Source organism: Dendrobates tinctorius, unplaced genomic scaffold (assembly GCF_039654945.1).
Source record: "Dendrobates tinctorius isolate UK_male_01 unplaced genomic scaffold, ASM3965494v1 ptg000046l, whole genome shotgun sequence".
NCBI classification, from domain to species: domain Eukaryota; kingdom Metazoa; phylum Chordata; class Amphibia; order Anura; family Dendrobatidae; genus Dendrobates; species Dendrobates tinctorius.
In genome coordinates, this window is record NW_027361714.1 from 41,929,922 (window position 1) to 42,218,279 (window position 288,358).

A 288,358-nucleotide genomic window follows, 5' to 3' on the forward strand; every position below is an offset into this window, starting at 1 on the left:
TTCTACATATTCAACTTCATCTTCTTCCTATTCTTCTTCATCATATTCTTGTTTGTGTCAGGCATTCCTGTAGTTGTTATCTAGAAAAGTTAGAAGTTTACACCTTCCGTTCTGCCTGTCACAAAAGATTTACAACAGGATTTGTCCGCGTTCAGTTTGGCCTGCAGCAGCAGGCCTTTTCCAGGGGCACCACGAGGAGGAACGGACTCACCCCCATACACTGCTTAGTCTTCTTCTGCTTATAAATAAGATAATATCATTTGCTCAGAGTATTAGTCTTATGCTTAATGTTCTTCTGCTTTGTTTTTTTTATGCTTCTTTGTCTTCTCTCTCTTGTTGTTCTGCATCTTGGTGGTTGTCTTCCTGTTCTTTGTCCTCTTGAACCAGCTGACGGTACTGGCACCCGGAGGGGCAGCAGAAGGAACAAGAGCCAATGGCACTACCGAGGACCAGCTGACGGTGCTGGAACCCGGTTACTAAGCAGGAGGTACCTGTGCTACAAAGCACTACCAAGGACCAGCAGACGTTGCCGGAACTCGGATACCGAGATGGAGGCACCTAGGCCAAAGGCTCTGACGAGAACCAGCTGACGGTGCTGGAACCCGGAGGGGTAGCATAAGCTGCAAGAGCAAATGGAAATAGCGAGGACCAGCTGACAGTGCTGGCACCCGGAGGGGCAGCAGAAGGAATAAGAGCCAATGGCACAACCGAGGACCAGCTGACGGTGCTGGAACCCGGTTACTAAGCAGGAGGTACCTGTGCTACAAAGCACTACCAAGGACCAGCAGACGTTGCCGGAACTCGGATACCGAGATGGAGGCACCTAGGCCAAAGGCTCTGACGAGAACCAGCTGACGGTGCTGGAACCCGGAGGGGTAGCATAAGCTGCAAGAGCAAATGGAAATAGCGAGGACCAGCTGACAGTGCTGGCACCCGGAGGGGCAGCAGAAGGAATAAGAGCCAATGGCACAACCGAGGACCAGCTGACGGTGCTGGAACCCGGTTACTAAGCAGGAGGTACCTGTGCTACAAAGCACTACCAAGGACCAGCAGACGTTGCCGGAACTCAGATACCGAGATGGAGGCACCTAGGCCAAAGGCTCTGACGAGAACCAGCTGACGGTGCTGGAACCCGGAGGGGTATCAGAAGTTACCCCTGAAAAGCAAAGTTGGCATGCCGCAAGCTGGCCGCAGTTACCAAATCACACAGTCCTACAGGGGGTGCTTGTCCTACTGGCACTATGGAACAAGCCTTTCTTACCAGAACCCGCAGTCCACATAGGAAGCACCTAAACTGCTGGCACCCTAGCCTCGGCTAACCCAACCGCAACACGACATGGCAACTTGGGGTGGCAAACTGACATTGACACTTCCCGGAAACAGCAGGCAGGGCTGGAACCAAGCTGGGCAGGAGGGAGTACCCATGCCAAAGTCAGTTATGAGCAGCAACTGGCGATGTTGGAGCCCAGGACAAGCACTTAGCAGGCTGAGGCCTGATGTGCTGTCAATTGGGAGGCAGCAGGACAGATTGCCATCAAAACAGCAGGGGAACAGCTGACGTTACTGAACCCCACAAACACAGGAGCTAGTGTTTTACTCTGTGAAGACGGCACTTCCGAGCAACAACTGGCTGTGTTGAAGCCCAGGGACAAGCACGGAGCAGGCTGAGGCTGCATTGAAGAAATTTTAAGATTGGTTGTAGACTACTAATTTGAACCAAGCTCCACTTAGGCCTGTGGCTTCACTGATTTTCGTATTTCCCCTGTCCTCCAACCCCGCCAGTTACAGCTCCGAAGTGGCGTCTGCACAATCCACACTTGTTCCTGTGTTACAGGTGTTCAGTCCGGTCAGTTAATCCCCTGATGTGTGTCCGGCAATGTCGCCTGCTCTGTCCACATTCCCATTATGGGAATGTGGACAGAGCAGGCGACATTGCCGGACACACATCAGGGGATTAACTGACCGGACTGAACACCTGTAACACAGGAACAAGTGTGGATTGTGCAGACGCCACTTCGGAGCTGTAACTGGCAGGGTTGGAGGACAGGGGAAATACGAGAGACAGTGGAGCCACAGGCCTAATTGGAGCACGGTTAAAAATCAGTAGTGGTACGACTGTGTAGGCAGCAGGAGACTTTGCCATCTACACAGCAGGGGATCAGCTGACGTTACTGAACCCCACTGAGACACGGGAGCAAGTGTCTCTTTCCGTGTGGACGGCACTTCCGAACTACAACTGGCTGTGTTGAAGCCCAGGAAATAGGAGGGTGTAGGCAGAGGCCTACTGTATTTTGAATGAGGTGACAGCAGGAGAGACTGCCATCCACACAGCAGGGGATCAGCTGACATTACTGAACCCCACTGAGACACGGGAGCAAGTATCTCTTTCCGTGTGGACGGCACTTCCGAACTACAACTGGCTGTGTTGAAGCCCAGGAAATAGGAGGGTGTAGGCAGAGGCCTACTGTATTTTGAATGAGGTGACAGCAGGAGAGACTGCCATCCACACAGCAGGGGATCAGCTGACGTTACTGAACCCCACTGAGACACGGGAGCAAGTATCTCTTTCTGTGTGGACGGCACTTCCGAACTACAACTGACTGTGTTGAAGCCCAGGAAATAGGAGGGTGTAGGCAGAGGCCTACTGTAATTTGAATGAGGTGACAGCAGGAGAGACTGCCATCCACACGGCAGGGGATCAGCTGACATTACTGAACCCCACTGAGACACGGGAGCAAGTATCTCTTTCCGTGTGGACGGCACTTCCGAACTACAACTGGCTGTGTTGAAGCCCAGGAAATAGGAGGGTGTAGGCAGAGGCCTACTGTATTTTGAATTAGGTGACAGCAGGAGAGACTGCCATCCACAAAGCAGGGGATCAGCTGACGTTACTGAACCCCACTGAGACACGGGAGCAAGTATCTCTTTCCGTGTGGACGGCACTTCCGAGCTACAACTGGCTGAGTTGAAGCCCAGGAAATAGGAGGGTGTAGGCAGAGGCCTACTGTCTTTGGAATGCGGAGACAGCAGGAGAGACTGCCATCTCCACAGCAGGGGATCAGCTGGCAATGATGAACCCCACTAACACTTGAACGAATGTGTTTGGCTCTGTGGAGACGACACTTCTGAACACCAACTGACGCTGTTGGAGCCCAGGATTAGGCGTGGAGCAGGCTGGGGCCTACTGGATTTTGGCAGGTGAAGGCAGCAGGAGACTTGCCATCTCCACAGCAGGGGAACAGCTGGCAGTGCTGAACCCCACTAACACTCTAACGAATGTGTTTGGCTCTGTGGAGACGACACTTCTGAACACCAACTGACGCTGTTGGAGCCCAGGATTAGGCGAGGAGCAGGCTGTGGCCTACTGGATTTTGGCAGGTGAAGGCAGCAGGAGACTTGCCATCTCCACAGCAGGGGAACAGCTGGCAGTGCTGAACCCCACTAACACTCTAACGAATGTGTTTGGCTCTGTGGAGACGACACTTCTGAACACCAACTGACGCTGTTGGAGCCCAGGATTAGGCGAGGAGCAGGCTGGGGCCTACTGGATTTTGGCAGGTGAAGGCAGCAGGAGACTTGCCATCTCCACAGCAGGGGAACAGCTGGCAGTGCTGAACCCCACTAACACTCTAACGAATGTGTTTGGCTCTGTGGAGACGACACTTCTGAACACCAACTGACGCTGTTGGAGCCCAGGACTAGGCAAGGAGCAGGCTGGGGCCTACTGGATTTTGGCAGGTGAAGGCAGCAGGAGACTTGCCATCTCCACAGCAGGGGAACAGCTGGCAGTGCTGAACCCCACTAACACTCTAACGAATGTGTTTGGCTCTGTGGAGACGACACTTCTGAACACCAACTGACGCTGTTGGAGCCCAGGATTAGGCGAGGAGCAGGCTGGGGCCTACTGGATTTTGGCAGGTGAAGGCAGCAGGAGGCTTGCCATCTCCACAGCAGGTGAACAGCTGGCAGTGCTGAACCCCACTAACACTCTAACGAATGTGTTTGGCTCTGTGGAGACGACACTTCTGAACACCAACTGACGCTGTTGGAGCCCAGGATTAGGCGAGGAGCAGGCTGGGGCCTACTGGATTTTGGCAGGTGAAGGCAGCAGGAGACTTGCCATCTCCACAGCAGGGGAACAGCTGGCAGTGCTGAACCCCACTAACACTCTAACGAATGTGTTTGGCTCTGTGGAGACGACACTTCTGAACACCAACTGACGCTGTTGGAGCCCAGGATTAGGCGAGGAGCAGGCTGGGGCCTACTGGATTTTGGCAGGTGAAGGCAGCAGGAGACTTGCCATCTCCACAGCAGGGGAACAGCTGGCAGTGCTGAAACCCACTAACACTTGAACGAATGTGTTTGGCTCTGTGGAGACGACACTTCTGAACACCAACTGACGCTGTTGGAGCCCAGGATTAGGCGAGGAGCAGGCTGGGGCCTACTGGATTTTGGCAGGTGAAGGCAGCAGGAGACTTGCCATCTCCACAGCAGGGGAACAGCTGGCAGTGCTGAACCCCACTAACACTCTAACGAATGTGTTTGGCTCTGTGGAGACGACACTTCTGAACACCAACTGACGCTGTTGGAGCCCAGGATTAGGCGAGGAGCAGGCTGGGGCCTACTGGATTTTGGCAGGTGAAGGCAGCAGGAGACTTGCCATCTCCACAGCAGGGGAACAGCTGGCAGTGCTGAAACCCACTAACACTTGAACGAATGTGTTTGGCTCTGTGGAGACGACACTTCTGAACACCAACTGACGCTGTTGGAGCCCAGGATTAGGCGAGGAGCAGGCTGGGGCCTACTGGATTTTGGCAGGTGAAGGCAGCAGGAGACTTGCCATCTCCACAGCAGGGGAACAGCTGGCAGTGCTGAACCCCACTAACACTCTAACGAATGTGTTTGGCTCTGTGGAGACGACACTTCTGAACACCAACTGACGCTGTTGGAGCCCAGGATTACGCATGCCGCATGCAGAGGCCAATGGGCAGCGGTTTTTATGGAGGTTGTGGACTACTACTGATTCTAACCATGCTCCACTTAGGCCTCTGGCTCCACTGTCTCTACTATTTACCCTGGCCTCCAACCCCGCCAGCTACATCTCTGAAGTGGCGTCAGCACAATCTACACTTGTTCCTGTGTTACTGGTGCTCAGTCCCGTCAGTTGATCCCCTGATGTTTGTCCGGCAAGTTCGCCAGCTCTGTCCTCATTCCCACTACTGGTTATGGGAATGTGGACAGAGCAGGAGACCTTGCCGGACACACATCAGGGGATAAACTGATGGGACTGAGCCACAGGAACACAGGAACAAGTGTAGATTGTGCTGACGCCACTTCAGAGATGTAGATGGCGGGGTTGGAGGTCAGGGGAAATAGTAGAGACAGTGGAGTCAGAGACCTAAGTTGGGCACGGTTAAAAATCAGTAGTGGTTTGAATGTTGATGGAGCTGGTGACTTTGCCGTCCACACAGCAGGGGATCAGCTGGCATTACTGAACCCCACTAACACAGGAGCTAGTGTGTTTCTCTGTGCAGACGACACATCTGAGCGACAACTGGCTGTGTTGAAGCAAAGGGATTATAGTTCAGGTGGTAGAAAAATGAACACACCAGCAGACCTGGATACAGTTGCCAACCACTAATTTAGTCTGTAAGAGGAATGGCAAAGTCTTTGGAGATCCAGGCCTTGTTCATTTTCAGAAAAGTCAGCCGGTCAACATTATCGGAAGATAGTCGCGTGCGACGGTCTGTTAGTACACCACCTGCGGCACTAAAGACATGTTCCGATAATACACTGGCAGCAGGGCAAGCCAGCACCTCCAATGCATACTGGCTAAGCTCTGGCCATGTATCCAGCTTAGAGACCCAAAACTTGAAGGGGGAAGAGCCATCTGGGAGTACAGCGACAGGGCAAGACATGTAGTCTGACACCATCTGACGGAAGCGTTGCCTCCTGCTGACTCGAGGCGTCGCTGATGGTGTAGACAATTGTGGTGGACACACAAAACTTTGCCACATTTGGGCCATAGTGGTCTTGCCTTGTGCTGCGGCGCTGCCTCTGCTCCCTCTTTGTGCAGAGTTTCCTCCACTGCCTCGACGCACAGAGCTGCTTTGTAAAGCACTAGCAACAATGCTGTCGGGTGGAATGGAAAACATTATGGACTGCACCAGTGACTCTTCGTACTCCCGCATTTTACGCTCCCGGTTCAACGTTGGTATGAGCCTTTGTACGCTGTCCCGGTAGCGAGGATCTAGGAGGGTGTACACCCAATAATCAGCCGAGACGAGAATGTGGGCGATGCGGCGGTCGTTTCTCAGGCACTGCAGCATGAAATCAACCATGTGCTGCAGACTCCCAACTGCCAAAGAACCGCTGTCCCCTGTTTGAGGCGTGACCTCGGCCTGCTCTGCATCACCCCACCCTCGCTGTACATACTGAGTAGAGGTTTGTGTACCTCCCTCCTCTGGAGAGATGTCTTCCTCCTCCATCGACTCCTCCTCATCCTCCTCACAAAGTGTCCCCTGCCTAGGCCTTTGTGAGGAAACACGTAGCGCAGACTGTCCAGAAGCAGATGGCATTTGGGACTCCTCATCCTCCACCTCTTCTGAAACCTCATCCCTTAGTGCTTGCAGTGTTTGTTGAAGCAGGCAGATAAGGGGGACAGTCATGCTGACTAGTGCATCATCTGCACTCGCCATCCGCGTGGATTCATCGAAGGCACGCAAAACGAGGCAGATGTCCTTCATAGAGGCCCACTCAATGGTGCTGAAGTGTGAACGGCGCACAGTGCGACTTGTTTGCGCCTGATGCAGCTGGTACTCCATGACTGCTGCCTGCTGCTCACACAACCGCTCCAACATATGTAACGCTGAATTCCACCGGGTGGGTAGGTCACATATGATGCGATGTTCCGGAAGGCCAAATCGTCGCTGCAGAGCAGCGAGGCGCGATCTTGCCGTGCTGGAACGTCGCAAGTGAGCGCACTCTATGCGGACCTTGTGCAACAGTGCAGCAAGATCCGGATAGTCCCTCAGAAAGCTCTGCACGACCAAGTTAAGAACATGTGCCAGACATGGGATGTGTGTGAGGTTGCCTAGGCCAAGAGCTGCCACCAGATTTCGGCCATTGTCACACACTACCAAGCCCGGCTGGAGATTCGCTGGCCCAAACCACACATCGCTCTCCAGCTTGATAGCATTCCAGAGCTCCTGCGCTGTGTGGCTTCGATTCCCCAAAGAAATTAATTTGAGTACAGCCTGTTGACGTTTGGCCACGGCTGTGCTCATATCGGTCGTAACAGGCTCCTGCTCTGCTGTTTCTGAGGAACTTGAGTAGGAGGAGGAGTCTATGTGTACAGACTGGAGTCCTGCAATCCGTGGCGTTGGAAGAACACGTACAGCGCCACTCTCCAGATCCGTACCCGGCTCCACAACATTGACCCAGTGGGCAGTGAGGGAAAGGTATCGTCCCTGTCCATGGTTACTGGTCCACGCATCGGTGGTCAGGTGGACCTTGCTACTAACGGCGTTTAGTAGCGCATGCTTTATTTTGCCCTCAACATGTTTCTGCAGGGCAGGGACGGCTCGCCTGCTGAAATAAAAGCGGCTGGGCACGTTGTATTGGGGGACTGCCAATGCCATTAAGTCCCGGAAGGTGTCAGTGTCCACCAGCCTGAATGACAGCATTTCAACTGCCAGAAGTTTGGCAATGCCAGCATTCAGAGACTGTGCTCGGGGATGGTTTGCCGAGTAAGGGCGCCTTTTATCCCATGCCTGTGCTATCGATGGCTGTGATGGATGGGAACGTGCTGCTATGGGTGTAATCTGACAGGGTCTCAGGACAACAGTGGCAGAGGTTCTTCCTTGGCGATCCTGTGAGGAAGCCGAACCAGCAGTGTGTGAGCTGGAGGAAGAGGGCCCAACACGAACTGAAGAGGTGGTAGGTGGTGCTGTACGTTGGCCTACGTCTTCAGGGTGTCTCTGCAACTCCAACTCGTGCTTGGTGCGCACATGTTTCCACATATTTGTGGTATTGAGGTTGCTGACATTTCTCCCTCTTTTGACTCTCTGATGACACAGCTTGCATTTGACAAAGCAAATGTCATCTGCAACTGTGTCAAAAAAGGACCACGCACTGCAACTCTTGTGAGCGCCCGGTTTGCCTTTGGAAGGAGGAATGCTCCTAACGGGTGCCGAAGTGGAGGGTACAGGCAACCAAGTCTTCCCCCTCCCTCTGCCTCCTGTTTTGGCCGGTAGGGGAATCTCTTCCTCCGAGCTGCTCCCACCACCTTCCTGTTGCTCACGCCATGATGGGTCAAGGACCTCATCATCTTCCCTCCCCTCTTCAAACAGCTGCTTCTCCGGGGTTGTCTCGCCAGCACCGTACGCACCAGAAAGTGGCAACTGAGTCTCGTCATCATCTGATGCGTACTGAGGTGTGCTGACCATAGGCACTGGCCCACTCGCCTCTTCAGATTCAGAGGGACAAAGAAGTTGCGCATCACTGCATACTCCCTCTTCTTCACATTCAGGAATGCTGCTTGGCTGGCCCCCTCTTTCCAAGCCAACAGATTCCGAGAACAGAAGTAGAGACTGTGATGGCTCCTGTCCATGTCTCTCTGACTGCCTGGGCACTTTGGCAGGTGGTGAAGAGACAGATGGTTGCTCTTCGGTGCTCTGACCCTGAGAGGATGCGGAAGTAATTGAAGTCGATGCGTTAGCTGCCATCCATCCGACAACGGCTTCAATTTGTTCCTCCCGCAGCAGTGGGGTACGTTGAGGTCCTACAAAGCTGCGCATAAAGGACTGTTGCCTGCTAAAACTGGGGGATGCTGATCCACTGGTGCCCGCAGCAGGCCCAGAATCCCCACGTCCTCTACCTGTAGAATCCCCACGTCCTCTCCCTGCAGAATCCCCACGTCCTCTCCCTGCTGAAACTCCACGCCCACGCCCACGCCCACGCGCCTTACTCCCTGCCTTCTTCATCTTGCAAGACTGCTTAAGATAGGCAAAAAAGTACAAAGGGGGGCCTTAGTGTGCTTATTCCTGAACAGCTGGTTACAGGTACAAGAAACACTAATTTTATGAAGTGTGTGTGTGTGGACTAGACTTTAATAGGAGCTGATGTGGCCTACACAAGTTCCAAATGTAGTGTTTGGTGAACTTTTTTTGTGGTTTCTTTGTTGGAAACAAACTCAAAGTATGTGAACAAAGAATTGAAACTGATAGTATCACCAACTTTTTGGAGCTATTACAATGCAGGCAGGTAACCTACAATGCAAAAGATGAGGCTCCAAAAAAATTGGGTAATACTAATCTGGCTGCGCCGGCAGGGCACAAGCCAGAAAAAAAGGCTCCTCTATCTACTCCTATATAGTGTTTGCAACCAACCAATGTTGATGGATACGGATGGATGCACACTAATAGGAGAAGAAAAAATGAGCTGCACTCAAAGACAAATATGTGTGAGGCAGTGACGCACGTTGAGCGTCCTACAACCAGACGTAGCTGCAGGACACTCTACTCAGCGTGAGCTGCACTCACACACAGTCAGAGGCCTCTCAGACAGCCGTCAACAGTGCAGCTAAGTGGGCACTGGCACTGACAGGCTGCAGAAAGGCTCCGCTGTGTACTCCTATATAGTGTTTGCAACCACCGTAGATGGAGACGGATGGATGCACACTAATAGAAGAAAAAATGAGCTGCACTCAAATAAAAATATGTGTGAGGCACTGACGCACGCTGAGCGTCCTACAGCCAGACGTAGCTGCAGGACACACTACTCAGCGTGAGCTGCACTCACACACAGTCAGAGACCTCTCAGACAGCCGTGAACAGTGCAGCAAAGTGGACACTAGCACTGAAAGGCTGCAGAAAGGCTCCGCTGTCTACTACTAGTGTTTGCAACCAACGTATATGGATACGGATGGAAGCACACTAGATTGAAATTATGTAAAAAATGCAGCTCAAAAAATAAAAGATGTATGAGGCAGCAGTGATCACACTGGGTGGCCTACAGCCTGACGTGGCTGCAGGACCCACTCCACAGCGTGAGCTGCACTCACACAGCCCTTGCAGACAGCTGTGAACACTGCTGCTAGGGCAAAGAAGGCTACAGTGGTGGTTTATGTAGCCTGGGTAAAGCAGTAGATGTTTGGTGGAATCGCTATTTCTAACTGTCCCTCACAGTCTTCTACAGCAGCCTGTCCCTAACTGAATTCACAGCAGAGTGACCAGAAATGGCGGCTGCGGTGGCTTTTATAGTGCATCATGACATCATTTCGGCAGCCAATCACAGCCATGCCAATAGTTAACATGCCTACATGCCTAACAGGATGTGCCCACACTTCGGAGGATTCCCATTGGCTTAATCAAAGCAAGCAGGGTCATAGCATGATGGGAACTTCCGATTCCGATTCCGATTCCGGAATCCGATATGACAAAAGTATCGGAACTAAGTATCGGAATTCCGATACCGCTAATATCGGCCGATACCCGATACTTGCGGTATCGGAATGCTCAACACTACTTATGGCTGGATTGACCTCCCGCGATTGCAATCGCATGTGCCAATCGCTGCCATGGCACCCTGAAAACATCTGTTGACCCCAGGGAATCAAAGGCAGGTCTCATATGCTGCTGTACACGAGTACTACAGTGTGTGAGACCTGTAATAAAAGTAAAAACTATACATGTCCCCTAGTGGGACTTAGGGAAAAAGTGAAAGTAAAACAAAATGTGTAAACAAATAAAAAAAGACACAAATTTTGGGTAGTACCTGTGAGTTCAAAATGTTCACTATAACCCTGGATAAAATCCTCTATGGGTGTAATTTCCAAAATGGGGTGATTTGTAGGTATTTCTGCTGTTTGGGTGCCTTAGGGGCCAAGGAAGTGCATCATATTGCCCGCAATCTATTTCAGCCAATTGTGTGCTCCAAATTTGAAATGGTGCTCCTTCCCCTCTGAGCCCTGCCATTTGTTCAAACAGAGGTTTCTGGCCACATGTCGGGTATCAGCCCGCTCAAAAGAATCTAGGTAACAAATTTTGGGTCCGATTTCTTATGCCATTCCTTGCAAAAGTGAACAAATTGTGTGTAAAGCAACATTTTAGTGTAAAAATTAAAAAAAATTTTCATTTGACTTTGCATTAATTCCCGTGTAGCACATGACACACCCGGAGCTAAACTAAAAGTTTAAATAGGGAATCGAGGACTTGAGCAACTCCCAAAGCCTGGAGTATTGGGAGAGACCCATCCCACTACTAGTCCTTTAGGGCTCTCCAAAAATAAAAGCCCATGCCAGGTTTTTCTAAATGTGACCGACCTGGTCAAATAGCTTGACCAAGTCCACACTTACTTTTATTTTGCATTGTAACTACAGCTGCGGCTCTGATTACAAATGTACTCCAGCAGGTACAATATGCCATTATGCGCATCCTAGGGGATACATAACGACCCTCGCATATGATTCTATGATTCCCATCACTGTCTCACAAATCCCCCCCTCTGTTCAAATTTGTGGGGTTGAACACCTGTTACCATACCTGTGACAGAGCATCCGTATTACCTTGAGACCTCCATTTTCAATGTTCCACTGAAAAACTAAAATTTGGCATGGACAGAAACCATCTGGTGATCCAAGCATTCCTCTCCTTAGCATTTTTCATCCAGACAAGGGGTGAGTGGTCTGTCACCAGCCGGAACTATCGTCCCACTGAATAATCACGTAGACTTTCCAAGCCCACTTAACGGCCAACCACTCCTTCTCCACTACGCTATAATTTTTCTCTGCCGGGATAAGTTTCCTGCTCCAGTACTGCCCCAGTAGTTGACTGGATATTCTTCCCCATTCACCTCTTGTGACAGAACTGCTCCTAGCCCTACCCAGAGGCGTCCGTTTGTACGATAAATTCGTTCATAAAGTTGGGATTGATAAAGTCCGCACAGCGCCGACTTCATGGACTGGAAGGCGTCCTCCGTCTTAGGATTACACTGAATCCTGACTAACTCCTATCCCTTTATTAGATCGATAAGTGGTGCCAATTTCCCAGCAAAATCAGGTACAAACTGTCTATAATATCCAGTGATACTGATGAATGCTCTCACCTGCTTCGTATTGAGAGCCCAGGGCAAATTTTGAATGGCTTAAATTTCATTTACTTGTGGTTTAATAATTCCCCAACCAACCATGTACCCAAATGCCTGGCTTCCTCAAGACCTATCCACATTTTTGGGGTTTGTCATCAAACACGCAGCTCTGAGTGAAAACACTAACAGTTGTACCTGTGACAAGTAGCTGTGCCAGTCACTATAGATGTTGATATCATCTAAGTATGCAGATGCAAACTTCTGATGGGGATCTAACTAGTGATGGCGAATTTTGATTCAGGAAAATTGGTGCAATTAATTTCTAATATCTGTATTCGTACCAAATAACGAATCCAATGCAAGTCAATGGAAAGCAGAACATTTTTTTGTTGGACTCAACAAACAGGACTGGGGGCCTGAGAAAAAAGCTCAAATTGCTGGGAAAGAGCTTCAACTAAATGGAAACAGCATGTAGAAGATGCCTGCATGCCTTTCTAACTCACATATAGTATCTGGGAATAATGTTGTCAGACTATTGCACCAGTTTAATGGATTTATAAAAAGACATACCAAACCAAACCTAATTTTTTTTAAAGGTAAAATTGCTAATTACATGTACCGAATATAACACAAAAAAAAAAATTATACCTCCCCTTTAGCATATGTTCACACAAAGCGTTTTTGCATTAGTTTTTCCTTTAACATTTGTGAGGTCTCTCACTCCTACATTTGGGAAGTCCCTCCTTCATTCCAAATTGATAGCTAGATAGTGGAATACATATTCCCCATCACTTTAAAATGTCAGCTAAAATATGCCCATTTCAATTTTGGGCATTGCCCGCCACCACCACCATGTCCACCGCCATGTCATTATGCGGCCCTTGCTTCACATTTTCAAAGGGCCAGCAGGTGCCGTGAAATCTGAACTTGTGAAGGGTCCTCAGGTGGGAGAGCTCTCACTCCTATATTTGGGAGCTCTCTCCCTCATTCCAAATTGTTAGCTAGATAGTGGAATACATATTCCCCATCACTTTACAATGTCAGTTAAAACATGGCCATTTGAATTTTGGGCTTCGCACACCACCATGTCCACTGCCATGTCATTATGTCATTATGCGGCCCTCGCTTCACATTTTCATAGAGCCAGTCAGGGCCATGAAACTTGAGTTTTATGAACTCCTCAGTTAATTTTGGCTGCTGGTTCCCAATGAAGCCACTGTCATAGCAGGTGAAGCCGTTATAAGGTGAATATAATACAGGAATTGGGTGAGCTGTATGCTCGATGTTAGTAAATTGGACTCTACCAGACACCAAAAGCATTAGAGTTAAATTCTGAATACAATGTATGCAAGTGAGGGCATACATGTTTTATGGTCAGTCTGCCAGGCCTGAAACCTATGTCAGGAACATGTAGAAGCCTCATTTTACTTGGAAGCAGCCTCCTCAAGGGAAAGAGATAGACATGCCATTGACCAATCTGTACAAGCCTAAGCACTTCTTCTAGAAACTACCCAACCAGGCAGAATTTATATTTTGCATGGTTTTCAGCAACAATGAAGTAATTACAGGATATGTCACAGAGAGTGACGAGGTTTATGGAGTGTATTACTCAGGTGACAGGCAGTGCTACAGAGCTCAAGTAAAGGCCTTAGCGTGGCAATGACCATGTTCCAATATGTGTAAGTCTGCGGCCTGAATAGGTCTGTGGAGCGTTTTAACCAAGTCTCTTAGACGTGCTTAAAATGTACAGAAACTGGGCAATACCCCACCAATTTTTTTTTTACACAAATTTAGAAAATTTAAGGGAAGCGACAGTTTAATAAAGAGACACAAGTCTCATTTATGAGCCTTGAAAATCCAGCAATGGTCTTTGTCCAGCACCGGACAATGTAAAGTGCTAACAAATATGTATGTCCTATCTAACTAGCAATTTGGGAAGTGACAGGTATGCTGACAAGGGACAACTGAAAGCTGCGCCAGGACAACAAACTGGACGTGGTTGCTGACTGTTGTGCCTGTATGGGCAAGAGGCATCAGCGCCTCCTTCCTGGTCAGCAGATTGGGAAGGATGTAACACAGGGAAAGGGCCAGAGGTTTCACCATCAGACCCAGATTTTGTACACAGGCATTCTGTCCACCTAGTGAAGTGCTGCACATGTGAGCAGTAATTGGCATATGCTAACAGGGGTATTAGGCTGAATTTCTCTTTATAAAGGGATGTGTGGTTAACATTTTCGAACTAACAGCATATGTATAGAGCATGTTTCATTACTCAGATTACTCTTCTATGCAAGGCTGAAACCAGAAGAGTGTGGAGCATATTAATACATTGATGTCCCACAATGTCCAAATGCAGACCCAAAAATCAACATCAGGCTCCCTTCAATGCACTTCAAAGTCTGAGCGACTTCGAAATACCACATTAATTAATGTGGTATTTCCTAATGAAGAAGTCGCTCAGACTTTGAAACGCGTTGAATAAACCACCTTTCTTTATGTGAAATACTTTTGGACCTTCAATTATTCGGCAGCGCGGACCATATCCACATTATCCCTTTCATCTATCTACAGCATGGTCACTTGCTGACCCGAGGATATTTTTACACGCTTTGTCTTTTGCTTCATCTGGTGAGTAGAATCTGACTATATTAATTCTATTTGCATCGGATAAGACCCTATTTTGCGCTGATCTCTCCAGCAGTATTTCGTTGGTTTATATCACCCTGCTGAAATATGGAAACATTAGTTAAGGAAAATTACACAGGTCTGAGACAAAAAAGCTTTTTGATTATTTTCATATAATGTTCATGCATTTTGGAGTTTTGATAGTAAAAAATATACAAAAAAATCCTAAACTTCAGGACTTGCCACAAACCTATAGGTTTTTCTGTAAACTCTTTTGTGAATCATCAGCAGGCTGCTAATTTTCTTTCCCCATTAACATCAATTAGAACTGCGTGATTGGCTGTTGGCAGTCAGGTGGTTAGTTACATAATGAAAGGTCCATATGCTTCCAAGAAACTTGCATTGGAATTTCATTCATCAACCATGTTTCCCCAAATTTGCAGAAGTGTATTAATTCACCTGACTGTTTCTGTTTCATTTGTGGTGAATATACAGTGTTGAATCAACAGCTGAATATTACAGACTGTGTTAAAAAAGTATACTTCGCATACTTTAGATTAAAACTTGTAGATCAAAATAAAGTTTGGGCGCCTCATAAAGTGTGCAAACTGTGTTCATGACCTCCAAAATTGGTTCAAGGGTAAGAAAAAAGCTTTCCGTTACGGGATTCCTATGGTATGGTGAGAGAAAAAGAACCATAGTGATGACTTTTACTTTTGTTCATGCAATGTGAAAGGCTATAATTCCAAATGGAAGCTTTCCATTTCATACCCCAGTCTTGCCTCAGCAATTCCCACCCATCCCCCTTGGCACAGATATACCAGTACCCAAAGCCCCTGCTACCTTTGAAGAGATACCTAGCTCTGATGAAGGTGGAATCATACCTGAACCAGATGACGAATCAAGTTCTGACTTTGAAGATGATACAAGACCAAAATTTTTTTCCCAAGAGGAGATGAAGGATTTTGTAAGAGACTTGAATCTTCCCAAAGAAGCCCCTAAGTTACTCATATCGAATTTAATGTTACCAGGAGTGTCTTTTTCATGGTTCAGACATTGTATAAAGGAGTTTCTTCCTTACTTTGCCCAGGAAGACAAGTTGGTTTATTGCATCGATATCGAAGGTTTGATGGGTCAATTCAAATTCCAATGTAATTCAGCTCAATGGCGTCTTTTTATAGATTCTTAGAAAAGAAGTCTCAAAGCTGTTTTACTACACAACAGCGGTTTTTACACTTCCATCCCTGTAGGTCATTCCATGTACTTGAAGAAAACCTACAATAACTTGGAATTGGTTCTGCGTAAACTTAAATATGAAGACCATGGTTGGCAAGTGTGTGGGGATTTGAAGGTTTTGTGTGTGCTGCTCAGGCAACATACAAAATACCCTTGTTTTCTGGTGTCTGTGGGACAGTTGAGACCAACAAAATCACTGGACCAAGAAGAGTTGGCAACTGAGTGTGCTCCCAGTCGGTGAAAAAAATATCCTCCGAGAAACTTTGGTACCTTCTTATAAAGTTCTTCTACCACCTCTCCATACAAAATTGGGCTTGATGAAGCAATTCGTAAAATTACTTCCAAGAGATGGGGAATGCTTCAAATACTTGGACACTAAGTTTCCGAGCCTCTCAGAGGCAAAATTGAACGAAAGTGTGTTCGTCGGACCAGACATTAGAAGGCTTATAGCTGATAAAGAGTTTGCCAATACCATGACAGATCCTCAAAAAGAAGGCTGGATTACATTTAAAGAGGTCATTGAGAATTTTTTAGGCAATAAAATATACCTTTCTGAATCCTGCTCATATAGGTACTATTCACATGGTCAGGTTTTAAATACATCAGTTAGGGACTGCTCTGATATGGGTATACCTTGATGTTTGGTAGAGTGACTTAGTATACATTTTTTGCAAAAAACGTATCAACTAGGGTTGAGCAAAACGGGTTGGTCAAATTCATAAGTCGCCGACTTTCGCTGAAGTCGGGTTTCATGAAACGAAACCCGACCATAGCGTGAGGTCGGTCACGAGGTCGGCAACCAGAGCGCCAAAGTCGCATTTCAAATGATGCTTCCAGCGCCCTTTTTCAGCCAATGATGGAGGACGCACACTGTGGGCAACGCGATGACATGGGCATCGGTCACCACCATCTTTGAGAAGGGCATGCAAGTGATTGGCTTGCTTTGTGTGGCGTCACAGGGGCTATAAAAGGGCGTGCACGCCGACCGCCATCTTACTTCTGCCGATATTAGCATTAGGGGAGGTTGCAGCTGCTGATTCTGAATAAGGGAGAGCGTTAGGCAGGGAAGAAGACCAAAAAAACTGCTTCTGCTGTTAGCGATTTCCACTGTACAACACAACAGTTTGTGTGCAGTGACAGGGGAGTCCTTCGGTGTTTTGAGGAATGCACACGGCTGCTAAGCGCAGACGACGCCATCATAAGCATGAGCATCCCACTTATGCATCTGCTCATACAAACTTTGACGCACATTAAGGAGCAGAAGTCTGCAGCCGAGGAGGAAGAGGAGGAGGGAAGCCTTAATGACAGTCAGCCATTGTCTGCTAAGGGAACTCTCCTGGACGAGGTGGAGGAAGAAGAGGAAGAGGAGGAGGAGGATGATGGGGATGATTATTTAGGGGAGGAGGATGCTTCTCAGGGGGCAAGAGAAAATGTTGGCGTGGCAAGGTCAGGTACCGGGTTTGTGTGTGACTGGAGGGATGTTGATTTGCCAGAAAGTGCTCCTCCACCCAGCACTCGCAGGGCATCATTGACACCTGGAACTTTGGCCCACATGTGTGATTATGCCTTGCAGATCCTAAAAAGCGACCCCCGCATTGCCAAAATGATGAACGATGACGACTACTGGTTGGCCAGCATCCTGGATCCACGCTATAAAGGCAAATTCCAAAACATCATGCCACAGGAGAACCTAGAGCTAATATTGGCTAACAAACAAGCAACTCTGGTAAACCATTTGTTTGAGGCACTCCCAGCACACAGCGGCGGTGATGGTTCTCCCACGAGCCATAGGGGGCAACATGGAAGAGGTGTTCATGGTGCACACAGCTGAAGTGGCGTTGGACACATGGGTTTCATGACCATGCTATGGACTGATCTTTCAAGTACCGCTCACACGACTGGTAATACTGCATCGATTGAAAGTGACAGGAGACAGCAGTTGTCAACTATGGTTACAAACTACTTCTCCCATATCGATGTTCTCCCTCACAGGTCACTCCCCTTTGACTATTGGGCCTATATACTGGACTCTTGGCCTGAATTGGCACAATATGCCTTATAGGAGCTCACTTGCCCTGGTGCTAGTGTGCTATCCGAAAGAGTCTTCAGTGCTGCTGGATCAATCCTGACAGAAAAAAGGACCCGTCTGTCGACCCAAAATGTTGATGATCTAACCTTCAACAAAACAAAGTGAACCATGCAAGGATTTCAAAGGATTTTGTCCCACCTTCCCCTGCTGACACGTAGGTTGCCAGAAAAATGGATTGCTTTTGTCCTCCTCTTCCTCGGACTTTTCCAATTCCTCCATTTTCAGCTGCTGAATGTCCATCATCAACATATGACATTTTTTCAACCTCCCAAACTGGGCTGCCTCCCCCCCCAGGGCCGGGGTCACCACCTGGCGCACGCACCCGTGCGAGTGCCGTTGCCCTGGACAGGTGGGTGGGCACACTCTTGGGCGACGGCACTGGCTCAGGGTTTCTCATAGTACAATCTAGTGTCTCTGACGGTGGGGGTGCACACCCGCCGTCAGACACACCGGCATACTTTGAGGGGCCCTGTGCCAGTAACGCCGCCCACAAGTGGGCCCCCCCTGCTTGCTCAGGGCCCCAGCACTTGCAATACTTACCTCTCCCTGCTCCACCGCTGTGTAGTCTGGGCTGTTAAATCCTTCACTGGGACTGCCAATACAAATTTGGTGAACTGATAGATGATGGTTAAGACGTAGCTATGCCCTGTCCGGCTGGGCTCTATCTTCAGATGATCAATGGCTTCCATTTGTTATGGACGTCGACTCACAATGAGATGCAGTGGTGGTTTATCATCAGCTTTCACAGTTTTCCTACTCACAGACGTGTGACATTCCTGCCCACATTTTTAAATGTGTCCTCTCATGCCAATCCAATAGAATCGCCTACGGCCTGTGGCTTCTGTCTTTTGCACTCCAAAGTTACTTGACAGATCATGATAGGCAGTGAGGACAATGTCTACATCTCTCCCTGTGATCACAATTTTATGGAGATGAGTAACGGTGATGGGATCCATGGTACTGCGATACAGCAAACCTTTCTTCACAAGAACTGTTTTTGCTGTCTCCACAGACAGAGTAATTGAGGGTCAGCATCGCCTCTGAGAATTCTCCCTGGAGTTTTTCCCGTGATTAGTAATTCCCAAATTTCTGCAATCACTGGACTTTCCGTCTGTACTTGTATCCATCTCGTTTCCTCTTGCGGAGAGTCTAGACTGTCTTACTGAGACTGAAATATATATGAAGATTGAAAAATACCCCAACAGTGTATACTGGTGTACGCTTCAAATACATTACCCTTTTTCTACTTTTTAGATTCTTGTCTAATCCATACTGAGGCTGTGAGTGTCTTTGTCGGACTACGGAAATATACACAGAGATTTTTAATGTTTAATCTATGCTATATATACCTGGTGTCCAGTGATACTGAACCCTTTCTCAACTTTCTACAATCTTGTCGAATCCATACTGGGCCTGAGATCGTGTGAGTCTGCCTCTTGATATATAGACATCGATTTGTAATGTGTAAACTATGCTACCTATATACCTGTTATCCGGTGATACTGTACCCTTTCTCAACTTTCTACAATCTTGTCAAATCCATTCTGGGCCTGAGACCGTCTGAGTCTGCCTCCTGATTAGAGATGAGCGTTGTTCGAGTCGACCTGTTCGCCAAGTTCAAATTCGAGCTGTTTTGGGCGGTGTTTGAGCCGTTCGTCGAACTCGAACACTTTGCTTAAAATTCGGCTGTTAGAGGTTCCGTTCGAGAACGGTTCGTTCACCAAAAGCGTAACTTTATTTTCACATTAATAATGGTTTCAAATGTTAATAGACAGTTTCATGGCATAGTAGCGGTGTCTGGTAGCCAGCAGTGTAGTGCACCTGTCAAGGAGCAACACCGTGTGTGTTTCTAATAATTTTTTACCGCATCTTGTCCAGAAAATCCTTTTGGGCCTTGTAGCACTGTCTGCTACTCAGCAGAGGAGCCTACCCGTGAACCTAACTATGCCGCCTGTTTATGAAAGAACCAGTTTTTGACTGCATTTAGCCCAGTTAATACTTTGGGCCTAGTAACTGTGTCTGCTACTCAGCAGAGGAGCCCACCCGTGAACCAAGCTGTGCCGCCTGTTTATGTAAGAACCATTTTTTTAACTCCATTTAGCCCAGTCAATACTTTGGGCCTAGTACCTGTGTCTACTGCTCAGCAGAGGAGCCCACCTGTGAACCTAGCTATGCCGCCTGTTTATGTAAGCACTGTCTGCTACTCAGCAGAGTTGCCCACCCATGAACCAAGTTATGCCGCCTGTTTATGTAAGAACTGCGTGCTACTCAGCAGAGGAGCCCAGCTGTTAAGCAAGCTACAGCACCTGTAGTTTGGACAAATAATTTTTTTATATTCTTTCTGGAATGATGGTTAGGCCTAATTCCGGAATTCCGGTTGACCTGCACTTAGTGGGAAATCCTCGTTCGTGGGGAAGAATTGGAATCCCAGATCACCATCACTAACGGGGTTCAGCGGGTTATCCGCACCTGTAAGCGACACACTCTGGTCCTTTCAGTGTAGCGCGCATGCAGCCCCGGACATTTAAGGGCATGACAGACCTGTTATTGCTCGATCTCACGTGCCAGAGCCTCGCGTGTCCCTCTTGTAAGCTGGACGCAGACCGCGGGGTCATGCCGGAGTCTCGCTTGTTAACGGAATTAAGCTGACAAATCGCTAGCACAACTAAAAACGGCCATGCACCACCACCCACAGAATCGACAAAGCTTGCAATCTGTCCATCTTTTCCGTAGACGGCATGGTTGAGGTTGCCCGTGTGGAGTCCAGATAAGCCGCAGGCTCCACTCCTGGTGGTGCCCTTCTGGACATTCCTTTAAGGTTCAGCTTTGCAACCATACTGCTACCGGAAACCAAACACTTTGCCTTCATGGACGCTGTTCGGAGGGTCATTGGAATAACGCCGCCCGATCGGCAGTTGGCATAAATTATGGTGGGAAGTCCAATGGGATATGAACATCTTCGATTTTAGAATTTTAGATTTTTTTTATTTTAGATTTTTAGTCCAGCCTTTCTTGACTTTATAAGGGCATGACATACCTATATCTGTGTCTCCTCCTCCTCCTTTTACTCCTCCACCTCTTTTCTATATGTAGTTGCCCTTTTCCATATGTTATTTTTGTCTTCTGAGCATTGTGTCTGCTTTGGGACACCTTTTAAGGTGTTTTGTAATTGTTTTCTATGTGTTTGTATGTGTTTGTGTTTGCCTGCCATTGTTTTCAATGGGGCTCGACGGTGTTCGTCGAACGTTCGACGATCATTCGACGAACTTGCCTCCTGTTCGACGAACCGAACTCTAGCGGGGTGGCTCAACACTACTCCTGATATATAGACGTACATTTTTAATGTTTAAACTATGCTATATATACCTGGTATCTGGTGATACTGTACCCTTTCTGTCAGGAAGTCATCCTCCACTCACCACTCTAAGTGTATCATTGACACCTGGAACATTGGCCCACATGTGTGATTACTTCTTGCAGATCTTCTTTTTATATTGTGGTTTGATTCATCCTGAGCATGTGAGAGTCTGTGGATTACTCCTGCAATTTATATGTAGATTTAAAAATTACCCCAACACTGTATACAGCTCTACGCTTGTGATACATTACCCATTTACTGCTTTTTATATTCTGGTCTAATCCAAACTGACCAAGTGAGAGTCTGTTTCTGACTGTGGAAATAAATACTGAGATTGACAATGACCGCTACACTGTATACAGCTGTACGCTTCAGATCCATTACCGTTTTCCGGCTTTTTATATTGTGTTGTAATCCATACTGAGCCTAAGAGTCTGTGTCTGCCTCCTGAAATATATATGGAGATTTAGAATGTTTAAACTATACTATATATACCTGATATCTGATGATATTGTACCCTTTTTCTACTTTTTATATTCTTGTCTAATCCATACTGAGCCTGTGAGCGTCTCTGTGTGACTCATGAAATATATAGGGAGATTGACAATTATCCATTGACTGTATAGAGCTGTACACTTCTGATACAGTACCATATATCTGATGTTAGTTTGGGTACATTTTCTCCAAAATTTGGAAGTATGGTGGAAGAGGCCGCGGACGTGGGCGTGGGGGGCCTGCTGGTACTGATGGTGGTGCATCTGCTGGTAGTGGCAAAAGCACAATAGCAGCTAAGGCAGGAGGTGTTGAGCCTGCGTCATGCCCAGAGTGGGTTAACCGCTTTTAAAGCCGGAGCATCAGTAACTGGTTTTGGCTTACACTGCCGAAACAGACTCCAGCAAATATGCCCTCCTCTTCAGAAGTTTCAAAAAATGCAAGCACTGAGTCGTCAAGTGCTGGCTCCTGGTCAGGAAGAACCCCTTTCCTTGTGTCCTTCACCCCCACCAAAAGTGAATGATGCAGCAGGCCACAATTCACATTAGTCCATGTAGCTCTTTCCCACATACCATGCCTGGGTTATCAAGTCAAATCGTGAATTCCCCAGTCCAAGATGATCTGACATCGAGTGTGGGTGGCCAGCCAGGGCAGTGGGGTTAATCGGTACCGGGCCGGTGTCTCAGAGGGATGTGTCACGGTGGTGGTGACCTGGTCCGTGGGCATGGGCGTCCATGCAAAGGGGTGAATAACATTTAGAGGTGAATGATATGTGGTAGCTTGAGCTGGTGGGGGGCATACTCATGGGCGATGGCACTAGCACAGGGACCCTCGTAGTACACAAAAGTGTCTCTGCCAGCCCACCCGCCGTCAGACACACCGCCATACTATGAGGGGCCCTGTGCCAGAGCCGTCGCCAATGAGTGGGCTCCCCCTGCTTGCTCAGGATCACAGCACTTGCAAAGTTGAAATACTTATCTCTTCCTGCTGCACCGCCGTGACGTCTTCCGCGTTTCCTGACAGTGACATTCTGGTCAGAGAGCGCAATAACATCACGTCTGTACACCCTCTGCCTAAACAGTCCAAGTCCAGAGAGATGGAAGATGGGGACAATGAGGAGTCCTGACTAGTACAGGGATTCCCTAGCGAGGAGACTTATTTAATTTTTTAAAGGTTGGGAGCAATTTTTGGGGAGCACTATACTCTGGAGAATGATACACCATGCACTGGAGCATTCCAAAGGTGGACATCAGACACTGGAGCAGCATTTACAGGGCCCATTATACACTGGAGCATTAGAAATGGGGCACATTATATATGGAGCATTATTTGGGCCCATAAGACAGTGGAGCTTCATCCATGGGGACCAACATGTACTGTAGCATTATGTGGAGCTCATCATATACTGTATGGAACATTATATGGGACCAATAATTCTGTATGGAGAAATATATGGGCCTCATTACTCTGTATGGTGCACTATGCGGTGGCCAAAATACTGTATGGAGTAATATACTGTCCATTTTTGGAGCTATTGGAAAATTTAAAATGGATGTCATGTGATGTAAGAAGTGAAGTATTTTTCATTGTACTATACCGCTACTTCTCTGCCGTATCAGAGGATCATGATTTGTGGCATGTATTATAGGAGCCCATTGACACTCTTTGGCCCTGGGCCCACGAAAATCTGGAGCCAGCCCTACCCCCCTGTGGCGCCCCCAGGGGTATGGTCGCCACAGTGGCTTTGCCTTCCTCCAGGGGAGGGTAATGCCAGGCTTGGAGGCAATGATGGGTCTCTCTCGCAGTCAATCCATACATGCAACACAGTTCCACTCCAGGCCAGCAGGGGGAGCTCTGAACCGGAATTAAGGGGAGGAGTGCTCTCTGAGGGCCAGGAGGAAGGAGTGGTTAGTTAGTCTGCGGAGGGTGAAGTGTGCAGACGTGGAGAGAGAAGCTGGAGGTTGTGCTAGGAAAGTTGAGCTCCCTCACAGTGAGCGCATGAACTGGAGCCTGGTCTCCACAGTTGTATGGATACTAACGGTCCTACAACAGATACCAGAGGAGTAGGAGGCTGTACATGCCCTACTCCCATCTAAGACTTGAGGGCACAACAGCAGCTTGGATAGAGAGTCGGGGCTCAGGAGAAAGGAGCCCCCGAGATAGGCTACAGCTGTCTGCCGTGCAAGTAAGGTTCTTGAGAACATCTGACAGGAGGAACTTCAGTGTAATTCAGTACTAACAGTACTTCATTCAACCAAGCGCTAGGAAGGAGACTGCACAGCCCATCTGCTGAGAGAGAATCCCTGAATTGCTTCCAGGCTAGCCTGCTCCGTTACCATCTGTAATCAGGACCCTGGACTGCAGTTATCAAGTAAAGGTACAGAAATTGCACCCCGCTGTGTCTTGTCTGCTTCCTACTCTTACGGCACTGCTACATCCCCGTGCCAACCACCTCTACACTGCCCTGGGACTATAGTTTCACCTGTGGGGAGCTTTTACATCCTTGCTGCACCCTACCATCAGTCCCAGAGGATCTGCATGCAGCGTCGGCTTGACACCTCCCTTGCCGAGCACCACAGGTGGCATCACAAACTATTCCATTCCATTAACTACATTCCCCCATTACTTGGGCGCCCAGGGCCATGGACCGGGTCACCGCTGCTGTGACACATTCCCCTGACACCGGCCCGGTACCGATTACCCCACAGCCCTGGGAGGGCAACTCACCCCCCCCCACAACTTTAGCCAAATAACCACCAGTTTTCAATGCCTAACTATTATTATAAAGTAAATTAAGGTTGACAAGCTTAAGTAATAAGAATTTATGTTTTTGGCATTAAAATGGGCACTGTAGGTGTGTTTCCGGTCCTCCACTCACTGCTGAATTTTCTTCCCCATTGACTTGCATTGGGTTTCGTGTTTCTGTCGGCCTTCGACTTTTCACGATAAATGGCCGATTTCGTTCGACCCGACTTTTGAGAAAGTCGGGTTTCATGAAACCCGACTCGACCCAAAAAAAGGCAAAGCCGCTCATCTCTAGTATCAACCAAATACCCTGTTTTGCTATCATCTTTTTACTAGCACTTGCTGTTTACTGTTACTTTTTTACAGCAGAGTATTTTTATACGTTTGTTATACTGTGTTTTTCTGTGTTTCAGTCAAAAAGATCCTGACTACAAAAAGATCGTCAGACGAATACTGAAAGCATTTCAAGATTTAGGTTGAGGTTGTCTGATGAGTTTGAAAGTGCATTTCCGCCATTCCCACCATGACTACTTTTCTGAAAATTTGGGATCTGTGAGTGAAGAGCAAGGTGAACGATTCCACCAGGATATTAAAGAGATGGAAAGGAGATACCAGGGAAAAAGGCTCATTACAATGATGGCCGACTACTGTTGGATACTTCAGAGAGATATTCCAGATGCTACTCACAAGCGTAAATGTACCATGAGGAGCCTCACAGGGAAAAAAAAATAGATTTTAGTGAGTGTTAGTGGGCTCATTTCAGTTCAAACATGATTTTTTTCATGAAAATTTGCAATAAAAAATTAATTTTATACGTCTACTTTCATTTATTTCACGGTATTGTCTTATTCAACATAGTTACCTAAATTGTCAGGAAACGTGATATCTTATGACAAAATGGTGGTTATTTTCCGATTCTGCACACCAAAGAAACATAAAGATTGCGTTGATTAACCAAAATAGCTCTTGAAATTTTATTTTTTTGCAGATCTGTGTTATTGTCACTGGTAAATTGTGAAGTTTGCATATCTCTGCAAGCTTTGCACAAGTCGCACAACTGCTAGATAAAGATACGCTATTTATTTAACTAATAGAAAATTAGTATTTTTTCAGATCACCTTTCTGACACACGGCAACAGCAGACTAAGGAAAATTATTGCCACTGGTAAATTGTGATATTTCCGTATCTCTGCAGAGTTTGCGATGTTGTACAACCGCAATATAAAGATACGCTATTTATTTAACCAATAAAATTTTTTTAACATTTTTATATCGCCTTTATGAGACATGCCAGCAGCAGACTCAGGGAAATTACTGGTAAATAGTGACGTTTCCATAGCGCAGCAGGTTTTGTGCCAGTTGCAGAACTGCTAGATAAACATTAGCTATTTCAGCAATACGCTAGGAATATTATTCAGCAATTACTGTATTTTTCGGACTATAAGGCATGCTTTTTCCCCAAAAAAAAATTTGGGAGAAAAATGGAGAGTGCGTCTTATAGTCCGAATGCAGGCTTACCAGGGTGTTGCAGCAGTGGTGTAGCAGCGTCCCTTCCTCAGAGAACCAGTGTTGGCAGAAGTGTGGTGATGCTGAAGCTCGGTGGCGGCAGTGAGTAGTGTGGAGTGCATCATTGGTTTCCCTGTGTCTATCTTCCTGAATCTGTGGGCCGCTTGAGGCGGCACGTGCATGGATTGAGATCTCGGCTGACTTCTCGCACTCCATTTTCCTGAGGCTGTGGGCTTCTGGAAAATGGCTGTTGGAGGCCCCACATGTGCAGATTGAGATCTTGGTGGCCCTCTGCTTCAGGAAATTGGCTGCCGAGAAACCAATGATGCATTCGTCATCACCATATTTCTGCCGCTGGCATCCTAAGGAAGGCACCCTACTCCATGCATCGCACTCTGCTCTAGCTCATCGCTGACACCGGACCCGCAGATTTGCACAGCTGGGATACCCCGGGACTGCAGCATTGCCTCACTTTTACCACTGCCGGCTTCCTGAGGAAGGGACCATGCCCCCTGTGACCCCGCTCTACTACCGCCGACCCTCAGGTAAGATGCCTTAAATTTGCACAATAAGACGAACCCCATCTTATAAAAATCTTTTTTTGCTATTTTCCACCCCCAAAATTTGGGGTGCGCCTTATGGTCTGGGACGTCTTATAGTGTGAAAAATACGGTACCTTTTAAAAAGTATGTTACTATATGTTGACACTGGCGAATATTATTTAGCTGGTACGCAGGAATATTACGTAGCTTCAAAAAAATTGGTTTAGTAGTATATGCTGGTACTAACTAATATTATTTGGCTATAATAAGAGCTGCTTTGTATATTATGGTAGTGGATGAAACCTAGCCTATATCTCCCTAATCCCACAGTCTGTTCCTAAACTATATAACAGAATGCAAACTAGCAAAGATCTCCAGCATGTACTTGCAATGATGATAACACCCAGGTGCTTGCCTTTCATTATCCCATGTATTAAATCTTTCCCTACTCTATCTCCACCTAACAAAGAACTAATCTCCACCCTCAGTAGCTCTTAAAATAGCTTTTTGACATCACAAACTCTCCCTATATGTTTCTTTCACCCTCCTTACGCTCCTTTCTCTCTCCCTACGCTCACAATATGCACTCACTCTGCTGTTTCTGGCTGCAACGTGTGCAAGATAGAGCTGGCAGGCATTAAATATCACCTATGATACTGTAAGGCCAGCCAATCATAATAATGCCATTCCAAAGATAACACCAGCATTACTGTGATTGCCAAGCAAGCCCAGCATGTTTATGAGCTGCAAATAAAGTGCCAAACATGCTGGGTGGGTCACTCGAATATACCAAGGTGAATAGCAAATTACTCGCTGAGTAATGAATAGCTCGAATAGCGTACTGTTTGTGCGAGTGCTAAATGAATTTGTTCATCACTAGAGTTGAGCGAAACGGGTCGAACAATTTCAAAAGTCGCCGACTTTTGGCAAAGTCGGGTTTCATGAAACGAAACCCGACCCTAGGATGAGGTCGGCCACGAGGTCGGCGACTTACGCGCCAAAGTCGCGTTTCAAAAGTTTGTTTAGCGCTCTTTTTCAGCCAATCAGGATCCACGGACACTGTGGGCAACGTGATGACATAGGCAGGGGTCGCCACCATCTTTCAGAAGGGCATGCAAGTGATTGGCTTGCTTTGGTGGGCGTCACAGGGGTTATAAAAGGGCGTGCACGCTGACCGCCATCTTACTTCTGCCGATCTTAGCATAGGGAGAGGTTGCTGATTCTGTAGGGAGAGCGTTAGGCAGGGAAGAAGACAAAAAAACTGCTTCTGCTGCTAGCGATTTTGCCTGTACAACACACCAGTCACTGTGTGTGCAGTGCAAGGGGAGGCTATATTGTGGTGGATCAGCGGTGTTGGTTGTTAGGCTGCCTTCTAAGGCTTCCTGACAGCTGCATTGCTGTTTCCCCACTGCTCTGCAAACTGCATTTTTAAAAGCAATCCCAATTTTTTTTTTGTCCTGCTAAGGTACTGAGCGTGCATTTATTCACACCATACAGCGGTGTACGCTCCTCACACAGTACCGTGTAACGGCTGTTATCACAGCCACAGTGAAGCTATCTGTGTGTCACTGTGGAAGGATAAGTGGAGGACTTGTTCCGTTCTTACAGACCTACACTCTAGGGAGATTCCTATTCTGCCCAATTCTACAATTCACTTTTTTCACACCTGTGCCATCGAGCCTGTGACATAGCGCTCTGATATTCAGTGGGCCTCACACAATCCAAAAGTGTCCAGTGTCCACAAGTGTCTGCAGAAATTCAAAATCTCCCTTATCCTGTAGTCACTTTTTTCACACCTGCCGCATCGAGCCTGTGACATAGCGCTCTGATATTCATTGGGCCTCACACAATCCAAAAGTGTCCAGTGTCTGCAGAAATTCAAAATCTCCCTTATCCTGTAGTCACTTTTTTCACACCTGCTGCATCGAGCCTGTGACATGGCGCTCTGATATTCATTGGGCCTCACACAATCCAAAAGTGTCCAGTGTCCACAAGTGTCTGCAGAAATTCAAAATCTCCCTTATCCTGTAGTCACTTTTTCACACCTGTGCCATCGAGCCTGTGACATAGCGCTGTGATATTCAGTGGGCCTCACACAATCCAAGTGTCCATTGTCCACAAGTGTCTGCAGAAATTCAAAATCTCCCTTATCCTGTAGTCACTTTTTTCACACCTGTGCCATCGAGCCTGTGACATAGCGTTGTGATATTCAGTGGGCCTTACACAATCCAAGTGTCCAGTGTCCACAAGTGTCTGCAGAAATTCAAAATCTCCCAGAAATTCAAAATCTCCCTTATCCTGTAGTCACTTTTTTCACACCTGCTGCATCGAGCCTGTGACATAGCGCTTTGATATTCATTGGGACTCACACAATCCAAAAGTGTCCAGTGTCTGCAGAAATTCAAAATCTCCCTTATCCTGTAGTCACTTTTTTCACACCTGCTGCATCGAGCCTGTGACATAGCGCTCTGATATTCATTGGGCCTCACACAATCCAAAAGTGTCCAGTGTCCACAAGTGTCTGCAGAAATTCAAAATCTCCCTTATCCTGTAGTCACTTTTTTCACACCTGTGCCATCGAGCCTGTGACATAGCACTGTGATATTCAGTGGGCCTCACACAATCCAAGTGTCCAGTGTCCACAAGTGTCTGCAGAAATTTAAAATCTCCCTTATCCTGTAGTCACTTTTTTCACACCTGTGCCATCGAGCCTGTGACATAACGCTGTGATATTCAGTGGGCCTCACACAATCCAAGTGTCCAGTGTCCACAAATGTCTGCAGAAATTCAAAATCTCCCAGAAATTCAAAATCTCCCTTATCCTGTAGTCACATTTTTCACACCTGTGCCATCGAGCCTGTGACATAGCACTGTGATATTCAGTGGGCCTCACACAATCCAAGTGTCCAGTGTCCACAAGTGTCTGCAGAAATTCAAAATCTCCCTTATCCTGTAGTCACTTTTTTCACACCTGTGCCATCGAGCCTGTGACATAGCGCTATGATATTCAGTGGGCCTCACACAATCCAAGTGTCCAGTGTCCACAAGTGTCTGCAGAAATTCAAAATCTCCCTTATCCTGTAGTCACTTTTTTCACACCTGTGCCATCGAGCCTGTGACATAGCGCTGTGATATTCAGTGGGCCTCACACAATCCAAGTGTCCAGTGTCCACAAGTGTCTGCAGAAATTCAAAATCTCCCAGAAATTCAAAATCTCCCTTATCCTGTAGTCACTTTTTTCACACCTGTGCCATCGAGCCAGTGACATAGCGCTGTGATATTCAGTGGGCCTCACACAATCCAAGTGTCCAGTGTCCACAAGTGTCTGCAGAAATTCAAAATCTCCCTTATCCTGTAGTCACTTTTTTCACACCTATGCCATCGAGCCTGTGACAGCGCTGTGATATTCAGTGGGCCTTACACAATCCAAGTGTCCAGTGTCCACAAGTGTCTGCAGAAATTCAAAATCTCCCTTATCCTGTAGTCACTTTTTTCACACCTGTGCCATCGAGCCTGTGACATAGCACTGTGTTATTCAGTGGGCCTCACACAATCCAAGTGTCCAGTGTCCACAAGTGTCTGCAGAAATTCAAAATCTCCCTTATCCTGTAGTCACTTTTTTCACACCTGCTGCATCGAGCCAGTGACATAGCGCTGTGATATTCAGTGGGCCTCACACAATCCAAGTGTCCAGTGTCCACAAGTGTCTGCAGAAAATCTAAATCTCCCTTATCCTGTAGTCACTTTTTTCACACCTGTGCAATCGAGCCTGTGACATAGCGCTGTGATATTCAGTGGGCCTCACACAATCCAAGTGTCCAGTGTCCACAAGTGTCTGCAGAAATTCAAAATCTCCCAGAAATTCAAAATCTCCCTTATCCTGTAGTCACTTTTTTCACACCTGTGCCATCGAGCCTGTGACATAGCGCTGTGATATTCAGTGGGCCTCACACAATCCAAGTGTCCAGTGTCCACAAGTGTCTGCAGAAAATCTAAATCTCCCCTGTCCTATAGACACCTTGTAACTTGTTTTACATTACTATATAGTTTGTAGGATTTTGTCTACATTTCTACCAAAAATGAGGAAGGCTGGTGGAAGAGGCCGTGGAATTGGGCGGGGGTTGGCAGCTGGTAATGATGGTGTTGGTGGTGGATCTGATGGTAGTGGCAAGAGCAAAATAGGACCGAATGCAGGAGGTGTTGAGCCTGCGTCATCGTCTGGCTCCATAAGGCTTCGAAGGCTTAGTTTTCTAGGAGTTGGCAAACCGCTTTTAACGCCAGAGCATCAGGAAAAAGTTTTGTCTTACATTGCTGACTCAGCCTCCAGCTCTATCGCCTCCTCTTCTGAAGTTGTAAAAAGTAAAAGCACTGAGTCGTCATTGGAGGCTCATGTTCATGAACCACACCTTTCCTTGTGTCCTTCACTACAACCAAGATTGAAGGATGACGCAGGCCATACTACTGATTACTCCATGGAGCTGTTTTCACATACCATGCCTGGATTATCAAGTGAAATGGTGAATTACCCAGGCCAAGATGAATCTGACATGGAGTGCACTGATGCACAGCCGCTGATAGATGATTCTGCTGGTACATTCACTCAGAGCACTACATTGTCCTCGCAGTGTACAGAGCCAGATTCTGACCCTGATGAGACTCAGGTGCCCCTTCCCGCACACTATACCACCATACACGGTGACACAGAGGAAGGTGCACATGACATTGAAGAGGAGGTGATGGATGACCCAGTTGTTGACCCAGATTGGCATCCATTGGGGGAAGAGGATGCTGCTTCCAATAGCTCAGATGAGGAGCATCCACAGCAGACATCAACATCGCAACAGGTGTTATCTGGCAGGCCCGGAGCACTCCAAAGACAGGTTCCAAAAATCAAAAGAGTTGCTGGACAGCTTGTCCAGAGGGTCAAAACATCACAGCGTGCTAGGCCGCAAAATGTCTGCCAAAGTAGGAAGAGTGCAGTGTGGCACTTTTTTGAACAAAATCCTCATGATCAGGCCAAGGTTATCTGTAAGAAGTGCGCAAAGACCTTTAGCCGAGGGAAAAATCTGAAAAATTTGAATACCAGTTGCATGCTTAGACATTTAACCAGCATGCACTTGCAAGCGTGGACACAACACCAAACCTCAAGTGCCACATGTGCAACTGATCACAAAGAAGGTAGTCAGCAACGCTACATTGTTTCCCCCACTGTAAGCCCACCGATTAGCACAGCAGCAAATGTTGAGGTGTCGTTGCAAGGCCACAGCAGTCAGGGAATCCCACTGTTATATCAACGAAATACTGAATCTAGGCCATCAGAAAGAACACCAACTCCATCACCATCATCAACCCTCTCTCAGTCCGCCCTGTCCACCGCTACTTCCACCATATGCAGCTCTCAAGTCCAGCTCACCCTCCCAGACACTATGAGTAGGTCAAGAAAGTACTCAGTCTCTCATCCGTGTACACTGGGTTTGAACGCCCACATTGCCAAACTAATCTTGTTTGAGATGATGGCCTATCGGTTGGTGGAAAGTGCAGCTTTCCGCGAACTCATGGCCTATGCACTACCACGCTATGACCTACCCAGTCGCCACTTCTTCTCTCGCAAAGCCATCCCAGCCCTCCACCATCATGTGAAACACCGCATTGTCCATGCACTCAAGCAGTCAGTGAGTGGAAAGGTGCACCTCTCAACTGATGCATGGTCCAGTCGGCATGGCCAGGGACGTTACGTGTCCATCACTGCGCACTGGGTTAATGTGGTGGATGCAGGGTCCACAGGGGACAGCGGTGGTGGGACAGTGCTGCCTAGCCCACGGTATAGGAAACAGTTGTCTGTAGGCGTTCCACCCTCCTCCTCCTCCTCCTCCTCCAGAAGCGAAAGCTCGTCCACAGAGCGCAGTCGTACGAGCACTCCATCTGCAGCTGCCACTGTTGCACACGAGGTGTCCTCCTATCGAGCAGCTAGTGGAAAGCGTCAGCAGGCTGTGTTGCAGATGATGTGTTTGGGCGACAGACACACCGCTGAGGTGCTGGCCGAGTACTTGAAGCGACAAACTGAGTCATGGCTGGGCAGTGTACATCTTGAGGCAGGCAAGGTAGTTAGTGATAACGGCCGTAATTTTGTGGCAGCCATAGCCCTTTCAAAACTCAGCCACATACCTTGCTTGGCTCACACCTTGAACCTGGTGGTGCAGTGCTTCCTCAAAAATTATCCGGAGTTAACAGCCCTGCTCCATAAGGTGCGAAGACTGTGCGCGCACATCCGCCGGTCGCCTGTACACTCCGTTCGTATGCAGAAGCTGCAGCGATTGCTCCACCTTCCCAACCACCGCCTCATTATCGACATTGCAACAAGTGGAACTCCACCCTGCACATGGTGGAGCGGCTGTGCGAGCAGAGGCAGGCCATAATGCATTTGTGGGAGGATACACGGCCAGGCACTTTGAGAGCAGACATGGAGTTGACAGGTGTGCAGTGGTCGAAGCTGAAAGACCTCTGTAAAGTCCTTCAGTGTTTTGAGGAATGCACACGGCTGGTAAGCGCAGACGACGCCATCCTAAGCATGAGCATCCCACTTATGCGTCTGCTCATGCAAACTTTGACGCACCTTAAGGAGCAGGCGTCTGCAGCCAATGTTGACAAGGAGGAAGAGGTGGAGGGAATCCTTGATGACATTCAGCCATTGTCTGCTCAGGGACCTCTCCTGGACGAGTTGGAGGAAGAAGAGGAGGAGGAGGATGATGATGGGGATGATTACTTAGGGGAGGAGGATGCATCTCGTGGGGCAAGTGAAAATGTTGGCGTGGCAAGGTCTGGTACAGGGTTTGTGCGTGACTGGAGGGATGTGGATTTGCCAGAAAGTGCTCCTCCAACCAGCACTCGCAGTGCATCATTGACACCGGGAACATTGGCCCACATGTCAGATTATGCCTTGCGGATCCTAAAAAGGGACCCCCGCATTGCCAAAATGATGAACGATGATGACTACTGGTTGGCCAGCATCCTGGATCCACGCTATAAAGGCAAATTACAAAACATCACGCCACAGGAGAACCTTGACCTAATATTGGCTAATAAACAAGCAACTCTGGTAAATCGGTTGCTTGAGGCATTCCCAGCACACAGCAGCGGTGATGGTTCTCACACGAGCCGTACGAGCCGGAGGCAGCTTGGCAGAGGTGTTCATGGTGCACACAGCAGAAGTGGCGTTGAAGACAGGGGTTTCTTGACAATGTTGTGGACTGATTTTTCAAGTACCGCTCACACAACTGGTAATACAGCATCGATGGAAAGTGACAGGAGACAGCAGTTGTCAAGTATGGTTACAAACTACTTTTCCTCCCATATCGATGTTCTCCCACACAGGTCATTCCCCTTTGACTATTGGGCTGCTAAACTGGACACCTGGCCTGAATTGGCACAATATGCCTTACAGGAGCTCGCTTGCCCAGCTGCAAGTGTGCTATCGGAAAGAGTCTTCAGTGCAGCTGGATCAATCCTGACAGAAAAAAGGACCCGTCTGTCAACCCAAAATGTGGATGATCTAACCTTCATTAAAATGAACCATGCATGGGTTTCCAAGGATTTTGTCCCACCTTCCCCTGATGACACATAGGGTGACAGAAAAATGGCTTGCTTTGGTCCACCTCTTCCTGGGACTTGACCTATTTTGCCTTTTGCATCAGCTGAATGTCCAACATCAACATATGCCACTTTCTAAAACTCCCTAACTGTGCTGCCTCCCCCCCCCATGGCCGGGGTCACCACCTAGCGCACGACACCGTGCGAGAGTCGTTGCCCTGGGCAGGTGGGTAGGCCAACTCTTGGGCGCGGGCACTGGCACAGGGTCCCTCATAGTGCAATCAAGTGTCTCTGACGGTGGTGGTGCACACCCGCCGTCAGACACACCGCCGTACTATGAGGGGCCCAGTGCCAGTACCGACGCCCACGAGTGGGCCCCCCTTGCTTGGGCAGGGCCCCAGCATTTGCAATCTTTACCTCTCCCTGCTCCTCCGCTGTGTAGTCTGGGCCGTCAAATCCATACTGTGCCTGACACCGTCTGAGCCTGCCTCCTGATGTATAGACATATCTTTTGAATGTGTACGCTATCCATACATGTTATCCGGGGATACGGTACCTTTTCTCACCTTTGTGCAATCACGTGTAACCCATACTGGGCATGAGAACGGCTGGCGAGCTGTTAAGCAAGCTACAGCACCTGTGGTTTGCACACGTAAGTTTTTCATTTTTTTCAGGAATGACGGTTAGGCCTAATTCCGGAACTGCGGTTGACCTGCACTTACTGGGAAATCATCGTTCGCGAGTAATAATTGTAATCAGTGATCCCCATCACTAACGTTGTTCAGCGCGTTATCTGCACCTGTAAGCGACAAACGCTGGCCTTTTCAGTGTAGCGCACATGCAGCCACGGACATGTAAGGGCATGACACACCAGTTATTGGCCAATCTCATGTGCCAGAGCCTCACGTGTCCCTCTAGTAAGCCGGACTCGGACCGCGGGGCATGACGGAGTCTCGTTCGTTAACGGAATTAAGCTGGCAATGTGTGCATCTGTTCTGTAGCTGGCATGGTTGAGGTTGCCCGTGTTGAGTCAAATTACTCCGTAGGCTCCACTCCTGGTGGTGCCCTTCTGGACATTCCTTTAAGGTTCAGCTTTGCAACCATACTGCCCAAGTAAGACAAACACTTTGCCTTCATGAACGCTGTTTGGAGGGTCATGACTCGTGGGAATAACGCCGCCCAATCAGTTAACCTGCTAGAGAGATCCTTCGTTGCTCCCAAGCATGACATCACACTCCCTAGGAGGAAGGTAATGCCACTGTGGCGACCGTACTCCTGGGGGCGACACAAGTGCACTGATGCCCAGCCACTTCTCGATGAATCTGCTGGTACATTGACCCAGACCACTACATTCCCCTAGCATGCTACCCGGCCTGAATCTGACCCTGATGAAACTCAGGTTACCCTTCCCATATACAGTTCCATCTTACACGGTGACAAAGAGGAAGCTGCAGATGAAAGTGCAGGTTCGGCCCACCCGCCATCAGACACACCACCGTACTATCAGGGGCCCTGTGCCAGTGCCGTCGCCAACGAGTGGGCCCCCCTGCTTGCTCAGGATCACAGCACTTGCAAGGTTGAAATACTGTGCAGTGAGATGGAAGATGGGGACGACGAGGAGACCAGACTAGTACAGGGATTCCCTAGCGAGGAGACTTATTTGATTGTTTTCAATGTTGGGCCAGCAATTTTTGGGGAGCACTATACTCTGGAGAATGATAGATGGGGCCCACCATACACTGGAACATTCCAAAGGTGGACATCAGACACTGGAGCAGCATTTACAGGGCCCATTATACACTAGAGCATTAGAAATGGGGCCCATTATGTTTGGAGCATTATTTGGGCCCATAAGACAGTGGAGCTTCATCCATGGGGACCAACATATACTGTAGCATTATGTGGAGCTCATCATATACTGTTTCAAACATTATATGGGACCAATGATTCTGTATGGAGAAATAGATGGGCCTCGTCATGAGATGTAAAAAGTGAAGTATTTTTCATTGTACCTTACCGCTATTTCTCTGCCGTATCGGAGCATGATGAGTTGTGGTATTATGTGTTAAAGGGGCGCTCTTTCGCCCAGGGCACATGAAAACCTGGAGCCAGCCCTACCCCCCCCCCACAACTTTAGCCAAATAACCCCCATTTTTCAGTGCGTAACTTGTATTATGAAGTTAATTAAGGTTGACCAGCTTAAGTAAGAAGAATTGATGCTTTTGGCATTCAAATGAGCACTGTAGGTGTGTTTCCTGTCCTCCTCTCACTGCCGACTTTTATTCCCCATTGACTTACATTGGGTTTCGTGTTTCGGGACGACCCCGACTTTTCCCTATAATCGGCCGATCTTGCTCGACCCGACTTTTGGAAAAGTCGGGTTTCACGAAACGAAACTCGACCATAAAAAACCAAAAGTCGCTCAACTCTACCAAGCACTAAATTTTGTATTTATTTTTAGAAAATGAGAAATGGTCAAAATTACAAAAAATGCAGTGCTTGCAGACCTCAAATAATGCTAAGAAAACAAGTTCATAATAATGTAGAAAAAACAATACTAATGTTTTAACTCCGGAAGAGTTCAGAAATCAATATTTTGTGGAATAACCATGATTTTTAATCACAGCTTTCATGCATCTTGGCATGCTTTCCACCAGTCTTTCACACTGCTTTTGGGTGACCTTATGCTACTCCTGGTACAAAAATTTAAGCAGTTCTTTTTTGTTTGATAGCTTGTGACTATCCATCTTCCTCTTGATTACATTCCAGAGGTTTTCAATGGGGTTTGGGTCTGGAGATTGGGCTGGCCATGACAGGGATTTCATGAGGTGGTCCTTCATCCACACATTGATTGACCTAGCTGTGTGGCATGGCTCATTGTCCTGCTGGAAAAAACAGTCCTCAGATTTGGGGAATATTGCCTGAGCAGAAGGAATCAGCTGTTTTTCCAGGATAACCTTGTATGCGGCTTGATTCATACGTCCTTCGCAAAGCTTAACCGGTTTAATTCCAGCCTTGCTGAAGCATCCCCAGATCATCAGCGATCCTCCACCAAATTTCACAGTGGGTGCAAGACACTGTGGCTTGTACCCCTCTCCAGGTCTCTGTCTAACCATTAGACAGCCAGGTGTTGGGCAAAGCTGAAAATTAGACTCATCTGAGAAGATTACCTTACTCCAGTCCTCTATGGTCCAATCCTTATGGTCTTTGGCAAACTTCAGCTAGGCTTTCTTTTGCCTCTCATTGATGAAAGGCTTTTTTCTAGCTTTACATGACTTGAGCCCTGCCTCTAGGAGTCTGTTACGAACTGTTCTTGCCATGCACTTGACCCCAGCTGCCATTTGCCATTCCTTTTATAGATCACTTGATGCCATCTTGCAGTTGCTGAGTGACATTCGAATAAGATGATGGTCATCCTGGTCAGCAGAGAGTCGTTTTCGCCCCCTCTGTCGGTCTGTAGCTTTGTTGTCCCCAATATCTGCTGCTTGACCTTGTTGTAATGGACTGCCATCTTAGAAACATGATGCTCACTGTATCCCCCTGCTATTAAAGCCAGAATTGAGCTCTTCTTTTCCTCACTAATAACTTTTCTTTTCAACTCCTTTGGCATGGTTAAAAGTTATTTTTTCATTCCTATTACTTTTGGGATATTGCTAGCACTTGATTTGCCATCCAGCTTGTCCTATTGCAAGAGCATGGTGAACACCACAGCAGGGTTTTTTATACTTTCCTTCACTAAATAAGATTTGGTTTAGGTGATCACCTAATCAGAAGCATATTAAGTAGAATGAGGTGTCCTCTGGTTGGAATTCAACTGACACTGGAATATACAGTAATTGCTGCCAAACATGTAGAGAAGATGATTTTTATAAAACTGTGCAGTGATCTCTTAATTTTTGCCAGAGCTGTATGTATATATAGTGTACCCTGGTAAAGGTCACTGTCAGCCCCACAATAACAAAAAAAGAACCACTACTAGCTGCCACCAGCAATAGTTTATCCAGGCCAATTGAACACCTGTTACAGGTGGTGTATGGCTTCAGAGCTGTGGATTCCAGATCAAGAGGAACAGAGCTATTACATTTTATACAGTATATTTAATCCAGAAAAGTAGGCAGTGTTTATAAAAATATACAAAGATGATACAAAATGGGAACAAAACAATAGGATAAATACAATTACCGTATATACTCGAGTATAAGTTGAGATTTTCAGCCCATTTTTTTAGACTGAAAGTGCCCCCTCTCGGCTTATACACGAGTCATTGTCCCAGAAGGTTGGTGGGGAAGGGGAAGCAGCAGGAGCCGGCAGCTGTCACATCATACTCACCCACTCCTTGTGCTATCGCTGCAAGTCCTCCCTGCAGCTCTCTGTTGTCCGGCAAGGCAGCTTCTTCCTGTCTTCAGCGGTCACTTGGTACCGCTCATTAAAGTAATGGATATACATGCATCTCCACGTCCATAGGCGTGGAGCGCAAATTCAATACTTTAATGAGCGGTACCACGTGACCGCTGAACACAGGAAGAAGCTGGTGGCGCCGAAGACCATCGGAAAAGCAGGGAAGTGCAGAGACCACGCCAGGAGGGGGTGAGTATGACGGGAAGGATGGAGGGAGCCGTGCCAAGCCATGCATACAACAGGGGGAGGACAGAGGAGCCATGCATACATGGGGGAGGACAGGGAGGAGGGAGGAGCCATGCATACAGAAGGGGAGGACAGAGGAGCGATGCATACAGCAGGGGGAGGACAGAGGAGCCATGCATACATGGGGGAGGATGGGGAGGATGGAGGAGCCATGCATACAGCACGGGAAGGACGGAGAAGCCATACATACAGCAGCGGGAGGAAGAAGGAGCCATGCATACAGCAGGGGGAGGAAGGAGGAGCCATGTATACACTAGGAGAAGTATGGGAGAGCCATGCATACAGCATGGGAAGGGCAGAGGAGCCATGCATACAGCAAGGGGAGGACGGAGGAGTCATGCATACAGCAGGGGGAGGACGGAGGAGTCATGCATACAGCAGAGGGAAGATGGAGGAGCCATGCATACAGCAGAGGGAGGACGGTGGAGCCATGCATACAGCAGAGGGAGCCACACATACCAGGACAGGGATAAGGGGACAATGCATACCCGGCATATACTCGAGTCAGTAAGCTTACCAAGTTTTCTGTCGCAAAGTTAAGTGCCTTGGCTTAGACTCTGGTCTGCTTATACTCGAGTATATACGGTACATTAAAAAAAAAGAATAACGTAAGAGAATTACTAATTTTGATGTTGCAAGAATGACTCTTATCTTTCTGGAAGGGAGCACTCCGATTGGGAAATGGGAACACTCTCACAGCAAACTTATGTCCTTCAGTATGATCAAAGATAGACACCCAAACTCTCCTTTTTATTAGCTCAATGCTGCGCACACATACATCTCCATGATGAGCTCACATGGAGACTGGTTGTGCAGTGTGCTAGGTCCTTCAGAATTTTACGAGATCTCCAATTTACAGAATATCCTGGAGGTCCCAGGTGGTAAAAATTGTCATCATGTTTCTTATCACGATTTTATCTTTTCATAGGGGTGAAACATGACAAGTATAGCACCATCCATTGAACCAATATTCAGTTGGAGGAGTTCCAATGGCTGTGGTGTGAATGAATGCCTGATGTTTGTCACTTCTCTACAACGCCGAAAATATATCTCTCATAAATATCAGATAGATGCAAAACCCCAATACTCATATCTGGACACCGGAGACAAAAGTCTCAAAACAATTTTTTGATCAAAGGAAACTCTTTCCTGGGGAAGTGTATTTCCTCGCTTCTGCTGAAACAAATCTCAGACTTTTTGTCCTCTTCCCTGCAAATCACCCTGTCCCCTACTTCAGTAGAGATTATAGTGTTAGCTTTTGCTCTCATTTCACTTGTTTTAATTAGTTTATTGCTTCACAGCCCCAATTAATCCCATATTTTCAATATTAGGGTGATAGGTCCCTTCTCCAGAGATGTCAAATGGATTTTTAATTTTCTCAATGACAAATATGAATAATAATAGTCTTTAAAAAAAAGAGAAAGCAGGATTTAGAATAGACATGTCCATTCTTGCAGGATTAGCATGCACATGACTCCAGGCTTTAGCAGCACAAATAAGAAGTGTATGTATGCTGGCACTGGAACAGTGCTAAGTTACACAACCATCCGTCTGGTAGTATTCATTAACATACACAGAACAGTGCGTGAGACAGCCAAAGAAAAGCTATGTCTTAGAATATTTGAACTGTGTGAAGTAAACATAACGACAATGCGCTATTTTAACAGTTACTTATTGATCATAGTCCGGTATAATGACGCACAGAAAATAGGGTTAGAGTGCTTTACACATTTGTGTTTTTAGAAGGGATGATCCTTGGTCCTCAGAACATTTAGAAATAAGTTAATAATTCTTCAACTGGTAAAACAGTTATTGGAATTGAAAATGCCAAAATCAAAAAGTATTTAGAATTGAGAGTCCTCAGTAGTTGATACCTTTTAATGGCTTACTGAAAAGATGGTAACACATTGCAAGCTTTCGAGACTACTCAGGTCTCTTCATCAGGCATTGACTAATACAACATCTGAACAATCACATATTTATGCACAACACAGCACAGAAGTAACGCAATAGATAAGACAAGTTAGCCATTAAAAGGTATCAACCACTGAGGTCTGTCAATTCTAAATATTTTTCTATTTACTGGCTAACTCGGTACAAAGATATATACAGTGCCTTGTGAGAGCATTTGGCCACCTTTTCCCACATATCATGAGCTTGCACAGTGCTCCTTGGGATGTTTAAAGTTTTGGAAATCCATTTGTATCCAAATGCGGCTTTAAACTTCTCCACAACAGTATCACGGACCTGCCTGTTGTGTTCCTTGGTCTTCATGATGCTCTCTGTGCTTCAGACGGAACCCTAAGACTATCACAGAGCAGGTGCATTTATACGGAGACTTGATTACACACAGGTGGATTATATTTATCATCATTAGTTATTTAGGACAACATTGGATCATTCAGAGATCCACAATGAACTGCTGGAGAGAGTTTGCTGCACTGAAAGTAAAGGGGCTGAATAATATTGCACGCCCCACTTTTCAGTTTTTTGAATTTCCACAAAAATTTAAAATAACCAATACATTTCGTTCAACTTCACAATTGTGTCCCACTTGTTGTTGATTCTTCACCAAAAATTTACATTTGGTATGTTTGAAGCATGATATGTGCGAAAAGGTTGAAAAGCTCCAGGGGGCCGAATACTTTCGCAAGGCACTGTGTCTTCCCTGTATCAAAATCAAAATGCTAATTTGCTTAATATCAGAAAAGTCCACAGATCACCCATTTTTAAAGCTGCTCATGTGGGCCTAGAAAGTTAGCAGCTTTTGAAAACCTGTCTTGTTTAGCTAAATCCACATCTAGCAGGAAGCTTTTCCCCTTCCTGCAAGTCAGCACATGGTTGCTCCAGGGGATGATGCTCTGAAATAATATAGCTTGTTGATTGTTTCTGGACGTGAAATCAAGTGCATTTATTAGGTACTAACTAAAGCCATCTACTCATTTTTTGGTGACATGTGAAAGGGTCTAGGTCCTAAGAACCCATCAATCTCTCAAAATACTTGTCACATACTGTATGCGCTGTGCATGAAGCATAAGCACTCTGCTCTTGCTTAAGCTCACAAAACAGTGCAGATTGTCTATGAGTCCATACACTGATCTACAGTTGTGCTCAAAAGTTTACATACCCCGGCAGAATTTTTGCTTTCTTGGCCTTTTTTAGAGAACATGAATGATAACCAGTGTTGAGCGATACCTTCCGATATCTGGAAATATCGGATCGGATTGGATCAGACCGATACCCCAAAAATATCGGATATCGCCGATTCCAATACCGGAAACCAATGCAAGTCAATGGGACACAAATATCGGAATAAAAATAAACCCTTACTTTCCTTGTAGGTTAATTCTACATGAAGGAAAACAACAAAGAATAATGTAGAATGTATTGAGGGGAGGTGGAGGAGACATTAAAGGCATAGAGGCTTAGCCCAATCAAATGGAATAGCAGGAATTAATTTTTTTTTAAGATGTTCGGAGTTACAAAGATATTGACTATGTTAAGCTTTTTTATATTTTGTCAGATATTTATGTTTCACTACTTCCATGCTCTTCACCTTCTTTTTTACTTCTCCCACTCTTTCTCTTTCATGATCCTCAGCAGCAGCATCTTTTTCATCAACTTCTTCACCTTATTCATCTTCTTCTTCACCTTCTTCCTATTATTCTTTTTTTTTTACATTCTTCATATTCTTCTTATTCAACTATTATTCTTCATCATATTCTACTTCTTCATCTTCTTCCTATTCTTCTTCTTCATCATATTCTTATTTGTGACAGGCATTCCTGTAGTTGTTATCTATAAAAGATTGAAGATTACACCTTCCGTTCTGCCTGTCACAAAAGATTTACAACAGGATTTGTCCGTGTTCAGTTTTGCCTGCAGCAGCAGGTATTTTCCAGGGGCACCACGAGGAGGAACGGACTCACCCCCATACACGGCTTAGTCTTCTTCTGCTTATAATTTAGATAATATCTTTTGCTCTGATTTTTAGTCTTATGCTTAATGTTCTTCTGTTTTTTGTTCTGCAGCTTCTTGTTCTTCTGCTTCTTGGTCTTCTGCCTCTTGTTCTTCTGTATCTTGGTGGTTGTCTTCTTGTTCTTTGTCCTCTTGGTCATCTTCTTCAGGGTCATCTTCTTGGTCTTCTTCGGGGTGGTCTTCAGGGTCGTCGTCTTCGGGGTCGTCGTCTTCTTCGGGGTGGTCTTCAGGGTCGTCGTCTTTAGGGTCATCGTCAGGGAGATCCAGAGTGATTACCAAAAACCATTTAAAAAAGCTTGAACTTGGAAATGTAGCAGAAGGTACAAAAAGGCTGAGGAACTGCTGAGAACCAGCTGACGGTACTGGAACCTGGATGGGTAGCCGAAGGTACAAGAGCCAATGGAACTACAGAGGACCAGCTGACGGTGCTGGAACCCGATTACTAAGCAGAAGGTACCTGTGCTAGAAAGCACTACCAAGGACCAGCAGACGTTGGTGGAACTCGGATACAGAGAAGGAGGCACCTAAGCCAAAGGCTCTGCCTGGAATCAGCTGACGTTACTGGAACCCAGGGGGACATATTCAAGATTGACTTCCAAAGAACCAGCTAATGGTACTGGAACTCAGATAGGTAGCAGAAGGTACACATGAAAAAAAAAGTTGCAAGGCCGCTAGCTGGCCGGAGTTACCGAAACCCATAGTCCTACAGGGGGAGCTTGTCCTATTGGCACTACGGAACCAGCCTTCATTGCCAGATCCCGCAGCCCACATAGGAAGCACCTAAATTGAAGGCACCATAGAGTCGGCTAACCCGACCGCAACACGACAGGACAACGTATTGGAGGCAAAGTGACGTTGACACTACCCGGAAATAGCTGGCGTGCTGGAACCAGGCTGGGCAGGAGGGAGTACCCGTGCCAAAGACACTTCTGAGCAGCAACTGGTGATGTTGGAGCCCAGGGATTACAGGAGAAACAGAGTGTAGCCAGAGGCCTAATTGGAGCAAGTTTAATATCTGTAGTAGTGTGAGTGTGGTCAGAGCAGGAGAAATTGCCGGACACACAGCAGGGGATCATCTGGCGTTACTGAAACCCAATAACACAGGAGCAAGTGTTGACTGTGCAGACGGCACTTCTGAGCAGAAACTGGCGGTGTTGGAGCCCAGGGATTACAGTTCAGGTGGTAGAAACATGAACACAACAGGAGACCTGGATACTGTTGCCAACCAATTATTTAATCTGGTAGAGGACTGGCAAATTGCTGCGAGATCCATGCCTTGTTCATTTTCAAAAAAGTAAGCCGGTCAACGTTATCAGAGGATAGTCGCGTGCGACGGTCTGTTAGTACACCACCTGCGGCACTAAAGACGCATTCCGATAATACACTAGCAGCAGGGCAAGCCAGCACCTCCAATGCATACTGGCTAAGCTCTGGCCATGTATCCAGCTTAGAGACCAAAAATTTGAAGGGGGAAGAGCCGTGTGGGAGAACACTGAGAGGGCAAGACATGTAGTCTGTCACCATCTGACGGAAACCTTGCCTCCTGCTGACTGGAGCCGTCTGTGATGGTGTAGACAATTGTGGCGAGGACACAAAACTTTGCCACATTTGGGCCATACTGGTCTTGCCTTGTGCTGTGGCGCTGCTTCTGCTCCCTATTTGTGCAGAGCTTCCTCCACTGCCTCGACTCACTGAGCTGCTTTGTAAAGCACTAGCAGCACTGCTCTCGGGTGGAATGGAGAACATGATGGAATGCACCAGTGTGTCTTGGTACTCCCGCATTTTACGCTCCCGGTTCAACGGTGTTTTGAGGCTTTGTAAGTTGTCCAGGTAGCGAGGATCTAGGAGGGTGTACACCCAATAATCAGCCATGTTGAGAATGTGGGCGATGCGGCGGTCGTTTCTCAGGCACTGCAGCATGAAATCAACCATGTGCTGCAGACTGCCAACTGGCCAAGAAACACTGTCCCCTGCTTGTGGCGTCATCTCTGCCTGCTCTGCATCACCCCACCTTCGCTCTACATACTGACTACTAGAGCGTTGTGCACCTCCCTCCTCTGGACAGATGTCTTCCTCCTCCATTGACTCCTCCTCATCCTCCTCACAAAGTGTCCCCTGCCTAGGCCTTTGTGAGGAACCACGTTGCGCAGGCTGTCCAGAAGCAGATGGCATTTGTGACTCCTCATCCTCCACCTCTTCCAAAACCTCCTCCCTTAGTGCTTGCAGTGTTTTTTCAAGCAGGTAGATAAGGGGGATAGTCATGCTGACTAGTGCATCATCTGCACTCGCCATCCGCGTGGAATCATCGAAGGCACGCAAAACATGGCAGAAGTCCTTCATAGAGGCCCACTCAGTGGTGGTGAAGTGTGAATGTGCGCAGTGCAACTTGTTTGCGCCTGATGCAGCTGGTACTCCATTACTGCTGCCTGCTGCTCACACAACCTCTCCAACATATGTAACGTTGAATTCCACCTGGTGGGTCGGTCACATATGATGCGATGTTCCGGAAGGCGGAATCGGCGCTGCAGAGCTGCAATGAGCGATCTTGCCATGCTGGAACGCCGCAAGTGAGCGCACTCTATACGGACCTTGTGCAGCAATGCATCAAGATCTGGATAGTCCCTCAAAAAACTCTGCACAACCAAATTGAGCACATGTGCCAGACATGGGATGTGAGTGAGGTTGCCTAGGCCCAGAGCTGCCACAAGATTTCGGACATTGTCACACGCTACCATGCCTGGCTGGAGATTCGCTGGCACAAACCACACGTCGCTCTCCTGCTTGATGGCATTCCAGAGCTCCTGCGATGTGTGGCTTCGATTCCCCAAAGAAATTAATTTCAATACGGCCTGTTGACGTTTGGCCACGGCTGTGATCATATCGGTCATAACAGGTAAGCGTTCACGGGTCCATGTGGAGGTAGACTGTGACGGCTCCTGCAGCACTGATTAAGAGGAACTGGAGTATGAGGGGGAGTCAATGTGTACAGACTGGATTCCTGCAATCCTTGGAGTTGGCAGAACATGTACAGCACCACTCTCAAGATCTGTACCCGGCTCCACAACATTTACCCAATGGGCAGTGAGGGAAAGATATCATCCCTGTCCATGGTTACTGGTCCACGCATCGGTGGTCAGGTGGACCTTGCTACTGACGGCGTTTAGTAGAGCATGTTTAATTTTTCCCTCCACATGCTTTTGCAGGGTAGGGACGGCTTGCCTGCTGAAATAAAAGCGGCTGGGCACGTTGTATTGTGGGACTGCCAATGCCATGAAGTTGCGGAAGGTGTCAGTCTCCACCAGCCTGAATGAGAGCATTTCAAGGGACAGTAGTTTTGCAATGCCAGCATTCAGAGCCTGTGCTCGGGGGTAGTTTGCCAAGTATGGGCGCCTTTTCTCCCTTGCCTGTGCTACCAATGGCTGTAGACTGGCCTGGGAGTGTGAGGATGACAGGGAACGTGGTGCTGTGGGTGGAATGACACTGTGTCTCTGTACAACAGTGCCAGAGGTTCTTCCATGGCAATCCTGTGAGGAAGCTGAACCAGCTGTGTGTGAGCTGGAGGAAGAGGCTACAACACGAGCTGAAGAAGTGGTAGGTGGCGCTGTAGGTTGGTCTAGGTCTTTAGTGTGTCTTTGTAACTCCACCACGTGCTTGGTCCACACATGTTTCCACATATTCCTGGTATTGAGGTTACTGACACTTTTCCCTCTTTCCACTTTCTGATTACACAGCTTGCATTTGACAAAGCAAATGTCATCTGCAACTGTGTCAAAAAAGGAGCAGGCACTGCAAGTCTTGGGAGTGCCTGTTTTGGGTTTTAGAAGAGGCATGCTCCTAATGGGTGCCGAAGTGGAGGCTACAGGCAACCGAGTCTGCCTCCTCCCTCTCCCTCCTTTTTTGGCCGTTCGGGCAATCTCTTCCTCAGAGCTGCTCCCACCACCTTCCTGTACCTCACGCCATGATGGATCAAGGACCTCACCATCTACACTACCCTCTTCAAATGACTATTTCTCCTGGGTAGTCTCGACAGCACAGTACGCACCAGAAAGTGGCACCTGAGTCTCATCATCAGATGCGTACTGAGGTGTGCTGACCATAGGCACTGGCCCACCCGCCTCTTCAGATTCAGAGAGACAAAGCTGTTGCGCATCACTGCATACTACCTCTTCTTCAAATTCTCGAATGCTGCTTGGCTGGCCCCGTCTTTCCAAGCCAACAGATTCAGAGAACAGAAGTAGAGATGGCTCCTGTCCAGGGCTCTCTGACTGCCTGGGCAATTTGGCAGGTGGTGAAGAGACAGATGGGTGCTCTTCAGTGCTCTAGACCTGAGAGGATCTGGAACTAATTGAATTTGATGCGCTAGCTGCCATCCATCCGACAACGGCTTCAATTTGTTCATCCCACAGCAGTGGGGTACGGCGAGCTCCTACAAAGCGGCGCATAAAGGACTGTTCCCTGGTAAGACTGGAGGATGCTGAGTCACTGGTGCCCGCAGCAGGCACAGAATCCCCACGTCCTCTCCCTGCAGAAACTCCACGCCCACGTGCCTTACTCCCTGCCTTCTTCATCTTGGTAGACTGATAAAGATAGGCAGAAAAGTACTAAGGGCTTAGTGTGCTTATTCCTGAACAGCTGCTAACAGGTATAAGAAACGCTAATTTTATAAAGTGTGGACTAGACTTTAATATGAGCTAATGTGGCCTACACAACTGTAAAGTAGAGTGTTTGGTGAACTTTATTAACTTTTTTTCTCAAAAAGACACTGGATGTGCCCAAAGATGTAAAACTGATAGTATCACAAACTTTTTGTAGCTATTACAATGCAGGAAGGTGACCTTCAATGCAATAGATGAGGCTCCAAAAAATAGGCTAATACTAATCTGGCTGGGGCTGCAGGGCACAAGCCAGCAGAAAGGCTCCTCTATCCTACTCCTATATAGTGTTTGCAAATATTCTAGCTGGATACGGATGGAACCACACTAATAGGAGAAATCTGGAAAAATGAGCAGCACTAATGCAAAAAGGGACAATGTATGAGGCAGTGACGCACGCTGAGCGGACTACAGCCGGAGGTGGCTGCAGAACACACTACAGCATGAGCTGCACTCACACACAGAGACCTCGCAGACATCCGTGAGCAGCGCTGCAAGGCTGCAGAAAAGCTCCTCTATCTACTCCTATATAGTGTTTTCAAGCAATCTAGCTGGATACGGATGGAACCACACTAATAGGAGAAATCAGGAAAAATTATTTCTCCACTCATGGTTAGCACTATAAAGCAAATCGCTAGCTCAAACTGTCCCTCAGAGTCAGAACAGCAGTGTCCTGTCCCTAAGTAAATTCACAGCAGAGTGAACCCAAAATGGCGGCGGCGGCTTTTATAGTGCATCATGACATAATTTCAGCAGCCAATCACAGCCATGCCATTAGTTAACATGCCTAACATGCATAACAGGATGTGCCCACACTTCATAGGATTCCTCATTGGCTGAATAAATTGAATGAATTGCATTATGGGAACTTTCGATTCCGGTATTCGATATTCTAAAAGTATCGGAACTCAGTATTGGAACTCCGATACCGCGAATATCGGCCGATACCCGATATTGCAGTATCGGAATGCTCAACACTAATGATAACACCAAAACTTTTTCTCCACTCATGGTTAGTGGTTGGGTGAAGCCATTTATTGTCAAACTACTGTGTTTTCTCTTTTTAAATCATAATGACAACCCAAAAAGTTTGAATGACCCTGATAAAAAGTTTACCTGCCCTGGTGATTTTGGCATGATAACATGCACAGAAGTTGATACAAATGGGTTTGAATGGCTACTAAAGGTAACATCCTCACTTGTGACCTGTGACAAATGCCAGGAAAATTGTTCGGGATGCAAAGAAAAAACCCATCAATCGACCGGGGAGACAGTGACAGAAGTGAAAAGGCCAAGGATTGAGGATCTCCTTGGAGGGGAGAAATAACAATCCCAACCCTTTACGTCTCACTCCCAGATGAACAAGGATGAAGCTTAAAATACAGTACTGTGCAGGAATACCATAACTACATTTTGTTCACAATATTTGAATGAGGTAGTACAGTTGATGCCATTAACCCTCCATCAGGCGCAGCTGATGTGACAGACACAGTTGAATTAGTCAATTAGGTTTATTTCTCCTATCCAATTATCAGATATCTCCCCTAACCAGTTATTTCCTGTCTTTTCATGCTCTTTGAAACCTGATCTCACAGTGTTACAGCAGACCTTCTGGAGAGATTTGACCTTTGTGGCTCCTCAGGTTCACTAAACTTGTCTCACATTTGAACATTAGTATTTTCTCTTTTTATTCATCACAATTGTTTATTTAGCTTGTTTTTTGAATGAATAATGCAAAGTTTGTGGAAATAAGTCGACTACCTTTATTTTTTTACCCTAATTTTAATGTTTAGTAATAGTTGTGCCATGAACATTTGAGGCTATTTGGCGGTAGTTGAGAAATGTGGTATTTTGTAAAATGTTTATGGTTATTACATTTTTTTGGCATCTGAATTTGTGTACTCTCTTTTAATACATCGCTAGGAAGGTCACTAATTACTTTTATGGTGTGTGTACACGCTAAGGATTGTCCTGCAGATTTTTCTGCCCGGATTTGTCAAAAACCGCAGGTAAATCTGCAGGTCAAAAGACCTGCGGTTTAGCCTACGGTTTGACACCTGTCATGGAGCTGGTGCCAAACCGCAGCGGAATCCGCACAAAGAATTTGACATGCTGCAGTTTTGAAACCGCAGAAAATTCGCGCGGAAAAATCTGCACCGTCTGCACTGTGGTTTTTATTTTCCATTGATTTAATGGTACTGTACACCGCAGCAGAAACTGCTGCGGATCCGCAGGACCAAAACCGCTGCGGATCCGCAGCAGAATTCGCAGCGTGTGCACACACCCTTAGAGTCCTGAAATTGACATAATTAGATATTACAGGTAGTCCTATAACCTGTGCCTGTCAGGCACACTGAACTTGGGAGTGCCAGAGGTGTGTCTAACAGAGGGCTAAGGGTGTATTGATGACGATGCTTGTAATTTTTGGCAGGCTTTGCAGCTAGTGAATAGCCTTTAGGAGTACCACTACATGACAATTTGAACATAATGTGTATGAGACTCTCCATTATGTCCAATACAGGGTGTATCGGAGTCCCTCTTCCTTCTAATTTTTGGTAGTGCTTGCTTCCTTCATAAGTTAAACTGAAATGTCCAGTATTAATTTCCTTAAATTATTATTTTTAAAAAAATCATTTTTACATGTTGCCTTATATGCAAGTCATTATACACGAAAAAATGTTTCTTGACATTTTTCCTTGTAAACTCCAATTTTTGTTCAATTTTGAATGTTTTACTGTCGGTTCTTAATGTGGAATAAGGCCACATGCACACATTCAGTATTTGGTGAGTTTTTTCCCCAGTACTTTCAAGCCAAAACCAGGAGTGGGTGAAAAATGCAGAACTGGTGCAAATGTTTCTATTATGCTTTCCCTCTGACCGTTCCACTTCTGGTTTTGGCTTACAAATACTGGGGTAAAAAACTCACCAAAAAGTGGCCTAAAAGTGAGACCCAATTGTTCTCAGCAGTGATCTGGGACACAGAGATGCATTCAAGGGGTCTTACCAATGCTGATCTCCTTCCATTCAGCACTTTTTCCATTCATTTCACAGCAAAAAGGGCGCATGCGCCGGCAAAAACATACCAGCGTACGGCAAGCGTACCCATTGCTAAATATAGGGTACGCTGATCGCATGCAGCGTCATGCGCCCATAGGAGGAGTTGACCAGGTGAGGCACGGCTGGGGGTGGAGCTTAGCAGCTGCCCTGCGCTGCGCCTCCTAACGCAAGTCTGAAAGTAGCCTTACATTATTGATTCCAGCCATCCTTCTACCCAGTTACCACTCCATCCATCCCTCATTCATTTCATCCCACCCTCATCCATCTATCCCTCATCCACACATCTCTCATCCATCTATCCATCCAGCTATTCATCCATCCCTCATCCACCTATCATTCCATCCATCCTTTATCCATCCAGTCATCCCTCCATCCAATACAGCCTCAGTAACCTTGATGAAGTCACCGTTATCACTGATGCTGCGCTTGCAGCAGCTCATTCCTCAGTGGTTCTCAACTTGGATGGTCCCACCTTGGCCCCATCCACATCGCTAATCAGGTAATTCATTTTTTGTCCATTAGAACTCTGCCTGCATCCTAATCAATTATGACAGCATAGGGCACATTGAAATATATTTCTTCTTATTTGCAGCAGCTGAGCTCACTACATTTGGCTATACTATTTCTGCATTTTAGTGACTATTACAATATCAATTCTATTTGTGGCAGCTTTGAGTTAACTAAAAACCATATTATCCCTGCATCATTGTGACTATTGCAATATTTATTTCACTATAGCAGTATATTGTGACTAAATCTTCTTCTCATTCATTCACTTATGTGCTTTCATTATTTTTCTAATTTTTTTCGTTATACATTTGTTCATTTTCTCTATACATTTGCACTTTGCACAAAGCACTTTTTTGTGTGTTTTGTTTGGTTATTTTATTCAGTTTCTTCTATTTTTACCCTATAAATGACATCATGGACGGAAATATCACTAGTAGAGTTGAGCGACTTTTGTTTTTTTAGGGTCGCGTTTCGTTTCGTGAAACCCGACTTTTCCAAAAGTCGGGTCGAGCAAGATCGTCCGATTATAGGGAAAAGTCGGGGTCGTCCCGAAACACAAAACCCAATGTAAGTCAATGGGGAATAAAAGTCGGCAGTGAGAGGAGGACAGGAAACACACCTACAGTGCCCATTTGAATGCCAAAAGCATCAATTCTTCTTACTTAAGCTTGTCAACCTTAATTAACTTCATAATACAAGTTACGCACTGAAAAATGGGGGTTATTTGGCTAAAGTTGTGGGGGGGAGGGCTGGCTGCAGGTTTTCATGTGCCCTGGGCGAAAGAGCGCCCCTTTAACACATACCACAACTCATCATGCTCCAATACGGCAGAGAAATAGCGGTATAGTACAATGAAAAATACCTCACTTTTTACATCTCATGACGAGGCCCATCTATTTCTCCATACAGAATCATTGGTCCCATATAATGTTTGAAACAGTATATGATGAGCTCCACATAATGCTACAGTATATGTTGGTCCCCATGGATGAAGCTCCATTGTCTTATGGGCCCAAATAATGCTCCAAACATAATGGGCCCCATTTCTAATGCTCTAGTGTATAATGGGCCCTGTAAATGCTGCTCCAGTGTCTGATGTCCACCTTTGGAATGTTCCAGTGTATGGTGGGCCCCATCTATCATTCTCCAGAGTATAGTGCTCCCCAAAAATTGCTGTCCCAACAATGAAAACAATCAAATAAGTCTCCTCGCTAGGGAATCCCTGTACTAGTCTAGACTCCTCGTCGTCCCCATCTTCCATCTCACTGCACAGTATTTCAACTTTGCAAGTGCTGTGATCCTGGGCAAGCAGGGGGGGCCCACTCGTTGGCGACGGCACTGGCACAGGGCCCCTGATAGTACGGTGGTGTGTCTGATGGCGGGTGGGCCGAACCTGCACTTTCATCTGCAGCTTCCTCTTTGTCACCGTGTAAGATGGAACTGTATATGGGAAGGGTAACCTGAGTTTCATCAGGGTCAGATTCAGGCCGGGTAGCGTGCGAGGGGAATATAGTGGTCTGGGTCAATGTACCAGCAGATTCATCGAGCAGTGGCTGGGCATCAGTGCACTTGTGTTGCCCCCAGGAGTACGGTCGCCACAGTGGCATTACCTTCTTCCTAGGGAGTGTGATGTCATGCTTGGGAGCAACGAAGGATCTCTCTAGCAGGTTAACTGATTGGGCGGCGTTATTCCCACGAGTCATGACCCTCCAAACAGCATTCATGAAGGCAAAGTGTTTGTTTTACGTGGGCAGTATGGTTGCAAAGCTGAACCTTAAAGGAATGTCCAGAAGGGCACCACCAGGAGTGGAGCCTACGGTTAAATTCGACTCCACCTGGGAAACCTCAACCATGCCAGCTACAGAACAGATGCACACATTGCAAGCTTAATTCCGTTAACGAACGAGACTCCGTCATGCCCCGCGGTCCGAGTCCGGCTTACTAGAGGGACACGTGAGGCTCTGGCACATGAGATTGGCCAATAACTGGTGTGTCATGCCCTTACATGTCCGTGGCTGCATGTGCGCTACACTGAAAAGGCCAGCGTTTGTCGCTTACAGGTGCAGATAACCCGCTGAACAACGTTAGTGATGGGGATCACTGATTACAATTATTACCCGCGAACAATGATTTCCCAGTAAGTGCAGGTCAACCGCAGTTCCGGAATTAGGCCTAACCGTCATTCCTGAAAAAATGAAAAACTTACGTGTGCAAACCACAGGTGCTGTAGCTTGCTTAACAGCTCGCCAGCCGTTCTCACGCCCAGTATCGATTACACGTGATTGCACAAAGGTGAGAAAGGGTACCGTATCCCCGGATAACATGTATGGATAGCGTACACATTCAAAATATATGTCTCAGGAGGCAGGCTCAGACGGTGTTAGGCCCAGTATGGATTGCACGTGATTGCACAAAGGTTAGAAAGGGTACCGAATCCCCAGATAACATGTATGGATAGCGTACACATTCAAAATATATGTCTCAGGAGGCAGGCTCAGACGGTGTTAGGCCCAGTATGGATTGCACGTGATTGCACAAAGGTTAGAAAGGGTACCGTATCCCCGGATAACATGTATGGATAGCATACACATTCAAAATATATATCTATACATCAGGAGGCAGGCTCAGACGGTGTTAGGCCCAGTATGGATTGCACGTGATTGCACAAAGGTTAGAAAGGGTACCGTATCCCCGGATAACATGTATGGATAGCGTACACATTCAAAATATATGTCTCAGGAGGCAGGCTCAGACGGTGTTAGGCCCAGTATGGATTGCACGTGATTGCACAAAGGTTAGAAAGGGAACCGTATCCCCAGATAACATGTATGGATAGCGTACACATTCAAAATATATGTCTCAGGTGGCAGGCTCAGACGGTGTTAGGCCCAGTATGGATTGCACGTGATTGCACAAAGGTTAGAAAGGGTACCGTATCCCCAGATAACATGTATGGATAGCGTACACATTCAAAATATATGTCTATACATCAGGAGGCAGGCTCAGACGGTGTTAGGCCCAGTATGGATTGCACGTGATTGCACAAAGGTTAGAAAGGGTACCGTTTCCCCGGATAACATGTATGGATAGCGTACACATTCAAAATATATGTCTCAGGAGGCAGGCTCAGACGGTGTTAGGCCCAGTATGGATTGCACGTGATTGCACAAAGGTTAGAAAGGGTACCGTATCCCCAGATAACATGTATGGATAGCGTACACATTCAAAATATATGTCTATACATCAGGAGGCAGGCTCAGACGGTGTCAGGCACAGTATGGATTTGACGGCCCAGATTACACAGCAGAGAAGCAGGGAGAGGTAAAGATTGCAAATGCTGGGGCCCTGCCCAAGCAAGGGGGGCCCACTCGTGGGCATCGGTACTGGCACTGGGCCCCTCATAGTACAGCGGTGTGTCTGACGGCGGGTGTGCACCACCACCGTCAGAGACACTTGATTGCACTATGAGGGACCCTGTGCCAGTGCCCGCGCCCAAGAGTCGGCCTACCCACCTGTCCAAGGCAACGGCACTCGCACGGTGTCATGCGCTAGGTGGTGACCCCGGCCATGGGGGGGGAGGCAGCACAGTTAGGGAGTTTTAGAAAGTGGCATATGTTGATGTTGGACATTCAGCTGATGCAAAAGGCGAAATAGGTGAAGTCCCAGGAAGAGGTGGACCAAAGCAAGTCATTTTTCTGTCACCCTATGTGTCATCAGGGGAAGGTGGGACAAAATCCTTGGAAACCCATGCATGGTTCATTTTAATGAAGGTTAGATCATCCACATTTTGGGTTGACAGACGGGTCCTTTTTTCTGTCAGGATTGATCCAGCTGCACTGAAGACTCTTTCCGATAGCACACTTGCAGCTGGGCAAGCGAGCTCCTGTAAGGCATATTGGGCCAATTCAGGCCAGGTGTCCAGTTTAGCGGCCCAATAGTCAAAGGGGAATGACCTGTGTGGGAGAACATCGATATGGGAGGAAAAGTAGTTTGTAACCATAGTTGACAACTGCTGTCTCCTGTCACTTTCCATCGATGCAGTATTACCAGTTGTGTGAGCGGTATTTGAAAAATCAGTCCACAACATTGTCATGAAACCCCTGTCTCCAACGCCACTTCTGCTGTGTGCACCACGAACACCTCTGCCAAGCTGCCCCCGGCCCGTACGGCTCGTGTGAGAACCATCACCGCTGCTGTGTGCTGGGAATGCCTCAAGCAACCGATTTACCAGAGTTGCTTGTTTATTAGCCAATATTAGGTCAAGGTTCTCCTGTGGCATGATGTTTTGTAATTTGCCTTTATAGCGTGGATCCAGGATGCTGGCCAACCAGTAGTCGTCATCGTTCATCATTTTGGCAATGCGGGGGTCCCTTTTTAGGATCTGTAAGGCATAATCTGACATGTGGGCCAATGTTCCCGGTGTCAATGATGCACTGCGAGGGCTGGTTGGAGGAGCACTTTCTGGCAAATCCACATCCCTCCAGTCACGCACAAACCCTGTACCAGACCTTGCCACGCCAACATTTTCACTTGCCCCACGAGATGCATCCTCCTCCCCTAAGTAATCATCCCCATCATCATCCTCCTCCTCCTCTTCTTCCTCCACCTCGTCCAGGAGAGGTCCCTGAGCAGACAATGGCTGAATGTCATCATGGATTCCCTCCTCCTCTTCCTCCTCATCAACATTGGCTGCAGACGCCTGCTCCTTAAGGTGCGTCAAAGTTTGCATGAGCAGACGCATAAGTGGGATGCTCATGCTTAGGATGGCGTCGTCTGCGCTTACCAGCCGTGTGCATGCCTCAAAACACTGAAGGACTTTAGAGGTCTTTCAGCTTCGACCACTGCACACCTGTCAACTCCATGTCTGCTCTCAAAGTGCCTGGCCGTGTATCCTCCCACAAATGCATTATGGCCTGCCTCTGCTCGCACAGCCGCTCCACCATGTGCAGGGTGGAGTTCCACCTTGTTGCAATGTCGATAATGAGGCGGTGGTTGGGAAGGTGGAGCAATCGCTGCAGCTTCTGCATACGAACGGAGTGTACAGGCGACCGGCGGATGTGCGCGCACAGTCTTCGCACCTTATGGAGCAGGGCTGTTAACTCCGGATAATTTTTGAGGAAGCACTGCACCACCAGGTTCAAGGTGTGAGCCAAGCAAGGTATGTGGCTGAGTTTTGAAAGGGCTATGGCTGCCACAAAATTACGGCCGTTATCACTAACTACCTTGCCTGCCTCAAGATGTACACTGCCCAGCCATGACTCAGTTTGTCACTTCAAGTACTCGGCCAGCACCTCGGCGGTGTGTCTGTTGCCCAAACACATCATCTGCAACACAGCCTGCTGACGCTTTCCACTAGCTGCTCGATAGGGGGACACATCGTGTGCAACAGTGGCAGCTGCAGATGGAGTGCTCGTACGACTGCGCTCTGTGGACGAGCTTTCGCTTCTGGAGGAGGAGGAGGAGGAGGAGGGTCGAACGCCTACAGCCAACTGTTTCCTATACTGTGGGCTAGGCAGCACTGTCCCACCACCGCTGTCCCCTGTGGACCCTGCATCCACCACATTAACCCAGTGCGCAGTGATGGACACGTAACGGCCCTGGCCATGCCGACTGGACCATGCATCAGTTGTGAGGTGCACCTTTCCGCTCACTGACTGCTTGAGTGCATGGACAATGCAGTCTTTCACATGATGGAGGAGGGCTGGGATGGCTTTGCGAGAGAAGAAGTGGCGACTGGGTAGGTCATAGCGTGGTACTGCATAGGCCATGAGTTCGCGGAAAGCTGTGCTTTCCACCAACCGAAAGGGCATCATCTCAAACGAGATTAGTTTGGCAATGTGGGCGTTCAAACCCAGTGTACGCGGATGAGAGACTGAGTACTTTCTTGACCTACTCATAGTGTCTGGGAGGGTGATCCTGGACTTGATAGCCGCATATGGTGGAAGTAGCGGTGGACAGGGCGGACTGAGAGAGGGTTGATGATGGTGATGGAGTTGGTGTTCTTTCTGATGGCCTAGAATCAGTCTTTCGTTGATATAACAGTGGGATTCCTTGACTGCTGTGGCCTTGCAACGACACCTCAACATTTGCTGCTGTGCTAACCGGTGGGCTTACAGTTGGGGAAACAATGTAGCGTTGCTGACTACCTTCGTTGTGATCAGTTGCACATGTGGCACTTGAGGTTTGGTGTTGTGTCCACGCTTGCAAGTGCATGCTGGTTAAATGTCTAAGCATGCAACTGGTATTCAAATTTTTCAGATTTTTCCCTCGGCTAAAGGTCTTTGCGCACTTCTTACAGATAACCTTGGCCTGATCATGAGGATTTTGTTCAAAAAAGTGCCACACTGCACTCTTCCTACTTTGGCAGACATTTTGCGGCCTAGCACGCTGTTATCTTTTGCCCCTTTGGACAAGCTGTCCAGCAACTCTTTTGATGTTTGGAACCTGTCTTTGGAGTGCTACGGGCCTGCCAGATAACAGCTGTTGCGATGTCGATGTCTGCTGTGGATGCTCCTCATCTGAGCTATTGGAAGCAGCACCCTCTTCCCCCAATGGATGCCAATCTGGGTCAACAACTGGGTCATCCATCACCTCCTCTTCTATGTCATGTGCACCTTCCTCTGTGTCACCGTGTATGGTGGTATAGTGTGCGGGAAGGGGCACCTGAGTCTCATCAGGGTCAGAATCTGGCTCTGTACACTGCGAGGACAATGTAGTGCTCTGAGTGAATGTACCAGCAGAATCATCTATCAGCGGCTGTGCATCAGTGCACTCCATGTCAGATTCATCTTGGCCTGGGTAATTCACCATTTGACTTGATAATCCAGGCATGGTATGTGAAAACAGCTCCATGGAGTAATCAGTAGTATGGCCTGCGTCATCCTTCAATCTTGGTTGGGGTGAAGGACACAAGGAAAGGTGTGGTTCATGAACATGAGCCTCCAATGACGACTCAGTGCTTTTACTTTTTACAACTGAAGAAGAGGAGGCGATAGAGCTGGAGGCTGAGTCAGCAATGTAAGACAAAACTTTTTCCTGATGCTCTGGCTTTAAAAGCGGTTTGCCAACTCCTAGAAAACTAAGCGTTCGAGGCCTTATGTAGCCAGACGATGACGCAGGCTCAACACCTCCTGCATTCGGTCCTATTTTGCTCTTGCCACTACCATCAGATCCACCACCAACACCATCATTACCAGCTGCCAACCCCCGCCCAATTCCACGGCCTCTTCCACCAGCCTTCCTCATTTTTGGTAGAAATGTAGACAAAATCCAACAAACTATATAGTAATGTAAAACAAGGTACAAGGTGTCTATAGGACAAGGGAGATTTTGAATTTCTGCAGACACTTGTGGACACTGGACACTTTTGGATTGTGTGAGGCCCACTGATATCTGAGCGCTATGTGACAGGCTCGATGGCACAGCTGTGACCAAAGTGACTAGAGGATAAGGGAGATTTTGAATCTCTGCACACACTTTTGGACACTGGACACTTTTGGATTGTGTGAGGCCCAATGAATATCTGAGCGCTATGTGACAGGCTCGATGGCACAGCTGTGACCAAAGTGACTAGAGGATAAGGGAGATTTTGAATCTCTGCACACACTTTTGGACACTGGACACTTTTGGATTGTGTGAGGCCCACTGATATCTGAGCGCTATGTGACAGGCTCGATGGCACAGCTGTGACCAAAGTGACTAGAGGATAAGGGAGATTTTGAATCTCTGCACACACTTTTGGACACTGGACACTTTTGGATTGTGTGAGGCCCACTGATATCTGAGCGCTATGTCACAGGCTCGATGGCACAGCTGTGACCAAAGTGACTAGAGGATAAGGGAGATTTTGAATCTCTGCACACACTTTTGGACACTGGACACTTTTGGATTGTGTGAGGCCTACTGAGATCTGAGCGCTATGTCACAGGCTCGATGGCACAGCTGTGACCAAAATGACTAGAGGATAAGGGAGATTTTGAATCTCTGCACACACTTTTGGACACTGGACATTTTTGGATTGTGTGAGGCCCAATGAATATCTGAGCGCTATGTGACAGGCTCGATGGCACAGCTGTGACCAAAGTGACTAGAGGATAAGGGAGATTTTGAATCTCTGCACACACTTTTGGACACTGGACACTTTTGGATTGTGTGAGGCCCAATGAATATCTGAGCGCTATGTGACAGGCTCGATGGCACAGCTGTGACCAAAGTGACTAGAGGATAAGGGAGATTTTGAATCTCTGCACACACTTTTGGACACTGGACACTTTTGGATTGTGTGAGGCCCAATGAATATCTGAGCGCTATGTGACAGGCTCGATGGCACAGCTGTGACCAAAGTGACTAGAGGATAAGGGAGATTTTGAATCTCTGCACACACTTTTGGACACTGGACACTTTTGGATTGTGTGAGGCCCACTGATATCTGAGCGCTATGTGACAGGCTCGATGGCACAGCTGTGACCAAAGTGACTAGAGGATAAGGGAGATTTTGAATCTCTGCACACACTTTTGGACACTGGACACTTTTGGATTGTGTGAGGCCCACTGATATCTGAGCGCTATGTGACAGGCTCGATGGCACAGCTGTGACCAAAGTGACTAGAGGATAAGGGAGATTTTGAATCTCTGCACACACTTTTGGACACTGGACACTTTTGGATTGTGTGAGGCCCACTGATATCTGAGCGCTATGTCACAGGCTCGATGGCACAGCTGTGACCAAAGTGACTAGAGGATAAGGGAGATTTTGAATCTCTGCACACACTTTTGGACACTGGACACTTTTGGATTGTGTGAGGCCTACTGATATCTGAGCGCTATGTCACAGGCTCGATGGCACAGCTGTGACCAAAGTGACTAGAGGATAAGGGAGATTTTGAATCTCTGCACTCACTTTTGGACACTGGACACTTTTGGATTGTGTGAGGCCCAATGAATATCTGAGCGCTATGTGACAGGCTCGATGGCACAGCTGTGACCAAAGTGACTAGAGGATAAGGGAGATTTTGAATCTCTGCACACACTTTTGGACACTGGACACTTTTGGATTGTGTGAGGCCCAATGAATATCTGAGCGCTATGTGACAGGCTCGATGGCACAGCTGTGACCAAAGTGACTAGAGGATAAGGGAGATTTTGAATCTCTGCACACACTTTTGGACACTGGACACTTTTGGATTGTGTGAGGCCCACTGATATCTGAGCGCTATGTGACAGGCTCGATGGCACAGCTGTGACCAAAGTGACTAGAGGATAAGGAAGATTTTGAATCTCTGCACACACTTTTGGACACTGGACACTTTTGGATTGTGTGAGGCCCACTGATATCTGAGCGCTATGTCACAGGCTCGATGGCACAGCTGTGACCAAAGTGACTAGAGGATAAGGGAGATTTTGAATCTCTGCACACACTTTTGGACACTGGACACTTTTGGATTGTGTGAGGCCTACTGATATCTGAGCGCTATGTCACAGGCTCGATGGCACAGCTGTGACCAAAGTGACTAGAGGATAAGGGAGATTTTGAATCTCTGCACACACTTTTGGATTGTGTGAGGCCCAATGAATATCTGAGCGCTATGTGACAGGCTCGATGGCACAGCTGTGACCAAAGTGACTAGAGGATAAGGGAGATTTTGAATCTCTGCACACACTTTTGGACACTGGACACTTTTGGATTGTGTGAGGCCCAATGAATATCTGAGCGCTATGTGACAGGCTCGATGGCACAGCTGTGACCAAAGTGACTAGAGGATAAGGGAGATTTTGAATCTCTGCACACACTTTTGGACACTGGACACTTTTGGATTGTGTGAGGCCCAATGAATATCTGAGCGCTATGTGACAGGCTCGATGGCACAGCTGTGACCAAAGTGACTAGAGGATAAGGGAGATTTTGAATCTCTGCACACACTTTTGGACACTGGACACTTTTGGATTGTGTGAGGCCCACTGATATCTGAGCGCTATGTGACAGGCTCGATGGCACAGCTGTGACCAAAGTGACTAGAGGATAAGGGAGATTTTGAATCTCTGCACACACTTTTGGACACTGGACACTTTGGGATTGTGTGAGGCCCACTGATATCTGAGCGCTATGTGACAGACTCGATGGCACAGCTGTGACCAAAGTGACTAGAGGATAAGGGAGATTTTGAATCTCTGCACACACTTTTGGACACTGGACACTTTTGGATTGTGTGAGGCCCACTGATATCTGAGCGCTATGTCACAGACTCGATGGCACAGCTGTGACCAAAGTGACTAGAGGATAAGGGAGATTTTGAATCTCTGCACACACTTTTGGACACTGGACACTTTTGGATTGTGTGAGGCCTACTGATATCTGAGCGCTATGTCACAGGCTCGATGGCACAGCTGTGACCAAAGTGACTAGAGGATAAGGGAGATTTTGAATCTCTGCACTCACTTTTGGACACTGGACACTTTTGGATTGTGTGAGGCCCAATGAATATCTGAGCGCTATGTGACAGGCTCGATGGCACAGCTGTGACCAAAGTGACTAGAGGATAAGGGAGATTTTGAATCTCTGCACACACTTTTGGACACTGGACACTTTTGGATTGTGTGAGGCCCAATGAATATCTGAGCGCTATGTGACAGGCTCGATGGCACAGCTGTGACCAAAGTGACTAGAGGATAAGGGAGATTTTGAATCTCTGCACACACTTTTGGACACTGGACACTTTTGGATTGTGTGAGGCCCAATGAATATCTGAGCGCTATGTGACAGGCTCGATGGCACAGCTGTGACCAAAGTGACTAGAGGATAAGGGAGATTTTGAATCTCTGCACACACTTTTGGACACTGGACACTTTTGGATTGTGTGAGGCCCAATGAATATCTGAGCGCTATGTGACAGGCTCGATGGCACAGCTGTGACCAAAGTGACTAGAGGATAAGGGAGATTTTGAATCTCTGCACACACTTTTGGACACTGGACACTTTTGGATTGTGTGAGGCCCACTGATATCTGAGCGCTATGTGACAGGCTCGATGGCACAGCTGTGACCAAAGTGACTAGAGGATAAGGGAGATTTTGAATCTCTGCACACACTTTTGGACACTGGACACTTTTGGATTGTGTGAGGCCCAATGAATATCTGAGCGCTATGTGACAGGCTCGATGGCACAGCTGTGACCAAAGTGACTAGAGGATAAGGGAGATTTTGAATCTCTGCACACACTTTTGGACACTGGACACTTTTGGATTGTGTGAGGCCCACTGATATCTGAGCGCTATGTGACAGGCTCGATGGCACAGCTGTGACCAAAGTGACTAGAGGATAAGGGAGATTTTGAATCTCTGCACACACTTTTGGACACTGGACACTTTTGGATTGTGTGAGGCCCAATGAATATCTGAGCGCTATGTGACAGGCTCGATGGCACAGCTGTGACCAAAGTGACTAGAGGATAAGGGAGATTTTGAATCTCTGCACACACTTTTGGACACTGGACACTTTTGGATTGTGTGAGGCCCACTGAATATCTGAGCGCTATGTGACAGGCTCGATGGCACAGCTGTGACCAAAGTGACTAGAGGATAAGGGAGATTTTGAATCTCTGCACACACTTTTGGACACTGGACACTTTTGGATTGTGTGAGGCCCACTGATATCTGAGCGCTATGTCACAGACTCGATGGCACAGCTGTGACCAAAGTGACTAGAGGATAAGGGAGATTTTGAATCTCTGCACACACTTTTGGACACTGGACACTTTTGGATTGTGTGAGGCCCACTGATATCTGTGCGCTATGTCACAGGCTCGATGGCACAGCTGTGACCAAAGTGACTAGAGGATAAGGGAGATTTTGAATCTCTGCACACACTTTTGGACACTGGACACTTTTGGATTGTGTGAGGCCCAATGAATATCTGAGCGCTATGTGACAGGCTCGATGGCACAGCTGTGACCAAAGTGACTAGAGGATAAGGGAGATTTTGAATCTCTGCACACACTTTTGGACACTGGACACTTTTGGATTGTGTGAGGCCCAATGAATATCTGAGCGCTATGTGACAGGCTCGATGGCACAGCTGTGACCAAAGTGACTAGAGGATAAGGGAGATTTTGAATCTCTGCACACACTTTTGGACACTGGACACTTTTGGATTGTGTGAGGCCCAATGAATATCTGAGCGCTATGTGACAGGCTCGATGGCACAGCTGTGGCCAAAGTGACTAGAGGATAAGGGAGATTTTGAATCTCTGCACACACTTTTGGACACTGGACACCTTTGGATTGTGTGAGGCCCAATGAATATCTGAGCGCTATGTGACAGGCTCGATGGCACAGCTGTGACCAAAGTGACTAGAGGATAAGGGAGATTTTGAATCTCTGCACACACTTTTGGACACTGGACACTTTTGGATTGTGTGAGGCCCAATGAATATCTGAGCGCTATGTGACAGGCTCGATGGCACAGCTGTGACCAAAGTGACTAGAGGATAAGGGAGATTTTGAATCTCTGCACACACTTTTGGACACTGGACACTTTTGGATTGTGTGAGGCCCAATGAATATCTGAGCGCTATGTGATAGGCTCGATGGCACAGCTGTGACCAAAGTGACTAGAGGATAAGGGAGATTTTGAATCTCTGCACACACTTTTGGACACTGGACACTTTTGGATTGTGTGAGGCCCACTGATATCTGAGCGCTATGTCACAGGCTCGATGGCACAGCTGTGACAAAAGTGACTAGAGGATAAGGGAGATTGGATTGCTTTTAAAAAAAAAGTTTGCGGAGCAGTGGGTAAACAGCAATGCAGGAATGTCAGGAAGCCTTAGAAGGCAGCCCAACAACCAACACCACTGATACACCACTATATAGCCTCCCCTTGCACTGCACACACAGTGACTGGTGTGTTGTGCAGGCCAAATCGCTAGCAGCAGAAGCAGTTTTTTTGTCTTCTTCCCTGCCTAACGCTCTTCCTACAGAATCAGCAACCTCTCCCTATACTGAGATCGGCAGAAGTAAGATGGCGGTCGGCGTGCACGCCCTTTTATACCCCCTGTGACGCCCACCAAAGCAAGCCAATCACTTGCATGCCCTTCTGAAAGATGGTGGTGACCCCTGCCTATGTCATCACGTTGCCCACAGTGTCCGTGGATCCTGATTGGCTGAAAAAGAGCGCAAAACAAACTTTTGAAACGCGACTTTGGCGCGTAAGTCGCCGACCTCGTGGCCGACCTCATCCTAGGGTCGGGTTTCGTTTCATGAAACCCGACTTTGCCAAAAGTCGGCGACTTTTGAAATTGTTCGACCCGTTTCGCTCAACTCTAATCACTAGATTTTTTCTCACTTTGAAGTCTTTTTATCCACTACTGCTATTATTTTATAATATAATTATCTTGGCCCGTGCAAAATTTTCGCACATTGGTCGTCGGGGGCGCAGGCAATTTCAGGAAAAGCAAGCTGGTCAAATGTAAATGTATTTCATGAGATGATGAACACAGACAGGTATTTATATATGTAGGTTGGTAATACAATAAATTGTTTTGATAAGTAGAGGTAAAAAAATGTTTTCCGGTTGATGTGTCACCTGCAGGTCATTGTGTCTTTCTGCAGGTTTATGAAAATGAATGTTTAAACTGTATTTAGTGATAAAATCGTGAATGTGTGGTTTGTTTGGCTGTTTTCTTTTGGGTTCAAGATTATGAACATTGTTGGTCAAACAAGTGACGAGGGTCAGTACGGTCTCCATGGGGCCAGACCACACAATAAGCAGGTCGTCTACGTAGCGGCTGTACTAAACCATGTCACCAAAAAAAGGACAGTCATTATTATAAACAAATTTCACCTCCCGCCACGACATATACTACAGAATTGCAGAAGACAGAGAAAATTTGGACCCCAACTTAAAAAAATGATGTTGTAAGTTAACAAATAATCTAATACCAATAGAATGAATTGTTTTGACTCCATGAAAAATTAGTTGTATTGATTAAGATGAAACTGTGCGGGGTCATTAGCTAAGTGATGAGGGATAGGAGAATATAAAATAATCACATCACAAGTGAAAAAAGAATATTCTTTTTCTCAATTAAATGTATCAAAAATATTAAGGATCATAGTACTGTCTTATATATAGCCAGGAAGCTTAGCTACTAATGGCTGCAGATGTTCATCTAGCCACGCACTTAAACCCTTATTAATGAACCTATTTCTGAAATAGTGGGGCGTAAAGGGGGAGGATTAAACCCTTTATGGGTTTTAGGTAAATCATGAAAAATGGGAATAGTTGTATGGTGCGGTAATAAACTTTTCTTGATTTTATTGCTGAACCCTCATCAAGACATCTAGACAGTATATTTTTAAATATTACAGTAGCATCAGACGTTAAGGTTTTAAGTAAAGCCATTATTTAGAATAGCCAATACTTGTGTGCGATACAGGGCAGCATCCAACACAACAACACCCACTTTATCAGATTGCCTGATGACAAGATTGTGGTTTAATTGCAATTCTCTTATAGCTTCAAAACAAATGGATCTCAAGTTATTTTGGTGAAAGGTAATGTTTAGTCTGTCCATGCAATTCTTAGAGATCTTGTTCCTTTAGACTGAGGGCTGAAATCCTGGATTCCAAAGGATAGTAAGAAGGATCTTTAGGTTTGAAAGAAATGTTCTTATCAGACAATCCAGAAACTCTTTCCTTCTCTGTTAGAAAATGTTGCAAGGATAATAGCGCATTTTGCTCCCTAAAATCCATCTGTGAAAATTCATGAAAGTTTTCTTTATCAATAACGAGGATAGAACCATCAGCAGTTAATTCTGAAAAGAAAATGTCTTTTCACAATTAGTAACAGAGCAAATGTATTAACTTCAGGGATTGTGTTAAACAGGTCAAAGTTTTGGCTGGGTACAAAGTTTAACCCTTTGGCCAAAATTTCGATCTGTGCAGCAGATATTAATGTGGGGGACAAAATCAATACATTGTCAAGATATGAATTCATGGATAATTCAATATTTTCTTTTCCCTCGTGGGATATGTTCTCCTTATTACCCTAAATGAATGTGTTGAAACACAAGCTGACAAAGGGTATTTTTATGTCTATTTATTCTCAGTTCTCAATAACATGTTACAGGTGTGGTTCATCATTATATTTTTATATGATACATTAGCTTCAAGGAAAAAAAAAACAGGTTTTACAATCTTGCTCGCTTCTGTTATGCAGTACACATATCTTGCTTATATACATTTTCTTTTATTCCATTTTTATATGTCCTTTGTATGTATTTCAGAATTTTTCACATTGTTTAACTATTTGTTTTCTAACGTCATCATTGACCTCATTAAAAGGGTCATGATCAATATCATATCACCATATACCAGATGAAGGCGCGAGAAAAGCCCCGAAACGCGTAGTTGGATTTTTATCTCTACCTTTTGGTCAGTTTCCTCCTGGCAGCACTTACAAAATCAGCAACTCTTTTAATCCTCACATTGCCGTTCTGGGGATACAGCGAGGGCTTTGCGGATGCAGATACATCTATTGTTTGGCCTGCTGCACAACACTACCAGGAGAATTTACATCTCTCATGTTTTATACCTTATGTCTGTTTGATCGCACTAGGAGCGCTTTTTTTTCTCTTATCTCTTGTAATAGGTAAAGATGACTCTAAAGGTCCTGTTACATTTAGCGATGCACTAGCGATACGACCCGGTCAGGATCGCTGGTGCATCGCTAAATGGTCGCTAGTGAGCTGCCAAACAGGCAGATCTCACCAGTGATGCAGCAGCGGTCGGCGGTCGTCATTTACCTGTCACACGCAGCGAGGGTGACGCCTTCCGCCCGCGTCCACACATCGCTTGTCGGCGCCAGCAGGAAGCAGGAAGCCGACGACGAGAAACGGCCCAGGACGATGTCGCGCGATCAGCTATATCCAGGCTGGAGCTGGGTCAGAGGTAAGTGTCACATGTAGCGATATCGCTGTTGCGTCACAAAATCGGTGACGCTTTAGTGATATCGCTAGCGAACTCGCTATGTGTAAAGGGGGCTTAAGGTGCAACCAATAACAAAGGAGAAGAGAAAGCAGTGTAATGTACCTGCCAGGGTATTGGTGTGTAAGTCCCAGTTCCAGATACCCTGGTTGGCAGCATAAACTTGTCAAGCATGGTACCTTCAGGACACTTGCACTCACACTACCTATTACCAGTAGACTATTCCATAAGATTCGTACAGAAGTTCACTGCTCCAGTTATCAGATATCATGGGTAAGAATCTTTTCACCCACGTCTCATTTAAAGAGTGTAGAGAAAATCCAGGTTCTTAAAATTGCAAACATTTATTGGAAAATGAATTAAAAATCAGTGCATGGTATTTACATATGCTGCAACGCATTTCAAGCACACACCTCATTCTTTTTCAGAGCTACACATAAACTGGTTGCAGAACTTTATTAAATGACAAAGCACCAATGCGTTCACCACACAGAATCACATGATCAAAAATAAAACACAAAACATTTGAACACTGAAAACATCAACCGAGATATGCAAGCAAAAAATGTATCAACATAGCAACTCAGGTGATGGTAACCACTTTAGTAATGAAACATCAGTTTTTGGCGCCTACTCAAGCCACTTGGATTACATGTATCCAGGCTATACGTCCATTTCCTGATGTCTCCACCCCTCAGAGTGGGGAGTATCCTCTCTATCCCGAACACCTGAAATGACTGGGTCTCACAGTGATGCTGTAGATCAAAATGCCTGGATGAGTGAGAAATCACACAGTTAGTTTCAGATGTATTCTAAATATCAGATAAATGGTCAGAAGTGCGTTTTTTCATTTTCGCGATGTACAGCCCTTCTGACGTATATTTTCTCACATGAGAAACACTTGATGACATACGACACACATTTTCACTATTAAAATTAATGTAGTGCTTGATGTCATAGCACATTGACCCATCCGTATTGAAATATTTTTTTGTTACATGTGCATAACGACACATCAACCATCACCACACTTCTGATTTTCTTTGCAATTAAGCCAAGTGTGACGATGCGCTGAGGAAGTAAGGATTTTAGAGAGAATAACATCTTCATGTAACAATGGCGGATATTTCAATACACTGTTGTTAATTTAATTGAAATCAGGACTGAACGAAAGAGAAAGAAACAATGTATTATTCTATATTCCATGCTTTAATGCACACATAATCAAGTCTGCAAAATTTTTTTCATGAACAATGTTTTTAGTTCTATTGAGGGAACAATTAGGATAGCCACTCGTTATTAGTTTTTGTTACAATCCATCAACTCATTCTCAACTTTGTTAACATCACTACATTTGCGTTTTATACAAGCAAACTCACCGGCACCGCTTTGAGAGTGTGGTTTTTTGGTGACCTCTAGCTGCATGTAAAATTGTGTTGCCTGACAAAGACTTAAAAAAGGTTGAGGTCACAATTTTACAGTTTACACCTTCCAGTCTGAGAACTAGAAAAGAAATACAAGACTTGTGAAAATTCTACATAAAGGACAAGACATATGGATTGTTGTTAATGTATGCAACAAAATCAAGTATGGCAGATACAGCGCCCCTCCAAATGAACAGCAGGTCATCAATCTATCTGCCATACCAAAAAAGATATGAGGAAAAGGAATTTGAAAAAACATATAACAAGTTGAGTTCCTAGAAAGACATGACTAAATTGGCAACAGACAGCGAATATTTAGCACCCATAGAGATGACTTTACTGTTCATAAACAAAAAATTGTGAGTCATTAAGAAATGTGTAACATGCAAGATGTATGTACATAAATCAGGTGAGTAATTACTGGAGTTAGACAGGTGAAACTTTAAGGCTTCAAAGGCAATTTCATCAGGTATGCAAGTGTACAAGGAGGTAACATTGCCACTAAGCCATGTAAATTCTGAGTACCAGGATGAACATGATAATTGCTCCAACACATGTCGAGAATCCTTAAGAATCACTGGTGTTCTTTGTACAAGCAGTTGCAGAAGAGAATCAAACCACGCTCCTAAATGTTCAGTAACCAAATCATTTCCCACGACTATGAGTCTCATTGGGGGAGGGTTGATAGCCTTGTGTACTTTTGGAAGTCCAAACAATATGAGTAGGAAGGGATAATCTACTATAAGATAGTCTCTTTGTTTCTCAATTATAACCCCTAGCATGAAACCCTCAATGACGATAAAATGGGTTTCTTTGATGTAAAACGGGGATGGATTAGATGGTATTCTTCTATAAGGCCGGCGTCACATTACCGTAGAGTATGGGGTGAGTGCTATGCGATGTTTCGAACCAGTGTTAATCTACGGGGCGGCTCACATCACCATATTATTTCTCAGGCATATTTTACGTGAGTGTAAAATCGCAGCATGCTGCAATTGTACGCGTATATCATCCGAGACTTGCCAATACAAGCCTATGGGTGCGAAAAAACTCGGATGCCACACGGGGACAATCCATCTAGCTTGCAACAAATACGCACACATTTTCCTCATTTCAGCCCATTGAGCAATTTAATTCAATGAGGAAAATGAGTGATAAATGTAAAGCTATATGTATGACATCCGTATTCATGAGTGGGAGAAAATCGCATCATCGCATTGCAAACGCATTACACAAGGATTACCATATGGAGAACACGCATGCGACTCTCGGCAGTGAGACTCCGAACAATTTTTCATACGTTTAGTCTGACTCTGGCCTGTCGTATTATCTGACAACTTATTTGTCATCTGTGAATTATATACATCTAGGTCCATTACAACCAACTAGTCTCCTTTGTCAGACATTTTTATTATAGTATCGTCCATGACTTTTTATTACTTTAAGCCAGTAGATTCACAAGGAGAAAAATGTGCTTTTTTGATGGAAGCTGAAAGGTGGACTAAATAGGCTGGGAAAGGGCCAATATCCATGGAATTTCCCAGCCTATTAACCCCTTAACGACCAGGGGTATTTTTGGTTTTACATTTTCATTTTTCCCTCCCCTTTTTCCAGAGCCATAACTTTTTTATTTTTCCGTTTATATGGCCATGTGAGGGCTTATTTTTTGCGGGACGAGTTGTGCTTTTAAATGACATCATTGGTTTTACCATATCGTGTACTCGAAAACGGGAAAAAAATTCCAAGTGCGGTGAAATTGCAAAAAAAGTGCAATCCCACACTTGTTTTTTGCTTGGCTTTTTTGTTAGGTTCACTAGATGCTAAATCTGACCTGCCATTATGATTCTCCAGGTCATTATGAGTTCATAGACACCAAACATGTCTATGTCCTCTTTTATCTAAGTGGTGAAAAAAAATTCCAAAGTTTGCTAAAAAAAAAAAAAAAAAAAAAAAAAAAATTGCGCAATTTTCCGAGACCCGTAGCGTCTCCATTTTTCATGATCTGGGGTCGGGTGAGGGCTTATTTTTTTTGGACTGACGTTTTTAATGATACCACTTTTGTGCAGATACGTTCTTTTGATCGCCCGTTATTGCATTTTAATGCAATGTCTTGGTGACCAAAAAAACGTAATTCTGGCGTTTTGAATTTTTTTCTCGCTACGCCGTTTAGCGATTGGGTTAATGCTTTTTTTATTGATAGATCAGGCGATTCTGAACGCGGCGATACCTAATATGTGTATGTGGGATTTTTTTTTTACTGTTTTATTTTGATTGGGGCGAAAGGGGGGTGATTTGAACTTTTAGGTTTTTTTAATTTTTTTTATTTTTAAACATTTTTTTTTACTTTTGGCATGCTTCAATAGCCTCCATAGAAGGCTAGAAGCTTGCGCAACCCGATCGGCTCTGCTACATATGGGCGATGAGCAGATCGCTCATATGTAGCAGATTTTCTGCTGTGCTTTCAGCGCCGACCACCGGGTGGCGCTGAAAGCCATATGCCTGGAACAACCATAGAGGTCTCATAGAGACCTCTGGTTGTCCAGGCAACATGACGTCGACCCCCGATTACGTGACGGGGTCGGCGATGAGGTCATTTCCGGCCCGGCGGCCGGAAATGCTATTTAAATGCCCGCTGTCAGCTTTGACAGCGGCATTTAACTAGTTAATAGGCGCGGGCGGACGACGATTCCGCTCGCGCCTATTGCGGGCACATGTCACCTGTTCATAACAGCTGACATGTCCCGACTTTGATGCGGGCTCAGCGCCGGAGCCCTCATCAAAGCAGGGGAAATGTCTGATGACGGACTGTGTCCGTCATTGGACATTAAGGGGTTAATATCAGCCTTTAGCTGTCTGCTTTGCTTTTGCTGATTATGAAAAATAGAGGAGACTCCATATCATTTTTGTTTCGGTCCCCCATTTTTTTATAACCAGCAAAGGCAAAGCAGACAGCTGCAGGTTGATATTAATAGACTGGGAAGTCCGCTTTCCATAGATGGTTAGTTAGCCCCTTTCCAATGATGAGCATAATAATACACCCATGTCGGAATCCCTCCCTTTGATGTGGACTCCGGCGCTGAGCCCACATCTTTCCCAGCACATGTCAGCTGTTTTGAACAGCTAACATGTACCTCTAACAGCCGTGGGTGGAATCACGATCCACCCGCGGTTGTTAACTTGTTAAAAGCTGCTGTCAATCTCTGATAGCGGCATTTAAATCATTCTTACTGGAAGAGTGTCGGAAATCCGCCCATCAGTGAGCCCCGTCACGTGATCGCCGGTCATCGATGGGTTGGCATGACAACCAAAGGTCTCCAGCAGGCCTCTATGATTGTGAAAGCCAGATTGCAATGAGCGCTGCTTGGTGGTCGGCGCTCATAGCAAATGACCATTTCTGTTAAACAAAGGGGATATGATCATCACCTGTGTGTAGCACAGGCTATCAGACAACTGCAACTTCTAGTCTCCCATGGAGACTATTAAAGCATGCAAAAAGTGAAAAAAAAGTTTTTAAAAATATTAAAAAATAAAAAATAGGTAAAAATTCAAATCACCCTTTTGACCTATTCAAAATAAAACAATAAAAGAAATTAAATATACACATATTTGGCATCACTCCATTCAGAATTGTCCAATCAATATAAAGAAAGAATTAACCCGATTGTTAAATTGCGTAACGAGAAAAATAGTCAAAACGCCAGAATTAAGTTTCTTTGGTCTCCACTACACATTGCAATAAAATGCAATAACAGGCAATCAAAAGATCATATCAACACCTAAGTGGTATCAATAAAAATGTCAGCTCAGCACGCAAAAAATAAGCCCTCACCCAGCCCCAAATCACGAAAAATGTAGACGCTACAGGTCTCGGAAAATGGCGTCTTTTTTTTTTACCAAAGTTTGGATTTTTTTTCACCACTTAAATAAAAAACAACCTAGACATGTTTGGTGTCTACGAACTTGTAATGACCTGGAGAATCTTGGCGGCAGGTCAGTTTTAGCATTTAGTGAACATGTTTAAAAAAAAAAACAACTGTGGTATTGCACTTTTTTTTGCAATTTCACCACACTTTGAATTTTTTTCCCGTTTTCTCATACACGATATGTTAAAACCAATAGTGTAATTGAAAAGTACAACTTGCCCTGCAAAAAGAGCCCTCACATGGCTATATTGACGGAAAAATAAAAAAGTTATGGCTCTGGGAAGAAGGGAAGCAGAAAAAGAAATTGCAAAAATGAAAATACCTCCTGTCATGAAGGGGTTAAAATAGGGAGGTCCCCATGTAAGTTTCTATTTATTTATTTACTTATTTAATAGATTAAATCAGGCTGAAAACACCCTTTAGTGTCATATAAAATGCACTAAATGATGCTAGTTTATTATATGTAGGGGACTTATGACATTAAATATTTACAGGACATCTATCTATCTATCCATCCATCACTTTCCTATCCACATTTGTTTGCAGGTCAATTATCCTGCTCTTACCCCCATTTTTCTTCCTTTTGCAGCCACTCACCCCTCACTACCTCCATTTTACAAGCCAAAGTTCGGGTCACCTTTGAGTTCATTGGGGTTCGGGTTTGGGGTCAAATTTGGGTAACTGAACTCGGGGGTGGACACTGACAGCTTGGGGGCCCTGTGCAAGAAATGTTTCTGGGCCCTCTCCTTTTATGGCGACAAAGCTACGTATATATAAATATATAGTATATATATATATATATATATATATATATATATATATATACTATATAATTGTCTAATTCTGTCTGTCTGTAATGGAAATCCTGCCTTGCTGATTGTGTTGCTTAGTTGTCGTGGCAACACGGCCGCATTGCTTATTGTACAGGCACATTACAGCCATTAAAGGCATCACTGTTGCGTCGCTCATTACACAGGCACAGTCCTGTACATATTCTGGAGTACAATACATTAGGTAACAGCAGAACAGTGACTGCAGCTCTGGGTGTAACTTGCGTACAATACATTAGGTAACAGCAGAAAAGTGACTGCAGCTCTGGGTGTAACTGGAGTACAATACATTAGGTAAGATCTGAACAGTGACTGCAGCTCTGGCTGTAACAGGAGTATAATACATTAGGTAAGAACAGAATGGTGACTGCAGCTCTGGGTGTAACAGGAGTACATTAGGTAAGAGCAGAACAGTGACTGCAGCTCTGGGTGTAACTTGAGTACAATACATTAGGTAAAAGCAGAACAGTGACTGCAGCTTTGGGAGTAACTGAAGTACAATACATTAGATAACAGCAGAACAGTGACAGCAGTTCTGGGTGTAACTGGAGTACAGTACATTAGGTAACAGCAGAACAGTGACTGCAGATCTGGGTGTAACTGGAGTACAATAAATTAGGTAACAGCAGAACAGTGACTGCAGATCTGGGTGTAACTGGAGTACACTACATTAGGTAACAGCAGAACATTGACTGCAGCTCTGGGTATAACAGGAGTACATTAGGTAAGAGCTGAACAGTGACTGCATCTCTGGGTGTAACTTGAGTACAATACATTTGGTAATATCTGAACAGTGACTGCAGTGCTAGCTGTAACAGGAGTATAATACATTAGGTAAGAGCAGAATGGTGACTGCAGCTCTGGGTGTAACTGGACTACAATACATTAGGTAAAAGCAGAACAGTCACTGCAGCTCTGGGAGTAACTGGAGTACAATACATTAGATAACAGCAGAACAGTGACAGCAGCTCTGGGTGTCACTGGAGTACAATACATTAGGTAACAGCAGAACAGTGACAGCAGCTCCAGGTGTAACATGAGTATAGTACACTAGAAGGTGGCCCGATTCTATCACATCGGGTAGTTTAGAGTCTCTGTTAAAATAAAAAATAGTTATATACTCACCTTCCGATGGCCCTCGGACTCTGTCCCGCCTCTCACCACGCTCCCGGCATCCTCCAGTCCCAGTAATGATCAGCGAGAAGGGCCGGAGATTACGTCACTCTTGCGAGATCGCGACGTCATCAGCAGTGTTTCGCACAAAGTATTACTGGGACCGGAAGATGCCGTGAGCGTGGTGAGAGGAAGGACAGAGTCCGGGGGCCGTCAGAAGGTGAGTATATCACTATTTTTTTTTTTAACAGAGACTCTAGAATACCTGATGTGATAGAATCGGGCCACCATCTAGTATATATATATATATATATATATATATATATACAGTATATTGCATATTCTCCTTTATTATGTATAATGCAGTCCCTTATACAGTGCCCTCTCTTGCTATGTACAGCACCGTACCTTACATATTGGATTATATAGAGCACTGTTTATTACATACCATCCTCTCTTGTTAGATATATAATGCAATGATGGCTGATGGCGCATGGGAAAGCTTTTTTCTAATGGAGGAGATGATGGACTGGTAGTCTGATCACGGCTCCTCCGTCAGCAGTCGTTTTATATCTAACAAGAGAGAGGGCTATGTAATAGAAGAGGGAGCTGTGAATAACAAAAATAACAAGAATACACTATGTAAGAGAGAGCACTGTACATAACAGCAGAGGAAGCTATATAATATGGGATGGCACCATATATAACTAGAGAGGATGGTGTGACTACACTATATACTAAGGGACTGTGTTAGACATAATAAGTGAGTACACTACATACTAAGGGACTGTGCTTTACATAAAAAGTGACTACACTATATACTGAGGGATGGCGCTATACATAATAAGTGAGTACACTATATACTAAGGGCTTGAGCTATATATAATAAGTGAGCACACTACTAAGGGGCTTTGCAATGTATAATAAGTGAGTACACTATATACTAAGAGACTGTGTTAAACACAATAAGCGATAATAATGTCTTACTCCACCTCCCCTGTTCCTAAATCCATTATAAATCCCCCTTCCTTCCTTCCCAGTTCCCCACACCCCTCATTGTCCTCCTCCCCCCACATCCCATTATTCTCCTCTCCCCCACCCCATCATTATCTTCTCCCCCAACACCCCATCATTTCCCTTTCCACCACCTCTATCATTGCTTTCTCCCCACCATCCCATCATTGCAAATTCCACCACCTCCATCATTGCCTTCTCCCCCACAACCCCCGTCATTGCCTATTCCACCACCTCCATCATTTCCTCCATCCCTATCACCCCATCATTGCCCTTTCCACCATGAATGTCCTTTCCACTACCACAATCATTGCCTTTTCCCCAACCACCCCATCATTGCCCATTCTACCACATCCATCATTGCTTTCTCCCCCACACCACCATCATCATTGTCCTTTACACCACTTCCATCATTGCTTTCTCCCCCACCACCCCTATTATTGCCCTTACCACCACCTCCATCATTGCTTTCACCCCCACCACCCCCATCATTGTCCTTTCCACTGCCACCATCAATGCCTTCTCCCCCACCACCCCATCATTGCCCATTCCACTACCTCCATCATTTACTCCCTCCCCACCATTCCAATCATTGCTCTTTCCACCACCACCATCATTGCTTTTTCCCCCACCACCCCATCATCATCTTTGCCCATTCCACCACCTCCATCAACTCCTCCCCACCACCCCATTATTGCCCTTTTGACCACCAACATCACTGTCCTTTTCACCACCACCATCATTGTTCATTCCACCTTCTACATCAATTCCTCCTCCCCCATCCGCCCATTATTGCCCTTTCCCACACCCCATCATTGCTTTCTCCCCCACCACTCCCCATCATTGCCCTCTCCGTCACCCCCATCATTGCCTTCTCCCCATCACCCCCATCATTGCCTTCTCCCCCATCATTGCCCTCTCCTCCACCTACACACACTCACAGACACACACAGCACCATTCACCTCTCTGCACATTCCCCCACACATTTACACATGCACGCACACCACCACTCATCTCTACACACACACATACACATGTACGTACACACACAACAGACAGCACCTCTCACCTCTCCGCACACTCTCCCACAGCCACAGCATCACCGTCGCCGGCAGCTTCCTCTCACTGGCACAGCGGCCGCAGCACTGAATGATGATGTAATCGAGCCGTGCCGCTGACTGATGTGTGAGACAGGAAGTGCAGGCAGGAAGCAGGACGGATCGCTGCAGCTCCACTGCCATTTTGTCCTGTTGGCAGTGGAGCTGCAGGGTTCTCTCTCTGGCCACCACACATGAGGGCAATCTGGCCAGGGGCCCCCCGGAGCCTCGGGGATGGATAAACAGGCCAGATTGCCCTCATTATTAGCCACTCTGCAGGGGCCCCTCAGATCCTCAGGGCCCCGATGCAGCCACACCAGCTGCACATGCGGTATGTCCTCCCCTGCCTGAAATCAACTTTGGACAAAAGTCCGGACGAACCCAATGAACCAGAACTTACACGGATCAGCTCATCCCTAATTGTGACCTGTTTAGGCAGGCTGACAATGGAGAATGAGTGTTTCTCAGAATGCTCATTCCTGATTATTAACCTGTGTGAATGGGCCCTTAGCTTTTAGCCATCAGGGGGAAAAGTTGTTGGGTTCCCTGACACTGACATATTGCCACACTGGGCATATTCATATGACTGTGAATGTGCTGTATATTCCATAGCTTGGAAACTTGGCAGTAGCCACATTTGATGGTATAAGTGGGGTGGGGATCAGAGAAACCTTGCTCTTGTTATAGAGGTGTAATGGGGGCCAGGGTGGTAGTCGTACCGAAGGTCTGCTGTCGCTTCTTCATCACACCCCGGCGCTCCGCTACAGAAATAAAGTGTCCATCTTGTGGTGTACTGTGTGTGTCATGCAGTTCACCAACCTGTGGGTCAGAATCCTTCACAGCATACAGAGCTCCAATCCCTCACAGGCACACACAAATGGTATCAAAGTCCAAGTTCATTTTTGCCAAAACTTTACTTATTTCGTGCATCTTCAAAGCAAATTTAATCCAACAGTCTTCAAACATCACCAGAACTTCTCCTGAGCTCTCCCTCATCTTTTCTGTCATCACAATCTCTGGCAATGTGGTATCCAGTCCTGCAGTTCCCTGGGTAATCAAGATAGCTGATTCTATGTGCTCCCCGTCCACTTTCCCCATCTTGGGCGAAACATCAGGATGCCTCTGCAAATCCTGTTCTAACCGTAAGTCTCAGACATCACGGAAGTTACCCCACAGACTAGCCACTGATCCTTTCAGGCTGCCTAAATCCAGTTGTGCCTCACAATCTTTCATTATTTAGAACTTTCCTTTCCAGTTCTTCTGGTCTCTTTCTCTCTCTCTCTCTACAACAGTGACTACTTCATAGAGAACATCCCCTAACCTCTAGCTAGCTCCTCCCATACTATTGTAAGGGGAGGCCAGGACTGTAGTTGTGAGCCATGATACCGCAGCTTCTGTGTCCTGACCTTTCCCTACAGAAAACTGTATTCTTCTTCTCAGCATACCTGCATCTCCAAATTCAGGTCCCCCGGGTACTTCCCAGGTGACGACGGTCCCTCTTTCAGGCGACCCCCAGTAATGGAGACACAGTCCAGGTTAGCTTCAACATCCTATTTACATAATACTTCACATGTTTAATCCGTAGTTGGCACATCATGGAATTCACTTGTTTCCTTATCTTTCCCTGTGTTGCTGTTGCTTCTGTGCAGTACACACCCGGACCGTCCTGGACTGCTCCCCAGTTCCTTCCTGGCCTAACCTTGCCATGATTACAATTCCTTCTGCCTGTTTCACCCCAGACTCGAAATCATCAGCCACCAGGTTTGGTTGCCTCTGGTAAAGCATCTGGCCCATCTATACCGATCTCGTCAAAGCTCCAACTTCCTTCATCTCCTCAGTCCAACTGACTCCTGCCCTTAAAGGCATCCACCCAGGTGATGAGTGGCCGTGGATAATGTGGGCTGCAGCGATTTAACGTTACGTGATTGTCAAGCTGTCCGGGCTTATAGCCCATATGGACACTTCGGGTACCCTGGCCCCATCTGACCTAACTTCCTAGAAACTTCTGTCTTACCACCCGGCAGCCCCTCCTAAACTTAACCCTCTATAACCATCTTATAAACTATACCTACAGTGCACACTAGTATGCCCCCATCTAGTGGCCCACAAAGGAACTACACCTACCCTTGCATATAAGAACTATAATACTAAGGTGCCCTCCTCTAATGTCCCAAAAGGATGCATTTTACTTTCCCTAAACTGTACATGGACATTAGTACACATCAAATATATTATATTCAGTATTATACTAAAGGAACACAACACAATATAATACAGTACTCTAAAGAATGGTAACACATGTATGTATGAATGTGGCAGTACCATAAATGTGAATGATAATACATCTGACCATGTAGCAGTACTGCAAATATTTATCATATACATTACCAGCATTAGCATATGTAAACATCAACAGATGGAAGACAATTACAGGAAGCGGAGCAAGGAGGTAATTCTATCTCACCCCCTTACACTATCTTCCTACTGACCTAACACTATCTTATCTAAATCTAATCTCCATTTCTGCCTCTATAGTGCCCACCTTAGCAGTAACCTGAAACTACATTGTCATAACACTTACCAATGCTACATGCTAAACTTATCTGAGCCATTAACTGTCCCTATTCTCATCCCTAGCACAGTATAATATGAACGACACCAGCACATGACACATTATGTTATACAGTTAGGTCCATATATATTTGGACAGAGACAACATTTTTCTAATTTTGGTTCTAGGCATTACCACAAAGAATTTTTAACAAAACAATTCAGATGCAGATGAAGTTCAGACTTTCAGCTTTCATTTGAGGGTATCCACATTAAAATTTGATGAAGGGTTTAGGAGTTTCAGCTCCTTAACATGTGCCACCCTGTAAAGGGACCAAAAGTAATTGGACAATTGACTCCAAGGCTATTTCATGGACAGGTGTGGGCAATCCCTTCTTTATGTCATTCTCAATTAAGCAGATAAAAGGCCTGGAGTTAATTTCAGGTGTGGTGCTTGCATTTGGAAGGTTTTGCTGTGAAGGAAACATGTGGTCAAAGGAGCTCTCCATGCAGGTGAAACAAGCCAACCTTAAGCTGCAAAAACAGAAAAAACCCATCCAAGAAATTGCTACAACATTAGAAGTGGCAAAATGTACAGTTTGGTACATCCTGAGAAAGAAAGCACTGGTGAATTCATCAATGCACAAACACCTGGGCGCCCACGGAAGACAACAGTGGTGGATGATCGCAGAATAATCTCCATGGTGAAGAGAAACCCCTTCACAACAGCCAACCAAGTGAACAACACTCTCCAGGAGGTAGGCGAATCAATATCCAAATCTACCATAAAGAGAAGACTGCATGAAAGTAAATACAGAGGGTTCACTGCACGGTGCAAGCCACTCATAAACATCAAGAATAAAAAGGCTAGACTGGACTTTGCTAAAAAAAATCTAAAAAAGCCAGCACAGTTCTAGAAGAACATTCATTGGACAGATGAAACCAAGATTAACCTCTACAAGAATGATGGAAAGAGAAAAGTATGGCGAAGGTGTGGTACGGATGATCCAAAGCATAGCACATCACCTGTAAAACACGGCGGAGGCAGTGTGATGGCTTGGGCATGCATGGCTGCCAGTGGCACTGGGTCACTAGTGTTTATTGAAGATGTGACACAGGACAGAAGCAGCCGAATGAATTCTGAGGTATTCAGAGCCATACTGTGTGCTCAGATCCAGCCAAATGCAGCCAAATTGATTGGTTATCGTTTCATACTACAGATGGACAATGACCCAAAACAAAAAGCCAAAGCAACCCAGGAGTTTATTAAAGCAAAGAAGTGGAATATTCTTGAATGGCCAAGTCAGTGACCTGATCTCAACCCAATTGAGCATGCATTTCACTTGTTAAAGACTAAACTTCAGACAGAATGGCCCACAAACAAACAGCAACTGAAAACCACCGCAGTGAAGGCCTGGCAGAACATCAAAATGGAGGAAACACAGCGTCTGGTGATGTCCATGAGTTCAAGACTTCAGGCAGTCATTGCCATCAAAGGGTTTTCAACCAAGTACTAGAAATGAACATTTTATTTACAATTATTTAATCTGTCCAATTAATTTTGGTCCCTTTAAAAACAGGGCGGCACATGCTAAGGAGCTGAAACTCCTAAACCCTTCATCAAATTTTTTATGTGGATACCCTGAAATGAAAGCTGAAAGTCTGAACTTAAACTGCATCTGAATTGTTTTGTTTCAAATTCATTGTGGTAATGTCCAGAACCAAAATTGAGTTCTAATGAGGATGAGTGACCTCATGGATGTTGATCTCCATGAGGTCACTCATCCTCATTTTCACAGTCTTTTACTAGGCATTGCTCCTACTAGCCAGTTTCCTACTCCACACTGATGAGGGGCAATACCCCGAAACAGCTGTCTGTGGATGGATACCATGTTTTGGCATAGGTGGTTTCCTTCATTGGAGACTGCCCTTCCCGTGGTTGTTCCTTCCCAGGGAAAGACCTGGCTAGTCATTGCTTGCATTGAGAAACACGTGATGGTGTCTCCGCAGCGAGGGTTCTGGGACCTGAGATACATAGATTGGCCCTCCACAGCGACCCAATGGGGCCATGTTTGCTCTCCTCACAACAGGCAAAACAAACCGCATTCACTGGTACCTCTCATGTCCTGATCCGATCATGCTGTTGAAAGTTACCCCCTTTCTTAGATATTGGGAATAAATTCTGCAGAGAGCTAAAGGGTGGAGATTATTAGCCCACCCTCTGACACAGGGGGAGGAACCTAGCGTGTTTAAGAACTAGCAGTCCATGGCAGAGACAGACACTCACACAGAAGAACCAGACGATGGTGATCTAAGAAGGAACTGGGGACAGACCTGCCAAGGGGAGCAGCGGCCCGTGCTTTGGAGGTCTGTCCGGCAACTAAGATTCTTGTACCTGTGGACTGCAGAGCTCCCGGCACCCACATGCACCCTACAATCTGGTAAATTGACATCCAGCTTAATATCTCTAAGTCTTGTACCCTTATTGTTATATTTTACTCTGACTGCAAATCCACTGTAATTCCAATGTATAGCTTTCTGTATATTTCTGTAATTATCCAGTGCGTCCTTAAGGCAATTAAACTATAAAATTAATCTTGGGCTGATGCTTTTACTCTGATCACGAATCTTAGAATACCCAGCGGGTAACAGGACATCCTCCCCGGCGGCCATTTGCTCTAGGTGCAGTTCCCTTACTGACCTGAGAGACCAAGGGGGCGCCGGAGAGCTGTGCCTGAGTAGTTACGTCACATTGGTGACGTGGGAGGAACGGGTCCTGTGTTGTGTCCTCCACATTGGTGGCAGCAGTGGGATCAGAGTAATAGTGTGCGTGGGACCCCTACTCCCAGACACTAAAGACTACCAGCGGTAACTTTCACTGCTGGGGTCCTAAGGCCAGCCCAGCACTAGACGGTCAGAGTGCAAATATAATAAGTTGTGTGCGAGGTCAGGGTTGCAGCTGTGTCAGTAACCAGAGGTTCCCAAGATGGCAGAAGGCACCAGGAGTAAGGCAAAGGGGGAGGCCAATGCTATGGTCTATGAGGAGGTGGTGGAGGACAATACCAATGAAGGTGAGGGGGAGTTCAGCCAGGGCTCCCCAAGGAGCCAGACCCCCGTGCTCAGTCCCGCAGTGAACTGTCCACCACCTGCCCGCCCCAGCCTGTCCAGATTGGAGGCCCCTTTCCAAGCGGCTATGGCACAGTTCGAGGCTGGTAATGATGCCGCCCATGACAGACTCCTGGTGGCGGCAGAGAAAGCAGCGGCGCATGAGCAAGCGGCGGCAGAGCGTGAGCATGCCGAACGGGTGCTGCAGGCTGCAGAACGCCGTGAAGCTGCGGAGCGCCGGCACAGGCTGGAGATGGCTCAGCCCGGGCTCCCGCTGGACGCACCAGCCCCACCGAGGACCAAGGCTTCCAAGGTCCGGGCGGAGGACTTCCCCCTGCTTGAAAAGGATGGAGACCTGGATTCCTTTCTGCCGGCCTTTGAGAGAACCAGCCTCCAACACCATTTGGCCCTGGATCAGTGGACAAGGTACCTGACCCCCCATTTGAGGGGTAAGTCCCTGGAAGTTTTGGGGGACTTACCTGCCGGGGAGGAGCAGGACTACAACAGCATCAAGCGGGCCCTGATCCAGCACTACAACCTCCCCCCTGAGTCGTACCACAGGAAGTTCCGAAGCCTGCAGCGGGGCTCAAAGGACACCTGGACCGACCACATGCAGGCACTGCTGAGAGCTGCGGAGCACTGGACCTCGGGTCTAGAGCTCACCACCCACTAGGAGGTCCAGGAACTGTTCGTCAAGGAGCAGTTCTTGTGGAACTGCCCAGAGGACCTCCAGCAGTTCCTCTGTGACCGGAAACCAAAGGGGGCTTCTGCTACAGTCGGCCTGGCAGACGAGTATGCCAACAACAGGGCCTCTGAGCCAAAGAAGCCTGCCACCAGCACCTGGAGAGGGGATAAGCCCAATCCTGCCCCTGTCCCCCCAGCCCCCAGAGTTCAAGGGGTGTACCCCCCTGCTGCCCTCTCCAGGCCAGGAGCAGAACCCAGACGTTGTCATCATTGCAACCAGCTGGGACACTTTAAGGCTGTGTGTTCCCAGCACCATAAGGCCCCATCCCTGTCCCAGAAACCGTCCACTGTTTTGTGTGTGGGAGGGGGTGGTGGGAGGTCCCTGGACAATTACCAACCCGTCACCATCGACCGCTCAGTAGTCATGGGACTGCGGGACACAGACGCTGAACGAACCCTGGTACGTCCTGAGGTGGTGTCCCCTCAAGACTTGGTGCCTGGAAAGACCCTTTCCATCTCCGGAATTGGAGGTGTTGAACCGGTGCTGCCCGTCGCCAAGGTGTTTTTGGACTGGGGCGCCGGAAGGGGAATGTGGGAGGTGGGAGTAACACCAAATATTCCTGCAAATGTGTTGCTTGGGACTGATTTGGGGCAACTAGTGTCTCAGTATGTGGCCACTGAACCCCCAAGTCTGGCTCCCCAAGAACGTCATGACCCTACTGTGACTGCTAACTTTAATGTGTTGAATGTGCCTCCAACAGTGGAAGTGGGAGTAACGACAAATTTTCCTGCCAATGTGTTGCTTGGGACCGATTTGGGGTGGCTAGTGTCTCAGTATGTGGCCACTGAACCCCCAAGTCTGGCTCCCCAAGAATGTCATGAATCTACTGTGAATGCTAATGTTAATGTGTTGAATGTGCCTCCAACAGTGGAGGAGGGAGTGAAACCTGATGGTAAGCCATTCACTGACACTGCACACACAGGGCTCACAGTGAGGACAGGTGAGAAGACTGCAGGGGAGAGCTTAGAGGTGGAGGGAGGGGCTGCTATGGGCAGTGTAGGGCCCTTAAGTGAATCCAACCTGCTGAGTCTAGGGTCTCTGCAGAAAGAGGAACAGGCCATGGGGGGAGGGGGCATCACGGGAGAGGAGCCACCAGGTAAGACCCCAGGGCAGGAGTTCCCCGCATCCGGGATGTCAGGAGGCCAGGGAAGTCTGCCTGACCCGGCGACTTGGTCGGGGGCCGAGGGGAAGCAGGCGCTACCTGTGGTCTCAGCGGGCGTGGCCGCTGTTACCAGGAGTAGGAGCGCCGGAGCCCAAGGAGCCTCGCGGAGGTCCGACGGTTTTCCCCTCTCTGACCAAGTGACTGCCGAGTCAGACAGCGGCCAGGAGACTGATCCCAGGGAGCTGACAGAGGATGTGGCCGTTTCATCAATTCTTGCCACATCGAGTCAGGGATTTCATCAGACCTCAATGGTGAAGGGGAAAATGAACTCACAACACAAGGCCTTTTAGTATGATAATGAGATAAGGCCCAAAACAGAACTTCAAAGCTTAGGAAAGGAGCCACGCCAGCAGGGGGCAGGAAGATGCCTGAGGGCTTCAATTAGAAGGTACCTGCCAGCCAGACACAGGAATACACATCCAGTGTGTCTCCCAGTCACTCCGGCTCCATCCTAGGATCATTGATTATGAGTACATCTTTCGAGTTATGAACTCATGAAAAATATCCGAGTGACCCTGAGGAAATCGTGCATCTGGCATTGTGACTCCTGAGTCGGTGAGGGTTCTGGGACATGAGCTACATAGATTGGCCCTCCACAGCGACCCAATGGGGCCATGTTTGCTCTCCACACGATAGGCAAAACAAACCGCATTCACTGGTACCTCTCATGTCCTGATCCGATCATGCTGTTGAAAGTTACCCCCTTTCTTAGATATTGGGAATAAGTTCTGCAGAGAACTAAAGGGTGGAGATTATTAGCCCACCTTCTGACACAGGGGGAGGAACCTAGCGTGTTTAAGATCTAGCAGCCCATGGCAGAGACAGACACTCACACAGAAGAAAGATTCTTGTACCTGTGGACTGCAGAGCTCCTGGCACCCACATGCATCCTACAATCTGGTAAATTGACCTCCAGCTTAATATCTCTAAGTCTTGTACCCATATTGTTATATTTTACTCTGACTGCAAATCCACTGTAATTCCATTGCATAGCTTTCTGTAATTTCTGTAATTATCTAGTGTGCCCATAAGGCAATTAAACTATAAAATTAATCTTGGGCTTATGCTTTTACTCTGATCACGAATCTTAGAATACCCAGCGGGTAACAGGACATCCTCCCCGGTGGCCATTTGCTCTAAGTGCAGTTCCCTTACTGACCTGAGAGACCAAGGGGGCGCCGGAGAGCTGTGCCTGTGTAGTTACGTCACATTGGTGACGTGGGAGGAACGGGTCCTGTGTTGTGTCCTCCACACCCCCCAACTGCAGTACCCTCTGACCAGGCTGTGAAGAGCGTCCTGCCCTGGGCAAACCTGCCTGGGCTCTGCTGCAGGAACAGGAAATTCCTTCCCTGTCAGCTTGTTGGACCGGCCCCCTTATTAACTCCTTCTGTCCCTGATCTAACTATGTACAGCACATTATACATTACACATAAAACATTACACATAAAACTTAAGGGAACCATTATGATGCTACATGGGCTCAGTGTGTAGTAGAGAGGAGGCAATTGAGGGTCCCCGCCACCTCCTTACATGCAGATTCTTTGCCTTGGTTAGCTGTGGCTTTCTAATAAACTGTGTGAGTTCTTTGTAACACTATAATTTATGTAAATGAAACCTAACAGACGTGAACAGCTCCAGGACTTTGGACAGAGTTTTGCCTGAATATGCAATTTAGTGATTGCTATCCTTAAAGGGAACCTGTCATTTCTCCAAATGCTATAAAACTGAGGTTAGTCTGCAAGTTAATAGCATTCTAAATCTTTATGGCCACCACATTGCGCCTAATAAGAGAAAATCAACTTTATACCTCCGGCTTTCAGTCATAGAGGCATGCTGTTTCTGTCAATGCTGAATATACAGTGAATCGTCACTGGCAGCATGCCCTCGCCCATTGAGTGACTGCTGGCTCAGCACTTGCCATGCTTATACTCACTGTATACTGAGTGGTGACTGAAAATGTGCCTGCTCACCTGCCGGCAGCTCCTGGGAGGAATAAGGTTCATTTCCTCCAAGTAGCCTTGCTTTCAGTGCAGCGCATGCACAGCTTAAGAATGCTATTAACCTACAAATTAACTCGATATCTACAGTTTAATAGCATTTTGGAGTTTAATAGCATTTGGAGACATTACAGGTTCCCTTAAACTAGACTTTCATTTATCTGGGGTAAAGGATTAGTTAGCTGCCCTGATTCTGTATCGAAATACCCTGGCCAAGGCAAACTGACTTGTTGTCACACTTACTGAGGCTCAGCACATACAAATTGCCCGTGTCTCTCTACATTATACAATTTTTCAACTATTTTAAGAGGTGCAAATAGATTACGTTAATATTTGCATCTACAGTTGCTGAAAAAGCTGGGCAGTAAAGAGCTGAGCATTTTTACAGTAATATATGACTTACCAGGCAACCTGCAGCTCCTTGAGGACATGGGACTGCAATATGAACACAGCTACATAGGTTGAAAAAAACCTAGGTCCATCAACTTCAACCTTTCTCCACCAATTGTGCATTTCATTACTAATTTAACTATAACCCACAATGTTATTTGTATCAAGGAAATTGTCCAGCCCTTTTTTAATAGCTGTTATAGTGCCTGCCATTACTACCTCTTGTGGTTGTCATTCCACAGTCTGACTGCTCTAAACTGTAAAGAACTCTTTCCTATTTAGCTGCCAGAATCGCCTTTCTTCCACCTATAATGAGTGGCCCCTAGTGCTCAGTATGGTCTTTGGAAGGAATAATATACAAAGAATGGTTGCATTCTATCATGCTAAGGCATGTCAATGTGGAATATATGTAATTAAAATTGCAATACAGCTTTAGAATTATAGAAAAAAATATATAAGACTCTTAGCATAAAATTTGGCCAAATATTATCTGCCCACCAGCCAACATCAAGGCGGCCTCAAATCTGATGGGTACCTACACTGTGTGAATACCCCTCTAAGGCTGATGTCTGAATTACTGGGTGAATTTGCACACCTCTGTCAGCAATGCCTGCACTTGTGGGGAGGTTGACCTGACGTAGGGATCTGCCTGTAGTGAGAGGCAGAGGGAATAGCTCAGTGTAGGAATAGAAGCACTGAGATGAAGAAAAATAGGGTGCTGTACTGAGTGTGACCATTAGAGGGCAGTGGGGAGCACAGAAGAGAGTAGTTATGTAAGTGCCACAGGTCAATGTCACTCTCATTGGTCAAAAGTGACTGTCAGGTGACAGTGGGCGGGGCTACCTAGGCTGGTAGTATAAAGGCTGAGGGAAGGTTCCAGAAGGGTCAGTCAGCCAGGGGAGCTCACTGGATAGGAGGTTCTGCTGCGCAGGGAAAGGCAGTGGAGAACATCAGAGAGAGCCTGACAGTAAAGACAGTCACGGGGGGTGACCCAAAAGTACATTAGCATCAGACGGAGACAGTCTGAGCGAATTAAGGGACAGTGTACTCTGAACGGTGAAGCGCTGTGGTGGAAGTGCCTAGGGCAGCCACAGTGAGGAGAACCGCAGAGGACACCATGACTGTGACACAGAGCAGGTAAAGGTACCCGGGTCTGTGTGAAAAGAAATTGTCAAAAGTCCTGCCATGAACTGTGGAAGTCGTCAGGAGAGTGGTGAATAAACACAGACCTGTTGAATGTAAGCTCCTGTTTCAATCTCCAGTCTGTTTGCATCAAGAAGTGGGTGACCACCCCAATTCTGTGGGATCAGCACACCTCTCCCACCTATCAGCAGCAGCACCACCGCATCATCGCCTCATCTCCCTCAGCCCTGCCCTACCCCTACATTTGGCGTAGTCGGCAGGATCAATTGCCGCCAATACAACATCTTCAGCGGCAGGCCTGCCACCAAGTAGCAAAGGCCCCAAGTTGTGTGGGGTGAAGAATTGTTTTGGTTGATGTTCCCTGTGGATTACAAATAAAAAAAACTGGACTGTGGATTGCTGGCTGCCGATAAAATGACTGTGATGGTTTGGCGCCCAAAGGAAGAGGTACAGATATTGCTGATTGTACTGAGTGATCTGGGGCTTTGTCAAATCCACCCCTGGAGGGAGTGGTGTTCATCTGAAGAGAACTGCTCCCTCATGTTGGACCCTGGAAGATAGGTGGAGAGGCCCACCGCCGCACCCCCTAAGAACGGGAGTGGCCCGGGTGGAGAGACCCGCTGTGGCTGTTTGGCGCCATTCAGCTACTGGACCTCGGACCGCATGAGGCGTTGTAGCTGTCGGGGTGTCGGACGCCAAGAATGGCTGTGGTGTCAAGAATCGGAAACCCGTCAGGAGACCTGCTCAGGGAGCCTCCCGGCGGAGCTGTGGGGCCTGGAGGCCGGCCCTGTCGGATGGCGGGGTGAAAATCAATGGCCAACGAAGGAGCGGTGGGAGAGTCTGCTGGAAGCTGTGGCGGCTGGGCAGGTGAGCGTAGCCCCGGCCCTGCCGGTGACACCCCAGGCAAACCCCGTCCCCACGCACCATGCAGTAGACAGGTCACGGGGCCTTGACACGGATCCTCGGCCTTCCCGCCCACCTCTTTACGCTGTGGTGCCTCCTGCTCTGAGCGACGGCGTAGCCCCCGTCAAACTGACTTCCAACGCATCGGTCTCACTCCCGGGCACTACTGAAATCGAGCCATCAGCTGCAGTGTCTGACTTACCGGAAAGTGCGGCCGCTGCTTCATCTGTGGCCCTACCTGAGGTTGCTTTGTCGGAGCCCATGGAAGCCTTGGTACCAGCTGCAGCCTCCCCTGCGGCCACGCCTATGTCGCTGTCAAAGCCAGCTGAGGCCTACTCACCATCGGAGCCTGCGGCCGCTTCTGTTCCGTCCTCAACCTCGACCGCGACCCGCCCACCGGACTCTGCGGCCTATACCGGACCCTCCGCCTGGGTGGCGGAAGTTATCGAAGGGAAGAAGGCCAGGAAGCGGGAGATCTGGGGGCTACTCCATGAAAAAGGAGACGCTGGCATGGCGGTTCCATGTTCTATCAGGAGGCTAGTGTACGCAAACTGAGAGAGAGGGTATGGCTTTATCCGGGATCGCGCCACTGGAGAAAAAGTGTACTTAAATGTGGCATCCATCTGGCACGGCCGGGCTTCACAAGAAGGAGACTGGGTCTCTTACTATAAGGAGTACTGCCCCCAAGGCTACTACGCTGTGGCAGTAATTGCTTGCCCTGAAGATTACGTGCCCCCGTAAAAATGGACTCCCAGAGTCACCCCAAGAGTCCCAGGACTTTAAGTCCCTTGCTGAGTTGGCAAAACATTGGCCTCAAGAGATGGCCCGGACTACCGGGAATTTTATGCACCGTTGAGCAATTCATCGGACAGTTTCACGTCCGAGTTAATAGAAACTTTTTTTGTTGTTGTTCTTCATCTCCTGACATAGTAATGGCGCATATGGGGGATGCTCAGGTCAAAGGAAGGGGGAGTATGTCAGTATGACAGTTCTTGGTGTTTGAAAAAAAAAGGTAAAAGAAAAATATATATGTAGCTGTTTTGATAAAGACGTATTGCAACAAATATGAAAAAGTGTGGAGTGAAGTTGAAATGTTAAAGTGTTATTTAAAAAAAAAAGTGTATTCAGCAGGTCCCGGGTACATGGAGTATGCCGACTCTGACTCAGTTAAGTTGACAGGATGACGGGACAAGAAGACAGATGGACCGGGAACCTGAGCAAAGGGGTCTTTGTGACCGAGAGTCTGTGTGACAAAGGGGTCTGTGTGATCAAGGGTCTGTGTGACTGAGAGTCTGTGTGACAAAGGGGTCTGTGTGACCAAGGGTCTGTGTGACTGAGAGTCTGTGTGACAAACGGGTCTGTGTGACCTAGAGTCTGTGTGACAAAGGGGTCTGTGTGACCCAGACGTCGACCTTGACTTATTGTTAAAGTGCCAGGTTCTTGACACCACATACACCCCAGGAGAACAGATAGAGATTGTCGAGGACAACAATGGTTAAAGGAAGGAAGAATGTGGGGAGGTTGACCTGATGTAGGGATCTGCCCGTAGTGAGAGGCAGTGGGAATAGCTCAGTGTAGGAATAGAAGCACTGAGATGAAGAAGAATACGGTGCCGTATTGAGTGTGACCATTAGAGGGCAGTGGGGAGCACAGAAGAGAGTAGTTATGTAACTGCTACAGGTCAAGGTCACTCTCATTGGTCAAAGGTGACTGTCAGGTGACAGTGGGCGGGGCTACATAGGCTGGTAGTATAAAGGCTGAGGGAAGGGTCAGTCAGCCAGGGGACCTCACTGGATAGGAGGTTCTGCTGCACAGGGAAAGGCAGTGGAGGACCTCAGAGAAAGCCTGACAATAAAGACGGTCACGGGTGGTGACCAAAAAGTACAGTAGCATCAGACGGAGACAGTCTGAGTGAATTAAGGGACAGTGTACTCTGAATGGTGAAGCGCTGTGGTGGAAGTGCCTAGGGCAGCCACAGTGAGGAGAACCGCAGAGGACTCCACGACGGTGACACAGAGCAGGTAAAGGTACCCGGGTCTGTGTAAAAATAAATTGTCAAAAGTTCTGCTATGAACTGTGGAAGTCTTCAGGAGGTGGTGAATAAACACAGATCTGTTGAATGTAAGCTCCTGCTTCAGTCTCCAGTCTGTTTGCATCAAGAAGTGGGTCACCCCCCCAATTCTGTGGGATCAGCACACCTCTCCCACCTATCAGCAGCAGCACCACCGCATCATCGCCTCATCTCCCTCAGCCCTGCCCTAACCCTACACATTTATGGGTAAGTAGGGACCTGCTATAATTAAAATCACCACCTGGTGGAGGGCGGAGTGCTCGGTCAGTAAGCTAACATACAAAAGACAAAAAAAACTGACTGGCACATCCAAACTAATGTGAATAGGTGCATACCAAGAGGAGCTACCCCCATATACAATATACAAAGAATGGTTGCACTCTATCATGCTAAGGTCAATGTGGAATACAGTGGGGCAAAAAAGTATTTAGTCAGTCAGCAATAGTGCAAGTTCCACCACTTAAAAAGATGAGAGGCGTCTGTAATTTACATCATAGGTAGACCTCAACTATGGGAGACAAACTGAGAAAAAAAAATCCAGAAAATCACATTGTCTGTTTTTTTTTCATTTTATTTGCATATTATGGTGGAAAATAAGTATTTGGTCAGAAACAAGCAATCAAGATTTCTGGCCAACGTCAAGGCGGCCTCAAATTTGATGGGTACCTACACTGTGTGAATACCTCTCTAAGGCCTCTTTCACACTTCAGTTTTTTGTGTCAGTTAAAATCCGCCAAAAAGGCGGACAAACGGATCCGTTCTTAACTGATGTGAACGGATGCCACAGGATCCGTTTTTTGACGGATCCGCAAAATGAGGAAATTTAAAGGAACCGCTGGCCGGGAAGGGGAGAGACTGATTTTGACTGACTGTAAAAAACGGAAGTGTGAAAGAGGCCTTATGTCTGAATTCCTGGGTGAATGTGGACACCTCTGTCAACAATGCCTGACCCAGGAATTCAGACATCAGCCTTAGAGAGGTATTCACACAGTGTAGGTACCCATCAGATTTGAGGCCGCCTTGACGTTGGCTTGTGGGCAGATAATATTTGGCCAAATTTTATGCTAAGAGTCTCATATATTTTTTTCTATAATTCTAAAGCTGTATTGCAATTCTAATACATATATTCCACTTTGACATGCCTTAGCATGATAGAATGCAACCATTCTTTGTATATTGTATATGGGGGTAGCTGCTCTTGGTATGCACCTATTAACATTAGTTTGGATGTGCCAGTCAGTTTTTTTGTCTCTTGTATGTTAGCTTACCGACCGAGCACTCCGCCCTCCACCAGGTGGTGATTTTAATTTGATTTTAAAATTCTAAAGCTTTATTGCAATTCTAATTACATATATTCCACATTGACATGCCTTAGCATGATAGAGTGCAACCATTCTTTGTATATTGTACATGGGGGTAGCTCCTCTTGGTATGCACCTATTCACATTAGTTTGGATGTGCCAGTCAGTTTTTTTGTCTTTCGAAAGGAATAAGTCATGCGCCAGTCCTTTGCACTGACCACACATATAAATATAAATGAGATCCCTCTGAGGCGTCTTTTTTCTAAGATAAACAAGCCCCACTATTCCAACCTCTCCTCATATGAGAGGCCTTCCATCCAGGGGCGGATTACCACAGTCGCTGCTGCGACGGGGCCCAGAGTGTTTAGGGGCCCGATCGGGGAGCTGCAGCCGCTGTGCAGCTTCTTGCTTTGACTGGCTGCCAGGCTGCAATTGGCCTGATTTGATGGCTGCTCACAGGACCTGTGATGAGTTCACAGGAGGGGAGGAGTCAGGGGTTACATGATCAGTAGCCTCATGTATTCAGGACTCTGCCGACCTGGTTGCCATGGTGCACTGCTGGATGAAGGTAAGTTTATGTGTGAGGTCAGGAGGGGTATACAGGGTGGATATTTCAGAGCCGTGTGTGTATGATGTGCATGGAGCGGAGCCGTGTGTGTATGATGTGCACGGAGCGGAGCCGTGTGTGTACAATGTGCACGGAGCGGAGCCGTGTGTGTAAGAGGTGTATGGAGCGGAGTCGTGTGTGTACGGAGCGGAGCTGTGTGTGTACGAGGTGTACAGAGAGGAGTTGCGTGTGTATAAGGTGAGCGAAGCTGTATGTGTACGAAGTGTAGTGAGCGGAGCCGTGTGTGTACGGAGCGGAGCCGTGTGTGTACGAGGTGTATGGAGCAGAGCCGCGTGTGTACGAGGTGAGCAGAGCTGTGTGTGTGCAAGGTGTACGGAGCAGAGCCGTGTGTACGAGGTGAGCGGAGCCGTGTGTGTACGAGGTGAGCGGAGCCGTGTGTGTACGAGGTGAGCGGAGCAGAGCCACGTGTGTACAAGGTGAGCGGAGCCGTGTGTGTACGACGTGAGTGGATCCGTGTGTGTACGACGTGTATGGAGCAGAGCTGTGTGTGTATGAGGTGTACAGAGCGGAGCCGTGTGTGTATGAAGTGTATGGAGCGGAGCCGCATGTGTACGAGGTGAGCGGAGCCGTGTGTGTACGAGGTGAGTGGAGCCGTGTGTGTACGAGGTGTGCGGAGTGGAGCCGTGTGTGTACGAGGTGTGCGGATTGGAGCCGTGTGTGTACGAGGTGAGCGGAGCCGTGTGTGTACGAGGTAGTCGGAGCAGAGCTGTGTGTGTACGGAGCGGAGCTGCATGTGTACAAGGTGTATGGAGCAGAGCCGTGTGTGTACAAGGTGTACGGAGTGGAGCCGTGTGTGTACGAAGTGTATGGAGCAGAGCTGCATGTGTACGAGGTGAGCGGAGCCGTGCATGTACGAGATGTATGGAGCGGAGGTGTGCGTGTATTTTGGCATAGAGGGGCCCCATTTGAAAGTTCGCACCGGGGCCCATAACTTTGTAGTTACACCAATGCTTCCATCCCTTGCAAAAATCTAGTGTCCGTCTTTGAAATGATTCTAACTTCTGAAAATTCTTTTTAAAATGTGGAGCCCAAAACTGGATCCTATATTCTAGATGTGACCTCACCAGTGATTTATAAAGGGGTACTGATACGTTAGGATCACAGGATTTTATCTCTCTTTTTATACATTCTAAAATCTTGCTTGCTTTTGCGGGTGCAGCATGACATTAAAAGTGCTCAGCTTATTTCTAGGTGCATTACTCTACATTTATCTACATTAAACCTCATTTGCCAAGTGTTTTCCCATTTAGACGTCTTAATCAGATAATTTTGTAATATAGTAATATCAAGGTCAGATTTTAAAGTGCACCTGTTTTGGCCGCTATAAGATGCGGCCACCTCCTTTCAGATCTTATAGTGGCCACCACCTTTCAGGGCTTATCTACAGCATTCTATAATGCTGTAGATAAGCCCATGGTCTGACCTGAAAGATAAGAAAAATAAGTTTTATTACACTCACTCGTGGGGTGGGGGGCGGTCCGGTCCGATGGGTGTCACAAGTCTGGGTCTGGCGCCTCCCATCTTCTTGCGATACCACCCTCCTGCTTCTTCATCGCTCCCCGGCATCGCACTTCTGCACAGGCGTACTTCTCTGCCCTGTTGAGGGCAGAGCAAAGTACTGCAGTGCGCAGGCGTTGCACCTCTCTGACCTATCCCAGCGCCTGCGCACTGCAGTACTTTGCTCTGCCTTTAACAGGGCAGAGAAGTACGCCTGCGCAGAAGTGTGATGCTGGGAGCGATGAAGCAAGCAGGAAGACGGCGTCGCAAGAAGATGGGAGGCGTCAGACCCGGACGTGCGACACTCATCGGACCGGACCTCATCGGACCGATCCCCCAGGTGAGTATAACAAAACTTATTTCTCTTCTCTTGCAGGTTGTACTAGGGGCTTATACAGCATTATAGAATGCTGTAGATAAGCCCTGAAAGGCAGCGGCTGCATCTTATAACGGGAAAAACAAGTGACTGGTGCATTTTAAAATCCTACATATTTTGGTGTTGTCATCAAGACTGACACTTTACTCTCAATCCCATTCACAAGGTCATTAATAAAGAGTTTAATGAGAATTGATCCTAGCACAGATCCCTGCTACTATATCCCATTTAGAGAACGTACCATTTATGACGACTCTTTGGTTCCTGTTATTTAGCCAATTCCTTACCCATATACATATAATTTCCCTAGTCCTTGCTTCTGTAGCTTCAGTATAAGGCTGTTATGTGGAACAAAATTAAGTATCATTTGAAATGCAAAAGTAAAACAACTGTGAAAAATATAGGACAAAAAATATGGTTCTACACCAAAAGATAGAGCACATATACAGAAAAAAGTGTGAATAACCAAAGTACAAAAGATATATTAAAAAGTGAGGTAAGAAGGTGGATCCAGGCAACTACCATTTGGTAAGCCTGACATCAGTAGTGTGCAAAGCTTTTGAGGGCATTATAAGAGATGACCTGCAGAAATCTATTGCAGAGAATAGTATAATAACTGACAACTAGAGTTGAGCGATACCAGCCGATACTTGAAAATATCGGATCGGAATGGATCGGCCGATCTTAAAAAAAAGTATCGGTATCGCCGATTCCGATACCGGGAACCAATGCAAGTCAATGGGGCCAAAATATCGGAATTAAAAAAAACCCTTTCTTTCCTTGTAGGTTAATTCTACATGAAGAAAAACAACTAAGAATAATGTAGAATGTATTGTGGGAGGTGGAGGAGACATTAAAGCCATAGAGGTTTAGCCCAATCAAATGGAATAGCAGGAATTAAACTTTTTTTTTTAAAGATGTTAGGAGTTACAAAGATATTGACTATGTTAGCCTCATTTATATTTTGCCAGACATGTATGTCTTCTTCTTCTACTTCCTTTTTTTACATTCTTCTTCTTCTTCTTCTACTTCCTTTTTTTACATTCTTCTTCTTCTTCTTCTACTTCCTTTTTTTACATTCTTCTTCTTATTCCTTTTTTTACATTCTTCTTCTTCTTCTTCTACTTCCTTTTTTTACATTCTTCTTCTTCTTCTTCTTCTTCTTCTTCTTCTTCTTCTTCTTCTTCTTCTTCTTCTTCTTCTTCTTCTTCTTCTTCTTCTTCTTCTTCTTCTTCTTCTTCTTCTTCTTCCTTTTCTTACATTCTTCATATTCTTCTTATTCAACAATTATTATTCTACATATTCAGCTTCTTCATCTTCTTCCTATTCTTCTTCATCATATTCTTGTTTGTGTCAGGCATTCCTGTAGTTGTTATCTAGAAAAGTTAGAAGTTTACACCTTCCGTTCTGCCTGTCACAAAAGATTTACAACAGGATTTGTCCGCGTTCAGTTTGGCCTGCAGAAGCAGGCCTTTTCCAGGGGCACCACGAGGAGGAACGGACTCACCCCCATACACTGCTTAGTCTTCTTCTGCTTATAAATAAGATAATATCATTTGCTCAGAGTATTAGTCTTATGCTTAATGTTCTTCTGCTTTGTTTTTTTTATGCTTCTTTGTCTTCTCTCTCTTGTTGTTCTGCATCTTGGTGGTTGTCTTCCTGTTCTTTGTCCTCTTGAACCAGCTGACGGTACTGGCACCCGGAGGGGCAGCAGAAGGAACAAGAGCCAATGGCACTACCGAGGACCAGCTGACGGTGCTGGAACCCGGTTACTAAGCAGGAGGTACCTGTGCTACAAAGCACTACCAAGGACCAGCAGACGTTGCCGGAACTCGGATACCGAGATGGAGGCACCTAGGCCAAACGCTCTGACGAGAACCAGCTGACGGTGCTGGAACCCGGAGGGGTAGCATAAGCTGCAAGAGCAAATGGAAATAGCGAGGACCAGCTGACAGTGCTGGCACCCGGAGGGGCAGCAGAAGGAATAAGAGCCAATGGCACAACCGAGGACCAGCTGACGGTGCTGGAACCCGGTTACTAAGCAGGAGGTACCTGTGCTACAAAGCACTACCAAGGACCAGCAGACGTTGCCGGAACTCGGATACCGAGATGGAGGCACCTAGGCCAAAGGCTCTGACGAGAACCAGCTGACGGTGCTGGAACCCGGAGGGGTAGCATAAGCTGCAAGAGCAAATGGAAATAGCGAGGACCAGCTGACAGTGCTGGCACCCGGAGGGGCAGCAGAAGGAATAAGAGCCAATGGCACAACCGAGGACCAGCTGACGGTGCTGGAACCCGGTTACTAAGCAGGAGGTACCTGTGCTACAAAGCACTACCAAGGACCAGCAGACGTTGCTGGAACTCGGATACCGAGATGGAGGCACCTAGGCCAAAGGCTCTGATGAGAACCAGCTGACGGTGCTGGAACCCGGAGGGGTATCAGAAGTTACCCCTGAAAAGCAAAGTTGGCATGCCGCAAGCTGGCCGCAGTTACCGAATCACACAGTCCTACAGGGGGTGCTTGTCCTACTGGCACTATGGAACAAACCTTTCTTACCAGAACCCGCAGTCCACATAGGAAGCACCTAAACTGCTGGCACCCTAGCCTCGGCTAACCCAACCGCAACACGACATGGCAACTTGGGGTGGCAAACTGACATTGACACTTCCCGGAAACAGCAGGCAGGGCTGGAACCAAGCTGGGCAGGAGGGAGTACCCGTGCCAAAGTCAGTTATGAGCAGCAACTGGCGATGTTGGAGCCCAGGACAAGCACTTAGCAGGCTGAGGCCTGATGTGCTGTCAATTGGGAGGCAGCAGGACAGATTGCCATCAAAACAGCAGGGGAACAGCTGACGTTACTGAACCCCACAAACACAGGAGCTAGTGTTTTACTCTGTGAAGACGGCACTTCCGAGCAACAACTGGCTGTGTTGAAGCCCAGGGACAAGCACGGAGCAGGCTTAGGCTGCATTGAAGAAATTTTAAGATCGGTTGTAGACTACTAATTTGAACCAAGCTCCACTTAGGCCTGTGGATTCACTGATTTTCGTATTTCCCCTGTCCTCCAACCCCGCCAGTTACAGCTCCGAAGTGGCGTCTGCACAATCCACACTTGTTCCTGTGTTACAGGTGTTCAGTCCGGTCAGTTAATCCCCTGATGTGTGTCCGGCAATGTCGCCTGCTCTGTCCACATTCCGATAATGGGAATGTGGACAGAGCAGGCGACATTGCCGGACACACATCAGGGGATTAACTGATCGGACTGAACACCTGTAACACAGGAACAAGTGTGGATTGTGCAGACGCCACTTCGGAGCTGTAACTGGCAGGGTTGGAGGACAGGGGAAATACGAGAGACAGTGGAGCCACAGGCCTAATTGGAGCACGGTTAAAAATCAGTAGTGGTACGACTGTGTAGGCAGCAGGAGACTTTGCCATCCACACAGCAGGGGATCAGCTGACATTACTGAACCCCACTGAGACACGGGAGCAAGTATCTCTTTCCGTGTGGACGGCACTTCCGAACTACAACTGGCTGTGTTGAAGCCCAGGAAATAGGAGGGTGTAGGCAGAGGCCTACTGAATTTTGAATGAGGTGACAGCAGGAGAGACTGCCATCCACACAGCAGGGGATCAGCTGACGTTACTGAACCCCACTGAGACACGGGAGCAAGTGTCTCTTTCCGTGTGGACGGCACTTCCGAACTACAACTGGCTGTGTTGAAGCCCAGGAAATAGGAGGGTGTAGGCAGAGGCCTACTGTATTTTGAATGAGTTTACAGCAGGAGAGACTGCCATCCACACAGCAGGGGATCAGCTGACGTTACTGAACCCCACTGAGACACGGGAGCAAGTATCTCTTTCCGTGTGGACGGCACTTCCGAACTACAACTGGCTGTGTTGAAGCCCAGGAAATAGGAGGGTGTAGGCAGAGGCCTACTGAATTTTGAATGAGGTGACAGCAGGAGAGACTGCCATCCACACAGCAGGGGATCAGCTGACGTTACTGAACCCCACTGAGACACGGGAGCAAGTATCTCTTTCCGTGTGGACGGCACTTCCGAACTACAACTGGCTGTGTTGAAGCCCAGGAAATAGGAGGGTGTAGGCAGAGGCCTACTGAATTTTGAATGAGGTGACAGCAGGAGAGACTGCCATCCACACAGCAGGGGATCAGCTGACGTTACTGAACCCCACTGAGACACGGGAGCAAGTATCTCTTTCCGTGTGGACGGCACTTCCGAACTACAACTGGCTGTGTTGAAGCCCAGGAAATAGGAGGGTGTAGGCAGAGGCCTACTGAATTTTGAATGAGGTGACAGCAGGAGAGACTGCCATCCACACAGCAGGGGATCAGCTGACGTTACTGAACCCCACTGAGACACGGGAGCAAGTGTCTCTTTCCGTGTGGACGGCACTTCCGAACTACAACTGGCTGTGTTGAAGCCCAGGAAATAGGAGGGTGTAGGCAGAGGCCTACTGTATTTTGAATGAGTTTACAGCAGGAGAGACTGCCATCCACACAGCAGGGGATCAGCTGACGTTACTGAACCCCACTGAGACACGGGAGCAAGTATCTCTTTCCGTGTGGACGGCACTTCCGAACTACAACTGGCTGTGTTGAAGCCCAGGAAATAGGAGGGTGTAGGCAGAGGCCTACTGAATTTTGAATGAGGTGACAGCAGGAGAGACTGCCATCCACACAGCAGGGGATCAGCTGACGTTACTGAACCCCACTGAGACACGGGAGCAAGTATCTCTTTCCGTGTGGACGGCACTTCCGAACTACAACTGGCTGTGTTGAAGCCCAGGAAATAGGAGGGTGTAGGCAGAGGCCTACTGTATTTTGAATGAGTTTACAGCAGGAGAGACTGCCATCCACACAGCAGGGGATCAGCTGACGTTACTGAACCCCACTGAGACACGGGAGCAAGTATCTCTTTCCGTGTGGACGGCACTTCCGAACTACAACTGGCTGTGTTGAAGCCCAGGAAATAGGAGGGTGTAGGCAGAGGCCTACTGAATTTTGAATGAGGTGACAGCAGGAGAGACTGCCATCCACACAGCAGGGGATCAGCTGACGTTACTGAACCCCACTGAGACACGGGAGCAAGTGTCTCTTTCCGTGTGGACGGCACTTCCGAACTACAACTGGCTGTGTTGAAGCCCAGGAAATAGGAGGGTGTAGGCAGAGGCCTACTGTATTTTGAATGAGTTTACAGCAGGAGAGACTGCCATCCACACAGCAGGGGATCAGCTGACGTTACTGAACCCCACTGAGACACGGGAGCAAGTATCTCTTTCCGTGTGGACGGCACTTCCGAACTACAACTGGCTGTGTTGAAGCCCAGGAAATAGGAGGGTGTAGGCAGAGGCCTACTGAATTTTGAATGAGGTGACAGCAGGAGAGACTGCCATCCACACAGCAGGGGATCAGCTGACGTTACTGAACCCCACTGAGACACGGGAGCAAGTATCTCTTTCCGTGTGGACGGCACTTCCGAACTACAACTGGCTGTGTTGAAGCCCAGGAAATAGGAGGGTGTAGGCAGAGGCCTACTGTATTTTGAATGAGTTTACAGCAGGAGAGACTGCCATCCACACAGCAGGGGATCAGCTGACGTTACTGAACCCCACTGAGACACGGGAGCAAGTATCTCTTTCCGTGTGGACGGCACTTCCGAACTACAACTGGCTGTGTTGAAGCCCAGGAAATAGGAGGGTGTAGGCAGAGGCCTACTGTATTTTGAATGAGTTTACAGCAGGAGAGACTGCCATCCACACAGCAGGGGATCAGCTGACGTTACTGAACCCCACTGAGACACGGGAGCAAGTATCTCTTTCCGTGTGGACGGCACTTCCGAACTACAACTGGCTGTGTTGAAGCCCAGGAAATAGGAGGGTGTAGGCAGAGGCCTACTGAATTTTGAATGAGGTGACAGCAGGAGAGACTGCCATCCACACAGCAGGGGATCAGCTGACGTTACTGAACCCCACTGAGACACGGGAGCAAGTATCTCTTTCCGTGTGGACGGCACTTCCGAACTACAACTGGCTGTGTTGAAGCCCAGGAAATAGGAGGGTGTAGGCAGAGGCCTACTGTATTTTGAATGAGTTTACAGCAGGAGAGACTGCCATCCACACAGCAGGGGATCAGCTGACGTTACTGAACCCCACTGAGACACGGGAGCAAGTATCTCTTTCCGTGTGGACGGCACTTCCGAACTACAACTGGCTGTGTTGAAGCCCAGGAAATAGGAGGGTGTAGGCAGAGGCCTACTGTATTTTGAATGAGTTTACAGCAGGAGAGACTGCCATCCACACAGCAGGGGATCAGCTGACGTTACTGAACCCCACTGAGACACGGGAGCAAGTGTCTCTTTCCGTGTGGACGGCACTTCCGAACTACAACTGGCTGTGTTGAAGCCCAGGAAATAGGAGGGTGTAGGCAGAGGCCTACTGTCTTTGTAATGCGGAGACAGCAGGAGAGACTGCCATCTCCACAGCAGGGGAACAGCTGGCAGTGCTGAACCCCACTAACACTTGAACGAATGTGTTTGGTTCTGTGGAGACGACACTTCTGAACACCAACTGACGCTGTTGGAGCCCAGGATTAGGCGAGGAGCAGGCTGGGGCCTACTGGATTTTGGCAGGTGAATGCAGCAGGAGACTTGCCATCTCCACAGCAGGGGAACAGCTGGCAGTGCTGAACCCCACTAACACTTGAACGAACGTGTTTGGCTCTGTGGAGACGACACTTCTGAACACCAACTGACGCTGTTGGAGCCCAGGATTAGGCGAGGAGCAGGCTGGGGCCTACTGGATTTTGGCAGGTGAAGGCAGCAGGAGACTTGCCATCTCCACAGCAGGGGAACAGCTGGCAGTGCTGAACCCCACTAACACTTGAACGAACGTGTTTGGTTCTGTGGAGACGACACTTCTGAACACCAACTGACGCTGTTGGAGCCCAGGATTAGGCGAGGAGCAGGCTGGGGCCTACTGGATTTTGGCAGGTGAATGCAGCAGGAGACTTGCCATCTCCACAGCAGGGGAACAGCTGGCAGTGCTGAACCCCACTAACACTTGAACGAATGTGTTTGGTTCTGTGGAGACGACACTTCTGAACACCAACTGACGCTGTTGGAGCCCAGGATTAGGCGAGGAGCAGGCTGGGGCCTACTGGATTTTGGCAGGTGAAGGCAGCAGGAGACTTGCCATCTCCACAGCAGGGGAACAGCTGGCAGTGCTGAACCCCACTAACACTTGAACGAATGTGTTTGGTTCTGTGGAGACGACACTTCTGAACACCAACTGACGCTGTTGGAGCCCAGGATTAGGCGAGGAGCAGGCTGGGGCCTACTGGATTTTGGCAGGTGAATGCAGCAGGAGACTTGCCATCTCCACAGCAGGGGAACAGCTGGCAGTGCTGAACCCCACTAACACTTGAACGAACGTGTTTGGCTCTGTGGAGACGACACTTCTGAACACCAACTGACGCTGTTGGAGCCCAGGATTAGGCGAGGAGCAGGCTGGGGCCTACTGGATTTTGGCAGGTGAAGGCAGCAGGAGACTTGCCATCTCCACAGCAGGGGAACAGCTGGCAGTGCTGAACCCCACTAACACTTGAACGAACGTGTTTGGTTCTGTGGAGACGACACTTCTGAACACCAACTGACGCTGTTGGAGCCCAGGATTAGGCGAGGAGCAGGCTGGGGCCTACTGGATTTTGGCAGGTGAAGGCAGCAGGAGACTTGCCATCTCCACAGCAGGGGAACAGCTGGCAGTGCTGAACCCCACTAACACTTGAACGAACGTGTTTGGCTCTGTGGAGACGACACTTCTGAACACCAACTGACGCTGTTGGTGCCCAGGATTACGCATGCCGCATGCAGAGGCCAATGGGCAGCGGTTTTTATGGAGGTTGTGGACTACTACTGATTCTAACCATGCTCCACTTAGGCCTCTGGCTCCACTGTCTCTACTATTTACCCTGGCCTCCAACCCCGCCAGCTACATCTCTGAAGTGGCGTCAGCACAATCTACACTTGTTCCTGTGTTACTGGTGCTCAGTCCCATCAGTTGATCCCCTGATGTTTGTCCGGCAAGTTCGCCAGCTCTGTCCTCATTCCCACTACTGGTTATGGGAATGTGGACAGAGCAGGAGACCTTGCCGGACACACATCAGGGGATAAACTGATGGGACTGAGCCACAGGAACACAGGAACAAGTGTAGATTGTGCTGACGCCACTTCAGAGATGTAGATGGCGGGGTTGGAGGTCAGGGGAAATAGTAGAGACAGTGGAGCCAGAGACCTAAGTTGGGCACGGTTAAAAATCAGTAGTGGTTTGAATGTTGATGGAGCTGGTGACTCTGCCGTCCACACAGCAGGGGATCAGCTGGCATTACTGAACCCCAGTAACACAGGAGCTAGTGTGTTTCTCTGTGCAGACGACACATCTGAGCGACAACTGGCTGTGTTGAAGCACAGGGATTATAGTTCAGGTGGTAGAAAAATGAACACACCAGCAGACCTGGATACAGTTGCCAACCACTAATTTAGTCTGTAAGAGGAATGGCAAAGTCTTTGGAGATCCAGGCCTTGTTCATTTTCAGAAAAGTCAGCCGGTCAACATTATGGGAAGATAGTCGCGTGCGACGGTCTGTTAGTACACCACCTGCGGCACTAAAGACACGTTCCGATAATACACTGGCAGCAGGGCAAGCCAGCACCTCCAATGCATACTGGCTAAGCTCTGGCCATGTATCCAGCTTAGAGACCCAAAACTTGAAGGGGGAAGAGCCATCTGGGAGTACAGCGACAGGGCAAGACATGTAGTCTGACACCATCTGACGGAAGCGTTGCCTCCTGCTGACTCGAGGCGTCGCTGATGGTGTAGACAATTGTGGTGGACACACAAAACTTTGCCACATTTGGGCCATAGTGGTCTTGCCTTGTGCTGCGGCACTGCCTCTGCTCCCTCTTTGTGCAGAGTTTCCTCCACTGCCTCGACGCACAGAGCTGCTTTGTAAAGCACTTGCAACAATGCTGTCGGGTGGAATGGAAAACATTATGGACTGCACCAGTGACTCTTCGTACTCCCGCATTTTACGCTCCCGGTTCAACGTTGGTATGAGCCTTTGTACGCTGTCCCGGTAGCGAGGATCTAGGAGGGTGTACACCCAATAATCAGCCGAGACGAGAATGTGGGCGATGCGGCGGTCGTTTCTCAGGCACTGCAGCATGAAATCAACCATGTGCTGCAGACTCCCAACTGCCAAAGAACCGCTGTCCCCTGTTTGAGGCGTGACCTCGACCTGCTCTGCATCACCCCACCCTCGCTGTACATACTGAGTAGAGGTTTGTGTACCTCCCTCCTCTGGAGAGATGTCTTCCTCCTCCATCGACTCCTCCTCATCCTCCTCACAAAGTGTCCCCTGCCTAGGCCTTTGTGAGGAAACACGTAGCGCAGACTGTCCAGAAGCAGATGGCATTTGGGACTCCTCATCCTCCACCTCTTCTGAAACCTCATCCCTTAGTGCTTGCAGTGTTTGTTGAAGCAGGCAGATAAGGGGGACAGTCATGCTGACTAGTGCATCATCTGCACTCGCCATCCGCGTGGATTCATCGAAGGCACGCAAAACGAGGCAGATGTCCTTCATAGAGGCCCACTCAATGGTGCTGAAGTGTGAACGGCGCACAGTGCGACTTGTTTGCGCCTGATGCAGCTGGTACTCCATGACTGCTGCCTGCTGCTCACACAACCGCTCCAACATATGTAACGTTGAATTCCACCGGGTGGGTAGGTCACATATGATGCGATGTTCTGGAAGGCCAAATCGTCGCTGCAGAGCAGCGAGGCGCGATCTTGCCGTGCTGGAACGTCGCAAGTGAGCGCACTCTATGCGGACCTTGTGCAACAGTGCATCAAGATCCGGATAGTCCCTCAGAAAGCTCTGCACGACCAAGTTAAGAACATGTGCCAGACATGGGATGTGTGTGAGGTTGCCTAGGCCAAGAGCTGCCACCAGATTTCGGCCATTGTCACACACTACCAAGCCCGGCTGGAGATTCGCTGGCCCAAACCACACATCGCTCTCCAGCTTGATAGCATTCCAGAGCTCCTGCGCTGTGTGGCTTCGATTCCCCAAAGAAATTAATTTGAGTACAGCCTGTTGACGTTTGGCCACGGCTGTGCTCATATCGGTCGTAACAGGCTCCTGCTCTGCTGTTTCTGAGGAACTTGAGTAGGAGGAGGAGTCTATGTGTACAGACTGGAGTCCTGCAATCCGTGGCGTTGGAAGAACACGTACAGCGCCACTCTCCAGATCCGTACCCGGCTCCACAACATTGACCCAGTGGGCAGTGAGGGAAAGGTATCGTCCCTGTCCATGGTTACTGGTCCACGCATCGGTGGTCAGGTGGACCTTGCTACTAACGGCGTTTAGTAGCGCATGTTTTATTTTGCCCTCAACATGTTTCTGCAGGGCAGGGACGGCTCGCCTGCTGAAATAAAAGCGGCTGGGCACGTTGTATTGGGGGACTGCCAATGCCATTAAGTCCCGGAAGGTGTCAGTGTCCACCAGCCTGAATGACAGCATTTCAACTGCCAGAAGTTTGGCAATGCCAGCATTCAGAGACTGTGCTCGGGGATGGTTTGCCGAGTAAGGGCGCCTTTTATCCCATGCCTGTGCTACCGATGGCTGTGATGGATGGGAACGTGCTGTTATGGGTGGAATCTGACAGGGTCTCCGGACAACAGTGGCAGAGGTTCTTCCTTGGCGATCCTGTGAGGAAGCCGAACCAGCAGTGTGTGAGCTGGAGGAAGAGGGCCCAACACGAACTGAAGAGGTGGTAGGTGGTGCTGTACGTTGGCCTACGTCTTGAGGGTGTCTCTGCAACTCCAACTCGTGCTTGGTGCGCACATGTTTCCACATATTTGTGGTATTGAGGTTGCTGACATTTCTCCCTCTTTTGACTCTCTGATGACACAGCTTGCATTTGACAAAGCAAATGTCATCTGCAACTGTGTCAAAAAAGGACCACGCACTGCAACTCTTGTGAGCGCCCGGTTTGCCTTTGGAAGGAGGAATGCTCCTAACGGGTGCCGAAGTGGAGGGTACAGGCAACCAAGTCTTCCCCCTCCCTCTGCCTCCTGTTTTGGCCGGTAGGGGAATCTCTTCCTCCGAGCTGCTCCCACCACCTTCCTGTTGCTCACGCCATGATGGGTCAAGGACCTCATCATCTTCCCTCCCCTCTTCAAACAGCTGCTTCTCCGGGGTTGTCTCGCCAGCACCGTACGCACCAGAAAGTGGCAACTGAGTCTCGTCATCATCTGATGCGTACTGAGGTGTGCTGACCATAGGCACTGGCCCACTCGCCTCTTCAGATTCAGAGGGACAAAGAAGTTGCGCATCACTGCATACTCCCTCTTCTTCACATTCAGGAATGCTGCTTGGCTGGCCCCCTCTTTCCAAGCCAACAGATTCCGAGAACAGAAGTAGAGATTGTGATGGCTCCTGTCCATGTCTCTCTGACTGCCTGGGCACTTTGGCAGGTGGTGAAGAGACAGATGGTTGCTCTTCGGTGCTCTGACCCTGAGAGGATGCGGAAGTAATTGAAGTCGATGCGTTAGCTGCCATCCATCCGACAACGGCTTCAATTTGTTCCTCCCGCAGCAGTGGGGTACGTTGAGGTCCTACAAAGCTGCGCATAAAGGACTGTTGCCTGCTAAAACTGGGGGATGCTGATCCACTGGTGCCCGCAGCAGGCCCAGAATCCCCACGTCCTCTACCTGTAGAATCCCCACGTCCTCTCCCTGCAGAATCCCCACGTCCTCTCCCTGCTGAAACTCCACGCCCACGCCCACGCCCCCGCGCCTTACTCCCTGCCTTCTTCATCTTGCAAGACTGCTTAAGATAGGCAAAAAAGGACAAAGGGGGGCCTTAGTGTGCTTATTCCTGAACAGCTGGTTACAGGTACAAGAAACACTAATTTTATGAAGTGTGTGTGTGTGGACTAGACTTTAATAGGAGCTGATGTGGCCTACACAAGTTCAAAATGTAGTGTTTGGTGAACTTTTTATGTGGTTTCTTTGTTTGAAACAAACTCAAAGTATGAGAACAAAGAATTGAAACTGATAGTATCACCAACTTTTTGGAGCTATTACAATGCAGGCAGGTAACCTACAATGCAAAAGATGAGGCTCCAAAAAAATTGGGTAATACTAATCTGGCTGCGCCGGCAGGGCACAAGCCAGAAAAAAAGGCTCCTCTATCTACTCCTATATAGTGTTTGCAACCAACCAATGTTGATGGATACGGATGGATGCACACTAATAGGAGAAGAAAAAATGAGCTGCACTCAGAGACAAATATGTGTGAGGCAGTGACGCACGTTGAGCGTCCTACAACCAGACGTAGCTGCAGGACACTCTACTCAGCGTGAGCTGCACTCACACACAGTCAGAGACCTCTCAGACAGCCGTCAACAGTGCAGCTAAGTGGGCACTGGCACTGACAGGCTGCAGAAAGGCTCCGCTGTGTACTCCTATATAGTGTTTGCAACCACCGTAGATGGAGACGGATGGATGCACACTAATAGAAGAAAAAATGAGCTGCACTCAAATAAAAATATGTGTGAGGCAGTGACGCACGCTGAGCGTCCTACAGCCAGACGTAGCTGCAGGACACACTACTCAGCGTGAGCTGCACTCACACACAGTCAGAGACCTCTCAGACAGCCGTGAACAGTGCAGCAAAGTGGACACTAGCACTGAAAGGCTGCAGAAAGGCTCCGCTGTCTACTACTAGTGTTTGCAACCAACGTATATGGATACGGATGGAAGCACACTAGATTGAAATTATTTAAAAAATGCAGCTCAAAAAATAAAAGATGTATGAGGCAGCAGTGATCACACTGGGTGGCCTACAGCCTGACGTGGCTGCAGGACCCACTCCACAGCGTGAGCTGCACTCACACAGCCCTTGCAGACAGCTGTGAAAACAGCGCTGCTAGGGAAAAGCAAGCTACAGTGGTGGTTTATGTAGCCTGGATAAAGCACAATATTGTTTTTAGAATCGCTATTTCTAACTGTCCCTCACAGTCTTCTACAGCAGCCTGTCCCTAACTGAATTCACAGCAGAGTGACCAGAAATGGCAGCTGCGGTGGCTTTTATAGTGCATCATGACATCATTTCGGCAGCCAATCACAGCCATGCCAATAGTTAACATGCCTACATGCCTAACAGGATGTGCCCACACTTCGGAGGATTCCCATTGGCTTAATCAAAGCAAGCAGGCTCATAGCATGATGGGAACTTCCTATTCCGATTCCGATCCCGGAATCCGATATGAAAAAAGTATCGGAATTAAGTATCGGAATTCCGATACCGCTGATATCGGCCGATACCCGATACTTGCGGTATCGGAATGCTCAACACTACTGACAACCAGTGTGGCTTTATGAAAGATAGGTCGTGTCTAACTAACATGTTGGGTTTCTATGAGGAGGTAAGGGCAAATCTGGATGTTGGTAATGCGGCTGATTTATCGGGACTTTGTAAAGGCATTTGATACTGTGCCACATAACAGAGATCATATACAGAAAAAAAGAATAGTGAATAACCAAAGTACAAAGGATGATATAGTGAAAGGTAATTTTTATTTAAAACTCAATAAAAAACAGTGCAATAATGTAAATTTCAAAGTTAGCCATAAGATGACGCCACCAGTAGTTTACAGGCAAAGTACAGTTAATAGTCAAGCATAATGAATGCAGAAAATTACAACTGAAACCCACATTGAGGTGTGGCAAAGAATGAAGGCTTGTACGCCAAAACGTACGTAGGGACTCCAGGCACCACAGTAAATTGCTGGTAAATATTTAACACTATGTACTTTTTGCATATGCCCACCTTTGCTCTGTGACACACCATATGACTTATGGTTACTTTATTTGTACCTTGTTTCACTGCCTACTGCTTACTACTCTTTTCTTTGTCACACCGCAATGTGGATTTCAGTTGTAATTTACTGCATTCATTATGCTTGACAATTTACTTTGCCTGTAAACTACTGGTGGCGCCATCTTCTGGCTAACGTTGATATTTACATTATTGCACTTTTTTTTATTGAGTTATAAATAAAAATTACCTTTCACTATATCATCCTTTGTACTTTGGTTATTCACATGTTTTGTTCTGTATATGATCTCTGTTATGTGGCACAGTATGAAATGCCTTTGCAAAGTCCAGATAAATCAGCCGTATTACCAACATCCAGATCTGCACTCACCTCCTCATAGAAACCCAACATGCTAGGCCTGTTTCACACTTCAGTTATTTGACGTCAGTCAAAATCTGTCGTTTTGCAAAAAAAAGGATCCGCTATTTTTTTCCCATTGACTTGCATTGCGGCTTTTGACAGATGGTCATCCATTGCATCCGTTTTTTGACGGAATCGTCATAATTTTGGCATCCGCTGTCTTGAGTGGACAGACTATGAAACGTTTTTTGTGTGCGTTGAAAGAGCGGATATCAACGGATCTGTCGCTGTCCGCCATGCGTTATAATGGACGCCTATGGGCGGCGGATCCGTTGGCAACCGTTAATTGACGGAATCCGCCAACGGATCCGCCTTTTTATACTGAGCATGCCCGGAAGAATTTCCTTTCATGATTTTTAACCCCAAATTCCATTCTGGCAGCAAAAAAATTCTCTCTCTCCCTTTCTCTCTCTCTCCATTCGTTTATCACAAAACGGAAAGGGATCCATTATTTCACACTCTGGAGGATTTTGACTGATGCCAGAAAACTGAAGTGTGAAAAAGGCCTTTAGTTAGACACGACCTATCTTTCTTAAATCCACGCTGGTTGTCAGTTATTATATCAGGCCATGTGCACATGCTGCGGATTCTGCTGCGGATCCGCAGCAGTTTTGGTCCTGCTGATCCGCAGCAGTTCCACAGACACTGTACAGTACAATGTTAGCCTTTGAGATTTACAATCCACTGTGCACATGCTATGGAAAAAAACGTGTGGAAAAGCGCCTTTTTTCCGCAGCATGTCAATTCTTTTGGCGGTTCTGCAGCGGTTTTGCACCCATTGACTTGCGTTGAGTCAGTGGATTCCGCAGCAAAACCACAGATGAAAAAAAGATCTGCAGTTTTTGCTGCGGTTTGGGGTGTCAAAATCACTGTAGAGGGAAGTAATGTCAGCGGGAGGAAGAGGAAGTGTGTGGGCGGTGTGTAGTGTAGAGAAGAAGCGTTGCCATCATGGAAGGATACCGTCGTATGGATATAGACATCGGGCATTTGATTGACTTGGTATGTATGTATGTGAGTGCATCTGTCTGTGTGTGTCTCTCTGTGTGTGTGTCTGTGTGCGTCAGTCTGTGTGCATCCTGAGTCTCCATGCGACAGTAGGCACCCAATTGTGCTCAATCGCCGCATGGGACTGCTGCTCCCATCCGCCTATACGATGGGAGAGTAGTCCCTGCGGCGACCAAGCACAATGAAAGTGTTAAAACATGTAACAAAACACATACATGACATACAACATACAATACATGTATACATGACAGACATGACATACAACATAGAATACATACTCACATACAGCACATCTTGGTCCCCGAAGCCATCGATCACCTAGGGAAAAAATAAAATAAAAAAGTACCAAAATACTCCCTGTCCGCAGAAATCCAAAAAACGAGTGTCCCGCGGTGATCTCTTCTGTCCTCGGGCGATACACTAGCAGGAGCGGTGCTCCTGCAGTGTATCGCCCAGTTTCCCGGCGTTCTGTTGCTACGGTATGTCACTTTCAAGCTTTGAGCTGCGTGAGAAAATTTCCACTCAGCAATGCCGTAAAGCGAGAGTACCGGAGTCATTGAACTCCGGTAAACTCTGGCGCATGCGCAGTAACACACTGCAGGAGCTTAGCTCCTGTCAGTGTGTTTCTGCAGCCATGGAGAACGGTCACATCTCTTGATGTGACTGTTCTCCATGTCAGATCGCCATGGGACACTCGTTTAATGGACTGCATCAGACCAGGTTGTATAGAATTTGTTTTTTTTTCTTTTTCTCTAGGTGATCGAGGGCTTCACTATGGAGTACCAGTACAATAAAAAAAATGGTCAAAAACATTGTTTTTTATTTCATTAATTTTTTTTATTGTGTCTGTGGGTTTTTCTAACATTTTTTTTACATGGGATTAATAAAGGATCGGCGTCTTATTGACACCTCTCCATTATTAACCGGGGTTAATGTCACCTATCAATCAAAGGTGGCATTAAACCCTTTATTACCCCACATCCCACCGCTACACGGGAGTGGGAAGAGAGGGGCTAAGTGCCGGAATTGGCACATCTTATAGATGCGCCTTTTCTGGGGCGGCTGCGGGGTGATATTTGTAGCCGGGGGGGGCAATATCCATGGCCCCTTCCTAGGCTATGAATTTCAGCCCGCAGCTGTCTGCATAGCCTTTCTGGGCCGAAAATATGGGGGGACCCCACGTCATTTTTTGGGGGGTCCCCCTTTTTTTTAGAGCCAGAAAGGCTGCGCAGACAGCTGCGGCCTGATATTCCTAGCCTGGGAAAGGGGCCATGGATATTAACCCCTTCCCAGGCACTAAATATCTAACTGCCGCTGTCTACGTAGCCTTTCTGGCCTAAAATATAGGGGTATCCAAGGTCATTTTTGGGTTTTGGCTACCCATAATTAAAATTTTTGGTTAGGCCAAGGGTTGTGATTAGGGTTACGGTTAGGGATGTGCTGTGCTTAGGGTAGTATTTTTAATAGAGGGGTTTCCAGTATATTGGCCAATCAGGTGGTCTCCAAACACAACATGGTGGCACCATTGATTCCATGAATTTTTGCCATTGAAAATCAAACTGTGCTCTTTCCCTTCTGAGCTCTGTCGTGCTCAAAATAGTGTTTTCCCACACATATGGGTTATCAGTGTACTCCGTGAAAATTACCACAAAACTTTGTGGGCCTAAATTATCCTTTAAAAAATTGTAACCCAAAAATTGTTGTAGTATTTTTTACAGCTGTGCGTTTTTAAAAACTTCTGTGAAGCACCTGGGAGTTTAAAGTGCTCACCTCACATATAGCTAAGTTCCTTGGTGTGTGTACTTTCCTAAATCGGGTCAGTTTTGGGGTTTTAATGTTTACGCACATCAGAGTTCGACAAACGCAAATATAACACTCGCAGACCATTACATAAAAATATGCATTCCAAAATGTCAATACTTCCCTCCCGAGGCCCGAAGTGTGGCCATTAGGGTTAGTTTAGGGTTATGTTTATGAATGGAGATTGGTTAGGGGTTTTATATAAATAGATTTTTGGTGAAGGTTTTTAGATTATTTGAGTGTTTGATGTAGTATGTAATGACCTAATTGTATACATTGTAGGTCCGTGAATATCCAACAATATGGGATCAGGCAGAGGACAGCTTTAAAGACCGTTACTTTAAAGAAATATGCTGGAACAAAATCTTTGTGGACCTCTACCTGGAATGGCATTCATTCCCAAGTTCTAAGCAGTTGCAAATCGGTAATTATAATGTTATTTTACACCTTACATTACATTTGTTAAGCAAGGGATAGTGAATTAATTAATGTTTTTTTTTTTTGTTTTTTCCTTAGAGAAAGATGTGAAGCAGAGTTGGTGGTCCGTGAGGTATCGCTTTCATAAATACGTATCCAGACAGCAAAAAAGTGGATCTTCGCCACCTAGGAGACACAATTTTCCTTTTTTTGAAGAGCTGCAGTTCCTTGTAACCAGCCAGACATTGCAGAGGTAACTATTTCCCATAAAAAAACAGGAAATTTTTTTTTATATCTATCCTTTAGTTTTCTATGTGGCTTAGCACAATTGGCTGGGTATTGAACGCTGCGTACAGCTGCAGCGTTCAATCCGCAGTGTCAAGATGTTACAGCAAAGTGGGTTTGTATTTTGGTAAATCATGCATCCACTCTGCGTACAATCATTGACGTGCTAGACCTGCTTTACCGGATATGTGGCTTGTCTTTTGACACCACAACATGTCTACTTATCTTGCGTTGGCGCTCTGTCTACGCAAGATAACTAGAACACTGTATTGATGGCATGCCATGATTCAGCTTGTGTTCAAGAAAAACATGCGTTATCATCATGCAAACACAAAACTGGTCATCAATTTTGGGGAATAGTGATTTTTGCTGCGTCAAAACTGTTGGTCATATGCAGCGTGGAAACATACCCTAATAAGATTATTTTTGGTTTTTCCATGGTACTCAAGGGGACATTTGTCCAGTAGAGGAAGAGTCCGAAGATGGAGCAGGTTCCTCTGGAGCTGTTGACAGCTGTTCGCCAGCTGTAGCAACTGCTTCTGCTGGGGCAACTTCTTCATCAGCTGCTGGACCATCTGCAGCTGCTGGAGCATCTGTCTCCGCAGAAGCGGTTGTTACAGCAACAACTGCCTGTCCGGTGATAGGTGAGCCAAACAAGAAGAAGCCAAAAAAAAAAATAGCAGATAAAACCATAAAAGCCGCCACAGAGACTCTGGAGTTGATAAAAAAAGTCAACTTCAGAGGATCTGTTTGACTTTTTTTGCATTGACTATAGCTAATAAGGCTCGCTCCCTGACACCGGATAGGCAGTCTATTTTTATGAGCCTGGCACAGATGAATCTCGCAACTTTGGAGGACCCTGCTCCAATCGCTCCATACCACACCATCCTCATGGGTGTTTTTGGACTCTTCCGGCCCACACAAGTTCCACAGCAGCCATCAAACATGGGAAACTCACAACGGATTGGACCCTCACCGACAGCCACCTTCAATTCAGAACCCTCATCATCATATTCGTATGGATACTGCCCTGAGTATCAATACTTATAAACATATGTATTGGAGACACCTAGTTGTTTTTTGTGAAAATGTTCACCTTTAGCACATGTTCTTACATCTTCCAACTATAATGTAAGATGTAAATAAAGTGAGGACAGGGATGATTGTCATTTAACCTTTCCCCAGGTTTTTCCATTCAAATTTATGTATTCTTGCTCAGTTATCCAGCAACCTATTCATAAGTCAACAGTTCCCCACATATCTACTCTCCCCTGCTCTCCCATCCCTGCTCTGTCTACCGGAGACCCAGATCACCAGAAGCATATCTAGGCTTTCTGGCACCAGGGGCAAGAATTTGGTTCGGCACCCCCCCCCAAGTACATATGCGACTTGCACACTTAGCCATGTACCCACAAGCTGCTCTCCCTAATGCTCTCAATGTTCAGTAAAAAACTGAAAGCAGGATGAGAAGCTCGTTGTCTCAGGACCATAGCTATGAAAATCGCATATAAGTGAAGTGTCTATGTGATGACTACTGGAACCTGCAGAGCTGAATCCTGACATTGCAGCTTCTGAATTCTCACAACTAACGCACTGCACACATTTAGGATTCTCCCTTGCCGATGTACAGGCATGTCAGCACAAGTATGTGATTTATATACTTCTGGCCACATTCCAACTAGAAGGTGCCCGGTCTCGCTCTGTTCATTTTCATTGAGTGAGGCCACACACGTCTAGTCAGCATGTGACTGCATGTATGTAAATTACCGGCACGAATGAATCCTGACAGTGTGCAGTGAGCACTGTGAGAATTCAGAAATCTGCAGTCACATAGAATGACTGCAGACTCAGCACAAACCTGGACAACCCCTTTAATGTTCCTAGCATAAATAAAAACATGAGAATAAGTCAGTATCACAAATAATATTTACATCCAGGTATCTTATAGATGATGTCATCTCTGGAGTCGTTCTTCTTCTTGTCCAGACCCCATGATGAGTTCTCATCCACAGCCGTCTCTGCAGACATCCATCTACTCCGGTCTTCTGAGGCAAATCTCCACATGACGTCCTTAAAGAGAGAAGTGTCATTATAGTGCTCCTGAATAAAAATATCTGCAATATACTGTCTCCTCACACTATTCCCCTCCCACCTCATACTGTCTCCTCTCACATCCCACCTGTTCCCCATACTGTCTCCTCATATATTTACCCCCTTACTCTGTATATTGTCTGCTCACACATACCCCTGACTCCCCATACTGTGTCTGCACACATCCCATCACCCTCACTCGCCATACTGTGTCCACATACATTTACCCATTCACTCCCCATACTGTCTGCACCCATCCCCCATACTGTTTCCTCATACATACTCTTCAGTTTGTGTCCTCAAATCTCCGCACACACATTAAATCCCCCCATCCCGACTCCAAATCCCCCCTTCCCCAATCTCCCACACACATTAAGTACCCCCATCCCCACTCCAAATCCCCCCACACACATTAAATCCCCCATCCCGACTCCAAATCCCTCATCCCCAATTCCCCACACACATTAAGTACCCCCATCCCCACTCCAAATCCCCCCACACACATTAAATCCCCCACCCACACTCCAAATCCCTCACACACATTAAACCCCCCACTCCAAATCCCCCCACATTAAGTAACCCCCATCCCCACTCCAAATCCCCCACACACATTAAATCCCCTATCCACACTCCAAATCCCTCACACACATTAAATAACCCCCCACTCCACACTCCAAATCCCCACACACATTAAATAACCCCCCATCCCCACTCCAAATCCCCCCACATACATTAAATCCCCTATCCACACTCCAAATCCCTCACACACATTAAATAACCCCCATCCCCACGCCAAATCCCCCCACACATTAAATAACCCCCCATCCCCACTCCAAATCCCCCCACACATTAAATAACCCCCATCCCCACTCCAAATCCCCCACACATTAAATAACCCCCATCCCCACTCATTAACCCCCCACATATTAACCCCCATCCCCACTCATTAACCCCCTTCCCCATATTAACCCCCATCCCCACTCATTAACCCCCATAATGTCCTCAGGTTTCCCCCTCCTCCCCCCATATGCTCCTCATCTTTCTCCACCACACCACATGACTATGTCTGCACCCTGGCCTTGCTCCGAGTCCTCACACACTGTCCTCAGTAAATTTGCTCCCTCCCTATCCATTCTATGGGACTCTGCAGCCATCTCCCAAAGTTCCCTTGTAAAGTCGGTGGTGTCTTCAGCTCCATTACCCGTCTGGAGCACTTACCGCACCAACCACAATGCTGCCTCACTGCCTGAGTCTTCGCCTATGAAGAGCCGGCGTGTGACGTCAGCAGCTTGATCATGTGACCTAATCACACTGCTGGCGCATGCGGAAGTGCCGGCGGCGGTGAGGCACACCTCTCCAAGTGAGTCAGAGACAGTGTATGTACTAGCTTCTCAAGACACTAGTACACAGACGCGCAGCACTTTCTCTGCGCCAGCTGTCAGTTTGACAGCCGGCTCAGAGAACGGGAGAATCTGAGTGTGGGGGCGGCAGATTGCCGCCGACGGATAGTCTCCTCCTTGGACCGCAGCATCAGGCTGCCCGATGGCGCCCCCTGTCGGCTGCGCCCGGGGCAAATGCCCTGGCTGCCCCCCTGGATACACCCCTGCAGATCACACAACCTAATCTTATAAAGGTTAGGTTGACGACTGTGTACCACAATTTGTTCAAAATTCAGCTTCCAATGACAGTGTTGCTTTATCCACCATGTTCTTTTTTTGGATGTGTGGCACATTGTCCAGGATATCTGTTTAGATGAGTATTGTCCTATAAACATTGTTGATATTCTCGAATATCAACGTTTTGTAATGTAATTTATTTTCATGTTGAAAAAATAACAAAGCTTGTCATGCTTTGTTTCTTGTTAATAAACTATTTTGATATGTTAAACTTTCCTGTCATGGGTATATGAGTGCATGACTATGTGATGGAGGATATGTGTCATGCCAGTGACTTAGCTGTGTCTGCCTGTTGTGCCTCAGCCGTGCTCGCCTAAATTGTTGCCCTCCTGTCTGAGCCTCAGCCCGACCAGCTAGCCGGTGCCCCAGCCATGCTCTGTGCTTCCTTGCACACACGCTGTCTCTGCACTGTGCATTGCGTGCCCTCTTGGCACACGTAGGCCCTCGCCTCTACCCTGGCGTGCCCCCTAGCATGCGCAGGCCCTTGCCCTAGCCTGAACCATGGCGTGTCCCTTATGACGCACCCTGCCTTGGACCATGGTGTGCCCCCTACCACGCACCCTGCCTGGAACCATGCTTTTGACCTTGGCGTGTATCCTAACACGCACCATGTCTTGAACTATGGCGTGCCTCCTTGCCTGAACCATGGCTTGTCTGCCGGATGCCCATAGCCTGCTGATCGCTGCCAGAGTTCCCGAGCATGATGACTGCGGCCTGATGTCCGGAGCTGATGTCCATAGCCTGTTGTCCGTAACTCTAGTCCATAACTATGTGTACATACTGATGAAACCATGTGACCATGTTTATTTAAGAAACCCTGTGACCACGCTCTATGTCTTGTTTCCTGCACATCCCCTGTCAGACCTTCACACTCATGTCTTCCTGGAGCTCGCAGTCTGGTTTCAGAAGTCATGGTGGCTCACCCCCTTGGTGTTGCCCCTGACACTCCCGGTTTGGTGGGCGGTTCCTCACAAGGTCAGCTTGCCCTCTGTGGGTGGGTGGCACGACCCAGAGTGTCCACTCTAGAAAATGAGTCAGCGATAGCTGACTCCCTCACAATTTGTAGGATGGGAATTTGGGCCTGGGAATACGGGATGGAGGAGAGGTGGGGTAGTATATGGGTACTGCACTGTGTAAAGTTGAAAAATTAAATCAACCCAGAAAATTGAAAACATAACACACCTGAAACTAAGCTTAAAAATTTTTTATTACATAAAAATACATACTGACTTTTAATTTTTCAAAAAACACAAAAAAAAAGGGTCCTTCTTTTGTGTCTTCCACCTCCACTGTAGGCTGTGGAGTGTCTTGACTTCTTTCTTGTCCTTCAATTGATCAGGGCACATCTTTAGATGATCTCTTGACACTGCTTCGAAGGCTTCTCCTCCATCTTTGCTGATGATGCATACTTTGGTGTTATTAAAGTCTGAAGGTATCACGGTGTATGACTCTGCCTCCCACTGGTCATCTAGTTTGTGAACATGTCTCTTTCTTTTTAGTACTTGTTCTCATGGTGGCAAGGGAACTGCAGGGGCGCGTTGGTTGTTAATTCTTTCCTGCCTCTGTCTTGCTTGGGACAAACTTTTCTCCACACATTCTTGTACTTTGCGGTATTGTTGCTGCCTCTCTGTATCCCAGTCTGCATCTGGTGATGTTGTCTCTGGTGTTAAGACTCCCATGTCTAAATCAATGGGTAACTTGCCAGGTCTTGCTCTCTTCAAGCAGGCCGGAGTGCAATTTGTAGAGTTTACCGGTATATGATTATATAGATCTATCAGATCTGGCAACTTCTCTGGCCACTGGTTTCGCTCTTCCAGAGGTCAATTACCACCTGGTTCATCTTCTCACACATGCCATTTGTCTGTGGATGGTACAGCGTCGTTCTGATTTTCTTGCAACCGTACATGTTACAGAACTCCTGGAACACTTCTGCCTCAAAGGCTGGACCTTGGTCGGTGAGCACTTGTTCAGGGTATCCGTGCGGTCGACAAAAGTGCTGCTGAAATGCCTTGGCTGCTGTCTTCGCTGTTTGGTCTTTAACATGCACGACTACCAAGAACCTTGAGTAATGGTCCACGATGGTCAAAGCATAGGTGTAGCCATTCCTACTCGGAGTTAACTTCACGTAATCCAAGGCTACCAGTTCAAACGTCTGTTTTGTGATGATCGGCTGTAATGGGGCTCGCTGGCTGTTTTGGTCTTTTCTGCGCAGGTTGCATGGGCCACATTCTCGGCACCACTTCTCAATGGAACTCCTCATGCCAACCCAGTAGAATCTTTCACGAAGTAGGACCTCCAACTTCCTCCAACTGAAGTGTCCTGCTCCATTGTGGTATGCCTCAAAGACCATTGGCGCATCCATCTTCGGGACTACCACCTGCCAGACCAGTTCATGTGTGCACGAGTTGATGTTCCTCCAACACAGTTTACCCTTGTAGATAAACAGCTTGCCTCTCTCTTTATAATAGCTGTTGTTCTTCCTGTGGGTCATCCGGACCAGTGTGTGCATCAGCTTGTGCCAGCCACTCATTTACTAGGCGAATAGCTGGGTCACTATCTTGTGTCTCTGCCCACTCATGATGGGGTAATGGGTTCAACGTTACCTCTCGTACAATAAAGCGCTTATTCCTTACTCCTTGAGAGCGCTGGGCTGCAATTGGATGGTGGAAGGCTGGTAACTCGATTTCTTCGAGTTCTTCTGGATCTTTTCCCCCGTCAGGTGAATTGGGCATTCTGGATAGCGCATCCGCATTAGCGTTCTTATGTCCTGCTCGGTACTTGATGGTAAACGCATAGTTGGACAACCGGGTCATCCATCACTGCTCAAGTGCCCCTAGCTTTGCCGTTTCAAGGTGAGTTAGCGGATTATTGTCCATGTAGATGGTGAACTTTGCTGAAGCCAAATAGTGCTTGAAGCGCTCTGTTACCGCCCAGACTATGGCAAGGAACTCCAATTTAAAGGAACTGTAGTTGTTGGGGTTCCTTTCAGTGGGATGAAGCTTCCTGCTGGCGTAGGCAGTCACTCTCTCTTTGCCTTTCTGCACTTGTGGCAGCACTGCTCCCAATCCCACGTTGCTGGCGTTAGTGTAAAGTACAAATGGTTGGTCATAGTCAGGGTAGGCCAGGACCTCATCTCCTGTGAGGGCCAATTTCAACTTGGTGAAGGACTCATCTATCCTTTTGTTCCACTCGAAAGGAAGATTTTTGTTCTGGGCCTTCTTGGATTGACCGACTAGAAGATCTTGCAGCGGTGCTGCTATCTTGGCGAAGTCCTTGATAAATCTTCTGTAGTAGCCTACTAACCCAAGAAATTGCCTAACTTCATGAATAGTGCTGGGTCTTTGCCAGTCCCGGATAACGGTGACTTTGTCAGGATCGGGTGCCACACCTTCCGTGCTCACCACATGGCCTAGGTACTGCACCTTGGGTTTCAAAAGGTGACATTTGGATGGTTTTATTTTCAGGCCAAAGTTTGACAGGGCTTCGAATACGTCAGCCAGGTGCTTCAAATGGTCTTCGTAGGTTTTGGGGAAGATGATGATGTCATCCAGGTACAGCAGAACGGTTTCAAAGTTTTAATGTCCAAGGCAGCATTCCATTAACCGCTTTTTGACACAAAGCTAGGAGGGATAGCTAATACTAGAGAAGAGAGAGAGAGAATTCAAAAAGATATAAATAAACTGGAGAAGTGGGCAGCAACTGACAGAATGGTTTTTAACAGGGAAAAATGCAAAGTACTACATCTGGGCAATAAAAATGAAAAGAGCATATACAGAATGGGAGGAATAGGTCTAAGCAACAGCACATGTGAAAAAAGACTTGGGTATACTAATAGATCACAGACTGAATATGAGTCAACAGTGTGATGCAGCAGCAAAAAAGGCAAATGCAATTCTAGGATGTATTAACAGAAGCATACAGTCTAGATCACATGAAGTCATTATTTCCCTCTACTCCTCTTTGGTCAGACCTCATCTGGAATATTGTGTCCAGTTTTGGGCACCACATTTTAAAAAAGACATCAACAAACTGGAGCAAGTTCAGAAAAGAGCAACCAGAATGGTGACCGGTCTGCAAAACCTGTCTTATGAGGAAAGGTTGCAGGATTTGGGATTGTTTAGTTTGCAAAAGAGAAGACTGAGAGGAGACTTAATAGCTGTCTACAAATATCTAAAGGGCTGTCACATTGCAGAAGGATCATCTTTATTCTCATTTGCACAAGGAAAGACTAGAAGCAATGGGATGAAACTGAATGGGAGGAGACACAGATTAGATATTAGAAAAAACTTTTTGACAGTTAGAGTGATCAATGAGTGGAACAAGCTGCCACGAGAAGTGGTGAGTTCTCCTTCAATGGAAGTCTTCAAACAGAGGCTGGACAGACATCTGACTGGGATGATTTAGCGAATCCTGCTTTGAGCAGGGGGTTGGACCAGATGGCCCAGGTGGTCCCTTCCAACTCTATGATTCTATGAAATATTCCTGGCGTATTGCTGAGCTCGAACGGCGGTACAGGCCGGTGCCTCTCTTTAATGGGTAGATGATCTCCAGTGGGGATATGATGTTGGATCCCTTTTGCCTGCCCAAAGTCTAGAGGATGCTTGCTGAAGACCCGTTCAAATTCTCGAGCCACCCGGTAAGCCCCATTATTTTGGTGCGAAGGGGTGGAGTAGAGTTGAGCGAAACGGGTCGGTCAAATTCAAAAATAGCCGACTTTAGCTAAAGTCGGGTTTCACCGATCGAAACCTGACCATAGCGTGAGGTCGGCCATGAGGTTGCCGATCACAGCGCCAAAGTCGCGCTTCAAATAATGCATCCAGCACCTTTTCTCATTAAATGATGGAGGACGCACACTTTGGGCAATGTGATGACATGGGTAGCGGCCACCACCATCTTAGAGAAGGGCATTGAAGTAATTGGCTGGTTTTGTGTGGCGTCACAGTGGGTATAAAAGGCCGTGACCGCCAACCGCCATCTTACTTCTGCCGATCTTAGAATAGGGAGAGGTGCTGCTGCTGCTGACTCTGAATAGGGAGAGTGTTAGACAGGGAAGAAGAAAAAAAAATTGCTTCTGCTGATAGCGCTTTTCACTGTACAGTTAGTGTGCAGTGAAAGGGGAGGATTTTTGTTGTGTGCAGCAGCGCTGGTGGTGATTAGGCTGCCTTTTAAGGCTACCTGATAGCTGCATTGCTGTGTGCACACTGCTGTTCAAACTGCTTTTTTCAAAACACTCCAACTTTTATTATTTTGTTCTGGTGACTGTGAGTTACCGAGCATTCATTTTTTCACACACCGTATAGCGGTGTACGCTCCTCACACACTACCGTGTACCGGCTGGTATCACGGACAAATAGAAGTTATCTGGGTGTGACTCTTGAAAAACAAGCCGAGGAGATTTTCCATTTTTCCAGACCTACACCTTATAGAGCTGTCCGCTTTTCAAACAGTTTTGTATATCTGCTGTTTGATAACGGTCAAAACTAGACAGAGACAGCGTGTGTCACTTCGTATAAAAATAGATGGAGATTGACAATTTTCCATACCGACACCGTATAGAGCTGTCCGATTCTCAAACAGTATTGTATATCTGCCGTTCGCATTACAGTCACATCTATACAGAGTCAGCGTGTGTGTGTGACACTCCGTAAATACATATACGGAGATTGTTGGTTACACAAAAAATCTATACAGCTGTACACTTCTGATACAGTTCCGTATATCTGCTTATTGGATTACGGTCAAATACATACTGGGAGAGCGTCTGTGACTAACAAAATATATACGTAGCTTTAATTTTTTAATACACCTTACACAGCTGGACACTCCTCATACAGTACCATCTCTCTGCTGGTATTTTTGGTACATTTTCCCAAACATGAGGAAGAGTCCGCAGACGTGGGCAGGGGGCCGCAGCTGGTGGTGGTGCATCGGCTGGTTGTGGCAAAAGCACAATAGCAGCTAAGGCAGCAGGTGTTGAGCCTGCGTCATTATCTGGCCCAAGAAGGCCAGTAAGGTTCCCTTTTCTTGGAGTAGGAAAACCGCTTTTAAAGCCGGAGCATCAGGAACAGGATTTGGCGTACATTGCCGAAACAGCCACCAGCTCTATTGCCTCCTCTTCTGAACGTTCGAAACTTGCAGGCATGGAGTCGTCAGTGCAGGGTTCTGGTCAGGAAAAACACCTTTCCTTGTGTCCTTCACCCCCACCAAAAGTTAACGATGTGGCAGCCCACACTTCAGATTACTCTATGTAACTCTTTTCACATACCATGCTTGGGTTATCCAGTCAAATCCTGAATTCCCCAGTCCAAGATGAATCTAACATGGAGTGCACTGATGCACAGCCACTGCTAGATGATTCTGCTGGTACATTGACCCAGAGCACTACATTGCCCTCGCAGTCTACTGAGCCAGAATCTGACCCAGATGAAACTCAGGTGCTCCTTCCCGCATACTATACCACCTTACACGGTGACACAGAGGAAGGTAAAGAGGAATGTGCAGATGACTTTGAAGAGGAGGTGATGGATGACCCAGTTCTTGACCCAGATTGGCATCCACTGGGGGAGGAGGGTGGCACTGGCAATATTTCAGATAAGGAGAAGGATCCGCAGCAGGCATTGACATCGCAGCAGCGGTTATCTGGCAGGCCCGTAGCTGTCCAGAAACGTGGAACAAAAACTAAAAGAGTTGCAGGACAGCTTGGCCAGATGGTCAACTTAGCACAGCGTGCAAGGCCAGAAAATGTATACCATAGTAGGAAGAGTGCAGTGTGGCACTTCTTTGTCCAAAATCCTACTGATGAGGCAAAGGTTACCTGTAAGAAGTGCGGAAGGACCTTTAGCCGAGGTAAACAACTCAGAAATTTGAATATCAGTTGCATGCTTAGACATTTAATCAACATGCACTTGCAAGCGTGGACGGACTACAAAACCTCAGGTAGCACATGTGCATCTGCTCCGACTGAAGGTAGCCAGCAACGCTCCATCGCTTCCCCCACTGTAAGACCACCACCACCGTTAAGCACACCACCAGCACTAAATGTGGAGGTGTCGTCGCAAGGCCAAAGCACTCAGGGAATCACAATGGTTTTGCAACACAACACTGAATCTAGGCCATCACCACCAATACCATCACCAACCCCCTCTCACTCCGTCCAGTCCACCGCTACTTCCCCCAGTCCAGCTCACCCTACCAGACACTCTGAGTAGGACAAGAAAGTACTCATCCTCTCATCCACGTACACTGTGTTTCAACGTCTACATTGCCAAACTAATCTCATTGGAGATGATCCCCTATCGTTTGGTTGAAAGCGAAGCTTTTCACAAGCTCGTGGCCTACGCTGTCCCATGCTATGACCTACCCAGTTGGCACCTCTTTTCTCGAAAAGCCATCCCTGCCCTCCACCGGCATGTGAAAGACCGCATTGTCCATGCACTAAAACAGTCAGTGAGTGAAAAGGTGCACCTCACAACAGATGCATGGACCAGTAGGCATGGCCAGGGCCGTTACGTGTCCATTACTGCGCACTGGGTTAATGTGGTGGATGCAGGATCCACAGGGGAAAACGGCAGTGGAACAGTGCTGCCTAGCCCACGGTATAGGAAAGAGTTGGCTGTAGGCTTTCAACCCTCCTCCTCCATAAGCGAAAGCCCGTCCACAGAGCGCAGTCACACGAGCACTCCATCCGCAGCTGGCAGTGTTGCACACGAGGTGTACCAATATCGAACAGCTAGTGGTAAGCGTCAGTAGATGATGTCTTTGGGCGACGACAGACACACCGCGGAGGTACTGGCCGACTACTTGCAGCAACAAACTGAATCATGGCTGGGCAGTCTACATCTTGAGCCAGGCAAGGTAGTCAGTGATAACGGCTTTAATTTTGTGGAAGCCATAGCCTGTGCAAAACTCACACACATACCTTGCCTGGCTCACACTTTGAACCTGGTGGTGCAGTGCTTCCTTAATAATTATCCGGAGTTAACATCACTGCTCCATTAGGTGCGAAGACTGTGCTCGCACATCGGTCGTTCGGCCGTACACTCCAGTCATATGCAGAAGCTGCAGCGATTGCTCCACTTCCCTAAGCACCGCCTAATCATAGACGTTGCAACAAGGTGGAACTCCACCCTGCACATGGTCGAGAGGCTGTGCGAACAGAAGCAGGTTGTAATGCATTTGTGGGAGGATACACTAGCAGGCAGTTTGAGGGAAGACATGGAATTGTAGGGTGTGCAGTGGTCAAAGCTGAAAGACCTCTGTAAAGTCCTTCAGTGTTTTGAGGAATGCACACGGCTGGTAAGCAAAGACGACGCCATCATAAGCATAAGCACCCCTCTTATGCGTCTGCTCATGCAAAGTTTGACGCACATTAAGGATCTGGCATCTGCAGCAGAGGAGGAGGAACAGGAGGAGGAGGAGGAGGAGGGAAGCCTTGCTGACAGTCAGCCATTGTCTGGTCAGGGAACTGTCCTGGATGAGGTGGAGGAAGGATAGGAAGAGGAGGAGGAGGATGAGGGGGATGACTATTTTGGGCAGGAGGATGCTTCTCAGGGGGCAAGAGAAAATGTTGGCGTTCCAAGATCAGGTACAGTGTTTGTGCGTGACTGTAGGGATGTGGATTTGCCAGAAAGTGCTCCTCCACTCAGCAGTGGCAGTGTATTGTAGACGCCTGGAACATTGGCCCACATGTGCTATTATGCCTTGCGGATCCTAAAAAAGGACCCCCGCATTGCCAAAATGATGAAGGATGACAACTACTGGCTGGCCAGCATCCTCGATCCACGCTACAAAGGCAAATTACACAACATCATGCCACAGGAGAGCCTAGAGATAATATTGGCTAACAAACAATCAACTCTGGTAAACCATTTGTTTGAGGCTTTCCCAGCACACAGCAGCAGTGCTGGTTCTCCCACGAGCCGTAGTGGGCACAATGGAAGAGGTGTTCGTGGTGCACACAGCCGAAGTGGCGTTGGAGACAGGGGTTTAATGACCATGTTGCGGAATGATTTCTCAAGTACCGCTCACACGACTGCTAATACTGCATCGATTAAAAGTGACAGGAGACGGCAGTTGTCAACTATGGTTACAAACTACTTCTCCTCCCATATCGATGTTCTCCCTCACAGGTCATTCCCCTTTGACTATTGGGCCTCTAAACTGGACACCTGGCCTGAATTGGCACACTATGCCTTACAGCAGCTCGTTTGCCCTGCTGCTAGTGTGTTATCTGAAAGAGTCTTCAGTGCTGCTGGATCAATCCTGACAGAAAAAAGGACCGGTCTGTCGACCCAAAATGTTGATGATCTAACCTTCATTAAAATGAACCATGCATGGGTTTCAAAGGATTTTGTCCCACCTTCAACCTGATGACACATAGGTTGCCAGAAAACTGCCTCGCTTTTGTCCTCCTCTTCCTCGGACTTGCCCAATTCCGCTATTTGCAGCAGCTGAATGTCCAGCCTACACATCAACATATGCCATTTTTTAAACCTCCCTAACTGGGCTGCCCACCCCCCCCCCCAAGGGCTGGGGACAACACCTGGCGCACCCGGGCAAGTGCCATTGCTCTGAACAGGTGGATGGGCCCACTGATGGGCGACGGCACTGACACAGGGCCCCTCATAGTACAATACAGTGTCTCTGACGGTGGGGGGCCCACTCGCCGTCAGGCACACCAGCGTACTATGAGGGGCCCTGTGTCAGTACCATCGACCATGAGTGTGCCCCCCCTGCTTGGTCCTGGCCACAGCACTTGCAAGTTGCAATACTTACCTCTCCCTGCTCCACCGCTGTGTTGTCTGGGCAGTTAAATCCTTCACAGAGACGGCCACTAGAAATTTGGTGTATTGATCGATGATGGTTAAGATGTAGCTATTGCCTATCCTGTTGGCCTCTACCTTCAGATGATCAATGGCTACCATTTGTAATGGACGTCAACTTACAAGCGGATGCAGTGGTGCTTTATGATCACCTTTCACAGTTGTGATAGTCACAGACGTGTGACATTCCTGCCAGCATTTTTCAATGTCTCCTCTCATGCCAATCCAATAGAATCGCCTACGGCCTGTGGCTTCCATCTTTTGCACTCCAAAATGACCAGACACATCATGATAAGCAGTGAGGACCATGTCTACATCTCTCCCTGTGATCACAATTTGATGGAGACAAGTAATGGTGATGTGATCCACGCTACTGCGATAAAGCAATCCTTTCTTCACAAAGAACCATTTTCGCTGTCTCCACAGACACAGTAATTGAGGGTCTGCATCGCCTCTACAACATCTACAGGGAGGTTGTCCCGCGATGAGTAATTCCCAAATTTCTGCTAACACTTAACTTTCCGTCTGTACTTGTATCCATGTAGTTTCCAGTAGCGGAGAGTCTGGACTGGCTTACTGAGATTGAAATATAAACGAAGATTTAAAAGTACCACAACACTGTATACTGTTGTACGCTTCGAATACCTTTCCCTTTTTCTACTTTTTAAATTCTGGTGTAATGCATAATGAGCCTGTGAGTGTCTGTGTCTGACTCCGGAAGTATAGACGGAAATTTACAATTACCCCTAGACTGGATACACCTGGTATGTGCTGATAAAGTACCTTTGTACAAAATTTATTACGGTATCATCCAATGGGAGTGAGCGTGTGTGGTTTACGCCTTCTATATATACGGTGAATCGGAGATACCAATTTTTGCCCTATACTCGATACAGCTGGTATCTTGTTATACAGTACCTTTGTTCGACATTTAGTATTACGGTCAAATCCATACTGAGTGGGCGTCTTAGAGTGACTATGGGACTATGTATACGGAGATTTCAATTGTACCCTATAATATATATACTTGCTATCTTGTTATCCAGTACCTTTTTTACAACATTTTTTATTATGGTCAAACCCAGACTGAGTGAGCGTCTGAGGATGACTCCGTAAATATATACCGAGATTTCAAATTTGGCCAACACTGTATACAGCTGTACGCTTCTGATACAGTAACCTTTTTTGCTATTTAGATTCTGGTGTAATCCATAATGAGCCTGTGAACGTCTGTCTGTTACTCCAGAAATATATTTGGAGATTTAAGATTACCCCAACACTGTATACAGCTGTACACTTGTGTTACATTACCCATTTACAGCTTTTCATATTCTTGTGTAATCCATACTGGGCCTGAGAGCGTTTGTGTCTGCCTCCTGAAATATATACGGAGATTCCTAATGTTTACACTATACTATATATATCTTGTATCTGGTGATACTGTACCCTTTTTCAACATTTCATTTTATTGTGTACTCCATACTGAGCCTCTGAGCGTCTGTGTATGACGCATGAAATATATACGGAGATTTGCTGTTATCCCTAGTCTGTGTAGAGCTGTACGCTTCTGATACAGTACCATATATCTGCTGGTATTTTGGGTCCATTTTCCAAAACATGAGGAAGTATGGTGGCAGAGGACGCGGGCATGGGTGTGGGGGGGCCACCTGGTACTGATGGTGGTGGTGGTGCATCTGCTGGTAGTGCCAAAAACACAATAGCAGCTAAGGCAGGACGTTTTGAGCCTGTGTCATGGTGTAGCTCTGGAATGCCTGTAAGGCTCCCTTTTCTGGGAGTAGGTAGACTGCTTTTAAAACCGGAGCATCAGGAACTGTTTTTGGCTTACATTGCTGAAACAGCCTCCAGCTCTATCACCTCCTCTTCTGAAGTTTAAAAAAATGCAAGCACTGAGTCATCAGTGCAGGCTTCTGGTCAGGAGCAATCCCTTTCCTTGTGTCCTTCACCCACACCAAAAGTGAAGATTACTGCATGGAACTCTTTTCACAAAACATGCCTGGGTTAATTAAAAATGGGGCCCATCATATACTGGAGCATTCCAAATGTGGGACATCAGACACTGGAGCAGCATTTACGGGGCTCATTATACACTGGAGCATTAGAAATGGAGCACATTATATATAGAGCATTATTTGGGCCCATCATACACTGGAGCATCATCCATGAGGCCCATCATATACTGGAGCATTCCAGATGGGGGACATCAGACTTTGGAGCAGCATTTACGTGGCCCATTATACACTGGAGCATTAGAAATGAAGCCCATTATACTGTATATTGAGCATTATTAGGACCCATCATACACAGGAGCATCATCTATGAGGCCCATCATATACTGGAGCATTCCAGATGGGGGACATCAGACACTGGAGCAGCATTTACAGGGCCTATTATACACTGGAGCATTAGAAATGGAGCCCATTATATATGGAGCATTATTTGGGCCCATAAGACACTGGAGCATCATCCATGGGGCCCATCATATACTGTAGCATTATGTGGAGCTCATCATAAACTGTATGGAACATTATATGTAACCAATTATTCTGTATCGAGAAATATATGGGGCTCATTATTCTGTATGGCGCACAATGTGGTGGCCATAATACTGTATGGAGTAATATACTGTCCTTTTTTTGAGCTATTGTACAACTTAAAATAGATCAATCATGTCATGTAAGCAGTGAAGTATTTGTCATTGTACTATACCTATATTTCTGTGCCGTATCGGAGCATCATGAGTTGTGGTATGTGTTAAAGGGGCGCACTGACACTCTTTGGCCCAGGGCACATGAAACCCTGGAGCCAGCCCTACCTCCCCACAACTTTAGCCAAATAACCCCCAGTTTTCAATGCGTAACTATTATTATGAAGTAAATAAAGGTTGACAAGCTTCAGTAATAATAAGAATTGATGTTTTTGGCATTGAAATGGGCACTGTAGGTGTGTTTACTGTCCTCCACTCCCTGCCGACTTTGCTTCCCCATTGACTTGTATTGGGTTTCGTGTTTTAGTCGGCCTCCGACTTTTCCCCTATAGTCGGCCGATTTCGTTCGACCCGACTTTTCCGAAAGTCGGGTTTCATGAAACCCGACTCGACCCTAAAAAAGGTAAAGTCGCTCATCTCTAGGGTGGAGTCAATACCTACGTGTAGCTGCTGACATCAATCCTCCTGCTGCTGCCCTTCAGAGCCATTCTCTTCCACCTTGTCAGACAGAAGCAAGGGTTCTAGTGTCTCTATTGCATTGTTACTGACAGTGAACAATTTAGCAAGGGTGGCATATCGGGGTAACTGGACCTCTCTCTCCCCACAATTTAAGATTCGTATCAGTACTCTCCCCTTGCTGACATCAACTACCTCGCTGGCTGTCAGGAAAGTGGGCCTACTATCAGAATACATGGGTTCCACCAGGCCTTGGTAATCTTGACCCCTTAGGCCTATTGCTGCCCAACACCAAATTAACATTTCACTTCTGTGAGGTACTGCAATGGGGAAAGGATCACTTACTCTGACACTGCCGACTTCTCCACCAGACAGCTCTACCTGTTGTCCTTGCATACTGAACCAAACGAAAACCCCGAAATTATGGTCAGGATAAAAATAATGAATAAAAAATAATAAATAATAAAATCATAAAATGTAATTAAAATACTTTTATTAGACAATAGTGGTATATATGAATAATAAAATGCAAAAGCATTGTGTGCTCATATTATTAGAAATATATATACCTTTATAGGTTATTGATGAAACCACAGCGGTCCTCATATATAAAAGATGTAAATACAATTTCTCCCTTCATATATTTGCCTCATATAGGTGTGAAAATTAAATGTAGAGAGCAAAAGAAACCATATATGGGCTCAATAAAAGTGACACGTGCACTGGAAACAAAAATCTCTTTTATAAGTGTAACCAAAAAACCAACAATAGTAAGGTTTTAACCAAATATATATAAGGTGCAAAGTGCTGAGTGCAAAAACAGAAAGGAAGTGAGAAAAGACAAATGAAGGTGTATACCTTTAAGGACCGCCGGTTAATGAGCAACACAGCCCCGACGCGCGTTTCGGATTAATTCCTTCGTCAGGGGGTGGTGTGTGCTAGAACCGGTCTCCCTAAATACTCCTGTGCATGTAAAATGAGGTGGGATTCAACCTATTGTGGCAGGCGCCGCCATGATGCCCCGGACGTAACACCCGCCCCATTGTCACGTGACCGGCAACAGCAATGCCAGTCACAGATGCCGAAGCAGGGAGGTCAGGACTCAGACTGCGCACGCGCACAGGCCGTCCGCTCTCATAGTGCATACATCTCTCCAATGTGGAGGGTTTACTGGATTTGGCAGCACATGCGTGGTCGGCAGGACAAGATGTCTCTGGCAATGCTTGGTGTCCCGAAACCAGGAATCTCCAATACATGCACCAAGAACATCAAGTCACCAGCGGCGCACGTGCACATCCAGCTCCCAAACACATAGACTAAATAAAGGGGTTGAGATACTATATATTAATTGAAGCACAATTAGTAATGAGAATGAGACAGTTGATGTGGCTCAGCTGAGGTGAAAATACCTCTCACAGGTAGAGCAATAGTCCCAGAGCAAAGATGTTAGATTGATAGTCAAAATGGCTGTGAACGTTGGGGTGCAGAGAAATGAGAGGAGGACACAGAGAGGTACAGTTTCTTTACCTTTTACTGGTAATTGGTTGCAATCCGGAGTACCACATATAGGTGATGGAATGAGTCTGGATCACCTGGAGGCATTCAGGGGATCCACCTTTACAGGTGGGGGTTTAGGACCTTCCTTCTGCTCTTTGTGTGTGGGTCTCCGCTGTTTATAACTATGCTGCGACCCTCAATTGTGTGATGATTTCACTAACCTGTATGGCTGTCAGCATGAGCCTATTCCACAGGTACGTCCTTTTCACCGTCAGCCCCGGGCTCCTTATCTGCTGCCTTGCCGTCAGGTGCTCAATGTCGCACAGGAATTTACAATCCCCTGTACTTTCAGATTCAGCAGTCGTGACATACAGCTCCTGACCACCAAGGACTCTGGCGTCCCTTTCTCTCTATTAGCGCTTCGCTCTAGGGTCTGCTATACACAGTTTTTTAGCTTCCCCACAGCCTCTCCGTCTCTGCTCATGTCCTTTCCCTCTTCACAGATCAGCTTCCCCTGTCTTGAACTGACTGGATCTTCCAGAAAGATCTTTTTACCTCACAATTAACTGTCTTGTCATTTTTCCTCACAGCTGCTCTCATTTCCATGACAACCCCCTCAGCTCACCTCTAGCTGACTAGCTGACTCACCAACCCCCTCTGCTGGCCAGAATTTATAAGGCAACTCCCTTTTCTGACCTGCAGCAGGAATTGTGATTTAATCTATGTTACCTGGCATGGGGGTCCCCTTTCTGCCTCCAAGCATGACTTCCCCACATAGAGGGAGGCAATGTCACTGTGACCACCGGACTCTGGGATGTCACACCAACACCGGCACAGGAGTATTGCCAGTGCACCGCACCTTCAGGACTTATAAAATAGTCAGAAAAAGTTTCTCTCACACGCACACCTGAGTTGGAGGGCCTTCCCAGACCCACGTTGTGATTAAATTGTGCCTGCTGGTACTCAACATCTACGTCAGTACTGCACTCACGAGCGTAGTTGTGTAGGACACAGCATGCCTTAATCACAGTGTCAACGGTGTCTGGATCCAACTGCATGGCAGTGTGAAAGATTCTCCACTGACTAGTCATGATCCCAAAGGTTCATTCCACATATCTGCGTGCACGACTCAGCCGATAATTAATAATCCTCCGCCAGGCATTCAGTCCCCTTCGTGGGTATGGGCGCAGCAGGGTGGTCATTAAGGGAAACGCCTCATCCGATACCATCACAAAGGGCACTGGATGTGTGGAACCCGGCAAAGGTCTTGGGGCTGGGAGCGTTCCGCCATCTCGAAGAATTTGCTGACCATTCTGTGATGTTCGCAACACCCAAAAATCCCCAGTAGTGCCATAGGCACCAATGTCAATGGCAACAAATTTTTAATGTGCATCAGGCACCGCCATCAGGACCACAGAAAAATACTTCTTATAATTAAAGAAACGTGATCCTTATCATGGTGCCTTCTGCACTCTTACATGTTTACCAACAACTGCACCTACGCAGTTTGGGAAATTGGCCACAGACTTAAATCCTGCTGCGACCTGCAGCCAAGTCTCCTCGGTTGGGGAAGGCATCAGCATGGGCTGCAACTTCTGCCAGATCACGTATGCACCTCACAATTTGAGAGATGGTGGATTTACCAACTCTAAATTGGAGGTGTAGGGATGTGTAGCTCTCTCCTGTGGCCAAAAATCTGAAAAGAAAAAAAACATTAGAAATGTCACACAAAAATGTAAGGGAACCTGTCAGCAGTTATGGGCACTATAAGATGCGGCCACCTCCTGGTGTAATCTGTAGCATTTTATTATTATGCTGCAGATAATCCTTGAAAGTCAGTGGACACATCTTATACCTGCTAAAAATGCAGACAGGTTATAGTTGGGTTTATACATCATGATATGTCCGGTACCGCAAAACACTGTACCAAAAATATCCATGTCAGTGTGTCTGTGTGTGTGCGGCACGTATGTGCCACCCATGTGCTGCATCATTCCCACATGAATGGCTGGCAGTGAAAAAGCGCTCCCAAAAGTGCAGTTACACGGTGGCAGGTGCTGAAAACAAAGCCCATTCTTCCCTGAAGGCGGTTAAATCCTGCCGACCAGGGGAGAATGAAGCCAACATGTTCAGCACCTGCCGCCAGGGAACAGCGCTTCCTGTAGCGCTTCTTCAACACTGTCAATGCATGTCACTCAGAGGACATCAATGTGTGTCCTCCGTGTGCACATGTGCAGGCCAATTTGGGCTGCGTGCAACTGGTCAAAATCTGAAAGGTCATCGTGTTTTTCACGTGTACAATGATAACACGGTGACATGTGCCTAGACTGATTAATTTCAGTGTCTCCAGTACATGTGAAAACTGTCATCACACATACCAGACACAGTGCCGTGTGAAAGAGGCCTAATGAATGACATACAAAACAAAAAATATATACTTACCGCAAGGTGATGAGCAGCCTTTCTTCAGCAGTGATGGCCTTCCTCATAACCGTATCTGCCAACATAAGATGGGGTGCTAATATTTCCAGCAGGCGGTCAAATGCTGGGATGGTTAGTCTGCAGAAGGACACAAATTTTTCCTGAAATCTGTAAATTAGACATGAAAAAAAAAATATTATTGTTTTACATACAAAGTGTCTCCAACAAAGTGTTAATCGGCACAGCTGGGAAGCTCATTCTTTGCACAAATAGCTATATAAGCTGGTGCTGCAAATATGCGTATTATGGGAAGTGCTCCATAGACCGGGGTGCCATTCCAAAGCAATTAGTCACAGTGGCTACACCAAAAAAGAAAACGGAAGGCACTCACCAGTTAAAATCTTCTTTATCCAGAACCTTTTAAACATCGGCATAGGGAGGATGGGAGCGGGAGTGGAAATCACGACAGCTGTTTCACGCTGCAGTAGCGCTTCTACTGGTCACACAGGAGAGTGAGACTGGCTTCACCTCTTAACAGAGGAAGATAGCCAAACCCCACCCCTGGTGTTTAAACACATGTGCAGCAGCTATCCATGACAATTAAAATGCTTTTGCAAAAACAAATGCAAAAAATACACAAATACAATAAAAGCGGCTTATTATAGAAAAATAGCCATGTCCAATCTTTCATTTAAACCAGCGGATTCCTGCGGTCGAGTGCGTATAATCCATATGGCCTCTCTTTTTAACAGAAACTTATGTAAATCTCCTCCTTGTGCTGGAAGAGACACCCATTCCAGGCCAGCAAAAGAAAGCATCTCTGGATTTCCTCCATGGAATTCCCTAACAGGTTTAATCAAACGTGGAACACCCTTACCTGACCCAATTGAGTTGTAGTGCTCTCTGAACCTCACGTACATAGGGCGAATGGTTTTACTGATATAAAAAGACTTACAGCGACATATAACCACATAAACCACATGGGTCGTTTTGCAGGTAATAAAATCCTTGACAACATGGGACACTCCTCCAATACATAGTGTTCGACTTACATCATGGTAATTACAGAAAGGGCAATGTCCACACTTGAAATTACCTCGCGGAACACCTTTACTTAACCGATGATTTTGCTGCTTCACCATCCTTTTTTACTATTATGTCCTTTTTTTACTATTATGTCCTTTTTTTACTATTATTACGCTTTATTGCATTTGAATTTTATTTAATAGTATGATGTCTACTTAGTTCAAACAGATATACAGTATGTAGTCAACATGATCAGTGATAACAAAAATTCTCCATTAAATGTTACCTGCTTAACCCAGCAGGAAGTACGGCAGTGTCTAAAAATCATTAAAGTTGACAAATCCTCTGGCCCGAATGGGATACACCCCCAAGTACTGCAGAAATTGAGTACAGTCATAGATAGACCATCATTTTTAATCTTTAACCCCTTTCTGCCATGTGACATAGTATCCTGTCCATGTGCCCTGGGACTTAATTCCCTGGGATGGGACAGTACGTCACAGCGATCAGCGGCGCCCACGTGGTGAGCACCGCTGATCGCGGCCGGGTGTCAGCTGATTATCACAGCTGACACCTGGCACAATGTGTCAGGGGTGGTCACAGACCGCCCCCGACACGTTAACCCCTTGCACACCGTGATCAAACATGATCGCGGGGGTTAAAGGGAAGCATCAGCAGGGAGGGGGCTCCCTCCATGCTTCCCTAAGCCCCCCACAGCAGCACAATGTGCAGCGCTGCTGCTGGGGGCTCCATCCCTGCAGGTCCCCGAATCCAAGATGGTGACAGGGACCTTCGGGGTCCTGCAGGGAGCTGGCTTCCACAGTGCCTGCAAAGCGCAGGCACGAGGAAGCCTTGTGCAGTGCCTGTGACAGATCGATGATCGCGATCTGTCTCATGACAGTTATGTCCCCCCTGGGACAATGTAATTAAGTTAAAAAAAGTGTAAAAATAATTTTTACAAAATCGCTAAATAAATAAAAAAAAAAATATTCCCTAATAAATTCATTTTTTGGAAATAAAAAAAAAAACAATAAAAGGTAAACATATATGGTATCGCCGCGTCCGTAACGACCCGCCCTATAAAACTGTCCCATTAGTTAACCCCTTTAGTGAATCCCTTAAAAAATAAAATTAAGAAACAAAGCAAAAAATAATTATTATCATACCACCGAACAAAAAGTGCAATAACGCGCGATCAAAAAGACGCATATAAATATCCATGGTACCGCTGAAAATGTCATCTTGTCCCGCAAAAAAACGAGCTGCCACACAGCATCATCAGTAAAAAAATAAAAAAGTTATAGCTCGCAAAATAAACCAATGCAAAAATAATTATTTTTTATATAAAATTGTTTTCATTGCATAAAAGCGCCAAAACATAAAAAACAACATAAATGAGGTATCGCTGTAACTGTACTGACCCGAAGAATAAAACTGCTTTATCAATTTTACCGCAGGCGGAACGGTGTAAACGCACCCCCAAAAGAAATTCATGAAACGCTGGTTTTTGTTCATTCTGCGTCCCAAAAATCAGAATAAAAAGCGATCAAAAGATGTCATGTGCCCGAAAATGACATCAATAAAAACGTCACCTCGTCCCGCAAAAAATAAGACCTCACTTGACTCGGTGGGTCAAAATATGCAAAAATTATAGCTCTCAATATGTGGTGATGCAAAATCTATTTTAACAATAAAAAGCGTCTTTTAGCCTATGACAGCTGCCAAACATAAAAACCCTCCATAAATAGTAAATCAAACCCCCTTTATCACCCCCTTAGTTAGGGAAAAATAATAAAATTAAAAGAAAATGTATTTATTTCCATTTTCCCAATAGGGCTAGGGCTAGGGTTGGGGTTAGGGTTAGGGCTAGAGTTAGGGCTCAGATTAGGGTTAGAAGTGTATTGGGGTTAGGGTTGGAGTTATAATTGGGGGGTTTCCACTGTTTGGGCACATCAGGTGCTCTCCAAATGCAACATGGCATCTGATCTCATTTCCTGCCAATTCTGCGTTGAAAAAGTCAAATGGTGCTCCTTCCCTTCCAAGCTCTGCCATGCGCCTAAACAGTGTTTTACCCCCACATATAGGGTATCAGCCTACTCAGAACAAATTGCAAAACAACTTTTGGGGTCCAATTTCTCCTGTTACCCTTAGGAAAATAAAAAATAGGGGGCAAAAATATCATTTTTGTGGAAAAAAATGATTTTTATACTTTCACGCCCGGGCGTTATAAACTTCTGTGAAGCGCTTGGGGGTTCAAAGTGCTCACCACACATCTAGATAAGTTCCGTGGAGGGTCTAGTTTCCAAAATGGGGTCACTTGTGGGGAGTTTCAATAGTTTAAGTACATCAGGGGCTCTCCAAATGCACATGACACCCGCAGACCCTTCCATCAAAGTCTGCATTCCAAAACGTCACTACTTCCCTTCCGAGCCCCGACGTGTGCCCATACAGTAGTTTTCTCCCACATATGAGGTATCAGCGTACTCAGGGCAAATTGGACAACAACTTTTGGGGTCCAATTTCTCCTGTTGCCCTTGGGAAAATAAAAAAATTGGGGACTAAATGATCATGTTTGTGGAAAAAATGCGATTTTTTTTTTTTTTTTTTTTTTTTAATTATTTTCATGCCCGGGCATTATAAACTTCTGTGAAGCCCTTGGGGGTTCAAAGTGCTCACCACACATCTAGATAAGTTCCTTAGGGGGTCTAGTTTCCAGAATGTTGTCATTTGTGGGGGATTTCCACTGTTTAGGTACATTAGGGGCTCTCCAAAGGCAACATGACACCCGCAGAGCATTCCATCAAAGTCTGCATTCCAAAACATCACTACTTCCCTTCCGATCCCCAACGTGTGCCCATACAGTAGTTTTCTCCCACATATGGGGCATCAGCGTACTCAGGACAAATTGGACAACAACGTTTGGGGTCCATTTTTTCCTGTTACCCTTGGGAAAATAAAAAAATTGGGGACTAAAAGATCATGTTTGTTGAAAAAATACTTTTTTTTTTTTCACTCCCGGTCGTTATAAACTTCTGTGAAGAACTGGGGGGTTCAAAGTGCTCACCACACATCTAGATAAGTTCCTTAGGGGGTCTAGTTTCCAAAATGGGGTCACTTGTGGGGGGTTTCCACTGTTTAGGTACATCATGGGCTCTCCAAAAGCAACATGACACCCGCAGACCATTCCATCAAAGTCTGCATTCCAATACGTCACTACTTCCCTTCCGAGCCCTGACGTGTGCCCATACAGTAGTTTTCTCCCACATATGGGGTATCAGCATACTCAGGACAAATTGGACAACAACTTTTCAGGTCCAATTTCTCCTGGTACCCTTGGGAAAATAAAAAAATTTGGGACTAAAAGATCACGTTTGTGGAAAAAATACGATTTTTTATTTTCACGCCCGAGCGTTGTAAACTTCTGTGAAGCACTTGGGGGTTCAAAGTGCTCACCACACATCTATATAAGTTCCTTGGGGGGTCTAGTTTCCAAAATGGTGTCATTTGTGGGGGGTTTTCACTGTTTTGGTACATTAGGGGCTTTCCAAACGCGACATGGTGTTCGATCTCAATTCCAGCCAAAAACGTCAAATGGCGCTGCTTCCCTTCCGAGCTCTGCCATGTGCCCAAATAGTGATTTACCCCCACATGTGGGGTATCAGCGTACTCAGCACAAATTGCACAATAACTTTTAGGGTCCTGTTACCCTTGGAAAAATAAGAATTGAGGATGAAAAGATCATTTTTGTGGAAAAAATATGATTTTTTAAATGTACGGCTGTACATTATAAACTTCTGTGAACCCCTTGTGGGTTCAAAGTTCTCACCACATATCTAGATAAGTTCCTTGGGGGTCTAGTTTCCAAAATGGGGTCACTTGTGGGGAGTTTCCACTGTTTAGGTACATCAGGGGCTCTCCAAACATGACATGGTGTCCGATCTGAATTCCAGCCAATTTTGCATTGAAAAAGTCAAACGGCGCTCCTTCCCTTCTAAGCTCTGCCATGCACCGAAACAGTGGTTCCCCCCCACATATCAGGAATCAGCGTACTCAGGACAAACTGCACAATAACTTTTGCAGTCCAATTTCTCCTTTTACCCTTGGTAAAATAAAAAAAATTGAACCTGAAGTATTTTGTTTGTGAAAAAAAGTTAAATGTTCATTTTTTTTTTTAAATATTCAAAAAATTCCTGTGATGCACCTGAAGGGTTAATAAACTTCTTGAATGTGGTTTTGAGCACCTTGAGGGGTGCAGTTTTTAGAATGGTGTCACTTTTGGGTATTTTCTATCATATAGACCCCTCAAAGTGGCTTCAAATGTGATGTGGTCCGTAAAAATAAAATGGTGTTGCAAAAATGAGAAATCTCTGGTCAACTTTTAACCCTTATAACTTCCTAACAAAAAAAAATTTTGGTTTCAAAATTGTGCTGATGTAAAATAAACATGTGGGAAATGTTACTTATTAAGTTTTTTGTGTGCTGTATCTCTGTGATTTAAGGGCATAAAAATTAAAAGTTGGAAAATTGCGAAATTTTAAAAATTTTCGGCAAATTTCCGTTTTTTTCACAAATAAACGCATGTAATTTGAATGAAATTTTACCAGTAACATGAAGTACAATATGTCACAAGAAAACAATGTCAGAATCACCAGGATTCATCCAAGCGTTTCAGAGTCATAAATGGACAGTGGTCAGAATTATAAAAATTGGCCCGGTCATGAACGTGCAAACCACCCTTGGGGGTTAAGGGGTTAAAGATTCCATAATAACAGGGTCTGTACCACAGGACTGGCGTATAGCAAATGTGGTGCCAATATTCAAAAAGGGGACAAAAACTGAACTTGGAAATTATAGGCCAGTAAGTTTAACCTCAACTGTGGGTAAAATCCTGGAGGGTTTTCCAAGAGATACTATACTGGAGTATCTGAAGAAGAATAACCTCATGACCCAATATCAACATGGGTTTACGAGGGACCATTTCTGTCAGATTAATCTGATGAGTTTCCATGAAGAGGTAAGTTCTGGACTGGACCAAGGGAATGCAGTGAACATGGTGTACATGGACGTTTCAAAAGCTTTTGATACGGTGTCACACAAAAGGTTGATACATAAAATGAGAACAATGGAGATAGGGGAAAATATGTGTAAGTGGGTTAAGAGCTGGCTCAGGGATAGGAAACAAAGGGTGGTTATTAATGGAGCATACTCAGACTGGGTCACGGTTAGCAGTGGGGTACCACAGGGGTCAGTATTGGACCCACTTCTTTTTAACATATTTATTAATGACCTTGTAGGGGGCATACAGAGTACAATTTCAACATTTACAGATGACACTATTCTCTGCAGGGTAATCAATACAGAGGAGGCCAATTTTATATTACAGGAAGATTTATGTAAACTAGAAGCTTGGGTTGATGAATGGCAAATAAAATAATGGGATGCATTAAAAGAGGCATAGATGCTCATGAGGAGAGCATAAATTTACCTCTATACAAGTCACTAGTGCGACCACACTTAGAATACTGTGTACAGTTCTGCTCTCCGGTGTAAAAGAAAGACATAGCTGAACTGGAGCGGGTGCAGAGAAGAGCGACCTAGGTTATTAGGGAACTAGGGAGTCTGCAATACCAAGACAGGTTATTACACTTGGGGTTATTTAGTTTGGAAAAACGAAGGCTTAGGGGTGATCTTATTACAATGTATAAATATATGCGGGGACAGTACAAAGACCTTTCTAATAACCTTTTTACTCTTAGACCTGTGATGGGGACAAGGGGGCATCTCCTACGTCTGGAGGAAAGAAGGTTTTATAATAATCACAGACGCGGATTCTTTACTGTAAGAGCAGTGAGACTATGGAACTCTCTGCCGTGTGTTGTTGTAATGAGTAATTCCCTACTAAAATTTAAGAAGGGACTGGATGCCTTTTTTGAAAGGTATAATGTTACAGGGTATATATATGATTCCTTGATAGGGCGTTGATCCAGGGAACTAGTCTGATTGCCGTATGTGGAATTGGGAAGGAGTTTTTCTCCCCAATGTGGAGCTTAGTGTTTGCCACATGGTTTTTTTTTGCCTTCCTCTTGATCAATATGTTAGGCTATGGGTTGAACTAGATGAACTTAAAGTCTCCCTTCAACCTTAAATACTATGTTACTATGTTACTATGTTGTTCCCCCCTTGGAAGACTGTGCATTGCTTGTTCAGGTTTGCACTCTTTTTATTCCCAATGTGTCTGCCTAAAAATACTATCATGTGCATATGATTACTTACCTCTGCTTTAATTTGTGTCCTACCCATTGGTTAAGCCTGTGTTTTTTAACCCTTCATTATTAACTGCTTTAATAAAATGTACATGTATTTTTTAATTAAACGTTTTAATATATGCGCTCAGAGATAGACTTTTAAATAAACTAAACTCACTCTATAAATAATTATAGAAAACTAAGTAGCCAACCTGAATTGCAACCTCCAAGTAGCGATGAGGGTCAGGCACCGCCTACTTGACTCTTTAGAAAAGACTTCAATAATAGAAAATCAAATAATAGAGGAATTTATACTTCAGATTTTGCCACATACAGCATTAACCATGGGGCTAGGAAGAGGAAATTGTCCATAAAGAGAGGAAAAAGTTACCTTGAGGTAGACTTCTTTGAACTAATGATACTTAGCAGTCCAGGTCCTGTGCATGGAAGATCCAAATGGAGCGGCAGCGATAATAATAATAAAACCCAAAGTATTGCCACCAAGTTAGGAGGAGGGTGGTTTAGTGCTGTAGGTTGCGGACGCTCGTCCCGGCCGGAGACGTGCGTCCTCTCTGCAGTGCGCCCTCCTGGGCTTGAAGCGGTAGCGGCGCACGCCGAGAAAAGCTAACAAGGTCCGCAGGACCTTGTGTGACGTCACAGTCACGTGATCGCTCACGTGACTAGCTATGGAGAGCGGTGAAGCTCAAAAACATGTTTTTGAGCTTCACCGCTCTCCATAGCTAGTCACGTGAGCGATCACGTGACTGTGACGTCACACAAGGTCCTGCGGACCTTGTTAGCTTTTCTCGGCGTGCGCCGCTACCGCTTCAAGCCCAGGAGGGCGCACTGCAGAGAGGACGCACGTCTCCGGCCGGGACGAGCGTCCGCAACCTACAGCACTAAACCACCCTCCTCCTAACTTAGTGGCAATACTTTGGGTTTTATTATTATTATCGCTGCCGCTCCATTTGGATCTTCCATGCACAGGACCTGGACTGCTAAGTATCATTAGTTCAAAGAAGTCTACCTCAAGGTAACTTTTTCCTCTCTTTATGGACAATTTCCTCTTCCTAGCCCCATGGTTAATGCTGTATGTGGCAAAATCTGAAGTATAAATTCCTCTATTATTTGATTTTCTATTATTGAAGTCTTTTCTAAAGAGTCAAGTAGGCGGTGCCTGACCCTCATCGCTACTTGGAGGTTGCAATTCAGGTTGGCTACTTAGTTTTCTATAATTATTTATAGAGTGAGTTTAGTTTATTTAAAAGTCTATCTCTGAGCGCATATATTAAAACGTTTAATTATTTATTTATTTGGAGGGATTTTGTGGTATTATCCTAATATTTTGCAGCTGAGTAGACTATAGCGCTAGCGCTGTGGCTGAGACATCCACATGTATTTTTTAGACTCTTTTTGTATGGTCTTTTTGTGCACCAATCCTTTATATGATCCACATATCCTTATGTGCATGACCAATGGTCCTATACCTTTGTGATGTTTTACAATTTGTTCACTATTTGCCAATTACGGTAATATTGAACCAGTCCACCATGCTTCAGTGTTGATGTGCTTTTGCTTTTCTCTCTCATGGGCCTGTCACCACCTCCATTCATACATGATGCTTCTTAGAACTGTGTGCCATCTTTCTCTTGACATTGTGGTGACTTCCTGATGTAAGCCTCACATTGTCTTATTTTGGGGTATGATATTTCCCCCACATCCTCTCCATTTGACAATGTAGCAGCTCCACCTCTTCCTCTGGACTTCACTTGGAGATCAGTAGTTCCTCAATATGGGAGAGTTGTAAAGTGGGATCATGGTGTAGGGTCCCCAAATTGAGAATCACAGATTGAGAACCTGCGCCCTATGTCAAGTTATAAGGACAGAAGAGTTGTGCAATTATGACAGCAGCTGATGATGACATTTATGATTTGGACTGTTTTAGTAATAGATGTCACAACTAGAGTTCATTCATTACCAATAAAGCTACTCAATAACGTCCTTGACAGTTTCAGCTCATAATGAGGCACAAAGCATATTGGTGTTAAACAGGTAAAGACACAATGTTAGTTTCATCACTAGCAGTAATCTCTCATCAGTAGCAATAATTTATAACAGTAATGGCGTCTGTCTCCTGTGGATCATCTTTGCAGTTGATTATTGTGTCTCTCTCCTCCAGATCATTTCAGCCTTACCATACACATTAGATTAATGTCAGACAAAGCTGTTGATATCAGTGGATTAGGCCAATAGTCTAATGTGTATGGGAGTCCCAGACAGTTTATTGTCAATGTAAATATCAATTCAGCATGTCTGATTTTGGACTGACAATCATATTGTCTCCCGGAGATAAGCTACCACCAGACATGTCTGATGATAGCACTCTGATAATAAACATAGGAGCTTTCGGCTAAACAAGTGTTATGGGAATGATGGCCTACATGGCTGATGGCCAAACCATCAGCATACTCATCCTGTACAGTTCACTGATGCTTAGCTATAGTATAATGGAGACCTTCCTCACCAAACATTGATAAAAGCAAGTTTCCCCTTTTTTATTTCAGGGAGTAGTAGTGTACTGTAATACACCAACCAGACTAAGAAGGTAAATACGTATGTGGCGCCCCTGAGGCTCAGTCGCCACAGAGGTACTGCACCTCCTCTTGAGGTGTGGTGCCCCACCATCCAGGTGAGTTGGAGGCTCCTGACCACGCACCAACACTCGCATCCCACACAACACGGTAGTTCAGCAAAGCCACATTGCGGCTCCTTGCTTGGAGTGTAGCAGGGCACCTTTGGAGGCTCACTGCTTGGAACACGAAACGTCCTGGGAGGCGGGTGGAGTTGAGAATACATAAAAGAGCGGGAAGGTTTAGGATTACAGGTCAGTCAGTGAGAGGAAGCCACTCAGAGAGGAGTGAGGAAAAGAAGATCCCTGGGAGAGGGATGGAGGAAGGAGGTGCTGCAGCAGACCTCAGTGACCTGGGTCTGCTGGCACAGCAAAGAAAAGAAGGAGAAAGACATTGAACTGAAACCTGATCTTTCAGGAGAAGGAGAGATTAGTATGGAACGAAGGAGTAAAAGGGAACAGAGGACGTGGGTTAGGAGAGAACCCTGCCTAGAAGTTCTAAGCGCAAGGCCGGGGCCCGTTCCCCGAGGTTGTATGGATGCTAATGGTCCTGCAGCAGACACCGGTGGAGTAGTGGGCTGTAAATGCACTACTCTCATCTAAGACTTGGGGTGCACAACAGCAACATTGATAGTGAGCCGGGATTCAAGAGTAAGGAGTCCCCGAAGCAGGCTACAGCTGTCTGCCGTACAAGTAGAGTTCTTGGGAACATCTGTAAGGAGGCACTCCAGTGTAACTCAGTACTGGGAGTACTTCACACCAAAGGCGCTATATGAGGAGACGTTCAGAAAGGTACATGTTGGCAGAACGTTGGAAGGGAGCATTCCATCTGGCCTGGAGGTTGACTGAGTCTCTGACCCGGAGGACACAGTACGGAGGCAGGCACCTGTGTGTACTACAGACTGTGAGTAAAGCTTTGGAACTACAAGCCCTGGTGTCCTCCACTGATTCTTGCGCCAACACACCCAGCACTGCTACACCAGGGCACCAGCTACTACCCCGCTTGTGCCTCTATTCTACCCCTACATCTACACTGCCCTGGGACTACAGCTTCACCTGTGGGGAGCTTCACCATCTTGGCTGCACCACACCACCAGTCCCAGAGGATCTGCATGCAGAATCGGCTTAACACCTCCCTTGCCGAACACCACAGGTGGCGTTATGAGCTATTCATCAATTCTATTTCATTGTTCTTTCACCCCTGTTTGCAATGGAGCCCCAGGGCCACGGACCGGGCCACAGCTTCCGTGACAACTCCCATTTGAGATCAACGGACCCGGTGCCGAGTACCCCCACAGCCCTGGGAGGGCGATCCACAAACAGGAATAAAGGAAAATATAAATCATACAAATATACTGTACTTACACAAACAACAGAGGTAAACACTGGGGAATGGAAGATGGGGAAAAATCTAAGTAGAAGAAGAAGTAGGAGAAGAAGGGGATTAGCACACACCTAAAACTTTGCAACAGTCCCAGATAAATCCACCAAACACCTTCTCAAATAACTACAACAAACCACAATCTCCTAACCATGCAGCATGAAGCTAGCTCTGGCAATGTGTGATTGCAAAGGTCCAGATTATATAGGAGATGGGAATGGCTAACAGTGAACAGCTGAGAGACTTAATGCAGGAAAGCTTCCAAGAGCTATCAACTGAGCAGATTAACCCCTGAACTGCTAAAAGAAACCTAACTTAACTAGCCAAAATGGAGGGCACCATCAAATACTCAGGATCAACCTGTAGCATGTCAAGACTAGGTATACACAACAAAAGAGAAAACAGACATGCAATGCTCCAGGGATCACCACAGAAGATATAAATACTTTATTGGTATACACAGAATTACACAAAGTGGTTTAAAAACATAAAAAAAAAAAAACACTGATGCCCACAATAGTGCTAGCCCTATCTGTGGAGTATTGCATGTCTCTTTTCTCTTTTGTTGTGTATTGCTAAAAGAAACTTGCACTGTTTAATATGAAAGTGAAGAACTTCTAATCAGTGCAGGAGTAGGAGAAATCATTTGCTGCAGTCTTCTGTCTCCTCTCTGTCGTGGTAAACCCGCACTAGGCCTGCCGCCAGGAGGCAGGGCGTGCACACACAGACCAGGAAGTAGGAAACAGGGAACACGCCGACGACCATGTCACGGTACCCTTTCTCAAGCCTGCCATGACTCTGCAGAGAATTTAGATACCAACACCTCTTCATGGACTTTCACGACTTTTCTGCCAGACCACGACCTCTTCTGTCCTCTAGAAGAAAAGTGACACCTTTCACCATCTTCACGACTAAAATGCTTCTCACCATTAAACCTTCCTCAGCATAGGACGAAAAGGGCTTAGTACCAGGAACCTGACATTGGGAAGTTTCTCCATTAGTTGAGATCCGCTACCACCCTGGTAGATTCAAGGGCCAGCTAGAGTTCTCTGCTTGGGTGGTGAATTGCAAAATCTTGGTAAATGCCACTGTCTTGAAATTCTCTTCACCAGACCACTCAGAAACTGAAGATACCTCCTATTGGTCCATCTTCAGCCTGGTTTTCAAGATGACACATCCATGAGGCAGGGTTGTTCCTTGGGGCACATCGTGGTACAATCGTCAGGACTGTGTGGGGACATTGCCTCCGCTTCCCTTTCTTTGGAGACGCTAGCACAAAGCGAATTGGAACTAGGAGACCTGGTGGAGATGATGGCAACAGTGATGACTGACCAGACACCTCTTGTGACTCGACTGTCCCCAGCACAGAAACCTACGGGGTATTCAGACTAAAGCGGGCACCTGAGTTTTTAGCACTGGATGACCTATGGGAACATCAGACAGCATATGGAAGGTGATCTTCTCTGTATACAGTACTCCAATCTGGAGCTCTAGATTCTCGAAACTCACCTGATTATCTTAAGGTAGGGCTTGGCTTCCACATGACAATGCCCCCATCAGATTCTGGAGCTGTCAGATGGAAATCTGACTCCGACTCTTCACGGCTTGCAGATACAACTCTGTCGCCGAACCAAAACCACAGATACTGTTACAGTCATTGGTAGAGAGGGAACACTCCCACCAATGGCAGCCTCTCCTACTGGTCCAAGGCTTTGGAGATTTTCAGACTTCACAGGACAAAGACAATCAGGATGTTCCACACATCTGCAGCCGTACTGCAATTCCTTCTCACATCTGAGTTCCAGGTTCTGCACAGCCAGCCAAACAAGGTCGACCTTAATGGATTATGCACGAATAGCTGCCTCAATTGGCTGGGGAACGCATGGTTTTTGGAAGGGTAGGGCCAGATGTGACAGTTTCCTCACACACATCACCACTATTGGCTGCTCGTGGAAGCTGGGAAAGGAAGATGTCATAGAAGATTATGGGTCCAGATCATCACAGAACTTTCAGAAGGCCACCAGGAAGGCCTGCAGGTCTGAGGTGATAGAAGCCCCTCATTCCCATGAGAGGTTGAGCCATGCCAAAACATCTACTAGGTAGGACAGCAGGAATCCTACCTTGGACCGATCGGAGGAAAACTGCTGACTGAAAACTTCATAGAGCCGCATGCACTGCTCAAGGAACCCACGGCATTACTTTGGGTCCCCATAGTACCGTAGCGGATCAGACAGGATGGGTTCCACTCTAGAGCCATACATTTCGGGTTGAATAAGCACAGCCGTAGGTAATGTAACGTTTTCCTGGCCCTCTCTCTAGTAACTCAGTTGCCGACATAGCTCCGAGATCAGAGGGGACTGGGGACTATCAGGGCCCATGGTCAAGCTAACTGTTACGCACACAGGTGGTGCATATAGTTTTGCAAACCCACTGTGCCAGGGGCTGGGCTTACTTAGGAGGGGCATAGCTTAGTGGATTACAGGTGTACACTGGAGCTCCTTATGGTTGAGTAAGGCTTGACTGCAGGTATCCTCCAGGTACCCCTCCTAGGCAGTCCCCAGTAATACAGCTGCTGGGTACGCAAACACGGATATGAACTCGCACTCTGCTCAGGCTACTAAGTTCTGGTTCCTCTGAATAACGGTTATTGACATGGAGAGACACGACTCATTCAGGTACTGATGGAATGGCTTCATGATAGAGGTGCCCTCTAAATCAGCTTCAATGTTCAGAGACTGGTTGTAGCAGTCAGAATATAGGGGAAACTGATAGGCACATGCTCAGACACACAGGTCTTGGATACTGAATCAGGAACTAGCCTCAAAAGGACCGGGGACTTCAGGTTCGGGACTGGGGGCACACAGACTGGGGAATGAGGTTCAGGACTGGCCTCACTGGGACCAGGGACTCCAGGTATGTGACTGGCTGAACTGGGACCAGGGACTTCGGATTCAGGACACTGGCCACACTGGGACCAGTGATTTGGGTTCAAGACCCTGGCCACACCGGGACCAGAAATTTGGGTTCAGGACGATGGCAAAGCCTGGACCAGAAGATCTCACAACTGCACTGATAGAACAGCACACTACCTAAATGACTAAATGTGTTGCTTGGTGACTCCCTAAAGCAGAGGAAGTCTTTTATACAAGATGCCTCCCACCTATTGGCTGACAGCCATCTTGCAGGTGAAAATTAACACTAAATGCCTTTCAGCTATAGGCTGTGTACATTTTATTATATGCCTCATTAAGAGCAGGGGAGCGCACATGCACACTAGACATCTATCTAGTCCTGTTTCACCACTACCTGTTCCTAAAAGGGTCAGGGGAGACAAGTATAAACGTATGACTGTCAGTAAACGTGTGCCAAGTCCAGACCTGAATGTGAATTTCTTTGATGGTTGACTACCAGGAATTTCAAGTTGAGGGTTCCTTCCTGAAAGATGTGACCTAGTTTCATTGGTCCCTATAAGATAATCGCCGTCATTGGTCCAGTGGTCCAGCAGCGTTTCATTGTGAGCTACCTCAGGCTCTTAAGATCTACAATGTTTTTCACAGGTCTTTGCTCAAGAGATATGTAGATTCTCGTCTCCGACGTCGTTCCCAACAATACTTGGTGCATTGGTGGGGTTATGATCCAGAGGTGAACACCACCAGGCTGGTTCGTTCGTTCCACACCTCTTATCCTGAGAAACCTGATCTTGAGTGTCCGGTGGCTACTTGTAGAAAGGGGTTTCTTTCACGGATGTGTGAGAGGGTGCAGACCGCTGCACTGCATCTGTCTGCAGAAGGTCTCAGTTGTTTGCTTTGCAGATTAGTGGTCACCTCCCCAGGTGCTAATGGCCACACCTGGACCTGGGTGTTTATAACTCCCAACTTCCTGTTGGGAGTTGCAGTGATATTTCCCTTTTTCACTTCCCTGTTGATTCTTGGAGCTGTAGCATTCTGCTAGCGCCCTCTTGGAGTTTGGAGGGCGTTGGTGTTTATCTCTGAGTCTACTCAAGCTAAATGTTCCCCTTGTTTCTTTTATCCTTGCTGTCTTTAGTGTTAGTGGGATTGACTAGTGCCATCCTATCCTTCCCGATGAAGGGCTTATCGCCATGGTCAGGCAGGGATTCGGTATCCTGCTCGGTGATAAGTGTGGAACCTATATAGGGATGATAGGGCAGACAGGGTGACATTAGATCTGTCTAGGGGTCTCCACTCTCCCTTCCTTAGTGTTTGGTTTCCTTTCCGTTATCCCTTCGTGTTGCACTTAGCTTTTCCTACACTCTGAGTGACATTAACCCTTGCCTGTGTACTCATCATTCTCATCCTTTTACTATGCTGTTATATAGGTGACAGTATTAACCATACTTTGTTGCATAGTATTGAAGTTCCCCCTACTAGGCACTCTGTGGTAACTTGTTTTGTGCTATTTTTTTTACTTTCTATTACTTTTTTCATGGATTGATAATAAAGTTCTAATTTTAATCTAGTTCCTTTACATGGACATTATTGGATAAAAATCTATTAGTATAAGTACTTAAACCTCTCACAGGTTTACACAAGCTACATTTCCCCTGACAAAGCCATGCCAGACACGGCGACAGGCGTTGGGTTGGCTCCCAGACCTGCTATGCAGTCCTTCCACCTCTGCTTTCACCCCCATGATCTTCTGTGGTAATGGAGGTAAAATTCACTCTTGTGTGGTCCACAAATTTCTGTATGTAGGTATCTTTCTCCTGGCCATGGCCAGCCGCAGATTATCGATGCACACTTGAGCCACATGGATCAATATATATCTTGTTTACACAGCCTTTCTTCATTTCTATGCCTATTGCATAATCACATAGGCTGGCCCTTTTATCTTGGATACCTCGAAATATTGCCTCCGCTCTTTACCATGGAAGCCCCTGATACATAGGCTTCATCTCCACACTATCTTGGCCAGTTTTTTGGTATTTATATTGTTAAGAAGTGCACCCCGTTTTCCTTCTTGGGGAATTGTTCATTATTATTACCTCATTACCTATGGGTATGTGCAATATCTTTGATCGATATTTAGGTATTATAGAATATCACTTCATTTTATTGTTATACTGTTATATATTTGATCATGCACTGTGCAGGGTTCTCAGGTCTTGGAACTTTTGGCATGGTTTTAACTGTTTTTTATGTTGATTTTCACTTGTTATTTTCTTGCCTAATAAAATTATATATTGTTTAATAAAATTGGAGTGTGCACGTTCCTACAGGTAGTCCTTTTTTCTCCTTCCCTCCAGGAGTTCAGGGGCACTGAAGATGGCAGGATCCAGGATTCATATGAAAATGGTAGCTCTTGGAGTCCCTCTTAACTTATGCTTGTGGATTTATAACTTCCTGACAGCCAGGATACAGAGTGTAAAAGTTGGACCATTCACTTCGGACACCTTGGTCACAAACATCGGGGCACCTCAGGGGTGTGTTTTGTCCCCGTTACTGTTTTCTCTCTATACGAATGATTGCATCTCTTCAGCAGACTCAGTAAAAATCTTGAAATTTGCCGATGATATGACACTGATTGGTCTCATCAGGGGAAATTCTGAAGACTTGTATCGGAGTGAGGTGGAAAGAATATGTGACTGGTGTAAAGCCAATAATCTTGTACTCAACACTAAAAAAACTGCTGAGATGGTTGTGGATTTTAGGAAAGATCAACATGAGATACTTCCAATCTACATCCATGACGAAGTGGTTCTTAGGGTCACAGAGACCAAATTCCTTGGTGTTATCATCTCTCATGATCTTAAATGGGGGAAAAACGTGGATGCTGTTATAAGAAAAGCACAACAGAGGATGTTCTTCCTGCGTCAGCTGAAAAGATATGGTTTGTCTAAGAATCTGCTGATCTTATTCTTTAATGCTGTCATCAGATCTGTGATTTGTTCCTCTGTGATAGTCTGGTATGGGGGAGCCACTGCGCATGACAAACTCCGCTTACAAAGGACTTTCAGAACAGCAGAGAGAATTATAGGTTCCCCCCTGCCTAAAATCCAGGATCTTTATGATAAGAGTATTCGATCCCACGCATTGAAAATTTCATCCGATCCCTCTCACCCGGGACACTCCTCATTCCAACTACTCCCTTCAGGACGTCGCTTCAGAGTCCCCAAATGCAGCACCAACCGCCATATGAACAGCTTCTATCCACTCTCTGTTCAACAATTAAATCGTCATGTGTAGACTATATACTGTATCTGTCTTGTTAGATGTTACTTGTTGTATCTGTTGTTATATATTATGTTGCCTCTTTGCCACAAAGAATTCCTTGTATATATGTAATATGTACTTGGCGATAATAAATTTGATTTGATTGATTGATTGATTTCAGAGCAGCAATTGCTAGCTCTTTAGAAAAGTTCTTGCAAGAGCTGCCCTTCTTGCCTAAAAGACGAGACACTGCTTACAGACTGCAGTGGTGGCAAGTGACCTAAGCAACAAGAAGTAAACTATAGAATTAAAAAGTCCATTGTTGTTGAGAGAATTTTTAAGATGAGACAGCTCCTTCAAAGTCATGAAAAGTTTTAAATGATCAAAAAAAGTTTTGATGAGAATCTTGTAAAGTTATGTGAAGAGGTGGTGCTTTGCACTGATGAGGGGCAAACATCCTGAGACAAATGTCTGCAAATAGAGTTTCTGGTTTGGCTTCTTATCCTAAGTTGTATGGCAAGGCCTATTAAATGGTTGACTTTTAGGATTGCTAAATCCAGAAGGTGGCACTAATATTCCAGTCCTCTTCTCTGACTAGGCTATTTTATAAATTACATTTATAACTTGAGTGGGTGTATTATCCAACAATACCACTAGATGGCACCAAGTGCATACTATGTGCAAATCTGAAGCAATATTTTGTAGGATTTCATTGTATGAGCAAGATACATTGCAGCCTCGGAGCCATAGGAGGCTTTTCATATATTTGGGTCTTGGGTTATCTTTTCTTTTTATTTCTTTTCAAATTTAGCTTTAATTCTCATTAGAATTTCCTTTTGCTACTGCTACCACTGTACGCAATAAGAATTTTGTTTTACTTAGATTACCTCCATTTCCACACAACCATATCCCATACAATTTTCTGATGTGGTTTCGATTTTACAGAGTAAAAAATATATCATGGATAAAATCGCATTGCACTTGTCCCATTGTTAATCTATGGGGCAGATCCCATCATCCGATTTTTTTCTCGCCCATTTTAAACGGGCTGACAAAATCACAGCGTGCTACGAATGTCACCGATTCTCAGCCAAGACTCGCCAACGCAAGTCTATGAGTGCGAGACAAAATCGGATTACATACGGACCACAAGTGTGACTTGCGTGAAATACGCTCCGGTGTCCTTTAACAAAAGCCGGCAATTCATTTTGCTATACAGTAAAAATCACACTGACATGTTTAATAAAGAATAGAAAGAATAGATACATACACATAGAATACATATATATAAAATATATATATATATATATATACACATGTCATTGAGACATATATATATACAGTGGGGCAAAAAAGTATTTAGTCAGTCAGCAATAGTGCAAGTTCCACCACTTAAAAAGAATAGAGGCGTCTGTAATTTACATCATAGGTAGACCTCAACTATGGGAGACAAACTGAGAAAAAAAAATCCAGAAAATCACATTGTCTGTTTTTTTTTCATTTTATTTGCATATTATGGTGGAAAATAAGTATTTGGTCAGAAACAAAATTTCATCTCAATACTTTGTGATATATCCTTTGTTGGCAATGATAGAGGTCAAACGTTTTCTGTAAGTCTTCACAAGGTTGCCACACACTGTTGTTGGTATGTTGGCCCATTCCTCCATGCAGATCTCCTCTAGAGCAGTGATGTTTTTGGCTTTTCGCTTGGCAACACGGACTTTCAACTCCCTCCAAAGGTTTTCTATAGGGTTGAGATCTGGAGACTGGCTAGGCCACTCCAGGACCTTGAAATGCTTCTTACGAAGCCACTCCTTCGTTGCCCTGGCGGTGTGCTTTGGATCATTGTCATGTTGAAAGACCCAGCCACGTTTCATCATCAATGCCCTTGCTGAGGGAAGGAGGTTTGCACTCAAAATCTCACGATACATGGCCCCATTCATTCTTTCATGTACCCGGATCAGTCGTCCTGGCCCCTTTGCAGAGAAACAGCCCCAAAGCATGATGTTTCCACCACCATGCTTTACAGTAGGTATGGTGTTTGATGGATGCAACTCAGTATTCTTTTTCCTCCAAACACGACAAGTTGTGTTTCTACCAAACAGTTCCAGTTTGGTTTCATCAGACCATAGGACATTCTCCCAAAACTCCTCTGGATCATCCAAATGCTCTCTAGCAAACTTCAGATGGGCCCGGACATGTACAGGCTTAAGCAGTGGGACACGTCTGGCACTGCAGGATCTGAGTCCATGGTGGCGTAGTGTGTTACTTATGGTAGGCCTTGTTACATTGGTCCCAGCTCTCTGCAGTTCATTCACTAGGTCCCCCCGCGTGGTTCTGGGATTTTTGCTCACCGTTCTTGTGATCATTCTGACCCCACGGGGTGGGATTTTGCGTGGAGCACCAGATCGAGGGAGATTATCAGTGGTCTTGTATGTCTTCCATTTTCTAATTATTGCTCCCACAGTTGATTTCTTCACTCCAAGCTGGTTGGCTATTGCAGATTCAGTCTTCCCAGCCTGGTGCAGGGCTACAATTTTGTTTCTGGTGTCCTTTGACAGCTCTTTGGTCTTCACCATAGTGGAGTTTGGAGTCAGACTGTTTGAGGGTGTGCACAGGTGTCTTTTTATACTGATAACAAGTTTAAACAGGTGCCATTACTACAGGTAATGAGTGGAGGAAAGAGGAGACTCTTAAAGAAGAAGTTACAGGTCTGTGAGAGCAAGAAATCTTGATTGCTTGTTTCTGACCAAATATTTATTTTCCACCATAATATGCAAATAAAATGAAAAAAAAACAGACAATGTGATTTTCTGGATTTTTTTTCTCAGTTTGTCTCCCATAGTTGAGGTCTACCTATGATGTAAATTACAGACGCCTCTCATCTTTTTAAGTGGTGGAACTTGCACTATTGCTGACTGACTAAATACTTTTTTGCCCCACTGTATATATATATATAATCAATCATATATACAGTATAAATCAATTGCCGGCTTCTGTAAAATCATTAAAAAACCCGACATGAAATGACACATGGTTTAAATACAGTAAACCATTTCATTTTTATATGTCTTTGACTAATAATTAGATTAGGGTGTGTTTGTAAAATTTGAGACATGTAGGTGTTAATTCATTGAAAAAAATTGCATGGGCTTCTGCGGTAATTTCTTCGCCAGAGAGGGAAAGCCAGTGAGTGAGGGCAGATATTAATAGCCTAGTGAGGGACCATTGTTTTTGGGCCCCCACTGGCTAAAAGAAATCTGCCCCCAGACACCCCAGAAAAGGCGTATCTATAAGATTCTCCTTTTCTGGCACTTAGCCTCTCTATTCCCATTGCCTTTAGCGATGGCTAATGGGTTAATAATAATGGGTTAATGTCACCTTGCTATTGAAAGGTAACATTAAGCCAGGTTAATAATGGAGAGGTGTAAATAAGACACCTCTCCATTATTAACCACTGTAAACCACTGCAGAATGATTGAATTCATCTCTGCGCAGCCTCCTCAGCCGACCGGAGATCAACTGATAAGCGTGGGAAAGTTTCTATACTTTTTCCCACACTCATCAGTTCACCTCAGGTCAGCCAGGGACTCCGCGCATCCTCACTGACTACCGCTAACATCAGTGAGGCTGCGTGGAGTCCCTGGCTGGCCTCAGGTGAACTGATGAGCATGGGGAAAAAGTTCAGAAACTTTCCCACGCTTATTAATTCATCTCCGGTCAGCTGGGGAGGCTGCGCAGAGATGAATTCATTCATTCTGCAGTGGTTTACAGCGGGGCCGGTAGCAATAACACCGGTCTCCGTTGTATACTAGTTAACCCATTGTGGTTGATTGTAGAGGGGGAATTGACTGAACAGCTGAGAGGTATGTATATTGTATTTTTATTTTATTTTTTACAGAACAAGGGCTTTTTTTGGATTAACAGCTTAATAAATGTGGTCAAAAACTTTGTGTGATTATTTCATTAAAATAATTTTTTATTAATTTGTGTCTTTTTTTAACCCTTTACTATTCTAGGGTTAATAATGGATAGGTGTCTTATTGACACCTCTCCATTATTAACACAGCTTAATGTCACCTTTCAATAGCAAGATGACATTAACCCATTATTATTAATCCATTAGCCACCGCTAAAGGCAATGGGAATAGAGAGGCTAAGTGCCAGAAAAGGCACATCTTATAGATGCGCCTTTTCTGAGGTGTCTGGGGGCAGATTTTTTTTAGCCAGTGGGGGAGCAAAAACAATGGTCCCTCTCTCTAGGCTATTAATATCTGCCCTCACTCACTGGCCTTCCCTCTCTGGCGGAGAAATTACCGTGGGAGGTCTCACAATATTTTTCAACGAATTAACCCATTAATTTAACACTTACATGTCCAAAATTTTACACACATACCTTATCTAATTATTAGTTAAAGACATATAAAAAACTAAATGAAATGGTTTACTGTATGTAAACCATGTGTCATTTCATGTCGGGTTTTGTAATAGTTTTACAGAAGCTGACAATTGATTTAGCGGCTATTCTGCTATGTAGAACTCTATAAAATATAAGTATATAAAGTACTGTATGTGTCTCAATGACATGTATATATATTTATATGTATTCTATGTGTCTATATCTATTCTTTCATTTGTGTTTTAACCAGTCATTGGGCTCCATTACATGTCCATTTTGCAAGCCGGCGAGAAAATCTTGTAATACGGATGCCATACCGATGTCACATGGATGCTTAGATGTGAGAAAATCGCATCCTCTCATTCCAATCGGATGACATACGGATCACTGATCATGAAACATTTGTGCGATTCCGGACCGTTAAATACGGACCGATTTTTTTTATAGCTTGTGTGTGACTCTAGCCTTAGACTACAAGTCTGGAGTCATTTTATGTGACTGCAGACTTGTGAATCCTCACATTGCGCACACTGCACGCTGTGAGGATTCTCTGATTCTGCCACTGGAAGCGACAGGCGTGTGATTGCCTGTACGTCATTTGCATATATGTGGTCACATACCAACTAGATGGTCGTGGCCTCAAGTGCATTGAGTAAGGCCAGACACAGTCTAGTCGGAATGTGGCCAGAAGTATACAAATCGTATATTTGCAATCATTCGATTGCCCACTCCAGCAAATCCTCGCAGCGCACGCAATTTGAGGATTCATAAGTCTGCAGTCGCATAGATTGACTGCAGACTTGTAGCCTAAGGTCAGGCAACCCCTTTATTCAGCCATCCCGTGGATCATTCATGTTAAAAACCATAGTTTGTTTCCTTTTAGCTCAGTACTTCTGGTTTCCTGTAGGTGTCACTCTAACATAACAAATAGTAATAAACAACAGTAGAAGTAGAATACTTTTATTAATATTGTGTCAAAAATACACACAGGTTTAGCATACAAGTATTAAGGGCACAGTAAACAATAGTAATACAGAATATCAGAGAAAAACAATTGTTGTGTTAACATTAAACCACATTAAATGTGAGATATGAACCCTCCTTTCGAAGTGTAAAGGGACATTGCGATTAGATCAGACCGGCCACGGTTCTTACTGAAGGCTACTCAAATCTATGGGCTAGAATAGAGAATGTCCTGTCCTGATTCTGAGGCTCCCATATACAGTAGGGCATCATTTTATGTTCTACAGATTCCTAGAGATAGACATAAGGAACCCACAACATTCACCATGGCCGCTCCGTGCCGCTGCTAAGAAGTTAGCTACTATGCAAGGAATTTAGAAAACCCATCCTACATCGCACAGATTTCCTGGAATTGCAAGTTATCCTCTATTCTTAGGATAGGAAATAACGTACTGATCGCTGGGGGGGTCTGCAACAATCCTGTGAATGGGGATCCGGAATCACCAGAATCCATTTTGGAATGGAGCGGAGTTGCTCCTCCATCAGCAGCAATTTTGTGGACTGGAGAATTGTGCAGTAATAAGTGCAGAAAGAGGACCTGTAATACTTATATATTAAAGACCAGGGGGAATATTTTTGCTTTGCACTTTCGTTTTTCCCTCCTTTTCTTAAACAGCAAACGATATGGTTCTTCATCAGGCCCTTGGCGGGCAAAGTAACCCATTGGTGCCCTGCGGTCACGTTTTTGGAGGCCGATAGGAGCCGATGCATTCAAACACCAACACGAGTTCCATTTAAGTGGCGCTGTCAGAGATTTTGGGTCCTGGGTAGAGTTGAGCGACTTTGGTCGGATCGGGTTTCATGAAACAAAATTTGTTTCAGATGAAACTGGTCCGACTAGGGCAAAAAAAGTCGGAGTTTCGTCCGAAACCCGACCCTAATGCATCCACTCAATGCCGACTTTTATTCCCCATTGACTTGCATTGGGGTCGGGTTTCGGACGAAACTCTGACTTTTTTTGCCCTAGTCGGACCAGTTTCATCTGAAACAAATTTTGTTTCATGAAACCCGATCCGACCAAAGTCGCTCAACTCTAGTCCTGGGTTCAAATCTCGCTAAGGAAAATATCTGCTAGGAGAATGTATGTTCTCCTGTTTTCAGGTGTTCCATTTGGGTTCTCCGGCTTGCTATCACACTCCAAAGACATACTGATAGGGAATTTAAACAGAGAGCCCCAATGGGGACAGTGATGATTACAGCTCCTAAGCCCTCTCCATAAATGAGAACCTCTGCAGTCAAGTATATGTATGTGATTTTGAGTTAACGGATTATTAAGTGTGACATAATCACAACCCCAAAATATATCATAAATTGGTGGACAACCCCTTTAAGTGCTGAAATGTACAAAGAATCAACAGTTTATGATAAAAAAAAAATGGCAAACCATGAATAGGAGAGAATTATGGTGTGCAGTAGCTTCACACAGCCTGCAGGGGTCATTGCTCTATATTAACACTACAGACAATATGGCTGTCTAGTAATTGTTGTGGATAGGACTCACTCCTGTAATGTATCCATACATGTACATGCGCAGGATAGGATGATCGGTGGGGTCTCACCACGGCATGATCAGGGAACTTTTATCCCCATTACCAGATGGCACAGCAAGTTGGATGCCCAGCCACTGTTTTATTTATTTATTCCCTATGGAGCGGTCAGAAAAATCCGAGCGCAACATTCAACAGCCCCATTAGGAATGAACACAGCGGTGGTTGAAAGTGGGACTACCGCTACATTCTGACAGGCACAATAAACTGCAGCAGGCGATGACGAGTTATGGACAAGCATGAAGTAAACATTCCATACAAGTTTCTCTACACTAATGTCCATCCAATAACACCGTAACCTGGTATGGCGCTATAGAAGATGTACAAGCTAACGTGCTCACTACGTGTTGTTACAGACTGAAGAGTTTGGTGTGATATGGGCCTACTGAAACCTTAGGACATATGAACTAATACGTCTATCAGTAACACCAGTTTAATTGACCACAATATATCAGGTTGGTTACCAAGAACATGGTCACGTTTTGATATGAGTTACCAGTTTTGGGTTTATGCAAATGCACAGTTACTGGGGAATGATGTTTAGGTTTTTGCTATGTAACATGGACCTACAGGATCACTGCAACCCATGGGAGCAGGCACCTTTACTATGAGATGGCACAAACAGTCAAGTTGTATATCTGCCAGCCAGATATCTCAGTTACCATGAGACATTCATATAGTGAGTACATGTCATAGATAAAAAAACCTACAAATATAGGCCTGGCCTCATCTTCGGTTTGTTCAAGGCTAGCATTAGACAGGGTTGGCCACCTTGTCTTTTATAGGTGTGATGGGGGATTATTAGATGAGTAGTACTACAGGTTCTCCTACTCTTCCTCAGATTACACAGCTCTCCTCTGCTCAAAATGGTGGCTTGTGGAGGAGCATGCGGCCAGACCAGTCCATCAGCCTCCTCCAAATAATAAACACGTCACACGAGATGATGTTTTTCAATTATTGTCTGACAACGCTAGTCACAAGCTGCTCTATCGGAAGCCATTTTGAGACAGCAGAACATCAAGTAAATGAGGAGAACCTGTAATACTAATATTAGCAGGTGTCCCAGTATTAAGTTCCAACACATTCGTGAACAGAGATATAGTTGCCGACCCCTTTGAAAGTGCATCTGTACACCTGTATTATGGATGATATTTCCAAGCCGACCAAGAGTCTCAGGGCCTGAAGTAACCTCTTAAAGTCCATCTGACAAGGTACTAACATCTGAGACCCAAGTATTAGTATTCATAGCAAGGCTTTGAATGGACAATACATAAAACTGAAGCATAACCGAATTGATTAACAACCAACTACTTCCATCTGATTAATTGGAGCCCGTCATGTTACATGTTATACCAATCTTGGTGTCCAGCAATCTTCAATGGACCCATCACGCAACCACTTTATTGCTAGATTACTCTTCTTCCATCTGAATATTTCATTTTTACACCAGTTTAAAATAGCAAAGGTTTTGTTTTTTTAAGTTTTATTGCAAACCCTTGGGTTTGGTCACAAAAAAAGGTACATGTTCTCTTATTAATTACAGTACATTGGCATTATGTTTTCTGTAAGTTTAAATATACAGCTCTTGGTTCTATACAATATGCACAAAGATGGTCAGGAATGTCCAAAAATAAACTTAAATAATGTACATTAAAACCACATGTTACAGCTTCGAACATCTAAATTTGGGGCATTTTGGTCCATAAAACCGTTTCTAAAAATAGAAATCTGTATAGCAGCAAATGCTTTCCTTCAAGCATTGAAAACAATGATCATTGCAAGCCCATGGTAATACATTTAATTAGTATTATCTAGACAAAAAAAAAAACAAAAAACATATGGTTTACATTAACTTTAGCTTCCACATATGGAAGAAAAAAAGTACAATGCCCCAGAATTAGTGTCACATTAACGTCTGAAAAATCACGGCGTCACACTCATCATTGTTCACTTGTAAAACCAGAGTCTCCACCCAAGAACTTCCATCTCATGTGGACAATTCTCAAGCTACACCGGATCTCTGAATTGAGAAAGGCACGTTTCAAAAAAAGTAAAAAAAAAAAAAACAACGTTTCTTATAGCTCCATCTCTTCATTTTCCTGTGTCTGTTTTCTCAAAGTCCACGACTTGCACTCAGGTTCTCGAAAGACAATGGCTCCTCGTAACTAAGCCATGCCCTTATTAAAGTCACTTGTTCCTCCTTTGACTAAGCTCCACTGTGCGTTCTTCCAGAAAAACTGGTGGTGTTGAAATTAAGGCTGTGATGCCGTCATGAAGGATGTGCAATTCTCTTTTTTTCCTCTCGTAAGAAAAAAAAAATATTTTAAGTGACTTAAAATGACCACATGGTGAGAATGTCCCTCAAAGGAAAGATTCCATAGGTGGAGCATAGGAGAAGCCCATAAAAGCTTCTGCAGCCTCTTTAATGCTTGCTGTTATGAGGATGCTATCCGGTGACTGGCCGATGGAATTCGGAACTGGTTCTTCTGTGAATTCGGGATCAAAGTGTTGCAGATCACTGGGACCACTCTGAAAAAAAAAAAAACAAAGGGTACAAAGCGATTAGAACAATGAAGCATAAAAATTATAGTACTTTTTCTACCAGAAATCTTACTAAATAATGAACACTGTATGCCATAGTCCCCAACTATGTAACTAAGGGGGCATGAAATGTACTGATGCCCAGTGATATTTTATATAATCATATCTGATATACATACAAGTCTTCACTAAACATTCATAAATGTTGCCGCTTTGAACTTTTCTCACATCTATCGATGGAGTCTCATGGTTTATGCACATAGACCACATTTGGGTCGTTTCATAATGTGTGCAGGTATACACTAGTGTACCTCTTAACAACTAGTAACGTAATGCAATATATAAAAGCACCTAAAATAACTGCCTTAGAAAAATAAAAGCAATGACAATGAGACGTAGCTGTAATTCCAGATACTTACCACATTTGGGTTAAAAGGAGGGGTAATCTTCTTATTGATGAGATCATCCCAGTTAATTGGAGAGAAAAAGATGTGGTTCTTAATCTCCATCTGTCAGCAAAGGAGGAATTAGATTAGTCCAATCAAAAGTAATTAGACACGCATGCTGTATCAGTGGGTGGAAGTCCTGGAATTTATATTTAGAATCTACTTACAAAGTCATTCTTGGCACCAAGTCTCTTTGTCCGATCTTTCTGCAAAAGGCCCTCAAGAAGGTTCCTGGCTGAGTTGGTTATGTTTGGTTTCAGCTGTAGTGGCTTGTTCAGGATGTTGTCATACATCTCGGCTGTGTTTCGGCTGTAGAAAGGTGGCTGTGGAGAGAATCCATTTCAATAGGGCAATATTAACAACACAGTTCACTTACATTACACCTCCTAAGGTAACAAGTGTGCCATCACAAGACCAGGAGTAGATGATCTACTTACCAGGCCATACAACATCTCATAGAGAACAGCTCCCAGGCACCACCAGTCAACTGTCCTGTCATAAGGCTGTTTGTGAAGGACTTCTGGTGCAAGGTACTGGAAAGAAGACAGAAGCCGTTAAGTGACATGGCATCCGTCACCCTTGGCGCATACATTTTTTTTCTTAAATTAAGAGTATACATGAGAATTTCTGAATATTTACCTCTGGAGTGCCACAGAAAGTAGAAGTTGTGCCATTGGGCTCAATGTTCTCCTTGCAAAGTCCAAAATCAGTAAGTACAATGTGACCCTGTGAATCCAGTAATATGTTCTCAGGCTTCAAGTCTCTATAAAAACAAAAATAAAATTAAAATTTATAACATATGGTTTGATACTCAAGGAAAAGTACAGGTATAGGTAACGTTGCAACCCCCAAATCTATGTTACTTACAAATGGAGAGAAAGTGGTGTCTTTGTTGGCCCATGTGAAGAGGTGGCAACATTTTGATTCAAGAGCAAGAGAGGCTTTGTCAAGCTCACAAGCACTACAACCAGAATGTTGCCACCTGTTCATATGAGCCAACAAAGACACCACTTTCTTTCCATGGACTCTGTTATTGAGTGCTGCCTGCTTTCTTCAGATACATAGAACTAGGAGAAATGCCATGTAGGACTGTATTACCTGTAGACTATGTTAAGAGAATGCAAGTATCCCAGTGCACTGGCTATCTCAGCGGCATAAAACCGAGCTCGTGGTTCCAGGAAGCAACGTTCCCTCTGGAGGTGATAGAATAGCTGCAAGAGAGAACATATTAAACCATGTCAATCAGCTGCACAAAGCACAATACACTTGTGGTGAGCACGGCATGTAAAACAATTGTTGGAAATTAAGGGTTTGCCAGTGACAGCTCGGACCATGGCAGCAGCCAAGGACGTACTAAGTGTGGCAAATCTCCAAACCTTGATTATGGTCTGTCTAGTAAGAAGAATAAGGGAGCTGCATGTAACCGCTGCTTACCTCTCCACCATTGATGTAGTCCAGAATGAAGTATAGTCTGCTGGCCGTCTGGAAAGAGAAGTGGAGCCCAACCAGGAACGGGTGTTTCACATTTTTCAGCAGCACGTTACGTTCTGACATGATGTGTTTCTCCTGAAATTAAAGATTGCTACAGGGTTACTTTCCATCTACATAGTGTCCTCACCTTCCATACCCAAAGTATTTGTCAGAATTGGATGAGATCATTTTCCCCATGCAGATTACCATAATCCCATAATTACCACAACGAGTCACCATATAAGAAGTAAATACATTAAGTAAGACCAATTACCTCTTTTTTCTTTAGGATTGCCTTTTTCTGGAGGACTTTAACCGCATAGAACTTCTCATCAGCTGTGTGTCTTGCCAAAAGCACTTTCCCAAAGCTACCCTTCCCAATGATCTTTAGGAACTGGAAGTCAGATGGCTTGGCATGAGGATTGGATGAAGGACCAAGGTTGATCTGTTGAGATGGACTGGGCTGCAAGAATTAACAAGTTGGTTACATGGGCTGCACAACGCCACAATCTTAAGATCACAATCACTGGATGTCAGCAAATTTCTATATAAAAACAGTATGAACCATTATGATGACTTACAGGAGGAGAGGGGTTGCCATTCAGCAGTTCTGGTTCTTGGGGTTGTGAAATAGTCAAGATGGACTGAACCTCTGGGCTACAAAAGAAATAAATGCACATCTTAATAACAGTCAGTGACCAGCAGATGGCAGACATGCAATGCAGGATAATACAGCAGCACTAGTTGATTCAGTACTTGGAAGAAGAAACTTTTACTGATGCTGTTACCTTGTAACATGTCACTAGATCTAATGGTATTGGAAAGGAGACCTCTCACTGATGATCACCTTGTATGCTTCACTAGATCTAAAAGCATTGGATAGAAGACCTCTCACTGATGATCACCTTGTATGCTTCACTAGATCTAAAAGCATTGGATAGAAGGAGACCTCTCACTGATGGTCACATTGCAGGTTTCACTAGATCTAATGGTACTGGGAAGAACACCTCTCACAGATGGTCACCTTCTAGGCTTCAGTAGATCTAATAGCATTGTATGGAAGGAGACCTCTCACTGATGGTCACCTTGCAGGCTTCACTAGATCTAATAGTATCGGATGGAAGGAGACCTCTCGCTGACGGTTACCTTGTAACATGTCACTAGATCTAATGGTATTGGAAAGGAGACCTCTCACTGATGATCACCTTGTATGCTTCACTAGATCTAAAAGCATTGGATAGAAGACCTCTCACTGATGATCACCTTGTATGCTTCACTAGATCTAAAAGCATTGGATAGAAGGAGACCTCTCACTGATGGTCACATTGCAGGTTTCACTAGATCTAATAGCTTTGGATGGAAGGAGACCTCTCACTGATGGTCACCTTGCAGGTTTCACTAGATCTAATGGTACTGGGAAGAACACCTCTCACAGATGGTCACCTTCTAGGCTTCAGTAGATCTAATAGCATTGTATGGAAGGAGACCTCTCACTGATGGTCACCTTGCAGGCTTCACTAGATCTAATAGTATCGGATGGAAGGAGACCTCTCGCTGACGGTTACCTTGTAACATGTCACTAGATCTAATGGTATTGGAAAGGAGACCTCTCACTGATGATCACCTTGTATGCTTCACTAGATCTAAAAGCATTGGATAGAAGACCTCTCACTGATGATCACCTTGTATGCTTCACTAGATCTAAAAGCATTGGATAGAAGGAGACCTCTCACTGATGGTCACATTGCAGGTTTCACTAGATCTAATAGCTTTGGATGGAAGGAGACCTCTCACTGATGGTCACCTTGCAGGTTTCACTAGATCTAATGGTACTGGGAAGAACACCTCTCACAGATGGTCACCTTCTAGGCTTCAGTAGATCTAATAGCATTGTATGGAAGGAGACCTCTCACTGATGGTCACCTTGCAGGCTTCACTAGATCTAATAGTATCGGATGGAAGGAGACCTCTCACTGACGGTTACCTTGCAGGCTTCACTAGATCTAATAGTATCGGATGGAAGGAGACCTCTCACTGATGGTCACATTGTAGGTTTCACTAGATCTAATAGTATCAGATGGAAGGAGACCTCTCACTGATGGTCACACTGCAGGTTTCACTAGATCTAATAGCATCGGATGGAAGGAGACCTCTCACTGACGGTTACCTTGCAGGCTTCACTAGATCTAATAGTATCGGACGGAAGGAGACCTCTCACAGATGGTCACATTATAGGCTTCACTAGATCTAATAGTATCGGATGGAAGGAGACCGCTCACTGATGGTTACCTTGCAGGCTTCACTAGATCTAATAGTATCGGATGGAAGGAGACCTCTCACTGATGGTTACCTTGCAGGCTTCACTAGATCTAATAGTATCGGATGGAAGGAGACCTCTCACTGATGGTTACCTTGCAGGCTTCACTAGATCTAATAGTATCGGATGGAAGGAGACCTCTCACTGATGGTCACATTGTAGGTTTCACTAGATCTAATAGTATCGGATGGAAGGAGACCTCTCACTGACGGTTACCTTGCAGGCTTCACTAGATCTAATAGTATCGGACGGAAGGAGACCTCTCACAGATGGTCACATTATAGGCTTCACTAGATCTAATAGTATCGGATGGAAGGAGACCGCTCACTGATGGTTACCTTGCAGGCTTCACTAGATCTAATAGTATCGGATGGAAGGAGACCTCTCACTGATGGTTACCTTGCAGGCTTCACTAGATCTAATAGTATCGGATGGAAGGAGACCTCTCACTGATGGTCACATTGTAGGTTTCACTAGATCTAATAGTATCGGATGGAAGGAGACCGCTCACTGATGGTCACCTTGCAGGCTTCACTAGATCTAATAGTATCGGATGGAAGGAGACCTCTCACTGATGGTTACCTTGCAGGTTTCACTAGATCTAATAGTATCGGACGGAAGGAGACCTCTCACTGATGGTTACCTTGCAGGTTTCACTAGATCTAATAGTATGGGATGGAAGGAGACCGCTCACTGATGGTCACCTTGCAGGTTTCACTAGATCTAATAGTATCGGACGGAAGGAGACCTCTCACTGATGGTTACCTTGCATGCTTCACTAGATCTAATAGTATGGGATGGAAGGAGACCTCTCACTGATGGTCACCTTGAAGGCTTCAATAGATCTAATATGCATGTTAATATAAACTGCCTCAGACTAGCTAAAGCATTAACCCCTTCCAATCTGCAGAAGAATGCTACAAGAACCAGCAGCAGATAACAGTGGCCATGACTTACTGTTTGCAGGCGTAGGAGTTAGTGGAGATCTTCTGGATAAAGTCGTTCAATCCCATTCTTCTCTGTTTCATGAAAGCTGGAATACACAAAGAAAGAAGAGGGCTAAGTACCGTGCCCACCGCTCCACCGCCAGCCCCCGGGCAGCCCCCGGCACTCACCGATGAGTATGGCCACCATGCCCCTCATCTTGGAGTAAGTGAGCGTGTTAGTCGGTGTGCTCTCAGTCTTTACTGTCATAGCTGCTCTGTTATAAATCCTACGTAACTCCGAGGACGGCTCGCACTTTCTCCAGCGCAGCAGCCGGAGCGGGGCTTTATGTAGGGGATGAGCTGGTGGGCGGGGCTAAGGCACACAATGAAAGAAACTTGGCGCAGGTTCAAAGCGCCCAGATCCAGCCGGGGTCAGTCAGCCTGCGCCTCCGCGGCCCCGCCCCCTGCAAGCCCCGCCCCTCGCCCGGTCACTGACGTCACGCGGCTCCGCAGACTCAGTGCCGGCTCCAGGACTTCATGTCCAGTTCTGCCAGGAAGAATGGAGGGCAGTACCGGCTCAGAGGCGGCAGGACTGGCTGTGCGAGGGGAGCAATGTCACCGCGACAAGAACAGGGAGGCACGGAATACGTCAGCCACACACGGAGGACGTGCTGTGTGCACGGTGCCACCCGCCAGCTGCTGCCTCCACCGCAGCGGTGGGAGATACTGTGCCCACACACTGCTCGTCCGCCTCCACACACGACAAGCTGCAAGGGGCTGCCAGAGGGAGCAGGGCACGGGGGGCTGCCAGAGGGGGCAGGGCACGGGGGCTGCCAGAGGGGGCAGGGGAGTCACTCAGAGACGGTATCCATGCAGGCCACACTGCGCTATGGGGGCTACAGAGGGGGAGGCCCACGGCTGCCGGGGCTCCAGCTAGAGGAGAGAAGGGGGTGGAAGAGATCGTTCATAGCTAGAGCTGGTGGATAGGAAATGGCTATAAATGGATCATAGCTAGAGCCGGATAGGTCGGAGAGGGATCAGATCGGTACAAGTCGGTGTAGCCAGGTAGAAATACTGCTCGGTAGAATAGGCATGGTGACTGAATAGATAAATATTAGAGTCACAGATTATATATATATAAAGAGTAGGGATTTTAGAGCGTCCATAAACCTTAGTTTGCCCGTGTGGTGTGTACCGTGCCGCGCATTATATGGGGCCATAAGGGACTAATATGACCTTTCCCAACCAGGGGCGGATATATCAGTGGTGCAACACAAGGGCCCTGTGGGTCACCACCTCCTCCAAACTCGGGGGACTGAGCATTAGGGTCAGCAGGCATTGGACCGAAAGCGGCCCCGTTCTGCCTGTGATTACAAGGCTTGCGCATTGTTCTTCGCTATACCTGATAGTGTGCTATAGATATGGGGTAGATAGATAATAGCTATGGGATAGGGAGAGAGCGATGGTCTATAGATAATATGGGGTAGATAGATGATAGCTATGGGATAGGGAGAGAGCGATGGTATATAGATAATATGGGGTAGATAGATAATAGCTATGGGATAGGGAGAGAGCGATGGTATATAGATAATATGGGGTAGATAGATAATAGCTATGGGATAGGGAGAGAGCGATGGTCTATATAGATAATATGGGGTAGATAGATAATAGCTATGGGATAGGGAGAGAGCGATGGTCTATAGATAATATGGGGTAGATAGATAATAGCTATGGGATAGGGAGAGAGCGATGGTCTATAGATAATATGGGGTAGATAGATGATAGCTATGGGATAGGGAGAGAGCGATGGTCTATAGATAATATGGGGTAGATAGATAATAGCTATGGGATAGGGAGAGAGCGATGGTCTATAGATAATATGGGGTAGATAGATAATAGCTATGGGATAGGGAGAGAGCGATGGTCTATATAGATAATATGGGGTAGATAGATAATAGCTATGGGATAGGGAGAGAGCGATGGTATATAGATAATATGGGGTAGATAGATAATAGCTATGGGATAGGGAGAGAGCGATGGTCTATAGATAATATGGGGTAGATAGATAATAGCTATGGGATAGGGAGAGAGCGATGGTCTATAGATAATATGGGGTAGATAGATAATAGCTATGGGATAGGGAGAGAGTGATGGTCTATAGATAATATGGGGTAGATAGATAATAGCTATGGGATAGGGAGAGAGCGATGGTCTATAGATAATATGGGGTAGATAGATAATAGCTATGGGATAGGGAGAGAGCGATGGTCTATAGATAATATGGGGTAGATAGATAATAGCTATGGGATAGGGAGAGAGCGATGGTCTATAGATAATATGGGGTAGATAGATAATAGCTATGGGATAGGGAGAGAGCGATGGTCTATAGATAATATGGGGTAGATAGATAATAGCTATGGGATAGGGAGAGAGCGATGGTCTATAGATAATATGGGGTAGATAGATGATAGCTATGGGATAGGGAGAGAGCGATGGTCTATATAGATAATATGGGGTAGATAGATGATAGACTGATTCATTTACAGCAGCTGCACAGATGTACAGATCTGACCACCCGGGGGCGCCAGGGAGTCGCACATTTAAATCTACCACCCTCCAGGGAAGCGCTGACTTTCAGACATTCAGGTTGGGGGACCAAGTATCTTTTACATTCCAAATATAGTTAAATGTAACTTGTCCTTCCTTGTTACAAGTGAGAAGGGGCCATCAGCAGGTTTCTCTGTGTGATGGGATGATTACACACTATACCCCACTCTTCTACAGTTCTATGGCAAGTGATCTGCAATAGGGGGCAATCTCCCAGGTAGTGATCACCTCTGCCAGTGACTGCTTGCCCAGTGCCAGCCCAGCACACAGCAGAGACCCAACACCAGGCACTGATGGCCTGGGGAAGGACCCCACTCCTGCGATCACCTACCTTTCAGAGGCGACTTTTCCGTCTTGGTTCTCATGGTGGAGTGCAGCTAGGCAGTGGCAGGCATAGAATCCACGAGCTCTTCCTCCTCCCCTCTAACCAGTGACAGCTCCACAGAGTGGGGAGAGGAGGCTCAGGAGAGCAGCCGGCTCCTTTATAGCGCCGGGCAGATAAGGCTGCAGGGAGAGATTGGCTGCAGCAGCATCACAGTCCAAAAGTCAGCAGCGCCTGTCCTGTGCAGGGGGCGGAAAGGGAAGGAGCTGGGGTCTCCTGTCCGCTGCAGACAGGCCGGAGCTCTGTGGCGCCTGACGGTCACAGTCACTAGTGTCATCTGCATGAAAGAAGTCAAGTTGTTGAGACTGGCTCCCTCCCGGCCGGATCCCCGGAGGGTGGAGCAGGCGCCCCCTGTCAGCCACTTCTCTCCTCTGCTTTTCCCTTTTCCTTCCTGTCAGTGCAATCCCAGGCAGTGACCCCGGCTATTAAAAGTTCTACAAAACTGCAGAAAGCTTCTATCACAATACACAACCAGGCTGAGCTAAGCTGGGCTTCTGCCCCCACTGAGGAGCAGCCAGAGGGAGGTGGCAGCTAAAGGCTAGCAACTCTATAGGGAGCTACCAGAAACGTATTCAGGGCTCACGTCCATGGGTCCGATGTCAGAGCTCATGAGCCAAGCACCACAGTCTCATAAACCTACAGTTGTGGCCAAAAGTATTGACACCCCTGCAATTCTGTCAGATAATACTCAGCTTCTTCCTGAAAATGATTGCAAACACAAATTCTTTGGTATTATCTTCATTTAATTTGTCTTAAATGAAAAAACACAAAAGAGAATGAAGCAAAAAGCAAAACATTGATCATTTCACACAAAACTCCAAAAATGGGCCAGACAAAAGTATTGGCACCCTCAGCCTAATTCTTGGTTGCACAACCTTTAGCCAAAATAACTGCGACCAACCGCTTCCGGTAACCATCAATGAGTTTCTTACAATGCTCTGCTGGAATTTTAGACCATTCTTCTTTGGTAAAACTGCTCCAGGTCCCTGATATTTGAAGGATGCCTTCTCCAAACTGCCATTTTTAGATCTCTCCACAGGTGTTCTATGGGATTCAGGTATGGACTCATTGCTGGTCACCTTAGAAGTCTCCAGTGCTTTCTCTCAAACCATTTTCTAGTGCTTTTTGAAGTGTGTTTTGGGTCATTGTTCTGCTGGAAGACCCATGACCTCTGAGGGAGACCCAGCTTTCTCACACTGGGCCCTACATTATGCTGCAAAATTTGTTGGTAGTCTTCAGACTTCATAAAGCCATGCACACGGTCAAGCAGTCCAGTGCCAGAGGCAGCAAAGTAACCCCAAAACATCAGGGAACCTCCGCCATGTTTGACTGTAGGGACCGTGTTCTTTTCTTTGAATGCCTCTTTTTTCTCCTGTAAACTCTATGTTGATGCCTTTGCCCAAAAAGCTCTACTTTTGTCTCATCTGACCAGAGAACATTCTTCCAAAACGTTTTAGGCTTTTTCAGGTAAGTTTTGGCAAACTCCAGCCTGGCTTTTTTATGTCTCGGGGTAAGAAGTGGGGTCTTCCTGGGTCTCCTACCATACAGTCCCTTTTCATTCAGACGCCGACGGATAGTACAGGTTGACACTGTTGTACCCTCGGACTGCAGGGCAGCTTGAACTTGTTTGGATGTTAGTCGAGGTTCTTTATCCAACATCCGCACAATCTTGCGTTGAAATCTCTTGTCAATTTTTCTTTTCCGGCCACATCTAGGGAGGTTAGCCACAGTGCCATGGGCTTTAAACTTCTTGATGACACTGCGCACGGTAGACACAGGAACATTCAGGTCTTTGGAGATGGACTTGTAGCCTTGAGATTGCTCATGCTTCCTCACAATTTGGTTTCTCAAGTCCTCAGACAGTTCTTTGGTCTTCTTTCTTTTCTCCATGCTCAATGTGGTACACACAAGGACACAGCACAGAGGTTGAGTCAACTTTAATCCATGTCAACTGGCTGCAAGTGTGATTTAGTTATTGTCAACACTTGTTAGGTGCCACAGGTAAGTTACAGGTGCTGTTAGTTACACAGATTAGAGAAGCATCACATGATTTTTTGAACAGTGCCAATACTTTTGTCCACCCTCTTTTTTATGTTTGGTGTGGAATTATATCCAACTTGGCTTTAGGACAATTCTTTTTGTGTTTTTTCATTTAAGACAAATTAAATGAAGATAATAATACCAAAGAATTTGTGTTTGCAATCATTTTCTGGAAGAAACTGAGTATTATCTGACAGAATTGCAGGGGTGTCAATACTTTTGGCCACAACTGTATAAGGGTATGTGCACACATTGCAGATTTGCCTGTGGAATTATCTGCAGCTCTTGGCAGAAAGCACAGCAAAAAATCAGCGCGTTTTTGATGCGGATTGTATGCGTTTTTGTAAACTAAATAAAGATATGATATTTAACAAAAAAAAAAGATTTGTGATGTCATTTATGTCCAACCTCCTCATTTACATTTGTCCAACCCACACTCCATTATACACACAGATAGACAGATGATAATAGATAGCTAGATATGGGATAGATAGATACAGTGGCTTAACTACAAAGTTATGGGCCCTGGTGCGAACTATCAAATAGGGCCCCCCCATGCCATAATACACGCATATCTCCGCTCCGTACACCTCATACACGCGCAGCTCCGCTCACCTCGTACAAACGTGGCTCCGCACACCTCGTACACACACATCTTGGCTCCGCACACCTCATACACACGTGGCTCCGCACACCTCATACACGCACATCTACGCTCCATACACCTCGTATACGCACATCTACGCTCTCTACACCTCGTACACACACATCTCCACTCCATAGACCTCGTACACACGTGGCTCCGCTTCGCACAGCTCGTACGCACACGGCTCCGCTATGCACACCTCGCCCCCACATGGCTCCGCACACCTCGCCCCCAGGTGGCTCCGCACACCTCATACACGCACATCTACGCTCCATACACCTCATACACACATGGCTCCATACATGCACATCTCCGCTTTGTACACCTCGTACACGCACATCTCCGCTCCATTCACCTCGTACACGCACATCTCCACTCCGTACACCTTGCACACGCATATCTCCGCTCCATGCACCTCGTACATACACCGCTCCATACACCTCGTACACATTTGGCTCCTTTCCGTCCATCTCATACACTTGCGGCTCCGCTCCATACACCTCGTATACACGTGGTTCCGTACATGCACATCTCCACTCTGTACACCTCGTACACGCACATCTCCACTCCGTACACCTCATACACGCACATCTCAACTCCATACACCTCGTACACATGCAGCTCCACTACATTCACCTCGTACATGCACATCTCCGCTCTGTACACCTTGTACATGCATATCTCCGCTCCGTACACCTCGTACACACGTGGCTCCGCACACCTCGTACACACTCTGCTCTCCGTCCACCTCATATACATGCGGCTCCACTTCGTACACACACGGCTCCACTCCGCACACCTCGTACACACACGGCTGTGTTCCATACGCTTCGTACACACACGTATCTACTCCATACACCTTGTACACACGCTCTGCTACATCCACCCTGTAAACCCCTACTGACCCCACACATAAACTTACCCTCATCCAGCACTATGACAACCAGCACAGCAGAGTCCTGATCATGTGACCCCTGACTCCTCCTCTCCTGTGACCTCATCACAGGTCCTGTGCGTACAGAACAGCCATCGCGCACTCCTAAATGCACGCCTTCCACTTTCTAGCCTGCCTCAGGGACTGAGCGTGCTCCTGAATGCGCGCCTTCGCTGCCCTAATGAACCAATCTGTGTCAGGCCAATTGCAACCTGGCAGCCAATCAAAGCACCCCAGCCAATGAGCGGCTGCAGCTCCCAGAGGCTGCTACTCCCCTGACATGCCCACTACACAGCTCACCTTCGATGTGCAAACTCGCGCGCGGGCCCCTAAGCGCTCCAGACCCCGTCGCAGCTGCGACCGCTTCGACCGCGGAAGTTTCACCCCTGGATAGATAGATATATAAATAGATAGATATGGGATAGATAGACCACTCTATAGGCCTCCGATGACACACTGACCGGAGATAACCCTCCTGCAGTGTGTCATTGGAGTTAAGCCTCTCACTTTACGGCACTACAGCGTGAGAAAATTCTCACGCTGTAGTGTCACAAAGTGACAGGTGACCTCTGGTGACCTGTCGGCGGCAGAGTGATACAATGTGGAGGATTATCGCCATCATTGTACCACCGGAGGCCCTGGAGAGTGGTCGCATCTGCTGATGTGACAGCTCTCAACGGGAGATCGATCGTCGTGGGACAATCGTGATTAATTGGATTGCGGCAGACACAGGGAGTATAGTGTTTGTTTATTTTTTGCAGGTGAGCGAGGGCTTCGGGGATGAGGCGTAGACGGTGAGTATGAACTATATATGTGTGTATGTGTTTTTTTTTTTTACATTCAACACATTAGTCGGATAATGGGACTACTACTGTCCCATCATTGGCTAATGTGTCACTCACTCACTGTAGCGGGCATAGCCAGATGGGACTTGTAGTCCCATCGGACGATGCCTGCATACACACACACGCAGACCCACACAGCCCGGCAGACCCCCCCGCACAGCCCTGCAGACCCTCGCACAGCCGTGACTTGTGCTTCTCAACAACCTTCTCCATGACGTGTTTGGAGATCCCCTTGGTGTTCAGGTTGTTTGGTTAGTGGTGCGTCTTGCTTAATGGTGTTGCAGCCTCTGTGGTCTTTCAGAAAAGGTGTGTATATACTGACAGACCAAGGGACACACAGATTGCACACAGGGGGGACTTCCTTTCACTAAGCATGTGACTTATGAACTTTTGAAGGTAATTGCTTTCAGCAGATATTTTTAGGGGCTTCAAAGGAAAATGGGTGAATACTTATGCAAATGCCAATATTTAATTGTTTGATCCCATAAATTTAAATAAATTTAATTGATGCCTATATTTTTCTCACTTTACGTCAGCAACTTAGACTATTTAGTGCTGATGCATCACACTCAAATTGGATTACAAAAATATTTATACACAGGCTCTAACATAACAAAATAGGTAGAAAGCCAAGGGGTGAATACTTTTGCAAGCCACTGTAGATAATGAGATTTATGGTTCCCTCACACTAGCGTACAGCGTTTGATGATTCTCTCATGCAAGAGAATCGAATGCTATATGAAAATGACCCTCGGTTCAAACGTAGCTGCAAGTGTGAGTCGAGTTTCATTTTACTGTGCTCAGATTCTCTTGTATCCAAGAATCGGATCACGGGGGCGGAGAAGATGCAGAACTTATTTTCTCTATCTTCTCCATTATGTGAGTCTGTGAATGTAGGCCTGATTTGCACACACCCATAGACTTGTATGTGTGCGCACCATCTGATATGTGCAGCCAGTCACAGCATACAGTTATTTATTTTTTTTTTCAAACTAAATAAGTATGAGGAAATAAACGCTAGTCAGCACTCCCTCATAGTAAAACACTGGAGCCAGTGCTAGCCAATGAAACATTGTCCGAGTTATACGCTGGCTACTCCCCAGTGTGAGTGAACCCTAACAGTAATAAGCAGAATGGAGGCATACAAGTGCTTCTTATTAAACTACAATTTCAGCAAAAAGTTAATTTATTTCAATTCTTCAGTACAAAAAGTGAAACTCATAAATAGAGTCATTGCAAACAGAGTGATCTATTTCCAGTATTTATTTCTGTTAATGTTGATGATTATGATAACAACCAATGAAAATCCAAAAGTCATTATCTCAGTAAAATAGAAGAATTAACAAAAAAAAACATCAAAAGGCTTCCTAAACATTTAAAAAGGTTCCTTAGTCTGTTTCAGTAGGCTCCACAATCATGGGGAAGACTGCTGACTTGACAGATGTCCTGAAGGCAGTCATTGACACACTCCACAAGGAAAGTAAATTTTGCTTTATTAATTGGAAATCAAGGTCCCAGAGTCTGGAGGAAGAGTGGAGAGGCCACAATCCAAGCTGCTTGAGGTCTAGCGTGAAGTTTCCACAATCAGTGATGGTTTGGGGTGCCATGTCATCTGCTGGTGTAGGTCCACTGTGTTTTATCAAGACCAAAGTCAGCGCAGCTGTCTACCAGGAAATTTTAGAGCACTTCATGCTTCCCTCTGCCGACAAGCTTTTTGGAGATGGAAATTTTATTCTCCAGCATGACTTGGTATCTGTCCACACTGCCAAAAGTACCAATACCTGGTTTATAAACAACAGTATCACTGTGCTTGATTGGCCAGCAAACTTGCCAGACCTTAACCCCATAGAGAATCTATGGGGTATTGTCAAGAGGAAGATGAGAGACACCAGACACAACAATGCAGACCAGCTGAAGGCTGCTATCAAAGTAACCTGGGCCTCCATAACACCTCAGCAGTGCCACAGGCTGATCGCCTCCATGCCACACCACATTGATGCAATTATTGATGCAAAAGGAGCCCAACTAAGTATTGAGTGCATTTACTGAACATACATTTCAGTAGGCCTACATTTTAGATTTTATAATCATTTTTCAATATGGTGCTATAAATTTAGTATTCTAATTTACTGAGATAATGACTTTTGGGTTTTCATTGGCTGTAAGCCATAATCCTCAACATTAACAGAAACAAACCCGTGAAATACAGTGGGGAAAAAAAGTATTTAGTCAGTCAGCAATAGTGCAAGTTCCACCACTTAAAAAGATGAGAGGCGTCTGTAATTTACATCATAGGTAGACCTCAACTATGGGAGACAAACTGAGAAAAAAAAATCCAGAAAATCACATTGTCTGTTTTTTTTTCATTTTATTTGCATATTATGGTGGAAAATAAGTATTTGGTCAGAAACAAAATTTCATCTCAATACTTTGTGATATATCCTTTGTTGGCAATGACAGAGGTCAAACGTTTTCTGTAAGTCTTCACAAGGTTGCCACACACTGTTGTTGGTATGTTGGCCCATTCCTCCATGCAGATCTCCTCTAGAGCAGTGATGTTTTTGGCTTTTCGCTTGGCAACACGGACTTTCAACTCCCTCCAAAGGTTTTCTATAGGGTTGAGATCTGGAGACTGGCTAAGCCACTCCAGGACCTTGAAATGCTTCTTACGAAGCCACTCCTTCGTTGCCCTGGCGGTGTGCTTTGGATCATTGTCATGTTGAAAGACCCAGCCACGTTTCATCTTCAATGCCCTTGCTGATGGAAGGAGGTTTGCACTCAAAATCTCACGATACATGGCCCCATTCATTCTTTCATGTACCCGGATCAGTCGTCCTGGCCCCTTTGCAGAGAAACAGCCCCAAAGCATGATGTTTCCACCACCATGCTTTACAGTAGGTATGGTGTTTGATGGATGCAACTCAGTATTCTTTTTCCTCCAAACACGACAAGTTGTGTTTCTACCAAACAGTTCCAGCTTGGTTTCATCCGACCATAGGACATTCTCCCAAAACTCCTCTGGATCATCCAAATGCTCTCTAGCAAACTTCAGACGGGCCCGGACATGTACAGGCTTAAGCAGTGGGACATGTTTGGCACTGCAGGATCTGAGTCCATGGTGGCGTAGTGTGTTACTTATGGTAGGCCTTGTTACATTGGTCCCAGCTCCCTGCAGTTCATTCACTAGGTCCCCCCGCGTGGTTCTGGGATTTTTGCTCACCGTTGTTGTGATCATTCTGACCCCACGGGGTGGGATTTTGCGTGGAGCACCAGATCGAGGGAGATTATCAGTGGTCTTGTATGTCTTCCATTTTCTAATTATTGCTCCCACAGTTGATTTCTTCACTCCAAGCTGGTTGGCTATTGCAGATTCAGTCTTCCCAGCCTGGTGCAGGGCTACAATTTTGTTTCTGGTGTCCTTTGACAGCTCTTTGGTCTTCACCATAGTGGAGTTTGGAGTCAGACTGTTTGAGGGTGTGCACAGGTGTCTTTTTATACTGATAACAAGTTGAAACAGGTGCCATTACTACAGGCAATGAGTGGAGGAAAGAGGAGACTCTTAAAGAAGAAGTTACAGGTCTGTGAGAGCCAGAAATCTGGATTGCTTGTTTCTGACCAAATACTTATTTTCCACCATAATATGCAAATAAAATGAAAAAAAAACAGACAATGTGATTTTCTGGATTTTTTTTTCTCAGTTTGTCTCCCATAGTTGAGGTCTACCTATGATGTAAATTACAGACACCTCTCATCTTTTTAAGTGGTGGAACTTGCACTATTGCTGACTGACTAAATACTTTTTTTCCCCACTGTAGATCACTCTGTTTACAATGACTCCATATAACACATAAGTTTCACTTTTTGTACTGAAGAACTGAAATAAATTAATTTTTTGATGATATTCTAATTTTGTGAGAAGCACCTGTAGATAGGAGAAAAATATATTCATCCAGGAGCCGTTATATCAGAACAAAAAAATGTAAAACCTCACATGCATTAGGAGAAATATTAAAAACTGGGAAAAATTCAAATCATCCCAGCAGGTGTCCAGATGTCTGGTCTACGAATTTCGAGCAATAATGCTCTTAGTCATAATTAAGAGTGTTTTTGCTGGAAATCCATAGACTAAACTTCTGGACACGTATTGCCATAATTTTATTTTTGCCCAGTTTTTAATGTTTATCCTAATTATTGTGACTTGTCCTGCATATTCAGCCCAGGAACCAGCCTGGAGCTATCCATGGATTGCACCCTATCTGGCATTCCTCCTTCCCTGGCGGTCAATGAGTTTTCCTTTTTCCCCCTTCCTCACATTATTTTGATAGATTTACAATGTCAGTGGCCCTGTCGGGGATTCTGTCTGAAGACCTGAGAAACATGATTCAGGTGCAACCCAGACTGGGCCATTGGCTGTAATGAAGCAGACTTTGTGCCCTCTATGGCTTACTTTTTGGCAATATCTGCCTTCTTGAGGCAGGCACATACATGCTTTTGTTCCCATCTCAAGAAAGTGGACACTGGTAAAACAGAGCTGAGACAACGTATTATGTGACTGTATCTCAGTAAAGTCAATTCATTTGCTATTTTCAATACCTGCCCATTGATGATAAGTCCTGCTGAAGGTTTCTGGTGGCTCAACTCCGTATACTCAATCAACACTGATTTGTTTTATACATAGCCATCTTTAAATGATCATGCCAATTGAAAATATTCAGCATACCAGACTTGTTCTTATGCATTCCTGCAACATAATCTTCAGAATCACAGCTTATATCACTGTCACATCCATATTCATGAGCAAAAATCTGGTGACATGGCAGGAGCCTGTAGTAGTAGCTGTCCTCTACTAATAATCTCCTGATGATAAGATGGTGATTTTATCAAAACCACAGCAAGCAGCCCAATAAGTGAGACATTGCTGGAATCTAAGTCTCTGACTCGACATTATACAGCATTCATAGCACCTGGGGACAGATTACCTATGAAATCAGCGTAAAACTTTTCTGTGTCGGACGTTATCTTTGCTTCAGAACCTAAGAGTTCACCATGTTGTCACTTCCAATACACATTTACAGCTCAGAGACAAGTAGTATGATAGTCACTGGACTTGTAGCCGGCACAAAAATGACCCCAGCCTTGCCTATGAGAAGTTAGTAATCCCCATTGTGCACCATTGTATCAAATGTCCAGACTATGACCATATATTTTAAGAAATGAGATGACTTATTTGCATACGTGTTCTTTAACATCAGTGCTTTAAAGTAAACCATTTACTTTTATTCTATTCTTGTGGCATTTGATCATCCACCATTACAGCACAAAACAGCATATATGAGATTGTTTTTTTTTCCATAGGTGGCTGTTGTGAACTCATTTTCTGGTCTGCCTCTGGTTTCTGGTGAGGGAACTGTTTGTGCTGACAGAGGAGTAGTGAGTTCTCTTTCCGGGCTCCCTCTGGTGGTGGCAGGAGGTAATGAAGATGATCTAATTAACAGAGACCTGCCACCTGATAATGAGGACGACGATTGGTCATCTGGAGTCTCAGACTGGATTTAAGACAGCCGACTCCCTATTCCCATGCTGGTGATTTTTTCCTGTCTCCTGAGGTCTTGATTTCCAGCTCAGTTCCTGTCTTCTCAAGCTAAGTTTTCTCTGCTAATGTTCACATTTGATTTGGTTTAGTCTATACAGTTTTTGTGTGGTCAGCCAGCCCCGGCTGGGGCTGTGCTGAATTTCCACTCTTATGTTACTGTATGTGCCAGTTTGCTTTTTGTCCCTTATTAGATTGGCCTCTTTTTGCTCTGTTCTCAGAATATGCCAGAGTGCTGATATAGTGGGTGAAGTGACTTCAGGGGTTTTTTTGCTATCAGAAGTGTTGGACATTTTTTGCAGGGTTTTTTGGTGTGATTGCAGGCAGTATCTTTCCTTTCCTGTTCTTTCTAGTTAGTGTGGGCCCCATCGTTTGCTCAGCCTATTTTCCTACCTGTGTTTGTGCTTTTATCTTGTTTCACCGTCAATACATGTGTGGGGGCTGTCTATTCCTTTGGGGTCTGCTCTGGGGCAGTTTAGATTTACCCTTTTCTTGCTTTAGGCTTATTTAGTCCTCTGGCTGTGATGAGGCATCTAGAATCATTGTAGGTACGCTACACGGCTGCTGTTAGTTGTGTGGTTAGGATCAGGGGTCTGCAATCCGCGTAATTACCCACCTCTCTGGTTTTCTGTGACTTAGCTTGGTTTTGTTTTCCTCCTCGGTGACCCAATCATTACAGGTGGAGTTACTGAGCTTTTCGTAGAAAAAATGCTCAAAGGTCTTAGAAAGCACATTGCGTGCCTCCACTTCTGCTCTCCAGTTACTACAGGCAGATTATTCTGTACAAATCGCCTTGTACTCAGTGAACCCTGCAGCTCGGCGGAGCTAACATTGCTAACCTTTGGTCTACATGTTCAGTATGTTCAGGAAAAGAGGAACTATTGTATTATTAATCTTGGGTGATGCTGACTATTAATGTGTCACTATTACTTACTGTATGTAACACCAAACACCCCTTACTTGTCGAGAATGAAAAAAAAGTAGAACATAAAAGGCCACTAATGAAAACTGTGACACATTGGATCTAACTGTGTGTTTCTGAAGAGAACATTACTCGTGTTGTTCCGACATCAATAGTTTATGAGCAGGTGGTAAAGTGCCCTTCCATGAAAAACCTAATGGGAGCTTGCAATTAGGCCCACACTTGCTTTCTCCTCTGCTGTGATGTTAAAAGCCAACATCTTAAGATCCACCAGTGGACGTTAAACCTGTCCATGCACATAAAATACCCGTTAGCTGATAGCTTCCCTACTATCCCCATAAATCGTACCTGGAGAGAGGTAAACAGGCCAGTACCTCAAATACTCAATATTGGACATTTTCTTTTTTCCCCTCTACCCTTAATGTGGGTGAGCGAATGATCGTCTGGGTAATTGATCATTACACTGATGCAGCCATGCACGTTTTTACCATTACAATTGTTGAAACTGGCCGTGTATGTTCAATGATACCAAGAAGAGATGAGCGGATCTGATCTGCAGAGGTTTATTTGGAGTCCAATTTTACAAAATTAGCCGTTTCATGTGAATTTGAACATTTTGAGATTTAATTTGTGGTTCTCAAAAAAAAAATTTTGTTCGACACCATTTCCCACACTGCTGAAGCATCAGAGAGCAGGTAAGCATCATTTTGCATATTGCATGGGCCTCCCCATAATGCCCTGCAGATATGACATCTTATGGATTATCATACCTTCAGTACATTGGCCATCACAGATCAGTGGCTCCCAAGAGTCACCGGGTAAGTCTTTCTCTCTTATGTAGTGTAATAGATAAGGCAAGTGGAGCGCCCTCACTCGCCAGGGCCGTGGGGTACTCAGTACCGGGGTGGTTGATCTTCTCAACGGGAGTTGTCACGGCAGCAGTGACCCGGTCCGTGGCCCTGGGGCTCCATTGCAAAAGGGGTTGTTTCAGTGTGCTTATGGTGGTGAAAGTTTATAAGTGATTCGTGACGCCACCTGTGGTGTTCGGCATATGTTAAGCCGACGCTGCAGGCAGATACTCTGGGACAGATGGTGTAGTGCAGCAATGATATTATAGCCCTCCACAGGCAGGACTGTAGTCCCAGGGCAGTGTAGGTGAAGTGACACTTAGATGGTGTAGTGTTGGGCGCAAGAGGGATGTAGCGGTGTCGAGGCTGGCGCAGGAATAAGTGGAGGACACCAGGGCATGTAGTTCCAAAGCTTTACTCACAGTCGGTTGTGGTACAGGTGCCCGCATACATGCCGTGTCCTCCGGGTCAGGAGCTCAGCCAACTTCCAGGCAAGATGAAGTACTCCTTTCCAACACTCCGCCAACATATGCCTTTTCTGAACGTCTCCTCTTATAGCGCCTTTAAGTGTGAAGTACTCCCAGTACTGAGTTACACTGGAGTTCCTCCTGTCAGATGTTCCTATTAACTCTACTTGTACGGCAGACAGCTGTAGCCTACTTCGAGGACTCCTTCTACCTAGTCCTGGCTCACACACGTTGCTGTTGTGCCCCCAATTCTTGTGTGGGAATAAAGTGGTCACTACTTCTATTCCTCCGGTGTCTGCTGCAGGACCATTAGTATCCATACAACCTCGGGGACCGGACCCCGGCCTTGCGCTTAGAACTTGGGAAGGGTTCTCCTCTAACCCTAATCCTTAGTTCTCTTCTCCTCACGTTCCGTACTAATCCTTTCCTTCTTATGGAGAGTCAAGCTTTCTATTTATGTTCCTTTCTTGCGCCAGCGGACCCAGATCACTGAGGTCGGCTGCAGCACTTCCTTCATCCATCCCACTCTGGGCATCTCCTTTCACAGACTGACCTCGTCAGACTCCTGTGACTAACTAACTCAATTCTATCCTCTTCCTGCTCTTTTGGTGCAAACTAAACTCCACCCGCCTCCCAGCACGCTTTGTGTTCCAAGCAGGGAGCCACCAAAGAGTGCTTTGCTTCACTACTATGTTGTGTGGGATGCAGGTGTTGGAGTGTGGTCAGGTGTCTCCACCTTACCTGAATGGTGGGGCACCACACCTCAGGAGGAGGTGCAGTACCTCTGTGGCAACTGAACCCTCAGGGGCGCCACACAAGGGAGACACAAAGCGCAATAGGGTCTTATCCAAAAATAAGTTACCACTTTTACGTAGAAAGCTGCTCACCTGGTAATAGGTGCAAAGCACATGTAGTAAGGAAAGGCTGCCGCAGATCCACAGGTCGGTCACTGACCAGACAATACAGTACACTGCAGAAAGGGATGTGTATTTTTGTCCACGCTGCCCACATATGGTATTTCCTGAGGAAGGGGTGGTATTCACCCTGAAACGCGGCAAGTAAACCACTATTGAACTTTCACTACGTCTTGGAAATTCATCATTTGGGCAGCACGGACAAAAATACAGATCCCTTTCTGCAGTCTCTTATGTAGTGTGTAAGATCTTGTAGTCAGCAGCTACTCAATCTCACCCGTGGAGTACAAGCTCTTATGGTCAGTGGGGTTCTGTCTTTCTCTTCTGTAGAGTGTAAACTTTTATGGTCAGCAGGGTTTTCTCTCACCTGTAAAGTGTAAGCTCTTTTGGTTAATGGAGTTCTCTCCCTTACCTGAAGAGTGTAAGCTGTTATGATCAGCGGGGTCCACTCTTTCCTGTAGAGTGTAAGCTCTTATGATCAGCGGGATTGACTCTTTCTTTGTTCGTTTTAAAACCCCTTCACGTCATATGGCATATATTTATGTCATAGGTCATATGTCGTGTCCCTGACTTTGAGGCAGGCCTCAGTGCTGAGCCAGCATCTTTGCCCTCACATAACAGCTGATTAAATCAGCTGTCATGTGCCTTTAACAGCCGACTGGATCGGCGCTCCACACATGGCTGTTAACCAGTTAAAACCCGCTGTCAATCTCTGACAATGGGATTTAATACGCACCAGCCAGAAGCGCGTCATATATCCCGCCCATCGGCACCTTTGTTACATGATTGGGGGAGGGTGAAGATGGATTGCCATGACAGTCGGGGGTCTGCTGAAGACCCGCGTGCCTGTCATTACGATACTCCTGTGAATGCTGGCTTGTGGTCAGCGTTCATATGAGATCATAGAATCGTAGAGTTGGAAGGGACCTCCTGGGCCATCTGGTCCAACCCCCTGCTCAAAGCAGGATTCGCTAAATCATCCCAGTCAGATGTCTGTCCAGCCTCTGTTTGAAGACATCCATTGAAGGAGAACTCACCACTTCTCGTGGCAGCTTGTTCCACTCATTGATCACTCTAACTGTCAAAAAGTTTTTTCTAATATCTAATCTGTGTCTCCTCCCATTCAGTTTCATCCCATTGCTTCAAGTCTTTCCTTGTGCAAATGAGAATAAAGTTGATCCTTCTACAATGTGACAGCCCTTTAGATATTTGTAGACAGCTATTAAGTCTCCTCTCAGTCTTCTCTTTTGCAAACTAAACAATCCCAAATCCTGCAACCTTTCCTCATAAGACAGGGTTTGCAGACCGGTCACCATTCTGGTTGCTCTTTTCTGAACTTGCTCCAGTTTGTTGATGTCTTTTTTAAAATGTGCTGCCCAAAACTGGACACAATATTCCAGATGAGGTCTGACCAAAGAGGAGTAGAGGGAAATAATGACTTCACGTGATCTAGACTGTATGCTTCTGTTAATACATCCTAGAATTGCATTTGCCTTTTTTGCTGCTGCATCACACTGTTGACTCATATTCAGTCTGTGATCTATTAGTATACCCAAGTCTTTTTCACATGTGCTGTTGCTTAGCCCATTCTGTATATGCTTTTTTCATTTTTATTGCCCAGATGTAGTACTTTGCATTTTCCCTGTTAAAAACCATTCTGTTAGTTGCTGCCCACTTCTCCAGTTTATTTATATCTTTTTGAATCCTCTCTCTCTTCTCTAGTATTAGCTATCCCTCCTAGCTTTGTGTCATCAGCAAATTTAATGAGTTTACCCTCAATTCCTTCATCTAAATCGTTGATAAAGATGTTGAACAATACAGGGCCCAGGACAGAGCCCTGTGGTACCCCACTTGAGACATTCATCCAACTGGATGTGCAGCCATTTACGACCACTCTTTGGGTCCGATCACTAAGCCAGTTATGAATCCACCTAACAGTTGCCTTGTCCATTCCATACTTAGTCATTTTTTCAATAAGGATTGTATGAGATACTTTGTCAAATGCTTTGCTGAAGTCAAGGTATACTATATCTACAGCATTTCCTTGATCCACCCAATCAGTGATTCCGTCATAGAAGGAAATTAAGTTAGTCTGACATGACTTACTAGTTACAAACCCATGCTGACTCTGTTTAATCACTACATTCTTATCCAGGTACTGACATACATGTTGTTTAATAATTTGTTCAAAGATCTTTCCTGGTATAGAAGTCAGACTCACCGGCCTATAGTTGCCTGGGTCCACCTTCTTCCCCTTTTTGAAGATAGGAACAACATTTGCTCTTCTCCAGTCTTCTGGGACTTCTCCTGTTCTCCAAGAATTTTCAAAGATTATGGAGAGGGGTTCAAAAATTTCTTCTGCTATCTCCTTCAGTACTCTGGGGTGTAATTCATCTGGACCTGGAGACTTGAATTCATTTAGGTTAGCTAAGTGTTTCCTCACTATCTTTCTGTTTATAGATATCCTGGATTCTTGTATTCCCTTAATAGGACAGTGAAGAACAGTTGATGTCACATTTCCTTTCTGAGAGAAAACAGATGCAAAATAAGAATTTAAAAGTTCGGCCTTCTCAACATCCTGTCTTACCATTTCATCATTTTCATCCTGTAAAAATCTTATAGCATCTTTGACTTTTCTTTTACTTTTGACATATCCCAAAAATCCTTTATTATTGCTTTTGACATCTCTTGCAAGCCTCAATTCATTGTCAGCTTTAGCTAATCTGATTTGTGCCCTGCAGGTTCTGCAGACAGCATTATATTCTTCTTTAGATATGCCTCCCTCTTTCCATTTTATAAACATTTTTTTCTTCCTTTTTAGCATGTGCTTAAGTTCTGTGTTCATCCATCCTGGCTTCCTTAAATGCTTCCTATTCTTCCCTCTTTTCGGAATTGTTAACAATTGTGCTTTGAGAATTTCATTTTTCAAGATTTCCCATCCTTCCTGGACATTTTTGTCTTTAAGGATATCCAGCCATTGGATCCCTCCAATTCTCTTTCTGAATCCCTTAAAATCTGCCTTTCTGAAATCTAACCTTGACGTCTGAGTCTTCACAGGTCTTCCTCCTCTAGTTATCCAAAATTCTAAAATAGCATGGTCGCTACCTCCTAGGGTCCCAGCCACTTTTACCTCCTCAACCATTTCCTCCCTGTTTATAAGGATTAGATCCAAGGTAGCAGTTCCCCTTGTTTTCTCCCCTACCTTTTGGAAGATAAAGTTGTCAGCAAGAGAGGATAAGAATTTCCTTGACCTGTTAGTTTTGTCTGAGAGAGATTCCCAACAAATGTCTGGATAGTTGAAATCTCCCATGACAACTATGTCATATTTTTGGGAGAACTTGGCCATTTGATGCATAAAGAGTTCATCCATATCTTCAGGTTGCACAGGCAGCCTGTAGTAAATGCCTACAATGGTGTCCTTTCCATTGTTCTGTCCTTGTATTCTTACCCAAACAGTTTCCACAGAACTCCCAGTCTCTGAAGCTTCAATCTCTGTGCAGATATATGCGTTTCTAACATACAATGCGACACCTCCTCCTCGTTTATCAAGTCTGTTTCTTGCAAATAAGTTGTATCCTTCTAGTCTTGTATTCCAATCATGTGTATTGTCCCACCAAGTTTCAGTGATTCCAATGACATCATATTTCTTCTCCTGCGTTAGTAGTTCCAATTCTCCTTGTTTGTTGCCCATGCTTTGTGCATTAGTATAGAAACATTTTAGTTTGTGATTGGTTTCTCTTTCTCCAATATTTTTATTAATGAGATTCTTTTGTCTTTGTTCTTCCTTTCCACTTCTAATAGCAGAGTTCTCAATAGCATTTGTCAGGTGTATGGCTTTTTCTGGTCTTTTGCTTCCCTTCCCATGTTGTTCTAGTTTAAAGCTCTCCTTACAAGTGTAGCAAGACGACTTCCAAATACATGTTTTCCAGTCTTCGTAAGGTGCACCCCATCTCTAGCAAGTAGTCCATCGTAAAGGTAACTCACTCCGTGATCCAGAAATCCAAATCGTTGCTGACGGCACCATCGACGTAGCCAGTTGTTCACCTGCAGAATCTTATTCCACCTCCTTGTTCCATGGCCATCCACTGGGAGGATGGAAGAGAAGACCACCTGCGCTCCCAGTTCTTTCACTTTCTTGCCTAAGTCTTCAAAGTCTCTGCAGATGGTTTCCAGGTCATTTCTTGCGGTGTCATTTGTCCCCACATGTAGTAGCAGGAATGGGTAGTCATCTGTAGGTCTGAAGAGTCCTGATATCCTGTCAGACACATCTTTAATTTTTGCACCAGGAAGACAGCATATTTCTCTTGAAGTTATATCCGGTCTGCAGATAGCGGCCTCTGTTCCTCTCAACAGGGAATCCCCCATGACCACCACTCTCCGTTTCTTCTTCACATTTTTCTTTCTCCATCCAGGAGGACTCTGAAGGCGTCCAAGGTTGCCGTTTGTGCGCAAAGTCTTATCCTGATGTATTTCTTCATTGGTTTCCTGCGTGAGAGCCTGGTACTGGTTCCTGAGGAGTATGGGTGCTGTCTGCCTCCTGATCCTCCTGCTTCTCTGGGTCACATGCTTCCATTCCTCTGTTTCTTCAGGTGCACTTCGAATTTCTTCTCTTTCTGTAACATGAAGAGATAATTCTGCTCTGTCTAAGAACTCTTCGCCTTCCTTAATGATCTTCAACGTAGCTAACCTCTCTTCGAGACTTTGCAACTTTTACTCCAACAGGGACACAAGCTTGCATTTGTGGCATGTGAAGTTTGGCTTTTCCACTGGTAAGTCTGTGAACATAATTCACAAAGTCCACCCTAGGAAATGAAAATAACCGGGCTCCAGACCAATTGGTATTATAAAAAAATATATTTTTATTTATCAAAACATTAAAAATATATATATGAAAAGAGAGATGTACATATCAAAAAGTTTCTCACAACTATCCACCACCAAAGGATTTTATCACTATCAACAAAATTGTGTATGAATGCCGCTTCAAAAATTGGGTCTAATGAACAGCACCTATATATCAGTATGATACGGTAACAAGATTATGAAATGATCATACCCACATATCTCATTACTGTAATAAACTGGAATCGCCCCACATTTGATAACCTAAACTGTAACAAAGCACATATAATCCACTGTCCAAAGACATATGTGATCGCTGTTAGAATGGCAGTGACATTTTGTATCTGCGGTATACAATACCGCCAACAGAAAAGGCCCAAAAGTCGGTCTTATGTGCATGTTGACAGACTCAAGGTATCATGTTGGGAACCAGACATGTAGCAGTAATCACGGAGCAGTGATCACATAATCATATGAATAAAAGCGGCCCTACCATGTGATGGATGCGGAGTCACCCGGGCGTCCTTCTGCCCCGACGTGCGTTTCGCTTTTGCTTCAACGGGAAGTGATCGTTGAGCTCGCGGAGACTCTTCACTTATCCCAGAAGGCACTGGGAATATGCAAATGATCTCCTCAAGACTCTTCCCCTGGTTTTCCGATTTCCTCTTTTCAGCTGCGACAGCCAAAACCCAGTGATCGTTGAGCTCGCGGAGACTCTTCACTTATCCCAGAAGGCACTGGGAATATGCAAATGATCTCCTCAAGACTCTTCCCCATGATTTCTGCTATACATTCAGTGGGTACAGAAAGTATTCAGACCTCTTTAAATTTTTCACTCTTTGTTTCATTGCAGCCATTTAGTAAATTCAAAAAAGTTAATTTTTTTTCTCATTGATGTACACTCTGCACCCCATCTTGACTGAAAAAAACAGAAATGTAAAAATTTTTGCAAATTTATTAAAAAAGAAAAACTGAAATATCACATGGTCATAAGTATTCAGACCCTTTGCTCAGACACTCATATTTAAGTCACATGGTGTCCATTTCCTTGTGATCCTCCTTGAGATGGTTCTACTCCTTCATTGGAGTCCAGCTGTGTTTAATTAAACGGAGTTACATATTTTTGAGCACCGCAACATTGCAATAAAAGGTGATCTACACCATGTACAGTATCTATCTCAAAGTGGTATCAATACAAACATCAGCTCAGCACAAAATATAAGCCATCACCCAGACCCAGATCTCGAAAAATGAGAACGCTGCGGGACTCAGAAAATGGCAACAAATTCAAAAACTGTTTTTTTATAAAAATTTCTAATTCTTTTTCACCACTTAAATAAAAAATAAACTTAGCCTCTAAAGTACTCAGACCTCAGTCTGAATTTTAAATGTGTAGAAAAACAGGTCTGATCCATGGAGGTCCAACCTTGCAAAATATTTTATTTAATCCAGCGATTTTCACTTCTTCATTCAAAGCTTCATAGTGCTAGTGACATAGCATTTGTGGGACACTTGGCTTGTACTGACCTTATCCAGCAGGCACTGTGCTCCTGCCCTATTATTTAGAATATTTACTCCATGGTTTAGAGAATTTTAGCCAATAGCCAGATGTGTCTTAGCCAATATTCAGAACAAGTTCACGTTTGCTTTTGCACATTGATACAGTTCGTCCCATGTATAACTACAACCAACAGGGGTGATTGACTTCACGGACTTTGTTTAATCTGTGTTACATCAGCTACAGTTTCAGCTAGCAAATGAGTGTTTCTTTTTAGTCCTGGAGTTCACTGTTCGCTATTGGCCTTTGGATGAGTTCATTGACCGCTTTGCATAGTGATTGAAATAAAGAGAAGTGGGTAGAAATGTTAAAAAAAAAAGAAATTTTACCATAAATCTAATGTTTTTATTGACATTATCGTCATTGTTCTACAACATATATGCTATGCAATTATTTCACATATGAAGTTTGCCGTGCGTAATTATAAGACACAATTCACCCAGTGGATGATCAGGATTTTTCAAAACACACTCCTCAGCATTGAAATTGCAACAGTAAGATGAAACGTTGTAGAATTATGGAAATCACAGGACTGACAGACATGTTCATGATATGCAAATGAAATAGAGGCCATATTGTCAAAATATCTCGAATTTATTCTGTATCAAATATGAGTATGGTTATTCATGGTTGAGGATTGTTCCACCATGTTGAGTGCACTTGTACAAGCAAATCATAAATATCGGGCAGCTTCCTTTGTAAGTGCTGACCAAAGGTGTCCCAGATGTGCTCAATAGGAGACAAGTTGCTGCAGGCCATGGTGGCACAGAGTAGCCAAGCATCTAGCGTGGTGTTGTCTAGTTGAAATACTGCTCCTAGGACACATTGCAGAATTGACCAACCCACCATGACAAAATCAATGTAACTCCAAAGTGAAAGTGTACCTGGAATAAAGAATAAAGACCAATGGGGTTCGACTATGTACATTATGCCACCCCAAACTATAATTGCTTGAGTAGGACTGGCGTCACCCTTGTGAAGGTCTCTTCATGGTGTTGACAACATGATATCCTGATCAATCTTCGGCTATCTTTGCGGAAATCATCGCTGAAGATAATAAATCTCCATTCCATTTTTCATTCCCATCTCGCTGTGCACCATGATAGCCTTTGAGAATGGTGGCACCACACGTCACATTTATCCTACTCCTGGGATTATGGTGTGGGATGGAATAATGTACGGTAGCTGAACCCTTCTAATCTTTATTCCAAGTGCATAAACAGCCCAGTATCCATTTTTCAGCACAACAGTACCATGCCACAGGTTGGTCTTGCTGCTGTGAGCAGAATACATGGCCTAAATGTGCTTCAGCTTTTTGCAGCAAATCCGCATTTGCCTCACGTTGCATTCATCTTCGACGTCATTGGTCGGCAGTTGCAAAGGAAGCTGCCAGCAGCAGATCTTCATAATTTGTATTCCCAAATTCATTCAACGTAGCAGAAGATTCCTCAGACAACCATTAATAACCTCCCTGATAGTAGCCAAGGCATGTAAATGCGTGTATTTCTGGCGCTTATACTCAATACTGAATATAGTAACATAGTAACATAGTTATTAAGGTTGAAGGGAGACTTTAAGTCCATCTAGTTCAACCCATATCCTATCCTAACTTGCCCTAACATGTTGATCCAGAGGAAGGCAAAAAAACCCCACGTGGCAACAGTAAGCTTCACATTGGGGAAAAAAATTCCTTCCCGACTCCACATACGGCAATCAGACTAGCTCCCTGGATCAACGCAATATTAAGGAGACTAGTGTATATACCCTGTAATATTATACTTTTCAAGAAAGGCATCCAGTCCCTTCTTAAATTTTAGTAGTGAATCACTCATTACAACATCATATGGCAGAGAGTTCCATAGTCTCACTGCTCTTACAGTAAAGAATCCGCGTCTGTGAGTATGCTTAAACCTTCTTTCCTCCAGACGTAGAGGATGCCCCCTTGTCCCCGTCACAGGTCTAAGAGTAAAAAGATCATTAGAAAGGTCTTTGTATTGTCCCCACATATATTTATACATTGTAATAAGATCACCCCTAAGCCTTCGATTCTCCAAACGAAATAACCCCAAGTGTAATAACCTGTCTTGGTATTGCAGACCCCCTAGTTCCCTAATAACCTTGGTCGCTCTTCTCTGCACCCGCTCCAGTTCAGCTATGTCTTTCTTATACACCGGAGACCAGAACTGTACACAGTATTCTAAGTGTGGTCGCACTAGTGACTTATATAGAGGTAAAATTATGTTCTCCTCATGAGCATCTATGCCTCTTTTAATGCATCCCATTATTTTATTTGCTTTTGCAGCAGCTGCTTGACTCTGGCCACTAAATGTGAGTTTGTCGTCCACCCATACACCCAGGTCTTTTTCAGTGACTGTTTTGCCCAGTGTTTTACAATTAAGCACATAATTATACAACTTGTTCGTTCTACCCAAGTGCATGACCTTACATTTATCCCCATTAAAGCTCATTTGCCATTTATCAGCCCAAGCTTCTAGTTTACATAAATCCTCCTGTAATATAAAATTGTCCTCCTCTGTATTAATTACCCTGCAGAGTTTAGTGTCATCTGCAAATATTGAAATTCTACTCTCTATGCCCCCTACAAGGTCATTAATAAATATGTTAAAAAGAAGCGGGCCCAAAACTGACCCCTGTGGTACCCCACTGCTAACCGTGACCCAGTCCGAGTGTGCTCCATTAATAACCACCCTATGTTTCCTATCCCTGAGCCAGCTCTTAACCCACCTACACATATTTTCCCCAATCCCCATTGTTCTCATTTTATGTATCAACCTTTTGTGTGGCACTGTATCAAAAGCTTTTGAAAAGTCCATGTACACCACGTCCACTGCATTCCCTTGGTCCAGTCCGGAACTTACCTCTTCATAAAAGCTTATCAGATTAGTCTGACAGGAACGGTCCCTTGTAAACCCATGTTGATATTGGGTCATGAGGTTATTCTTCTTCAGATACTCCAGTATAGTATCTCTTAGAAAACCCTCCAGGATTTTACCCACAGTTGAGGTTAAACTTACTGGCCTATAATTTCCAAGTTCAGTTTTTGTCCCCTTTTTGAATATTGGCACCACATTTGCTATACGCCAGTCCTGTGGTACAGACCCTGTTATTATGGAATCTTTAAAGATTAAAAATAGTGGTCTATCTATGACTGTGCTTAATTCCTGCAGTACTCGGGGGTGTATCCCATCCGGGCCCGGGGATTTGTCAATTTTAGTGATTTGTAGACGCCTCTGTACTTCCTGCTGGGTTAAGCAGGTGACATTTATATCGAGATGTATTGAAATTTAGTTTCCATTTTTTATCATTTGCAAATTATTATCATATTTTTTTGACCTTGTGCTTTCCCTATTTTATGTGTTGCAATTACAAAGTTGAGGAGTATAGAGTATTTGTTCTGGAGGAATTAAAAGTTCTCCTTGCGAGTTTTATGAGCAGAAAACTTTGCATGTTACAGTGCTTTAACAGATTATTTTACTTTATTGTTAGCATTGCATGGATGGTCATCAGAGGTGAGCAGAGTAAAATACTTAATGTTTGATATATGAATAATAATTTAGAAGTTCACCTTGTAAAACTCAATGTTCCCATCCTATAATTTGTAAAATACTGATGGATACCATCGTGTGTCCCCATTTTTGTAAGATAATTGACAAGGAGCAGTGGCATCTCAACATTAGTAATTTCCCCCATGTACATTTTGTAATTGATTGTAATAGATTTCTTTTATTAGCTGATGAAGCCCAGAACGCATTACGAAAAACCTCCGAACAGCAAGACTGGATATATATCCATTTTCTTCTATTTTATCTAATGCGTTGCCTTTTCATTTGTGAGGCCTTAAAAAAAAAAAAATTGCTAAGCATTAAAATAATAATTATTGTAATTTACAAGCAGAAACAAAAGGCACTTTTGTTCCTATCAGACAAATCTTGGACAATTCCCTCCCTATAATATAGATAGCTTTTTTAAAGTTTTTTTTGCTTACAATACAATGAGCTAAAATGACCATTAAAGTTTTCAGCCAACTGGTATCCGCATACAAATTGGAATGATTCACCGCAACACTGTTGTCATTTTCACCCCTTGTTCTAGACCCAGACACAACAAATGCTTGTTTGCACAATTCAGTGCCAAACTGTAAGCAGCAAATAAAGGACACAATGTATTGATGAGGATCCACTGAGAAGTTTACACCCACATTAACAATGAATAGAATTGTACTGTAACACGGCTCGGGGTGGTAGCTGCGGGCAAGGCACTGGTCTCCTTTTACGCCCTTGCGTGTTATATGAAAGTGTGGGTCCTGGCTGGGTGTGTGGACGTGCTGTTAGGACACAATTGTGCACAATTATGGCTCGCTTGGAATGATTGCTGTCATGATCAAGGTTTGATCTGACAGTTTTAAATGCACAAGTGAAGTTTTTTTCCTTTGGCTGTGTGCCAAAGTGTAGTGTTTGCCCCCGGTGGCCATTAGGATTATTGCACTGTGGTGTCGTTTGTTCTAAGTTGCGCCGGTGGTGGTGAGCGGTATTGCACTCTAGTACCTAAGTTTGTGCACGGAATTATAATGCAGGTGTGAATGCTCTATAAAAGAGTGTCAGGTGTATCAGTCACTGTTGGTGATAGGTCTTCAGTTACAAGCAAGCCTGGGTGAAGGATGGAGCTGAACGAGAGTCCTGGGCAGCCCAGCCAGAGGGGACGAGTGGCAGCTATGGAGTCTGCAAGGAGTGCTGGCAAGGATTGGTGGAGTCCAACGATGGGGTCTGCAAGAAGGGCTGGCATGGCGTGGTGGAGTCGTAGTTTATGGTGTCAGCAGGAAGTGCTTGCATGGCTTGGTGGAGTGGCGACTATGGTGAGAGTTGCACTCAGCATGCTGGACTTGGTTGCTGAAAGCTGGACTCAAGCATGCTGGACTTTTTGGCAGAAAAGTTGGACTCGAGCATGCTCGACTTTTTGACAGAAGCTTGACTCATCTTTTGGGCTCTGTTTACTGGACAGCTGCAACTGGTGGTGGACTCTGCTCCTAGGCTGCACTATGGTGATGGATCCGGTTATGGTGATGGATCCGGTTGGAGAAGATGCACGCAGGTGGTGGGCTCTGTTACTGGGAGCATAAGCAGCAGAGCAAAGCTAAGTGATGTTCCCCTGTTTTGTCTCTTTTCCTTATGTGTGTTTAGTGCAGTGGTGGGATTAGTTTCCGCACCGACCAATTCCCTAGTGAGGGTTTAGGTGCAGGGCGAGTCAGGGTTTTGAGGTTCCTGTGCGTTGCCCGGTGCGGAAATGGCATAGGGAACAATAGGAGTGTAGAGACACTGACTCAGGGGAGTGCAGGAGGTCTCCACTTCCCCGTTTCCCTATCGCAGGGCCCTCCATTGTTAATGTTACCCAGGTTTCCCTTATTGTTTAAATTCGCCTTACTGGAGGCGGGGTTTTCAGATATACGTGTTACGTGTATTACCTAAATTCGCCTGTTGGAGGCGGTGTATCCAGCTGCACGTCTTTTTATTTAAATTTGCCCCACTGGAGGCGGGGTATCCAGGGTCAAGCGTGTCATCTTAATCCGCCCTGCTGGGGGCGCTGTGTCCAGCCGCGCGTGACCGTGACAATTGCCAGGAGAAAGCCTTTTATTTAAAAAAAAAAAAGAACATGGCAGCATGGCCAAGTTTGCAAAATTGCATTTGAACAGCCAACAAGACTTCTGGGACAATGTCTTTTGGACATACAGTATGAGACCAAATGTTTGGCCATAAATCTCTGCACCATGTTTTGAGAACTAAACACAGCAGAGCAGCACCAACACCTCGTATGAACTGTCAAGTACGGTGGTAGAGGGTTGATGATTTTTGCTGGGCACCATGCAGTTAGTAAGTCAACCATGAGCTCCTCTGTGTGCAAAGCAATTCTGAATTAAATATGAGGCAATCTATCCAAAAGCTAAAGCTTGGCTGAAATAAAGTGATGCAGCAGGACAATGATCACAAGCACATCCACCAGCAAATCTAGACGAGACCTCAACCCAATTTTAAAGCTGCAACAGACCAAAAGGCTATGTGCACACGTTCGGAATTGCCGCGGAAATTTCCGTGGCAACTCCCTGCCGCGGGAAATACGCATGCGGAATTGGCATGCATATTCCCACTAAACACTAGCGTTTTGCAAGCGTAATTAGCTTGCATAATGCTAGCGTTTTCCAAGAGATCTGTAACATCACTTGGAAAACTGATTGACAGGTTGGTCACACTTGTCAAGCATAGTGTTTGACAAGTGTGACCAACTTTTTACTATTGATGTTGCCTATGCAGCATCAATAGTAAAAAGATATATTGCTTATAATAATAGAAAAAATAAAAAATTGTGATATTCTCACCTTCTTGATTCTCGCAATGCTCCCGGCAACTCCTGTTCCCAGCGATGCCTTGCGACAATGACCCCAGATGACGTAGCATCACGCAAGACCGCTATGTCATCACAGGTCATTGTCGCAAGGCATCACTGGGATCGGAAGATGCCAGCAGCGTGGTGAGAGGCAGGAAGGACTCTGGGGGCAACCGGAAGGTGAGAATATCACAATTTTAATTTTAATTATTTTTTTAACAGGGATATGATACCCAGGGCCTGGAGGAGAGTATCATCTCCTCCAGACCCTGGGTACCATCCGCACATGATCGGCTTACTTTGCACATGTTGGGTATAGCCACAGGCGGAAAGTAAGCAGATCAATGCATTCCTATGTGTATAGAATCGCCGCAATTTCGCACAAAGAGCATGCTGTGTATTTTTCCGCGATGCGATTCCGCCACGGAAAAATACGCAGCATTAGCACAGCATTGCATAATGGCATTGAATTCAAAGGGTTGCGTTGTGTAAGCGTTTTCGCAGCGAAAAAATGCGGCAAAAATGCTTACAATCCGCAACGTGTGCACATAGCCTAAAAGAGCTGAGCATAAATGAATACCTACAAACCTCAATGTCCCTATATGGGGTTGGCAACTTTCAGGAAAGTTGGCACCAAACTTTAAAATTCAAGAAATAATAAACTTAGCTAGTAGTCACCCTACCTAGGACCAGCAATGGCTTCCCTCAGCTGCTCCGGTATCGGTGCTGCCACTTTAGCCAATCACTGAGATTGCTGGCTTGGGATGCTGAGCTTAGTGTAAAAGCTGCTTAGCTCAGTTACTAGCTACAGCGGTGACACTTGCTGTGGACATGACATCACTGCTTTAGCCAGCCAGTCACTGAATTCAGAGACTCTGCTCTAAATCCCCCGTCTCACATAGCGAGATCGCTGTTGCGTCACCGATTTTGTGATGCAACAGTGATCTCGCCTGCGATCTCGCTACGTGTGACACATAGTGGCAATCGGGCCCCTGCTGCGATGTCGCTGATCGTGCTCGAATGTCCTGGGCCATTTTTTGATAACTGATGTCCCGCTGGCCAGCATGCATCGCTGTGTTTGACAGGGACAACGACGAACGACCTCAATACTACAGGTCTGAGAGACAGGGTTCCAACGATCGTTGTATCGTTCCGTATCGCTGCTGCATCTCTGTTGAGATCTGACTGTTTGACATCTCACCAGCGACCTCATTGTTGGGATCGCTGGTGCATCGCCAAGTTTGACAGTACCCTAAGTTCATCCTCGCATGCCATCAACCTCAGTGCATTAGCACTAAGCTCAGTGACTATCTCCAGCACGTGATGCATATTGTTGACGTTATGTCACCTCTAGTACCAAAGGAGCAGCAAAGACCTGACTTTGGAACAAAGGAGGGTGAGTATCTGCTGAGTTTATCTTATGCATTTGCTTGTTTTGGATCCACTTTCTTGAAGGTGGACAAACCATTCAAGCAATGTTGTGAGGAAGAGTGGGGCAGAATTCCTCCTGTTCAATGTGAAAGACAAAGTTATTGAGTCATATGAAAACAATTACTTTAAGTTATTACTGTTAAAGGAAGCTACTGTACTGTAATTTTCCTTTTACCTCATTTTAACCCCTTCACGACATATGATGTTAACTTATGTCACATGCCTGCTGCCTGACTTTGATGCAGGCTCGTACGCGGAGCCCACATCTTTCCCCGCACATGACAGCTTATCAGTCATCATGGGCTGCTAACAACCATGGGTGGAGTGGAGCATTTCCCTGCCTGTTTTTATAAAAGGTTTTACTTTAAGGAAAGAATCAATGTCTGTTTAATTACCAAATTACCACCCCCCTGGCTTTGGCCAGGAGCTGTGGTATGATCCGACCGTGTTCCATGCATGGTAAGACACAGCCATTACAAAGTACACAGCAGAAGCACATTTATAAGATTAACTCAGCAGAGGAATATTTTATTTAACCCCTTCTTGACCCAGCCTATTTTGACCTTAATGACCTGGCCATTTTTTGCAATTCTGACCAGTGTCCCTTTATGAGGTAATAACTCAGGAATACTTCAACGCATCCAAGCGAGTCTGAGATGGTTTATTGTTTTTTCGTGACATATTGGGCTTCATGTTAATGGTAAATTTAGGTTGATAATTTTTGCGTTTATTTGTGAAAAAAATGGAAATTTGGCGAACATTTTGAAAATTTCGCAATTTTCAAATTTTGAATTTTTATTCGGTTAAACCAGAGAGATATGTTACACACACTAGTTAATAACTAACATTTCCCACATGTCTACTTTACATCAGCACAATTTTGGAAACAATTTTTTTTTGTTAGGAAGTTATAGGGGTTAAAATTTGACCAGCGATTTCTCATTTTTACAACGAAATTTACAAAACCATTTTTTTTAGGGACCACCTCACATTTGAAGTCACTTTGAGGGGTCTATATGGCAGAAAATACCCAAAAGTGACACCATTCTAAAAACGGCATCCCTCAAGCTACTGAAAACTACATTCAAGATTATTAACCCTTCAGGTGCTTCACAGGAACTAAAGCAACATGGAAGGAAAAAATGGACATTTTAATTTTTCCAGCAAAAATTTTCTTTTAGCATCAATTTTTTCATTTTCACATGGGCAAAAGGATAAAATGGATACTAAGGTTTGTTGGCCAATTCCTCTTGAGTACAACGATACCTCATATGTGGTCATAAACCACTGTTTGGGCTCATGGCAGGGCTCGGAAGGGAAGGAGCACCATTTGACTTTTTGAAAGGAAAATATGCTGGAATATTTAGCGGTTGCCATGTCACGTTTGGAGAGTCCCTGTGTGCCTAAACATTGGAGCTCCCCCACAAGTGACACCATTTTGGAAACTAGACCCTTCAAGGAAGTTATCTAGATGCATAGTGAGCACTTTGAACCCCCAGGTGCTTCACAAATTGATCCGTAAAAAAAAAAAAGTACTTTTTTTCTCAAAAAATTTCCTTTAGCCTCAGTTTTTTCATTTTCACATGGGCCACAGGGTGAAATGGATCATAAATTTGTTGGGCAATTTCTCCTGAGTACAACGATACCTCATATGTGGTCATAAACCACTGTTTGGGTGCACAGCAGAGCTCAGAATGGAAGGAGCTCCATTTGACTTTTTGAATGGAAAATATGCTGGAATATCTAGCAGTTGCCATGTCACGTTTGGAGAGTCCCTGTGTGCTTAAACATTGGAGCTCCCCCACAAGTGACACCATTTTGGAAACTAGACCCTTCAAGGAAGTTATCTAGATGCATAGTGAGCACTTTGAACCCCCAGGTGCTTCACAAATTGATCCGTAAAAAAAAAAAAGTACTTTTTTTCTCAAAAAATTTCCTTTAGCCTCAGTTTTTTCATTTTCACATGGGCCACAGGGTGAAATGGATCATAAATTTGTTGGGCAATTTCTCCTGAGTACAACGATACCTCATATGTGGTCATAAACCACTGTTTGGGCGCACAGCAGAGCTCAGAATGGAAGGAGCTCCATTTGACTTTTTGAATGGAAAATATGCTGGAATATCTAGCAGTTGCCATGTCGCATTTGGAGAGTCCCTGTGTGCCTAAACATTGGAGCTCCCCCACAAGTGACCCCATTTTGGAAATTAGACCCCCAAAGGAACTTATCTAGATGTGTGGTGAGCACTTTGTACCCCAAAGTGCTTCACAGAAGATTATAACACAGAGCAGAGAAAATAAAAAATCATTTTTTTTCTCAAAAATTATTTTTTAGCCAGCTAATTTTTATTTTCCCAAGGGAAACAGGATAAATTGGACCCCAAAAGTTGTTGTCCAGTTTGTCCTGAGTATGCTGGTACCCCATATGGGGGGAACCACTGTTTGGGTGCACAGCAGGGCTCAGAAGAGAAGGAGCGCCATTCGACTTTTTGAATGGAAAATTAGCTCCAATCGTTAGCGGACACCATGTCGTGTTTGGAGAGCCCCTGTGTGCCTAAACTTTGGAGATCCCCCACAAGTGACCCCATATTGGAAACTAGACCCCTTAAGGAACTTATCTAGATGCATAGTGAGCACTTTGAACCTCCAGGTGCTTCACAGAAGTTTATAACGCAGAGCTGTGAAAAAAAAAGTTTTTTCCCTCAAAAAATGATTTTTAGCCCACAATTTTTTATTTTCACAAGGGTAATGGGGGAAATTCGACCCCAAAAGTTGTTGTCCAGTTTGTCCCGAGTACGATGGTACCCTATATGTGGGGGTAAACCACTGTTTGGGCACAAGTCGGGGCTCGGAAGGGAAGTAGTGACATTTTGAAATGCCGACTTGATGGAATGGTCTGCGGGTAACATGTTACATTTGCAGAGCCTCTGATGTGCCTAAACAGTAGAAATCCCCCACAAGTGACCCCATTTTGGAAACTAGACCACCCAAGGAACTAATCTAGATGTGTGGTGAGCACTTTGAACCCCGAAGTGTTTCACAGAATTTTATAATGCCCAGGCGTGAAAATAAAAAATCATTTTTTTTCCACAAAAATAATTTTTTAGTCCCCAATTTTTTATTTTCCCATGGGTAAAAGAAGAAATTAGACCCCCAAAGTTGTTCAGCAATTTTTCCTGAGTACGCTGATACCCCATTTGTGGGGGTAAACCACTGTGTGGGCTCACGTCGGGGCTCGGAATGGAGGGAGCACTGTTTGACTTTTTGAACGCAAAATTGGCTGGAATAAATGGTGGCGCCATGTTGCGTTTGGAGACTCCCCGATGTGCCTAAACAGTGGAAACCCCTCAATTCTAACTCCAATCCTAACCCCAACACACCCCTAACCCTAATCGCAACCCTAATCATAACCCTAACCACAACCCTAACCCCAACACACCCCTAACCCTAATCTCAACTCTAACCCTAACCACAAGCCTAACCCTAATCCCAACCCCAACCCACCCCTAACCCTATTTCTAACCCTAATTCCATCCCTAACCCTAGTTACAACCCTAACCCTAATCCCAACCCTAATTCCAACCCTAACCCTAATTCAAACCCTAATTCTAACCCTAACCCTAGTTCCAACTCTAATTCCAACCCTAACCCAAATTCTAACCCTAACCCTAATTCCAACCCTAACCCTAGCCCTAATCCTTACCCTAAATGGAAAAATAAAAATATTTTCTTTATTTTATTATATGTGCCTGCCTATGGAGGTGATAAGGGGGGTGGTGATTTACTTTTTTCTTTATTTTGATCACTGTGAGAGTTTATCACAGTGATAAAAATAAATGAATGAATCTGCCGGCTGGCATATTCCGACGGGCACACTGTGCAGTTTTCCAAGATGGCGGCGCCCATGCAGGAGGCTCGGCGGGACACCGGGAGCCAGAGCGGGACATAGCAGGTACCGGGGAGGGTTAGGAGGGGGTATCGGACTGCGGGGGGAGCGGACGGATGGGGAGGGGGTGCAGATCGTGACAGCAACGTCCGATCGCTGCTGTCAGTCCGTGGTGGGGGGGGTCAGGGTAGTGTCTCCAGCCATGGCCGATGCTACTGCAGCATCGGCCATGGCTGAATTGTAATATTTCACCATATTTCATTGATGAAATATTACAATCGTACTGCGCATGCGCCCGTCATTTTCAAGATGGCGGCGCCCATGCAGGAGGGACGTCGGGGCACCGGGACAGTCAGAGGGACATAGCAGGTAACGGGGAGGGTGAGGGGGGGATCGGACTGCAGGGGGAGTGGAGGGAAGGGGAGGGGAAGCAGATCATGATGGCAGTGTCCGATTGCTGCCTTCAGGCTGGGGAGGGGACCGATCGCTCCCGCCAGCCGGTGTGCGGGGGGTCAGGTTAGGGTCTCCAGCTACTGCAGCATCGGCCAAGGTTGGATTGTAATATTTCATCAAATTTCATTGATAAAATATTACTATCGCTCTGATTGGCAGTTTCACTTTTAACAGCCAATCAGAGCGATCGTAGCCAAGTGGGGCCTAAGCCACGCCCCCTGTGGTAAATCACAAAGCCTCCTGTGTGCGGGTCAGGTGACCTTTCAGTGACCCCGGTCACCCGACCCGCAGGAGGGTGATTTATACCATGACGCCTACGTAGGCGCCATGGGTCGTTTAGGCACGGCTTTTCATGATGCCTACGTAGGCGTCATGGGTCGGGAAGGGGTTAAATACATTCAATTGTGGAAATTATTATTATCCCAAGATCTATTGATTAAAAAGAACCCCTTTAAATCATGCTGTCAATCTCTGATAGTGGCATTTAAGATGTGCCAACAGGGGCGTTCCACACTCCTATCGACACACCTATGAAGTGATCGCGGTGCACAGTCCAGGGTCTGCTGAAGACCCCCATGCCTGTCATTATGATCCTCATGTGACAGCCGGCTTATAGGAGGCGTTCATAGGAGATCGCAATTTTCACTATACATTGCAATGCTGATATACTGTATAGCACAAACAATTAAATGATCGCAGCTTCAAGTCCCATATGGGGACTATTAAATATAGAACAAAGTGAAAAAAAAAAGTTTTGAAAAATATGAAAAGAAACCCCACAAAAGTTCACATCACTTCCCTTTTGCCCCATTAAAAATAAAACAATTAAAAAAATGTAAAATACACATTTTTGGTATCATTGTGTTGCCTTGGTATGCTTTCAATGAGGTTACTAATGGCTGTGTGAGGCAGATACATTGCTGGTCGCTCAGCAATTGCTGATTAATGATGTCACAGATATGCTCAATGGCAGGTAAGTCCAAAGACCCTGCAGACCATAGTAGCATGTTTCTACTACACTGATTGTTCACTGTAGCATGAGTTTCATGAGGTAGTCATTTCTTCAAAGCGTCCAAGGAGCAGTTTTTCAACATGAAACCAGGCCGCATGTTACTCATGTTAATGTAAACAGCCTGCTTGGCCAATGCATGTTAACAGCGGCATTCATCTGTTTTTAGTCACTCGAAACGCATTGATGCCGCTGAATGCCTCTACTATCATGGAACTTGTGTTTTAATCATCTGTCATGCACTTATGTGAATAAAGACATCATTGTTCATGAGTTGGATCTTTTTCTTTTTCGACTGCTCTCCCGTTATGACAAGGCGTTTTCCATGCTCTGAACTTCAAAAATATTTCAAACAGTAAGGTGGATATTTCTTCAGTTTGCCAATATATGCATCTCCGTACTTATCTCCTTGTACGCACATCTAGGATATCATTGGTCTACAAATGCAAAGTGAGCTTACAGCAGCGGATCTTGTTGATTAACATGCCCAAGTGCATTCACTTTGGCAGAACTGTCCTCAGAGATCCATTAATAACCTCACTGATAGCAGCCAAGGTGTGTAAGCACCTCTATACTGAGTAAATTGAAATGTTTCCATTTTTTATTAATTTGCATATCATTAACATTTTATTCATCTTGTGGTTTTCACAATTCCATGAGTTTTCCTTCCTTGTGTTGCAAATTCAATGGTGAGAAGCGTATAAATGTTTTCGAGATGAGCAAAATGATTCAAGCTACCAGTTTATTGTTACTTGGCAGCCAGACCAGGGCATGGGTCACCTCTAGTGTTGAGCATTCCGATACTGCAATATCGGGTATCAGCCGATATTCCGGTATTGGAGTTCCGATACTGAGTTCCGATACTTTTAGAATATCGAATACCGGAATCGGAAGTTCCCATAATGCAATGAGCCAGTTTGATTTTATTCAGCCAATGAGGAATCCTAAGAAGTGTGGGCACATCCTGTTATGCATGTTAGGCATGTTAACTAATGGCATGGCTGTGATTGGCTGCTGAAATGATGTCATGATGCAGTATAAAAGCCGCCGCCGCCGCCATTTTGGGTTCACTCTGCTGTGCATTTACTTAGGGACCGGACACTGCTGTTCTGACTCTGAGGGACAGTTTGAGCTAGCGATTTGCTTTATTGTGCTTTACCCAGGCTACTTTAGCAACCGCTGTGTGAGAAGCTTTCTTTTGCCTTGCAGCGCTGTTCACGGCTGTCTGCGAGGTCTCTGTGTGTGAGTGCAGCTCACGCTGTAGTGTGTTCTGCAGCAACCTCCGGTTGTAGTCCGCTCAGCATGCATCACTGCCTCATACATTGTACTTTTTTGCATTAATGCAGCTCATTTTTCCTAATTTCTCCTATTAGTGTGGTTCCATCCGTATCCAGCTAGATTGCTTGAAAACACTATATAGGAGTAGATAGGGGAGCTTTTCTGCAGCCTTGCAGCGCTGTTCACGGCTGTCTGCGAGGTCTCTGTGTGTGAGTGCAGCTCACGCTGTAGTGTGTTCTGCAGTCACCTCCGGTTGTAGTCCGCTCATTGTGCGTCACTGCCTCATACATTGTCCTTTTTTGCATTAGTGCTGCTCATTTTTACAGATTTCTCCAATTAGTGTGGTTCCATTCGTATCCAGCTAGAATATTTGCAAACACTATATAGGAGTAGATACAGGAGCCTTTCTGCTGGCTTGTGCCCTGCAGCCCCAGCCAGATTAGTATTAGCCTATTTTTTGGAGCCTCATCTATTGCATTGTAGGTTACCTTCCTGCATTGAAATAGCTACAAAAAGTTTGTGATGCTATCGGTTTTACATCTTTGGGCACATCCAGTGTCTTTTTGTGAAAAAAAAAAGTTAATAAAGTTCACCAAACACTCCACTTTACAGTTGTGTAGGCCACATTAGCTCATATTAAAGTCTAGTCCACACTTTATAAAATTAGTGTTTCTTATACCTGTTAGCAGCTGTTCAGGAATAAGCACACTGAGCCCTTAGTACTTTTCTGCCTATCTTTATCAGTCTACCAAGATGAAGAAGGCAGGGAGTAAGGCACGTGGGCGTGGAGTTTCTGCAGGGAGAGGACGTGGGGATTCTGTGCCTGCTGCGGGCACCCGTGACTCAGCATCCCTCAGTTTTCCCAGGGAACAGTTCTTTATGCGCAGCTTTGTAGGAGCTCGCCGTACCCCACTGGTGCGGGACGAACAAATTGAAGCCATTGTCGGATGGATGGCAGCTAGCGCATCGACTTCAATTAGTTCCAGATCCTCTCAGGTCCAGAGCACTGAAGAGCACCCATCTGTCTCTTCACCACCTGCCAAAATTGCCCAGGCAGTCAGAGAGCCCTGGACAGGAGCCATCTCTACTTCTGTTCTCTGAATCTGTTGGCTTGGAAAGAGAGGGCCAGCCAAGCAGCATTCGAGAATTTGAAGAAGAGGTAGTATGCAGTGATGCGCAACAGCTTTGTCTCTCTGAATCTGAAAAGGCGGGTGGGCCAGTGCCTATGGTCAGCACACCTCAGTATGCATCTGATGATGAGACTCAGGTGCCACTTTCTGGTGCATACTGTGCTGTCGAGACTACCCAGGAGAAGCAGTCGTTTGAAGAGGGTAGTGTAGATGATGAGGTCCTTGACCCATCATGGCGTGTGGTACAGGAAGGTGGTGGGAGCAGCTCTGAGGAAGAGATTCCCCGAACTGCCGAGGGGGCAGACTCGGTTGCCTGTAACCTTCACTTTGGCACCCATGAGCATGCCTCTTCCAAAACCCAAAACGGGCGCTCCCAAGACTTGCAGTGCCTGGTCCTTTTTTGACACAGTTGCAGATGACATTTGCTTTGTCAAATGCAAGCTGTGTAATCAGAAAGTGAAAAGAGGGAAAAGTGTCAGCAACATCAATACCACAAATATGTGGAATCATGTGCAGACCAAGCACGTGGTGGAGTTACAAAGACACACTGAAGAACTAGGCCAACCTACAGCGCCACCTACCACCTCTTCAGCTCATGTCGTAGACTCTTCCTCCAGCTCACACACAGCTGGTTCGGCTTCCTCACAGGATCGCCATGGAAGAACCTCTGGCACTGTTGTACAGAGACACTGTCATTCCACCCACTGCATCACGCTCCCTGTCATCCTCACACTCCCAGGCCAGTCTACAGCCATCGGTAGCACAGGTATGGGAGAAAAGGCGCCCATACTCGGCAAACCAGCCCCTAGCACAGGCTCTGAATGCTGGCATTGCAAAACTACTGTCCCTTGAAATGCTCTCATTCAGGCTGGTGGAGACTGACATCTTCCGTAACTTCATGGCATTGGCAATCCCACAATACAATGTGCCCAGCTGCTTTTATTTCAGCAGGCAAGCCGTCCATGCCCTGCAAAAGCATGTGGAGGGAAAAATTAAACATGTGCTACTAAACGCCGTCAGTAGCAAGGTCCACCTGACCACCGATGCGTGAACCAGTAACCATGGACAGGGACGATATCTTTCCCTCACTGCCCATTGGGTAAATGTTGTGGAGCCAGGTACAGATCTTGAGAGTGGTGCTGTACGTGTTTTGCCAACTCCAAGGATTGCAGGAATCCAGTCTGTACACATTGACTCCTCCTCATACTCCAGTTCCTCTGAATCAGCGCTGCAGGAGCCGTCACAGTCTACCTCCATATGGACCCGTGAACGCTTACCTGTTATGACCGATATGAGCACAGCCGTGGCCAAATGTCAACAGACCGTACTGAAATTAATTTCTTTGGGGAATCGAAGCCACACAGCGCAGGAGCTCTGGAATGCCATCAAGCATGAGAGTGACGTGTGGTTTGTGCCAGCGAATCTCCAGCCAGGCATGGTAGTGTGTGACAATGGCCGAAATCTGGTGGCAGCTCTGGGCCTAGGCAACCACACTCACATCCCATGTCTGGAACATGTGCTCAGCTTGGTCGTGCAGAGCTTTTTGAGGGACTATCCGGATCTTGATGCACTGCTGCACAGGGTCCACATAGAGTGCGCTCACTTGCGGTGTTCCAGCATGGCAAGATCGCGCATTGCAGATCTGCAGTGCCGATTCCGCCTTCTGGAACATCGCATCATATGTGACCTACCCAGCAGGTGGAATTCAACGTTACATATGTTGGAGAGGTTGTGTGAGCAACAGGCAGCAGTAATGGAGTACCAGCTGCATCAGACGCAAACAAGTTGCACTGCGCGCTATTCACACTTCACCACCACTGAGTGGGCCTCTATGAAGGACATCTGCCACGTTTTGCGTGCCTTCGATGATTCCACACAGATGGCGAGTGCAGATGATGCACTAGTCAGCATGACTATCCCCTTTATCTGCCTGCTTGAAAAAACACTGCAAGCACTAAGGGAGGAGGTTGTGGAAGAGGTGGAGGATGAGGAGTCACAAATGCCATCTTCTTCTGGACAGTCTGCGCAACGTGGTTCCTCACAAAGGTCTAGGCAGAGAACACTTTGTGAAGAGGAGTCAATGGAGGAGCAAGACATCTGTCCAGAGGAAGAAGATACACAATGCTCTAGTAGTCAGTATGTAGAGCAAGGGTGGGGTGATGCAGAGCAGGCAGAGATGACGCCTCAAGCAGGGGACAGCGTTTCTTGACCAGATGGCAGTCTGCAGCACATGGTTGATTTCATGCTGCAGTGCCTGAGAAACGACCGCCGCATCGCCCACATTCTCAGCACGGCTGATTATTGGGTGTACACCCTCCTAGATCCTCGCTACCGGGACAACTTACAAAGCCTCATAACACAGTTGAACTGGGAGCGTAAAATGCAGGAGTACCAAGACACACTGGTGCATTCCATCATGTTCTCCATTCCACCTGAGAGCAGTGCTGCTAGTGCTTTACAAAGCAGCTCAGTGCGTCGAGGCAGTGGAGGAAGCTCTGCACAAAGAGGGAGCAGAAGCAGCGCCTCAGCACAAGGCAAGACCATTATGGCCCAAATGTGGCAAAGTTTTGTGTCCCCGCCACAAATGTCTACACCATCACAAACGGCTCCAGTCAGCAGGAGGCAACGTTTCTGTCAGATGGTGACAGCCTACATGTCTTGCCCTCTCAGTGTTCTCCCACACGGCTCTTCCCCCTTCAAGTTATGGGTCTCTAAGCTGGATACATGGCCAGAGCTTAGCCAGTATGCATTGGAGATGCTGGCTTGCCCTGGTGCTAGTGTATTATCGGAACGCGTCTTTAGTGCCGCAGGTGGTGTACTAACAGACCGTCGCATGCGACTATCCTCCGATAACGTTGACCAGCTTACTTTTCTGAAAATGAACAAGGCCTGGATCTCGCAGGAATTTGCCAGTCCTCTTCCAGATTAAATAATTGGTTGGCAACAGTATCCAGGTCTCCTGTTGTGTTCATGTTTCTACCACCTGAACTGTAATCCCTGGGCTCCAACACCGCCAGTTGCTGCTCAGAAGTGCCATCTGCGCAGTCAATACATGCTCCAGTGTTATTGGGGTTCAGTAAAGTCAGCTGATCCCCTGCTGTGTGTCCGGAAATTTTGCCTGCTCTGTCCACATTCACACTACTACAGATATTAAACTTGCTCCAATTAGGCCTCTGGCCAAACTCTGTTTCTACTGTAATCCCTGGACTCTAACACGGCCAGTTGCTGCTCAGAAGTGTCTTTGGCTCAGGTACTCCCTCTTGCCCAGCCTGGTTCCAGCACGCCAGCTGTTTCCGGGTAGTGTCAACGTCACTTTGCCTCCAATAAGTTGTCCTGTCGTGTTGCGGTCGGGTTAGCCGACTCTATGGTGCCTGCAGTTTAGGTGCTTCCTATGTGGGCTGCGGGATCTGGCAATGAAGGCTGGTTCCGTAGTGCCAATAGGACAAGCTCCCCCTGTAGGACTGTGGGTTTCGGTAACTCCGGCCGGCTCGCGGCCTTGCAACTTTGTTTTTCATGCGTACCTTCTGCTGCCTATCTGAGTTCCAGTACCATTAGCTGGTTCTTTGGAAGTCAATCTTGAATATGTCCCTCTGGGTTCCAGTAGCGTCAGCTGGTTCCAGGCAGAGCCTTTGGCTTAGGTGCCTCCTTCTCGGTATCCGAGTTCTACCAACGTCTGCTGGTCCTTGGTAGTGCTTTCTGGCACAGGTACCTCCTGCTTAGTAACCGAGTTCCAGTACCATCAGCTGGTCCTCGGTAGTTCCATTGGCTCTTGTACCTTCGGCTACCCATCCAGGTTCCTGTACCATCAGCTGGTTCTCAGCAGTTCCTCAGCCTTCTTGTACCTTCTGCTACATTTCCAAGTTCAAGCTTTTTGAAATGGTTTTTGGTAATCACTCTGGATCTCCCGGACGACGACCCTAAAGACGACGACCCTGAAGACCACCCCGAAGAAGACGACGACCCCGAAAACGACGACCCCGAAGACGACGACCCTGAAGACCACCCCAAAGAAGACCAAGAAGAATGACCCTGAAGAAGATGATCAAGACGACAAAGAACAAAAAGACAACCACCAAGATACAGAAGAACAAGAGACAGAAGACCAACAAGCAGAAGAACAAGAAGCTGCAGAACAAAAAGCAGAAGAACATTAAGCATAAGACTAAAAATCAGAGCAAAAGATATTATCTAAATTATAAGCAGAAGAAGACTAAGCAGTGTATGGGGGTGAGTCTGTTCCTCCTCGTGGTGCCCCTGGAAAATACCTGCTGCTGCAGGCAAAACTGAACGCGGACAAATCCTGTTGTAAATCTTTTGTGACAAGCAGAACGGAAGGTGTAATCTTCAAACTTTTATAGATAACAACTACAGGAATGCCTGTCACAAATAAGAATATGATGAAGAAGAAGAATATGAAGAAGATGAAGATGTAGAATATGAAGAAGAATAATAGTTGAACAAGAAGAATATGAAGCATGTAAAAAAAAAAAGAATAGGAAGAAGGTGAAGAAGAAGATGAATAAGGTGAAGAAGTTGATGAAAAAGATGCTGCTGCTGAGGATGATGAAGGAGAAAGTGTGGGAGAAGTAAAAAAGAAGGTGAAGAGCATGGAAGTAGTGAAACATAAATATCTGACCAAATATAAAAAAGCTTAACATAGTCAATATCTTTGTAACTCCGAACGTCTTTAAAAAAAAAATAATTCCTGCTATTCCATTTGATTGGGCTAAACCTCTATGCCTTTAATGTCTCCTCCACCTCCCCCAACACATTCTACATTATTCTTAGTTGTTTTCCTTCATGTAGAATTAACCTACAAGGAAAGTAAGGGTTTATTTTCATTCCGATATTTGTGTCCCATTGACTTGCATTGGTTTCCGGTATCGGAATCGGCAATATCCGATATTTTTGGGGTATCGGTCCGATCCAATCCGATCTGATATTTCCCGATATCGGAAGGTATCGCTCAACACTAGTCACCTCTGGTCAGGATCTTAGGTGCCTCTGCTACTTATTCGGTCCCAACAACATCATAAACTTGCTGTGGAACATTTCATGGAGGCCTGTTAAGCGACATCGGTGCCCAGGATGCTGTGCCGACCACTGACTTTTTGCTCATTTCAAATATATAGGATGAGTATATTTGTTACAATTTTGAACTAATGAAGCATACGTAAATTTTTCAAAACTGTACAAAGTAAATTTAAATTTTTGTGGGTCAAATATCTTATATGTTTATAGCCAATAATGGAGAAAGACTCTTTGGTAAGTTACATTTAATACACAATTATTTAATATTTCAGCCTCTATCATAATTAATGTAATGATTGTATAGCCTGATTTTAAGTCTTTTGAAAATGTTGATTCAGATTACACTAAATCCATTGGCTTACCAGATAACGTTAGTTATACAAGTAAGTGGATTCTGTTCCGTTTGGGAGTATAGATATCAATCTGACACTATAAATCTGGACAATTTCTTGACTTGATTAGCATATCTTTTGCTTTTTATATTTTTCAACTGATAAAATTGTACAAGCTTAATCAATTCTTTGACTTGTTGTTTTGTCCTTCCCCATGGAGATATAGATTTATATCCCTGAACTAAACAAAACCTTGGATAACATCACATATTTTTGCAGTTGTTACTTTTTTGGGGGGGAAAAATGTAGCCAGCAATCAAACATTCTTTCTCTAGTTCCCTTGAGTCTGGATTATGCTTAAATTTCCAATCTAGGCACTTAAATCTCCCACACTTAAGCATTTATAATGTTTAGCTCTAATGATCCATGTGTTTTAGATGTATTTATTATGGCATGGCGTGGTTAATTTAGATAACTCAGAAATTTTTTGACAATAGTAGATTAAAAGAGTAACAATAGGACACAAAATTGTTAAGCGTTATAGGCAAAATGAAGATGCTAATGGAATTACTGAAATTCTCAGATTTATTTCTGGTTTATTTATTTTTTTATGTTTCACGATCCATCTGCTGTTTGTATTTGCCATCAAGAATGCATGGCAGAATGATTATTTTTCTGTCAGCTAAATATAAATTGTGATAAAAACAAGCATAGGGTCTACTTCAGTTTAATAGATTACACAGAGATTCCTCACAGATGTCCTCTGCAAAGCAGCATGTGTGAGTAATAGAGTCTAAGTGATAACAGAAGATGAGTAGGGAACAATATTCATAGACAACTAACAGATAAATAACATGTCCATCTAGTAGTTCAACTTTTCTCAGATGTATTTATGTGTTTAAGAAGAAGGTAGAACAAACCGTTGCGCGAATAAAGTTGTCTTACATAAGGACAAAGACTCTTTCTTGACCCCCAAAAGGCAAATAGATATTTTTCTTGAATCAAGATGTCTGCAAACTAAGTAATACCAAGTCATACCACATATAAAAAAATAAATGTCTACTTTGAAAGTGCACATGGGTTTTTGTAAAAGTATTCAAGAAAACTTTCAGTGTGGCATCAAGATGACACAGCAGTAAAACAGAATCTGGTCTCACATTCATTCCGCCACAATTAAATTATCTTTTAAGCCGTTTCTACTCAACTCAACTTCAAAAGATTGTAATGAAGCTTAACATAATCTACTCAGTTTAATAATCATAACTGAAATTACTAACTCAACATCTCTAGCTCAAGAAAGAACTTCCAAATAACCTGGCATGGGTCAGCAAAAGTTAACTTTTTTTACTTAAAGAGCTCTCTGGGAAAAACTAAAGGCCACACACACATTAGACTAGACTAACGTAGGCTGAATCCATCGATATCGACAGGTTCATGTGACAGTCTAATGTGTATGACGGCCTCCAACAGATGATTGTCAGGAGTAGGGCCAGAATAGCCATCTGACAATAACCAAAACATCCTGAAGGGCACAGATAATGTTAAGAACTGTAGCGGAGCACAGAGCCATCGGCTCCCTGCTCAACCACTTACACAGACAGGCCAATGGCATGCAGGAGACTCCAATGAGGAATGGGATGGGGTGAGGTGAGAATTAATTCCTTTTCACTATTTGCCATGCCTGGGGGCAAAATTATTAGTACTATACAGTGGCATAATTGGGGGCATTATTTTAAGGCAGAAAGATATGGTCATCACATAGTGATATTACTTAAAATTACATAGTTGTATTTTTGGTAATATCGGTCTTGTAGTTAACAAATTCACAACGTTAGATGCGTCAAAGGTTCTGTCCCTCCCTTTGATGCATCTCTGGCGCTGAGCCCACATCTTTCCCGGCACATGACAGCGATCAGTGGAACCATTGTTTGGTCAGATATCTAAGCTATCTATCTTTTAATTGTGATGTTTTATATATTTATATGCTTCATTACTGCTCCTGTGATAAGGTAACGACACGCACATGTGGCGCCCCTGAGGCTCAGTCGCCACAAAGGTACTGCACCTCTTCCTGAGGTGTGTTATCCCACCATCCACGTAAGGTGGAGACTCCTGACCATGCTCCAACACCTGCACCCCACACCACAAAGTAGTGTAGCAAAGCACCTTCGGCGGCTCCCTGCTTGGAGTATAGCAAAGCACCCATTGGTGGCTCCCTGCTTGGAACACCAAACAAGCTGGGAGGTGGGTGTAGTTAGATGAAATTACAAGGAGCGGGAAGAGTTTAGGATGAGAGGTCAGTTGGTTAGAGAGTTGGAGAGAAGAAGGTCCCTGGAGAGAGGGATAGATGGATGGAAGTGCTGCAGCAGATCCCAGTGACCTGGGTCTGCTGGCACGGGAAAGGAAAAGAGAGAGCAACATAGACTGAAAGCCTGATTCTCCATAGAAAGAAAGATTAGTATGGAACGTGAGGAGTAAAAGGGAACAGAGGACGTGGGTTAGAAGAGAACCCTTCCTAGAAGTTCCAAGCGCAAGGCCGGGGCCCGGTCCCCGAGGTTGTATGGATACTAATATTCCTGCAGCAGACACCGGAGGAATGGAAGTAGTGACCACTTTATTATCACACAAGACTTGGGGGCACAACAGCAACTGGATAGTGAGCCAGGACTTAGTAGCAAGAAGTCCCCGAAGCAGGCTACAGCTGTCTGCCGTACAAGTAGAGTTCATAAGAACATCGGACAGGAGGAACTCCAGTGTAATTTAGTACTAGGAGTACTTCATTTAAAGGCACTATAAGAGGAGACATTCAGAAAAGCACATGTTGGTGGAGTGTTGGAAAGGAGTATTCCATCTGGCCTGGAGGTTGACTGCGTCCCTGACCCGGAGGACACGGCACGGAGGCAGGCACCTGTTTTTACAACAGACTGTGAGTAAAGCTTTGAAACTACATGCCCTGGTGTCCTCCACTTATTCCCTACGCCATCCCGACTAGCACAGCCGCCACCACTGCTCCTGACACTACACCATCCAAGTGTCACTTCACCTACACTGCCCTGGGACTCCAGCCCTGCCTGTGGAGGGCTATAACATCACTGCTGCACCACACCATCTGTCCCAGAGGATCTGTCTGCAGCGTCGGCTTACATCTTCATTGCCGAACACCACAGGTGGCGTCACGAATCACTTATAAACTTTCATCACCATAAGCACACTGAAACAACCTCTTTTGCAATGGGCGCACAGGGCCATGGGCCGGGTTACAGCTGCCGTGACATTTCCCATTGGAGCTCATCTGGCCCGGTACCGAGTACCCCACAGCCCTGGGTGTGAGGGCGACCCACACAGGCTAGAAAAATATATTTGACAAGAATAAAACCCATATTCATCAATTTTGTACACCAGTCTTGATGAAGAACATGCTAGAGTAATGAACTTGACACATTTTTCAACCCCCCAAGAAATGTATTGCTGGCAGGGACTGTCAGGGACAGGAGTACATTTTCCACTTTTTCTTGTAAATTGTGATGAATTTTTTAGTAGTGCTCAGACTCTCCACCTCATGGCTAAGCTCACCCTATTATCAGTTGGTTGACCTGGCCAGGGCTAGTTTAAGAATGCCAAAAATCACCAATTTTTTCCACAACCTTGAGAATTCTGGTAAAAACTAACTCTTGGCTCCTGATTGTCTAGTCCTTTATGACATTGATTTCACAATTTCCACCTCTTGCAGCAGGGCATGGAAGAATTTAACTTCTTTTCCTATAATGATGGTTTGACATGTAAAACTGGTAGTATGCAAGCAATGGACTATGACCAATGTATAAAGAAGCACTCCCATTAACTTTTTTTCCCCCTAAACCTGTGTAAATTTTAGTCTAGTGTATTGTTTGTTAGTATACTCACAGGTGGCCATCTTATACTGTGTGCCACACCTTCCTACTCCTCTTCTAAGTCATGTGATGGCGATTTAGAATCCAGACGACACTGCTCTCTATATGCGAGCCAGAAGTGGCTTTTACAGTGTAAGCCTATGAAGAGTGAGAACATGGCTACATAGGCTAACATTATAAAAAAAAACTTATGGCTCACACATAGAATATAGAGTGACCTGGAAATTCTGAATTGCCATTGCGCAAGAGAGAAGAGGAGCAAAAAGGTGTTGAATATTGGACGAGACAGCGATAGGTGACTATACTAACACACACACTCTTCTATACTAACATTTACACAGGTTTAAGGCTATGTGCACACATAGTTTTAGGTACTGCAGATTTTTCCGCGCGGATTTGGAAAAATCTGCAGGTAAATTCAAAAGACCTGCAGTTTACCTGCGGTTTAGCCCTGCGGTTTGAACCCGCAGCAAATCCGCGTGGAAAAATCCGCAACATGTGCACAGTGTTTTTCAGTTTACCATTGAAAACAATGGTACTGTACAACGCACCAAAATCTGCTGCGGACCCGCAGAGCCTGAAACGCTGCGGATCCGCAGCAGAATCCGCACCGTGTGCACACAGCCTTAGGGGAAAAAAGTTAATGGGAGTGCGTCTTCATCTTAAGCATCTAATTACTCGTACATGGTCCATAAGTAGCATACAGCAGCAGTCTTTGCATAGTAATAACCAGCTACCTATAACATTGTTTTTGTCTATGGCAGCTATCCTCTTAATTACTGAAACAACACAGTGGTTTGTACTGTTTTTTAATGTGAATTGGCTATAAACTGTAGATTTTGGATAATTGAAAAAGCCATTTTAAACCATTTTTCATTGGTCATCTGTACCTATTTGTGACATAAATGAGCAAGCCATATACCAAGCAAAGGAAGATATGTGTGGAAAAGTTCATCTGTGGTGTAGAATTTATCAGTAGTCATCTGGAGCTGTAGTTGGAACGTCTGTCATGCCAAACAACTCATCTTTCTGCCATCAATGGAAGAGCTCCAGCTAGCCGAGAGCAGAGATCAAAAGAACAAACTTCACAGATGAAAAATGAAAGACAAGTTGTTTAGTAAATGGCTGCCTGAAATCCCCAATGCATTTCCAGCTTTAGTTCTTGAGACAAGAATTCTATCGACCCTGCGTATATTCATACATGTTAATACAATAAAAAAAATATTTCCAGGGTGAACAAGCCCATTTCAATTATGTATCTACCTTTAAACCCACACCAGCTATTCTACATCTTTTTTTTACAGCGTAAATCACCATCCTATGCCCCACACTTACTATATGCATTATATGTTTTATTACAAGGCAGTTTTATATGTTATATGTTGGATTTTTAGCTCCTTTTCAAGTACTTTAGCATTGTACAATATTTTCTTTTTCAGCTGCTACATTGACTGCTGCTTATCTTACAGCCAGCTTTTAGTTTGAGGATGATTTTCCAATCCACTTTCTAAATTCAAGTTTAATAAACAATATTTTTCTATTTTTTGAAAAGAAAGAGAATGGATGTGACTAGTAGTAAGCCATGTATAGAACATAGCAATCATGGCATACAAGCAGTGAAGAGCTTGTTTGCACAATTTTGTTCAAACGGCAAGTAATGCAGAGGTGTATCTAGACATTCTGGCACCCAGGGAAAGAGTTAAGTTTGGCGACCCCCCCCCAAACACATATGCCATTTGCACACTTAGTCAGGTGCCAATGAGCTGCTCTCCCTAGTTCTCTCCATGTTCAGTGGAAAACTGAGAGAAGCAGGAAGCAAAGCACATTGTCGCTTGACTGTAAGTATTAAAATCACATATGAGTGAGACTGCTGGAACCAGCAAGCAGAGCTGAATCCTGACAGTGAGCATAATACACACTGTTAGGATTGGCTACAGGGCTTCATTTTATTATTAAAGGGCGCATGTGCAGGCTTCTGAATGCAATGCACACTTTTTGGATTCTCCCTTGCACAAGTATGTGATTTGTATACTTCTGGCCACATTCTGACTAGACGTGCCCGGCCTTGCTCAGTTCATTTTCATTGAGTGAAGCCACGCATGTCTAGTCAGCATCTGACTGCATGTATGCAAATCGCTGGCAACAGAGAATCCTCACAGCATACAGTGTGCACTGTGAGGAGTCTGAAGTCTGCAATCACATAAAATGATTGCAGACTCATCACAAACTTGAAAAACCCATTTAATGCTTCTAACATAAGAAAAAATGTGAAAATTAGTCAGTATCACAAAAAAAAATCTACAAGGTACCTTTTAGATGAAATCATCTTCGGAGTCTTTCTCTTTCTTTTCTTCTTCATCTTGCATAATCAACTATAACTATTACTAAATATCATGTCTGATCTGTATATCTTTGACCAGCGCAATCAATATTTGTCTATGAGCCTATAGATATTGGTGCTCTATGTTACTTCTAGTTGGCTCAGGGCCGCCATCAGGGCATTAGTGCCCTGACTGGCGTATGGGGCCCGATCAGCAGAGCGGGCCCGCAAGGCAATAGTTAAAGACGCCAGCCAATCGGAGGCTGGCAGTGATGTCAGCGCGCACGTCGCCGGTGTATGACGTCATTGTCTTTCACTGGCAAGTGCGCACTTGAAACACCTGGAGAGATCATCACCACAGGAGCGCAGCCATGTAAGAGGAAAGTTTTTTTTAATTTTAATTGAAAGCGCCAAGCCGCACTATGTTTCACCGTCAGGATAGCGTCACATGGACCATGTGTCTCCATCCTGCCTGGGGTAGAATAGAGACACGGGGGCAGGATTGGAGACAAGGGGCAGAATGGAGACAAGGGGCAGAATGGAGACACAGGGGCAGAATGGAGTCACGGGGGCAGAATGGAGACACGGGGGCAGGACTAGAGACACGGGGGCAGGATTGGAGACACAAGGGCAGAATGGAGACAAGGGGCAGAATGGAGATAAGGGGCAGAATGGAGACAAGAGGGCAGGATTGGAGACCCAGGGGTTGGAGACACGGGGCAGAATGGAGACAGGGGGCAGAATGGAGTCAGGGGGCAGAATGGAGACAGGGCGCAGAATGGAGACATGGGAGTAGGATGAGAGACATGGAGTCAGGATGGGAGACCCAGGGGTTGGAGACACGGGGCAGAATGGAGACAGGGGCCAGAATGCAGACAAGGAGCAGAATGGAGACACGGAAGCAGAATGGAGAAACAGGGGCAGAATGGAGACACGGTGGCAGGATGGCAGACACAGAGGCAGGATGGGAGACATGGGGGCAGGATGGGAGACATGGGGCAAGATGGGAGACACGGGGCAGGATTGAAGACAGGGGCAGGATTGAAGACACAGGGGCAGAATAGAGACATGCTGCAGGATGGAGACATGGTGCAGGATCATGGGGCAGGATAGAGATAGATGGTGCAGGATCATGGGGCAGGATGAATATTATGGAGACAGATGGGGCAGGATCTTAGGACAGATGGGGCAGGATTATGGGGCAGATGGGGCAGGATCATGGGGCAGGATGGAGATAGATGGTATAGGATCATGGGGCAGGATGGTTACGATGGGGACAGATGGGGCAGGATCATGGAGCAGATGGGGCAGGATCATGGGACAGATGGGCCAGGATCATGGGACAGATAGGGCAGGATCGTGGGAAAGATGGGGCAGGATGGGACATCATATGGGGCAGAATAGAACATATGGCTGGAGCCAGGAGTGACACACACGGGGGGTCAGGATGGGGGATATTATTACCATAGTTGCTAATTAAGGGATATTATTACTGCAGTGATGTATTTATTTTATTTTTTGATGATACTGTTTTAAATGGGGGAGTGGTCCTGTTACTGTGTAGAGCAACACTGTCGCCTTATTTTCTTCATCTGGTGTAGTTTAGAATTTGGGAAAAAACTAATGTGTTCTGCAAGCGCTGCTCTGGATAACTGTGTTATTTCCTGCAGAGATGAGCCCTGGCTGGAAGAAGTGAAGCGAAGATGAAGGACGTCACCTAGAGACATCACTGGTGAGTCAGTGTTTTACCTGTACACTGACACTATACACTGTATACTATATACAGTGGTCCTGTGTACAATGTCACCAGTGATCACTGTATTACCTTTACACAGACAATACATACTAAATACAGATCTCCTGTGTATAATGGCACTTATGGTGATGCTAGTATTGTGTTTTTTTAATTAATGATCAGTATTGTAGTATTCAGTCACTATGTGGTGGTATTATGTTGTCCGACCATGGTGTAGCGGTATTTGTTCCTTGTATGTGCTATTATTTGGTCACTATGTGGTTGTAATATGTGGTCTGGTCATGATGTCGTGGTATTTGTTCCTTCTATGTGGTATTATTGGTCATTATATGGTGGAAATATGTGGTCTGGACATGGTGTGGTGATTTTTGTTCCTTGTATGTGCTATTATTTAGTCACTATGTGGTGTCTGGTCATGGTGCGTGTGTGTGACATTATTGGTCATTTTTGAAAATTGAAAAGTAAATAAAAATATACCTAAATTGTATTGGATATTTTAGCAAATGTTTAATAGGTTAGAGTAGAGTAGGTCCCTGCCAAAAGAGTCTACCTTGTCGTGGTGGTGGCTTAAAAATCTTTTGACTGTGGACAGTTCGAAGGGTGGAGGCAGGGCTGGGGTGGAGCCTGGGCACAGTCTCAAGGGGGCCCCGAAAATTTTGCCAGTATGAGGCCCCAAAACTCCTAGTGGCAGCCCTGAGTTGGCTAGGGGATGGGATATATTAGAATGCAAGAATACTTTCAGTAAAACAATATACTATACGTATTACATCTTGAACAAGTGAACCAATGGAGATTGAACTGTAGCTATACAAGTAATTCATGAACTTGACTGCCTGGCTGAAATCACTTTTTCTTACCTTGCAAGGTAAATTAATCATCTATCTATAAAAACACACCTTCTCAACCTTGCACCAATCTGACCAGGTTTACTTGAACAGGTAATTCTTAATACTTACATTATATATGTGATATTCATTTCAGTCACCCTGTAAATTACTCACACTTCAAAGACTTAAAATGCATCCATAAAGATACTGTCACCAAGTAAGTATAGCTTCATAGTTCACAATAGGTTTCCATTTTCTGTTAAAGCCTAGTATTAAAATAACACTGAAGCTCTGCACGATGTTGTCAAACTAACTCTGCACAGGAAGCCAGGTCTTAGTTACTTGTATTAATCTGATGTGTATACATCATTTCATAAAATGCAGAATGATAAAATCCTTCTTTAGAAGAGATATCCAATTAAAATGATTTTTCTTTTCATATTTCATAGATGCATGTTAGCATAACATTAGCGGACTTGGTTTAGATCACCAGTGATTTCTGTGTCAAATTAGTTCTATGGAGAGGTAAAAACTGTGAAATAGATGGATTTTTGGGGATCACTCAAAACTGAAGATGAGAATGTGATGGCGTTTTCTAGCAAAATGTGATCACTTTATTGTTATGACTGTATAAGCACACTCTCACATGTGTTATGTAAAAATCAGGAGAAAAAAACACCTGAACCCAACAGGTCTTGGTTCAGACTAGGAAAGACCCTTATCTGACCCTGATTTGTACCTGCCTGACCACGGAGGTAGGCATCCTAATAGTGACGAGTGAGTGTATTAGTTGCACGGGTTTTACCGAGCATGCTCGGGTGTCCTCTGCGTATTTTGGGGTGCTCGGAGATTTAGTTTGTGTCGACATAGCTGCATGATTTGCAGTTGCTGGACAGCCTGAAGACATGAGGGGGTTGCCTGTTTCTTAGGGAATTCCCACATGTATTTAGGCTGTCTAGCAGCCGCAAATCATGCAGCTACGTCGACACAAACTAAATCTCAGAGCACGTCAAAATACTCAGAGGACACCCGAGCATGCTCGGGAAAACCTGAGCAACGAGTATACTCGCTCATCACTACACCCTAAGTATACGCAATGTCACCCCCACTCACCCTAAATGTACTTAACTGCACCCTCTCTATAAACAATCTGCAATACAAACAACAACAATAACTGTATAGTGAAATACTCAAAAATCTGAGCAAGAGGCACAGGCCTATTAACATGTTCACACAGACAAACAGGAAGGACAGAAGAAAATAAGAAGAACCACACAACAAATGGAATACGTGGAAAACCTCCCAGACCACAAACATAAAAGACAGGGATGGGTGCTGGGGAGGAAGACACACAAACAAACCTAGGAATCGCAACAGAGATTAACTAGGTAAGGTAATCCCTAGCTGATGAGCTGGATATCTAAACACCATCTGTCTTGAAATATATCCAACAAAGAAGGCAGGTGCAAGGTGAGTATAAAGAACTCCTCCAAGATGTGATAGGACAGAACCAAGTAGGGAAGTGAGAGACACCTGAATAGAAGCAAACCACAGAAAGGAAAGAAAAGAAAAGGCAAAAGAACGATCAGCAGTTGGTCAGAGACCAAACAGGCTGCAGCTCAGTAGAGAGAAGAACTGACCATGAAGCAAGAGGTCACCAGCTTGAGTCCAGAAACTGAGGCATGACACATATGTGATATGAATAAGGAACCGTATGCATAAACCGACTTGTAGCATTAAGTTTTACAAAGAATTTATAAAATAGGTATAAAATGTAGTCTAGTGTGTGATGATCCAATCCAGCCAATTAAAATAAAAAAAACGTATAATAGCAAGGAAACAAACATAGTAGTTAAATACTTTAAGTGTCAGTCAAACAATAAATTATAGCTACAAAGAAGGAGTATATTTGGCAAGAATGTCCTTGTTATACAAAGGTTATTATGTGTGTTGCATCAATTATAATCATGAAAATTGGAGGATTGGGTACTTAATTTACATTTGTTATATCCACACCTGATTCATAAAATGTCAAAACCAGATATATTCATGCCACACAAGGTAACTGCATTCAAAATAATCACTTACTAATAAGGTTTATGCCAAGAAGTGACTGATATTTTAGGGGTGCTGTCACACAATACGGACCGACGTGCGGCTGAAACTCTACCCACCCAATATTGGGCCAATGGCCTTGCAATTATGTTTCATAATCATGCACTCATCAGCATCGCAAGTGGCTAGTCATACAGTGTGGTCGCAGTCTTAGGGTGCATTCACATGACCGTATTTTCGGTCATAAGGCTGTCCAAATAAAAAAAAAAATGACCTCAAACGGATGTCACTCAGACAAATGTTATTTAATTTGCCTGATCGGATAGCAGTTTTTTCACAAGAACCGAAAGTCCAAGTGAAAAATTAAATATTAGCATGTACTAGTCTCTTTCATATTTTGGATGTGACTTTCCTATTCAAATTTATGAGTGCGTAAAAAATAACTGTATCATACATATTATGTGTATAGCATCTAAATTTTACAACTACATTGCCATTATTAACTTAGGAAACTGTGTTAGGGCTTGTAAATAACTTAACGTGTGTAAAAACGAATGCCATACGGATGTAAAATCATAACATACTTATAACAATACCGATGAAAAATCATCAGTTTGAATACTGGACAATTTATTTCTACACTCTCATGTAAGCTTAGCCTTATGAGAATTCTAGTCAGCATTACAAACACATATTGAAAACGAAGAGAACTGAGTTACCTAGAAATAAAACTGCCTCGAAACCTCTTTTCCCACCACTTTATTTGTTGTCCAGTTTCTGCTTACTTTCTGCCATGTATATGTAGACGAAAATCCAATTCTTTCTTCTTGGAATGATCAGTGCTAATTCCTTCCTTTAAAACTTTTTCTGGAGATATGCAAGTTATTCCACTTCTGACGTTTTGTTATAATGTTCACATTTCATTTCAAGTCTTGTAATTGTCCCCTGGGAATAAACCCATGGATGTTCTGTAGCAGTGACTTCATAGCACTTCTAAGGTCTGTTTCATGTTGAGAAATATATAGTTTCCAACCACAGTTTTACAGAAATAAAGCAAAGCTTTCAACTTTAGCCTCAGCTGTTCCAAGAATAATAATGCAACTGGCAGAATGTACAAATATCTGTCTATCTGTATGTCTGTCTATCAGAACAATAGAATTAAAGGGAATCTGTCACCTCCAGAAACATTCTTTAACTTTTATTCTTGGTTACCTGCAGTTAAATAGCATTTAAATCCTGTTTAGCTGATTTACTGGAGCAGCAGCTACAGGGAAAAAATGAAGTTATATTCTTCCTGCTGCCACTCGCTTGCAGTCATTGGGGTGGGGCAAGGGACTGTATCAGTCACTACTCAATATACAGCAAGTGTGCTTTAATTACTCCCCAGATCTTTGAGTGACAGCCAGTACTGAATACATAGGCTGTAATCACTCACCAACACTTTGATTGACACGTTGAGCTAATGCGTGTGGAAGAGCTGTCAATCAACGTGCTGGGGCGTGACTAAAATAGGTCTCAGATGCTTTATGCCTATTAAGATATATACATTGCTAAGTAGGGTACTCTAGGACATTTTCAATTATAATTGTGTGGCCGAAGATAGACTTATCAATATAGAGAAAATTAAGTCTGATTTTGTAAATTAGCTGTCAAGTTCTCTAAGGGTGATCCGAGTCCTAGCAAGTGTTCCAGCTCTTCACCCTAAACCAAAATTATTGCCACCTTCTTGGCCCTAATTGACATCTGCACTATTATGTGTTCACTGCCTGGAGCACATGCACTAGGTAAAGCCCTAACGAAATGGGCAGCAAGCAGTAGATGCGGTATAGTCTGTGAAGGTGGAGTAAGTAATACTGCCTGGGATCAACCTTAGAGCACTTCATAGCTGGAGCTGTAGATGGTTTAGTTGTCATCAACTAGCTCATAGGTTGTTTTTCAATAGTGTTAGTACATATAGGGCCTGATTCATTAAGGTATTTATGGCAGAATTCTGAACTCAAAATTCTGAAGTTGTGCAAAAATGTTGTGACTTTTGATGTTTTCAGGCCAATACTTTTCCCAAGTGAGTGGAGCACTGGCAGAACAAGGCATAGCTAAGTCCCCCCCGACCAATTCATGAACATTTACGGCACTTTGTTATGTTGAGTATGTTACTATCTGTTAGGATTTGGCCCAGAAGCTGATGTCTGTTAATAAAATTTCACGGGGCTCACTGGGTGAAGTGGATCCTTCAAACCTAAGGTCCAGGTGGACACATGAGCTATGGGTGTCGGTGCAGCAGGTTGGTGAGTCGAGGGACTGGAAACTGTAGGTAGAAAGGTGAAATGCTGGAAACTGTAGGCAAGCAGAGAACGTCATGTGGAGTGCAGGAAACCGCAGGCAGGAATAGGACATCAGGAAGACACAGATAACTAAGTAATGGCACTAGAAGCTCCTGGTCTACAGGAGATGTCCTCCTGCCCACAGTCAGGTTGCAGAGCACAAATAAACTGCAAGTTTAGCCACAGATTCAACACCAAGGCCCAGGGGGCATCTTAGAACCCCTTAAATAAGCCAGTTCATCACATGGAAGCACTCCAGGCCACATGCAAAGCCAACATGGAGCAAAAGAGAGTTCAACAGACTGTGGCAGATAAAGCGGAGCCCAGACCAGGGACAGGTGTGAAAATATCCAACATGCCAGGGCGTATTGCAGGAATCTTGACCAATAAGAGTCAACACTGTTAGTATCGAGTCTGCATGAACTTGATGTATTATGAGAAAAGTGTAAAAACTTATGAAATGCAGATAATTGTACTTCAGTCACCAAAGAAGCATTTGACTAAAACGCTTATGCAGCAAACTTTGTGAAAAATGAAATTTGTGTCATTCTCAAAACATTTGGGCCTTGACGATTTGTAGTAAAGAAATTATCATCCCCCAGGATATACACACATAGTCAAAATTGTTGGTACCACTCGTTTAATGACATAAAAATCCATAATGGTGACAGAAATAACTTTTATCTGACAAAAGTAACAAAAATCTATGAAAATGAACAAATAAAAGTCAGACATTGCTTTTCATCGATGCTTCCACAGAATTAAAAAAAAAAAAATAAAACTCATGAAATAGGCCTGGAAAGAAATGATGGCATCGTTAACTTAATATTTTGCTGCACAACCTTTTGAGGCAATCACTGCAATCAAACGATTCCTGTAACTGTCAATGAGACTTCTGCACCTCTCGACAGGTATTTTGGCCCACTCCTCAAGAGCAAACTGCTCCAGTTGTCTCGTGTTTGAAAGCTGCCTTTTCCAGACCGCATGTTTCAGCTCTTTCCAAAGATGCTCAATTGGATTTAGGTCAGAGCTCATAGAAGGCCACTTCAGAATAGTCCAATGTTTTCCTCTAAGCCATTCTCTGGGGTGTTTTTAGTTGTGTGTTTTGGGTCATTATCCTCTTGCAAGAAATATGACCTGCGACTGAGACCAAGCTTTCTGACACTGTGCAGCACATTTCTCTCTAGAATCCCTTGATAGTCTTGAGATTTCATTGTACCCTGCACAGATTCTAGACAACCTGTGCCAGATGCAGCAAAGTAGCCCCAGAAGATAACAGAGCCTCCTCCATGTTTCAGAGTAGGGACAGTGTTCTTTTCTTGATATACTTCACTTTTCCATTTGTGAACATAGAGCTGAAGTGCCTTGCCAAAAAGTTCCATTTTTGTCTCATTTGTCCATAGGACATTCTTCCAGAAGCTTTGTGGCTTGTCAACACGAAGTTTGGCAAACTCCAGTCTGGCTTTTTTAATGATTTTTTTCAACAATGGTGTCCTTCTTGGTAGTCTCCCATGAAGTCCACTTTGGCTGATACAATGACGGCTTGTGTGATCTGACACTGATGTTCCTTGAGCTTGAAGCTCACCTTAAGGCTGTGTGCCCACGTTGCGCTTTAAGCGTTTCTGCAGTGTTTGTGCAGAAACGCTTAAAAGAAGCTTCAAATTAATTTGCATGCGTTTTTTACTTTTTGTGCCAATGCATGCGTTTTTAAACGCTCAGGAATCGCTTAGCGGCTAAAAACGCAGCATGCTCATTAATTTCCGCATTGCTGAGCGTTTTTAGCCTTCCCCAATGTTCCCAGAAAATGCGCATCAAAAACGCGCGTCTTTTGTGCAAAAAACGCGCAAGAAACGCGTGGAAAAAAGACGCGCATTTTCTGGGAAGGGGATCAGTTTCCTGAGCGTTTAAAAACGCTAACGTGGGCACATAGCCTTAATCTGTTTAGAAGTTGTTCTGGGCTCTTTTGTTACCATTCGTATTATCTGTCTCTTTGATTTGTCAATTTTCCTTTTGCGGCCACATCCAGGGAGGTTGGCTACAGTCCCATGGAGCTTAAATTTCTGAATAATATGCGCAACTATAGTCACAGGAACATCAAGCTGCTTGGAGATGGTCTTATAACCTTTACCTTTAACATGCTTGTCTATAATTTACTTTCTAATCTCCTGAGACAACTCTTTCCTTCGCGTCCTCTGGTCCATGTTGAGTGTTTTACACATCATGTCACCAAACAGCACAGTGAGTATCTGTAGCTCACTATACAGGGCCACTCACTGATTCCAAGATTGTAGACACCTGTGATGCTAATTAGTGGACACACCTTGATTTAACATGTCCCCTTTGTCACATTATTTTCAGGGGTACCATCCTTTCTGTCCAGGCCTATTTCATGAGTTTTATTTAAAAAAAATTCTGTGGAAGCATGGTTGAAAAGCAATGTCTGACTTTCATTTGCTTCATAGATTTTTATTTATTATTACTTCTGTCAGTTACTTCTGTGACTATTGTGGGATTTTCTGTCATTAAACTAGAGGTACCAACAATTTTGACCACGTGTATGTACAGTATATATAGAACATCTTTATTCATAGATATTCCATCTTTGACTAGGACCCTTTCTATCATAGTGTATTGAATCTATTACAAGCTTCTTGTTAACAACCTGTGGAAAGTCCAAGGACTTTGTAGCTGATTAATCAGCAACTACGTAAGACCTGTAATTAAAAAGTAACAGAACTGCTTTGGCATTTAAAAGTTCATACTTGATATCTCCTATTGCTGGCAATAAATATGTATTTCTCAGAAAATTGTGCCTATAACTATATCTACACTTCGGTGACTATGACCGAAAGTAAGTATTAGTCACTGTGGAAAAGTTTTTTGATTTAGAGAAATCTATGCTGAATTTCCTTTCTTTTAGTCACTGATGAGACAAAAATAGCAAGCAAACATGCGACCATCGGTCTTACGCTTTTAGTTCATGTTCTTACTCTCAGTATTTGGTCTTTTTTTTTTACCTCAGTATTTGTAAGCCAAAACCAGGCTTGAAACAGTCAGAGGAAAAGTATAATAGAAACATGTCACCACATCTGTATTTATCACCCACCCTTTATTTTGGCTTACAGATACTGAGGTAAAATATTCCAAATACTGAGTACTGAGGTAAAATATTCCAAATACTGAGGTAAAATATTCCAAATACTGAGGTAAAGTATTCCAAATACTGAGGTAAAATATTCCAAATACTGAGTACTGAGGTAAAATATTCCAAATACTGAGGTAAAGTTTTCCAAATACTGAGGTAAAATACTAACCAAATACCAAAATGTGTGAACATGGCCTTAAAGTGCAGTTGAGGGCTATGGGACAGCGGCAAATACTCAGCACTGGACCCAGGGAGGGTAAAAAAAAACAACGGCAGCCAGAAGAAGGACTAATAGAAGTTTACCTCAAGCACGGTTCTCTCTATGATGTTCATATTCCCTAGTCAAATGTGAGCAAGAGTTTTTCATTTATGACAGCCCACATAGAATCACATTATATTCATTGTGTTTGGCCATACTATACAGTTGAATATGGCGTGGCCATATGTGAGAAACACACAATTCTGTGCTTTCCCATAAAGAACTTAGAGTGGTCTGCAGACATGTTTGGAGTATGCGGCAGTAGAATCCACGAACATAAAGACATAATAAGACGTAACAAAAGAAAAAAGTTACAAAATGTTGAAATAAAACCATAAAATTGCTTTAGATGTTATGTGCAGCTACAGGAGCTGTCTGCAATGTGTATGGTGTCATTACCTAAAAAGCCCTATTATCTAGTAAGTAATGATTTCAGGCTTGGAAAACCTAATATGTCACATGATCACATCCATAAGTAACACATTTGTGAAGAAACCATCTGCCTATAGATATTTACTAATGCTTACACAGTGTAACATTGTGATGCAGAAAGTTTTACACTCCAATAATGCCAAATGTGCAAAGGATTGCAACAGCTTGGTTCTGAATCATAGGCTGGCAAGAAAAGATGCCATATGTTGAATTTACCACAGCAATCATTCGTTATATAAGGTAGTGCTGCATTGTTTTTTTTTGTAGCTCAATATTTTCTTGTTTTTTGGCTTTGCAGAAAATGGGGAAAATGTCAATTCAAATTAATTTCTTTAAAATAAAAAAGGTTGTTGCTTACCAATTTTGATAACACTTTAACTCCTTTCTGACATATGACCTACTATCCCGTCCATGTGCCCTGAACCTTAATGCCCATGGACGGGATAGTACGTCATAGCGATCACCTGTGCTCACGGGGGGGAGCCAGCTGATCGCGGCCGGGTGTCAGCTGATTATCACAGCTGACACCCAGCATTATGTGCCAGGAGCGGTCACGGACCTCTCCCGGCACATTAACCCCCGACACACTGCAATAAAACATGATTGCAGTGTTCTGGGGGCATAGGGAAGCATTGAGCAGGGAGGGGGCTCCCTGCGTGTATCCCTGAGACCATCGGAACAACGCAATGTGCTTGCGTTATTCCGAAGGCCTCCTCCCTGCAGGCCCCCGGATCCAAGATGGCCACGGGGTCTGTAAGAGAGTGGTCAGCTATAATATACTGAGCCACCATGATGAATCAGGCAGCCATCTTGTGAAAGTTAGGATACAGACTTAACTTTTAGAATAGAGTTAATATGATGTACTTTGGTAAAGCAGATGGAAGAACTAAAATGAGATAATTTCTACTGGCAAAGGAAAATTGGATCAATAGGGGAATAGGGTTGACAAATATATGGTCAATGTGTGTATACGTGATAGTGTTGGTAGAAGAACAAACCGATTAAAATGTCAAATGCATGAATTTATGGGTTTAGTCTGAAAGTAGTAATAAGATTAAAAACAGTAGCTAGAGAGAATATTGAATTCTAGGAGTTTTAGTGTTTGGGGAAACGTTAATTAAGTTCTTCGTATTATGTCATTATATTCTTTGTTCTGTGCTACACGTTTCTCTAGAATTACCATGTAAATGCCTTAGAATTATCATGTAAATGCCCTCTGCGGCAAAATGCAGCTTTCTTTGTTCTCATTATGTATAAGAAGCCCCTGTTACTGCTCGGGGCCATTCCACCGCCATTATGCCGCTGTGCCACACCATGGCCAGGGCAAGGGGCCTTTTCACTGCCAGACTTCACAGCGAATCTCTGTCCATCTGATTTCCTGTTTTTGCCTGCATGCTTCAACTTTCCTGATTATCTGTCCTGTTCTGCCGTGTATCTCTCAATAAACCTCAGCTCGATAAGAAGATTGTCTACAACTTTTTCCAGTCCTTTCAGTTATCAGTAAGAACTTTCTCATACAGGGTCCTTCTGGGTCCTGCAGGGAGGTGGCTTCTCAGTGCCTGCTGTGAGCAGGCACTGAAAAGCCTCCTGCACTGCCTGTCAGATCGATAATCTGGGAAAATGTAAAAAAGTAAAAAAAAGAAAAATTAACATGAATAAAAATTTTTTTTTAAAAATTCCTAAAGAAAATAAAAATATTCCCCAATAAATTCATTTCTTTATGTAAATAAAAAAAGAAACAATAAAAGTGCACATATTTAGTATCGCTTCGTCTGTAACGACCCGCCCTATAAAACTGTCCCACTAGTGAACCCCTTCAAAAAAAAACAAGGCAAAAAACAATGCTTTATCATCATACCGCCGAACAAAAAGTGCAATAACACGCGATCAAAAAGTCGGATATAATGAAACATGGTACCGCTGAAAACGTCATCTTGTCCGGCAAAAAACAAGCTGCCATACAGCATCATCAGTGAAAAAATAAAAAAGTTATAGCTCGCAGAATAAAGCGATGCAAAAATAATTATCTTTATATAAAATTGTTTTTATTGTATAAAAGCACCCAAACATAAAAAAGATATAAATGAGGCATCGCTGTAATCGTACTGACCCAAAGAATAAAACTTCTTTATCAATTTTACCACACCGGGAACGTTGCAAACGCACCCCACAAAAGAAATTCATGAATTGCTGGTTTTTGTTCATTCTGCGTCCCAAAAATCAGAATAAAGAGCGATTAAAAAATGTCATGTACCCGAAAATGGTACCAATAAAAAAACGTCAATTTGTCCCACAAAAAATAAGACCTCACATGACTCTGTGGGCCAAAATATGGAAAAATTATGGCTCTCAAAATGCGGTGATGCAAAAACTATTTTTTGCAATGAAAAGCATCTTTCAGCATGTGACAGCAGCCAAACATAAAACCCGCTATAAATAGTAAATCAAACCCCCCTTTACCACCCCCATAGGGAAAATAATACAATTTAAAAAAATATATTTATTTCCATTTTCCAATTAGGGTTAGAGTTAGGGCTAGGGTTAGGGATTAGGGTTAAGGGTGTGTTGGGGTTAGGGTTGGAGATAGAATTGGGGGGTTTCCACTGTTCAGGAACATCAGGGGCACTCCAAACACGACATGGCATCTGATCTCAATTCCAGCCAATTCTGCGTTGAAAAAGTCAAATGGTGCTCCTTCCTTCCAAGCTCTGCCATGCACCCAAACAGTGGTTTACTCCCACATATGGGGTATCAGCCTACTCAACTTTTGGGTTGGGGTCCAATTTCTCCTGTTAATCTTGGGAAAATAAAAAATTGGGGACTAAAAGATCATTGTGGAAAAAAATATGATTTTTTTTATTTTTATGACTCAACGTTATAAACTTCTGTGAAACACTTGGGGATTCTAATTTCTCACCATACATCTAGATAAGTTCCTTGGGGGGTCTAGTTTCCAAAATAGGGTCCACTATTTAGGCACATCAGGGGCTCTCCAAACACGTCATGGCGTCCGATCTCAATTCCAGTCAATTTTGCGTTACAAAGTCAAATGGTGCTCCTTCCCTTCCGTGCTGTGCCATGCACCGAAACAGTGGTTCCCCCCACATATGGGGTATCAGCGTACTCAGGACAAATTGCACAATAACTTTAGGGGTACAATTTCTCCTGTTACCCTTGGTCAAATAAAAAAAAAATTGGACCTGAAGTTATTTTTTTGTGAAAAAAAGTTAAATATTCATTCAAAAAATTCCTGTGAAGCACATGAAGGGTTAATAAACTTCTTGAATGTGGTTTTGAGCACCTTCAGGGGTGCAGTTTTTAGAATGGTGTCACTTTTGGGTATTTTCTATCATATAGACCCCTCAAAGTGACTTCAAATGTGATGTGGTCCCTAAAAAAGAAATGGTGTTTTAAAAAAGAGAAATCGCTGGTCAACTTTTCACCCTTATAACTTCCTAACAAAAAAAATTTTGGTTCCAAAATTGTCCTGATGTAAAGTAAACATGTGGGAAATGTTATTCATTAAGTTTTTTGTGTGCCGTATCTCTGTGATTTAAGGGCAAAAAAATTCAAAGTTGGAAAATTGTGAAATTTTCAAAATTTTCGCCAAATTTCCATTTTTTTCACAAATAAACGCAAGTTATATCAATTAAATTTTACCGCTAACATGAAGTACAATATGTCTCGAGAAAACATTGTCAGAATCATCAGGATCCATGGAAGTGTTCCAGAGTTATTACCTCATAAAGGGTCAGTGGTCAGAATTGTAAAAATTGGCCCAGTCGTTAACGTGCAAACCACCCTTGGGGGTAAAGAGGTTAAATGGAACCTGACAGTAAATTTTTCCTGCCCGAACCACAGGCTGCATGAATTGGACCTCGACGTTTATATTGCAGGCATATATAACCCCTTAATGCCCGCCATTACGCCTTTTAACAGCGTCAGTTAAGGAAACTTATTCCTCAGCACCGCTTTTTAATGTCACTGAGCAATAAGAGTATATCTCCTCCCTGATGCTGAAATTCCCACGGGTGTCAACTGTACATGACAGATGACACCCTGCTGTATCGGCTCCGGGCAGTTTTGGAGCAGATAGGGAGCGATTAACCCCTTAAATACCGCAGTCAATAACAACAGTGGTATTTAATTGGTAACAAGGAGGTTACAAGACCCCCTTTGCAACCATCGGTCCCCCGCAATGAGAATAGCAGGTGCCAATAGATACCATGGTACCCTGAGTTATGTGATGGCCTTGGGGTTTGGTGGCCTGTGAAATCCAGTAGGGTCTCAACGGCTGTTTCAATGAGACACTGATAGTCTCAAGGAAAGTAGTACTGCAGTGTATGAGACCAGTGATCAAAATAAAAATTACACATGTCCCTCAGTGGGACTAAGTAAAAAAGTGAAAAAAGTAAAATAAGATATGTAAAAAGGTTAAAAAAAAAAAACAAAGAAGCGCTCACAAATCAATAAAAGCCACAGTGTTTGTGATACAGCAAAAATAAACAAAAAAAGTACACTTAACTGGTATTGCCAAGTCTGGAACAAGACGATCTATAAAACGGGCACGTTATTTATTCCACATGGCGAACTTTGTTAAAAAATAATAAAACCGTGCTGAACCAGTGGTTCCTATGGCAGCACCTCCTGACCCTGTGTTGGTTGAAGGCAATGTGGAATATGAGGTAGAGAAAATATTGGATTCTCGTTTGGTTAGACGGAGACTGCAGTATTTGGACAAATGGAAGGGTTATGGTCAGGAAGATAATTCTTGGGTCTCTGCCTCCGATATTCATGCCAATAGATTGGTTCATGCTTTTCACCGGGCCCATCCTGATCGGCCTGGTGGCGTGGATGAGGGTTCGGTGATCCCTCCTCAAGGGGGGGTACTGTTGTGAGTTCATTCTCTGGTTCACCAGTTGTGAGTTCTCCTTCCAGACTCCCTCTGGTGGTAACAGGAGGTAGTGAGGTTGATTTGACCGGTGGAGATCTGCCACCTGAAAATGAGGATGATGATTGGACCTCAGGAGTCTCAGATTGGATTTAAGACAGCCGACGCCCTATTCAGTTGCTGGTGATTCCTTCTGGCTTGTCAGCTCTTGGTTTTCACCTCTGTTCCAGTCATCTAAAGCTAAGTTTTTATGCTAATGTTCACACTTGATTTTGTTGGTCTATTCAGTTTTTTGTGTCGTCAGCCAGCCCCGGCTTGGGGCTGTGCTGAATTTCCACTCTTATTTATCAGTATTTTGCCAATTTGCTTTTTGTCCCTTACTAGCTTGGTCTCTTTTTGCTCTGTCTCAGAATATTTCAGAGTGCTGATATAGTGGGAGAAGTCTAGTGACTTCAGGGTTAATTTTGCTATCAGAAGTGTTGGACATTATTTTTGTAGGGTTTTTTGCAGGTTGCAGACAGTGTCTTTCCTTTCCTTTCTAGTTAGTTTGGGCCCCATCGTTTGCTCAGCCTATTTTCCTGCCTTTCTTTGTGTCTTCATCTTGTTTCACCATCAGTACATGTGTGGGGGCTATCTATTCCTTTGGGGTCTGCTCTGGGGCAGTTAGTTTTCCCCTTTTCATGCTTCAGGCTTATTTAGTCCTCCGGCTGTGATGAAGCATCTAGGAATATCGTAGGTACGCTCCACGGCTGCTGCTAGTTGTGTGGTAGGATCAGGGATCTGCAATCTGCATAGTTACCAAAATCTCTGCTTTTCTGTGACTTAGCTTGTTTTGCTTTTTTCTCCTCGGTGAGCCATTCATAACACAATCCCTTCACTGGCTTCCTACTTTCCAGAGGCTCCAGTTCAAAACCCTAACTATGACATACAAAGCCATCTACAACCTGTCTCCTACACGCAACCTTCGATCCTTTGAAGATCTCCTTCTCTTCTCTCCTCTTATCTCTACTTCTCACAACCGCATACAAGACTTCTCCCGTGCTTCCCCCATACTCTGGAACTCTCTACCCCAACATATCAGATTTTCGCCTACCACGGAAACTTTCAAAAGGAACCTGAATACCCACCTCTTCAAGCCTACAACCTGCAGTGATCTTCAGTCTAATGAACTGCAGCACGACCAGCTCTACCCTCTCCTAGTGTATCATCACCCATACCCTGTAGTCTATGATCCCTCGCGTGCAGGGTCCTCTTTCCCTCTGTACTTGTGTGTGCCTTTTATTGCTCATGTTTATTGTACTTGACTATGTATGCCCCTTTTTCACATGTAAAGCGCCATGGAATATACGGCACTATAAAAATGAATAATAATAATAACTGAATTCCTGTTCTTTCTTCATTCTGTGTCTGAAAAATCTGTATGAAAAGTAATGAAAAATTATTATGTGCCCCAAATATGGCACCCAAAAAAATCTGCAAGTCGCTCCGCAAAAATTAGCCCTCATACAGTTCTGTTGGCCAAAATATAAAAAGTTACAGCTCTCAGAATATGGCGACAAAAAAAACTACTTTTTATATAAAAAGAATTTTTACTGTGTGATAGCAGCATAACATATAAAAAAAAAACCTGGATGGAACTACTCACTTATAAGGTAGATTAAGTAATTTTGGATTGGTCTCTGTTCCAGCAGTGTCCCATTATTTTAAGCATTTTTTCAGCGCACAAATATGGGTGACGACAGATCTGTGTACGCCTGAAAAAATGGATATCTCTGGAGCAGACGCCAAATGGAGTCCAGAGTGTTTCCATCTACCTCATTATGGTGAATGGTTCCATTAGGGGTTTCATCTGAATAAGTTCTCAGCGTAGAACACAAGAATGTGATCCCAGCCTTATTCTGAAAGCGATCGAAAAATATTATGCACCCCAAAATGTTACCGATAAAAAAACTAATTAATCCTGCACAAAATCAGCCTCCATTCAGGTACGTCATCTGTCACTGGAACTATCAGAGGTTCCTACAATATTTCCTCATATAAAATCTAGTGAATTATGTGCTCCCAAATCCATATGTCCCCTCCTTCTAAGCCCCACTGTGCCTAAACAACAGTAAGCTGCCACATGTTTGGCATTATTGTAGTGGGAGAGAGTACTTAACAAGCTGAGCACAATGTATGGTAGCGCTACAATATATGGAGGCTCCAAACTTTATTTGCAATTCTCCAGAAAAAACACCTGGCTTGGATGTTACAATATAGTGACTGCCGCCAAAAATGAATTCATTAAGCGGTGTAATTTCTACAATTGAGTCACTTTTGGGGTTTTCCTGGTGTTCTGGCACCTTCAGGGATCTGCCAACGACTCCCGTAAACTATTCCACCAAAATCTGTTCTCCAAAAGCCAAATAGCGCTCCTGTCTTTTCAGCACTGACGTGTGGCCAAACTGTAGTGTCTCATGACATATATCCCATGACAGGATTTGGGAATGTTTAGTTTGCAAAAAAGAAGACTGAGAGGAGACTTAATTGCTGTCTACAAATATCTGAAGGGCTGTCACATTGTAGAAGGATCATCTTTATTCTCATTTGCACAAGGAAAGACTAGAAGCAATGGAATGAAACTGAATGGGAGGAGACACAGATTAGATATTAAAAAAAAATCTTTTGACAGGGTGATCAATGAGTGGAGCTGGCTGACACAAGAGGTGGTGAGTTCTCCTTCCATGGAAGTCTTCAAACAGAGACTGGACAGACATCTGTCTGGGATGATTTACTGAACCCTGCTTTGAGCAGGGGGTTGGGCCAGATGACCCAGGATCTCCCTTCCAACTCTACCATTCTATGATTCTATGACACTATGATTCTACATAGGGCGTTTCTGCATTCGAGAGAAATTGAGAACTAAATTGTGGTGTCCAGTTTCACTTATTAATAGTGATGAGCAAGTATACTCGTTGCTTGTGTTTTCCTGAGCATGCTTGGGTGTCCTCCGAGTATTTTGGCGTGCTCAGAGATTTATTTTTCATCGCCTCAGCTGTATAATTTGCGACTGCTATACAGCTTGAATACATGCGTGGAATGCCTGTTTGTTAGGGAATCTCCACATGTATTCAGCCTGTCTACAAGTCGCAAATCATGCAGCTGAGACAACAAAAACTAAATCTCCGAGCATGTCAAAATACTCGGAGATCACCCGAGCATGCTCGGGAAAACCCGAGCAACGAGTATACTCGCTCATCACTACTTATTAACTCTTGTGTACCTGCCAAATTTGCAGCAAATACAAAACTTAAATGTTTACCACTAAAATGTCATATTTCCACGTCTCAGAGTAACATAGTTAGCAAGGCCGAAAAAAGACATTTGTCCATCCAGTTCAGCCTATATTCCGTCAGAATAAATCCGCATATCTACGTTCTTCTAAAGAACCTAATAACTCTAAGATACTCTCCAGGAAGACATCCAGGCCTCTCTTGAACCCCTTGACTGAGTTCGCCATCACCACCTCCTCAGGCAAGGAATTCCAGATTCTCACTGCCCTAAAAGTAAAGAATCCTCTTCTATGTTGGTGGAAAAACCTTCTCTCCTCCATACTCAGAGAATGCCCCCTTGTGACCATTATATTCCTTGGCATAAACAGATCCTCAGAGAGATATTTGTATTGTCCCCTTACATACTTATACATGGTTATTAGATCGCACCTGTTATCTTTTTTCTAGACTAAATAATCCTAATTTTGCTAATCTCTCTGGGTATTGTAGTTCCCCCATCCCTTTTATTAATTTTGTTGCCCTCCTTTGTACTCGCTCTAGTTCTATTATTTCCTTCCTGAGCATCGGTGCCCAAAAGTGTACACAGCACTCCATGTGCAGTCTAACCAGGAATTTGTACAGAGGCAGTATAATGCTCTCATCATGTCTATCCAGACCTCTTTTAATGCACCCCATGATCCTGTTTGCCTTGGCAGCCACTACCTAACATTGGCTGCTCCAGGTAAGTTTATCATTAACTAGGATCCCCAAGTCCTTCTCCATGTCAGATTTACCCAGTAGTTTCCGATTCAGTGTGTAATGGTGATATTGATTCCTTCTTCCCATGTGTATAACCTTACATTTATCATTGGTAATCCGAATCTGCCACCTTTCGGCTCAAGTTTCCAACTTATCCAGATCCATCTGTAGCAGAATACTATCTTCTTTTGTACAGACTGCTTTACATAATTTTGTATCATCTGCAAATATTGATATTTTACTGTGTATATGAAAATTCTTTTCCCCTTGTGACTGTCTTAGGGGTATAACCAGGGATCTGTTTACATTTTGCACATATTGTGAAACTTTGCCCCATGATGTGTCTTCTCATATAGATTATTGATACCTATCTTCTGCTCATTTATTCTGGTGTATGTTATCACCATATTCACTTGTCTAGCTTAACTTATTTTATGCTTTTTACATGTATGTACTATTTTGTATTGAATAAAGACTCTTGTTATATAATTATATAATTAGTCTAACGGACAGTGTCGGTCTACTTTTTGAAGTCAGTTATTGAAACTATTTGGGGCATTTAACTCAATAGTTCTTGTGGAGGTTTCATGATAGTAGTAACCTTAAAAAAATGATTTAAATGAAGGGTTAAGAACTATACCTGAAAACGGCAGGCACCCCAACATGCGTTTCGCACTGAGCTTTATCCAGGGGATCACATCCCCTGGATAAAGCTCAGTGTGAAATGCGCATCGGGGTGCCTGCCGCTTTCAGGAATAGTACTTAACCTTTCATTAGCACATGTATGGACTTCCACAAACTGGGCAATCACTGCATTCATTAAGTGCTTTATTTATTTGCCTCTCTTTATTGCATTAGTCACTTTCTGCACATGCACCTTATACAAGTGATATCTTTATGCTGGGAAGTACTTCTATGTTCCTTATATCTTTGACTCGCATTTGGCTTTTACAATATTTGGCACATTCCTTTATGCCCATTTGTAAATCTTTTTTGTGCAATAGATATATATATATCCTGTTTACACTATACTATGAACTTTATTGCAGCTTTTACTTGTTTTGCTGTCCCTGTTTATTCGTTTTGTCGCATTAATGCCTTATACCAATTGAAATAAAATATTTGAATATTTTTGGTAAAAAAAACTTCCCTGTTTCTTTTGGATTTTGTATTGTTTTTGGAAGTGCCAACCTCTAAAAAAGTTTTTCAGAAATAAAATAAGAAAAAATATTACTAAAAAACATAATTTATTTGCTCTAAAAAACAAGAAAAAACATTTGGGAGGTGGTAGCTGGACTTTTTTTTGCCTTTTTCTCTTCATGTCTATTTAACTGTAACAGGAGTCAGGATCTGTCTGTGTACAGTACTTTCCGTGAATCATTGCCTGCACTGGTGAACTGATGGGAACTTTGTTTCTTACTTTCCCCAAACATTGGGTTTTCATTTACCCTTAAAGGGAATCTGCAGCAGGTTTTTACTATGTAATATGAGAGCAGCATGATGTAGGAGAAGAGACTCTGATTCCTGCAATGTGTCACATACTGTGCTGTTGCTGTTTCAATAAAATCAGTGTTTTATGAGCAGGAGATTATCAGTACAGGACTAGGCACCTCATGTCTCCTGGTCCAGCCATGCCCCACCACTGATTATCAGCTTTATCTCAATACACAGTGTACATATAAAGCTGCCAATCAGTGATGTCAGAGGGGTTTTACAAGGTTCAGTATTCTGAGCACTGCTAGATCTGCAGCAGAGAACACATTGATTGTATCAAAATGACAGCACACAGACTAGCAAGTGACACATCACTGGAATCAGGGTATATGTCCCTATATCATGCTGCATTCAGACTACATAACAAAAACTTGGTGACAGATTCCATTTAACAATGCACACTGAGGTGTATATTAAGCAACGAATAAGTGGTTCGTAAATGGAATAAACGATTCTGTGTAGGTGACTTGCCCTTATTTGTCATCTTACTACCACCGTACCCTCCTATTAATATCCAACAGACTTCTGAATATCTTTTTATAAGAGGGGTTCTCAGGTGTCAGATGTTAAATGTTTGACTAAGTACCAAACATGAATTGTACAACTTTTAGCTGTCAGGAACTTCTGTTGAATTGATATGTGTCATTACTATAACTTCTATAATTATTGCATTTTGATGTAAGACCTTTTGTGATCTCTTATATGGTAGTACTATCTAGATTGCCCCTGGAATTTGTATTCTAATCACATTCTCTGAAACATTAGAGTTGGATATTGAAACATTAATGACAGCAAGTCTTCCAGGTCCCAAAGCAGCAAAATAGCTCCAGACCATCACACTACCACCACCATACTTTACTATTGGTATGATTTTCCTTTCCTGAACATATCAAATGCACTATGTTGCTGAAGTATTTATGACTCTGTCACTGAATAGGGCTGGGGAGGAAATTGGTCCTTGCTCAGAATTTGAACAGAATATTTCAGTTGTAATAAGTTCAGACATAATTGATTAACATTCTGGTAATTTTATGCAGTATTGCTCCTGTCTTTCATTATAACTGATCTTACCATAGAGAATTTTGTGGCAACCTCCTGAGATGTAAATCTACTTCTGTTCTAAATGTTTTCCGTACTTAGCAAGAATTGATCTCAAATCTTGCATAGCAAACATTCAGTGGTTACAAATTGTTTTTCTATCAAGTTTTTCTACTAAATAATCTCAGGCCTATTGCAGCCATGTGATGGAGTTGTCTTGAGGATAATCCTGGTTTTTACCTAGGTATGCAAAAATACAAGTGCAGCAATCATGCAAAAACATTAATGACTTATTCCAATTTCAATTCATCCACAGTTAAGAGATTTCCAGTGAGCACATTTAAAGAACGGAATTGCAAAATAAATATGAATAAAAGAAAATCCGAATTCTGTATTATGTGGAGCAGGAAGTAATGAGAAAACTGAGATGTAGATAAGGATTACTTTTCATCATATAAAAGAATGTGTGTTGTGCTTAAAGATACTCAGCTCTCTGTTTCTAGGAGAACAGAGTTTCTCTGTTAGACTATAATCAAGCAACATGAAGGACTTGGCATTGGCCCAGCTATTACTGTCATCACAAAAGCAGCAGTGCCACCTACTCAGCCACTCAAGCTGGCAACAAACAAGTGCTCCCCAGCACCTACAAACTAAATCACACAGTAGATGTCAACCTTGTATACTCCTGGGAAAGCAGCCTATATATTAGTCATCATGTAGTGGAAAGAACACACTATCTATCTATCTATCTATCTATCTATCTATCTATCTATCTATCTATCGTAAGGGATTGAGTAGAATATCCCTTTAATGCTACCTCCCCTTTAAGGAGTTCTAATAGTAATGTGTATTGTAAATAATGTACAGTTCTTTTGATGTTTTGGTACTGCTACACTATGGTGTATTACCTCCTGTTCATTGGTACTGCCACATTATGTGTTACCATGAGCATTAGAGGAGGGCACTTGTAGTATATAGTATTCATAGACTGGGTAAGTGTAGTTTCGCAAATGACCACTAGATGGGGTACGTTAGTGGGCCTTGTAAGGTACAGTTCATAGATAGTTCACATAAGGGTTAACTGTAGGAGGAGCTACTGTGGGTTAAGTTAGTGTAGGTTCTAGGAATAAGTCAGAAGGGCGAGCACTCCCGACAAGTCCACAAGGGCTCTAGGCCCAGGACGCCACAGCAGCTGTGTAACATTGTGGAGAAGCAGAAAAGCACGGGCACAGGCAGATGGGTGCTGTATAAGATCGGAGCACCTGTGGAAATTGCAGCTTGTGACAGCAGCAGGAACAGAAAGGAAAGAGTGGTCCAAGAGTTGTGCAGGGCACAGAGGATTCACCATGTGGCAGATCTTAAATAGGGCTGAAGCCTGCAAGTCTGAGGCGAAGCGGATGAACGGGATCCCCTATGTATTGAGGTCTTACTGGAGTGATGCTGCAGTACCGCCTAGGGCGCTACTACCCCAGACTGTGAGTGAGGATGTAGAAACTAAGCAAGGGAAAGTGCAGGAGGAAGGCTGTGTGAACTGTAATGTAACTGATGTGCTCGGGACCAATGAAGAAGAAAGTAAACTCGGTGGTTTGGCATCAGAACCAGTATCTGTGTCTGTTATTTCAACCCAGAGCACTGGAACTAAGAGTGCAGGAGCTGTGCAATACCACTGTGGAATCCCTGATGGTGGACCAGTATCTCGAACAGGTACGCCGGTAGAAGCTGATGGTTTTTTTGTGGGAGGAGGTCAGGACACCAGAGCCCTAGTGTCCTCGGCTATGACTACCGTCCTGGCCCCCTCTTACACTATAAAAAGGTGGAAAACAGTCCTGCTTCAAATAGTAAACCATGCGGGTGTAAGGGGGAGGACCGCAATGCGGGTACCTGCTTGCCGGGGCCGGAACTGTCGAGAATGGATCCCCTGGGGGAAGTAATAGTAAGCCGGACCAACCTCCTGACCAAGGGGGGTGGGGGGATAAAAAGTGCAGTGAGGCGAGCGGCGCGCTCCGCTCCCCCTCCGCCCAGAGTACCGGCGCTGTGACTGGCCCTACCGTCTCCAGAGGCACCGCTGCTAGGAGAGGAGCCCAGCGTTCTGCAGCATTCCAGAGAGGGAGACTTGCAGTGTGTGCCCGGTGACTACCAGAGAGTAAGACGCCATACGCTCCGTCCCCGTGAGTACAGTGCACGTGCCACATAAGAGTGACTGGGTACGGGACAGACACTAACACCCTGATTTTGCCAGTTTATATTTGCCGAGCCACGTTAGGCTCGTACAGGACTGTGGCCTGCACCCTTGTCAGCCACTGCAGCATATGGACTAGGGGCTCAGCGGAAGTTACCGGAGACCGACTGCTGCCATCAGAAGACAGGGCTTTGATGCCCACAGGACCCCAATGGAAAAGACACCATGCCAGCCGTCGCCGGCGCTACTAACTTTCAAGCAGCATCTACAGTCTGAGGAACGACTGACATTCTAGCCGGATTCAAAAGAACTGACATTACCTTGTTCATTATCTCTTAACTCTAAATTAAAACTGTTAAAATTGTTAGCCCTTGCTCTGCCTCCTCTCTGTCACTGCATCCCACAAACCTTCTTACACGGGTCCAAGCCTTCAAGTTCCTGACCTACTCAACAACTAAGAGTCCGATTCGCTAAGATTAGCATTGTGCATGTCAGTCTTAATGAAGGGGTGTGCTGGAGTAAGATGCATTGAATTCATTAAGAGACACACCTTCCCAGTGGTGTGCATCACTGTGCACCTCACCAGAAATTGTAGCATTTCTGAATTCGGCCCTTTGGAAGAGCTGGCCGGTACTGATGTGAAAACGACAAGAATCACAATTCTGGTCTACTTTTCAAAGCGTTTAGCCTCAGAAGCTGGCATAAATACTTTGATGAATCGGCACCAAACTTCCAAAGAGTCAGGAGGAATGGGCCCAATTTCCAACCAACTATTGTGAGAAGCTTATGGAAGGATATCCCAAACGTTTGACCCCAGTCATTCAGTTTAAGGGATTTTTTTTTCTGATTTCATGTCATATATTGAGAAAAACATGCATATGTATCTTTTTATATAGTGTATGTAAAGTTCTGGTTTTAACTCTATCTATCTATCTATCTATCTATCTATCTATCTATCTATCTATCTATCTATCTATCTATCTATCGTGGCAAAGTAACTGGTAAAGTGCTGAAGGAAAGATACGTCTTTGTCTCACTGAGGCTATTAGCTTGAGTGATTTGAAACCCAGAAGTTTGTTCCAGCACAATATGTGGTGAGAGGGGTTTATCAGCCATTTTAAGGGCTGTTTTTGTGGACAACCATAGAGTTAGCGAGAGGTTGTCTACCTTACCTCCAACCCAGTGTGTAGTCTAGGGTTTAAATAGTCGGCCTTCTTAGGCATTGAGGGTTCAGTGTGTTTGGAGAGACTAAGTTCAGGAACGTGCTTGTGTTGGTGCTAAACTGAACTGTGTGTTTTTGCTAACCCTGAGAGGGTGGATTCCCACAGACATATGGACTGTGAGATACCATTTTGTTTTGTTTATTTTGATTTCCCCAGAGGGCCATGTTTATTTTTACTTCACCATGGTTTATGCCACATTTACCTAATAAACCAGTGAAGGCTTAAAGAGACAGTGTTCCTTTGTCTATTTCTGTGTACTGCTAAGGCTGGTTTCACATTCGCGCTTTTTAAGCGCACGCACGGCCGGGGGTAGCTCCGCCCCCGAGCCGGCTCTCTGCCCGGCGTGCCCGCCCCTTCCTTGTAGCGCCGCCTCCTAGCGCACAGCGGCGCCTGCGATCGGCGCACCCTATCTTTAGCATAGGGTGCGCAGATCGTGCGCAGGCCGTGCGCTAGTTGCGCTTTGACCTGCGCTGCGCACTTTTGACGGTGCGCCGTGCGCGCCAAAATCAAACTTTTTGGATTTTGGCACGCACGGCGCACCGTCAAAAGTGCGCAGCGCAGGTCAAAGCGCAACTAGCGCACGGCCTGCGCACGATCTGCGCACCCTATGCTAAAGATAGGGTGCGCCGATCGCAGGCGCCGCTGTGCGCTAGGAGGCGGCGCTACAAGGAAGGGGCGGGCATGCTGGGCAGAGAGCCGGCTCGGGGGCGGAGCTACCCCCGGCCGTGCGTGCGCTTAAAAAGCGCGAATGTGAAACCAGCCTAAGCGAGCTAATCTACCACTCTATCTATCTATCTATCTATCTATCTATCTATCTATCTATCTATCTATCTCAATTATCTAAAAGAATCCAAAAGAGGTAGTAAATCCATCAAAATAAAGTGGGGTTTTCTATTTAGTGATCACGTGGTCGAGCATCTATTGTCTTGCACCTTTGCTTTTGAATGGATTACGGTAACGGTAGGTGATAAATACAATGTGTGTATTACATTGTAGTTGCCAACAAGGAAGAACAGATAATTGACTTTTTCAGTACCCCATGTTTATGAAATTGACCACATCTCAAATCCTCTGAGGGTGCATGTTAATCAACCTGACTAATGGAAGTGAAAATCAAGCGGCAACTTTCTTCAGATTGCTGACTTTCACTACAAATTACCTAAATGTAGCATTGGTACAGAACACTTGGTGCTTATAAATCTCCTTCTCTGATGCTCAAGGTTCACAGCTCTGCCACATTGAAGAATAACGTAACTAAAATATTTCCATCCTGGCAATTCTTCTTGTAATCATAACTGATGTTACTCGGGAAAATGAATTGTAACTCATGAGTCATTTTCATTGTAAAGTTAAAACTGAGCAGAGCTCCAAAAAAGCGACTATAAGTCCAGAGTAAAGTCAAAAAGTTTTTATTTTAATTAAGACACATCCAGATACAAATGGGGGGGAGTGGGCAATAAAGTGTGAAACCTATGCAGTAACAAGACATACATAATGTATGTATGTATTTATGTATGTCTTGTTACTGCATAGGTTCTGGTTGTACAGCAGTCCTTTTTTATCCATGCGGTGTGCGGTTTCGCACTTTATTGCCCACTCCTCCCCATTTGTATCTGGATGTGTCTTAATTAAAATAAAAACTTTTTGACTTTACTCTGGACTTATAGTCGCTTTTTTGGAGCTCTGCTCAGTTTTCTCTCTAGGTAGTTTGCGATTGTCCTTATCGTCCATTTATTTTCTGTCTGCTATTGAATTATGCTGATTTCTTGATATTTAAAATGCAGACACTTGTCAAAGGTATTTTTATTTATTTATTTATTTTTTTTTTTATTCATTGTAAAGTTCCAGGTAGAAGGCAGATAATAAATATATATCTTAAAATATCACTCAGAGATATGCTTCGCCTTAGGGTTTTATAGAACGACTTTCCATTTACCATGTTTATCTTCACTGCTTCTCCCTTTTTAAAGGATTGATACGTCAATCTTATTCTCTATTATTCATAGCAGTTCATTTCACGGTACGTTAATTTGAAAATTTCTCTGTCCATTGGAGAAATATTGCAGCCATGTCCCTTTCTATGAAAATATTTCTAAGTTCTTTCACTTACACAATAAAGTATTTGGATAACACTTTCTGATGTTCCACTTTAGTCAGCAAATGAACAGTCAGTTCTGAAAGTTGAAAGCAGGAAATATGGTCAAGTGTAATGGTGCATGTCCACCGCATGATTTTCCTGATTGAGCGTTCCTAGGAACGCTCACTCAGGATAATTGTGCAGCTTAAACAGTTATGATCTCAGAAAATGGTGCCACAACTAATTTTTTTTTACAAATTTTTGAATTTTCTTCACAACTTGAATTAAAAAAAATCCTAAACAAATGTGGTATCACCGTAATCATATTAACCTGAAGAGTCATGTTGCCAGACTATTTTAACCACATGATCAAAGTCTTAAAAACAAAATCCCAAAAATAATGCCTAATTTGCATTTTTTCACCATTTCACCACAATTCCAGTGCATTGCATGTAATGGTGTAATTCAGACAATTTGCCAACAAAAAATAGTTCCCACGTGGCTATTTCAATGGAAAAATAAAACAAATTATGGCTCTTTTAGGAAAGGGAGGAAATAATGAAAGCACGAAATGAAAATTGGATGCGGCAGGAAAGGTTTACTACCTACCAAAAATAATCCAAGGAAGGACAAATGGTGAAATGGTGACAGGGCCATGGACACACAAAGTACCCAAAGTCACAAAGCATATTGATGCTGGTGGGGACGTGGAGAACAAAGGCTATCCCATCTGACCTGACCAAGTGAAGCACTTATTGTTGGAAAAGTTAGAAAAAAACCTTTTCTGTGGGGAAACAACAGATTGCAGAGATATTGTCTCTCTGCTGCATACTGCCATTACTTGTTGACTTTGCTCAGCTCAGCAGTCACGAGTTGTAGACAGGCCGTCACCGTTAAAGCTACATCAGCATATGGTGTTTGATATGTGGGTTGTGTAGGTGTTCATCGTTGGCTGAAATATTCCATTAACCCTTGTAACTAGCTAAGTCTGTTGAGTCTATATAATCAATGAGGTGCTAGTGTGCTGGAGAATAACAAGCTCAATCCCAGGGGAGGTATGAAGTTGGGTCCTATAGATTTTGGAGAGAATCTCTTTGGGCAAGTAGGGATTATAACTGGTGTCTGCCTGTAAGTCTGAGATGTGTGGTGAAGACATAGTCCTGGATGATTCTGGAGCCACTCCGATTGCTACTTTTAGAGGCAGGTGCCAAATGCATAAGATATCCGACCGGCACCCACTGTCTATGAAGAGGGCTCAGCTCCTAAGCCTGCTCCATAAATACACACCTGACATTTGCTGTAGATGTATTGTGGGTAACAAGAAGAGGTTAAGGTAATGCAATGTATTTTCACAATTTCATCCTTTTACTATTTTTCAGATTAGAGTTGAGCGAAACGGGTCGAAAAATTTCAAAAGTCGCCGACTTTTGGCAAAGTCGGGTTTCATGAAACGAAACCCGACCCTAGGATGAGGTCGGCCACGAGGTCGGCGACTTACGCGCCAAAGTCGCGTTTCAAAAGTTTGTTTTGCGCTCTTTTTCAGCCAATCAGGATCCACGGACACTGTGGGCAACGTGATGACATAGGCACGGGTCACCACCATCTTTCAGAAGGGCATGCAAGTGATTGGCTTGCTTTGGTGGGCGTCACAGGGGGTATAAAAGGGCGTGCACGCCGACCGCCATCTTACTTCTGCCGATCTCAGTATAGGGAGAGGTTGCTGCTGATTCTGTAGGGAGAGCGTTAGGCAGGGAAGAAGACAAAAAAACTGCTTCTGCTGCTAGTGATTTGGCCTGCACAACACACCAGTCACTGTGTGTGCAGTGCAAGGGGAGGCTATATAGTGGTGTATCAGTGGTGTTGGTTGTTGGGCTGCCTTCTAAGGCTTCCTGACATTCCTGCATTGCTGTTTACCCACTGCTCCGCAAACTGCTTTTTTAAAAGCAATCCCAATTTTTTTTTTTTGTCCTGCTGAGAAGAAAAAAAAACTGCTTCTGCTGCTAGCAATTTGGCCTGCACAACACACCAGTCACTGTGTGTGCAGTGCAAGGGGAGGCTATATTGTGGTGTATCAGTGGTGTTGGTTGTTGGGCTGCCTTTTAAGGCTTCCTGACAGGCTGGCATTGCTGTTTACCCACTGCTCTGCAAACTGCTTTTTTAAAAGCAATCCAATCTCCCTTATCCTCTAGTCACTTTTGTCACAGCTGTGCCATCGAGCCTGTGACATAGCGCTCAGATATCAGTGGGCCTCACACAATCCAAAAGTGTCCAGTGTCCAAAAGTGTGTGCAGAGATTCAAAATCTCCCTTATCCTCTAGTCACTTTGGTCACAGCTGTGCCATCGAGCCTGTCACATAGCGCTCAGATATTCATTGGGCCTCACACAATCCAAAAGTGTCCAGTGTCCAAAAGTGTGTGCAGAGATTCAAAATCTCCCTTATCCTCTAGTCACTTTGGTCACAGCTGTGCCATCGAGCCTGTCACATAGCGCTCAGATATTCATTGGGCCTCACACAATCCCAAAGTGTCCAGTGTCTAAAAGTGTGTGCAGAGATTCAAAATCTCCCTTATCCACTAGTCACTTTGGTCACAGCTGTGCCATCGAGCCTGTGACATAGCGCTCAGATATCAGTGGGCCTCACACAATCCAAAAGTGTCCAGTGTCCAAAAGTGTGTGCAGAGATTCAAAATCTCCCTTATCCTCTAGTCACTTTGGTCACAGCTGTGCCATCGAGCCTGTCACATAGCGCTCAGATATTCATTGGGCCTCACACAATCCAAAAGTGTCCAGTGTCCAAAAGTGTGTGCAGAGATTCAAAATCTCCCTTATCCTTTAGTCACTTTGGTCACAGCTGTGCCATCGAGCCTGTCACATAGCGCTCAGATATCAGTGGGCCTCACACAATCCCAAAGTGTCCAGTGTCCAAAAGTATGTGCAGAGATTCAAAATCTCCCTTATCCTCTAGTCACTTTGGTCACAGCTGTGCCATCGAGCCTGTCACATAGCGCTCAGATATTCATTGGGCCTCACACAATCCAAAAGTGTCCAGTGTCCAAAAGTGTGTGCAGAGATTCAAAATCTCCCTTATCCTCTAGTCACTTTGGTCACAGCTGTGCCATCGAGCCTGTCACATAGCGCTCAGATATCAGTGGGCCTCACACAATCCCAAAGTGTCCAGTGTCCAAAAGTGTGTGCAGAGATTCAAAATCTCCCTTATCCTCTAGTCACTTTGGTCACAGCTGTGCCATCGAGCCTGTCACATAGCGCTCAGATATTCATTGGGCCTCACACAATCCAAAAGTGTCCAGTGTCCAAAAGTGTGTGCAGAGATTCAAAATCTCCCTTATCCTCTAGTCACTTTGGTCACAGCTGTGCCATCGAGCCTGTCACATAGCGCTCAGATATTCATTGGGCCTCACACAATCCAAAAGTGTCCAGTGTCCAAAAGTGTGTGCAGAGATTCAAAATCTCCCTTATCCTCTAGTCACTTTGGTCACAGCTGTGCCATTGAGCCTGTCACATAGCGCTCAGATATTCATTGGGCCTCACACAATCCAAAAGTGTCCAGTGTTTAAAAGTGTGTGCAGAGATTCAAAATCTCCCTTATCCTCTAGTCACTTTGGTCACAGCTGTGCCATCGAGCCTGTGACATAGCGCTCAGATATCAGTGGGCCTCACACAATCCCAAAGTGTCCAGTGTCCAAAAGTGTGTGCAGAGATTCAAAATCTCCCTTATCCTCTAGTCACTTTGGTCACAGCTGTGCCATCGAGCCTGTCACATAGCGCTCAGATATTCATTGGGCCTCACACAATCCAAAAGTGTCCAGTGTCCAAAAGTGTGTGCAGAGATTCAAAATCTCCCTTATCCTCTAGTCACTTTGGTCACAGCTGTGCCATCGAGCCTGTCACATAGCGCTCAGATATCAGTGGGCCTCACACAATCCAAAAGTGTCCAGTGTCCAAAAGTGTGTGCAGAGATTCAAAATCTCCCTTATCCTCTATTCACTTTGGTCACAGCTGTGCCATCGAGCCTGTCACATAGCGCTCAGATATCAGTGGGCCTCACACAATTCAAAAGTGTCCAGTGTCCACAAGTGTCTGCAGAAATTCAAAATCTCCCCTGTCCTATAGACACCTTGTACCTTGTTTTATATTACTATATAGTTTGTTGGATTTTGTCTACATTTTTACCAAAAATGAGGAAGGCTGGTGGAAGAGGCCGTGGAATTGAGCGGGGGTTGGCAGCTGGTAATGATGGTGTTGGTGGTGGATCTGATGGTAGTGGCAAGAGCAAAATAGGACCGAATGCAGGAGGTGTTGAGCCTGCGTCATCGTCTGGCTACATAAGGCCTCGAACGCTTAGTTTTCTAGGAGTTGGCAAACCGCTTTTAAAGCCAGAGCATCAGGAAAAAGTTTTGTCTTACATTGCTGACTCAGCCTCCAGCTCTATCGCCTCCTCTTCTTCAGTTGTAAAAAGTAAAAGCACTGAGTCGTCATTGGAGGCTCATGTTCATGAACCACACCTTTCCTTGTGTCCTTCACCCCAACCAAGATTGAAGGATGACGCAGGCCATACTACTGATTACTCCATGGAGCTGTTTTCACATACCATGCCTGGATTATCAAGTCAAATGGTGAATTACCCAGGCCAAGATGAATCTGACATGGAGTGCACTGATGCACAGCCGCTGATGGATGATTCTGCTGGTACATTCACTCAGAGCACTACATTGTCCTCGCAGTGTACAGAGCCAGATTCTGACCCTGATGAGACTCAGGTGCCCCTTCCCGCACACTATACCACCATACACGGTGACACAGAGGAAGGTGCACATGACATAGAAGAGGAGGTGATGGATGACCCAGTTGTTGACCCAGATTGGCATCCATTGGGGGAAGAGGGTTCTGCTTCCAATAGCTCAGATGAGGAGCATCCACAGCAGACATCGACATCGCAACAGCTGTTATCTGGCAGGCCCGTAGCACTCCAAAGACAGGTTCCAAACATCAAAAGAGTTGCTGGACAGCTTGTCCAGAGGGTCAAAAGATCACAGCGTGCTAGGCCGCAAAATGTCTGCCAAAGTAGGAAGAGTGCAGTGTGGCACTTTTTTGAACAAAATCCTCATGATCAGGCCAAGGTTATCTGTAAGAAGTGCGCAAAGACCATTAGCTGTGGGAAAAATCTGAAAAATTTGAATACCAGTTGCATGCTTAGACATTTAACCAGCATTCACTTGCAAGCGTGGACACAACACCAAACCTCAAGTGCCACATGTGCAACTGATCACAACGAAGGTAGTCAGCAACGCTACATTGTTTCCCCCACTGTAAGCCCACCGGTTAGCACAGCAGCAAATGTTGAGGTGTCGTTGCAAGGCCACAGCAGTCAGGGAATCCCACTGTTATATCAACGAAAGACTGATTCTAGGCCATCAGAAAGAACACCAACTCCATCACCATCATCAACCCTCTCTCAGTCCGCCCTGTCCACCGCTACTTCCACCATATGCAGCTCTCAAGTCCAGCTCACCCTCCCAGACACTATGAGTAGGTCAAGAAAGTACTCAGTCTCTCATACGCGTACACTGGGTTTGAACACCCACATTGCCAAACTAATCTCGTTTGAGATGATGCCCTTTCGGTTGGTGGAAAGCACAGCTTTCCGCGAACTCATGGCCTATGCAGTACCACACTATGACCTACCCAGTCGCCACTTCTTCTCTCGCAAAGCCATCCCAGCCCTCCACCATCATGTGAAAGACCGCATTGTCCATGCACTCAAGCAGTCAGTGAGAGGAAAGGTGCACCTCACAACTGATGCATGGTCCAGTCGGCATGGCCAGGGCCATTACGTGTCCATCACTGCGCACTGGGTTAATGTGGTGGATGCAGGGTCCACAGGGGACAGCGGTGGTGGGACAGTGCTGCCTAGCCCACGGTATAGGAAACAGTTGGCTGTAGGCATTCGACCCTCCTCCTACTCCTCCAGAAGCGAAAGCTCGTCCACAGAGCGCAGTCGTACGAGCACTCCATCTGCAGCTGCCACTGTTGCACACGATGTGTCCCCCTATCGAGCAGCTAGTGGAAAGCGTCAGCAGGCTGTGTTGCAGATGATGTGTTTGGGCAACAGACACACCGCCGAGGTGCTGGCCGAGTACTTGAAGCGACAAACTGAGTCATGGCTGGGCAGTGTACATCTTGAGGCAGGCAAGGTAGTTAGTGATAACGGCCATAATTTTGTGGCAGCCATAGCCCTTTAAAAAACTCAGCCACATACCTTGCTTGGCTCACACCTTGAACCTGGTGGTGCAGTGCTTCCTCAAAAATTATCCGGAGTTAACAGCCCTGCTCCAGAAGGTGCGAAGACTGTGCGCGCACATCCGCCGGTCGCCTGTACACTCCGTTCGTATGCAGAAGCTGCAGCGATTGCTCCACCTTCCCAACCACCGCCTCATTATCGACATTGCAACAAGGTGGAACTCCACCCTGCACATGGTGGAGCGGCTGTGCGAGCAGAGGCAGGCCATAATGCATTTGTGGGAGGATACACGGCCAGGCACTTTGAGAGCAGACATGGAGTTGACAGGTGTGCAGTGGTCGAAGCTGAAAGACCTCTGTAAAGTCCTTCAGTGTTTTGAGGAATGCACACGGCTGGTAAGCGCAGACGACGCCATCCTAAGCATGAGCATCCCACTTATGCGTCTGCTCATGCAAACTTTGACGCACCTTAAGGAGCAGGCGTCTGCAGCCAATGTTGATGAGGAGGAAGAGGAGGAGGGAATCCTTGATGACATTCAGCCATTGTCTGCTCAGGGACCTCTCCTGGACGAGGTGGAGGAAGAAGAGGAGGAGGAGGATGATGATGGGGATGATTACTTAGGGGAGGAGGATGCATCTCGTGGGGCAAGTGAAAATGTTGGCGTGGCAAGGTCTGGTACAGGGTTTGTGCGTGACTGGAGGGATGTGGATTTGCCAGAAAGTGCTCCTCCACCCAGCACTCGCAGTGCATCATTGACACCGGGAACATTGGCCCACATGTCAGATTATGCCTTGCAGATCCTAAAAAGGGACCCCCGCATTGCCAAAATGATGAACGATGACGACTACTGGTTGGCCAGCATCCTGGATCCACGCTATAAAGGCAAATTACAAAACATCATGCCACAGGAGAACCTTGACCTAATATTGGCTAATAAACAAGCAACTCTGGTAAATCGGTTGCTTGAGGCATTCCCAGCACACAGCAGCGGTGATGGTTCTCACACGAGCCATACGGGCCGGGGGCAGCTTGGCAGAGGTGTTCGTGGTGCACACAGCAGAAGTGGCATTGGAGACAGGGGTTTCATGACAATGTTGTGGACTGATTTTTCAAATACCGCTCACACAACTGGTAATACTGCATCGATGGAAAGTGACAGGAGACAGCAGTTGTCAACTATGGTTACAAACTACTTTTCCTCCCATATCGATGTTCTCCCACACAGGTCATTCCCCTTTGACTATTGGGCCGCTAAACTGGACACCTGGCCTGAATTGGCCCAATATGCCTTACAGGAGCTCGCTTGCCCAGCTGCAAGTGTGCTATCGGAAAGAGTCTTCAGTGCAGCTGGATCAATCCTGACAGAAAAAAGGACCCGTCTGTCAACCCAAAATGTGGATGATCTAACCTTCATTAAAATGAACCATGCATGGGTTTCCAAGGATTTTGTCCCACCTTCCCCTGATGACACATAGGGTGACAGAAAAATGGCTTGCTTTGGTCCACCTCTTCCTGGGACTTCACCTATTTCGCCTTTTGCATCAGCTGAATGTCCAACATCAACATATGCCACTTTCTAAAACTCCCTAACTGTGCTGCCTCCCCCCCCATGGCCGGGGTCACCACCTAGCGCACGACACCGTGCGAGTGCCGTTGCCCTGGACAGGTGGGTAGGCCGACTCTTGGGCGCGGGCACTGGCACAGGGTCCCTCATAGTGCAATCAAATGTCTCTGACGGTGGTGGTGCACACCCGCCGTCAGACACACCGCTGTACTATGAGGGGCCCAGTGCCAGTACCGACGCCCACGAGTGGGCCCCCCCTTGCTTGGGCAGGGCCCCGGTATTTGCAATCTTTACCTCTCCCTGTTCCTCCGCTGTGTAATCTGGGCCGTCAAATCCATACTGTGCCTGACACCGTCTGAGCCTGCCTCCTGATGTATAGACATATATTTTGAATGTGTACGCTATCCATACATGTTATCTGGGGATACGGTACCCTTTCTAACCTTTGTGCAATCACGTGCAATCCATACTGGGCCTAACACCGTCTGAGCCTGCCTCCTGAGACATATTTTGAATGTGTACGCTATCCATACATGTTATCCGGGGAAACGGTACCCTTTCTAACCTTTGTGCAATCACGTGAAATCCATACTGGGCCTAACACCGTCTGAGCCTGCCTCCTGAGACATATATTTTGAATGTGTACGCTATCCATACATGTTATCTGGGGATACGGTACCCTTTCTAACCTTTGTGCAATCACGTGCAATCCATACTGGGCCTAACACCGTCTGAGCCTGCCTCCTGAGACATATATTTTGAATGTGTACGCTATCCATACATGTTATCCGGGGATACGGTACCCTTTCTAACCTTTGTGCAATCACGTGCAATCCATACTGGGCCTAACACCGTCTGAGCCTGCCTCCTGATGTATAGACATATATTTTGAATGTGTACGCTATCCATACATGTTATCCGGGGATACGGTACCCTTTCTAACCTTTGTGCAATCACGTGCAATCCATACTGGGCCTAACACCGTCTGAGCCTGCCTCCTGATGTATAGACATATATTTTGAATGTGTACGCTATCCATACATGTTATCCGGGGATACGGTACCCTTTCTAACCTTTGTGCAATCACGTGCAATCCATACTGGGCCTAACACCGTCTGAGCCTGCCTCCTGAGACATATATTTTGAATGTGTACGCTATCCATACATGTTATCCGGGGATACGGTACCCTTTCTCACCTTTGTGCAATCACGTGTAATCCATACTGGGCGTGAGAACGGCTGGTAAGCTGTTAAGCAAGCTACAGCACCTGTGGTTTGCACACGTAAGTTTTTCATTTTTTCAGGAATGACGGTTAGGCCTAATTCCGGAACTGCGGTTGACCTGCACTTACTGGGAAATCATTGTTCGCGGGTAATAATTGTAATCAGTGATCCCCATCACTAACGTTGTTCAGCGGGTTATCTGCACCTGTAAGCGACAAACGCTGGCCTTTTCAGTGTAGCGCACATACAGCCACGGACATGTAAGGGCATGACACACCAGTTATTGGCCAATCTCATGTGCCAGAGCCTCACGTGTCCCTCTAGTAAGCCGGACTCGGACCGCGGGGCATGACGGAGTCTCGTTCGTTAACGGAATTAAGCTTGCAATGTGTGCATCTGTTCTGTAGCTGGCATGGTTGAGGTTTCCCAGGTGAAGTCGAATTTAACCGTAGGCTCCACTCCTGGTGGTGCCCTTCTGGACATTCCTTTAAGGTTCAGCTTTGCAACCATACTGCCCACGTAAAACAAACACTTTGCCTTCATGAACGCTGTTTGGAGGGTCATGACTCGTGGGAATAACGCCGCCCAATCAGTTAACCTGCTAGAGAGATCCTTCGTTGCTCCCAAGCATGACATCACACTCCCTAGGAAGAAGGTAATGCCACTGTGGCGACCGTAGTCCTGGGGGCGACACAAGTGCACTGATGCCCAGCCACTGCTCGATGAATCTGCTGGTACATTGACCCAGACCACTACATTCCCCTCGCACGCTACCCGGCCTGAATCTGACCCTGATGAAACTCAGGTTACCCTTCCCATATACAGTTCCATCTTACACGGTGACAAAGAGGAAGCTGCAGATGAAAGTGCAGGTTCGGCCCACCCGCCATCAGACACACCACCGTACTATCAGGGGCCCTGTGCCAGTGCCGTCGCCAACGAGTGGGCCCCCCCTGCTTGCCCAGGATCACAGCACTTGCAAAGTTGAAATACTGTGCAGTGAGATGGAAGATGGGGACGACGAGGAGTCTAGACTAGTACAGGGATTCCCTAGCGAGGAGACTTATTTGATTGTTTTCAATGTTGGGACAGCAATTTTTGGGGAGCACTATACTCTGGAGAATGATAGATGGGGCCCACCATACACTGGAACATTCCAAAGGTGGACATCAGACACTGGAGCAGCATTTACAGGGCCCATTATACACTAGAGCATTAGAAATGGGGCCCATTATGTTTGGAGCATTATTTGGGCCCATAAGACAGTGGAGCTTCATCCATGGGGACCAACATATACTGTAGCATTATGTGGAGCTCATCATATACTGTTTCAAACATTATATGGGACCAATGATTCTGTATGGAGAAATAGATGGGCCTCGTCATGAGATGTAAAAAGTGAAGTATTTTTCATTGTACTATACCGCTATTTCTCTGCCGTATCGGAGCATGATGAGTTGTGGTATGTGTTAAAGGGGCGCTCTTTCGCCCAGGGCACATGAAAACCTGCAGCCAGCCCTCCCCTCCACAACTTTAGCCAAATAACCCCCATTTTTCAGTGCGTAACTTGTATTATGAAGTTAATTAAGGTTGACAAGCTTAAGTAAGAAGAATTGATGCTTTTGGCATTCAAATGGGCACTGTAGGTGTGTTTCCTGTCCTCCTCTCACTGCCGACTTTTATTCCCCATTGACTTAAATTGGGTTTCGTGTTTCGGGACGACCCCGACTTTTCCCTATAATCGGACGATCTTGCTCGACCCGACTTTTGGAAAAGTCGGGTTTCACGAAACGAAACGTGACCCTAAAAAAACAAAAGTCGCTCAACTCTACTAAAGGTATATAGGTCGTCCAGTAACAGGGTTCTCTTACACTTCTTGAGCATTGGTATATGGTTTTTCTGCTCTAAAGGCATTATGTGTTCAGACAGCGAGGAGCACAAAATCCACTGTTGGTAGCACTCAGAGAGGAAATCTCCATGTTCATATGGGGGGGCAGACAACATTGTTATTTGCAGCTCTCTGCCTGATCTGACGTTGAGAACCAAGGATGAGCTCTTCTTCCATGACTGTGACTGCTGGCTTGTACTGCACATTCCTGAGTCAGACAGCGTTGTTCTGTATAGCTGTCTCGTTGAACAGTACAAGTACGAGCCAGAAGTCACAGTCACAGAAGAACTTCTCATTTTCGGTTCTTGGCGATAGTACAGGCAGACAGCTTCATAGAATAGCTCTGTCTGCTCAATGAAGTGTTGTTCTGTATAACTGCCTTGGGCACTCAGTTCAGGCCCGCACTCACAGTCACAGAAGAATCCTGCTCCTGAACATGCTATATATCCTTGGCAGCCTTTAATTGAAAAGAATGTGATTCTGAAAATGAATTGTATTTGAAAAGTTTATTGTGTTTCAAAGATCTGTTATACGGAATACATTTGTTACATTGGTTAAATTGGGATCTGCTGTTTTGCAGATATATTTCAGATTCATTGTGCACCAATGAAAAATACTGTAAAACATAACTTTTAATGATATGATAAAATTCACAAGTGGCCCTTGGCAAATCAGAAAATGTAAGCCTAGGATAGGGCTGGCTTTACCCTATATGGAAATTTGTAGAACCCAAAAGAAGATACAAAACTGTACAGATCACCCTGATCAAACAGGGGAAAATCCTTGGCCTACAATTAAGCTATCTCAACTCTACTTAACAACTAGTAGGACAAAAAAACAGATATAAAGTGTCACAGTGCATAAACAACTGCCTGCAAAAAGTGTCAATCTCAACCATTTGAGCTTTAAGGGATGCCAAATCCAAAAGTGTTTCCTTGATAATCTTGAGCAGTTGCTTCAATCTGTCTGCCCTGTCATGCGCTCTGCATGTGCTCCCACCCCAAAAAGAGCAATACCCAAGTGTAGTTCTATTGATGTATACCCCAGAAAAGTATCCCCCCTAAAGCGCTTCTTTTGTCAATAAGGAGATGTCATCAGGGAATGTACTTGTTAAGGGGAAAGGTATAAGATAAAAATAAAAGTAATGAGGTCCATAATGCTCAATAGTCCATAGATCAAAAAGGTGCCTCTGTGCTTATAAAGTACCTAGTGTCCAAAGAAAAAAGAGGGAATCCCACAATGGTGGGTATTCATTCAGGAGATGTAGAGTGCTGCCATCCCTTGGTAGGAAAAATGGGGAGCATTCTACATACAGTAGTATACGGTACATACGAAGTTAATAATAACATAATGTTTTTGGATTTTACCTGTATCATTGCTACTCCAAAATGTCTTCTGCTCCATAGGGCTCAAAGCTTCTTTTTTGCATGATTTCATCACCTAAAACATGAACATAAGACGCATTTTATTACATAGGTGTTCAACAAGTTTACTACTAGTATTCCTGAATTCTGACTTACTAATGGAAGATGAAGAACTTGACATTTTGCTTTCATCTATTCAAAATTTTGTATGTCGCGCTTTGTGTTTCATTCTGGCACAATTTTGCCATGTACATTCAGATTGTTTTGAAAACATCTATTAACAGGTCTTTGATGATTATAAAGTATGGGATTTTAAATGTACTGGAGGCTCTTGGACTCCTTGGCTAATTTTCCAGGATATGCCATAACTTTCCAGACATCAGTAAATCGGAGAGGATGCTTGAAAAGCAAGGAATGAAGCATGGGGGAGGTGGCAAAAATTAGGCATGGAGAGGTTGAGATTAGATGTTGAGGGTAAAGATAAGATCTTTAAGGGGAGGTACAGCTATAGCTCAAAAAATTTAGTGGCACTCCTTGCATTCTGTAAAACTAGCTGACTTCCGGATGCCAACCTTCAAAAGTTGGCAAGTTAGGGTTTTCATATTTGTTTTGTATTTTATTATTTACTTGATACTTTTATGTGTGAGGGACATCATTGACCGTGATGTTAGAAAAATATATGGACAAAAACTGTAAGCTTCTCATAGTAACCAGATTTAAGTATTACTTTTTCTATAGTGTAGATAAGAAAGTCGCTATGTTTGTGTGCATTAGTTGTCACTTATCTGCCCCCTATAATGCAAATGCGCTCCGGCCATTCAGTTAGGGTCCCGTTACATTTAGCGATGCACCAGCGATCCCGACAACGATACGACCTGGTCAGGATCGCTGGTGGATCGCTAAATGGTCGCTAGTGAGCTGCCAAACAGGCAGATCTCACCAGCGACGTAGCAGCGGTCGGCGGTCGATACTTACCTGTCCGACGCGGCGATGAAGACGTCCTCCCACCCGCGTCCACGCGTCGCTCGTCGGCACCAGCAGGAAGCCCAGCAGGAAGCCGCCAACGAGAAACGGCCCAGGACGTTCTCGCGCGATCAGCGATAGCCAGTGGGGGAGGCAGTCGGAGGTAAGTGTCACATATAGCGATATCGCTAGCAATATCGCTGCTGCGTCACAAAATCGGTGACGCTTTAGCGATATTACTAGCGATATCGCTATTTGTGATGCCCCCTTAACACAAACCGGTAATTACAAATGATCTGTACAATATTGCCGATTTTTACTTTGCAAAGGTTCCTTAATTTTTAGCTTAGACTTTTCTGACTGATTTGTTGTACACTTGGTGTGCGTTCACCAACAAAATCCCAGCTTATTTCAAGAACTTTTTCTCATGAGTATTCAGGATGTTTACCCTTGAAAAGCTTATTCTCCTTAAGAGGACTATTACCACAAAAATGTCTTTTGTGTGTGTGCAGCCTGTTTGTTTTTCCTTCATTCATACATTTCTGATTTTTCCAGTGTTGGTAATGACGCATTTATATATTTGTGATGTATATACAGGTTGAGTATTTTACCCATCCATATCAAATTAGCTTCAGTTGCATGGCAGGCATTAACAAGGGCTATGTACATACTCCTTCATCCAACACAAAATAATGTTTCCTGGGCCACTATTGTAAAATGACATAGTGACATAGTTACATAGTAAATTAAGTAGAAAAGAGACAGAGGTCCATCAACTTCAACCTTTCCCCACCAGTTATACATACACTATTGATAAATTATTTATAAACCACAATGCCATTTATTGTGAGAAAAGCATCCAGAACTACTTTTAATCTTTAACTTTAGTCCTGTCTCCCATGTCCTGCACCGTCCTGTTGTTCCGTGGTCCTCGCCCACAGTCCTACTCCAGTCCTTTCAGAGCCACCCCTCTTGGTTCCGGCTATCGTGGTACTCGAACTTCTGGGCATTGCTCCTAACTATCCCTGTATAGGGGTTGGCTTCACCTGGTTGCTCATCCAGGGGCCCCTCGGTGCCACAGTCCAGAGGGTCAACTCCTGGAGGCTTGCCTAGCCCAGCCAGGGTCGTTAACAATATGAATTAGCTAACTGACACGAGAGAAGGTCAAAGTTTGTGGGGGGGCCAGGGTTTCTCCAATAGTTCATGTTAAAGATACCACTTGTTTGTGTACATGACCATCATAATAAGTATAGATAGAAATACAAAATCTCCTGATAGAGATATCACTAGATGTGGCCTCATAAGTGATTTATTGAAGGATAACAATACATTTGGATCACGGGATTTATGTTTTTATACATCCTAAAATCTTACTTGTAACTAGAGTTGAGCGATACCGTCCGATACTTCAAAATATCGGATCGGAATGGATCGGCCGATCTTTAAAAAAAGTATCGGTATCGCCTATGCCGATACCGGAAGTCCCATTCAAGTCTATGAGACTTCCGGTATCGGAATTGGAAAAACCCTTTCCTGCCCTTGTACAGCCTCTCGGGGGTCTGTATGGGCCTTCCGGGGGTCTCTGCCGGCCTGCCGGGGTCTGTGCACCCTGTGGGGGTCTGTACCGGCCTGCCGGGGGGCTGTGCTGATGTCCGGGGGTCTGTGCAGGCATCGTCCGATGGGACTACAAGTCCCATCGGGCGATGCCTGCTACCATGACAGTGATTGACACATTAGCCAATGATGGGACAGTAGTAGTCCCATCATCCGGCTAATGTGTTAAATGTAAAAAAATAAAAAAAAATAAAAAAAAAAACTACATACATACATACTACATGCATGCTACATACATACTACATGCTACATACATAGTACATATATACTACATGCATGCTACATATATACTACATGCTACATACATACTACATATATACTACATGCATGCTACATACATGCTACATGCTACATACATACTACATATATACTACATGCATGCAACATACATGCTACATGCTACATACATACATAATACATGCTACATACATACTACATACATACTACATGCATACTACATACATACTACATGCATGCTACATACATACTGCATGCATGCTACATACATACTACATGCATGCTACATGCATACTACATGCTACATATATACTACATACATACTACATGAATGCTACATATATACTACATGCATGCTACATACATACTGCATGCATGCTACATACATACTACATGCATGCTACATACATACTACATGCTACATGCATGCTACATACATACTGCATGCATGCTACATACATACTACATGCTACATACATACTACATATATACTACATGCATGCTACATACATACTACATGCTACATACATACCACATATATACTACATGCATGCTACATACATGCTACATGCTACATACATACTACATACATACTACATGCTACATACATACCACATATATACTACATACATACTACATACATGCTACATACATACTACGTGCATGCTACATACAATACATTCATACAATACATACATAGACATACAGTACATATAACATAGAGTAACATACTTACCAATACTTGTCACATTGTTCCCCGAAGCCATTGTCGTCTACGGAATAAATATTAACATAACAAACCACAAAAATACTCACCCATGATCCGAAGCAGTCCACGAGTGTGTCCCACGACGATCTTGGGTAGAGAACTGCAGCATCAGCTGATGCTGCCGCTCTCTACGGGCTGCAGGAATCCAATGACGGAAGGTAGGTATCCTTCCGCACTGTATTCCTCCGCCACTTAAAAAAAAAAAAGTCCCTAGTCTCACTTTATGGTAAAAGCTGTGTGGGACTTGTAGTCCCATCGGACGATGCTTGCACAGACCCCCGGACATCAGCACAGCCCCCCGGCAGGCTGGTACAGACCCCGGGCAGTCCACACAGCCCCCCGGCAGGCCGGCACAGCCCCCCGGCAGGCCGGCAGAGACCCCCGGAAGGCCCGAAATGATGGCGCATCATGATGCGCACACACCGCGCATCATGATGACGTCATTTCGGCTGTCAATCAACTTTGAACTTCCGATTCCGATGCCCGATATTGAAAAAATATCGGATGTCGGTATCGGAATTCCGATACAGCAAGTATCGGCCGATACCCGATACTTGCGGTATCGGAACTCTCAACACTACTTGTAACCAGAATACCAAAAGTCATTTTACTGTTCTGTAGTACCTAGTATATTTCCATTTATTGTATTTGCAGAATAACAATTATTTCGGCCTATGTGCATTACTCTGCATTGAATCTCATTTGCCATGTGTTTGCACATGTGTGAGGGAGCGCCAGGGCTGTAGTAGTGGCTGAGATCATCAGGTCTTGCGCGACTTGGTCTCCCGTCACATACAAATAACGTCCCATTGCTAGGGTACTTGCCTCTTTACTCTCTCCACCTTCAAGGCCTTCTCTCCATTGCTTTAGATCCCCTCCGGTCGCTTGTGTTCAGAGACACAGTCCAGTTGCAACTTGAAACGTAAAACTTTACTTTCTTCTGTACACAGCACATCCTTTTCAGACACAGCATTTGTATAGGGTCTCAAACAGCTCATATCCACCACTTTCCCTGCACCCTTTCCTTGGAGCCTCAGTAGGTGCCCGGGACGTACCGCCTCTTGTGGTAATGAAACGTCCTTCCTGTTCCGACTCACTGTGCTTGGGGGTTCCCTCGTCCATTTCACCCCAGATCTGAGGGCATCAGCCCATGCGATGATCTGCCACATGATGAGCGACCTGTGTCGCCGTACTATTCAGGACCTCTTCTCTCACTTCTGCTCCACCACTGATGTACCCTGTGCTGATTCAGTTGTACTTCTGCCTAATGGGTCCTGGATGGCTGGGTCCCCGGCTTTTAACATTGTGGAGCTGCTGGGTAGCTCTGGCTCTAAGCCCACCTGAGCTGTAAGGGGCTAGGGAGCCTTCTATCCAGGAACTGTTCCTGACTTACTCCCCAGCTAACTCCGCCTATGTTAACTATTTACTGTGCTACTGCTACAAACTACACTATGCCCCCTCTAGTGGCTAAACTGAGGCACTGCACTCTCCCTATGTTAACCATCTTATACGTAGTAGAACATGTATATACATATATACAGCTATACTCAAAGGAAGGCTTTACAATAAGGGAGTATTTTCATTAAGGAAGGGAGTGGAGTATCACACGGTCCTGTACACCCCTTACACATGCATACTTCTTATCTAGATCCTTTTGTAATATTGTAATGTCATGGTCAGTTTTTAATATCCTATAATATTCTATAACCTCCGCTTTTCCTATGCTAATGAGGACTTTGACTATTCCATGGGGCGTTAGTTCCTCAGACTAGTGAACCTTCTTTCCATGATATCACTGTGGGCATGATAAGATAATTTGCACTAGGCAGCTTCATCGCCAGCTTATGCAAATCTGCGTATACATGTCATTCATTCCGGTAGCATTACTGCGTCTCTGAAGTCGGCTTCAGAGGCATGCGCTGCGCATATCCAAAAGTTCAGAAGATGGCTTCCGGTCATGCGCAGTGCATTTCTGAAGTGAGGCGTACGCTTCCCAGATTCAGAGGAGCGCACTGTGCATAGGTGGAAGTTCAGAACATGGCTTCCGGACATGCGCAGTGCGCGCCTCTAAAGGTACAGTTACACTTAGCGATGCACCAGCGATCCCGACAACGATATGGATTGCTGGTGCATCGCTAAGTGGTCGCTAGTGAGCTGCCACACAGGCAGATCTCACCAGCGACATCGCAGGGGTCGCTACTTACCTGTCAGACGCGGCGATCCTGACATCCTCCTGCCCGCGTCCACGCGTCGCTCGTCGGCGCCACAGGAAGCCCAGCAGGAAGCGCCCGACGAAAAATGATCCAGGACCTTCTCGCGTGACCAGCGATAACCAGCGGGGGAGCCGGTCGGAGGTAAGTATCACATGTAGCGATATCGCTAGCAATATCGCTGCTACGTCACAAAATCGGTGACTTTACAGCGATTTTGCTAGCAATATCGCAGTGTGTAACGGGGGCTTAATGGGAACCGTACACCTGGCTTCAGTGATGCTGAATGAGTGGGGCGCATGTGCAGATTTGCATAAGCTGGTGATTATGCTGCTTGTGCAAATTATGTTATCATGCCCACAGGGGTGTGATTGCATGAAAAAAGGGCTGACTAGTCTTGGGACTAGTCAACTAATCAAACTCCTCATTAGCATAGTAAAAGCAGAGGTTATTATAAATGCTTTATTATCATTTAATAAAGTACAACGTGAATGAACAAAAGAGAAATCTAAATCAAATATTTGGTGTGATGTTCCTTTGCCATATAAATAGCATCAAACCATCAATTCTGCTGGATACTCTTCCACACAGTTTTTAAAGGAACACATGCAAACAAGGTGAAGTAAATGTAGGCAGATGAGCAGGCAGTTTTCTCTTTGCTGTCAGGTGTATAGCTGCAGGCCTGCATGCCAAAGGTAACTAGATATGTTGAACTCACCCTGCAATCGACACCAGGAGTGCTATTTTCAGCTGATTACACCCAGCGTCTCAGATTTTCCTCTTGATTACACAGCCAGAAAGTTACAATTGACTCATCGCTACATGCACCAGTTAAAACTGACCTAATATATTCTCTGTGTGCTAAATATCCCACTTTGTATGAGCCCCTTTTTGCACTCTCTGCTGGGCCCCTGAAAATGTATGGCGTATCTGCTCTTTATCTGTGCAAGGTTATGTTCACACTAAGCGTTTTTTCATGCTTTTTTTTATCCAAATTTTCAGCTGCGTTTTACAGTACCAGCAAAGTCTATGGGATTTCAGAAATCTCATGCACACAGCTTGTTTTTCTCTACTCAGTACTTTGTGCTTTGCATGTTATTTTTGCACAATATAGCATGTCACTTCTTTCAGGGTTTATTCTGCGTTTTCCACCTAAAGAAAGTAATGGGTGGTGAAAAAGCGGTCAAAATCAGCACCAAAAAACGTAGGTATCAAGTTTTGTAGCGTTTTTTTGTGCCAAAACCTGATTAAATAGAGTGAGATTTTTTATTTTTGCACTAAACTTGATCAGCATGCACAAGAGACGAATGTAGCATGACAAAAACGCAGGAAAAAAAGCACAAAAACTGCAGCAAAAATGCAGCAAAAAACGCAAGAAAGAAAGAAATACCTGCTTTTTTCTGCAGCTTCTTTCATGCCAAAAGACCAAGTTTTGCTGCAGAAAAAAACCGCTGTCAAAATGTCTGGTGTGAACATGGCCCAATACCGACTTTTTACACTATCTTGCATTGCGTGAAACCGTATCAACTAAACATTTGTATATAGAAAACCCTGTGTTCCTGTCAATGCTATGCAAGCACAAGGCATCTGGAAATGTAATATCCAGCCAGCAATGCAGAGTCCAATTATTATCTGTCAAAACAATTCATAATGTACGGCTGTTACTCTTGTTATTATGGAGGACGTACCTGTCAGTTCTTCTATGATGACTTTGCAGGATTCAGAGAGCTTGGTGTAAATATGATACGTGAATTATAAGGGATTCTGGATTTCTGGAATTCCTGGAGAATATAATGCTCTGCAATTTTTAACCATTCACTATCTCTTCTGCATAGTGTGTATAATTTAAAGGGTACGTGGGAGTCTAGATTTATTTGCTCGGGCTCGGGGTTGGACATGACCAGAAAAGGGCCCCTGTGCAGGAACAGCATACAGACAAACCAAAACCTCGTCATTATGTGTCCGGGACAGAAGTTATTTGCTGCTTTGAAGATGAAAATGGGCCCCTTACTTCTGGGGTCCCTGTACTATTGCACAGGTGACATCAATGGTCTATCTACCCCCACCACCTATTGGGTAGGTTAATATGAGTTCTCACTTGTCAAGCTGCATCTGTATGGAAAGCTGTAGGCTGCCGATCGCTCAATGAGCAGAACGCTTGTTCATCAAGTAAAATGAACAACGCAAAAAATCTTCGTTCTTGGCGGTGGATCACCCTATATAAACAAGACTCGCACTACTGAGAACAATAACAGCCATCTATTATAGATCGCTCAATGTGCATTGTTTACTGTGGTCTGTCTATGTAAACAAGTTAATAAACAATCGTTAAATGTTTACCGATTGGTGGTCATTTAGTGCCATCAGTCGGTCCGTGTATATAGACCCTAAGGCCTCTTTCACACTTCAGTTTTTTGTGTCAGTTACAATCCGCCAAAAAGGTGGAGAAGCGGATCCTTTCTTAACTGATGTGAACGGATGGCACAGGATCCATTTTTTGACGGATCCGCAAAATGAGGAAATTTAAAGGAACCGCTGGCCGAGAGAGAGTTTTTTTTGTCCGGCACCAAGACAGAATTTGGGGTTAAATCAGTGTCTGGAGGATCCGCCGGCCAAAAAAGCGTTGCAAGCTCCGTTTGGAAATCTTTCAGGATGTTAACGGACAGCAACATTATGGCGGATCCTCACAAAAACGGATGCAACGGACGGCAATCCGTCAAAATCCGCCGATAATGGAAGTCAATGGGGAAAAAAACGTATCCGCAAAAAAAAATTGCGTATCCGTTTTTTTCAAAACCTGGCGGATTTTGACTGATTGTAAAAAACGGAAGTGTGAAAGAGGCCTAAGGCTATGTGCACACGTTGTGGAGTCTCCCGCGGATTTCTCCACACAAAAATGCAGCTCTTGGCAGAAAAGGTAGGTGCATTTTTGCCGCGGATTTGATGCGGTTTTACCTGCGGATTTGTATGCATTTTTGTAAGCTAAATAAAGATATGTTATTTAACAAAACAAAAAAGATTTGTGATGTCATTTCTGTCCAACCTCCTCTTTTACATTTGTCCAACCCACACTCCATTACACACACAGATAGATAGTTAGAGATAGATAGATAGATAGATAGATCTATCTATCTATCTATCCATAGATATATCTATAGATATTTCCATAGCTATTTCCATAGATTTATCTATAGATATTTCCATAGGTACAGTATATCTATAGATATTTCCATAGATACATAGATACAGTTAGGTCCATATATATTTGGACAGAGACAACATTTTTCTAATTTTGGTTCTAGACATTACCACAATGAATTTTAAACAAAACAATTCAGATGCAGTTGAAGTTCAGACTTTCAGCTTTCATTTTTGAGGGTATCCACATTAAAATTGGATGAAGGGTTTAGGAGTTTCAGCTCCTTAACATGTGCCATCATGCTTTTAAAGGGACCAAAAGTAATTGGACAATTGACTCCAAGTCTATTTCATGGACAGGTGTGGGCAATCCCTTCGTTATGTCATTCTCAATTAAGCAGATAAAAGGCCTGGAGTTGATTTCAGGTGTGGTGCTTGCATTTGGAAGGTTTTGCTGTGAAGGAAACATTCGCTCAAAGGAGCTCTCCATGCAGGTGAAACAAACCATCCTTAAGCTGCAAAAACAGAAAAAACCCATCCGAGAAATTGCTACAACATTAGGAGTGGCAAAATCTACAGTTTGGTACATCCTGAGAACGAAAGAAAGCACTGGTGAACTCATCAATGTAAAAAGACCTGGGCGCCCACGGAAGACAACAGTGGTGGATGGTCACAGAATAGTCTCCATGGTGAAGAGAAACCCTTTCACAACAGCCAACCAAGTGAACAACACTCTCCAGGAGGTAGGCGTATCAATATCCAAATCTACCATAAAGAGAAGACTGCATGAAAGTAAATAGAGAGGGTTCACTGCACGGTGCAAGCCACTCATAAGTATCAAAAGACTAGACTGGACTTTGCTAAAAAAACATCTTAAAAAGCCAGCACAGTTCTGGAAGAACATTCTTTGGACAGATGAAACCAAGATCAACCTCTACCAGAATGATGGAAAGAGAAAAGTATGGCGAAGGCATGGTACAGCTCATGATCCAAAGCATACCACATCATCTGTAAAACACAGCGGAGGCAGTGTGATGGCTTGGGCATGCATGGCTGCCAGTGGCACTGGGTCACTAGTGTTTATTGATGATGTGACACAGGACAGAAGCAGCCGAATGAATTCTGAGGTATTCAGAGCCATACTGTGTGCTCAGATCCAGCCAAATGCAGCCAAACTGATTGGTCGTCGTTTCATACTACAGATGGACAATGACCCAAAACATAAAGCCAAAGCAACCCAGGAGTTTATTAAAGCAAAGAAGTGGAATATTCTTGAATGGCCAAGTCGGTCACCTGATCTCAACCCAATTGAGCATGCATTTCACTTGTTAAAGACTAAACATCAGACAGAAAGGCCGGCAAACAAACAGCAACTGAAAACCACCGCAGTGAAGGCCTGGCAGAGCATCAGAAAGGAGGGAACACAGCGTCTGGTGATGTCCATGAGTTCAAGACTTCAGGCAGTCATTGCCAACAAAGGGTTTTCAACCAAGTACTAGAAATGAACATTTTATTTACATTTATTTAATCTGTCCAATTACTTTTGGTCCCTTTAAAAACAGGGTGGCACATGTTAAGGAGCTGAAACTCCTAAACTCTTCATCCAATTTTAATGTGGATACCCTCAAATGAAAGCTGAAAGTCTGAACTTCAACTGCATCTGAATTGTTTTGTTTAAAATTCATTGTGGTAATGTCTAGAACCAAAATTAGAAAAATGTTGTCTCTGTCCAAACATATATGGACCTAACTGTATATCTATAGACATATACATAGATGTATCTAAAGATATATAGCCATATATATTTAAAAAAAAATAAGGGAAAAAAATGGCATGGGCTCCCGCGCAATTTTCTGTGCCAGAGGGGGAAAGCTGACGACCGGGGGCCAATATTTGTAGCCTGGGAAGGGGATAATACCCATGGCCCCTCCCCAGGCTATGAATATCAGCCTGCAGCTGTCTGCATAGCCTTTACTGGCTATTAAAATAGGGGAACCCCCCAAAAAATGATGTAGGACCCCCCTATATTTTATAGCCAGAAAGGCTATGCAGACTGCTGCGGGCTGATAATCATAGCCTAGGAAAAGGCCATGGATATTGCCCCCCCCGGCTGCAAATACCAGCCTGCAGCTGCCCCAGAAATGGCGCAACTCTAAGATGTGCCAATTCTGGCACTTAGCTCCTCTCTTCCCACTCCCATGTAGCGGTGGGATATGGGGTAATATAAGGGGTTAAAGTCACCTTACTCTTGGAAGGTGACATTAAGCCCAGTTAATAATGGAGTGGCGTCAATAAGACACCGATCCCTTATTAATCTTTTGAAAGGGTTAAAAAAAACCCACACATATAAAAATAAAGTCTTTTAATGAAATAAAACACAACACGGTTTTCATCTTTTTATTTAACTCCCAGATCCAAGCGATGCCCTTTTCTCCTAGAAAAAAACAAAAAATAATAAACCAACCGTATACTCCCTGTCTGACACAGTCCAATTAATAACGATGGTCCCACGACGATCTCCCCTATAGAACAGTGACATCAGGTGATGTCACTGCTCTATGGGGCCTCCCAGTGATGAACTGACAGAAGACAACACCTCCTGCAGTGCATCACTGAGGTTACCTGAGTTCAGAGTCTCACTTTACAGCACTGCTGTGTGAGAATTAGGGCTAGGGTTAGGGTTACGGGACCTCTTTCACGGTGGAGGGATACACAGCAGAGGATTACCTCCTCCTGTTATTTCAGTGCTGGAGCCCCTGGAAGCGGTCGCATCAGCTGATGCAACTGTTCTCCATGGGAGATCGTCGTGGGACCCTCATTATTATCTGGACTACAGCGGAGAGGTGAGTATAGGTTGGTTTATTATTTTATGTTTATTACAGTAGATCAATGGCTTCGGGGAATTAGGTGTGTGCGGTGAGTACGTACTCTATGTTATGTGTTGTATGTTATATGTATGTTCTGTATGTTTTATGTTCTGTATGTTATATGTATATTCTGTATGCTATATGTTGTATGTTCTGTATCTTACATGTATGTTCTGTATGTTATATGTTGTATGTTCTGTATCATATATGTATGTTCTGTATGTTATATGTTGTATGTTCTGTATCTTATAAGTATGTTCTGTATGTTATATGTTCTGTATGCTCTGAATGTTATATGTTCTGTATGTTATATGCTGTATGTTCTGTATCTTATACAGTATGTATGTTCTGTATGTTACAGTTGTGGCCAAAAGTATTGACACCCCTGCAATTTTGTCAGATAATACTCAGTTTCTTCCTGAAAATGATTGCAAACACAAATTCTTTGGTATTATTATCTTCATTTAATTTGTCTTAAATGAAAAAACACAAAAAGAATTGTCCTAAAGCCAAATTGGATATAATTCCACACCAAACATAAAAAAGAGGGTGGACAAAAGTATTGGCACTGTTCGAAAAATCATGTGATGCTTCTCTAATTTGTGTAATTAACAGCACCTGTAACTTACCTGTGGCACCTAACAGGTGTTGGCAATAACTAAATCACACTTGCAGCCAGTTGACATGGATTAAAGTTGACTCAACCTCTGTCCTGTGTCCTTGTGTGTACCACACTGAGCATGGAGAAAAGAAAGAAGACCAAAGAACTGTCTGAGGACTTGAGAAACCAAATTGTGAGGAAGCATGAGCAATCTCAAGGCTACAAGTCCATCTCCAAAGACCTGAATGTTCCTGTGTCTACCGTGCACAGTGTCATCAAGAAGTTTAAAGCCCATGGCACTGTGGCTAACCTCACTAGATGTGAATGGAAAAGAAAAATTGACAAGAGATTTCAACACAAGATTGTGCGGATGTTGGATAAAGAACCTCGACTAACATCCAAACAAGTTCAAACTGCCCTGCAGTCCGAGGGTACAACAGTGTCAACCCGTACTATCCGTCGGCGTCTGAATGAAAGCGGACTGTATGGTAGGAGACCCAGGAAGACCCCACTTCTTACCCCGAGACATAAAAAAGCCAGGCTGGTGTTTGCAAAAACTTACCTGAAAAAGCCTAAAATGTTTTGGAAGACTGTTCTCTGGTCAGATGAGACAAAAGTAGAGCTTTTTAGGCAAAGGCATCAACATAGAGTTTACAGGAGAAAAAAAGAGGCATTCAAAGAAAAGAACACGGTCCCTACAGTCAAACATGGCGGAGGTTCCCTGATGTTTTGGGGTTGCTTTGCTGCCTCTGGCACTGGACTGCTTGACCGTGTGCATGGCATTATGAAGTCTGAAGACTACCAACAAATTTTGCAGCATAATGTAGGGCCCAGTGTGAGATAGCTGGGTCTCCCTCAGAGGTCATGGGTCTTCCAGCAGGACAATGACCCAAAACACACTTCAAAAAGCACTAGAAAATGGTTTGAGAGAAAGCACTGGAGACTTCTAAGGGGGCCAGCAATGAGTCCAGACCTGAATCCCATAGAACACCTGTGGAGAGATCTAAAAATGGCAGTTTGGAGAAGGCACCCTTCTAATATGAGGGAACTGGAGCAGTTTGCCAAAGAAGAATGGTCTACAATTCCAGCAGAGCATTGTAAGAAACTCATTGATGGTTACCGGAAGTGGTTGGTCGCAGTTATTTTGGCTAAAGGTTGTACAACCAAGTATTAGGCTGAGGGTGCCAATACTTTTGTCTGACCCATTTTTGGAGTTTTGTGTGAAATGATCAATGTTTTGCTTTTTGCTTCATTCTCTTTTGTGTTTTTTCATTTAAGACAAATTAAATGAAGATAATAATACCAAAGAATTTGTGTTTGCACTCATTTTCAGGAAGAAACTGAGTATTATCTGTCAAAATTGCAGGGGTGTCAATACTTTTGGCCACAACTGTATATGCTGTATGTTCTGTATGTTATATGTATGTTCTGTATGTTATATGTATATTCTGTATGTTATATGTTATATGTTCTGTATCTTACATGTATGTTCTGTTTGTTATATGTTGTATGTTCTGTATCTTATATGTATGTTCTGTATGTTATATGTTGTATGTTCTGTATCTTATATGTAAGTTCTGTATCTTATATGTTGTATGTTCTGTATCTTATATGTATGTTCTGTATGTTATATGTTCTGTATGTTCTGAATGTTATATGTTCAGTATGTTATATGCTGCATGTTCTGTATCTTATACAGTATGTATGTTCTGTATGTTATATGTTGTATGTTCTGTATGTTATATGTATGTTCTGTATGTTATATGTTGTATCTTCTTCTTTTTTTTATTTCACATTCAACACATTAGCCGGAAAATGGGACTACTACTGTCCCATCATTGGCTAATGTGTCAATCACTGTCAGGGTAGCAGGCATAGCCCGATGGCACTTGTAGTCCCATCGGACGATGCCTGCATACACATACACACACACACAGCACCGCAGAACCCCCTCCGGCATACACACCGGACAGGCCGATGACCCACGGACAGCCCCGCAGCCCTCCCGCAAGACTCCGCCAGACCCCCCTGACAGCCCAATGACCCCGGCACAAGCCCCGCACAGACCCCCGACAGCCCGATGACCTCAGCACAGGCCCTGCACAGACCCCGACAGCCCGATGACCCTGGCACAGGCCCCGCACAGACCCTCGACAGCCCGATGACCCCGGCACAGGCCCCGCACAGACCCCTGAATTTTTGTAATCCGAAATGTTGGCCTACTGAAATGTATGCTCAGTAAATGCACTCAATACTTGGTCGGGGCTCAATTTGCATCAATTACTGCATCATAGAGGCAATCAGCCTGTGGCACTGCTGAGGTGTTATGGAAGCCCAGGTTGCTTTGATAGCAGCATCAGCTTGTCTGCATTGTGGGTCTGCTGTCTCTCATCTTCCTCTTGACAATACCCTATAGATTCTCTATGGGGTTAAGGTCAGGTGAGTTTACTGGCCAATCAAACACAGTGATACTGTTGTTTTTAAACCAGGTATTAGTACTTTTGGTAATGTGGACAGGTGCCAAGTCCTGCTGGAGAATTAAATTTCCATCTCCAAAAAGCTTGTCGGCAGAGGCAAGACAGAGGTAGACAGCTGCGCTGACTTAGGGCTTGAATAAAACCCAGTGGACCTACACCAGCAGATGACATGGCTCTCCAATCCATCACTGATTGTGGAAACTTCACACTAGACGTCAAGCAGCTTGGATTGTGGCCTCTCAACTCTTCCTTCAGACTTTAGGACCTTGATTTCCAAATAAAATGCAAAATTTACTTTCATCTGAAAACAATACCTTGGACCACTGAGCAACAGTCAAGTTCTTTTTCTCATTGGCCAAGGTAAGACGCTTTTGGCGTTGTCTATTGGTCATGAGTGGTTTGACACAAGGAATGCGACACTTGTAGCCCATGTTCTGGATACGTCTGTGTGTGGTGGCTCTTGAATCAATGACTCAGCAGCAGTCCACTACTTGTGAATCTCCCCCCAATTTTTGAACAGTCCTTTCATGGCTGCGGTTATCCCGGTTGCTTGTACACCTTTTTCTACCACACTTTTTCCTTCCTCTCAACTTTCCATTAATATGCTTGGATACAGCACTCTGTGAACAGCCAGCTTCTTTAGCAATGACCTTTTGTGGCTTACCCTCCTTGTGGAAGGTGTCAGTGACTGCCTTTTGGCAAGTCAGCAGTCTTCCCCATGATTTTGGAGCCTACTGAAACAGATTAAGGGACCTTTTTAAACGCTTAGGAAGCCTTTTCAGGTGTTTTTTGTTATTTATTCTAATTTACTGAGATAATGACTTTTGGGTTTTCATTTGCTGTAAACCTTAATCATCAAGATTAACAGACATAAACACTTGAAATAGATCACTCTGTTTGTGATGACTCTATATAATTTATGAGTTTCACTTTTTGTATTGAAGAACTGAAATAATTTATTTTTTTATGATATTCTAATTTAGTGAGAAACACATGTATGTTTTTCTTAACTTCAATCTTTAGTAACATTTAGATGTGCTTATTAAGAAACTAGGGTCAGATCTTCGCATAATCGCATGTGGGGAAGTTATATTTATCCAGACTTTTGGTGAGAGAGTGCAACTTATACCACATGACATTCTTTAGGTTATCAGTAAGACACATATCACAAGCTATGTTACTATAGCGAGCTAACAACAAACCAGAAAGCCATATGGTAGGGTTAGCAGTTAAGGACAGAGAAAGAAGTGAGAGCATTGGAGGCCATTCCTAAAGAAGAGTCAAGAATGTCGACACAAAGCATCATGGAGCAAAGCCTCCTATAATTTCCAATAATGCATAAATGACTGTTTTCTTTCTGACAGTTAATCCATATGTTTTGAAGAAATACCTATTCACTAGTCATGATTTTATAGTAAGTATGCTTTTCTCTCACTTTGCCATCCATTGATATCAGCTTAGACCTCTTTCAGATGTCTGATTTTTCACATATGAAAAAAAAATACTATGTAAGAGTCATCCATGTTATTTATCTGATTTTCATTAGTGTTTGGTCATTGTATTAATTTTTACCATAGCGATTTTCAGTGATGAAAAAGTAATAAAAGAACAAAGCTTCTACTATTCATTATAATGGTAATCATGGACCGCACACTGCTGACCCACATACGTAAGGGTCTGTGCACACATTGCGCTTTTGTCGTGTTTTTTTATACACAGTTTTGCCACAAACCCTGAATGATTTCCTAATGCCAGCAAAGTGAATGAGATTTCAGAAGTGTCATGCACACGTTGCTTATTTTTTCCTTGCAGATTTGCAGCAGATTTAGGCTGGGTTCACATGTAGCGGAACTCTCGCGGAAATTACCGCTAGAATTCCGAAAATTCCATTCTGCGGGAAAATCGCATTTTAAATTCCTGCGATTTTCCCGCTGAAAAAATAGCATTTTGCAAGCGTAATTAGCTTGCAGAATTGCTAGCGTTTTCCAAGCGATCTGTAGCATCGCTTGGAGAACTGATTGACAGGTTGGTCACACTCGTCAAACATAGTGTTTGACAACTGTGACCAACTTTTTACTATTGAGGCCGCCTATGCGACATTAAAAATAAAAGATAGAGTGTAAAAAATAATAATAAAAAAAAATATTGTTATTCTCACCTTCCGACGTCCTGCGCAGCCTTCCCGCCTCTCTCCATGCTCCCGGTCCCAGTAATCCATTGCGACAATTACCGCGATGACGTCCGTTCTCATGGTCATTCGCGATGACGTCGCGCGAATGACCGCGAGACTTCGCGATCCCGCGAGAATGGACGTAATCGCTCGCAAAGGCTTACTGGGACCGGAACTGTGGAGAGAGGCGGGAAGGCTGCACGGGACGTCGGAAGGTGAGAATAACAATATTTTTTTTTATTATTATTTTTTATTTAAAATTCTATTTTTTACAGGGATATGGTACCCAAAGCCCGGAGGACAATCTCCTCTCCTCCAGACAGTGGGTACCATCCGCAAATGTTCTGCTTACTTTTCGCATGGTGTGCACAGCCACATGCGGAAAGTAAGCTGAACAATGCATTCCTATGGGTGTGGGATCGCCACGATTCTGCGAAATTAATGAGCATGCTGCGTTTTTTACTGCGAAGCGATTCCGCCGCGGTAAAAACCGCAGCATTAGCACAGCATTGTGGAATCCCATTGGAATGCATGGGATGCTTATTTTTCGCGGCAAAATTGAGCGGTTAAAACCACTGTAGAAACGCAAAAAAAACGCCACGTGTGAACTCAGCCTTACAGTGGGTAAGGAAAGATTTCGGACCCCTTTAAATTTTGGGGTTCTTCTTTAGCTCTCTCACCAAGACTCTTCTCTCACTATTGCTCAGTTTGGCTGGATGGCCAGGTCTTGGAAGACTTTTCTGGTGGTTCCAAACTTATTCCATTTAAGGATTATGGAGGCCACTGTGCTCTTAGGAACCTTGAGTACTGCAGAAATTCTTTTGTAACCTTGGCCAGATGTGTGCCTTGCCACTATTCTGTCTCTGAGCTCCTTGGCCAGTTCCTTTGACCTCATGATTCTCATTTGGTCTGATATGCAGTGTGAGCTGAGAGGTCTTATATGGACAGGTGTGTGCCTTTACAAGTTAAGTCCTATCAGTTTAATTAAACACAGCTGGACTCCAAAGAAGGAGTAGAACCATCTCAAGTAGGATCACAAGAAAATGGAAAGCATGTGACTTAAATATGAGTGTCTGAGCAAAGGGTCTGAATACTTATGACCATGTGATATTTAATTTTTTCTTTTTTACTAAATTTGCAAAAATTTCTACATTTATGGGTTTTTTTTGTCAAGATGGTGTGCAGAGTGTACATTAATGAGAAACAAAATGAACTTTTTTGAATTTACCAAATGGCTGCAATGAAACAAAAAGTGAAAAATTTAAAGGGGTCTGAATACTTTCAGTACCCACTGTAAATCTGCAGCGTGTCAATTCTTTCAGTGTTTCTGCTACAGCTTTCACCCACACTAATGAAAAATAATATATAAAATGTGGCAAAAAATGCACCTATTTTATGCTGCATTTTATTCTACCAAGATATACCGATATGGTGCAGAAATTTATTTGGCTTTGTTCCCACAATAAGTTTTGGTGCATTTTTGATGCGTCATGGACACAGTGCCTAACAGGTCCATCAAAGTGCATGAGATTTATAGAAGTCTCATGCCCACTGTGCTTATTTTAAACTTTCCTGTGGTGCTTGTTTCAAATCAGCAAGATGTCGATTTATTTTGCTATTATTAAAGAGTACAAGACACTCAATACACCCATTTAAGAACAAGCATCCATGAGATTCTCTTTTAACCCCTAAACGACCGGCGATGTGCATTTTATGGTGGCAGTTAAAGGTACTTACTCCTCAGTGCCACGTATTAACGGCGCTGAGAAATAAGGTCAAGCGCCCCAGCGTCGGAACATCTTCGAAGTCTCGGCTACTGGGGGTAGCTGAAACGCCGGAGAATATGATTTGAGTCAGTTTTTACAGTCCCCAGTGTTGCGATATCGGTGAACGGTTAACGGCGACAGCAAATCAAAAGGTTAGGGGTAGGACTGTGTTAGATTTGTACTTAGAATTGGGGGGTTTCCACTGTTTAGGTAAATCAGGGGGTCTCCAACATGGCGCGCGCCATTGATTCCAGGCAATTTTGCATTAAAAAAGTCACCATGCTCCCTTGCTTCTGAGCCCTGCCATGCGCCCAAACAGTAGCTTTCCTACTCATATGGGGTATCGGTCTACTTAGCAGAAATTGCACAACAAATTTTGTTGTCCATTTTCTCCTGATACCCTTGTGAAAATAAAAAAGTTTGGGTATAAAGTAACTTTTTTGTGAAAAAAGTAAAATTTTAATTTTTTCCGTCCACATTGCTTTAGTTCTCGTCAAGCACCTGAAGGGTTAATAAACTTCTTGAATGTGGTTTTTCGCACCTTGAGAGATGCAGTTTTTAGAATGGTGTCACTCTTGGTTATTTTCTGTCATGTTTACTCCCCAAACTTACTTCAAATGTGAGGTGGTCCCTAAAAAAATAGTTTAGTAAATTTTGTTGGAAAAATGAGATATCGCTGGTCAACTTTCAACCCTTATGACGTCCTAACTAGAGTTGAGCGACTTTTGGTTTTTTAGGGTCGCGTTTCGTTTCGTGAAACCCGACTTTTCCAAAAGTCGGGTCGAGCAAGATCGTCCGATTATAGGGAAAAGTCGGGGTCGTCCCGAAACACGAAACCCAATGTAAGTCAATGGGGAATAAAAGTCGGCAGTGAGAGGAGGACAGGAAACACACCTACAGTGCCCATTTGAATGCCAAAAGCATCAATTCTTCTTTCTTAAGCTTGTCAACCTTAATTAACTTCATAATACAAGTTACGCACTGAAAAATGGGGGTTATTTGGCTACAAACTGTGGGGGGGAGGGCTGGCTCCAGGTTTTCATGTGCCCTGGGCGAAAGAGCGCCCCTTTAACACATACCACAACTCATCATGCTCCGATACGGCAGAGAAATAGCGGTATAGTACAATGAAAAATACCTCACTTTTTACATCTCATGACGAGGCCCATCTATTTCTCCATACAGAATCATTGGTCCCATATAATGTTTGAAACAGTATATGATGAGCTCCACATAATGCTACAGTATATGTTGGTCCCCATGGATGAAGCTCCACTGTCTTATGGGCCCAAATAATGCTCCAAACATAATGGGCCCCATTTCTAATGCTCTAGTGTATAATGGGCCCTGTAAATGCTGCTCCAGTGTCTGATGTCCACCTTTGGAATGTTCCAGTGTATGGTGGGCCCCATCTATCATTCTCCAGAGTATAGTGCTCCCCAAAAATTGCTGTTCCAACATTGAAAACAATCAAATAAGTCTCCTCGCTAGGGAATCCCTGTACTTGTCTGGACAGGTGCTGTAGCTTGCTTAACAGCTCGCCAGCCATTCTCACGCCCAGTATGGATTACACGTGATTGCACAAAGGTGAGAAAGGGTACCGTATCCCCAGATAACATGTATGGATAGCATACACATTCAAAATATATGTCTCAGGAGGCAGGCTCAGACGGTGTTAGGCCCAGTATGGATTGCACGTGATTGCACAAAGGTTAGAAAGGGTACCGTATCCCTGGATAACATGTATGGATAGCGTACACATTCAAAATATATGTCTCAGGAGGCAGGCTCAGACGGTGTTAGGCCCAGTATGGATTGCACGTGATTGCACAAAGGTTAGAAAGGGTACCGTATCCCTGGATAACATGTATGGATAGCGTATACATTCAAAATATATGTCTCAGGAGGCAGGCTCAGATGGTGTTAGGCCCAGTATGGATTGCACGTGATTGCACAAAGGTTAGAAAGGGTACCGTATCCCCGGATAACATGTATGGATAGCGTACACATTCAAAATATATGTCTATACAGCATGAGGCAGGCTCAGACGGTGTTAGGCCCAGTATGGATTGCACGTGATTGCACAAAGGTTAGAAAGGGTACCGTATCCCTGGATAACATGTATGGATAGCGTACACATTCAAAATATATGTCTATACAGCATGAGGCAGGCTCAGACGGTGTTAGGCCCAGTATGGATTGCACGTGATTGCACAAAGGTTAGAAAGGGTACCGTATCCCTGGATAACATGTATGGATAGCGTACACATTCAAAATATATGTCTCAGGAGGCAGGCTCAGACGGTGTTAGGCCCAGTATGGATTGCACGTGATTGCACAAAGGTTAGAAAGGGTACCGTATCCCTGGATAACATGTATGGATAGCGTACACATTCAAAATATATGTCTCAGGAGGCAGGCTCAGACGGTGTTAGGCCCAGTATGGATTGCACGTGATTGCACAAAGGTTAGAAAGGGTACCGTATCCCTGGATAACATGTATGGATAGCGTACACATTCAAAATATATGTCTCAGGAGGCAGGCTCAGAAGGTGTTAGGCCCAGTATGGATTGCACGTGATTGCACAAAGGTTAGAAAGGGTACCGTATCCCTGGATAACATGTATGGATAGCGTACACATTCAAAATATATGTCTCAGGAGGCAGGCTCAGACGGTGTTAGGCCCAGTATGGATTGCACGTGATTGCACAAAGGTTAGAAAGGGTACCGTATCCCTGGATAACATGTATGGATAGCGTACACATTCAAAATATATGTCTCAGGAGGCAGGCTCAGACGGTGTTAGGCCCAGTATGGATTGCACGTGATTGCACAAAGGTTAGAAAGGGTACCGTATCCCCGGATAACATGTATGGATAGCGTCCACATTCAAAATATATGTCTATACAGCATGAGGCAGGCTCAGATGGTGTTAGGCCCAGTATGGATTGCACGTGATTGCACAAAGGTTAGAAAGGGTACCGTATCCCCGGATAACATATATGGATAGCGTACACATTCAAAATATATGTCTATACAGCATGAGGCAGGCTCAGACGGTGTTAGGCCCAGTATGGATTGCACGTGATTGCACAAAGGTTAGAAAGGGTACCGTATCCCTGGATAACATGTATGGATAGCGTACACATTCAAAATATATGTCTATACAGCATGAGGCAGGCTCAGACGGTGTTAGGCCCAGTATGGATTGCACGTGATTGCACAAAGGTTAGAAAGGGTACCGTATCCCTGGATAACATGTATGGATAGCGTACACATTCAAAATATATGTCTCAGGAGGCAGGCTCAGACGGTGTTAGGCCCAGTATGGATTGCACGTGATTGCACAAAGGTTAGAAAGGGTACCGTATCCCCAGATAACATGTATGGATAGTGTACACATTCAAAATATATGTCTCAGGAGGCAGGCTCAGACGGTGTCAGGCACAGTATGGATTTGACGGCCCAGATTACACAGCGGAGGAGCAGGGAGTGGTAAAGATTGCAAATGCTGGGGCCCTGCCCAAGCAAGGGGGGCCCACTCGTGGGCGTCGGTACTGGCACTGGGCCCCTCATAGTACAGCGGTGTGTCTGACGGCGGGTGTGCACCACCACCGTCAGAGACACTTGATTGCACTATGAGGGACCCTGTGCCAGTGCCCGCGCCCAAGAGTCGGCCTACCCACCTGTCCAGGGCAACGGCACTCGCACGGTGTCGTGCGCTAGGTGGTGACCCCGGCCATGGGGGGGGAGGCAGCACAGTTAGGGAGTTTTAGAAAGTGGCATATGTTGATGTTGGACATTCAGCTGATGCAAAAGGCGAAATAGGTGAAGTACCAGGAAGAGGTGGACCAAAGCAAGCCATTTTTCTGTCACCCTATGTGTCATCAGGGGAAGGTGGGACAAAATCCTTGGAAACCCATGCGTGGTTCATTTTAATGAAGGTTAGATCATCCACATTTTGGGTTGACAGACGGGTCCTTTTTTCTGTCAGGATTCATCCAGCTGCACTGAAGACTCTTTCCGATAGCACACTTGCAGCTGGGCAAGCGAGCTCATGTAAGGCATATTGGGCCAATTCAGGCCAGGTGTCCAGTTTAGTGGCCCAATAGTCAAAGGGGAATGACCTGTGTGGGAGAACATCGATATGGGAGGAAAAGTAGTTTGTAACCATAGTTGACAACTGCTGTCTCCTGTCACTTTCCATCGATGCAGTATTACCAGTTGTGTGAGCGGTATTTGAAAAATCAGTCCACAACATTGTCATGAAACCCCTGTCTCCAACGCCACTTCTGCTGTGTGCACCACGAACACCTCTGCCAAGCTGCTCCCGGCCCGTATGGCTCGTGTGAGAACCATCACCGCTGCTGTGTGCTGGGAATGCCTCAAGCAACCGATTTACCAGAGTTGCTTGTTTATTAGCCAATATTAGGTCAAGGTTCTCCTGTGGCATGATGTTTTGTAATTTGCCTTTACAGTGTGGATCCAGGATGCTGGCCCACCAGTAGTCGTCATCGTTCATCATTTTGGCAATGCGGGGGTCCCTTTTTAGGATCTGCAAGGCATAATCTGACATGTGGGCCAATGTTCCCGGTGTCAATGATGCACTGCGAGTGCTGGGTGGAGGAGCACTTTCTGGCAAATCCACATCCCTCCAGTCACGCACAAACCCTGTACCAGACCTTGCCACGCCAACATTTTCACTTGCCCCACGAGATGCATCCTCCTCCCCTAAGTAATCATCCCCATCATCCTCCTCCTCCTCCTCTTCTTCCTCCACCTCGTCCAGGAGAGGTCCCTGAGCAGACAATGGCTGAATGTCATCAAGGATTCCCTCCTCCTCTTCCTCCTCATCAACATTGGCTGCAGACGCCTGCTCCTTAAGGTGCGTCAAAGTTTGCATGAGCAGACGCATAAGTGGGATGCTCATGCTTAGGATGGCGTCGTCTGCGCTTACCAGCCGTGTGCATTCCTCAAAACACTGAAGGACTTTACAAAGGTCTTTCAGCTTCGACCACTGCACACCTGTCAACTCCATGTCTGCTCTCAAAGTGCCTGGCCGTGTATCCTCCCACAAATGCATTATGGCCTGCCTCTGCTCGCACAGCCGCTCCACCATGTGCAGGGTGGAGTTCCACCTTGTTGCAATGTCGATAATGAGGCGGTGGTTGGGAAGGTGGAGCAATCGCTGCAGCTTCTGCATACGAACGGAGTGTACAGGCGACCGGCGGATGTGCGCGCACAGTCTTCGCACCTTCTGGAGCAGGGCTGTTAACTCCGGATAATTTTTGAGGAAGCATTGCACCACCAGGTTCAAGGTGTGAGCCAAGCAAGGTATGTGGCTGAGTTTTGAAAGGGCTATGGCTGCCACAAAATTACGGCCGTTATCACTAACTACCTTGCCTGCCTCAAGATGTACACTGCCCAGCCATGACTCAGTTTGTCGCTTCAAGTACTCGGCCAGCACCTCGGCGGTGTGTGTGTCGCCCAAACACATCATCTGCAACACAGCCTGCTGACGCTTTCCACTAGCTGCTCGATAGGGGGACACATCGTGTGCAACAGTGGCAGCTGCAGATGGAGTGCTCGTACGACTGCGCTCTGTGGACGAGCTTTCGCTTCTGGAGGAGGAGGAGGAGGGTCGAACGCCTACAGCCAAATGTTTCCTATACCGTGGGCTAGGCAGCACTGTCCCACCACCGCTGTCCCCTGTGGACCCTGCATCCACCACATTAACCCAGTGCGCAGTGATGGACACGTAACGGCCCTGGCCATGCCGACTGGACCATGCATCAGTTGTGAGGTGCACCTTTCCACTCACTGACTGCTTGAGTGCATGGACAATGCGGTCTTTCACATGATGGTGGAGGGCTGGGATGGCTTTGCGAGAGAAGAAGTGGCGACTGGGTAGGTCATAGCGTGGTACTGCATAGGCCATGAGTTCGCGGAAAGCTGTGCTTTCCACCAACCGAAAGGGCATCATCTCAAACGAGATTAGTTTGGCAATGTGGGCGTTCAAACCCAGTGTACGCGGATGAGAGACTGAGTACTTTCTTGACCTACTCATAGTGTCTGGGAGGGTGAGCTGGACTTGAGAGCTGCATATGGTGGAAGTAGCGGTGGACAGGGCGGACTGAGAGAGGGTTGATGATGGTGATGGAGTTGGTGTTCTTTCTGATGGCCTAGAATCAGTCTTTCGTTGATATAACAGTGGGATTCCCTGACTGCTGTGGCCTTGCAACGACACCTCAACATTTGCTGCTGTGCTAACCGGTGGGCTTACAGTGGGGGAAACAATGTAGCGTTGCTGACTACCTTCGTTGTGATCAGTTGCACATGTGGCACTTGAGGTTTGGTGTTGTGTCCACGCTTGCAAGTGCATGCTGGTTAAATGTCTAAGCATGCAACTGGTATTCAAATTTTTCAGATTTTTCCCTCGGCTAAAGGTCTTTGCGCACTTCTTACAGATAACCTTGGCCTGATCATGAGGATTTTGTTCAAAAAAGTGCCACACTGCACTCTTCCTACTTTGGCAGACATTTTGCGGCCTAGCACGCTGTGATCTTTTGACCCTCTGGACAAGCTGTCCAGCAACTCTTTTGATGTTTGGAACCTGTCTTTGGAGTGCTCCGGGCCTGCCAGATAACAGCTGTTGCGATGTCGATGTCTGCTGTGGATGCTCCTCATCTGAGCTATTGGAAGCAGCACCCTCTTCCCCCAATGGATGCCAATCTGGGTCAACAACTGGGTCATCCATCACCTCCTCTTCTATGTCATGTACACCTTCCTCTATGTCACCGTGTATGGTGGTATAGTGTGCGGGAAGGGGCACCTGAGTCTCATCAGGGTCAGAATCTGGCTCTATACACTGCGGGGACAATGTAGTGCTCTGAGTGAATGTACCAGCAGAATCATCCATCAGTGGCTGTGCATCAGTGCACTCCATGTCAGATTCATCTTGGCATGGGTAATTCACCATTTGACTTGATAATCCAGGCATGGTATGTGAAAACAGCTCCATGGAGTAATCAGTAGTATGGCCTGCGTCATCCTTCAATCTTGGTTGGGGTGAAGGACACAAGGAAAGGTGTGGTTCATGAACATGAGCCTCCAATGACGACTCAGTGCTTTTACTTTTTACAACTGAAGAAGAGGAGGCGATAGAGCTGGAGGCTGAGTCAGCAATGTAAGACAAAACTTTTTCCTGATGCTCTGGCTTTAAAAGCGGTTTGCCAACTCCTAGAAAACTAAGCGTTCGAGGCCTTATGTAGCCAGACGATGACGCAGGGTCAGCACCTCCTGCATTCGGTCCTATTTTGCTCTTGCCACTACCATCAGATCCACCACCAACACCATCATTACCAGCTGCCAACCCCCGCCCAATTCCACGGCCTCTTCCACCAGCCTTCCTCATTTTTGGTAGAAATGTAGACAAAATCCAACAAACTATATAGTAATGTAAAACAAGGTACAAGGTGTCTATAGGACAGGGGAGATTTTGAATTTCTGCACACACTTTTGGACACTGGACACTTTTGGATTGTGTGAGGCCCACTGATATCTGAGCGCTATGTGACAGGCTCGATGGCACAGCTGTGACAAAAGTGACTAGAGGATAAGGGAGATTTTGAATCTCTGCACACACTTTTGGACACTGGACACTTTTGGATTGTGTGAGGCCCACTGATATCTGAGCGCTATGTGACAGGCTCGATGGCACAGCTGTGACAAAAGTGACTAGAGGATAAGGGAGATTTTGAATCTCTGCACACACTTTTGGACACTGGACACTTTTGGATTGTGTGAGGCCCACTGATATCTGAGCGCTATGTGACAGGCTCGATGGCACAGCTGTGACAAAAGTGACTAGAGGATAAGGGAGATTTTGAATCTCTGCACACACTTTTGGACACTGGACACTTTTGGATTGTGTGAGGCCCACTGATATCTGAGCGCTATGTGACAGGCTCGATGGCACAGCTGTGACAAAAGTGACTAGAGGATAAGGGAGATTTTGAATTTCTGCACACACTTGTGGACAGTGGACACTTTTGGATTGTGTGAGGCCCACTGATATCTGAGCGCTATGTGACAGGCTCGATGGCACTGCTGTGACAAAAGTGACTAGAGGATAAGGGAGATTTTGAATTTCTGCACACACTTGTGGACAGTGGACACTTTTGGATTGTGTGAGGCCCACTGATATCTGAGCGCTATGTGACAGGCTCGATGGCACTGCTGTGACAAAAGTGACTAGAGGATAAGGGAGATTTTGAATTTCTGCACACACTTGTGGACAGTGGACACTTTTGGATTGTGTGAGGCCCACTGATATCTGAGCGCTATGTGACAGGCTCGATGGCACTGCTGTGACAAAAGTGACTAGAGGATAAGGGAGATTTTGAATTTCTGCACACACTTGTGGACAGTGGACACTTTTGGATTGTGTGAGGCCCACTGACATCTGAGCGCTATGTGACAGGCTCGATGGCACAGCTGTGACAAAAGTGACTAGAGGATAAGGGAGATTTTGAATTTCTGCACACACTTTTGGACACTGGACACTTTTGGATTGTGTGAGGCCCAATGAATATCTGAGCGCTATGTCACAGGCTCGATGGCACAGCTGTGACAAAAGTGACTAGAGGATAAGGGAGATTTTGAATCTCTGCACACTTTTGGACACTGGACACTTTTGGATTGTGTGAGGCCCACTGATATCTGAGCGCTATGTGACAGGCTCGATGGCACTGCTGTGACAAAAGTGACTAGAGGATAAGGGAGATTTTGAATTTCTGCACACACTTGTGGACAGTGGACACTTTTGGATTGTGTGAGGCCCACTGATATCTGAGCGCTATGTGACAGGCTCGATGGCACAGCTGTGACAAAAGTGACTAGAGGATAAGGGAGATTTTGAATTTCTGCACACACTTGTGGACAGTGGACACTTTTGGATTGTGTGAGGCCCACTGATATCTGAGCGCTATGTGACAGGCTCGATGGCACAGCTGTGACAAAAGTGACTAGAGGATAAGGGAGGTTTTGAATCTCTGCACACACTTTTGGACACTGGACACTTTTGGATTGTGTGAGGCCCACTGATATCTGAGCGCTATGTGACAGGCTCGATGGCACAGCTGTGACAAAAGTGACTAGAGGATAAGTAATATTTTGAATTTCTGCACACATTTGTGGACAGTGGACACTTTTGGATTGTGTGAGGCCCACTGATATCTGAGCGCTATGTGACAGGCTCGATGGCACAGCTGTGACAAAAGTGACTAGAGGATAAGGGAGATTTTGAATTTCTGCACACACTTGTGGACAGTGGACACTTTTGGATTGTGTGAGGCCCACTGATATCTGAGCGCTATGTGACAGGCTCGATGGCACAGCTGTGACAAAAGTGACTAGAGGATAAGGGAGATTTTGAATTTCTGCACACACTTGTGGACAGTGGACACTTTTGGATTGTGTGAGGCCCACTGATATCTGAGCGCTATGTGACAGGCTCGATGGCACAGCTGTGACAAAAGTGACTAGAGGATAAGGGAGATTTTGAATTTCTGCACACACTTGTGGACAGTGGACACTTTTGGATTGTGTGAGGCCCACTGATATCTGAGCGCTATGTGACAGGCTCGATGGCACTGCTGTGACAAAAGTGACTAGAGGATAAGGGAGATTTTGAATTTCTGCACACACTTGTGGACAGTGGACACTTTTGGATTGTGTGAGGCCCACTGACATCTGAGCGCTATGTGACAGGCTCGATGGCACAGCTGTGACAAAAGTGACTAGAGGATAAGGGAGATTTTGAATTTCTGCACACACTTTTGGACACTGGACACTTTTGGATTGTGTGAGGCCCAATGAATATCTGAGCGCTATGTCACAGGCTCGATGGCACAGCTGTGACAAAAGTGACTAGAGGATAAGGGAGATTTTGAATCTCTGCACACTTTTGGACACTGGACACTTTTGGATTGTGTGAGGCCCACTGATATCTGAGCGCTATGTGACAGGCTCGATGGCACTGCTGTGACAAAAGTGACTAGAGGATAAGGGAGATTTTGAATTTCTGCACACACTTGTGGACAGTGGACACTTTTGGATTGTGTGAGGCCCACTGATATCTGAGCGCTATGTGACAGGCTCGATGGCACAGCTGTGACAAAAGTGACTAGAGGATAAGGGAGATTTTGAATTTCTGCACACACTTGTGGACAGTGGACACTTTTGGATTGTGTGAGGCCCACTGATATCTGAGCGCTATGTGACAGGCTCGATGGCACAGCTGTGACAAAAGTGACTAGAGGATAAGGGAGGTTTTGAATCTCTGCACACACTTTTGGACACTGGACACTTTTGGATTGTGTGAGGCCCACTGATATCTGAGCGCTATGTGACAGGCTCGATGGCACAGCTGTGACAAAAGTGACTAGAGGATAAGTAATATTTTGAATTTCTGCACACATTTGTGGACAGTGGACACTTTTGGATTGTGTGAGGCCCACTGATATCTGAGCGCTATGTGACAGGCTCGATGGCACAGCTGTGACAAAAGTGACTAGAGGATAAGGGAGATTTTGAATTTCTGCACACACTTGTGGACAGTGGACACTTTTGGATTGTGTGAGGCCCACTGATATCTGAGCGCTATGTGACAGGCTCGATGGCACAGCTGTGACAAAAGTGACTAGAGGATAAGGGAGATTTTGAATTTCTGCACACACTTTTGGACACTGGACACTTTTGGATTGTGTGAGGCCCAATGAATATCTGAGCGCTATGTGACAGGCTCGATGGCACAGCTGTGACAAAAGTGACTAGAGGATAAGGGAAATTTTGAATCTCTGCACACACTTTTGGACACTGGACACTTTTGGATTGTGTGAGGCCCACTGATATCTGAGCGCTATGTGACAGGCTCGATGGCACTGCTGTGACAAAAGTGACTAGAGGATAAGGGAGATTTTGATTTTCTGCACACACTTGTGGACAGTGGACACTTTTGGATTGTGTGAGGCCCACTGATATCTGAGCGCTATGTGACAGGCTCGATGGCACAGCTGTGACAAAAGTGACTAGAGGATAAGGGAGATTTTGAATTTCTGCACACACTTGTGGACAGTGGACACTTTTTGATTGTGTGAGGCCCACTGATATCTGAGCGCTATGTGACAGGCTCGATGGCACAGCTGTGACAAAAGTGACTAGAGGATAAGGGAGATTTTGAATCTCTGCACACACTTTTGGACACTGGACACTTTTGGATTGTGTGAGGCCCACTGATATCTGAGCGCTATGTGACAGGCTCGATGGCACAGCTGTGACAAAAGTGACTAGAGGATAAGGGAGATTTTGAATTTCTGCACACACTTGTGGACAGTGGACACTTTTGGATTGTGTGAGGCCCACTGATATCTGAGCGCTATGTGACAGGCTCGATGGCACAGCTGTGACAAAAGTGACTAGAGGATAAGGGAGATTTTGAATTTCTGCACACACTTGTGGACAGTGGACACTTTTGGATTGTGTGAGGCCCACTGATATCTGAGCGCTATGTGACAGGCTCGATGGCACAGCTGTTACAAAAGTGACTAGAGGATAAGGGAGATTTTGAATCTCTGCACACACTTTTGGACACTGGACACTTTTGGATTGTGTGAGGCCCAATGAATATCTGAACGCTATGTGACAGGTTCGATGGCACAGCTGTGACAAAAGTGACTAGAGGATAAGGGAGATTGGATTGCTTTTAAAAAAGCAGTTTGCGGAGCAGTGGGTAAACAGCAATGCCAGCCTGTCAGGAAGCCTTAAAAGGCAGCCCAACAACCAACACCACTGATACACCACTATATAGCCTCCCCTTGCACTGCACACACAGTGACTGGTGTGTTGTGCAGGCCAATTTGCTAGCAGCAGAAGCAGTTTTTTTTTCTTCTCAGCAGGACAAAAAAAAAAAATTGGGATTGCTTTTAAAAAAGCAGTTTGCGGAGCAGTGGGTAAACAGCAATGCCAGCCTGTCAGGAAGCCTTAAAAGGCAGCCCAACAACCAACACCACTGATACACCACTATATAGCCTCCTCTTGCACTGCACACACAGTGACTGGTGTGTTGTGCAGGCCAATTTGCTAGCAGCAGAAGCAGTTTTTTTTTCTTCTCAGCAGGACAAAAAAAAAAAAATTGGGATTGCTTTTAAAAAAGCAGTTTGCGGAGCAGTGGGTAAACAGCAATGCCAGCCTGTCAGGAAGCCTTAAAAGGCAGCCCAACAACCAACACCACTGATACACCACTATATAGCCTCCCCTTGCACTGCACACACAGTGACTGGTGTGTTGTGCAGGCCAAATCGCTAGCAGCAGAAGCAGTTTTTTTGTCTTCTTCCCTGCCTAACGCTCTCCCTACAGAATCAGCAGCAACCTCTCCCTATACTAAGATCGGCAGAAGTAAGATGGCGGTCGGCGTGCACGCCCTTTTATACCCCCTGTGACGCCCACCAAAGCAAGCCAGTCACTTGCATGCCCTTCTGAAAGATGGTGGTGACCCGTGCCTATGTCATCACGTTGCCCACAGTGTCCGTGGATCCTGATTGGCTGAAAAAGAGCGCAAATCAAACTTTTGAAACGCGACTTTGGCTCGTAAGTCGCCGACCTCGTGGCCGACCTCATCCTAGGGTCGGGTTTCGTTTCATGAAAAGTCGGCGACTTTTGAATTTTTTCGACCCGTTTCGCTCAACTCTAGTCCTAACAAAAAAATTATGTTTCCAAAATTGTGCTGATATAAAGTAGGCATGTGGGAAATGTTATTTATTAACTATTTTGTGCGATATGACTCTGATTTAAGGGCACAAAAATAAGTTTGAAAAATGCAACATTTTATAATAATAATAAATTTTATTTCTATAGCGCCGACACATTCCGCAGCACTTTACATTTCGGATGGGATTTGTACAGACAATAGACATTACAGCATAACAATAATCACATAGATCATAACAGATACTAAGAGGAATGAGGGCCCTGCTCGCAAGCTTACAATCTATGAGGAAAAAAAAGGGAGACACGAAAGGTGGGTGGTAACAGTTGCCCTGATTGTACGGACCAGTCATAATGTTAAGTGTGTATCAGTACAGACACAGAGGGCTAATGGATGCATAAAGCATGTGGGAACATGATGCGGGGAACCTGGTTATGGTAAAACTTTAGGCTGTGCCACACAGGGATAGATTAGGTTAATATGTTGAGGCCATAGGCCTCAAATTTTCAATTTTTTTTCCAAATTTCCATTTTTTTCATAAATAAATGCAAGTCATATCGAATAAATTTTTACCACTAACATGAAGTACAATATTTTACCAAAAAAATTTCAGAATCAGTGGGGTTCGTTGAAGTGTTCCAGACCTCATAAAGTGACAGTGGTCAGAATTGTAAAAATTGGCTTGGTTATTAAGTAAAAAATTAGCTCTGTCACTAAGGGGTTATTGCAGCCCCTGAACAGTACTCTGACCTTCATTCCCACATTTCAAACTCAAGAGCCATGTGTGGTCACACCTGGAACTCCTTAATGCACCAAAATTCCATACCCACTGGATATCCCAGAGCCTTTTACTTTATTGAACCTTGATTTCAAAGGTATCGGGGCAAGTATGGGTGTGGTAATATTACCTATCTATATGTCTAGAGACTGCTGCAGACTATTTTTGACAGTCCAAGCCACAATGAATAGAGCTTTAGAACGCATTTGTGGCCTCTCTTACATTATATGAAAGTATTTCAGAATCTGTTCTTGGAACTGGTGGGGATCCCAGCCTTCAGACCCCAGCAAGCAGAGAGTGGGCATCTCTCCTGTGGACAGATGATTACTTGACCCAGGTAAGTATAACCTTTTAACTGTGTCTTTAAAGTGAAGAAAGATTGGTCATTGTTGTTGCTGGTAAAATGGCATTATGGTTCTTCACACCCAGTAAAGTCATTGGTCCTGGCATTTGTCACTCTTAGTGGAGTATCTCTTTACACTCAACTGGTTGGTGTTTATTTATATGACAAGTTTATCTGTGATCTAGTCAAATTTTAGGGATTGGCCAAATTATAAACTATTTTGGTTGTGCAAGCTAGGCAGAACATGAGAGTTTTGAACTAAAGTTCAGTCGATCCCGACGGATACGAACTTCAACGAGTCCACTCATCCCCACTTGTAAATGCAATTTGAAAATTAAATTAGATGCGTTGGTGAAAACAGGAGAGTTTGGGACATAATTTCAGAAGGTGCAACAGCATCCACTAATATGAGACACAACAAGAAAACAGATTTGCAAAAATACTCTGCAGTAAAATATATGATAGTAGTCAGCAAGTGCTGGATAACAAATACAGGATATTTAGTCGATACTTTTTTTGCAAAAAAATGTATACCAAGCTGCTTCACCGTGTCAAGGTAACCCGTATTGAAGTAGTCCCTATCTAATGTATTTAAAACCTGAACATCTGAACAGTGTCTAAAATGAACAGGATTCAGACAGGCGCTTCTTAGTATGGGCTTGTGGTGCAAGACAGCTCATTTGTGCATGCCACACAAGAGAGGGGTAGGGTCTCTCAAACCATGCTAGGCAAGGAAAAATCGGATTAAAAACACATGTGACATGCACAAGTGTGAACAAGTCGGTAAGACAACGTTCACACCACCCACTAACTGAGACACAACAAGAAAACAGATTTGCAAAAATACTCTGCAGTAAAATATATGATAGTAGTCAGCAAGTGCTGGATAACAAATACAGGGTATT

The 288,358-nt window shown here is 45.1% G+C and overlaps 1 protein-coding gene across 2 annotated transcripts; it reads right to left on the reverse strand.

Annotated features, from left to right (window-relative positions):
- Positions 1-158,763: 158,763 nt before the first annotated feature.
- LOC141089441 (serine/threonine-protein kinase Sgk1) lies at positions 158,764-168,237 on the reverse strand. 2 transcript variants are annotated; one of them, XM_073575849.1, is made up of 11 exons: positions 167,936-168,237; positions 165,029-165,104; positions 162,336-162,411; positions 162,029-162,217; positions 161,719-161,850; positions 161,383-161,495; positions 160,924-161,047; positions 160,722-160,817; positions 160,452-160,607; positions 160,258-160,347; positions 158,764-159,826 (listed from the first exon to the last, which is right to left on the reverse strand). In XM_073575849.1, the coding sequence occupies exons 1-11, from the start codon at positions 167,967-167,969 to the stop codon at positions 159,659-159,661; spliced, it is 1,254 nt and encodes a 417-aa protein (XP_073431950.1). In that variant the 5' UTR covers positions 167,970-168,237; the 3' UTR covers positions 158,764-159,658. The 2 variants fall into 2 exon arrangements, with proteins under 2 accessions (XP_073431950.1, XP_073431949.1); XM_073575848.1 differs by lacking the exon at positions 167,936-168,237 and adding an exon at positions 165,187-165,379.
- Positions 168,238-288,358: the final 120,121 nt, after the last annotated feature.

Excerpts from the sequence above, each read along its gene's own strand:
- LOC141089441 (XM_073575848.1), bottom strand. The coding sequence starts at position 165,265 with ATGACAGTAAAGACTGAGAGCACACCGACTAACACGCTCACTTACTCC. Across the intron at positions 160,818-160,923 it reads CTTTCTGTGGCACTCCAGAG|TACCTTGCACCAGAAGTCCT; the intron begins GTAAATATTCAG and ends TCTTCTTTCCAG. Across the intron at positions 160,348-160,451 it reads TTGGTGCCAAGAATGACTTT|ATGGAGATTAAGAACCACAT; the intron begins GTAAGTAGATTC and ends CTTTGCTGACAG.